Genomic DNA, 271,991 nt, shown 5'->3' with positions numbered 1-271,991 from the left:
AGCACAGTACCCAGCACATGGTAGGTATTGCAGGTATTTAGAGCTTTGCAGGAAATTGATTTTCCCTAATACATACCATACTTCTTCTCGTGTATGAACTTGGCACTTCCTTCCTTCCTGGATCCTCCTCAATGGGCCTCAGGAAACTCTCATTCCAGCTTTAGGGCTTCCAAGGTGCAATAGTCCCCGCAATTAAATTTGGGGCAAGAGAGAAGGAAGGAAGGAAGGAAGGAAGGAAGGAAGGAAGGAAGGAAGGAAGGAAGGAAGGAAGGAAGGAAGGAAGGAAGGAAGGAACAGATAAAGTTTAATTCAAAGAAATGGCTTAACATCTCTGTTTCAAAAATGCACGTGTCTCAGGGTGACTGATGGCTCAGTTGGTTAGAGCGCGAGCTCTTAACAACAAGGTTGCAGGTTCAATTCCCACATGAGATGGTGGGATGCGCCCCCCCCTCCCCACAACTAAAATTGAAAACGGAGACTGGACTTGGAGCTGAGCTGCACCCTCCACAACTAGATTAAAGGACAACAACTTGGAGCTGATGGACCCTGGAAAAACACACTGTTCCCCAATAAAAAATAAAAAATGCACGTGTATCATTTAAATGTATCTTTTATTTATTTATTTTATTTTATTTTTTGAGGAACAAGATTAGGCTTTATTATAAGTTATGGAGAAAACACAAGGGTTCTGAGAGGTAACTGGGGAGAGGGTAGAAAAATCAACCGTAGGCAGTGGGGGGAGGGGGCTGCCTGCTCCAGGACTGGAGGGAAATGGGACAAGGGCATCTATCCACTGTCCTGAGGCCCCAACAGCCTCAAACCACACAGATTAAAGGCAAACTGCAGGGCAGGGCTGGGGATGCGATGCTGTATGTCTGGGTACCCAGTTTGATACCAGAAGCAGAGGTCGGGGTTAGACTAAAGTTGCACAGCTAAACTAGAGTTGTCCAGCTGGTAGGAAGGGGGACACTGGCTTCTTCTGGAGGAAGCTGTTCTTCCAGTCCTGCCTTTTCCTCTTGTGCCCCAAGAGAGTGGATCCTGACCTGAAGGAAAGAACTCGGTCGATGGCCCAACCGTTTTGTGTGCAACCAAGCCCTGACAGGTGATGAGGGGACCCTCGAGGCAAGGCTCCTCCTGTCTGTGCCCAAGGCAGATGCAGGGCAGCTGGGGATGGAGGCCAGGATGGAGGCGCCCTTCAAGACAGGCTTCCTGGCAGTGGTGCTGGGCCCTGGGCTGGAAGTAAGGGGGCTCTGCCTGGGCTCACCCCCGCAGATGTGACTTGAGGTGCAAGCTGTAGTGCCTCCAGCCACCCTGCTGTTCTTAGTGCTGGGTCTCGGGATCACCATGGTGGTGCTCTGGCGAGGGGGGCTGCAGGTGTTGAGCCCCGAGCTTCCTCTAGAGTGGTGTTTGGTGCTTTAATTCTGAGCTCTGCATAGACACAGCTCAAACCTTCAATAGTTAATCTGGTCCTACTCTACCCCGGGTGCTGCCGAAATCCCCGACTTGATGGGGGCGGACCCCTATGAGGGGTCCAGTGAACTGTTGGGTCCAGCATTGGTCACAGCACAGGGCATGTGGGTGGCAGCTGCAAAGCCAGAGGCGGTGGCTGTGCCAGAGGGGAGTGCACTGATGGTAGTAGCAATGGCTGGCTGGGTGCTGATGTAGGTACCCACGGTGGAAGTTGTGGGTAATGAGTCCCCTAAAGCCACCTGTGTGGCGCTTCCCACGGCTTGCTGGCCTGAAGCAGAGGCTGGGGCCTGAGCCAGAGCTGGAGCTGGAGCTGCCAGTTTTCCACACTGGGCAGAGCTGCCGAAGGTGGTGGCTCCGTGCTGCTGCGCATCAGGAGCCCCAGTGACGAGCTGGGAAGCTGGAGTGCAGTCCATGGAGGTCACCTCTGAGTCAGAGGCAGGCTGGGGAGCCAAGCCTGCACATGAGCTGGTTGAGGGGCTGGCATTGACTGTAGAAGTGATTGGCAGGCCGGTAGAGGGAGAGGCACTAAGATCAGTGATGGGAGGGGGGCTCCGTGAGCAGACAGAAGAATCTACAGGCATCTGGGTGGGGGGGATTCTGTTCTGGAGGTGCTGGGAGCAACAGGGAAGGCAAAAGTGACATCTGCAGCAGCCAAAGCCCAGGCGCTGCGTTGCGAAGGGCCTCCTCCCTCCTCTTCTCCTCCCCCCATTCAGCGGGGGTTCCCAGATGTCTTCAACATGACGGGGCGAGGGGCTGCTGCAGCAGCTCCAGGAGCAGGCCAGCGAGGAGCTGGGCTTTGGCTTGCACAGTCCCTGCCTGATGCGGGAGCGGTCCCTGCAGCAGGCGTGGCGCCGCAGTCCGTGATGGCCTCCATCTCACCGCGAAGTGCTCTGTTGATGTGCTGGAACGGAGCTTCCTTCTCCGCGTCTGAGTTTTCCCCAGTGACCCGGAAAGCCAGCTCAGGCGGTGTTGGCAGCCTCAAAGGGTCCCCTCGACTGTGCCGCAGAAGACAAACCTTGTGTTTTGGGGGCCTAGAACTGTCACATGTGGGTGAGCAGTCTGTCCGGGTTTGTTTCAGCCTCTTTGTTGTATCTGCCTCCTTTTCATGCTGGTGCTTCCTCTGGGAAAGCACCGACGCTGAGGAGGGAGAAGACCCTCCTGGCTCAGTTTCTTTGAGGACTTGTGGAACCATGGAGCACGGAATGTAGCTGGATGCCTCGTCCTCTGCCCTGGCGGGAAACCTCTGTGGAGCTTTATGAACTTGTATGAGCGTTTCTTCTGGGGCCAGAGCTCAGCGCAGAGGTCTGGGATTTCTTGTTGCACGTGTCTCCTGAGCTCTCCGCATGGAGGGTTCTCTGCAGACGCCAAGACCTGGGCACGAAGGAAGAGAGGCCTCCCGGGCCCTCAGGGGCCTAAATGCAGACTGTGCACCCCCAGTGCCATCGGGTTCCTTACCCTATTGGTCTGCTTCTGTCTGACTGCGGGCTCTTCCTCCTGCTTGGCCGCCCCTTTGGCCCTTGACAGGACCTGCTCTGTGCAGGTATCTTGGGTACACCTGGGCGTTGTGAGGGTCATGTGGGTGACTACCTGCTCCTGGGCCACACATGAGTGTCTTTGCCCACTAGAGACACTGAGCGGCAGGCCATGGTTGAGTGGGAAGTAGATAGCACCGCTTTCCTATGATGGCCATGCCTGCAGATTGAGGTGAAGAACCCCAGAGAAAAGCCCAGGGTCTGCGCGATACTGGAACATAGTCTCCGAGACGCTGTGACAATGCGCAGAAGCAAAGTCACTAGATACTTGCAGTTTTGCAGGCAAGAGGACGAAGGGGCATGACAGCAGGGTGAGGTGGAGGGCGTGGAGAGCGTGGCGGTGCTGGCCCTGGACCCGGGCTGGGTATGGGAGGCGGAGCCTGTCCAGGTAGCCGCCCATGGGGCCCTAGGGGGAGGTCTGTCCTTGGATAGAGAGCAGGCTCCACGCTAGCTCCTTCAGCGGCCAACACGGCCAAAGGCGAAGTGCCCACTGTTGGGCCTGCTGTCTGGATGCACTTGCAATGTGCTAGGGAGCAGTGGGCACGCGTGCCCGAGGACGTCAGGAGCGCGCGCGCACCGAGAGTCTGGGGCAAGGAGGGTGCACAGAAGATGCACGAGGACCAGGGGCTAGCAGAGGTGTGGGTCCGCCGGGGATGCTCCGGCACCCCCAGATCTGCTGAGGGATGGAGGTGTTTGCTTGATGTCCAGGAGCATGAGCCTGTTGACAGGCACAGCCCCTTGTGCCCTGGAGGCCACACAGCTGAGGGGGACGAATTGTACGGCAGGGGGGTCCCTCCTAGCAGAAGGGGAGCTCTAAGGAGCAGGATGCCTGGCCCAGCAGTCCTGCATGAGGCGGCAGCTTTGGAGCAGCTGTGTGTCCTCCTGCCCTGTTCTCTGGGGTCACTCCAGGGTAAATGTATCTTTTAAATAAAATGTTTTACTTTAGAACAGTTCTGTTTACAGAAAAATGAGATGATCATACAAAGGGTTCCCATATTTCCTCTTTTATTAATACCTTACCTTACTATGGTATATGTGTTACAATTAAAGAACCAATAGGGAAACATAATTATTAACTAAAAACCCTATTTTATTCATATTTCATTCGTTTTTTGAGTTTCTTTTTTCTTTTCTGGGGTCCCACCTAGGTTATCTCATTACGTTCTTTATCAAGTCTGCTCAGGTTCCTCTTGACTGGGACACTTTTGCAGGCTTTCCTTGTTTCTGGTATGCTTGACACTTTTGAAGTCTACACTTCAGATATTTTGAAGGATGTCTCTCAGTTGGCATTTGTCTGGTGATTTTCTCATAATGACTCTGGGGTTCTATGCTTTGGGGAGGTTCACTACAGAAGTGAAGTATCATTTTCATCACATGTATCAGGAGTGTAACTGTCACCATGACATCACTGTTGATGTCGGTGGAGGACAGCAGGGACCCATTGGAGGGGACTGCAAGGGAACCAACACTCATTGAGCATCTCGCCAGGTCCGTTTTACTTATTACCTCATTCAGTGTTCACAGTCACTTTACAAGCTATGTTTTAATGATCACTCTCTGTAGTTGAGGAAACTGATATAGAGAGAAGTTGAAAAACTTTCCTACGGCAGCTTGTAAAATGCAGACTTAGTATTCAGAAGACTCAAGTCTGTCTGGGGTGAAAACCTCCTTTCTTTCTACCATATCATTTGTCTCCCTTGTAATCAGGCAAGGTCTCCAGGGCTGGCTGGACTTGAGATTGATCTGAATAAGTTACAGGTGTTGTGTAACATGTTCTTTGAGAAACTGAGTTGGGAACATGTGGCTTCTTTGATGTTGGATCCAGATGCAAATGTAACCTGGTAACTCGCTGTTACTGTAAGCGTGCACCTCATACGGACTTAGTCTTACGTGAGATGTCTGTTACGGATTGAACCTGATGAGTACAGATGAAACGTGAACAGACTGAGGTGAGCAAACATCATGTACAGTTCCCATAAATAGATAAAATTCCTGAGATTTGCTCTAGAGTTTTGATAAGCCATTGAAATAGTCACAGGGAAATAACACTATCATTTGCTCATGCCAGTTTGTTCCTTCGGGTGAGGGATTTTCTGGTGGCAGGAAGGAGAGTGGGAGGACTGACCATGAGCCACTATGTAAGTGTTCTGGGCACGAGGTCCTGTGTCCCTGGCAGTATTAGCGAGATCAGTGAGGCTGCGATGTCATGGGAACACATATATAATTGAGTTGCTGAACCTCATTTCTCTCTAGGCCAGATACACCTGGCTTTAACACATTTTGAGGTATTGGCTATGGAATAGAAAGATGTCTCATCACTACTAGACACAAACTTTGCACAAACATTTAATGGAGATAGCCAAGAATGGTGCTGCTATCAGGGACGTGGGACTTTCACGGATCTCTGACTGAATCGTACAGACGTAAGTATCAGGAATAACTACAAAGGAACAAGACTCACATCTATATATTTGAATTAATATTGCAAGAAGAATGGTAGCTAGGCTGAATGTACTGAGGTGTTTGATGTGTGCAATTGTGCCTACAGATAGTTGGAATTCTGTTGTGCACACTTTATTGACCACCATTTATTTTCCTCATACTTCTTAGTACTAATATCCTGACTTTCTTTTAGAGAAAAACCTCCACTTCCAACTCTGGTCCTCAAACTTGAGTTTCAAAAGTGGCTTCTGATTGGTTTAAACAAATCAGGATAGCCCTCTCCACAGTCACGTTGATTGGTTATGGATGAGTAGATGGTGTCAAAGGGTCCAATTAGAGTAAATCTCGGGCATTTATTTGGAATGATGAGAATGAGATTGTTCTGGTGTCGAGAGAAGAAGCTTAGAACTTGCTGCATTTACAAAGAAAGAGCCTGGAGTTGGGGTGGGAGCATAAGGTAGAACCCTAAAGTGGAGCCAAATCTGAGAAAAGAGAAAGTGGTAGATTCTGGAGCTGTATTTTGAATTCAAGCTAGTGCCTGAAGTCAGATGTCCAACAGGAGCAAATGAACCACATTTTTCGTTTGTTTGTTTAAGGCTGTCATATACATTTATTTGTTTGCACTTGAAAGATGACTAAATGATACAGGCTCCAAATTCAGCCATAACAAAAGAATAAATTATGGGTAAAATGAGAAAAAAATCACCCTAGAAGTCACTATAAGTGAAAACAATGCCTGGCCTATGCAGCCAGGCTGCTGTAGAGACTGGTGAGAATGTGCTAGAACACTCTAATACCTAGATGAGCTTTGAGCATCACCTCCCCTTACCTATGGGAGAAGAAAAGAAGAATGGTGAGAGCAATTCAGTTAGGGCTGAACAAGCTCTGCTATGAGGTTCTCTATAGAAGAAAATGAGATAGAGACAGAATGAGAGAGAGAAAGAAAGATGAAACCAGAGAAGTGGAAGTAGGACAGGGGTCAATAGCCAAAGACTATTGCTACAGAGATGGCCAGGTCCTGAGAAGATCAGCAGAGCAACAGCTGACCCTGGCAGTGGGACTGCGGCACTGGTTCTATGAAGAAACAACATACACACACACACACACACACACACGCATGCACGCACACACACACAGAGGAATCCTGGAGGGAAGTTACATAAGCTGCAGTCAAAGCTGCTGGGGCACACATATTCTCCTGGTTATACCTGTAAGCATCCCTAAGGTGACTGAAAATAGTTTGGAAATGAAACCCTAAAAAGGAAAAGAATACATTATTTTCAGCAGGGCAGGCATGGGTATTTATCAGTGAGAGCCTGGGGTAGCGCAGTTTGGGGCATAAACACTCAGGTTCACCAGACACTCTCAGTGGTTGGTCGTTGTCACACTTCAGAGCATTCAGCCTCCAGAGAAGAAAGGCAGTTCATCCTCACTATTGAAAACGTCAGTTTCGATCAATGTGTTTTCAACGCTCTTTGGAGATTTTAAATGTGTAAGCTTATTGAGGGGTTGGATATTTGAGCCCACTTTTGCTGACTGCTGTAATGGCATTACTCTGCAAGTCAGAAACTTAAGTTGCATATTTGGCTCTGCCTTTAATTAGCTGGTCATTTGGACTCCCTGGGTCTGCTCTGCCATGAACTGGTTACAGATACTTGGATAAAAATTTAAAGCCCCTTGGTTTATTTTTCCGTAAAATGTGACTAATAACAAATATGTCATAGAGCTGTTGTGAGGAGAATGCAGTAATATGTAAATGCTTTAGTACAGTGCTTGTAACTCAGAAAAAAAACATTTCAAATGAGTCTGCAGATCTCCCCAAAATTATGGTATTGGCATAAGAAAAATATGTATGAACATTAGTTATTACTAGACTTCTTAGGAGTCAAGAATCCAAAATCCAGTAATCTTCAGCCTCCCCTTTATCTCCCCAAGGATGAATCCTGGGTCATTGCAAAGTTGGATTATCTTCCTAAGAAGGATGTGACAGTATTCACAGCACTGGGCTCCAGGCAGAGCAGTGAGAGGTTGGGGCATCTATGGAGGAATGTGTGAATATAGAAATGGCCCACTTCACCACATGATTTAGATCCATTTGTATTCTGTGTATTCATGGTGTGTCTTTGGTGCTAGCCTTATCCTGCAACTGAATGAAGGTGTGAGGTACCTGGTGGGATGGATAAGCGATAAGGTTGCAATCATTTTGAAAAAAATTTTTAATAAATTTTATTGGAGAATATAGGGGCACAGTGTGTTTCTCCAGGGTCCATCTCCAGGGTCCTTCAATCTGCTTGTGGAGGGTGAACCTCAGCTCCCAGTTCAGTTGCCGTTTTCAATCTTTAGTTGCAGGGGTGCAGCCCACCATCCCATGCAGGAATTGAGCTGGTCACCTTGTTGTTGAGAGCTCGCGCTCTAACCAACTGAGCCGTGCGGCCACCTCGGAAGCGCAATGGCAGTTCGTTATCTTCAATCTAGTGTGGAGGGCGTAGCTCCCTGGCCCATGAGGGAATCGAACCAGCAACCCTGTTGTTCAGCTCTCGCTCTCTAACCAATTGAGCCATCTGGCGGCCCCTGAAAATTTTTTTTAAGTAATGTTTTTTAATTTTTCAATTCCAGTTGACATACAATAGTATATTAGTTTCAGATGTACAACATAGTGATTAGACATTTATGTAACTTATACGGTGATCACCTTGATAAATCTAGTACCCATCTAACACCATACATAATTACAATATTGCTGATTATATTCCCTATGCTGTACTTCACATCCCCATGACTATTTTGTAACTATTAATTTGTACTTCTTAATCCCTTCTTTTTTCACCCCACCCCACCCCAAACCCCCTCCCATCTGGCAACCATCAAATTGTTCTGTATCTATGAGTTTGTTTCTGTTTTGTTTGTTCCTTTATTTTGTTCTTTAGGTTCCACATATAAGTGAAATCGTATGACATTTGTCTTTCTCTGTCTGACTTACTTCACTCAGCATACTACCCACTACGTTCATCCATGTTGTTGCAGATGGCAAGATTTCATTCTTTTTTAGGGCTGAGTAATATTCTATTGTATATATGTGCCACCTCTTCTTTATTCTTTCATCCATTGATGGACACCCAGGTCTCCATACTTGGCTAGTGTAAATGATGCTGTAATGAACCTATGGATGCACATGTCCCTTCAAAGTAGTGTTTGGGGTTTTTTTTCAGATAAATTCCCAGAAGTGGGATTACTAGGTCCTTCTTTATCTCTTGTAATAGACTTTGTTTTAAAGTCTATTTTGTCCGGTGTAAGTATTGCTACCCCAGCTTTTTTGTTTGGGTCTGTTTTCATGAAATACAATTTTCCATCCCTTTATTTTCAGTCTGTATGTGTCTTTTCAAATCTGAAGTGAGTCTGTTGTACACAGCATATGTATGAGTCTTGTTTTCTTATTCATTCAGCCATCCTGTCTTTTGATTGGAGCATTTAATCTATTTGCATTTAAGGTAATTGTTGATAGATACGTAGTTATTGCCATTTTATTATTCATATTTTTTAAATTTTTATTGGGGAATATTGGGGAACAGTGTGTTTTTCCAGGACCCATCAGCTCCATGTCAAGTTGTTGTTTTCAATCTAGTTGTGGAGGGCGCAGCTCACTGGCCCATGCGGGAATCGAACCGGCGACCTTAGTGTTATGAGCACTGTGCTCTAACCACTGAGCCAACCACCCGCCCTTATTATTCATATTTTTGAGCTTCTTCTTAAGGAAGTCCCTGTAACCTTTCTTGTAATCCTTGTTGGTAGTGATGAACTCCTTTAGATTTTTCTTGTCTGAGAATCTCTTTATCTGTCCTTCGATTCTAAATGACAGTTGTGCTGTGTAGAGTAATCTTGGTTGTAGGTGCTTGATTTTCATCACTTTGAATATTTTGTGCCAATCCCATCTGGCCTATAAAGTTTCTGTTGAGAAATCATCTAACAGTCTTATGGAAGCTCCCTTGTAGGTAATTGCTTTTCTCTTGCTGCTTTTAAGATTCTTTGTCTTCAAGGTTTGGCATTTTAATTATGATGTATCTTGGTGTGGGCCTAATTAGATTCATCTTGTTTAGGACTCTCTTTGCTTCCTGGGCTTGTATGTCTATTTCCTTTGCCAGGATAGAGAAATTTTCTGTCATTATTCTTTCAAATAGGTTTTCAGTTCCTTGCTCTCTCTTTTTTCCTTCTGGTACCCCTATGATGCGAATGTTGGTATGCTTGATGTTGCCCCAAAGGCCCCTTAAGCTATCTTAATTCTCTTGGATTCTTCTTTCTTTTTGCTGTTCTGATGGGGTGTTTTCTTCTACCTTAACTTCTAAATCTCTAATTCGATCGTCTGCTGCATCTAATCCACTATTGATTCCCTCTCGTATTCTTTATTTCAGTTATTGTATTCTTCATTTCTGACTGGTTATTTTTTATGTTTTCTATCTCCATTTTTATGTTTCCTATCTCTCTGTTGAAGTTCTCCCTGAGATCACTGAGCATCCTTATAACGAGTGTTTTGAACTCTGCATCTGGTAAATTGCTTGTCTCCATTTTGTTTAGTTTTTTTTCCTGGAGTTTTGTTCTGTTCTTTAATTTGGGACACATTTTTCTCCCTATTTTGGCTGCCTCCTTGTGTTTTTTTCTATGTACTAGGTAGATCGGCTATGTCTCCTGGTCTTAGCAGAGTAACCTTATGTAGTAGGTGTCTTATGGAGCCCAGGGCGCAGTCTCCCTGGTGACCAGAGCTGGGTGCTACTGGTGGGTTCCTTGTGTGGGTTGTGTGTGCCCTTCTGTTTTAGTTGAACATTGGTTGCTGTTTGCACATCAATGGGAGGGATTGACCCTCATGCTGATTGGTTGTGAGGACTGGCTCTGACTACAGTGGAGGAGCTGTTGTGCAGGGGTTGACCCTATGGAGCAGGATTTGCTTTAACATGGCTCTGGCACCTGCCCAGTCTGCCCTTTGGGCGTGTCATTTTTGAAGGTGGTCAGTTGGTGCTCTTACTCAGTCCAAAGCTGGCCCCTGGAAGTGCCAGCCCTGCAGGGGCCCTCCTGCAGGCCACGGCAAGTCCCAGCCTGTGCCCTGACTGGGGCCATCTGGCATGAACCACAAAGCAATCCACAGGTGGCCACCACCCACCTGGGCTTGGAGGTCAAACCTCTAACCAAGGCTGGCTACTGCCAATGCTGGACTTCAAGTGGCTCAGCAAGAGATTTGTGGCATGCTGAGGCCAGGTGCTGTTTATTTAGGGTTTGTGAACCATTGAGAGATTTTAGGAAAGTTTACAGCATGAGCCAGGGCAGGCCATTTATATGGAAGAGTCATTAGAAGTGGCTTCAGTGGGACAGCTGTTGGGTTGGGCAGAGTCCCAGGGAATCACCAAAGTGGAGCAAATGTTGTTAGCCAGGTTGATGGAGACTCAGATATGGTGGCAACCCAAGTCTGAATGCCAGGAGTGGGAGACAGCTCAACTAAGAGACAATGGCTTCTGATAACACTTCTGTCTGAGGAAAAAGCTGCCCCTCCTGCCCTCACCCTAAAGCCAGACACTTCAATACCTCCCTGTATGTACCTGGTGCCTTTCCAGCTGCTGCCCCAGTGCTGGAGTTTAGAGTGAGTGAGTTCGTACGTAAGTCCGTGCAGTCCCTTGAAGAGGAGAGCCTGGGAGTGCAGCTGCACTCTGTCTCATTCAGCCACAGTCTCCACTGGTTTTTCACAGACAAAAGTTATGGCGACTTCTCTTCCCAGCTCTGTAATCCTGGCCTGGGGAGCCTGGTGTGGGGCTGGGACCCCTCACTCCTGAGGGGGGAATCTCTGCCACTGAGGTATCCCTCTCAATTTTTAATTGCCACCCACCGGTGTGAGACCAAACTGTTCCACTTCTCCACCTTCCTACCAGTCTCTACGTGGCTTCTTCTGTATATCCTTAGTTGTAGGACTTCTGTTCACCTAGGCTTCAGGCAATTCTCAAAGATGGTTGTGCTCTGGTTTAGTTGTAATTTTTATGTGGTCATGACAGGAGGCAATTACAGCAGTTTACCTACTTTGCCACCTTGACTGGACTCTTTTTTTTTTTAAGTGCATGGATGAGTGCAACATGGTACATGGATCTACAAGTTTGAGAAACTTAAGATTTTATTAATAATACTACCTTCTCATCCCTATTATGAATTGGATATCACTCATCAAAGTTTTCTGTTAATGAGAAAAATATTCAGATCTAAACACAAGATGAATGAGATATAAAAAAGTAGCAAAATCTTCAATTAACAGGAAACATTAGAAAGAGTGCTCCTTTTAATCACAAAATAAAATGTTTTCTTCATCTCAAGCAACTAAAAAATATTATGACTTGAGTAATAGTTTCAAGAAAATCAATGCTAATTAAAGAAGAACAGACTGTTCTAACAGTAGCCTTGAAGAGGGAAAACCTGACATTTCCTTTGTCACAAGACTTCTAATAGCACGTCAAGCCTTAAAACAGGAGATGATACACAGGCATTCTGAGCATCCACAAAGATGCAGTGATGAAGGGGATGTGTCTGTATTGAATTTGGTGAGTACATCTCCCTAGAGAAGATGCATATTCACACCCTTCAGATAAAGGTATATTATAATAGTGGTAAAAGGTTGATCTTCCGGATGCTCTTTGAAACTGTTAACAACATTTTCTTGTGCCAGCCTAGTATTTTGTTCTATAAAGAATAAGCAACACAGAAAAATCAAACTTGTCTTTGACATCAGGTCAATCCTTTTACTTGTATCACCTCTTCTATCTTTTAAGGTTTCCTCTTCTCACATCTTCCCTGGGGCATTACTTTGTAAGATATCTCTTCTCTTTTCTGTATCTTCAGCCTTTCCCTTTTTTCTGGCTTGTGTCACTGGGCCTCTATTCATACCCTCGCTAACAGACCCATTCTCTGACACCCAATAGTTCTTCCCTTCTTACACAAACTTCTCCCAATTGTATTCACCCTCTGTCACCAGTTCTTCCTCACCAGTCATTCACACCATAGGCAATGGCACTTTGCTTCTGCCCTTACTGCTCACATGAAACTGTTCTTATTAAAAGCATTGCTGAGTTCCTGAGTAGAATTCTATTGGACATTTTTCAGTAATTGCCTTCTTGCTATTTCATTTGCTACTGTTGATCTCTTTTGGCTTTTCAAAACATCTACTTCTTTGACAGCCATAACAACGCAGTCTGTAGTTTCTCTTGATACTTCTCTGCCTATTTCCTTTGCCTTCTTTGTGGGGTTTTGTTTTGCATTTCGTTAGAAAACATTCCCATTTCCTAAAGTTGCAGCTCTTCGCCTGTACATACGTTCTCCATGTGACCACCAAAGGGATCCATTTAAAATTCAGGTTTGATAATACCACTTGATTGCTCATTGTTCAGTAACTCTCCAAGGCAAAACTCGTTTAAGTGCAAATATTCTCATCTATGATCTGTTCCTTGACTAACTCTATAGCCCTATATCTCTTCATTTTCTGCTTTAAATTTACAATCTGGCAACTTAGAGCTATTCATACTTCCCCATTGTAATTTCTCACTGTTTACCTTTTGTTCATATTACCACTTCTGCATGGTGTGTCCGTCATTATTTTACTCCACTCAGACCCCACCCTTTTGCCTTGTTAACACCTACAAATCTTGATCTCAGATCAAGTAGATATTCAGGAAACCCCTCCATTACGCCAATGGCCTGACTAAGGGGTCACTTCCTAGTGCTCCTGTATCACACGTGTGTGTCTCCATCAGTATATCTACTTCAAAATTTTCTTTATGAGTATAAAACATATCTATTTATGGGTCCATATTCCCCACAGATGATAGTTCCTTGTAAGCAGAGCCCTCTTTACTCATCGTTGTGTACCCTGAGCTCAGCAGAGTGTCTAGAATATCAGTTTAATTAATCCTTTATTACTGTCTCCCAAAAAGACTTCTAAGGAGAAAAACATCTCTGCCTCAGTCTGGCAGAACTTTTTGAACTCGATAACTATCAAATTCTATCAAACATATTTATTTTGTGCTATTTGTAACAATTAAAGGCTTTGAGGATCTAGATAAGAAATGAGAGATTAGGTAAAAAATAAAATAGATGAAAAGATATACTATTTTCTAGATTCATATTATGAGAATCCAAGATATTTGTTTTACTCTGTAATGCCAAAACTTACTGTCATTACATGACATTTCTATTTATTAAATACTATAGACAGTATTTAATTCAAATACTAGTGTCCATGTGACTCATGATGTAGGGAAAAAAAATCAAATTCCATTCTTTGAATGGAACAGTTTTCTTTAGCCACGTGCCTGAGAAACAGTCAAAGAATGAATAACCTGGATTCTCCCATTTTTCATGCCAACCTTCATTCCTTAGGAGTTACCTCAAAATCAGGGCAAATTTAGAACTCTGTACTTAGACAATAGGTAGCTCTAAATTGCAATATTAGAGCTCTCTCACTCATGTCCACGTTTTTTAGTTCTTTGGTAACTGATTTTATCAAACTAATTCTAAATATAAGTCCCAGAGAAGAAATCAACGACTTCATCTACACTTTGGATAACCTGAGCCTGTCCTACTTTCTTAGTATACTCCAGCATTCATCTGTAGGTGTATCTTCTTTAATAAAAGATGTCATCAAAATCAAGCATAATATCCTAGAGATATTACTAATGGCATAGCTTTTAATTATTACAAATATTCCCCAGAACCTGTGGGGCTGCATTTACATCCACGGTTTTTGTTAATGCACTGCAACAAAGGGTCTCTCTCTTGTGATTCATCAGTACTTTCACCACTGCATCTCCTCTGATTGCTGTTTTATTCAAGCACCGCTGGGATACATACTGCAAATGAAAGAAGATATCAAGGAAAGAAACAAGATTCTGTTCCTGCAAATAACCTGGGCCTTCATTAAAAAACCTGGAGACTGGCCCTGATAAAATATTACCAAGTTGGACGGGCCCTGATGTCAGCTAAGATTATCACCACCCCTCCTAGGATAGAAATCTCTTCTACAACTTTCTCAAGTGCTAGTGATTCAGCTCTCACCTGGATATATCAGTGAGGGACAATATACTTGCTCGTGATACGCATATTTTCTCTATATATTTTATTTTAAACTATTGGCAAAAAATTTACCTACAAAATAATAGAAAATGAATATTTATCATTTACCATGTTCCTAACAAATTAAAGAGAGCGATATAACTAAGAGCATTGGGCACAAACTAATTTTCTGAAAACAAGACACTTGGGCCACATCCTCTTTAGTAAGGAGAGTTATTCAACCTTCCAGATATATGCGTGAGTTCTACTCGGGAGGGGGTTATAAGTGGGGGATTCTGCCTCAAAAGAATCTCGTGACCTTACCTTAATTAAATCCATGCACTGACCTGCCCTGAGTGGCTTGAGATGTAGTTATTGTAAAACGGTACCAGATTTTCTAAGATTGAACAGAATAATCAGTAAGATTTAACTATTATCTAATGACACAACCCTCTTAAAACCTCAAGTAGACCCTAGGTCAGGAAAACAGCAATAAAAAGTTAATTTGACAATAGATAAATAAAATCTTGAAATAAACAACTTTAAAATGGATGAAAATGAGAAAATAAAATCGGAGCTATGCTGAGTAAAACACTTTTTGGATTGCGTACAGCTCTTAGTGGAAAAACCCAATAAGATGAGAACGTAAATAAGGCTCATAAGAACTGCAATGAGTGATTTTAAAAGCTGAGGCGGGGAAAGGAGGCTTTTTTCTTCTTAGGTAGTTGATTATAAACTAAAGAGGAAACATTACAATGAATCTAAGACTGCCTGAATGATTTTCTCTGTCTGAAAAGGCCGAAAGCTTAAAAAATGGTATTAATTAATAAATAAAATGAATAAATTGATGCCAAGTCTTTGTACACAGAGATAGTTTTAAATATCTGTAAGGGTTAATTTATCAAGGATTGTGAAATTTCAAACTAGTTGAAATTGTTAGGTTATCTTTCTATCCTTTTTTTCAAAATCTGATTTTCTTCTCACCTATTTTATGTGGCTTTTTAAGTCAGATTTATCCAAACCTTTCAGATAATAGCAGCTAAACAATAAAGTTACTCATGATTAATGTATTCAACAAATATTTTTTTCAGTATCTACCATACACCTGACATTGTTCTTGGTGTCAGAGATATAAGGGTGAACCAAATAGCTATGGTCCCCGACCTCATGGAGCTCACAGTCTAATTGAGGAGATGGATATAAAACACATAATTTCCCAAATGAAAATATAATTATAACCCATGGTAAGAATTATATGGGAAAACAATTTCTCTCTGGGAGCGAATGACTGGGTTGGTTAAACAAGTCTTTCATGAAAAAGACGGAATCTGAGGGAGAGCTGAAGAATTAGCAGACAATTACTAGAAGGAGAGGGAGGCATGGAGTAGTAATTCAAGGAGAATTTTTCAGGCAGAGGGAACAAATACTGTGGGTTGAGAAGCATGTTAAGATAGTAGGGGCAGCTGGATGGCTTGGTTGGTTAGAGCTCTCAACAACAAGGTTGCCGGTTCAATGCCCGCATAGGATGGTGGGCTGTACCCCCTGCAACTAAAGACTGAAAACGGTGACTGGACTTGGAGCTGAACTGCTCCCTCCACAACTAGATTGAGGGACAATGACTTGGAGCTGATGCGCCCTGGAGAAACACACTGTCCCTCAATATGCCCCAATAAAATTTATTTAAAAGAAGTGTTGTTGCTGCTGACATTTAAAAAAAAAAGATATTGGTGATTAATAAATAACGTATTTCCTCCAGGATTTTCTTTATTTTAATAAAGGACTCCCCCACCCCGATTGTCCTGATTATTATAATACAAGTGGTCTATGACATTTTTTTAATTATAAATGATTCAAGCAACTTAGAATTATATACATTAAAGCTTGGAAAATCACTATCTCTTCCCAAAGGTAATCATTATTAAATGTTTGTGAATTTTTCACATAAACTTTATATATGTGCACATATGCTTTTTACTTTTATTTTCTATAAAATGGGTTCATACTATACACACTCAACTGCCACTTGCTTTATTTGCTTAACAGTATGGCTTGAGAACTTGCCTTGCTACCACATACAGTACATTATTTGTGTTAATTATTTCATGTCAAGTTAACAAATAACAAGTGTATTTGATAATTTGATTGGTTATGAATATGAGTCTCAGAATTTGGGGAAGGCTGATCTAATGGTTCAAAAGAGATGTGCCTACTTATAAATGATTCACTTTTGACATATGAATTGTAACAGTTTGTAAGCATCAATTTTATAGAGTTGGCAAAATAAACAAAAGAAGTTTTAAACAACACTTCAAGGAGGTTCTTGAAAATGCGGGAAGAATTGTTGATTGCAAGCTAGAGATAGAAATTATAACAGATCTATCTGGAGTCAAGCTCCTTGCCCTTTAGCTGTCATTACCCATGACAAACATTCCCAGGACTCCTGAGATGTATGTGTGTTATTCGGACAGACGTTCAGAGCTTCAGAGATCCAGATGGCAGTCACACGCGTCTGAAGAAAGAATACCATGATTAGCTGAAGAAGCATTTTATGAAAAGAGATGGAAGGAATGTAAGCCATGACCATTTAAGATGCTTCAGCAGGATGCCTCTCTTCTTTGGCTCTTTAACAAACACACCTTAGGCATCTGCTGAGAGGCATTTTCATTTTACATTAACTTATCCTACTTTATTTATTGCATAATGGATTCTATAACCTTCTGCACAAAACCAAAGGAGAAGACCATTTCAGAAGGTCATGATTTTCTTATGTGGAGAATTTTCCTTCACCAGTATGACTGAAGACCCATGATAAATGCCCACATGAGTAGCTGTCCTCATTGAAGGAGTTTGCTATAATTTTTTTTTAGTAGTTACACTGAGGATAGTTATCAATTAGGGGTTGCATTTGGCATGATGTAACAGAAATCTGACTACAGTGGTTTAGCAAAAAAGGTTATGTGGAAAAGCGCATGCCCTAGATCTAAAACAACCTGTAAACACAACAAAGTGGGAGGAAGCACTCTATCCAATTCTGAGGCTTACTTCATAGTTATAGTAAGCAAGATAGTGTGGTATTAGCAGAGGAATAGACACATAGATCAATGGAAGAGAATAGAGAACACAGATACGAGGTCTGCCAATTAGGTTCATGAACTCACCCTAGAAAAAGTGCTACATACCTCATTGCTGAATATCACTACAGTCACCTTCGAAGTACTCCCCTTGGGAAGCTATGCACCAATGCCAGCGCCTAGTCCACCCTTCAAAGCAATTTTGGAACTCTTTTTCTGGAATGGCCATTACAGCTGTCGTCGTATTACCCTTGATGTCCTGAATGTCATCAAAATGTCTTCCTTTCAATATTTCCTTTGTCTTCGGGTAGAGAAAGAAGTCATCAGGGGCCAGGTCAGGTGAGTAGGGAGGCTGTTCCAATACAATTCTTTGTTTACTGGCTAAAAACTCGCTCACAGACAGTGCCATGTGAGCTGGTGCATTGCTGTGATGCAAGAGCCATGAATTGTTGGCAAAAAATTCAAGCCATCTTCGTCTAACATTTTCACGCAGCCTTTTCAGCACTTCCAAATAGTTAACTTGGTTAACTGTTTGTCCAGTTGGTAGAAACTCATAATGAATAATCCCTCTGATATCAAAAAAATTTAGCAACATCATTTTGACTCTTGATTGGACTGATGGAACTTTTTTGGTCGTGGAGAATTGGCTGACTTCCATTGTGCACTTTGACGCTTTGTTTCAGGGTCGTATTGGTACACCCATGTTTCATCACCAGTGATAACACGGCCCAAAACATCATCTTCCCTCTCCAAAAGGTGTTGGCAAACTTCGACTCTCCTTTGCTTTTGTTTATTGGCGGGCTCCTTTGGGACCACTTTTGCACACACCTTTCTCATGCCAAAATTTTCGGTTAAGATTTTCCTAACTGTTTCTCTATCGATGTTTACTTCATCTGCTATGCTTCTCAGAGTCAGCTGATGATTTTGACTCACAATTCGACAAATTTTTGCAATGTTTTCGTCAGTTCTGCTTGTTACTGGCCACCCTGACCTCTCTACATCAGTGACGTGTTCTCTCCCCTCAGAAAAACATTTAATCCACTTGTACACAGCTGTTTTCTTCATGGCATTATCCCCATAAACTTGGACTAACATGTCCCTGATTTCTCTTTCACTCTTGCCAAGTTTAACAAGAAACTTAATGTTTGTTCATTGCTCTAATTCAAGCTCAGACATTCTCAGGACAGCACACAAAAACACTCAACAATAATGAACATCACTTAGTAAGACACCACTACACATGGGTACTAACACAGCTGTGAGATACTGATATATCAAGGTTATGAAACCTTACCGAGCTGTTTGCACAGTGCTGCCAATGTAAGCGCACGGTGGCAAGTTCGTGAATTTAATTGTCAGACCTCATATAAATTAAAGTTATGACAGTGTACAACAAACTATTTGCACAGGTTTATTCTCTGACAAAAATAATTTGCTTTCTGTAATACAAATCCAGCCTCACATATGACAAGAAAAAAAATTCAGAAATTGTTCCTTAATTGAAAGCTTAACTGTTTGCACAAATTTCACTGTACTATGGATCAAAGTCTCCCACCCCCTGCTGCAGAAAAATAATGATTTAATTTTACTCTCCTTCAGATAATAAATATTTTTGCTTGAGAATTAAAATGTGTTTGTGAAATGCAAGTGCATGTTAAAGGGTAATGATTATAAAAGATATTGAAGACTCAGCTTATTATACAAATAAATATTCATATTTGCTTATCTATTTGAAATATAAGCAATGGTTTACTCATATCTGGAAATGGTTAGCACCATTTCTTAACCTTGAAATATTTACATACATTTGATCTGTCTATAATACGTTTATGTATTTCTTTAATGTTCCAAATTAGTTATTTTGATTACAGCTATGGCCTTTGGTATTAGATTATGGATATGTTCCACTTACTGGCCAGAAAACATTGAGAAAATTTGGTTTCTTCATGTGTTTAATGGCAATAAGAATATGTACCTCAGAATTGTTGTACAGATTTAAATAAAACAATGCTTATTTATAAAGCCAGGCATAAGTTAGGAGAACTCTGGAAAGTGGAAAGATGAAGGGAAACTGGTTTAGGACTCCAGAGCATGGAAGAACCACATATAGGTAGTGCATGTCACATCTCCCCAACCAACAGAAGATGACCTAGATCAGGCATTTCCTGATCCCAGCCTTGCCAAAGAAGTTATCCCAGGTAAGCTCATTCTTCCCCCAGAGCATTCCTTCCCCAGAGCAACCTGGTGGCACCACCAGATGACCCCCAGCCAAACTGGCACCACTATCAGAGTGGAGCCCCACAGACAATAACTGGAAAGGGAAAGTGCTCTCCTTCCCCATAAGAGCCAGAGAGTCCCTTTCTCCATTTAGCAGCATCAGGTGGCATAGCCTGAGGAACTCCTTCCATCCCTTCAGGTTGCATAGACAAAGAACAGTGAAAGCCCCAATGGCACTAGATAAGTGAAAAAGAAAAAAGACACAGCAAAGGTCCTGGAAATTTTCATTAAAGCCCCTGCCCACAGATGTAGACCAGAAGCTGTGTACTAAACAGGGAGACTGCCTGCTAAAATGAAATATTTAAATAGGATCCAGAGTCTCCTAACATAACATATAAAATGTTCAGGATACAATTCTAATTTTTAAAAATCATCATACCAAGAACCAAGAAATTTACAACTTGATTGAGAAAATATAATCAAGTAATAGCAATACAAAGATGAATCAGATGTTAAAATTATTTGACAAGTATTTTAAAGCAGCCAACAAATACAGGATTCAACAATCAATTATAAATTACCTTGAAGCATATGAATATCAAAATTCTCAGTAAAGAAGCGGAAGTTATAAAAAAGAATCAGGCCGGTCCAGTGGCTCAGGCAGTTGGAGCTCCGTGCTCCTAACTCCGAAGGCTGCCGGTTCGATTCCCGCATGGGCCAGTGGGCTCTCAACCACAAGGTTGCCAGTTCAATTTCCTGCAAGGGATGGTGGGCAGCGCCCCCTGCAACTAGTGATTGAACACAGCACCTTGAGCTGAGCTGCCACTGAGCTCCCGGATGGCTCAGTTGGTTGGAGCACGTCCTCTCAACCACAAGGTTGCTGGTTCGACTCCCGCAAGGGATGGTGGGCTGTGCCCCCTACAACTAGCAATGGCAACTGGACCTGGAGCTGAGCTGTGCCCTCCACAACTAAAACTGAAAGGACAACAACTTGAAGCTGAATGGCACCGTCCACAACTAAGATTGAAAGGACAACAACTTGGAAAAAATCCTGGAAAAATACACACTGTTCCCCAATAAAGTCCTGTTCCCCTGCCCCAATAAAATCTTAAAAAAAAAAAAAAGAAGAATCAAATAGAAATTATGACTGAAAAATACAATAACAAAAAAGAAATACTTGCTGATGGGCTTGATAGTAAAGTGGAGATGACAGAAGACATAATCAGTAATTTTGAGAACAGATCAATAGAGTGTATTCAGTCTTTACAATAGAGAGAAAATAAAGTAAAATAACTACAACAGCCTCAGGGACCTGTGGAACAATGATAAAAGATCCAACATTCATATCATCAGACTATCAAAAGAATAAAATAAAAAATGGGGCTGAAAAGATATTTGAAGAAATATAGTTTAAAACTTTCCAAATTTGACAAAAGATAGAAACCTGCAGATTCAAGAGCTGAGCAAATCCCAAGAAGGATAAACCCAAAGAAGTCCAAATTAAGACATTATTTTTCAACTTCTGAAAACTAAAGATAAACAAACAAACAAAAAACCTTGAAAGGAGAAACAACCATTATCTATAGGATAACATCAATTCAATCAACAATAGATTTCTCATCTGAAAACATGGAGACCTGGTAGATGTGACATAGTACTTTTCAAGAGCTGAATGAAAACATTGTCAACTGCAAATTCTATATCCAATGAAACTATCCTTCAGGAATGAGGGAAAATAAATTAGGAAAAACTAAAATAATTTGTTGCTATCAGATCTACCCTTCAAAATTGGCTAAAGGAAGTTTTTCAAACAGAATGGAAATGATAAAGTAAGAAATCTTGAAACATCAGAAAGGAAGAAAGAACAACAGAAAGAGAAGAAATAGGGATATATTAGACTATTTTTAGACTAACTTTTAGACTAACTTTTTCTCATAAACTTTGTATGTCTTTATGATAAAAACAAAAATCATAATATTTTTGAATACTCAAGACAATGACATTTAAAGGTAGAACAAAATGGTAAAATATTGATGTCATATGTATATTGTAATGCACAGAACAACCAATGTGAACAGTAATACAAGAATGTACTCAAAAACACAAAACGCTAAACAAGAAGAAATACAAAAAATGTTGACGTATCCATAGGAAAGCAAGAAAAAAGACAAAGAAGAGAACATGGGAAACAAACAGGAACCAAATAATAAAATGGCATATATACACTGTAACATATCAATAATTATTTTAAATGTAACTGGTCTAAATATATCAATTAAAGAAAGAGAATGGCAGAGTAGATAAAGAAAGATGACCCAACTATACAAGCATGCTGTTTACAAGAAAATCACTTCAAATTCAATGATATAGATTGGTTAAAATTAAAAAATAGAGAAAGATATGGCTAACATTAATTGAAAAATAACATAATTAGCTATATTAACATCCGTTAAGTAGACTTCAGAGTAAAAAAAACTATTAGAGACCAAAAGCGGCGTCACATAATAATGGGATCAAGCCACGAAGAAGATATAACAATCTATCCTTCAGGAATGAGGGGAAATGAAGCGTAATACATGAAGCAAAAACTGATGTAGCTGAGAGGAGGAATAGACAAATGCACAATTATAGTTGGGAATTCAACATTCCTCCAAGTGATTGATGAAGCAACTAGAAAGGTCCTCAGCAAGGCTATGAAGGGGAACACAATCGAACAAAAGGCTCTAATTGACATACGTATTATAAACATAATCTCCAACAACTTGAATAAAAGCATACGGGTAAGGAGAAGAGCGAGGAAGAAAATGGTTAATACATGCAAATAAACATACACACACAACAAGAAAGATAAAATATGCAAAGCTATTACTTCACTCCTTGTTTCTGTAATTGGCCGCAGACCAGAATCGATCATCTGGCTTCCTTCTTCCACTTCCCATTCCGGATCTTCGACCTTCAGTGAGAAGCACAGCAAGTCAGAGTTCTCTACCTGGTAGAGTGAACACACCTTCATTCTGAAGGTCTGAGACCTCCATAGTCCTGCTTCCTTTTTTTTTGCTGTGGTTTTCCATTAGCCTTACCATTGGACTTGGAAGTATTAAGAGGCAATGCATTGATGACTGGAAACGTGCTCAAGGCCAAAGCTTTCTGCTCTTCACCCTGCATCTCAAAATTCTCTTCTACATTTACATCTTAATTCTGGTAGCAGTTCTCTTCTTTTCACCCGGTCTTCACACGCTAAAGAGGAACACAGACGCTTCTCCTCAATTCCCTAAATTAGCACAGCACAGGTTTTTCACAGATAACAGAAATGTACTGAGGTTTGGAAAGAAAGTGTTCCATCCATCCCAGAATAGGAAGTATATAGAGCAGAATATTAGACTCCTCTCCTCTTAAAAGTCCATCAGCCATCCATTTCCCTGGAAATTTCTGAATGGCCAACTTTTCTGGTCACATAGTGAGGATCCCCCAAAAAAGATTTGGGGACTGCCCTCAGCCTCTGGGCTGTTCTGCACAAACTCAAGTTGGATAAAGTAAACGTCACTTACTTAGCAGAATAATACAGCCCCTCATTCCCTTTCATACTCAAGCAGCATAACAACTCCATGAAAGACTTTTCATTACCAAAAGAAAAATGACTTCCCATTTTAAAATATATCCTATTCCAAACCAGCACAGTCAACTGCTATAACCTGCTACCTGAGCACAAGGCAAGAACCAGCTATTCTCATAAGCACACGCCCAGGGGTCTGCACCCAGAGCAGGAGGGTAAGACTGTCAGTGTTCCGGGACTCACCTCAGATGCTTTGCTGCAGGGCGTCTGCCGCTCTAGGAAGAGCCACAATGAGGGATCAAGGCCACTAGAGGCAAGAGAGGCCTGACCAGCCCTGAGAGGCTGATTCTAACCGTCCCCAGGATGCCAGACACTCAGTTCCTCCCGTGTCAGGGAGACCTGTCTCCCCAGGCTGAATTGTAGGCTGAAGCCCTGAGGCAAGCTCTGCTCTCAATGGATTGAGATAATGCTCCAGCGAATGGCAGTTTTACAGCTTATTTTATGCATTAGAATCAAAGGAGGAGACATAAGAAGGGTTACAAGACATCCACTGATGGTAGGTTAAAGGTGTGGGGAAATCTCTGGGATTGGATAGAAAGTAAAACGGAGAGACACACACTTCTTTTACATTGGTGGGTGCAGGATAGTTCACAATTAACATTTTACAGCACGTAGAGATGGTATTCCAGGAAAAAGATAACTATGAGATCTCTGCTCTGGCGCAGTGGGTTGTGCCCTGAGGGGTCTGGAAAAAGGGATGACTGACATTCCATGGGTATGTTATGTGTTAAATGCAAAAAGACAACAGACAGGCTCATGTAAGATAAAGATTGACCTTTGTCAAGGAATCTACAGGTCAAGGATGTGACTACCTGCCATGACCTGCTTTTAGTTATGAATTTTATGTTCAGACATTCTGTGTGGTTAATTTATCCACACTGGCCTCCCCTGAGCTTGTGAGGTTTAATACATGGGCCTCTTTTTTGTCCACAACTCAAAATATGTTACTGAAAGGAATGCGTGATCCAGAGAGTGTGGAGACCCCTTGCTCCAACCCTCCGCTCCAGAAATCCTCTGTAAAGCAGCAGATGTCAGAGGGGGAAGCAGTACCATCCTGCAGCAGCTGCCTGGGAGGCACCCAGAAAGAGGGTGCACTGTGGGTGCACCCAGAAAGAGGGTGCTCTGTGGGTGGGCGGAGTAACCCAGGGAACAATAGAAAGGCCAACAGCCAGATTTGCCAGGTTCCATCAGGCTCTGCTGCCCCCTTGCGGCCAGCATGTGGTGGACAGAAAGAGCACTTCACTGTAGGACACCCAGGAAGGGAGTGCGCGATACAGACAAGGGATCTTAGAAATGGGGACACAGCACAGGACACCAGACCACACGCTGCAGGACTCCTGAAGGATGAAGTTAAAGAACAGGTAAAACAAATCTGTGGTGGCAGAAATCAGACAAGGAGTTACCTGGCAGGCTGAGGGGATAGTCAGGACAGGAAGGGACACCCGGGAGTGACCTGGGGTGATGGGATGTAATTCACTACTTATTCACTTACTGAAGTTAGTTCTTACTCATTTTATTTATTTTCTTATTTATTTCAATAAAATATTATTCATTTTTTAACATCAAAACTGAGTTCCCACAAGGGAGTGCTGGGGCAATGTCAGCATCTCTGTCCAAGCATGTCCCCACAGGTTGGTCTATCCCATCTTGCTCCCCAATCTCACTGCTCTCCTGAGGCCTGAGAGGGTGAGGGTTTCTCCTGTCATGGATCACACACACACACACACACACACACACATCCTGTCTTTGCAAAAGGCCCACACCAGACCTTGGCTCTACCATTTCCCCCAAACCTAAAGCTTTTCTCCTCCACCTGCCCCCTTGGCCCTGTCACTCCTCGCAGTGCCCCTGCTGAGACAGGTTAGTTAGCATGTTGCCAGGTAGACAGGGGGGGTCCCTGGTGGAATAAACAAAAAAGCAGCCATATCCTGAAACTCCAGGCCCTGGAATGTCTCCTTGACTTCAGGATAGAGACATGAGAATACGCCTTGAGGTTAATAGATAAACTCAAATCCCTTCTGGCCGGACAAAGGAGCAGATCTGATAGATAGGAGTGGGTTAGTTCGTTAATCCCTTCAGGATGGGCAAACTTGACGAACCTGATAGATGAATTCCATTAGAAGACTCCAGCCCCCTTCCCAAGCAGGCAGGGGAAGGTGTAAAAGTAAGAGCTTTTGCCTCAGTCACTGGGCGCCCCCATTCGGAACCCCTCTCTTTAGGGAGCTGCAACCTCTTCTCCTGCCTCTAATAAACTATCTTCCTTTACAACTTTTTGCCTCTCCCTGGTCCGTGTGTCCATTCTTTGGCTTCACGAGGCACGATCCCGGCCCACACCCCGAAACTGCCGGCAGATCCAACATCAATTACATCGTTTGGGGAATCACAGGAAAAATATTCCTCCATCAGTACTGAAAGATTATAGGACATATTCCTATTCGCATTGTTCAGTGGGGATTTGTTGACAGCTGGCTGCATGCATCTGGGGAAGACAAAGTCTCGCCCTGACCAGCCTCACAATTTGGCCACCTAACAGGTGAAGAAAATCACGATGAGACAGGGGATTGTAATGGTGGCAGTAAATCTTCTATTTTGAGATTTGGACCTCTGGTAAAATGCTATTTAACAAGTGTAATTTAGCTTGGGACTTTTCGAAAGCTTTCTTTGCCTCCTTCCCAAAAAACCTTAATGACTCTGTTTACTATACATTTACTGTGCATGCCAGTTTCAATGGCTCTATGTACTTCAGCCTAGCATGCCCGGCCCTGTGACTTGGGAGAGGTTTTTGCATCTGTATGGGATCCACTCTTGGCTCCAACTTAAATCTATATAACATATGCAAAAGTTGTTATAACAAGTTTAAACACACCTTCCCCCACCCCAACAGACAAAGCTGAACTCAATAGAAAATTCCATTAAGAGCCGAAGCAATTTACATCCTGGTTAGATAATATAAAACTTCAGATGAAACAAAGACTCGGGGTAGCAGTCTCCAGCAGACCCTGCCCAGCCAACCCTCCTCTTACTTTAATAAGTCTTCCCTCTATATTTCCACCTGCCTGGTGAATTCTTTCAAATCCGTGGGTGAGTAACCACAACAAATCACAAAGCAAAGTGGACAAGAAGGCAGTTTCTCAGATACACTGAAGTGAAGATACACATCAGGAGGAGAGATGGAAGGGGAAGAGAGGCTGCTCCTGGGAGAGTTACTGGAGAAGCGCCCTCAGTGTCCAGCTTTGACTCTCCTGAGGAAACTCCGAATTCCCTGAAATGAAGCTGAAAATGGCTGGTAGACACCTGACCTCGCTGTGAAAATGTCTTCCTTGCTGTGAAGACACTGACTCAGAGAACTGGAACCAGAGTTCACGGTAGAGGGAGGAGTTAAAGGCGGAATCCCAGAAAGAGGGGATGAAAATGAAGCTGAAGACTCTGCCCTACAGTTTCTGCTGAGACGGAGTGTGGGGACAGAGCCAGGAGTGCAGTTTTCATGTGGAAAGGTGCTGGCTCAGGTAGTAAATGGCCATCAACTGTGATTGGATGGCCATCAGCTGTGGCTGGTTGGCCGTCAGCTGTAACCAGTGAGCCATTGGCCACTAATATAACTGCCGCAGCTACGCTAGCAAGCAGCAGAGTATGGATTGCAGATCCTGTGGCTCCTGCTTCCTATGTCTCCAACCCAGCCGCCAGGGAGAATATAGTGGTATGACTCCCCTGTCTATGGCTCCGTGGGTGTTCCTTTTTGGCCTCACCATGTCCTGCGTTCTTATGTGGGGAGCGGGAGCTGAGACCCCCCAGGCCACCGAGCATAGTCCTGAGTGAAGAAGGATGTCCCACCTCATGGGAAACCTGCCCTTGCCCAGCCCCTGTGAGAGCTGAATGAGAAGAGAAGCATGAGAGATGGAGGGCCCCGGCGGGAAGCAGAATTCCACTGAGATGGGGCTGTTTATATGGGTGAGGGGACCAGCAAGGGATTCAAGGCAGCAGCGAGCCTTTACCTCCTCCCCTACCTCTGTCAAGAAGGGACAGGAGGAGGAGGAACGCCAAGACGACAGCTGTAGTTCCAGAGGAGCCCAGACACAGTTCCAGGAAGCATGGGAGAAATGCCCCATCCCCTCTCCTTCTACCACGCATGACTCCCATTGGCCAAACCCTGTGAGAAGCCACCAGCAAGAGGGCCTCCGTGGTTAATCCGCAGAGGTCAACCTCTCTGGTCACAAAGTTTGGCAGGGAAAAGTGAGAAAGGTTGGGGAGGAGAGGGCAACAGAGAGGAACACAACAAAGGACAAATGGACCTGCGGGCAGGGGTTAACATGAGAGCCCACCACCACCCCCGTCGGGCTCCGCCATAAGCACCTTCCCAGGTTACCCAGCTATTGATTCTGCCAGATGACCACCCTCCCCTTCACAAAGATGTGAGCATCAATGACAACGCAGTGTGACAAGCCCAGTGAACGGGGAGTCTGGGTACACATAGGAGTAGGAAAGGTAGCATGGCTGGCCAGGGAGGCTCTGAGAGTGGGACAAAACTGAGGCCTGATGTCTCCAGGCCTGAAGCCACAGCAGAGCCCAACCTGTGGGGCCAGCAGAGGCACTGCCACCACTTCTACCCCACCCCCTGCTGCTGGCTGAGCCTCCAGGGAACTGAAGAAGCTGTGTGGCTGGGAGGTGGGGGCTTCCCAGCAGGTGCTAACACAGGCTGGAGGTGTGCGTTCTACTGGCTTCACCCCAGGAGCCTTCCCAGCGACAGCCCCATCCACCTCTGCCACCACCACCCACGCCCCCAGACCACAGGAGGAATGGCCTCTTCCCCTTCAGTTCACGCAAGAGATTTTTAAAGAACTTTTCATAAGAAATGTAAGAGAACAAATGCAATAATGACCCCGAAAGAAGGGCTTCCCTTTATGAAGCTCTCAGATCTTTGTCCCCATTATTCTGAAAACCAGTCACAGCTGGCCTGGCTGCCCGGCAGTACTTAGGCCACTCCAGACCCCTCCTTTCCCCACCTCTCTCACCCCAGTGAGCTGCAGGTTCTTCCCGTACCCCTGGCTTCACTACAGAAAGTCCCCTCTGGACTTTCCTGCTCAGGGAAGAGCAGGGTGTCCCCGCATCCCCAGCTCTCCCCTCTCCCGCCTGCACTGTTCTCATGCACTGCTCCTGCCCTCATTGCCACCCACAGACTGGCTCCTGTGGGCGAGAAGCACCCCACTTTCCCATGACCAGCCCCTCCAAGGACTCTCTTGCCAGTCAGTTCTGGCCTCGAACTGCTCACCGCCTTCAGGTGTCAGACAGGAGACCCGCAGGGGTACCAGAGACATCTAGCTCACACCTGGAAGTTCACGTTGTCCACTGACCCCGCTCACCATTCCGCACTCTATCCCGTCCTCCTCTACAGTGGTAGCTTAGAGGAGGCAGAGGGAGTGGCTCCCAACGCCTGTGACAGGCTGCCCCTCCCAGGGCGACCTGGCCCTCCTTGGCCTAGACTCTCCCGTTTGCTTTCCCCATTGCAGGGAGGGGCCCAGCCTCGCCTGGAGCTGCACCCAGCTCCTCTCCCAGGAGGCAAGCCTGGGCACCAGCTTCTGGAGGGCTGTGCTAGCCACAGACCACATCTGCACCTCCTGGAAAACGGGTCAGTCAGCCTGCTCCTCCCTTTCCACAGCCAGGAGTTGGAAAGAAGTCCAGTGCCCACATGTCAGGGAGGACTTTTCACCAGGGGGCACGTAACAGGTCACATTCACCAAAGGATATGCTGGAGGGTGGGGGTGGCAAGCCTTCCAGAACTTTCCTAGGGGACTCCTGTCTCCCCAGTCCCCCAGGCCACAGCAGGGCAGAGTCCTCAGGTCTCAAATGTACCCAAGGAGCTCCTATGCCCAGGAAGGCAGGATCCAGATAGTCTCTGCCCACATCCAGCCCAGAGAACTTTGGAGGACAGGAAGGGTCTCCCCCACCCCCACCTTCTCTGAGGAGAAGTCAGTACCACAGACAGAGGTGGTCTCCATTGCAAAGACTCAGTCATCTAAAGTGGAGAACAAGACAAAAAGGTGGGGGCAGAGCCTTGGGGAATCCACAGAGAAACATTTGTGGGAAAGTTGCGGAAAAACCTATTTAAAAAAAGAAAAAGAAAAAAAGCAAGCAAGAAAGAAAACAGATGGGTGGAGTGAACCATTTAAAAATAAATCTAAGGTTCCCCAGACATATGAACCCCCATCTTGCTCCCCTTGAAACTAGAACTGGGTAGTGGCAGGACGTGGAGGACATTAATAATGGAGCCGGTGGACAAGCCTGAGGATGCAGAGCGAGGTTCAAACCTTGGCCTTCAGCTCAGTAGCTACAGGACCTGGTGCAAGAGCCCTCACCCTGCGGTGTCTCATTGGCACCGTGCAAATCTTCACCGCGGGAGGGCGCTCTTCTCCCGCCCTATTGGGTGTGGGGATCCCAAGCCCACCACAGTCCTGGGAACACCTGCCTCCTCCCCTGAAGAGGGGACAGGCAAGTCAGCCCCACGGTCCCCAGGCTGTGCACTGATGAGGGTGGGAGCGGAGGGCTCAGGGTCATGACCTTAGATTCTCTCCCAGGCTCTGTGGGTCCAGACATGCACTTCTTTTCACCTGGCTTGTCCTTCAAGAGCACTTCCATCGGCTTCCTCACGCCTGACTCCTGGGGCCTCAGGCTCTGCACCAGCAACCAAACCACCGGAAGGGTTTTGGGAAACACGGGTTACTGGGGCCCATCCCCAGGGTTTCTGATTCAGCAGGTATGGCGGAGCCTGAGAATGTGCATTTCTGACAAGTTCCAAGGTGACGCTAATACTGCTGGGCTGGGGACCACACTTTGGAGACCCCTGCTGATGCCTCCGTCCCACTTACAGAGATTCTAATTTAATTGTTCTGGGTGTGCCCGGGCACAAAGATGGGGGCTTTCTACATCTCAGGGCCTTAGATTTTCATTCTAAGAGAGAAAGCCATATAAAGTTTTTCATAAGATTTATATGGTTTTATTGGATTGTTTTATTTTACCTTTATTATAAAATGTTTTAAACACATACAAAAATAGACAGAATAGTGTAACAAATGACAGTCTAATGAATGCCCACTTACACATCTCCCAACTTCAACCTTAGTTACTCCCACTCCTTTCCCCCACCTACTGGATTATTGTGAAGCAAATCTCAGATCTCATATCATTTCATCTATCAACATGTGTGTTTCCTGACATTTCATACCCCAAGAATAACAAAAAGTCTTCCGCTTTGATACCATCATTTGGTTACTGTTTGGAGAAGAGATTCAGAAGGATGGAAGCAGGAGAACGGTCGGGAGGCCACAGACCACAGCAGGGATCCAGGCAACACCAGGGAGGTTGGAGCCTCTCTGAGTCCTGTCTGGACCCCACTGCTTAGACCTGATGCATTTGCATTTGGGATGCTCTATATAGAGATGCAAATGGACTGGGTGGGGGGCGGTATTTTGAAGGCAAAAGTGACTGGATTGACTGGTGAACTGGATGTGAAGTGTGAGAGAAAGAGAAGAGTGCCAGATGTCTGGCCTAAGCAATGGTTTGCCAGGATTGGGGGAGGGAGGAGAGAGGAGCCAATGCAAATGGAAAACCAGGAGTTTGAGCTTATGCCTTTGCCGTTAGACATCCCAGGGAGCGGTGGAGGATGCAGTTGAAAATTGGGTCTGGAGCCCAAAGAGAGATCCGAGCTGGAGACATCCGTCATGCGACTGCAGGACCATTTATTTGGTGGTGGTCAGAGCTGTAGGGAGGGAGGGCAGCCAGGCTTCCTCCCAGAGTGTCCTTGGGGAATGTTCACACCACCTCCCATCACATTCACAGTTCTGTTCTGCTTGTTGTAACTGTCTGGCTCTCCTACCTAGACTGGGAACCTCTGCAAGGGCAGAATTGGAAGTCCAGAGACTCTTGAGTGCAAACAGATTGTCCTAACGCCCAAAGCTGGGTTAGGCTCAGAGGAAGGCAGACCACAGATGGGCAGCATTGACCCATGACTGTGACCCGGGAGTCACTCCCAGCCTCACCGTCAGCACAGCACAGGCTGGAGACTGGAGAATCTACCTCCTGTCCCAAACCCCCAGGGAGCGTGGCTTGTGAGTAGACCAGGACAGCCCAGGTACGTAGCCAGTTGCTATCTTACCACCTCTGGCTGCCTTCATGGTGAGATGGGACAGCCCCCCACTACCGAAATTCTAAGTCTCCTTTTCCCCAGTTTCTTAGCTCCCTAGTTCCTGATCTTAATCACCTTTGAAATCAGCCTTTTGATCTTGAATGGAAGATTGTTTCTAGCCTGAATCATAGGAAGTCTCCTACCCTCTGTTTCAGATAATTTCCCCAGGAAAAGGCCACAGGCTCCATGAAGCTAAACGGAATTTCTATCACACAGGCACCTAGCATCAATGGCTTTGGGTCCTGCTTCTTGGGCCAACACTTTTAACACTGTTTAACAAAATCTGTCTCTCCTCATCTAGGGACCAATGGGATAGAAATGATGCCCCAGCAAGACTTCCAGTACATCCCACCCAAAGAGGTCAACACGGCCTTCTGGCAGATCCCAAGACCCCTTCCCCTCGTCTAAGATCAGATAGGATGAGAGTTCCGTGAATCCCCAATAATCAGGGACAACGGGCACATTCAGCAGGAAGCAGATACAGAAGAGATTTCCTGCCCTCAACTTTCCATAGATATTTATGGGGATCACGTCTCTCAAGGGAAAATGAGTTAGAGATAGGAATGTGGTCTCCAAACATTCCTGCACATTCAACATGGCCCACGGAGAGCCACCACCCAGAAGAGCTCCCCTCCACGCCCAAATCTTTCTCTTATCCACTATAGCCGTCAACCACCATGAGGAAGCTAAAGGATACTAAATACCTAGCTAGACCAGATCGGTCACTCACACCTGTGCAGTAAAGACGACAACAACCTCCACCTCACCCTAGCCTCATTGTACCATCATTATAATATCACACATGTGCCTGGAAGTTCATTAATATCATTATAACAGATTGAATTCTGGGAAGGAACATGCACAGCCTAAAAAGATGAGGTAATAGCCTCCTGTCAATCACAGGTGCCAATCAAATGCCACACCAAGAGAGGAGTAGCCCGTCCTAGAAGAGAAGGAAATAAAAGATCCAAGTCCTCACCAGTTGGCAGTTTTTGAGCCACACTGTTGCTCTTGCCTGCTCTTATTTTTTTGGAGTGCACTTTAGCTTGTAATAAAGTGCTCTTTCACCGCTGCCTTTTGGTGTCCTGCTCAGTTCTTTCTTCGGGATACCAAGAACCTGGACGTCATACCAAGAAGGGTCTGCTCTTCAGTAACAATAGTACACTGCAGCCTGAAGTCCCCCTGCCTACACCATGCATCTGGAGACTCTGCTCCTTCACTGAGTCCGCCTTTGCATCCCCCGTGGACGGTCCCCCAGACAGGTCCTAACACCCTGGCCAAATATTTACTTCCCCATCCCAGTGTGACACTCCATCCCTATCAGCTCCCTCATTCTAACCCTCAGCCCTCCCTCCCCTTGCCTACCCAGGCCCGTGGAGCCCCAGCTTCAGGCTCCAGCAACCACTTCTCCCCATTCCAACCCCCCCCCTACTGTCTAAGGGCTTCCTCCCGGTACTGAGAAAACACTGGATCCAGTGAAATCACATCAAACAGTCGTCTCTTCAGCAAATGTTCAGTAAAGTTTGGAAAGAGGCAGAAAAAAAAGAGAAAATGATGAGACAGGGGCTGGGGCAGGGATTGTAATCATGGCACTAAATCTTGTATTTTGAGATTCGGACCTCTGGTATAATTCGATTTAACAAGTGTCATTTAGCTTGGGACTTTTTGAAAACATTCTTTGCCTTCTTTCCAAAAAATCTTAATGACTCTGTTTACTATAGATGTACTATGCATGCAGTTTCAATGGTTCTATTTACTTCAGCCTTGCATGCCTGACCCTGTGATTTGGTGCGATAGATTACTTAGTATGTTGTTGGGTAGACAGGAAAGTCCCTGGTGGAATAAAACAAAGGCAGCCATATCCTGAAACTCCAGGTTCTGGAATGGCTCCTTCACTCCAGGACAAAGTGTAAAGGCACCCTGAGGTTAATATCTCATAAATTATCTCATAAATCTCTTTTGGCCAAAGAGAGCAGATCTAATAGATAGGAATGGGTTCGTTAATCCCTTTAGGGTGGGAAAACAGAACAAACCTGATAGACGAATTCCATTAGAAGGCGCCAGCTCCCTTCTCCAAGCAGGCAAGGAAAGATATAAATAAAAGCCTTTTGCCTTAAGACACTGGGCACCCCCGTCGGGACCCCCTCTCATTCGAACTCCTCTCTTTTGAACCCCCTCTCGTTCAAGAGCTGCAACCCTTTGCTTTTAATAAACTATTCTCTTTTACAACTCCTCGTCTCTCCTTGGTCCATGCTTCCATTCTTTGGTTTCAGGAGACACGATCCTAGCACTCACAGAAAATATCCCTCATCATTGGGAGAGGTTTTTTCATCTGTATGGGATCCACTCCTGGTTCCAACTTAAATTTACATAACATATGCAAAGGTTGCATAACCAGTTTAACCACACCTTCCCCCACCCCAATGGACAAAGCCAAACATAATAGAAGATTCCACTACAGACCAAAGCAATTTACATCCTGGTTAGAAAATATAAAACTTCAGATGAAACAGAGTCAAGGCAGTAGTCTCCAGCAGACTCCGCCCAGCCAACCCTCCTCTTACTTTAATAAATCTTCCTTCAGTAGTAGCACCTGCCTGGTGAATTCATTCACAACCCATGAGCAAGCATCCATGACAGAAAATATACAGGTTCACAAACCTTTGGATCCCTGGGGCTTAAGCCTTGGGGACTTTTACTAAAGATCAAGCAGTTGTTTTTCTTATTTTACTTATCCTGTCAAGCATTCTTGTACTTACAAATTTTTGGACTTAAATGTCTTTAATATTTTAATAGATACCTTCCTCCTACTAGACCCCAGCATGTGAGATATTTTCTCTTCAGAGATAAAAAAAATAAATAATTCATTATGTATCTTTAACATTTGTCTCTTTACGCAATAGTTTCTAAGCTTCAAATGGAGATTGCCTGAATTAATCCATGATCATGTATGTCCAGTAAAAATTTTACAGTCTATTTTCAGGGTTAATTGTCCATTTTTCTGGGAAAGGGGTAACCCATAATGCTGCTCCGCCTGGCAGCCCCAGTCCAGTGTCTCCCAGCACACTACCTGACACTGGCCAATGTCGCGTCCCGCACAACAAGAGTTGTGGGGAGCATGAAGGGCGGCGCAGGGTTAAGAAAGACAGTAGCCAAGAATAGTGTGCAAGTGGGGCCAAGGGGCTCCAGCCTCAAGGACTGAGCCCTGAATCAGGCCAATGCATGGCTTTTATTAGTTAGGTGGGGAAAGTAAAGGAGATAAAGCTTGTCAATCTCAAGATCTGTGAATCCCGTGCATCATAATAGGAAACTGATTCAAGCCAATCACCCTTGCCTGCAGGCAGCTGAACCACAAGTCTCAGGATGTATGTACTTCTCCAAGGGACAAAACCTTTATGCATATGAATAGATGGAGAGCACATCATTGAATCACTTCCCTTGTAGGTTGTGGGAAGGAATGCAGCCGCAGAGGCAGAGGCTCTCCTTAGCCGGGGGAAGGTGGGGGGCTGTGCCCACCTCTATCGACCCCTCGAGTTCCCCAGATGGTCCCCATGTGGCTGTGTCTGGTTTGGGTTGTCCGCCCCCCCCCACCCCCGTGGAGAATCATACCCGTCATTGACTAGCCAGCCATCTTTCTGGGGCCAAACAGGGAGACATAAGGTGTAAGCACAAAGGTGAAGCAAAGTCCCTGAAAGGATCCGTCTCACAGACTCTCCTTTCTTTAGGGGCAGGTACGAGGAGACAGACGGGTTGGCTGCTGCATGGCAACAGTCCAAGACCCCCCCACCCTGTACCTCCCTGTCCATGTCCCAATCTCTTCACCCAGCTCCCACTCACTGACCCACACCAGCTCCCAAGCTCCGCTGCCAAGGTCTGAGTGCCAGGGGCAGTTGCATTGAGGTAAAAGCAGGGTGGGCACAGCTTGCTGACTTAGAGAGGACACACCCTATGCTGTAACAGGAACCGTTCTCAACCCCATCAGGATCTGAGCCGTGGAGAGCCGGGCCTTTCCCCAGCCTATGACCTCCTCCCAGGCCAGGCTTTCCAGAGGAACTGCTGTGGCTGTCATGTCATGACAGAAGCTTAGCACCATCAGGGTCAGCTCCAGAGCCACTGGCCAAGGACCGCAGGGCCCTGACCTATACCTTCCAAGAGTCCAAAGCAGACACTGGAGTAAAGAGCAATCACTCCATGTGATGAATTCTAAAAGATATCCAAGAACCAAGAACCCAGGCAAAGGCCCTGCTGACCACAATGGTCACCTGTGGGGAGAGGGCCAGGGCAGCAGGGAGACGGATACGGAGAAAACAGTCCCAGCAAGTCATTCTCTGAGAAGGTAAGGAAGGCAGTAAACCTGCTTCATAAAACCTTAAGAACCAGGAAATGAAAGCTTCTCGGAATCTGGAAGGAAGTCATTTAGGAAATACTGAAAGGGATTCAGTCATCCTTCCACTAGTAAAAAGGACAAATCCCAATAATAGTTATATAAAAGATTGTGATTTCTTGATTACTTATTATGGGCCAGATATTATATAAACATTATCTCGTAATTCCAACAGAATTCCTCTACATTAGCTTCTTATCTTTTCTTTGCAAATGAGGGAACTAAGTGAGGCTTGAAAAGGCTAGCTAGCCTGACCAATGTCACCCAGCTGTTTAACGGTAGTGAAGGCAGGACTAAAATCCAGCATATCAAACTCCAAAGACATGTTTTTTCATTTACATTACACTCTTCTCTCCCCCACCAAAGGAAAAGTCCCCATCAGCTTTTTGTTGCAAGACAATTTTGTCTCCAAAGTTATAACTACTAATGAAAAAGACCCAAGCCATTCAGTGAAAACTCAAGAACAGAGGCCCTGCCTTCCGTCTCTAACCCTGCTCTGTCTTCATCTGTGCCCTCTTCAGTGACATCTGACCAAGGGGTAGGACACTGGGGGCTGGTGCAAGGTCCCAGGTCACCTTAGGCAGATCACTTCTATCTAGGCCTCAGCAAAAAAAGGAATTAGAAATTAGATAAAGTGAGCAGTTTTTAAACTGTGTTCCCCAGAATCCTGTATCTGGTGGGAACCTCTCAGGGGCACTCTGGGTGGTGGTGGGGGTCCCAGGAAGGGCTATGCTCAACCAGAGCATTGATCCTGTATCTCTTTTCCAGGTACAAGTTTGATCAACAGAACTCCCTGTATTTGATATGATGGGGAGGAAAAACGTTAGAAAACCAAACCATCAACAAAACAAAGAGGCAACCAACCAAATGGGAGAAGATATTTGCAAACAACACCACCAATAAGGGGTTAATACCCAAAATATATAAAGAATTTGTACAACTAAAAACAAATCCAATTAAAAAATGGACAGAGGACCTGATCAGACACTTCTCCTGAAAAGACATACAAACGGCCAACAGATAGATGAAAAGATGCTCACTTCACTAGCTATTAAGGAAATGCAAATCAAAACCACAATGAGATATCACCTCACCCCAGTCAGAATGGCTGTCATCAACAAGACAAATAGTAACAAGTGTTGGAGAGGCTGTGGAGAAAAAAGAACCCTCATACGCTGCTGGTGGGAATGCAAAGTGGTACAACCACTATGGAAAACAGTATGGAGCTTCCTCAAAAAATTAAGAATAGAATTACCATGTGACCCAGGAATCCCTCTTCTGGGTATCTACCCAAAAAATCTGAAAACATTTATCCATAAAGATATATGTACTTCTATGTTCATTACAGTATTATTTATGGTGGCCAAGACATGGAAACAACCAAAGTGTCCTTTGGTAGATGATTGGATAAAGAAGATGTGGTACATATACATACACAATGGAATATTACTCAGCCATAAGAAAAGATGAAATACTGCCATTTGTGACAATATGGATGGATTTTGAGATTATCATGCTAAGCAAAATAAGTCAGACAGAAAAAGTCGAGAACCATATGGCTTCACTCATGTGTGGGATATAGAACTGAAAGCAACAAAGGAACAAGACAAACAGAGAAACAAAAACTCATAGACACAGACAACAGTTCAGTGGTTACCAGAGGATAAGGGGGGAGGATGTTGGCAGAAGAGGGAAAAGTGGGTCAAATATATGGTGATGGAAGGAGAACTGATTCTGGGTGGTGAACACACAATGCAATATATAGATGATTGTTGGGACAGAGTCCCTGAGAGCAGTTTCCAGGCTCTCAGCCTCACGTGGAAAGGTGCTGGCTCAGCTGAGTAACCCACGCATGCACAGGACACATCCCTGTGTAAGCACTTATATAACCAGTTGTCCATCAGCTGTAACCATTTGGCAGTCAGCCACTACTGTTCTGTATGCTATGTAACTGTCGTGGCTACGTTAGTAAGCGTGGATGTTGCAGATCTGGCAAATCCTACTTCCTGTGTCTCCCCCAGCCGCCATCGAGATTGTGGTGCAGGAAGACCCTTTGCTGGGTTATTGACAGATGTTTGCTTCTTGTATCTCGACCAGCCGCCCTCAGGAATATGAACCCCCTATCCATGGCTCTGTTTTTTTTTCCTTTTCGGCTTCACCGTATTCAACGTACACCTGCCGGGAGCTGAGCTCCTGTGTTACCTCTGGCATTACAATGATGTATTATAGAAATGTACACTTGATACCTGTGGGGACAGAGTCCCAGAGAGCAGTTTTCATGCTATCTTCCTCATGTGGAAAGGTGCTGGCTCGGGTAGTAGACGGCCATCAGCTGTGGCTAGTTGGCCATCAGCTATAACTAGTTAGCCAATTAGCCACTGATATAACTGCCGTGGCTGTGTTGGTTGGTTAGTGGGTTGGTTGGCCGGCAGAGAAGCAGACAGCAGGTTGCAGGTCATGTGGATCCAGCCTCCAGTGAGACTATAGTGGTGTGACTCCCCTACCTATGGCTCCGTGGGTGTTCCTTTTTGGCCTCACCATGTCCTGCGTTCTTATGTGGGGAGTGGGAGCTGAGAACCCGCAGGCTGCCTTGCACAACAATGCCTATATAATTTTACTAATCAATGTCACCCCCATAAATTTAATTTTTTTAAAAAGTTAGAAAACCACTGGCAAGACCATTGCTAAGATTCTTTTTAACTCTAAAGTCCTTCCACTCCACAAGTGATTCTCACGTCACCCTCCCCTCCTTCACCACCCTGAGAGAACTTTTCACTTTGATTTCCTGTCACGAGGCCACCTGGCTTCCATTCAAGATGGGGCTTTCTGTAAAAACAAAGGGTTTTCATATTTGTGAATTCATTGCATGAATTTCAATCCCAGAAGCTTTGTTCACTAAAATTCACTATTATACACACACACAAAAGTCAATTAACCAGAAGATTGCTTGCGGTGTCTGATTAACTGAGGGTGTCCTGAGAATGGCCTGACTTTATAAGGACAACTTAGTTATTAATACATTTAAATTCTGTGAGGGTGGGGGGGGGTGATTATCACAGGATAGACAATAAATTTTTGCGACAAAGATTAATGAATGAATGAATGAATGCACAGGATTTTTCTATGAGGGTCAAGGGTATTGCAGGGCCTCAGCTGCTTTGAAGTGCATGCAGCCATCCTATATCATCTCAGCTGCTCCTGTTACCAGCATTTAACTGTCACCCCAGTCACCCCCTTCCCTCCACCAGTCATTGAAGACTTCAGCCCCTGGGTCGTTGTCTTCTTGTCATCTCACTCCTCTTAACATTCTTGGTGGCTTCTCGGTTGACTAAGACAATCTACCCGACATCCTGGCCTCTCACCTTGACCTCTTGATCTCTTCACCTCAAATAATTTTGTCCTCCCTGTACTGCAGGCACCCACTCTGCAGTCATACCATGACCTTGTCATTACCTGGACTTGTAATCTCTCCACAATCTCAATTTAAAGTATCCTACACTGTGCTCAATACCTCCTATCTTTGCACGTCACTCTCTCTCCTCTCCAAGAATTTTTCCGCTCCCCAGACCTCCAACCCCTTGACCCTGACAATAAGACATTCTGCTCTCTTCCAACCTTACCCCACTTAGATTTCATGACCCGCTGTTACAATAGCTACCTTGCATGCCCAGCTCCCATTTCCCTCACTCTCTCCGTGATACCAATCTGGCAATAGCTGTGGCTAAGTCCAACTTCCCACCCACCTCAGGCCTGCATCCAAGCAGCTGAAGTGGTTGGATAAAAACACTCAACCATGCTCATAGACTATTTATAATCACAAATTTAAGATGACCATTAGAAGTACCCAGCATTTCCCTGGTCACTCACTGACAAGCTTTCCATTATTTCACATTTTCTTCTTCATTATACACTCTCCCTTCACTTTCAACTGGTATCCAACCCCTCCACTTGGGCACTGGAGCCCAGCCCCTCTCACCTACTCCAGGACATTCCCCCAGCAACCCTCCCTCTCCTGCAACAGCAGTCTTCCCTCTGCAGGCAGACAAGTTATACCTCCCACCTTAAGAAGTAAAAATAAGTGAAAACCTTTTTGAGCACCCAAACTGAGTTCTCTTAGGAGCATTTCTGCTAAAAAGAACCATGTAGCAGTGTATGTGCAGCTGACCCTGGTGGCAAGGAGGCCATCAAAGAGATTAGGATCATGTCAACTGGAGGCTCACACTGGCCAAATATGGGACAAACTGAGCACCAATAACAGTAACCACTGAGAGGGATTAAAACACATTAAAATTGATTTATTCATATTTATACTAAATAAAAACTCATTGGAGTTTTGGAGGGTGCTAGAGAATGAGCTCATTATTGTGAAAACTGCTAAATAAAGAGTAAAAAAGGTATTAATCTGCCTTTCCTAAATAAATCACACTGAAATAGTAGATGAGGCATCATTTCTCCATACAAATGAAATAGAGAATAATAGAATTAGAATGTCATCATTTTACCACCCCTAATAAAATAATGGATCTAGGCAATGCTCATCAATGGCTGCCAACTAGAATTATATGCTTCCTGATGGAAAAATACAGCACAGCACTACCTATGATGTATCCTTGCCAAAAAATAGATCCTGAATTGTATCAAGTCTTTAAATCTAACTACCATCTTATAGGAGAAAAATAAATGGAGGAGGCAGAGGAGCATGGTAAATAACAAAGGGATTCAATTAGCAAAATTTAGAATGTAGAAAATTGGGCAGGAAACAAGCCATTTCTTCAACAAATAAATGCCAAGGAAAAATAAAAGAAAAATTTAAAAAAAAAGAAAAAAAAAAGCTATGCTGCCAGTCTAACAGTGAGGAAAAACACTAAACAAATTCCAAAAGAAGGGAGTCCTGCAAAATACCTGATCAGTACTCCTCAAAATTGTCAAGGTCATCAAAAACCAGAAAACTCTGAGAAACTGTCACAGACGGGAAAGGCCCAAGAATACACAGCAAAAATGTGTAATGTGATGTTTTGGATGAGATCCTGGTACAGGTAAAGGACATTAGGGAAAAACTAAGAAAGTATGGACTCTCATGATAATTTATCAATATGATTCATTAGTTGTAACAACTGTACTGTTCTCACGTATGATGTGTATGACAGGAAACACGGGGTGCAGGGTACGCGGGAACGCTCTCTACTATCGTCTCAATTTTCCTGTAGAACTAAAGCTGTTCTAGAAAATAAAGTCTATTTAAAAAGAGAGAGAGAGAGAGACTTAAGAGACATATCGGCCACATGCAATGAGTGGATCTTAATTTGATCCTGATTCAAACAAACTACATATATGTTTATGAGACAATTTGGAAAATTTGAACAATGGCTGCATATTTAAGGATACATACTTGTATTAAGGAATTATTGTGAACTTTTAAACATGATAATGATACTGTGATTGTTTTCTAAAGTCCCTATCTTTTAGAGATACTAAAATATTTTTGATAAAAATTATGTGACATCTAGGATTTGTCCCAGAATAATCTAGGGTGGAGGGTGGGGGTGGAGATGGAACCAGAGTGGTCCTGAGTTAATGATTATCGTGGATGGATGATGGGTACATGAAGGTTTTCCACTTATGTGTATTTTTTAAATGTTCTATAATAAGTTAAAATTTTTTCCTTAACCCCTCCTGCTATACATCTTTTCTCAGCTCTTAACAGCAAAATCCTTTAAGAGCATTTACAATACAAAATGTCTCCGCGTCCTCTCCTCTCACTCTCTCCTAGTTGAAACAGATCTATGGAGGCAGAATTTACATACCATAAAACTCACCCACTGTAAGCGCACAATTCAATTTTTTTAGTACATTTACAGAGTTTTGACACCATCAGCGCAATCTAATTTTAGAACATTTCCATCACTCCAAAAAGAAACTTCATGCTCATTTGCCCTTACACCTCATTCCAACCCCTAGCCCTAGGCAACAGCCAATCTTTCTTTCAATCTCTACAGATTTGTCTATTCTGAACATTTCATATATGTGGAGTCATACAATACGTGGCCTCTTGAGCCTGGTTTCTTTCACTTAACTTGTTTTTGAAGTTTATTCACATTGTAGCATGCATCAGCATTTTATTTCTTTTTATTGCCAAATAGCACTCCATTTATGGATATACCACATTTTACCTATGTACCAATTTATGGATATTTAGGGTGTTTCCATTTTATGGCTATTGTGAATAATACTGCTATGAATATTTGTGTACAAGTATTTGTGTGGACATATACTTTCATTTTTCTTGGGTAGATACCTGGAAATGGGATTGCTGGGTCATTTAGTTAATCTACATTGAACATTTTAAGGACTTGTCGACTGGCTTCCAGTTCTAGGACAAGATAGAGTAGATGCACTTCTGATTCTTTCTGTGGAGTACAGCTAAAACCCTGGATATTACTTATAAAACAAACATAAGCAGACTCTGAAAGATGAAGAGAAGAAGGTAGACTGCCTGGGAATCTCAAGACCCAAAAAACAACATAGTGGTTAGTTCCCTAGGTTTTCTTTTTTCCTCATATGCATGAGACTGGGTGCTAGAAAAGCTAGAGCAAGGAAAGTCTAACACACACAAACACACACACACACACACACACGACCCGAAAGTCTCTAGCCAAAGGACCAAAAAAGGAACAGCCTAGTTAGACAGAAAACTTTCAGACAATAACTACCATCCTCTAGCCAAGTCTCACAGAAGAAAATAAAAACTGCCAGCAAAGGCTGAGTGAGGAATCTAGATGTCCACCTTCAACAATGTGCCCCTCTCACGGCTGGTATGGTGTCAGATAAGGCCAGTTGAGAAGCCGGAGCTTGCAGCCTTGTCTGATGGTACCAGGTCCCACTCCCTCACAATTTCACTGGAAACCAAGAGGGAAGAGTAAAGAGGTGTCTCGCACTCTCCCAGCCTTGTGTGTCAGCAGAGGCCTAGCAGGGAGTGTGAACAACCAATCTCACCCAGGATTAAAAACATGCCCCCTCCAAGTGTCAGTAGAGGCCAAGTAAAAGTAAGGAACCTGGATTTCTACCCCCACCTGACAACAATGAGACACAACTCTCTTTTCAGAGGATGCTTGTTAAAATAAATTTAAATAAAATCCAGAGTCTCATAACATAATACCCAAAATGTCCAGGATACAATAGAAAATTACTTGCCATACAAAGAACCAGAAAATCTCAAATTGCATAAGAAAAGACAATCGACAGACACCAACACTTAAGAAGACTTAGATGTTGGAATTAGCAAACCAGTATTTAAAGTATAAGAAATGCTTTAATAAACAATTATAAACTCTCTTGAAATAAATGCAAAAATAGTCTCAGCAAAGAAATAGAAAATATAAAGAAGAACCAAATAGAAATTTTAGAACTTAAAAACACAATAATTGGGGGCCAGCCCAGTGGCTCAGGTGGTTGGAGCTCCGTGCTCCTAACGCTGAAGGCTGCCGGTTCGACTCTCAACCACAAGGTTGCCGGTTCAATTCCTCGACTCCCACAAGGGATGGTGGGCTGCGCCCCCTGCAACTAACAATTACAACTGGACCTGGAGCTGAGCTGCGCCCTCCACAACCAAGATTGAAAGGACAACAACTTGACCTGGAAAAAGTCCTGGAAGTACACACTGTTACCCAATAAAAAGTCTTGTTCCCCTTCCCCAATAAAATCTTTAAAAATAATAATAATAATAAATAATCTAAATTTAAAACTCAATGGATTAGCTGAAATCCAGAGGAAATATTCAGTAAACTTAAAGATAGAAGAATAGAAATTACTCAATCTGAACAACAGAAAGAAAATAGACTTTAAAAACAAATGAACAGAGGTTCAGAGGTTCAGAGATTTATAGAACTATAAGAAGAGGTCTGACATCCATGTCATCTAAATCCCACAAGGAGAGAAGAAAGAAGGTAGAGCAAGAAAAATGTATTCAAAGAAATAATGGCTGAAAAGTGCCCAAATTTGGCAAAAGATGTAATGGATTCGAGAAGGTGAGTGAATCCCAAACGACACATTTTATGTGCTTATTGACCATTTGTACATCTTCTCTGGTAAAATATGTATTCAAATATTTTGCCCATTTTTAAAATTTTCATTATTGGGTTTTAAGCATTCTTTATGTATTCTGAATAGAAATCCCTTATCTGATATATGATTTGCAAATATTTACTCCCATTCTGTTGGTTTTTGTTTTTTGTTTTCCCCCTTTTCTTCTGCCTCCCCCTCCCATTCCGGTTCAAGCCATAGCTGCTCAGGGCAGCCCAGCTCCAGGGAGAGCTGTTGTTCACAATCTTAGCTGTAGAGGGCGCAGCTCACTGGCCCATGTGGGAATCGAACCAGCAACCTTGGTGTTAGGAGCACAGTGCTCCAACCACCTGAACCAACAGGCCGGCCCCCATTCTGTTGTTTTTCTTTTCACTTTCTTCAGATGCCTTTTGGAGCACAAAAGTTTTTAATTTTGATAAAGTCCAATTTGTCAGTATTTAAGTTTGCTGCTTTGTCGTATGTAAGAAATCATTGTCTAACCCAAGATCATAATATTTACTGTTAGGTTTTCTTTTAATAGTTTTTTAGTTTCAGCTCTCACATTTAGGTCCATGATTGATTTTGAGATAATTTTTGTATATGGTGTGAGATACGAGTCCAAATTCATTCTTTTGCATGTGGAGAACCAATTGGCTTAGTAGTACCATTTATTGAAAAAACTTGTCTTTCTCCCCTTGAATTGCCTTGGCACCTTTGTTGAAAATCAGTTGACCATAAATCAATTTTATTACTTTGATCTACATGTCTAACATTATGCCAATACTACACTGCCTTGATCACTGTAGCTTTGTAGTAACTTTTGAAATTGGGAAGTCTAAATCCTCCACTTTGTTCATCTTCAAAATTATTTTGGCTATTCTAGGTCCTTAGCATTTCTACATGAATTGTAAGATGGCTTTAGGGAAGGAAGTGGTCCAGAAAATGGGAAGAGCAAATACAGAAAGCTCTATGGAATGAATGTGCCTGTTTAAAGAACAGTGAGGAGGTCACAATGGAGGGGAGGATAGTGGGAGATGAGGTCAGAGAAGTCAACAGGGAAGAGGAGGGAGGGGACAGATGTGTGGGACCTTGCAGGCCCTGTAAGGAGTTTAGCTTTACTCCAAGTGAGTGGAGAAGTGATAAGAGCAGAGGAGTGATATGGTCTAACTCGTATTTTAACAGACTCACTGTGGCTACTATGTAGAGAAATTGCTGAGGGGACTAAGGACAGCAGCAAGGAGGAGATGCAAGGAGATGATGGAGACTTGGACTAGGGTATTAACAGAGGGGATAACAAAAAATGAGAAGCGATCAGATTCTGGATATATTTTTAAGGTAGAGTCAAGAGGATTTAAGACAGATTGGATGTAGAATATGAGAAAAGAGAGAAGTCAGCAATGTCTCCAAGGATTTAAACCTGAACAACTGAAAGAATAGACCTATAAAGCCTCATTCTTTGGGGAGGAAGGAGGCTTGAAGAGAAGATCAGATCAGTTCTGGACACGCTGAGTTTGAGGTATTCGTTAGACATTGGTAGCACAAGTTTGTAGTTAAGGGGAGTGGTCTAATCTAGAAACACAAGTTTGAGAGTCATCAGGATGACGATAGTCTTCATAGGTGATATTTAAATCTGGTGGGAACCATGAGACTGGATGACATCACCTAGGGACAGATACAAAATAGAAGAGGTCCAGGGACTGAGCCACGGACACGACAGTGGTGAGAATGTAGGGAGGTGGAGAGTACCCAGCGGGGACGCGCCCTATATTCACAAGTAATCTCTCAGGGTGCGTCACTCTTGTGCGTTTCTCCACCTACAACGGCTATTCTCTTCTTTGTGTGTCACACCATCAGGGTCCAGCTCAGAGGTGGAGCCTCGTGAGGTCAAAAGTCCCCATGAGTAACTCCTGTACACTGCTGGTGGGAATGTAAAATGGTACAAGCACTTTAGAAAACAATTTGGCAATTTATTTTATTTTATTAATTTATTTTTAAAATAGAGATATAATTGACATACCACATTATATTAGTTTCAGGTGTACAACATAACAATTTGATATCTGTATATATTGCAAAATGATCACTACAATAAGTCTACTTAACATCTGTTACCATACCTAGTTGCAGAATAATTTTTCTTGTGATGAGAAAAGTTGGCTATTTCTTAGAAAGCTTAATATATACCAGCTATGTGATCCAGACATTCTACTCTTAGGTATTTATCCAAGAGATACGAAAGCATATGACCATTCAAAGATTTGTACTTGTGTATATTTATAGCAATTTTATTTGCAATAGCCAAAAACTGAAGACAACTCAGATGTCCTTTCACAGGTGAATGAATAAAAAAATCCTGGTACATTTATACAATGTAATACTATTCAGCAATAAAAAGGAATGACCTTTTGTTACATACAACAACATGGATGAATCTCAAATAATTATCCTGAATGAAAAACGTCAAGACAAAATGACTATATACTGCATGATTCCATTTATATAAAAATTCTAGAAAATGCAAACTCATCTATAGTGACATAACGCAGGTCAGAGGTTTTTGAGGAATGGGGTGAGGGAGGGAGGGACTACAAAGGGGCACTGGGGAACTTTTGGGGGTGATGGATATGTTCACTATCTTGATTGTCCTGGTGGTTTCGTGGACATACACATGTGGCAATAATTATCAAATGATACAGTTCTCATATGCATGGTTTATTTTATGTTAATTATGCCTCAATAAAGCTGTTTAAAAAGAAAAAGGAAGTCTCTATGAGTAAAGTATGAATGATTGACAGGTTGATCCTTCTCAGAGAATATGCGATGAAAGAAGTCAGTTGAGTAAAACGAACCTGTGTGGATGGGACGCTCTAAGGAAAGAGGTCATTTCATAGCAGAGAGAACGTCCCGTGTTCCTGGCCGGCTGCAGCTCACTGTAATGATGACCGTGCCACCCTCATCAGTACTGACCATTTGGGAAGCCATGGGAAGGAAGCGTCGTGCTCATTTGGCTGTGAAGTCCTAACGGCCAGGGAGAGTCTGGGGCCCAGGCACAGTTCATGGTGCCCAAGCAGGTGCCTCCTGCCCTCCCTGTGAGGCAGGGATAAGGCATGAAGTGGGCTGAGTACCTTCCTGACACCTTTAAACTCAGCTTCTGCCCCAGCGCACTCCTGGGTCCCCGTCCACCTAACCACTCCTCCTCGGTCTCTGTTGCCATTTCCTCTTTCTCTCAAATTCCAGCTTAGTGCTCCAGGGTCCTTTACAGCAAAAAGTGTGAGATCAGGAACATGGCAGAAATGGAGAGTTTAGTTCTTTCGGCTCAGGTGTTTTTGTGATTTCACGAGAAGTCTAGTGTCTCTTCCTATTTTCCTCTCACTTCTCATGCACACCAAGTCCAGTTCCCCATCAGCAAACCACACAGTGCAAAAGCAGGGACTTTTCACACCAGGTTTCTTCTGCCCAGGTCTCAACACCCACAGCTGTCTCCTCACCCACAGCTGTCTCCTCAACAAAGAGAGGTGATGAGGAAATGACAATGACACTAAAACAAATAATTACTACTTTTCCTCCCACCTTCCAAGTTCTTCTAGTTGGGCTAATAATCAAATGAACATAGACAGATTAACAGGAGAAAATCAAATTTTAATACATGCACATGGGGAATTCACATAAGCATGAAGACTCCGAAGACAGGGAGGCAACATTGGGTATATAAGACATTTTGGGACAAAGAAGAAAAGGCGGGCAACGGAGTATTATATTAGATTTCAGAAGTGAGAGGGCGATTTACAGGTAGAGGAAGAAAGGAACACAGACAGCAAGAGAATTCTTGCTGGGCACCTCAGAAACAATGGGACACAGTGGGTATCTAGCTAACAGACCCCCTCCTAAAGCCCTCCTATTTACCATACCTTATTCAAATTTGGCTTAGGCAGCAGTCTAAGATTCCCTTCCTGGAGTAGGCCTTTCCATTTGAATCTCTTAGGCAGGAAAGGCTGGAGGATCCTTTCTGAGTCTTGTTTCTGAATAAACAGCTTAAAATCAATATCAAAGGCAACTTCAGGGTGGCAACATTTTGGTTCCCTTCAACACCAATAGACAATGGGACAGAATCATGAACAGGCAACTCCTGAGAGAAGGACAGATACAATGTCACTTCTGTGGTATTCCAGACCAAAAACGCATAAACTGAGGGAGCATCAGACATACTTAAATTTAGGAACAGTACAAAATAACTGACCTGTATTTTTCAAAAATGTCAATATAATATTTTTTTAATAAAAATCTTTTTTTAAATGTCAATATAATGAAAGACAAAGTAAATCTAAGAAACTATACTCATGTTAAAGGAGACTGAAAAGACATGACAACGAAATGTAATTAGCATCACCCTGGTTACATCCTGGACCAAGAAAAAAATAATTATAAAAAACATTTGGTGGGGGGGCGGTTGACTCAGTTGGTTAGAGTGCAGTGCTCATAACACCAAGGTCGGGGGTTCGATTCCCACGTGACCAGTGAGCTGTGCCCTCCATAACTAGATTGAAAACGACTTGACTTGGAGCTGATGGGTCCTGGAAAAACACACTGTTCCCCAATATGCCCTAATAAAAATTAAAAAAAAAAAAACACTAGGGGGCAATTGGCAAATTTTCTATAGACTGTAGATTAGATGATAGTATTGTGTCAATCTCAGTTTTGACAAGTAAAAAAATCTGAGATGTTCTAAATTAAAGTTACAGCCACAAGAGAGTGAGAGAGACAGCAGTTAGCCTGCTAATAGCTGTGGACCAGCTCTGACAAAAGACTGCTCACATCCCGTGTATCTGTTGAAATTTAGGATTAATTTCCAGGGGCCTATTTCCGAGATTATCCAAAAGAGAGAATAGCCAGGCTCCGTCAAACCCCAGGAGCCTCTGCTTCTTGTTTACAATGAACTTTTCCACCTGCTGCCCACAGCTAACCCACAGGAGCGGACTCATCTTCCCTGCAAACTCCGTGGTCCCTACCCCAGAATGAGTCCCTCTTCACCTTCTCCGTCCCCTTTGTCTATAGCCAATGTAAATCCTTTCAGAACGGGTTACACCTTTCTCCCCCCTACTTGATGAATAAAAACCTTGCACAACTCTGCAACTAAGGACACGTTTTCTTTCCTACCTCGCCATGCTGCAGGTGGTTTAGACTCCGTGCCCCAGGACTGGTCTTTTTGGCTAGCAGTTTTGGCTCAATAAAACCTTTCTTTAAAAAGACTTTTAGCTATGGAAGTTAAAATTTTTTGTTGAACAGTTTCCTGATTTTGATAGTTGTACTGTGGTTATGTAAACAAAATGTTCTTATTCATAGGAAACTCACACCGATTCGTTTACAAGTAAAGGGGTATCATGCGTGCAGCTTATTCTCAAACGGTTCAGGAAAAAATCCTAATGTGTATTTAGAGAAATGGTGATAAAGCGAAGGGTCAAATGATAGCGACTGGTGAATCTGAGTGAAGAGTATCCTGGAATTTACTCTTAGTATTATTGCCCTTTTGCTGTAAGTTTTAAATTATTTCAAAATAATGAGTTTTTTTAAATGGTGTTGGCAAAGTAGATTCATCGGCAGAGGAATGCACTAGGGTGCCCCGAACTGCAGTGTGGATGCCTGGGTGCTGGGGCCTGCGCACAGCTGCCGCTGACACCTCCACACCCTGGACTCTCAGTCTTGAGGTCCTAGAGGAAATCTGGGGGGGACTGACCCCAAAGCAGTCCTGGGTTTACTCAAGAAGGTAGGATGAGTCAGTGCAATGAATTCTCTTGTGTGGTTTTATTCACTCCAATTTTAAAGTCAACGCCTGGCATCGCTTGCATCCCAGGGACCAGTGCACTAGAGGGCGGGGGACATGGAGGGAAGTGTTTGCTGTGGATAAATCAGACTGCAAAATTTAGTGTAGGTGTTCATTTATCATTGATGACGATCTTATACTTCCCCTGCAAAGGCAGGCCAATCTTTCCCCCCAAACCAGCCCAGCATCTTGCTCACTCCCCAAAAGGAGAAAAGTCCCCAGCAAGGGCGGCCAAGGTAAGACCTAGAAGTCTCCTGGGTTCTCTCCACCAAGGGTACTGGTTTCAACTTATGGAAAGTTGCAGATTCTCTGAGAAGCATCTGTACTGCCTTCACAAAGAAGCATCCTCTCTGGAGGAGAGGACCAGGAAGTCTGCCACCACTCCACACCTGTTTCCAGGTCCTGACCTTCCCAGCGCAGCCGGCCACCTTGCAATTCCCTTCTTTAGAAAAGAGAGACCACATCACCAGAAGGGTGGGGACTGTCCCCAGGGGCCCCCACCGCCCGGTTCTTCCCTACCATCACCTGCTCTCCTGCCACATTGTCCAACCACCCCCCCAGGGGGTGTCAGGGGCAGAAGGCCCCTCCCACCTCCCCCTCGAAGTTCCTCCCTCCTCCCCCCCATTATTAGGGTGTCCAGGACATTGTGTGACTCAGGAAACAGCTCAGACGTGAGGCTTGCCGCAGGCCAAGGAGGAGGAGGAAGGTGCTGTCGGAGCCGAGGTGGTGGCTCCTGCCTTAGTGGCCTCTGAGGGTCCCGGCCTGAGGAGGCAGACCTGGGCTGGGGGCCGGGGCTCTGGAATGCAGCCTCCTTCTCTGCTGCTGCTGTTGCTGCTGTGTTGCTCAGTCGTGGAGACCAGAGGTGAGGCACAGGGTGGAAGAGATGGGGGGACCCATCTTCCTTAGTAAGATGTCTGGTGGGTTGGGGGCTGGGGGCCAAGCCCCGTGCTTGGAGGTGACACTGGATGGAGGAGATTCTCAGCCCCTAAATGGGGGCATCCTGCAGGGAGAGACGACTCGACTCTGCCGCTAGACCAGCACACACCAAGGCTGTGGGCCTGGTGCCAGGTGGTGACTGTTGGGGGATGGGTGAGAGGGTCCCCATCCCCAGGGAGAACCCAGTCAGCCCTGGAGCTGGGGGACAGCGGGCTCTTGAAATCATGTTTAGGAGGGGAAGAGCACAGACTGACCACCTGCTAGGGAAAGAGATGAGAGGGAAGCAAGAGATGGAGACTTGGAAAGGTCAAGGGCCCACCAAGTTCCTTTCCCGTCCAGCTGTCCCCACCCCCCGGATGGCTCCCTGCTGGGCCCTTCCGGGAGGAAATCCCTTCACTGTCTCAGCCATTCACCTCCCAGGAGTCCCCTCAGCCCCCCTTCTGATCCCTGTTGTCTTGCTTCCGAGGGATGGAGCCTGAGGCTGGACTTGGGAGGTCAGAGAAAAAAACAGGAAAGGGGGGTGGGGATTAGTTAAGTGATAGTCCCGGGATCTAGGGGGCTGGGGCAAGCACCCCGTGGGGCCTAGGAATGGGCTATGAAGGCTAATTTAGGGTGCACGTCTGGGGTTGCTGCAGGCAGGTCCCTCTGGAGCACCTAACAAGGACAGGTGGAGCACCAGGCTCTCCGCTCCCATCTCATCCTCATCTCCATCCCTAGGGCTGCCGTGCGGGAGTTTCTCAGGACCCTGTGCCAACGGAGGCACCTGCCTTAGCCTTTCTGAGGGCCAAGGCACCTGCCAGTGAGTGTGTCTGTGGGAGTGGAGGCTGGAAAGGGGGAGGGAAAGCAGGGGAGGAGGAGAAAGGGAGTAGGCGGAGAGGAGGAAAGGAAACAAATGAAGGCAAAGGAGGAAGATGGGAGAAGGTGAACAGTGGCGAGTGATGCGCGTTTTCCTCTCCTCCCGGACTAGGTGTGCCCCTGGCTTCCTGGGTGAGACATGCCAGTTTCCTGACCCCTGCCAGGATGTCCAGCTCTGCCAGAACGGAGGCAGCTGCCAAGCCCTGCTTCCTGCCCTTCCAGGCGCCCCCAGCCCTCCGTCTTCCGTGACCCCCAGCTTCTTCTGCACCTGCCCCTCTGGCTTCACTGGCGAGAGGTGCCAGGCCAAGCTCAAAGACCCCTGTGCTTCCTTCTGTTCCAAAATGGGCCACTGCCACATCCAGGCCTCTGGACGCCCACAGTGCTCCTGCTTACCTGGATGGACAGGTGAGCACCGATGGGGGTGGGGAGCAGGAAGGAGCAGTGGGCTGGGCTGTGGGGAGGAAGGGTGGCTGAGCCCTGTGAGGACAGAGGCCATGAGAATCTACAAGCCGATTCTTGGTGACCCATTTCCCCATGACGGACACTCACCAGCATGGTTGTCCTGGTTGTTAAAATGCTGAAATATTTCTGGACAAGTTGGTACCATGTTTCCCCGAAAATAAGACCTAGCCGGACAATCAGCTCTAATGCGTCTTTTGGAGCAAAAATTAATATAAGATCTGGTCTTATTTTACTATAATATAAGACCAGATCTTAATATAATGTAATATAATATAATATAATACCAAGTCTTATATTAATTTTTGCTCCAAAAGACGCATTAGAGCTGATTGTCCGGCTAGGTCTTATTTTCGGGGAAACACGGTATATAGCTCCTGTGATCCCCCATTAGTGTACCACCCTGACCCCCTTCCCAACCGCCTCAACCTCCCCTTGTCCCAGTAGCTAGAGGAGGCCTAGCACAGCAGGGGACCTCTGCATTCTGAGCACCCAAATGTCACATCACTTGGAAAGACCTCAGTGTGATGGGGGTGGGAGGGATCTGACCCAGGGAGAGGAACGGGTGCCCATCCCAGGAGAAGGAGTGCAGCCCTGGGCGAGAGAGCAGGACACGTGACGAGCAGGGTGTGCTACCTGGTGGAGGGGGTCAGGGTGCGTGGACAGCTGTGAGGCCCAAAGAGGATGGCTCCACAGGACCAGACCGGGGTGGAGGGGCTAGACCAGGCAGCAAAGGCCACGTGGGTAGGAAAGTTTGTGAGATGTGGGTGCTCCCGTGAGGGGCGGGCTAGAGGCAAGCCTTCTCCAACTTGGCTGGACATAGCAATCACCTGGAAAGCCTTAAAAATACCAAAGCTCACATCCCAGAGAATCTGACTCAGCGGGTCTGGGGTGGGCCCAGGGCATGGAAATTTGTAAGCTGCCCAGGTAACTCTGAGGAAACAGGGCTTGAGACTGGGTGAGAGACCAGCAGTGTGACCAGAAGGCAGGTCATTGGCAATTTGCCAGGCTGTGCTTCAGAGTCGGGGCTCTGGGGCAGTCCCCTCCCCAGGTCCAATGCTAGCTCTGCCACTGACTGGATATGTGACCTTGCCACCGATGTTTAAGCTCTCTGGTCCTTGGTTGTCAGCTGCTGTCCACACTTCATAGGACTGTTGAGAGGAGGAAAGGGGGTAGTGCTCAGGAAGTGCTGACTGAGCCCAGCACCTGGCACACAGCACTGGTGCATGAATGGTGGCTGCCGCCCCTGCTGCCATTCCCACTAGTGTGCACGGCTGTAAGGGGCTTCCCCTTATCACTGTCTGGATTGTTACATCCACCTGAAGATTAGGAAATCAGGATGAGACAGGCCAGACGGCTGCCCAGGGGCACACGACCAGTTGTGGAACAGGTGCTGAGTCTCCTGCCTACGGAAGCTGGATGCTTTCCACCTCCCCACCAAGGTCACCACTGAAGTGACACTGTGTCCCAGACCTTCCCAGGCAGGGTCGATGTGCAATATTCCACCAATAGCTACATGTCCTGTTTTCAGTTTAGAAAATACAGTCACTCCAGATATAATCCTCCCCAGAAATGGCAAAACTGAGGCAAGGGGTGATGGGACGGGGAAAAGAAGGTCTGGGAGGAAAGGGAAGGAAATATGAAGATTAGAAAGAGAATGCAGAGTGAGAGCTGGGCTACCTCAGAGGAGCTGGATTTGTACAGTGCTAGAAACAGGCCCCTGTCTCCTCTGCCTCAGGTGAGCAGTGCCAGCTTCGGGACTTCTGCTCAGCCAACCCCTGCATGAACGGAGGGGTGTGCCTGGCCACCTACCCCCAGATCCAGTGCCGCTGCCCACCTGGCTTCGAGGGCCACGCCTGTGAACACGATGTCAATGAGTGTTTCTTAGACCCGGGACCCTGCCCCAGAGGCACCTCTTGCCATAACACCTTGGGGTCCTTCCAGTGTCTCTGCCCCGCTGGGCGGGAAGGTCCAAGCTGTGAACTCTGGCCAGGACCCTGCCCTCCAACGGGCTGTCCCAATGGGGGCACCTGCCAGCTGGCTCCAGGGAGAGATTCTACCTTCCACCTCTGCCTCTGCCTCCCAGGTGTGTTCTCACAGGGGCTTTCTGCAGCCCATCTCCGGGCAGGGAGCTTGTCTCCCTTGGGTCCCCCTCCTTCAGCTGATCCTATGACCCTGTCAGGTTTCACAGGCCCGGGCTGTGAGGTGAGCCCAGATGACTGTGCCAGGCACCAGTGTCAGAACGGGGGCACCTGCCAGGATGGGCTGGGCACCTACACTTGTGTCTGCCCAGAGGCCTGGACAGGTGAGTAATTTAAGCCAAGTTCATGGCACCAATGGCCCGGATGGTCAGCCCCTGGCCTCCCTTCCTCACGGCGCCCCCAGCTCCAGCCCTTGTCCCCTTCCCACCCTCCTGCAGGCTGGGACTGTTCTGAAGATGTGGACGAGTGTGAGGCCCAGGGTGGCCCTCGCTGCAGGAACGGGGGTACCTGCCAGAACTTGGCTGGCAGCTTCCACTGTGTGTGTGTAAGCGGCTGGGGAGGCATAGGCTGCGAGGAGAACGTGGACGACTGTGTCGCTGCCACCTGTGCCCCGGGATCTACCTGCATCGACCGTGTGGGCTCCTTCTCCTGCCTCTGCCCACCGGGCCGCACAGGTGTGGGGCAGAGACTTCAGGGAGATGGGAGGTGGAGATGGTGTGTGAGAGACGCGAGAGAGCAGCTGGCAGCCTCACCCACCTGACCTGCAGGCCTGCTGTGTCACATGGAGGACATGTGTCTGAGTCAGCCGTGCCATGGGGAAGCCCAGTGCAGCACCAACCCCCTGACGGGGGCCACGCTCTGCCTGTGTCAGCCTGGATACTCAGGGCCCACCTGCCACCAGGACCTGGACGAGTGTCAGATGGGTGAGGCACCCCCACATCAGATCCTCTCTGAGCCCCCAGATAGCCTCTGCACAGAAGATAGGCAAATTGTTTTCCAAATTAAAAACACAAACAACCCTTTGCCCTGAATTTGCCCAGATTTGGGCTTCTCACCAATGCTCAGCCTTCCAGGCCCCATGGAGTCCTTCTCCATCTTAAAGGCACAAGCCCTTTCCCCAGTCTGCTCCCATCGCCACAAGCAGGCCACCACAGACACCCTGGCAGTCTGGCCCCCTTGCCCTTCCACCCCTGCCCCTATGGACTCCCGCCTCTTCTCTCTTCCCAGCCCAGCAAGGCCCCGGTCCCTGTGAACACGGCGGCTCCTGCCTCAACACCCCCGGCTCCTTTGACTGCCTCTGTCCCCCTGGCTATACGGGCTCCCGCTGCGAGGCCGATCACAATGAATGCCTGTCCCAGCCCTGCCACCCAGGCAGCACCTGCCTCGACCTGCTCGCCACTTTTCACTGCCTCTGCCCACCAGGTACCAGCTGGGTGGGGGCCTTGGGTAGAAGAGACGGGACTAATTCTGAACCCACAGGGCATCGCCCCTCCAGAGCATAGGTGGCCTCAGGCCAGTGAGGTCGGTTACCAAAGAATGCTTCTCCTCTCCGCACCCCCACATGACAACTCTGGGAAACCCATGGCCCCGGGAGAAGGGCTGCCACAGTGGTAGTGAGGCTGTGCACTGCTCAACTCGGGTGAGGGGGAAGCATTCACTTTGTAGTCATTGTACAGTATACAACCTGGTCCACTGTACACAGCGGCCCATCAAGGGAGAGCAGAACAGCTGTTAACTCTTCGTGCTGCAGCCTCTGCTCTGCCAGCCCAGGAGGATCCTCCTAATCACAGGAACTCTCCTCTGTGGGGACTGAGGGTAAAGCCTTCCCATCCCCCATCGAGGGGCCTGTGTGCTTGAACTTGGAACAACAGGAAAGGCCACACCTACTTCCAAACCAGTTTTAAGGGGGAAAAGTCTCCAATATGTGGTGATGGAAGGAGAACTGACTCTGGGTGGTCAACACACAATGTGAGATATAGATGATGTATTACAGAATTGTACACCTGAAATCTATGTAACTTTACTAACAAGTGTCACCCCAATAAACTTTAATTAAAAAGAACAAAAAAGGGGGGTCTCCCTAGGGAGATAGTGACGGAGCCAGTACTGGATCGGAATGAAACCAGAAAAATAATAGCTTCCTTTGTGCCAGGGACCACCTGAGCAGCCTGCACGCATTGTCTCATCTTTACCATAATCTGTGAGGTCAGCATTGTTACTTGCCCATTTCGTAAATGAAGAAAGTGAAGCACAGAGAAAGGACCTGTCCAAGGTCACTGGCTTGTACGAGGCAGAGCCAAGATTCAAACCCAGGGCTTCGATACTGTTAACTACAACACTGCACTGCCTGCGTAAGCTGAGTGGCTTCCGAGGAAACATGCTGAGGAAACTGTTCCATAATCCAAGGGACAGGGTTGTGGGCATCAAGGAGCTTCAAAGGCAGCCTTCCCAGGCCAGGAGAGAGAGGCAGCCATGGTCCAGGGGCTAATCCCGCTTCAGTTCAGGGTGAGACAGTGGAGACCAGGACGAGCCCAAAGAAACGGGACAAAGATGGGAGCAATGCAGCTTCCCACATGCCCCCTTTGGGGAGCCCTGGTCTCCCTGGCACTGAGGCCTGCACAGGTAGAACAAGAGTGAATCACTTCCAGGCAGATGCCCACTTATCTCGTTTGTCCTCTGGGACCTCCAGGCTGATCAGCCCGTTCCACGTATGAAGGAATGGCCCCACAGGCACGTCCTCGCAGGCCTCCCGCAGGTGCCTCTTGAGCTTTCTCACCTGAAGGGGGCAGAGCCACACAGCAGAGCAGCAGGGAGGGCCTCAGGGCTCATCTCTCCAACCCACATGCAGACAGCACCCTGGGGGGGCTGTCGGCTGGGGGCACGGCGGGGTGGGGGGGGCAGGGGGCTGGTTCTAGAACCTGGGCCTTCTGGACAGAAGCGATGAGCAGCCACGGCAGAACCGGCTGGTGAGCCACACCCCTCACCACAGCTCCCTGTCCTCAGGCTTAGAAGGGCCGCTCTGCGACACAGAGACAGATGAGTGTGCCTCAGCTCCTTGCATGAACCAGGCTGACTGCCAAGACCAGCGCAACAGCTTCCTGTGCATCTGTCTGCCTGGTGAGTGTGGATTCCACTCTGGCCCCCACTGCCAGCTGGCCTCTGGGCCTCCCCAGCTCAGGCCCCCGGCTCTTGAACCTCTCCCTGGCCTACCAAGGAATCTCCGTTTCTCCAATTCCTCTGCTCCCCGAACTCTCTTCGGTCACCTCTCCTGAATCTTCCCTTGCTTACCCGCCCACCCTTGTCTCTGTCATGCCAAATCATCCAAACACCCTCCTTTCCGAGGTCCCCCAGAGTCCTCTGTATGTGCCCCCTGCCTGTCAGGGCCCCAGGCTGATCCTGGCACTGCTCACCACCGATGCAGGGAGAGCGCCCCAGGTCTCCTCCACCCTCATCAGGCATCCCTCTTGTCCCCTGCTTTGATAACAACTGGTGTTGATTGAATATTCTGAAGATTTACTCCACGCCATAGGCTTGGCTCTCTACTTTTCAGGCATTATCTCATTTACTCTTTTTAATGGTACCCTGAGGTAGGTTCCATTATTAATGCTCTTTGCAGAGGAGGAAACTGGAGCCCCGAGGGGAGTAGCTTGCCCAAAGTCACAGAGCTGACGGGTGGCCGAGCTTCACCTGCCTGCCTCCCCCTCCAGTCCTGTGTACTTACCCCAGGTGTCCTCTCTGGGAAGCTGTCCAGGTCCACCTTTCCTGGCCACGGGAAGGGCCAGGACTGGTGTTTACGCTTTTGATAAAATGTATTTTCAGCATTTGTACATATATCGAGTTATGCCTTATTTATATGAAGAATATACCAAGTTACACTCTGTTACGTCCTGAAACCCGAATCATTATTTGAGAAGCCCTCACATTGGTGCTTTCATTATATGACACATTTAGACAAAACCCCAAACCAAGCCATTTGATTTGTACCAATATTATTTTTGTATATGTAGAGAGAAGGCAAAGTATCAGTTTAAACACTTAATTTCTAGTTTGAATCCATGAAAGCATCCCGTAAAGCCCAGTCAAACATTTGTAACAAACTCCCGAATAAATCCAGAGAAGAGGGAAAAAATGACCTTCACCATGTGTCCCCGCCAGGATTCACAGGCTCCCGGTGTGAGGAGGACATCAACGAGTGTGGAAGCTCTCCCTGTGCCAATGGTGGGCAGTGCCAGGACCAGCCTGGATCCTTCCATTGCGAGTGTGCCCCAGGTAAATGGCCTTAAACACCGAGGGAGGGTGGGCAGCAGGGCGACTTCCACGCAGGTCCCTGCCCTCCGTGCTGTGCCCTAGGCTTTGAAGGCCCACGCTGTCAGGTGGAGGTGGACGAGTGTCTGAGTGGCCCATGCCCCACTGGCGCCAGCTGCCTTGACCTCCCAGGAGCCTTCTTCTGCCTCTGCCCCTCTGGCTTCACAGGTCAGCAGGGGAAGCATTGGCAAGCACTTGTGGGGATACTTGAGTCCATTTGGGGTGGTGCCGAGGTCACTGGTGGTGTTTGAGGGTTGGGATGTGAGAAAAGAATGAGAATGAACCCCTTAAAGTTATTCACTGCAAAACCTGCATGGCTGCAGAACCGTGGGGCTGAGGGTGGGAGTTACTGTAGGGCCCGGGTTGGGCCCAGCGTGAATGGTATGCTTGGGGTTCAGGAGCAGAGGACAGAGTTCAAAGGCAACCGATTTACCTGCCTATTTCGCAAGCATTTCTTAAGCTTGCACTATGCCAGAGGCAGACCCAGAGCTGAGGAAGACAGCTGCTATCATCCCGTGGCTTTACATCTAGGGCAGAAGGACCAACAAGTCTGGCTGATTATGGCCCAGAGAGGTGCTCTGAGAGGAAAGCGCAGGACCCTAGGCGCACAGAGGACTAGAGATGAAAAGGCTGCAGGGGCTGACGCTCAAAGAATGAGTAGGAGTTTGTCCAGACACAATGCCAGACAACGCGCTGCAGCTGCAGATAATCACATGCTCAAGGGGCTGAGGGAAGAAGAGCACACCCAGAGCTTACGGTGCAACGGCACGGAACACAGCAGTTAGAGGTCACGTCCTGCAGGACACTGCAGGACACAGGGAAGGTAGACAGTGTCCTGAGGCAACAGGGAGACACCGAAGGACAGGTTCATGAGTGGCAGGCGAGCACATCGTGCGTAAGGAGGGGCCTGTGGCCCCATCGAGGACATGGAGGGACCCTGTTTTCTCTCTGACCCATGCCCCAACCCAGGTCATCTCTGTGAGGTTCCCCTGTGTGCTCCCAATCTGTGCCAGCCCAAGCAAAAATGCCAGGGCCGGGGGGACAAGGCCCAGTGCCTCTGCCCGGATGGAAGCCCTGGCTGTGCTCCCGCGGAGGACAACTGCACCTGCCTCCATGGGCACTGCCACAGGTAACGCGTTCCAGGCCCTTCCCGTTTGCACACACCTCTGGTCCTCAGCTAGGGCAGGAGAAGATAGCCAGTGAGAGGCAAGTCTGTGGGAAATGACCAATGGGAAGCGTAAGGAGATGGCACTTCTGACCTCACAGCCGGTGGGAGGGCGCCACTGGTGAGTGGTATCCAGTGGGGGGAGAGTTCATAAACAGTGGGAGGCACGGAGAACTAGGGGGTCAGAGCAGAAGCAAGAGCAGCACTAAATCCCAGGGCCAACTCATCACTTATTAGACAAATATTTATAGAGCATCTACTATGTTTGGTGCTGTTCTAGGGAGTGGGGGGACAGCACAGGACAAAAGAGACAAAGTGTCTGCTCTCAAGCTTTTGTTCTAACGAGGAACGACAGACCAGAAACAAATTATAGAAGGAATATACATACATATCTAGTTGAAGAAAATGAGCATGGAGGGAGGGGGCAGGGCAATGCTGACAGCAAAGTCACTGAAGAAAGGGGCCAGAGTCTCAGGACAAAAAAAGAGGTCATAGGGGTCTGAGCAGTGGAGACGGGAGAAGATAAAAACGGCAAAAGGAAACCTTCCCCTTTCTCTCTATGACCAGATCCTCATGTGTGTGTGACATGGGTTGGACAGGACCAGAGTGTGAGGCAGAGCTGGGAGGCTGTGTCTCCACACCCTGTGCCCATGGGGGGACCTGCCACCCCCAGTCCTCTGGCTACAATTGCACCTGCCCCACAGGCTACACAGGTGAGGTGCTCCCTAACCCACATACACCCTGGGCTGGCCACCCTCTGAATCAAGGGTAAGACCAGTGGAGACATGTGTCCAAGGGCTCTGGGTCTTTTTGGTCGCCACCAAGAAGAACTGGACATGGGCTGCAGGGGACACAAGTGATATGCGGGAAGTGGCAAGAAAAGAAAAGAGGTTGGACAGAGGAGAACAGGGATGCGGATGAGAAAAGGAAAGGGGAGGGAAAGTGAGGAGAGAGAGGAGAAAAGGAGGGCTCCCTTTCTCAGACCCCATCCACTTCGGCCAGGGCCCACCTGCAGCGAGGAGATAACAGCATGTCACTCAGGACCCTGTCTCAATGGTGGCTCCTGCAGCCCCAGCCCTGGGGGCTACTCCTGCACCTGCCCTCCAAGCCACACTGGGCGCCACTGCCAAACTAGCACCGACCACTGTGCTTCTGGTGAGTACTACCATGTCCTGGGGTGGGCCAAAAGAGGATGGAGGCCCTGCTCAGGGTGTGTTTGTGCCGTACTTTTTAAAAACACTGGACACAGTGAGCTGGTGTTTGGACAGGGGGGGGGATGTCCTGTATGCGGTGTGACTGAGGTTCCAGGCAAGTGACGCAGCCCTCACAGCCCCCTCTCTCCAGCCCCGTGCCTCAATGGGGGTACCTGTGTGAACAGGCTTGGCACCTCCTTCTGCTTCTGTGCCGTGGGCTTCCAGGGCGCACACTGTGAGCGAAGGATCCATCCCAGCTGCGCAGACAGGTAAGCAGGGTACAAAGACCCCTGCAGGACGGGAGGGAGCCCCTCGGCCTTCCCACCCTTCCTCTCCGTCTCCTCTGGGGCTCCAGGCTGCCTCCCATCCCACATCCCATACCTTTCACTCTGCCTTTCCTCCTGTTTCCATGTCCCTAGTGCTTGCCCCTCCCCCTTATTTCCCAGACCTTCCTTCTACTGTGCCTGTGTGTCTCTTGTCCAGCCCCTGTAGGAACAGGGCCACCTGCCAAGATGGCCCCCAGGGCCCCCGCTGCCTATGCCCCACTGGCTACACAGGAAGCAGCTGTCAGGTGAGGGGCACCGAGCCACATGTGCTGAGGAGGGAGGGGCTGGAGAGCTCTAGTGAGAGGGTGTCAGGTACCAAAAGTGGGCAGTGGGGACGTTTGGGCGAGGCATCCACATGAAGAGAGGCTTGGAAGTTTAGGAGTGGAGGTCTAGCTTGAGGTTTGTACAGACGTGAAGGACTGAAAGAATGTCTGATCCCAGGGACTGTTCCGGGATGTGGGTATCAAAGGAAACCAGGGAGGACCACCTGGTCCCAGACCATTTGGGGGAGAGTTTTAAAGGTGAGGGACTCTGAGAGCTGGAGTTGGCAGAGGCCCGTCTGGCACCGGGGTGATGTTCTGTCCTGCCTCATTCTGTCTCCACACCCTCAGACTCTGCTGGACGTGTGTGCTCAGAAGCCCTGCCCACACAACTCCCACTGCCTCCAGACTGGGCCCTCTTTCCAGTGCCTGTGCCTCCAGGGATGGACGGGGTCTCTCTGCAACATCCCGCTGTCCTCCTGCCAGAAGGCCGCCCTGAGCCAAGGTACCAGCCCACGGCCGATTCGGGGGAAGGTGAAGAGGGAACGGGTGCCCTCCTCTATCCCATCCATACGGGCGTCCACACAACGTCTGGGCAAAACAGCTGACGGAGTCCAAGCAACTCAGACCAACCACAGGGACTGATTCTACAGCTCAACACGCAGGCAGCCTAAGACAACTCGGCTCCTAGCAGCAGTCAGCAGTAACACCAAGCCGCCCAGTCAGCGAGACTCCAGTCTAACTCCGCCAGCAGGGAGCTCTCGGAGTGGAGCTGCTCAGCTCTGGCGTTACCATTTCTGCTAGAGGCCCACATTTAACCCAGCTGCACTCAGCTCCTTTCGTCACCCCTCTCCCTCCCCACACACACACACCTGAGGTTACACCAACGCCCTGGTGAAAGAGTGACCCCTTGTTCAAATGAGGTTTGATACGGGAAGACCTCAGGAAGGAGACTTGGGTGCAGGGTGGTTGACAGGAATAACTGCGAGAACTTAGGAGGATGCAAACTCAGTGGACAGACTTGGGCCATTAGTTAACAAACGCCTGCTCCGGAAGTTTCCCTTGAGTTCTTTCTTTCCTGAGACTTGTTCTAAGGACAGTCACTTACCTTGCTCGGATAAGCCTACGAGGTAACTCCCTCCACCCTGGCAGAACCGGCAGGAGGGGATCCTGATGTTTTAGCCTTCTCAGTGTCAGGAAGGACCGACTGCTCAAGGCCCCAGGAATGTTGGTGGTCCCCAAGGGCCTCCCCGGCGCCCTCCCACCCCACGCAGCGCTGCTGACCCTTCTGTCTCTCCCCAGGCACAGCAGTCTCGTCCCTGTGCCAGAACGGAGGCCTCTGTGTTGACAGTGGCCTGTCCTATTTCTGTCACTGTCCCCCTGGATTCCAAGGCAGTATGTGTCAGGACAAGGTGAACCCATGTGAGTCCGGGCCCTGCCAGCATGGGGCTACCTGCGTGGCCCAGCCCAACGGCTATCTCTGCCAGGTGAGGGGTCGAGGAAAGGGGTGAGGGGTGACGGGGGGGCTAGATGTGTGACACAGTAATCCTGGGTGGGTGCTGCATACCCATTTCCGTCTGCTGTACCCCACATACTCAGCCAACCACCAAGTCATGCCATTTGACTTCCTGAATATTTCTCAGCTCTGTCCTTGCCCCTTCCGCCCTTCGTCCACCCTTCGTCCAGCCTCTGTTGCATCCCGCCTGGACACCCGCATCAGCCTCCTATTGTCCCTGCCTCCACCTGTCCTCCCAGGCGGTCAGCTTTGCTCTGTGACCAGGCTGCTCTGCTGAGAGTGTTCAGCTGACCTGTGTCTCCGCTGCCCACCGCTCAAAGTCCAAGGCCCGGCTGCCCCAGGCCTGTCTGCCCGCAGGCCCCGTCTCCCCACCGCACCCTCCATCACGGGACTGCTGCCGGCTCTGTGGGGGCCTCCCACCCCTCTTCCACTGGAGGGCGCCCAGGAGGCGCCTTCCTCAGGAACATGTACTGAACTTTCCTCCGGGCTGGGATCCAGCCTCTCTTTCGTGATTCGGGTCAGAGCAGAAGAGGCAAAACTGGGTTCCAGTCTGACCAGCCTGATCCCTGCCCTCAGAACCACGACGGCTAGAAGGCACATACACACCCGTAACCAGCCTCTTGAACTATTGTGAACATTCTCACACACACAGAAGCAGTGGACTGATTACCAGTGAACCCCACGCACCGGCCACTCAGCTCTACCTCCTCTTTCATGAAACGCCCTCCTCCAGAAGTTTTCAGAACACCTCCCTCATCTGCTTCTTCCAGCCCCCTGGCTGCTTCCTCATGCATCCCTTTTTCTCCATCTTTCTGAAGCCTTCCTGGTACTCCATTACTGTATTCTCGCTTCCTCTCGCAAGAACTCAGCACATGGCATAGACCTCATCAATGATATGAAACAATCTGCAAATGGTTAAGGCGTCTGTTATGGAGTGACAGACTTGCAGTGAATCCCAGCTCTGCCACCCACTAGCTGTGTGACTTGCACAAGTCACTTAATATTTCAAGGAATCCGTTTCCTTTACTGTAAAGTGAGAACGTCTGAGATAATCGACATAGAGGGTTTTATGAGGTTATTATATGAATCATGCAATAAATGCTAGCTGTCTCCCTCCTCTGGTTACCTGAGAATTTCATGCAAGCAGGAATGAGTTCTAGTTTTCTTTGTATTCCTAGTGCCTAAATGGTGCTGGGTACAAAATAGGTATTCATTAAACGCCTAGAAATTAATAAAGCATGACAGCCTGTTGGAGGTGTGTTTGGAGAGAGAGGTATTACCAGAAATGGAGCTATGCTTAGTGGCAGTGTGACCTGTAGCGCTGGGTTGGGCTTGCTTACTAGTTTCCTACCTAACCCTCTTTGCCTGCAGTGCGCCCCAGGCTACAGTGGACAGAACTGCTCAAAGGAAACCGACGCTTGTCAATCCCAGCCCTGTCACAACCATGGGACCTGCACCCACAAACCTGGAGGCTTCCACTGCACCTGCCCCCCAGGCTTTGTGGGACTGCGCTGTGAGGGGGACGTGGATGAGTGTCTGGACCAGCCCTGCCACCCCACGGGCACTGCAGCCTGCCACTCTCTCGCCAACGCCTTCTACTGCCAGTGTCTGCCTGGACACACAGGTGAGGCTGGGGGGCGGGGGGTTAGGCATCTCTGTGGCATAACTGAGCTGACGGGAAACCCAGACATTCCCCGCCCACAAGGCAGCCTAGTCATCTTGTACAGCTTGTGCTAGGCCAACTCCCAGGAATGAGGCAGGAGGTGGTGACTGAGGCAGTGTGTGTGACATCTAATCCCACCCCAGGCCAGTGGTGTGAAGTGGAGATAGACCCCTGCCAGAGCCAGCCCTGCTCCCATGGAGGGTCTTGTGAAGCCACAGCAGGACAATCCCCAGGTTTCACCTGCCACTGTCCCCAGGTGAGTGACCTGCAAAGCTGACTTCTCTGTTGCCTCCAACACACACGAGGTGCTAACGCCTGAGCTGGGATCCTAGCCGGGAGCCTGGGGAGCACTGTAGTGGGAATTAATGGAGAAAGCCATCCCACACTCACAGGGGTGAGTGGCTCTCAGAAGCAGATGGCAGGGAGGGGAGGCAGGTGATAGTATGAACGGAATTTTCAGAAATCACGGGCATTGCCTAAGAAAAGGTCCCCAAGGTCAAGCAGCGTGACCTTGGAAAAGTTCTTAGTTCTTTTAATTCTGTGTGTGTGCGCACGCGCGCGCCTCAGATGCACGAAATCGGGTTAATCTTAAGCCTTAGTTCCTGAAACACTAACATCACTCGTTTGTGCACAGCCTTTTTATTATTCTTACAATAAAACACCCATGAACCTAACCCAAGAATTAGAATGTTAACAATAACTTACATGTACTTATGCCTTCCTCTTCTTGTTCCCCTTCCAGAGGAAGAGAAAGTATGTAATCCTATCTCCAAGGATTAAGATACTATTAGCTCAACTAATATTACTCTATTAATTGTTTAGTCTTCCAGGACTTGCGTCATGATGCTACAATTCATCCAGGTTGTGGCACACAGCTGTGATTCATTATTTCCATCACACCGTAATATCACTGTGTGAAAAAAACAAGGGACATGGTTTCAACATCTGTAAAATGATGCACTTGATGTTATCTGAGGCCCCTTCCAAATATGAGACTCCAGGACCCTCTGAGTTATTTTAATGCAGGAGTTTGTGTGAGAGGAAGTGGGAAGAATAACACACCCTCTTTCTTCTTCTCTCCACAGGGTTTTGATGGCCCCACATGCAGCCACGCAGCCCCCTCCTGCGGCCCCCACCACTGCCACCATGGTGGCCTATGCCTGCCCTCCCCCAAGTCTGGCTTTCCACCCCGCTGTGCCTGCCTCAATGGCTACAGCGGTCCTGACTGCCTGACCCCACCTGCTCCTCAAGGCTGTGGCCCGCCTTCTCCATGCCTGCACAATGGCAGCTGCTCAGAGACCTCCCAGCTGGGGGGCCCAGGCTTTCGATGCTCCTGCCCTCCCAGCTCCCCAGGGCCCCGCTGTCAGAGCGCCGGAGCAAAGGGATGTGAGGGCAGAGGTGGAGATGGGGTCTGTGACACTGGCTGCAGTGGACCAGAAGGAAACTGGGATGGGGGGGACTGCTCTCTGGGGGTCCTGGACCCCTGGAAGGGTTGCCCCTCCCACTCCCGCTGCTGGCTTCTCTTCCGGGATGGGCAGTGCCACCCGCAGTGTGACTCTGAAGAGTGCTTGTTTGATGGCTATGACTGTGAAACTCCTCCAGCCTGCACGTGAGCCTGGAACCCTGACTTGGGGTGGGGGGTGGGGCAGGGTGAGGGCAGGAGGAAGGACATGGATGCCTGTGAGTTACAGTGTGACCACAGCCTCAAGATCCAAGGATTTTTCACCCTCACAACCATTGCTAAGTAGGGGTAGAAGACCCTAGACTCCAACCCAGGGGGATTGGGCAGCATCGATATTTAATGGCGGACCAAGAAAGAGGGCACTGCCTCTGCCGGGGCTCCTCTCTGAGAATTGTGGGAGCTCTGGCCTCAAGCCTCTCTCTAAGCCCTGCTGCCATGCAGTATCTCCCTTAGCAACCAGCACACCTGAGGGAAAGGGCCTCCTTCAGGGAGACAGGAGAGCATGGGAGGGTAGGGAGAAGGGACAGTCTTAGGAGACAAGGGAGTCAGTAGACATCAGGGTGTCTGGACCACCTACCATCCAGGGCTTGACAGCCCATTGCTCTGGAGCTGTCCGCACCTAGCAACAGAGCCATAGAGACTGGAATGTCCGGACTCCACTTTGGGATGAAGAAGGGAGTCAGGTTTCTTTGTGGGTCCTGAGTCCCCCTCTCCTCACCCCACAGTCCAGCCTATGACCAGTTCTGCCGTGACCACTTCCACAATGGGCTCTGCGAGAAGGGCTGCAACTCTCCAGAATGTGGCTGGGATGGGGGCGACTGCAGGCCCGAAGATGGAAATGCAGGGTTGGGGACCTCCCTGGCCCTCCTGGTGGTGCTGAGCCCCCCAGCCCTGGACCAGCAGCTGCTGGCCCTGGCCCGGGTGCTTTCCCTGACTCTGAGGGTGGGACTCTGGGTGAGGAAAGACAGTGATGGCAGGGACATGGTGTACCCCTATCCTGGGGCCCAGGCCGAAGAGGAGCTAGGAGGAACACCAGACCTCTCTCATCAGGGGAGAGCAACCCCTCAAACACAGCCCGTGGGCAAGGAGAAGGACTCCCTCAGCACAGGGTAAGGCGGCTGGGTGGAGGGGCAGGCCAGACACTTTTAACAGGTAGAGGGAAGAGGGCCAGGGACCAACACAGGAATCTGAGGTGCCTCCCCCATAGGTTTGTGGTGGTGATGGGTGTGGATTTGTCCCGCTGCGGCCCTGACCACCCTGCATCCCGCTGTCCCTGGGACCCTGGGCTCCTGCTCCGCTTCCTTGCCGCCATGGCTGCAGTGGAGGCCCTGCAGCCCCTACTGCCGGGACCCCTGCTGGCTGCCCACCCTCGTGCAGACACCGGTAGGTGACCCCCGTCATTTCCCCTGATGTTGCTCCCACGCCAGCTCTCATGCCAACAACCAGCAATGGAGATCAAAAGAAACAGGACCACTGGGACCCAAATACGTGCTGTGGGAACTTAGCCTTGTTCACTCTTTCTCTAACTGGATCTCCTCGTAGCCCATTTGCTCTACAATCTTCTTATTTCCCGAGTATTTTATCCTTCCCTCTGTCACTGACCTCCCACAAACAAACCTTGGGTTCTGGTCCATCCTCTCTACTAGACCAAGAGTATCCAATCAAACAGGTCAGAGTACACGAAAGAGTAAGAACTCTATGGTGCTCGCTACCCTATTTCCCCAAAAATAAGACCTAACTGGAAAATAAGTCCTAGCATGATATTTCAGGATGACATACCCTAAACATAAGCCCTAATGCATCTTTTGGAGCAAAAATTAACATAAGATCCGGTCTTATTTTCGGGGGGAAAACGGTATATGCCAGGCCGCGCTCTAAGCACTTTGCAGTATTAACTCCTTTAATCCTCCCAACAACCCCACTGAGGCAGATGCTATTATTCCTATTTTACAGATGAGGACACTGAGGCTAACAGGTTATTGCACTTGCCTAAAGGTCTCACAGTAGTACCCAGCCTCACCTGGAATGGCTTCTTTTTTACTCTCTCTCTCCCAACAGCACCCCCCGCCAACCAGCTTCCCTGGCCTGTGCTGTGCTCACCAGTGGCCGGGGTGCTACTCCTGGCCCTCGGGGCTCTTCTCGTCCTCCAGCTCATACGGCGGCGGCGCCGAGAGCACGGGGCTCTCTGGCTGCCCCCTGGGTTCACTCGAAGGCCTGGGACTCAGCCAGCTCCCCGCCGACGCCGGCCCCCACTGGGCGAGGACAGCATTGGCCTCAAGTGAGAGTGGGAAGGAACCAGGGCTCAGGGAGGGGGCTCTTCCCTATGGAGATATTTATGATCAGAAGCAACAAGATGCGATTGCAGAAGTCGCAGACAGAGGAAGGGGAGAGGGTTAGGAAGGTTGCTGGAAACCTCATGGACCCACCCACCCTCTTCCAGGGCACTGAAACCAGAGGCAGAAGTTGATGAGGATGGAATTATGATGTGCTTAGGCCCTGAGGAAGGAGAGGAGACGGGCCAGGTAAAAGTACTGGTCCTGAGGGGATGGAGGGGTGGAGCACACAAGGCCTCTCTCATTCACTCATTGTTTTTCTGATCCCAAGGCTGAAGAAAGGGCCTCACGCTCCAAGTGCCAGCTCTGGCCTCTGAGTGGTGACTGTCAGGAGCTCCCCCAGGCAGCCATGCTGACTCCTCCCCAGGAATCTGAGATAGATGTCCCTGACGTGGACACCCGTGGACCTGGTGCGTGAGCCAACCCAGACCAAGACGAAAACTTCCCTTAACCCGTTTAGAATCAGAAAATGCTTTGATAATCAGACCTGGAAAATCAACCATTAGAGTTAATACCTTAGAACAGTGATTCTCAAAGTGTGGTCCCTGAACAGAATCAGGGAAAATATTAGAAATATAAATTCTTAGGCTCCACTCCAGAGCTACTGATGCAAAACTTCAAGCTACTAGGGAACTTGTTTTAACAAGCCCTCCAGGTGAGTCTGATCCACACTCAAGTTTGAGAACCACCGCTCTGGAATGTTAGAGAATTAAGGCCTGCTGGCTTCTTGCACAGATGAGGAAACTGAAGCCCAGAGAAAAGTAGTCACTTGACTAAAGCCACACAAAATCAAGAGCTAGGTAGGCCTCCTGACTCCTCAGGCTGAGACTCCTCCTGAGCCTCCATGTTCTCCCCACCCTGCCCCAGTTATGTCCTTTTGATTGATTTGTCTCCCATTCCTCCTCTCCCACCCACAGATGGGGTGACACCCCTGATGTCAGCAGTCTGCTGTGGGGGAGTGGAGTCCAGGACCTTCCAGGGAACATGGCTGGGAAGCCCTGAGCCCTGGGAACCTCTGTTAGGTGGAGGGGCTTGTCCCCAGGCTCACACAGTGGGCACTGGGGAGACGCCCCTGCACCTGGCTGCCCGATTCTCCAGGCCAACTGCTGCCCGCCGCCTCCTTGAGGCTGGAGCCAACCCCAACCAGCCAGACCGAGCAGGGCGCACCCCCCTTCACACTGCTGTGGCTGCTGATGCTCGGGAGGTCTGCCAGGTCAGTGCACACTGGGGTCACTGAAGAGGACAGGGAGCAAACTTCCAAGTAAAGCGGGGCAAAACCATCCTCCAGGGTTTGGCAAAGAGGAAGGTGATGTGAGACTGGGGGCCTGAAAGGGAAACCAGAACAGACAGCCGAATATGAGTTGGGAGGTGGTTAACAGTGTGAGGGGCCTGAGCTAGCAATCCAGGACTTATCAGAGATCACTGGCCCTCTCTGGCCCCCCAGCTCCTACTCCGCAGCAGACAGACAGCAGTGGATGCACGGACAGAGGATGGGACCACCGCCCTGATGCTAGCCGCAAGGCTGGCTGTGGAGGACCTGGTTGAAGAACTGATTGCAGCCCAAGCAGATGTGGGGGCCAGAGATAAATGGGGTATGGATCTGGGGAGGTTGATGTGCTATACAGAAGCTGAGCAGATGGGGTGTGAGATAAAATGCAAAAGAAGGGAGCAGCAGAGAAGCGACTGGAGGCTGGGGCATTCCCTCCCATCCCTCTCACCCTGCTCTCAGGGTGGTAAATTTGCGGTGTAATGGCAGTATGAAGCACGTGTCTTCCCCCATCATCCTCAACAACACACTGCCCTAGCCCATTGGAAACTAGGATGGCCCTGTCTGAGAAAGGGGCGGGGTTTCCCGGTCCCACAGACCCAGAACAATGCCCCATTGTCCCTCCCGCGCACCGGTGACATCACCAGGGGCAACGCTTCCTGCCTGTCGGCGGTCACCCGGGCAACGCTTCCGCCTTTGAGGGACCCGGCGGGCCGGAGGAGCCCTTCCCCCAAGCCTAGGAGCCGTGGGAAACGGGAACCCAGGCGTCTGGCCCTCAGCCTCGGGGTTAACAACCTCCCACGTCATTCTCCAGGGAAAACCGCGCTGCACTGGGCCGCCGCCGTGAACAACGCCCGGGCCGCCCACTCCCTTCTCCAGGCCGGAGCCGATAAAGACGCCCAAGACGGCAGGGTTAGACCGGGTAGAGGGCTCCCCACAAAGAAAAAAGAAACAGTGCCAGAGAGAGGTGGAATGCGCAGGAAACCCCCAAAACCTGAAGGGGGAGGGGCCGAGTCAAGTAGGTGGAGTCACGAAAGGCCAGTCCTGTAGGCGTGGCCTTCCCTGACCTCGCCCCTGGCGGTTTTATCCGGCGCAGGAGCAGACGCCGCTGTTCCTGGCAGCCCGAGAAGGGGCGGTGGAGGTAGCCCAGCTACTGCTGGGGCTGGGGGCGGCCCGAGGTCTGCGAGACCAGGCTGGCCTAGCGCCCGAGGACATCGCCCGCCAGCGTAACCACTGGGATCTGCTGACGCTGCTGGAAGAGGCGGGGCCACCGGAGACGCGTCTCAAGGCCACGCCCAGCCGCGGGGCGGGCGCTTTCGCGCGTGCGCGAACCGCGTCGGGAAGCGGGCCGCCGCGCGGGGGCGGGGCTCTACCGCGCTGCCGGACGCTGTCAGCCGGAGCAGGCCCGCCTGGGGGCGGAGCAGGTCTGCAAACCCGGACTTTGTCCGTAGACTTGGCCTCTCATGGGGGCGGGGCCTATTCGCAGTGCCGGACCCTATTGAAAAGAGGAGCAGGAGCAGGCCCGCCCCGCCGCGGCCGGAGGTTTTCTGCAGGCATGCGCGGGCCTCGGCCCAACCCTGCAATGTTGCGAGGAAGATCTGGTGTCGTGGTCGGGAGTGGGGGTGTGGCCTCAGCTGATGACTGGCTCTGCGATTGGGTGGCCCTGGGATCTTGCGGTCCCGCCTCCAACACTCCAGTCCCGCCTCCTTGCCTTACTCCGTCCCCAGAGCGGGGATCCCCTCAGGTTGCTTGGAGTCCCCCAGCCCACCAAGTGATACCCTTAAATGCAGGAGGCGAGGGTCAAAAATAGAAGGCTAATGGCAGGGAGGGATTCTAAAATTGAGTACCTTTAACTGACAATCAGGTGGAAGTCCACTAGATTTTAAAGTTCTCGAGCCCCAAAAGTAGGGGGTCGTGAGTATGGAGTCTTTCCCAGAAATGAGTGTATACGCATTCACGGCCGTCATTGTCTTCCACGTGGAGAATCTGCAGCCCTGGAAAGGGTTTAGGGTACTGGGATGAAGCGGACCTAGCTGCTCTCCCAGAAAATAAGGGTGAAGGTCTACAGAAGGGTGGGGTGGAGTGTGCTAAGTACCCTGAACTGGAACTAAGAATTACAGATAGGATGTAAGGTGTTCTTTCCTATACAGTACATGGTTCCCAAAGGGAACCTGTATATCACCCATCACACAATCCGTACTACCCACAAAGAGCTACCAAATATTTATTGAGCCAGGTATTGTAGGTGCTGGGGTGGGGGAGAGCACCAAGGGCCACTCCAGCTGATGACTCCTTGCATTCTCACCACCCCCTAAACCACTGCAGGGATGAAGTGCCACTCTTCCAGCCACTGCTAGCTCAAATAACCGAAATCTGTCACCAGATAATAAAACTGATTTAAAGTGTTACCTTGTTTTGAAGGGGTTGGAGAATGCTAGAAAAAATAAGGGAGTGACTGCATTCGTGTTTTCAGGATTGTGTGCCCCAAATTCAGCTTTTAGATGGAGGCTTTGAGTATAGTTTATGAACAAGAATAAGTAGATTTGGAGATCCTATGTTAATTTAGGGTACCATGTGAAAGGAAGAGCCTAGTATCCCAAGGTGAAACCACACACTAGACCATGCATACCCTTTGTCCCTCTTACAAGGGCATTTAGTTATAACCACTTGGGAGATTCCCAAGGGCTCAATCAAGTTAAGTAGAGGAAGGTGGAGAGCGCATCTCAAACTTTATCCACCTTTCAGCAATGTAGCTACACCTAGTAATGGGCCTGAGACATGGGGGCAGGAGGCATTCTGAAAGCTAATAAAGTATGCCCTGTTTTATCACGCTTTGTTGCACTTCACAAATAGGTGTTTTCATCAACATCAAGGTAAGACCCTCTCCCAACAAAAAGATGACTCACTGAAGGCTCAGATGATGGTTAGCATTTCTTAATAAAGTATTTTCTAATTAAGGTATGTACATTTCTTTAAGGCATTGCTATTGCACACAATATTTTGATTACAGTATAGTTGTAAACATAACATACACTGGGAAACCAAAACATTTGTGTGACTCACTTTATTGTGATACTTGCTTTATTGCGGTGGTCTGGAACCAAAACCCGAAAATCTCTGAGGTATGCCTTGTGATAACCCAATTGAGCATTCAGTATGTGCCAAATGCTTTATAACATTTAATCCTCACATCAACTATTAGGTAGGTCTATTAAAACTCCATTTTACTCTTTCAGAAACTGAGGCACAGATTTTATTTGGCTCAGATTGCAAGGCATTAGGTGGTAGAACCAGATCTCTTTGTCACATTTTGTCTTCAAAGTTGCCCAGCAGTGACTTCCCTACTATGACAGGTTAGCAATTAGAGGACCCAAATGTGTCTGTCCTACTTCCATTTTGGTACCAGCCAGCCTGAGAAGCGTGGACAAAGACCAAACCAGGGAGGAGGCCCTCCCCTTTTCCAATTCTGTATCCCTCTTTCATTCGTGAAGAAAGGAAAGTGTCCCCTGCTCCTTGTCTCACATTTGGTGCATATGTCGAGTTCCCCCCACCCCCACCCCAATAGACTAAGCACCTAGAGGGCTGGGATAATTATTCAACATACATATTGAATACTCTGTGTTGGATCCAGTGCTAGGGGGATGTATGTGCATATTTTTGAGGGCCTGACATCCTTGGATCTGAGTCTTATGCTTCCCACTGGAACCTTGCCCCTACCCGTCCCAATAAGCCTGAGGGAAGCTGGGAAGCAGCGGGAGAGCTGAATCCTATGCCAGGGTCCATCTTAGGGAGAGAAGGGACCTGGGGGTGGGGGGTTCTGAGGAGTAAAACCACTTCCTGTGTAGCTAGTTCCTGTGTCGACAGAGCTGAAGCGGAGGAGGGGATGGAGGGAACAGACCCAGGGGTTGGGGGTCTACTGAAGCTCTGGAGGTGAGAAGGCCAAGAGTCTCCCCACCTTGAAACCCCTCCACTACTGCTGGAGGAGCTTTTCCCAGTTTCTACTCCCCCGGGGGGGGAAGCGAGGTCCAGCAAGTGGTTTGGGTGGGAAAAGAGAACTGGAGGAAGTTGACAGGGATGGGCGGGGCCCGTGGGGGGGCTGACCAGGAACCCAGCTTCCTGCTTAGTACCCAGACATCCAGCCCCGGCTCACCCCCACCCCTTCTAGCCTCCACTCCCCTCAGGAACTCAGGGTTCCGGCCCTCCTCCAAATCCCAGCTCCCCTCCCCCATCGGTTTCTCCCCTCCAGGGGATGGAGGCTGAGAGACCCCAAGAAGAAGATGGTGAGCAGGTGAGCTGGGCACCGGGCGGAGGAGGCTGACACGGGGAGAGAGGGAGGTGAGAGGACCTGAGACAGAGACCTAGCAACGGAGGACTGGGAATTTGGAAGGGCTTGGGCACACTGAGGCAGGTACAGACACAGAGAAAATGGGCCGCTGGCCTAGCACCCTGCCCACCCCGCCCCTGCTTCACTGGAACGGCTGTCTCGGCATCAGGGCCCCCATCAGGATGAGCATGGCTGGCCTCCTGTGAACACCACTAGTCGGCCTTGGCGATCTGCTCCTCCATCCCCTCCTCCAGGGACCCGCCACACAGGTACCCCCACCCACCCAGGGAGCTCCCGGACCCTGGTGCCCCCATTCTTCCTGATCCCATTACCAAGGCCCACTCTATCAGGGGCTCTCTCCCCACCTCTTCTGGACTCCCCATTGCATACCCTTACGTCTGACCACCGGTTCCTAATCACCTCACCCTGCTGTCCATCGTCTCCCCCCACCCCCCAGCCAACTTCTCTGAGCCCTACCCCTCCTCTCCCAGCCCTGGGGCTGCGCTCGGCCTCCCTGCTCTCCCTGCAGACGGAGCTCCTTCTGGATCTGGTGGCTGAGGCCCAGTCCCGCCGCCTTGAGGAGCAGAGAGCCACCTTTCACGCCCCCCAAAACCCCCCAAGCCTAGCCAGAGCCCCACCTCGGCCTCTTGAGGACAGAGAACAGCTCTATAGCACTATCCTCAGTCACCAGGTAAGAGCACCCCTTCCCCAGCAGGCGAGGTCCAGGCTTCCCGGTTTCTCTGCCCCCCTTGTTCTCTTTGGGGCCCTACCCCTCCTTCTCCCCAGGCCCTAGTCCCCCCATCCCCATCACAGGTGCCCTGTATGCCCCTCACACCAGCCCTGCCTCCTTTCAAGGCCTGCTCCTCTTAGAACCTCACCAACACCCTCCCCTCCCTCCCTTCCTCCAGTGCCAGCGGATGGAAGCCCAGCGGTCAGAGCCTCCCCTACCCCCAGGGGGGCAGGAGCTCCTGGAGTTGCTGCTGAAAGTTCAGGGTGGGGGTCGAATGGAGGAACAAAGATCCCGGCCCCCCACACACACCTGCTGAGACTTGAGCCCCCCACCAGCCCCTCCATAAGTCCTGAGACTCAAAGCTGGGCAGCCCACTGCATGCCCTCAACCCTGCTTCGCAGGGGCACCAGAGACTGGAAGACCCAGCAGAAATCTCAATATTCATTGCCTTCCTCCACCTTCCCTGGGAACTGGAGGGGGTGAGAAGTCCTCAGACCTTGGGAATAGTCAAGGTATGATGGCCATTTAATCCCCTCCCCACGTACAGGGGAGCTTGAAGCAGTGAGGATCCCTGCTACCCAGTGACTCCTACTCTGATCTCAGGGAGCGGCTTAGAGTCTTGGTCCTGAGATGTAGGCACACCCCTAGTAATCAAGCCACTAGGCAGGATCTAAGGGCTGAGTCCTCCATCCCCGAGAAAGGACAAATGTCCTAAGTTACGACCTGAGAGAGTTCCATCCTCCTTCCCAGTAAGAAGAAAGAGGGTGGGGACAGCAAAGAGATAAAGACTCTTCTCCCCCCCTCACCACCAGCACCTCCCAGCCCCAGGACTAAGGGGCCTACAGGCTGTGAATGGACACTGAACCCTGTCTGTTTTGGTTGTGTGAATAAATGTAATTCCCCTCTGGACTGAAGACTGGTGTCTCGGGCTGCGGGCCGAGGGTAGGACAGTGAGGCCAGAGGCTGCCTCTCTCCCCAGCCTGGCCTGAGGCCAGCTCCCCTCCCTGGCTGGTTAATTACTGGCTCATTAAGCAGCGGCTGGAGACCTCCCTAATTAGCCCCCCCCCATCGCCCCCTCTCCTGGTTTTAATTAAGTAGAACAGGGAGGGGAGTCATTAGGACAAGAAATATGAACTGAGCTGTCGGTGAACCCCGGCATCCCAGCGGCCAGGGTCCACACCACCTAGATTCCAAATTCAGAACCCTGGTTGCAGCCCCCCCTCCCGCCCCCAACACGCCCCCTCCCTGGCCGCTGAAGTCCAGCCCGGGGGCCTTCCCGTATTTTCCCCGCAGGGCTAGTCTCCTCCCCGCCTCGGTCCTCTTCCCTCTCCCCGCCTCCACTCGGTCTCAGTTCCTCTGTTTCTGTGGCTTTCTCCGCCCCCAGCTCCTCCCCGTTCCTCCTCTCTTCTCCCCTCCTCTTCCTCCCTGGTTCCCCTCCCCCAGCCTCCCTCCCTCGCTCCCCCCTTCTCCCTCCTCCCTCCTCCCTCTCTCACACACCCCCGCTTGGGCCTCCTCTCTCTCTCCGGCTCCATTTTCTCCGCCGCCGGGGGCCGGGGTCTCCTGTGGGGGGTCCAGCCGGTACCCCAGGTCTCCCTTCAGGGCCGGGGTGAACCCCCGGGGGAGCCGGGAAGGGGATAGACGGGCGGGGGTTGGGGCGGAGGGAGCAGCGGCCCCAGCGAGTTTGGGGGGGAAGTAACCAGGCGGGGGAGGGGCAGAGCAGGGAGGGGGCCTCAGGGCCCCCCCCCAACTATGGACGAGCGGCTGCTGGGGCCGCCCCCTCCAGGCGGGGGCCGGGGGGGCCTGGGATTGGTGGGTGGAGAGCCTGGGGGCCCTGGCGAGCCTCCGGGTGGCGGAGACCCCGGTGGGGGTAGCGGGGGGGTCCCGGGAGGCCGAGGGAAGCAAGACATCGGGGACATTCTGCAGCAGATAATGACCATCACCGACCAGAGCCTGGATGAGGCCCAGGCCAAGTGAGTGCCCCCACCCCGGGACCCCACACAGACCCAGCAGAAGCCCCGTTCACAAGCTCTGAGCCCCCCCCACCCCAACTATAGGACCCTTTCCAGGATCCTACAGATCTCTTCTCTCGGTACTCCTGGGAGACCCCAGACGAGTGATCCCTCTCAAACCTCCCTTCACCCCAGGCCCTGAAACCTTAAAGAAGGGAACCCCAGGTGGTCTCACCCCCACTCCTAACCTCTCACTAACCCCCACACTCCCCACATTCTTCCATCTCCAGAGCCCCCTTCTGGCTCCCCGACTAAGAAACTGCTATGCTGTCTTCTCCCCTAACTCTCCACCCAGCCCAGCCCCCTCCTCTCCAGACCTGGGGACCTCCACACCCCTCCCCAGAGCTCCAATTACTCCTCCAACATGGCCCCTCCTTTAAGGGTCCTCACCCACCCTTTGCCCCTGCTCAGTCCCAGGACCCTTCACACACATCTCTACTGAATTGAACTCCCCACTTTAGCTTGGTACCCCAAACCCCTCTCTGGCACCTCAAACTCTGACTCTTCTCCCCAGTCTGCATCTCTCTTCCTCTGAAATCTACCTAGTCACCCTCATGTCTGCAGTCACCCTCAAACCCCGGTCTCTATACCCTTCTTGACCGTTTCCCACAGCCCCCAGCCTGCCCACTGGGCCTTCAGCCTGCTGCCTCCACCTTCCCGGTCTGCTGGAAAAGCACATCTCCATGCTCTGGTAGCTGCCGTCTTCCCAAGAACCCCCCAGCTCCATTCTGACCCCAAACCCACTTTGTACCTCCCTTCTTGTTCCCAGGCTCCCCTCTTTCAACCTCATGGTGTCCCCCCCACATCTGTTTCTATAGCTCAACATTCTCTCTCTTTACTCTCAAGGAAACATGCCCTAAACTGCCACCGAATGAAGCCCGCTCTCTTTAGCGTCCTGTGTGAAATCAAGGAGAAAACCGGTACGTGGGTCCCCCTCTGTTTCCTCAACTCTGAGGATGGAACCCTGTTTACTATAGACTCAGGCTAAGAGTTTGACAACTTGGGGCCCTGAGGAAAGGGGGTGAGGGACGTTGCTAAGGAGGACTGGGGAGGGAACCAAAGAAACCTGGGTCTCCAGGAGGCACTGGAAGGGCTGAGAAGTGGGTGTGGGGTCCCAGGGTCCCTAAGTCCACTTGCCTGCACACCAGGCCTCAGCATTCGGAGCTCCCAGGAGGAGGAGCCGGTGGACCCACAGCTGATGCGCCTGGACAACATGCTTCTGGCAGAGGGTGTGGCTGGGCCGGAGAAGGGGGGGGGCTCAGCCGCAGCAGCTGCGGCCGCTGCAGCCTCCGGGGGCGGCGTGTCCCCTGACAACTCCATCGAACACTCGGACTATCGCAGCAAACTTGCCCAGATTCGCCATATCTACCACTCGGAGCTGGAGAAGTATGAGCAGGTGAGGAGAGGAGGCTGAGTGGGTGCAGGGACAGTCCTGGGGGAGTCCTAAGGCCAGGGGGCCCTCACAGCCCACGGGCCCCCTGCAGGCCTGTAACGAGTTCACCACCCACGTCATGAACTTGCTGAGAGAGCAGAGCCGCACGCGGCCCGTGGCACCCAAGGAGATGGAGCGCATGGTCAGCATCATCCACCGCAAGTTCAGCGCCATCCAGATGCAGCTCAAGCAGAGCACCTGTGAGGCCGTCATGATCCTGCGTTCCCGCTTCCTGGATGCCAGGTGGGGCACAGGGGCCGGGGCGCCTTCCCCTTCTTCTCCAAGCCCCTGGGCCACCTTGTTGCACAACACGGTACTCCGTGACAGTGGCATCCCCTGGAGATGCGTGCGCACCATGGAGGCCCTCCTCGGACAACGTCCTCACCTCCCATCTCCCTGCTCTGCAGACGAAAACGCCGGAACTTCAGCAAACAGGCCACTGAGGTCCTAAATGAGTATTTCTACTCCCACCTGAGTAACCCCTATCCTAGTGAGGAGGCCAAGGAGGAGCTCGCCAAGAAGTGTGGCATCACTGTCTCTCAGGTACAGGGGGGCTTTGGGAGGAGTTTTCTGGTTAGAAAAGAAAACAGAAACGCAAAGCTCTCCAATCCTATTGACTGAGGGTCTCACAGAGGGAAAGATTTCCACCTGACCCTCCTTTCTGCCCAACACCCCACAGGTCTCCAACTGGTTTGGCAACAAGCGGATTCGCTATAAGAAAAATATTGGGAAGTTCCAAGAGGAGGCAAACATCTATGCTGTCAAGACCGCCGTGTCAGTCACCCAGGGGGGCCACAGCCGCACCAGCTCCCCGACTCCCCCTTCCTCCGCAGGTGGATCCCGCCTCCACCTGGCTGGCTGTTTTGCACGCTTGCTGCTTTTGTTCCCATCTCCAATCTAGGCAGGATCACAGAGTAGGGGTCTTGGGGGGTGAGAGAAACCAATCTGAGATGGGGTGGGGATGTCAGGGACAGAGGCTACTGGACAAAGTTACGTCTTGTTCTTCAGCAAGTCACCAGGGAAGGCTCAGAAACAGCCTAATCCTTCTGAGTTTTGAAATGTTTTGTGGATTTGTGCACAGTTGCACACTCCTGCAAAGCTAGTTCAGAGGGCTCTTTGGAAACAGTTGTGGTGCTTCTCCTGGGTGCCATCACAGGTTCTGTTACATGTTCCCCTAATTCCCTCTCTGCTCCCCCAAGGCTCTGGCGGCTCTTTCAATCTCTCAGGATCCGGAGACATGTTTCTGGGGATGCCCGGGCTCAATGGAGATTCCTACTCCGCTTCCCAGGTCAGGTGGCCCATCTCCTCCTAAGTAGGATTTTCCCAAATTTGGTTTCCCTCCCTTCAGGATGAGACGTTTTTTCTTTTGAGGCTTGTCACTGTGTCATACCCTCCTTTGGCTGCCCACAGGTGGAATCACTCCGACACTCAATGGGGCCAGGGGGCTATGGGGATAACCTCGGGGGAGGCCAGATGTACAGCCCTCGGGAAATGAGGGTGAGTGGATGCCCGAAGCCCCCCTCCACCTCTCACCAGGACAGAAAGGCCTTTTCCCTGGCACTGTTGTCCCCCACACTGGTTTCCCAGAGCCTTACCCCACTGTCTCTTTATCTTTTTCCAGGCAAACGGAGGCTGGCAGGAGGCTGTGACCCCATCCTCGGTGACATCCCCGACAGAGGGACCAGGGAGTGTTCATTCTGACACTTCCAACTGATTTCGTCCCTCAGGGCCACAGGGGTGGGGGCTCACAAGGTGACTCTTGAAGAGGATGCAGGCATCCAGAGGACAAACCCCAGACACAGGAGAAGCACAAGACAGAGAAGGGCAAATGGGGTCGTCCCCTCCCCCACCAGATTCTCCGTGCTGGGGGTGCTGAGTACATGGCAGGGAGAATGGGGTCCCCTAAGGGGAAAGTGGGGTCTGTCTCCCCCTTTTTTCCTTTAGTCTTTTTTTCTCTCTCCCTTTCTTACACAGAAACACACCTATAATCCTTTTTCAGATCTATCATACACACATGTACAGCTATTCTGTTTCCCTCTCTCTGTCTGGTTTCTACCACTCTCCTCCCCCACCCCTTATCTACTCTGGGATCTGTGGAGACGCCAGCCTTGCCCCACCAGAGATGCCAAAAATGGGGACACAACTTCTGGACAGAGGACTTGGGCCACGCCCCGTGCCTCCCACCCCCTGCCCCTCCAGACGGCTTTATTACCTCATACGCAGCTCATCTTAAACCAATAGAATCGCTCGGTGGACGAGAGTGTCTGACTCAGATATCTACCTCGGAGGGAGTTTCTGCTACTTTAGGGAATTGTTGACTGGGCTTCGGGGTTGATTTTTTTTTTTTTTTTTTTTTGGTGGGGGGAGAAAAAGAAACCCTAGAACCCATCTGTATTTTTAAAAATTTTTTGGTTTTTTGTTGGTTGTTAATTTTTAGTTTGGGGAAGTAGATGCTTTTATAAATATGTTGATTTCTTGTTTGTTTTTTCTCATTTTCCCATATTAGGGGTGATAGCCAAAGGGGTCATAAGAGAAAGGGGAACAAATAGAACTGGTGAAGAGGCCCACCTGGCTCCCAGTGCTGTCCATCAGGAAGTACACTTAGCAGGGCGCCAAGCCTGCCCCCTAAAATCACTTAGGCATTCTCCTTTGCTTGTAAAACCCCAGGTGTTCTGTGCTTATGCAGGCAGCTTCCTGCTGCATTTAGTGTGGAGGCGGTCAGTCGGGGCTTGCTGGGCTGGCCTGTTCTCCCTCTTCCACAACCCTTGGGCAGAGCTAGACTCGGTGATTTTTGAGGAAATGCCACCCCTCCCGTTAAACGTCTTTAAATCTTTTTTTTTAACTATTTGCAGATTGGAGGGGAAGAATGGGGGGGGGTTATTGCAAAATATGTTAAGTATGGCTTGGAGTGTTTGTGTACGTATCTCCCTCAATTTCCCCAGAAATGAGGTATCTTTCTTTTCTCAGTCCAAAATTGAGAGGGTGGGGAGAGGAAGGAGGTTGCAAAAAGCCAGGTATTGGGGGGAAGTAAAATCACTACTGCCCCATCCTTGATTGGCCCTGAACCCTACCATCTGAACCCCTCAAACATCCTCAGGATTTCACAAGACTGTCATAGTGGGGAACCCTTCCTGTCAAAGATCCGGGCAAGATGGGAGCAGGTTGGGATTGTGATGGGTGGGGAGGCGGGAGGCACGGGCCGGGGGCAGTTCTCTCCTCACTTGTAAACTTGTAGTTTCACAGAAAAAAAAAAGTTTTAAATAAAGAAATTTCTTTTTTCCCTGGGTTTAGTTGAGAATTATTTTCAAAAACATGAGAAACCCCATAAAAAAATATGTATTTTTCTCTCATAAAGCCCCAAATAATTTCCCTGATCCCCTCAGCTTTGCTCTCACCACCCAGGCCCGAGGTTGTACCCTTGCCTCTTCTCTGTGGAAAACAGCCTGGCCTGAACCCTGTTGCCTGGCAACCTTGCCTCCTTGAGATGGCTCCAGTGGTCCATCAGGCAGCCCTCAGCTGACTGATGGAACAGGTTGGGGGTCCTGAGGGGGTGGGACACACTAGGCGGTGCACTCCCCACCCCCATGGATGTGGCAGTGCCCAGGGGTGGGGTGATAATTGTTTCTCATAGTGTCTGAAGGACTCTTGTCCGAGAGGCATGAATTCCTAGCATTCCCTGTGCCAGGACAGGATGGGGAGATGGGGGCAGGGGAGAGGGTACAAGCCGCACCCAGGGCGAGGCCACAGCAGTGAGGGGCAGACAGAGCCAGGAGCCTGGGAAGGAAGCAGGATGGCAGCAGGCGCAGCGGTCGGAGCCTGGGTGCTGGTCCTCAGTCTGTGGGGTGAGCCACTCCCCACACCTCTCCTCCCTGCGGAAAGCACTCCACCCCCTCCCCAAATCTTCCCAGAACTTGCCTGGAACCTGGGCACTGCTCTCTAAGCTCCCTCACCCACCCTGTGCTGGTTGTACGAGCCCCATCTCTCTTCCTGCCCCTCCACCTTGGTGCTGTCTCCCAGGGACAGTGGTAGGCGGTCAAAACGTCACAGCACGGATCGGGAAGCCCCTGGTGCTAAACTGTAAGGGTGCCCCCAAGAAACCCCCCCAGCAGCTGGAATGGAAACTGGTAAGCAGGGCTCCCGTTGCACGTTCCCCACCTCCCTGCCTCCTGAGTCCTTTCCCAAAGGGTCCTTCTCTGTCCCCAGAACACAGGTCGGACAGAAGCTTGGAAGGTCCTGTCTCCCCAGGGAGGCCCCTGGGACAGCGTGGCTCGGGTCCTCCCCAATGGCTCTCTCCTCCTGCCAGCCATCGGGATCCAAGATGAGGGGACTTTCCGGTGCCGGGCAATGAGCCGGAATGGAAAGGAGACCAAGTCCAACTACCAAGTCCGAGTCTACCGTAAGGGTCCCAGGGCCTTCCCCAAGGCCCACCTCTCACCTAAGGAAGAGCCTTCAACCCCAGCCCTTAAGTCTTTGGCCCTGCTGTGTGAGCCTCTAACTTCGCTGCCCCATCCCCACAATGGGGGTGTGATAATCTTCACAGCTCCAGCCTCTGATTGCAATTTCCCTCCTTCAGAGACTCCCAGGAAGCCAAAAATTGTTGATCCTGCCTCTGAACTCATGGCTGGTGTCTCCAGTAAGGTAGTGGAGGAAAACGGGAGTAGAAACTGGTCATGAGAATGGGAGAGGAGTGTAGCTGGGTGCATGTGTATGGAGTCTTATTGTTAAAGATGATGAGGTCCCTCTTTCCCCAGGTAGGGACATGTGTGTCTGAGGGGGGTTACCCTGCAGGGACGCTGAGCTGGCGTTTGGATGGGAAAGTCCTGACACCTGATGGCAAAGGTAAGTCCCAAGTCCTCCCCTCTGCGCTGCCTTCTTTTTAATCCCTCTCCCCCACACACCATGGGGTAGTTTGCCTTCTCCTTCCCCCACCATAGGAGTGTCTGTGAAGGAAGAAACCAGGAGACACCCTGAGACAGGGCTTTTCACACTCCAGTCGGAGCTCACGATGACCCCAGCCCGGGGAGGCACGCCCCACCTTACCTTGTCCTGCAGCTTCAGCCCTGGCATTCCCCGGCGCCGAGCCCTGCACACCGCCCCCATCAAGCTCAATGTCTGGGGTGAGCACAGAGGTGGGGAGGGCCCCAAGCTCGGCTGTACGTCCTGAACGTGTGGCCACAGGGACCACACAGGGTGACTCTGCCTCATGCCCCTTCCCAGCCCCAGAGCCTGTGCCTCTGGAGGTCCAGTTGCTGGTGGACCCGGAAGGTGGAGCAGTAGCTCCTGGTGGGACCGTCACCCTGACCTGTGAAGCCCCCGCCCAGCCTCCTCCTCAAATCCACTGGATCAAGGATGTGAGTGACCCGGAGAGGAGGCCGAGAGGTAGAGATCCATAATGGGCAACTAGGAGGACAGGGGCTCACGGACAGAGGCAGGCACGGAGCTGGGGAGAAGACGGGTGTGTACGGATGTGAAGACAGACAGGAGCACGGGATGTGTAGCCGGCCTGTAACAGCCTCCTGTCCCCCTTCCCCCCAGGGCACACCCCTGCCCCTGCCCCCCAGCCCGGTGCTGCTCCTCTCTGAGGTAGGGCCTCAGGATCAGGGGACCTACAGCTGTGTGGCCACCCATCCCAGCCATGGGCCCCAGGAAAGCCGTGCCATCAGCATCAGCATCATCGGTGAGGAGACCTCTCCCCAGATCCCAGGGACCCTGCGCAGGCTCCAGTTCCCTACCCCATTCTGGCACTGTCCCCAAGAGCCACCCCACCGCTCCCTCAGTGGACCCACACCCAGGCCTTGGCTGCCACACCCAAACCTACCAAGAGAGCCACTCTGAAGAAAGGGAAGACTCCACTGGGGCTCCCACTAAACAGCCCTTTCCCAAACTGAAGCCTTCCTTTCTGACTCGCTCTGACTTTGTCTTCCAGAAACAGGCGAGGAGGGGCCGGCTGCAGGTGAGGGAGTGGACAAGGTCAGAGAAGCAGACAGACCCCAGTGTAACTGGGAGGAGGAACAAGAAAGGAGCAGCGAGTGGTGGGGGCTGTGCCCTCAGTGCTCCCCTTTTCCCCACAGGCTCTGTGGGAGGCCCAGGGCTGGGAACTCTAGGCCTGGTCCTGGGGATCCTAGGAGGCCTGGGGACAGCCACCCTGCTCATTGGCATCATCATGTGGCAAAGATGGCGACGCCGGGGAGAGGAGAGGTGAGTGGAGAAAGCCAGACACCTCAGGCTTGGGGGGCTCCCTGGCAGCAAGGAGAGGTGGGGGAAGTGCTAGGATCCATGTGCAGAATTCTCCCCAATCCTCCTCCCCAGGAAGGCCCCAGAGAACCGGGAGGAGGAGGAGGAAGAACGTGCAGAGCTGAATCAGTCGGAAGAGCCCGAGGCAGCCGAGAGCAGTGCAGGGGGACTGTAAAGGAACCACAGCCCCCCATGGCCCCCGTCCCTCAGCTCCCTTTCCTTTCCCCACACGGCCTGGCCCCAGAACAGTTCCCCTGTATAACCTCTACCCACCCCGCCAAGCTTTCTTCCACAACCAGAGCCTCCCACAAACAGTGATGAGTAAACACCTGACATATCCCACCCACTTTGTTCGTGTGTGTGTGTGAGAGAGAGATGCCCTCACCCTGAGAGCCCTGAAGGACAGCGGTCACCCCCATGCTTCCCCACAGCACTCCAAACATCTACTCAAGGTGGGGAGAGGATGTTTCTGACTGGGAAGGAAGGAGGGAAGGACAAAGGTGGGCAGAGTTCCCATCAATACATCTCCTTGTTTATTGAGTTTGTAATAAAGGAGGTGGTGAGGGGAAGGAAGCACTGAAGTCAGAACCCATATCACACACGGGGAAGACGAATTAAATTAAATCAACAAGGGGAAAGTGGGGGAGAGTCAGAGGGAGCCTTGCCCACCTTTCAACATCAAATCAAGAAATCGGGGGAAGCAAAGGATGAGGAGAGAGGAGAAACAGACGTTTTCTTCAGTCGGTCCTCCTCTCCCACAGCTGGGAGGTATGATGCTACTGAGTGAGCAGTTCCGAGCACTCGCTTCTCCCACCCCCTGCACAGGTGGCACTCCTCCCACACCCTCCTGGAAAACGGCCAGGGTTGGCCTTAGCCGACAGAAATGGAGGGGCTGAGGGGAAGGCCCAGGAGTAAGGAAGGGTCAGCAGGGACCCCCAATACTGATTCTCTTCTGGCTGGCGGTGGGCAGAAAGGAGACACAGCTCAAATACTGAGCAGCCAGAAAAAGAAGAAGATGGCGAGAAACAGGAAGAGGGAGTCCTGCCAGCTGGAGGCCGGGTGACCCTGTCCCAGATCCACACCTGTGGGAGAGAGGAAAGCTGCAGAAGAAGCACCCACTCCAGGGCCGGAATGGGGCCTGAAGAGATTCAGGGGGCTCCCTGGTAGGAACTGAGGGAAGGCTCTTACCTGCACCCCGGTGGAATGGCTCGTGGGTATTGAAGATGGTGGTGAAAAATCCAAAGGGAAAAGCACCAACACCAAATGAGAAGTGAAAGCCCCCAGTATCACCAAATGGCTGGAATCCCTAAGGAAGTAGAGAAAGTCAGAGGGGGGCTGGGCAGATCTTTAGCAAGGAAGGAACACAATCAGACAAGACTCACCCCTCTGCTCTCTGGAGCTGGTCGTTGGCCCTGGGGTCGGGGTGGAGTTTTCAATCTGAGGAAGAGGATAGGGACATCAACAGGAAATGTTCTCTCCACTCTCACACCCCACTCGCAGGGAGGAAGCCTTCCATCTTCCCTCAGCACCCTCCTCTCTCTCACCTGGGATCCTGGGGCTTCTGGCTCCCTCGCCCATAAAGGGGGACAACCTTTTCTCTGCTGATCCCAGCTTTACACACTGGGCACTCTTGCCGCTCTGGCCGTGTCTCCAACCACTGGGGGGAAAAAATGAAGTGCTTTCCAGTACACAGCAGGGTCTTCCAGCTCCTCAGACCCTCCCATTTCCCTCTTCATCTCCTCTGAGTACGCACCTGATGAAGACAGGGCCAGCTGGATGGAGGGAAAAAATAAAAAGTCAGACTAGCTACAGAGAGACATAGACCCGACCTCAGAGTCCCATCCCACTTCCCAAGTTTTACCTCCTGTTACTTTTCATATTTTCCGCCACCTGTCCCATGCCAGCTAACTTGGCCTTCCTGCTTCTCTCATCCACCAATACCTAAAGCTTCATCCATCCTCAGCATGCTCAATCCTCTCCTCTCCCCCAACACACAAATACACATCCTCGTCCCCTCCCTTCTCTGCCTTCTGATTTAATTTCCAGTTGTCTTCAACCACCTGTTTTCCAGATCTTTTTCAATCCCAGCCCCATCCTAGCCCCATTACTCCCAAACCAAACCCCTTAACTAGCACCTTCCTCACTACTTTTCCTCTTTTCCAGGCCCGATAAAGTCCCGATTTCCACAATCCTTTAACCTCTTAAGACTGTCCCTCCAGTGCCCTTGTCCGCAAGGCATACCACCCCCTTCCACGCCTCACCTGAATATGATCCCACATTTCCTAGGTCTCCCCTACTCAACTGATCGGTGCCTCTCCTACCCTTTAAGTCTAATCCGTTTCCACCTGTATAACTACCGTGTTTCCCCGAAAATAAGACCTAGCCGGACAATCAGCTCTAATGCGTCTTTTGGAGGAAAAATTAATATAAGACCTGGTCTTATTTTACTATAAAACTAGATCTTAATGTAATATAATATGATATAACACCGACTCACTAATTTTTGCTCCAAAAGACGTATTAGAGCTGATTATCCGGCTAGGTCTTATTTTTGGGGAAACAGGGTAAGACCTCCTCACTTCCCTGGGTTAAGGTGGCTGGAGTCTCACCTGTACAGATGTGCGGTGTCCACCCTCCCGCCCTACTTCCTCTTAACACCACACGTCCCAGCTCCTAGTTCCTATGCCTCTCTTTTCCACAGGTCTCGTCTGTAAGGACTTGACCCACCCACCCATACATGCCCGAAAAGACGAATGTCTCACCTATAGGGATGTGCCCTCCGATTATACGTATGAGTGTATGTTCCGCCCGCCCCCAGCCCCCCCATTAGGGAGGTGAGCCCCACTCCTTTTCGCCCCCTTCCCGATTCTCACCAGTACAGGTGGCCACACACACTGACCACAGCTTCCCGAGCAGTCTCCAGACATATATTACATTCGAAGGTTGAGCCCGCCCCGCCCCGCTCGTGATTTGGCCCTTCGGGGCCCCCGTCCTCCTCCTCCGCGGCTGCCATGGCCCGTTCTGTTTCGCCCCCACGTACCCCTTAGTCCTCGCAAACACATATACAAGCCCCAACAAACGAGAAACCGCCTCCTTCTCACGATCGTTGGGAGGCTTCAAGGTTTTTTAATCACGATTGGTCTGAGTGCCTGCCAATCAAACAGGATTCAAAGAAAGGATTGGTCCAGAGGGCGGGGGTGGAAAGAGGTTTATGCGGTCCTGCCCTTGCACAATAACTATTGGCTGATACAGTAGCAGTCAGTATCGAATACCAGGGGATTGGTAACAACGTCATACGTCCTGTCGCTGGTCCAGGGAAGGCTTTATTCGTCTGGGTAGCTGCCAGTCATAACCAAAGGCCAGAAGCAATTGGCTCGGGACTACATAGACCTCCTCCGCTAGAACCCCTTTCTTTCCTTCGCTCCCCTTTTACAGAATGTCCGGATTCCTATTGGACTTTGGAGCGTATGGCTCCAAAGCAATTGATTGGCTAGAACTCGACGGAAAATGGTGGTTAGGTGAAATGCGCGTGCGCAGCCGGCGGCGGGAAGGGGTGGGCCAATCTCGTGAGGGTTGAGCCTTCTTTGGTCCCGCCCCCGCTACCGCTATCTTGTCGCCATGGTGACTGGTCTACAACTCGCTGGGTTAGCGGGTTCAAAGGATTCGGCTCAGCCTCATCCGGGTCCTCCGGCTGTGGTCTCGGTCTCTCTCTCTCTCTCTCCCCCCCCCCCTTTCTCTCCTTCTCTCTCCCTCTGTCTCTCTCTCCTCTGATTGGGCCGTTTCTTTTGCCTCTGATTGGCCGAGATCGGAAAAGACGGCGAAGAACTCAGAAAAGAGGGCAAACACTAGGGTCGTAGGGTTCAAAATGGCTCCGGCCTCCTTCGGTGACGTGGAGAGCAGAACTTGGGTCCGCCCCTCGCTCTTAGTGAAGAAGGAAGCAGAACTGGGAATAGCCCGACGTTTCCATGATGCGGACATCGATTTGCGGCGCTGGTGTTAACCCACCTCCCTCGGCTGGACGACTCAGCCCTCCCCTCTTTAGGTGATTTACAGAGCAGAAATGAACTAAAGGCCCACACCCTCTTTAAAGTGACACAGTAGAACAGAGCTGACCTCGACTCGGTTTTAAACCTTTACAACAGAAAAGGCCTAGCTCCACCCCTTTGTGAGTGGATGCTGAAGGCGCAAGGCCCGCCCCTTTTTAAAGCGACCCGCGGCGGGATGGGGTTAGGCCCACCCCTTCCTTCTTGTAAGGTTCCCCGCAGAACTGGGGTCTTCCTCCTGGGCGGGACCCCTGGGACTTAGGCAAAGCTGCTTCAAAGCTTGGGCTTTTCCTACGGGTTTGGGCCTTTGTTCTACAGTCAGTGACCCTCACTGTGGCCCAAGGAGCAGAACTAGGTAACAGTCCTCCCACTACCACCACTGTTCTTACATTTTCTTCCCCAGGGCGTGTAAACTACAGCGGGGCAAAGGTGTATCTGGGGGCGGGGGCGGGGCAGGCTCGGGCTGAGGGCAGTTCTGTAGCAACCAGATAAAAGGTCCCACGTGATTCAAGTGAGGAAAGGTGAGAAGTTGCCTAGAGGAGGGCAGGGAAAGTGAGGGTTCAGAAGTTCTGTAGAGGTTTAGGGGAAAAGTTGTCGAGCAGAGGTGGAGACCAAGGAAGGAGGAGTGATGGAATGATCCTAGGAGGATAATGGGAGTATGGGGAACGAGTTCTAGAGAGGGAGCTAGATAGATGGCTACAAAATTAAGAAGGCATGTTTATCCCAGAAGAATCAGCGTTCTTCGCCACTTTTTTTTTTTTTTACAAGAAAGCAACCTTAATGCCCAATTTCCATTGTAAGAATAGATGCAGCCAGATTCTATGTTGGGGAGAAGGGTTGTCTCAGCTTAGGTGAGTAAGGAGACTGATAGGAAGGAACTGGAAAAGAAAAAGTACTGAGGTTAAAGAGCATGGAAAAACGGGCAGGGAGTATCCTTTCTCTACAAAGAGGGGGCAGGTGTGAAGGAGGAAGTCGGGCTGCTCGAGATACTGCGCGGGACAAAGGGCAGAGACCAGACTAGAGGGCTGGAGGGTGAGATGAGGTGAGATGGAGCCCTCGAGGGACAAAGAGAGGTGAAGAACTCGGTGCTTGGCATATAGCAGGTGCTTGATAAATATTTGGAATTGAATGGAGGACAGGAAAAGGGGGCTTGGAAAAGAGTGGGAGGGAATAAGCAAGCAGCAGGTATGGGAGTTAAGGAGAAAGAAAGAAACCAAGAAAAAGTGACAGGAGAGCTGATGGAGACTGAGAAGGAATGGGCCAAGGAAGGCATACAGCACGAAGGGACACGCAAGTCATGTGTGCTGACAGGGAATTTCATGGAGGAAAAAAAGATGCAGCTGGAGCCCGAGAACAGAGACAGAGGAAGAGCCCAGCAGAGCTCTCTCCGAGCGGAGCTAGCGAGACAAGACTGGTAGATGTGGGGAGGAGATGGCTGGGTTCCTGGGAAGCGATTGGCAAAATTGGCCGCCCATCACCGCCCCCTACTTCCTGACCAGCCCCGGAAACCAGCAGGCGTTGGGGAGGGGTGGGGGGATAGCGGCAGCAGCAGCCCCAGCCCTCAGAGATACAGCAGGAAGGGAGGGAGGGAGCTGGGGGGACAACCCCCCACCATTCCTACCGCTATGGGCCCAGCCTCCCACTCTCACCTCCCCTCCATCGGCCGGGGCTAGGACACCCCCAAATCCTGTCGCCCCCTTGGCACCGACACCCCGACTGAGGCAGAGACACAGCCACCCGCCACCACCGCTGCGGCAGACTGGCTGGGGAGGGGGCCAGCCCCCCAGGCTCCCCACCCCACTGAGGTGGGGGCTGGAAAGGGATGGGAGGAGGAGGGACGAGGGTGCTGAAAGGGACGTGGAGGAGAGGGTGGGGGAGAGACTGGGTCTGGGAGGGCGGGCTGCGAAGAGGGTTGCTGAGAAAAGGATTGAGAGCTGCCTGGGGAGAGGGTTGCTGGGGAAAGGAGAGGGGGCCTGAGGGAGAAAGGATGAAAGAAACAAGAGGAAGGAGAGCTGGAGACCCTGTAAATTTGGGATGGGGGTGTGGATAGGGAGTCCTGGAGAGGGCGTTCCTGAACCTTCCCCAATTCCTCCTCTTGCCCTTTGGCGCCACATGACTCTTGGGCAGTTGTGCGGAGGAGAAAGCCTTTTATTGCCCCCCGTTCCCCGAGCAGAATTTGCTTCCTAGGAAAGCCCTCAGACAGGTCCATGCCCACGTAGGCGCAGGGCCTCTTGTGTTTCAGTGGGCGTCCACACTGCTAGACCCTTCCTGACACATGAATGCCTTGTGGGGGGCCATGTTTTCTACATGGAGCCTGTGTACCTTTGACATATTTAATGGCTTGTGTGCTGCTAGGGTAGCCTGTGCTACCCATAGGCTGTGGAGAAATGGTGCATTGTTTTCCATCAGGATTGTCCATTCTCATTCTCGTTATCTTATGTCTATGCCTCCTGTCTAGTCTGGACATGCCCAAGTGTGTGTTTTCATATACATATTACATCTATTATTGGTTTCATGTTTCTTGCACATGATGTATTTATGCATGTTTACTTTAGCATGTAAAGATTATTTTGTTTGGGCTCACGTGTTATGTCCATGGTCCCGCCATATGCAGTAGTCTTCCTGTGTGCTATTTTGTGGCCTAACTGACTAGCACACTCTCGTTTTGTGATCAGATTAGCCGCTTTGCTGCATGTGTTTTCGCAGTCAAGGTTCACACCACAGGTACGTGTGCCCCTCCGTGTAGTACACTGATGTGACATGCCCAAAGCATGTGTGCTCATGGGTACACTTACTGTTTATTTCTTAATGTTATTGGTAGTGTATTTTGGGAACCGTGTGCTCATTAAGCCATTTGGCGCTCCATCGTGCTTATAAATCTGTGGCTATTTCTGCTCCAGAGAGGGTCACTCAATATTACGCATTAGAGGAGGTCACGGGCCTCCCCAAAGTACAGCCCCGTATGCCTTACTTTGCTGATCTTCCTGGCCTGTGTCTCTTCTGCACATTCTCTCTCTGGTGGCTGGGTACAGTGCCTGCCACAGGGTCAGCCTTGCAGTGACATTATCTGTGCCCAACTCTGCACTATTGGCGTGTATTTGATGACAGCAGTATCTTTTCCCTGGGGCGTGTTAGTCCCCATTCTGTATGTTTCTCTCGTGTGTACAGTGGTATGTGCCATCTTGGTGTCATTCTGCCTTCACTGTGGCTGTGTATTGAATGTGTATATTCAGAGTAGCTTACTGTTGGGCTGGGTGTGTTCACTGCTTTCTTAGTGACTTTTCTTTTCATGGTTAAGAGTCCCCAAGAGGGTAGCTGTCTTATTCATGTTCAGAACTGTTGCCTCTGTCATTTATTCTGGCTGTGTGGGTATATATACGCCTCATGGTCTATTCAGCGAATGTTTACAAGCACCTTCCATGCCTCCTTCTGTCCTAGGCATTGGGTATAAGACAGAGTCCCTGTCTTCAAGCTACTTACAAACTAGAGAAGGAAACAGAAATGCCAGGCAGCAGGTATACACAGTGTGCTGTCAAGATCAGTGGTTCTTATACTCACCTGGAGGGCTTGTTACAATACAGATTGATGGGCCCAATGCCCAGAATTTCTGATTCAGGAGATTTGGGGTGAGCTCCAAGAAGTTGCTTTTCCATACTTTGAGAACCAGTGATCAAGATAAAAGTGTAATGAAAACTCAGGCCTGGAGAGGTTCAGGAAGACCTCCAAAGAGTGACACTGAGCTGAGTGAGGCAAGTGAAGAAGAGGTGGAAGGGCTTTCCAGCCAAAAGGAAGAGCCTGTTGACTGGCACGGAAGCATGAAAGATCGTGGTGTGTCTGAGGAACTGAAGTAAATCAGTCTGGATAAAAAGGCATTTGTGGGCACGTGGCCGAAGACGTAAGCAGAAGTCAACTTGTCAAGAAGGGCCTTTAGACAAGATAGGGAAATGCCCAGATTTGTGTTACAGAAAAAGCGCTGTGTTGCCATGTGGAAGCTGGATTGGAGGGGAAGCGTTAGGAGCCCATTCCAGATTGTCCAGGGGAGAAACGCAGTTCTGAACTTGAAGGGCCAGTGGCATGGAGAGCGCAGAAGCCCACCATTTTAGGGCTGGCAGGGTCTCGTGTTTCCTCTATTGCCTGTGGCCTTCACTCTTGGCAGTGGGCTTACCTTTGAGCACAGCTTGGAAGGAAGTGCCTTTGGCCTTAACAGGAGTGACTCGTATTTGCCTGAACACCATTTTTGTGAATTGTGACCCTGACCCTGCCCCTAGCCGCGAGGCAGCCGAGTGGAGGAAGGAGGAAGAGTCCAGAAGGCAGTTCTGGATGCCTGTGCCTCTTCCTCCTGAGCTCTTTCCTCTCCCAGGGCAGGCGGTGTGATGTCCTTTTTACTCTGCCCCATTTTCTCTTGGTGAGGCCTTATCCCCTGTACCTGCTGACCAAACTGCCTCCAGTGTTGCTGAAGGGAGGGAAGGGGTGGTGGGATTTGTTTGCCCGTCGGTGGAGGCAGGATTGATGGATGTAATTATTTCTGGTATGTCTATGTCTTTACCTGGGAATGGGGGAGGCTGCCTGGGTGGACAGGGATTTTTCTAGGTATGCATTTCCAATCCTTCATCTGTTACTGGGTATTATTGTACATTTGTATATGTGTGTGAACGGGTCCGTCTTTGTATGACTGGGTGTCTCTTTTCATTAGTGACCGCTTTTATTCTTGCCAGTCGGCCCTTGAGAATGTCTGCGGCTGTTTCGTCACTTTCGCTGTGCCTGCTGTCTGCTGTGTGTGCACCTCTGTATATACATACAGGCGGCAGTGTGACTCAGTGGTTAGGGGCACAGCTGCTTAGGTGTAAGCTGGGGAGCACCTATCACCTCAGGTGAGCCGTATCACCTCAGGGAAGTTATTTAACCTCTCTGGGCCTGTTTCCTGTAAAATGTAAATTTTGTGGTTTAACAGAGTATATAGTATATAGACGAGCCCTAACACAAATAGAATGCAAGCCACCTATGTCACTTTTAATTTTCTGGTAGCTACATTGAAAAGTGTAAAAAGTAACAGGGTGAAATTAATTTTAATAATATGCTCTATTGAGCCCAGTATGTACAAAAGGTTATAATTTCAAAATGTAATCAATATAAAAGATTATTAATGGAATATTTTACATTCCGTTTTTCATTGAAAGTCTTTGAGATCTGATGCGTGTGTTACTCTTCCAGCGTGTCTCAATTCGAAGCAGGCCACCTTTCAAGTGCTCAGGAGCCATATGTGGCCGGTGGCTGTTGCATGGGCCAGCGCAGGTGTAGGCCACTATAAGATCCTTACCAGCTACTAGTGTTAGCTCTCATGTGTATTGTCCTTGTATTGTCCTGTGTCTGAGTTGTGGGTGTACGTCTCATGTCTCGTCTGTCTGAACATATGTGGAGCCTTCAGAGAGAGGGGGGGCTGGGAGACAAGCCCCGAGCTCCCATTCGTCGGACCCCATCCTAGAGAGGCTTCCTGGGTGGGTTTCGATGGGAGCCCTGGGCCCATCCTGTGTCGCCTGCCTTCTGCACCTTGCCCACCTCAGCCCCCTCCAGGAATCAGGCCCATGTCCCTCGCTCTGCCCCTGCAGGTGACCAGAATGGAGCTGTGGCCAGGGGCATGGACTGTACTGCTGCTGCTCTTCCTGCTGCTACTCTTCCTGCTGCCCACCCTGTGGTTCTGCAGCCCCAGTGCCAAGTACTTCTTCAAGATGGCCTTCTACAATGGCTGGATCCTCTTCCTGGCTGTGCTCGCCATCCCCGTGTGTGCCGTGCGAGGACGCAATGTCGAGAACATGAAGTAAGGGCTGGGGCGTCGGGTGATGAGGGGACCTAAGGGTCAGGAGCGATGGGGAAAGCGTCGGGTGTGTAGGAGAGACGGGAGAGGACTGGAAAGATGACCGAAAGGAGTTTGGGGGCGGGGAGGGACCTGAGGCATGCAGGGGATGTGGGTGGGTCCCACTGGAACCCCTTGCCGTGACCCCGTAGGATCTTGCGTCTGATGCTGCTCCACATCAAATACCTGTACGGGATCCGAGTGGAGGTGCGAGGGGCTCAGCACTTCCCTCCCTCACAGCCCTACGTCGTCGTCTCCAACCACCAGAGCTCCCTTGACCTGCTTGGTGAGACCCCACATGGGACACACCTCCCCCAGCCATGCCCTTCCTCCTGGAACCTTCCCCAGAATCTCCTCCCCTGGGGGTCCTCAAGTCCCCGTCACCTGGGACATCGCCTTATTTCCCTGGGGTACAGCTCCCTCATAAGCAGGGTTTGTAAACCGTTAGTCACCCTTCCCTCCACTGCGGGCTTCCCGCCCCTGCCCCCTGGTCTCTCTTCCTTTATGCTCAGGCCCTCGTGTGAGGGATGCCCTGGGTAAGGTGGGCCGCCTCTGGTGACCCTGCCTCACCCCACCCCCACCTGTACCCCAGGGATGATGGAGGTACTGCCAGGCCGCTGTGTGCCTATTGCCAAGCGTGAACTACTGTGGGCCGGCTCTGCCGGGCTGGCCTGCTGGCTGGCTGGAGTCATCTTCATTGACCGGAAGCGCACTGGGGATGCCATCAGTGTCATGTCTGAGGTCGCCCAGACCCTGCTCACCCAGGACGTGAGTCAGCCTGGGGCTGTGGGCCGGTGGGGCTTATGGAGTAGAACAGGTGTAAGGTAACTGATGTGCGGGGCCAAGGGGCCTCAGAAGTCCCATGGTAGCATCACAACCATTTGGTGACGCAGCCCTGTGTGTGTGGCTTCTGGACCCTCTTTCTTCCCCAGGTGCGGGTTTGGGTTTTTCCTGAGGGTACAAGAAACCACAACGGCTCCATGCTGCCCTTCAAACGTGGCGCCTTTCACCTCGCAGTGCAGGCCCAGGTGATTACTACCTCCCCTTCTGCTGCTGAGCCCCCAACCCCCCACCGTCCCTTCCTCTCTGGTCATGGGGTCCTCTAAAGGGAGCTGTGAGCTAATGGCTTTTCCCCTCCCCAGGTTCCCATTGTCCCCATAGTCATGTCCTCTTATCAAGACTTCTACTGCAAGAAGGAGCGCCGCTTCACTTCAGGTGAGGGTTCTGAGCCGATCTGGGGTGGCGGTGGCAAAGGGCCATGGGAGAGGCTAGAGGGATGTCCCCAGAGGCAGTGTCCACCGGATTGTCTAGTGTGGCCCCACAACAACCGGTAAGTATTTATTAAGCACCCACCATGCTCTGCTAGATAGGTAACAGTTGGTCCCTGCCAGAGACCAGGAGAGAGAAGGCCTGTGTGCGTGAAGCTGTAACACTCAGCAGGAAACACTCAGCCTAGACAACGGAGGCTGGGAGGGTGCTGTGCCTGGACTAGGGTTTGAGGGCTTTGGACAGGAGGCCTTCAAAGAGCAGGTGGCAGCTGGCAGGCAGAGGGGCACCTGTCGAGGGTCGGGGAAGAGAACTGGAAGGTCGAGGAGGGGAGTAGCAGGAGAGCTCACAAACTGGGCCCACCCTGTGGGCAGAGGCCTGGGGAGACCGGCCCTGACGGTGCTCACCCCTTCCCAGGGCGATGTCAGGTCCGGGTGCTGCCCCCAGTGCCCACAGAAGGGCTGACATCAGACGACGTCCCAGCTCTGGCTGACAGAGTCCGGCACTCCATGCTCACCATTTTCCGGGAAATCTCCAGTGATGGCAAGGGTGGTGGTGACTACCTGAAGAAGCCCGGAGGAGCACGCGAGGCCGGGCTCTGAGCGCCCCTCCCACCTCCCGCGCCTTCCTCCACACACCTACACGCCCAGTGGGTCCTGACACAGGGCCAAGCCCTCTTCCTCATTTCCCCTCTCCCCACTAGGCCTCCTCTTTGGAATCTTCAGCTTCTGAAGTGGATGTCCCTGCCCCTCCCCAGCTCCCCACATGGACTCTCTTGCCTCCATGCAGTCCCCACTCTGACCCTTACCCACCTCCTGTGCCATCGTGTCTGTGGGACAGTTGCCTCCCCCTCATCTCCAGTGGCTCAGCCTACACAAGGGTGGAGCACTCCATCCTGTCCCCAGTGGACCTTCTTCCTTTGTGGTCTTCTCTCCCCCTTCACCCCACATTGGCCAGTGGACTCATCCATTCTGTGGAACAATTCCCCACCCCCGCCCCCAGGTCCATGGATTCAGTGGACTCATCCGTTTGTGGGGTGGAGGACTCGTGCTGTGGCTGGAAGCCCTGCCTGGAACACTCCTCCCAGGCTCTTCCTGGGAACACTTCTCAGCACCTTCACGCTCCCTCCCATGGAGCCTCCTGTCAGTGGAGGCTGGACTCTTCTCACCCAAAGGTCTCCTCCCTGCCCGTGCCCAGGACTGAGCACACTCCTGGATGCCAGTTTGGTCTTCACATTTCCGCTTCCCTGTCCCTGTCGTGCAGTTCCGTGGCCCTGACCCTACCCATCCCCCTGCAGCCCTGTCGTACCAGTCTAACCGGACACAGGGGGAAGAGGCAGACATTAGGCGCTGCACTCATTGCTCCCTGAGGACTTGGGGGAAGGAGCTGAACGCTGGAGAGCATGGGAGGGCTTTTTAATTTATTTCTCTTTCTTTTGAGGCTTCCTCCCTCTGAGCCAGTTTTCATTTCCTCCCTGTGGCATTAGCCACTCTCTGCCTCCCATCCCAGACCTGTGCCCACAACAGGGAGGTGGGCTGGGAGCAAAAGGAGAGGGTGGGATTCAGTTTTGCGTGGCTGGTTTTTATTAATTATCTGGATAACAGCAAGGCCCCGAGAATAAAAATTGAGAGAGAGATCTGCAAACTTTCTGGCTGCGTTTGTTCAGGAGCTGAAGGGGCAGTTCCCATGCCCAGGTAAGCTGCCTCGGCGTGAAGACTGGAACAGGCCGAGACACGCTGCCTTCCCCTTCAGTTCTCTGAAGTTCCCATGCTCACGGCTCCTCAGTGGCAGGTCACCTTAACTGCAGCTCCCCAGCTGGTGAATCCCAAAACATCAGTGGATCCAGTTTCTGTATAAATTAGGGGGCAGGGGCTCTGCACTGCTTCCTCATCATCGTCCATTGAGGCCTGGGCCCAGGCTATTGTCCTCACAGGAGCCTGGTTAATGACAAGGAGACAGGCAGACATATTGGCTGTGGACTGCCTCCAGCCTGGAATGGGTGTGAGACCGACACCCAACAATAAGTGAAACCACCAGGCTGGGGACAGTACCAGAAGGAGTGGTGAAGTGCAGATATCTGGGGACAGTGAGTGTTGGGCAAGGGTTTTAGGAAAAGAGAAACTGAATTGGGAAGAGCTGGGGGCCACTGTTGGAGGATGGGGTCCCAGCAGAGGGGCATGAAGACTCACAGGCGCCTAGCCTCTCCTCCAGCAGCAGCACCTGGTCGCTGAGAGACTCTATCCTGTCGCCCCGGTCCCACAGCTCTGCCACCTGTTCGGGCTGCAGCTCTTCAGGTGGCACAGGCAGCACCGCTCGGACCCAGGCCCCGGCCTGCCCAACCCACTACAAACGGAGAGGTACCTCAGGGTGTTGCAGATGGGGAGAGCCCTGCCCAGCCAGATTGGCCCCAGGCACCCCAGCTCACCTGCTCCAGTCGCTCCAGACGCCCGTGCAGCTCATGAATCTCTCGCCTCAAGGCGCGCTCACCCTGTTCCGCTTGCCGAACTGGGGGAAAGGAGAGCATGACTACCGCCCGGGCCCTGCCACCAGCCTGGCCCTTCCCGCGGCCCACACTCCCGCCGCTCACCCGCCACGCTAAGGATGCTGGCACTAGTCGGGGGTTGCGGGGACCCCTCTGTGCAGGTGCGCCTGTCCAGGCCCAGCACCAGGCCGTGGGGACAGCCACAGGTGAAGCTGCCTGCCGAGTTGAGGCAACGGTGCGAACAGAGGGTGACGCCAGTCCTACATTCATCCACGTCTAGTTACAGGAAAAAGGAGAGAGCTGAGGGAGTGGGGCGGGGGCGGGCGCCCCCGGGGGGTGGGCAAGGAGGGCCCCGCGCCACCGCTGGGGAGGGCGAGCCGACTCACCCACGTGACAGTGCTTCCCACCCCAGCCGGGGGCGCACTTGCACTGGTCCGGGCGAACGCAGACGCCTCCGTTCAGGCAGGGTTTGGTGCAGATGGCTGCGGGCGCAGGAAGGGCTGTTCAGGAACTGGGCCGCCACCGGCTCCCTAGACCCGTGGGCGCGCCAACCAAGGGGCCAACCAAGGGGCCTGGGAAGAGCCAGCCTCACCTTCATCACAGGTGAGTGCCCCTGGATGCCTCTTCTTCCAGCCCTGGCAGCACACGGCGTGGGTCTGCCGCACCTCCTTCCTAACCTCCCGCCATGCCACGCGGTAAGTGGTCCTGGAACACAGCACAGCACAGGGCTCTGGACCCTGGCATATGGGTCCTGGTCTGGGTTCTTGGGGTTCCTCTTGAAAGACCCCAAATCCAGGCTCCCCATCCCTCACCTGTAGGTGCTGCAGATGCGCCTTCCAGCACACAGGGTCAGGTAGGGCTTATACACCGGTTGGCTGTAGGACTCGTTGTAACGGAGCGGGACCACCAGAGTCTGTTTGGAGCAGACCCCTTGACTGCACCCATGTGGGAGAAGGTGGGAGACATTGAGTGGGCCAGGCCCTGGGGAGCCTGGAGTCCCAGGTGCCTCTAGGTATACTGAGGCCCCGCCCTCGCTCCAGGTGACAGCTTCGACCCCATTCTAAACTTTGTTTTGCCACCTGTGAAGCCCCACCCCAGCAGGTTTCCAGAAGACCTCCCCCTGGCCCCACCCCTTCTGTTGTCACCTCTCTTTGAGGGATCCACCCTTGGAACCTTCGCCTGGCATCAGGAGGAGGAGGAATGAGAGTCCGCCTAAGAGAGTGCACAGCTCAGCCCTGGGCCCCATGATTCTGACTGGACTGCGGGCTGCAGACAAGAAGGGGTTAATGAAGGCCCTTTCCCTCTATGGACTTCTCCAGCTCACCAGGAACAATCCGTTGGTGCCCTCTAAGGGTGACAGGACATTCATTCACACAAAGGTGCACTAGTCACCAGGATTGTCACCGCCTGTGTGTACATTTAACTAACGCCGCCCCTCTCTTTATTAGCATCTCGTGGTCCATGCAGCATCAGACAAGCTCACACCCGGACACACTCCCTCCACCTCCCCTCTACACACACAGTTAGCCCTCCCCTCACGACCCTCCTAGCTGTAACATGCCCTTTTCTACCTTAACCTTCCTACCTTCAAAACCTCAAGTATTCACCACTATACCCCTCCCTCCTTGCTTGAACCCACACAACTAGAAAGTCCACACCTTAAAACACATTCTTACCATGCTCACACCATCACATACACCCCTCACTCAGATTACACCCCCCAACTCACACTCACTCTAAGGCTCTGAGTGACCCCCACTCTTTCTCCATTGACATTCCCTCGCCACCTGCCTTTTTCTCTCTCCCAGAGACTTCAGGCCAACCAGTGTCAGCAGCAGCAGCTCAGACTGGTGGGCAGGCTGGGCGCTGCAAGGGAGAGGAGGGGCTGGGCCAGACAGAGTCCTCCCATTCTGCCCCCTCCCACACGCCGCCTCCTCCGTAGCTCCAGTTTGGTCAGCTCAGGGGGCTCCAAGTCCCACTACCTTCACCCCCACTCTGGCAACAGGCCCCCTAGAAGTATCTTCCCAACCTTCTGAGGCCCCTTATTTCTGGAAACCCTCCCAGATCAGCAGAGACTCCTAGCTCTATACCACCACCAGTAGTACCCTTGGCTCTCGCCTCCCTCCTTCAACCCATCACAGACTGGGGGAGAAATGGGGGGGCAGGGAGAGAGACAGAGCTGGTAGAGAACAAAGCAGGGTCAGGTCATGGGAGAAGAGGCAAGGTCAGCTGGGGAAAGAAAGAAAGGCAAGTCATCACGGAGGGCAGGGGGCAGCCAGGGCACCAAGGGGAAAACTGACCCCATTTCTTGCTGACATTTGTTAGGGCCTGGCCAGGCAGAGTTGAGTCAGCCACCGCCCCCCATGCCAGAGCAGACAGGGCCCTATTGTCTCTACCGAAATTCCTTCTATCATGGAAGAGGAGGCTCATTGTCCAGCCCCTCACCCAGCTCTGGCCCACAGAAGTTGAAAAGGGGCTCAATAGATGCCCACCCTGACCCTTAGCCCCCTCATCTAGCCTGGAGGTGGCAGGCGCATTCCATCCATGAGGCTGGGGCACAAACCACTGCAGCCCTGGGCTCAGTCCCCCAATCTTATGCTGGGACAGGAAGAGAATTGTCCTCAGCAGGAAAGAACCCACAGAGAATCAGGAACCCACACAGAATGGGCATTGAGAGAGCGGAAACACCAAGGGGGTCCACCCCAGACCAGGCATCCGGGCACCCAGGCCTTGGACTCTCCATCCCCACCCTCTTTGGGGAGCCAGGCCCCCCTCACCTGGAAATGAGCCAAGCCACACTGAGGAAATGGAACTTTATTTCCATAAATATAGGGGTAACACCCATTCAAGGGTAGCTAAAAGAGGGGCTGGGGCCTCAAAGAAACTAGGCTCCCAGGGAGTACCCCAACACTGAACATAGGGACTGGGGGATCCCCAAACCTGAGATGGGCCTTGCAGGCCACAGATATTCCCCAACACTGACACTTCAAGAATGGAACAGTCCCCATAGGGGAGCCTCAGAACCCCACTCTCATGGGTCATCCTTCCTGGGGGTTGGGAGGGCTGACAACGGGAGTTCAGAGGAAACGGGAACATGGAGAGAACAGAAGCTAAAAATGTCCTGAGCGGCCTGGAAGGAGACCCCTGTGGTGGGCAGGGGCTGGGTTCTCCTCCTGTGCAGCCAGAGATGGAGGAGCAGCCACAAGTTAAAAACCTGGTTTCTCACTTCCCAACCTCGGCCTTGGGAGGATAGGAGAGCATGGAGCAACCCCCAAATGAAGGCATGAGGTGGGGGAGACCAGGATTTGTCATTCATGGAGCAGAGGAGGGAGGACCTGGAAGCCCTGTTGGTGGGGGCAGTGTGGGAGCAATGGTGTGGTCACAGGCACAAAAGAGCCTGGCATCTGCTTTTCAAGGCCACCACTTGGCGTCGGGGCCAGGGAGTTCCTGGGGGATCCCTGGGGACGTCCTCAGGAGAGCCAAGGTTCAATGCAGGTCTCATAAAGGGTGCGGTTGGAGTGCCAGGCTGTGTGGACAATCCCAGCCATTGGACACCTCACTATGGCCCCTCGGGCCAATAGAGTCTTCAACCCAAAAGAATCCCGCAGATAAACCTTCGAGGTGGGTGAAGGGGCATGGAAGAAAGACACGGGAGAGACAAAGTGAGTTCCTGCTGGTGTTCCAGGCCCCCTCCCCACAGAGTGAACCTTTCAGCTCATGGCTCAGTGGCAGGGAGGTTGACAGACTGAGGTGGGACAGGGCATGAAGACAGGAAGAAGTCCCAGGGACTCACCAGTTGCTCCTCCATCTCCAAGACCGTTTCATTTGCATCATAGAAACCAAAGAAGCTACAAAGAGAAAGGAGGGTGGTGATCAGGAGAGCTGGAAAAAATCAAGGTGGGCGAGGGTCCTTCAGGAACTCGCGGCCTGTTCGGGAGACAGGCAGCAGGGGGGACACTCAAAATATTTAACCGGACATCATGTACCTCATGAGGTGATGCACTGAGGACACAGCGTCACTTCTGCCGAATTCCCATCAAAATGCATAACCTGACGCTAAGCATGAGGAAATACCTGGCCCATTGGCTTCAAAACTGTCAAAGTCATGGACGAAGACTGAGGAAGTATTCCAGATGAAGAGGCTAAAGTATGACGACTGGATGCAACACATGATCCTGGGTTGGATCTTGCATTGCATTTGTTTTTTTCTAAAAAGACAACTGGAAAAATGTGAAGGTCTATAGAGTACCATATCAATGTTAATTTCCTGGTTTTGATAATTGTATGGTGGATACATGAAAAAAGTCCTGTGCATAGGAGATCTGCACTGTCACACTGCAGTGTTAGGGATAAAGAGATATTATGTCTATAACTTACTTTCAAATGGTATACACACACACACACACACACACACACACACACACACACACACCCTATACAGAGGGTGTCAAGAAAATGTATACACATTTTAAGAAAGGAAAAAACTGTATTAAAATTGTAATACTCCATATATAGTCACGTTTGACTTCTGCAGTTACAAGAGGTGTTCAAAGTGGTTACCATCAGTGTCCAGACACTTCTGATTATGGGGAACTACTGCTTGAGCATACATAACATCTCTCAAAATGTGTATACATTTTTAGGGGCACCCTCTCTGTGTGTGTGTGTGTGTGTGTGTGTGTGTGTGTGTGTGTTTAGAGAGAGAGGACGCTAATGTAAACATGGTAAAATGGTAACATTTGGGAAATCTAGGTGAAGGGTATACAAGATCACATTGTACTCGTTTGGTAACTCCTTAAGTGTGACATTACTTCAAAATAAAAAGGTCTTCAAATTTGTTTAATCAATATTTGACTGGCATGAGCACTGAGTGGCTGCTGGCCATGAATCACTAAACAGATGCTAACAGTGTTAAGTCAGACGGGCAACAGGAGCAAAGATGAGAAGCCACTGCACTAGTTTTAGAGCAGCAACGAAGACTTCCCAGGGATGACCTTGACCTAGGGAAGGCTGTCCGAGGCAAATGGAGCAGTAAGAGCAAAGGCAGAGGTGAGGCACAGCTGTGCACAGGGGGGAGCTGAGCTGGAGCCTGGAGGCCGTATTGAAGAGCTGGGTTTCGTAAGGTGTAAGAGAGCAGTAGGGACACACAGACCTGGATTTGAACTCCAGCGCTGCCATATACTCCCCACTGTGTGCAGCTGAGCATGTTACTTATCCTCTTTGCCCTATATAATAAATACTTTCTTTGTAAAGAGGAAGTAAAACACTGTGGTTAAGTCAGGTCGCCTGACTTCACCACTTACCAACTCTATGAATGTAGGCAAATTATTTAATCTCTTTGCACCCGAGTTTCCTAATATGTCAAATGAGGATAATCGTAATCACCCATAGAGTTGTGGGAATTAAATGCATTTTATTTGAAAAGTATTTAGAATAGTGTCTTGGGACATAAAAGGTGCTATAAGTGTGAGCTATTACTATCTCAACAGGGTTGTTGTAGATCTGAAATGAAATATAAATAAATCCCATCTCTTACTATAAGGGATGTTGCTCCTTTACTCAAAACCCTCGGATGCCTTCCCATTTCACTCAGAATAAAAAGCCAAGGGTCGTGCTCGCCAGGGGCTGGGCGGAAGCAGGGCTGAGAAGCTAGCGTTAATGGGTATGGAGTTTCAGTTCGGGAAGAAAACAACAAGTTCTGGCGCTAGAAGGAGGCGATGGTCACACAATAATATGAATGTAGTTAATGCCACTGGACTGCGCATTTAAAAATGGTAAATTTTATGTTGTGTATATTTTAGACTAAAAGAAAAAAAATCAAGGACTGCACTTACTTTGCCCTACAAAGGCTCCACGTCACTGGCTCCCTGCTACCTCTCTCAGCCTCTCCCACCGTCTCCCCGGCTCCCTGCACTCTAGCCACACTGGCCTTCTTCTTCCTCACACCTGCCCCACGGCCTGTGCAGGTGCTGCTCTTTCTCCCTGGGTCATTCTTCCCCCAGGTCGTTGCACAATTTCTTCCCTCATTTCCTTCAGTCTCTGGTCAAATGGCAACTCTTCCAGGAGAACTTCTCTGGCTACTTCTAAAATAGGCTTCAGTCATCCTCTAACCCCTTCCCTGCCTTGTTGTATTACACCCGACGTGTATACTGCATGTATTATCTGTCATCCCCACTAGAACGTAAGCTACGTAATGTCATAGGCTTGTCTCTCATTTCCAGCTGCAACCCCAGGGCCCAGAACAGTGCCATTGCACAGTGCTCAGTGAGTATCTGAGTGACTAAAGCAGACCAGGTGACATTTCAGGTCACTCGTCATGATCTGTAATACGCACGTAGTGCCTTGGAGCCATGGGTCTTCCTGAGGAATTGGATTGAAGGGGTAAGTGTGGAGACTACCACAGCAGCCCAGGAAAGTACAAGAGGTGATAGGAAATGTGATAAAATGGCCTGGAACTATCTCCACGTGTTGTACCAGTGTCAGTTTCCTGGTTTTGCTATCGTGCTATAGTTACATAGGATGCGACCACTGGGGAAACTGGGTGAAGGACACACAGGACCTCTCTAAACCATCTTTGCAATTTCCTTTGAATCCGCAATTATTTCAAAGTTTTTACAAATGGGGATGGAAGGGAGTAGAGTCAGCAGAAATTAGTGACTGGCTAGATACAAGGGGTTGGGAGATGACTCCCAGGTTTTAGTTTTGGGTGACAGAAAAGTGAAGGGTGGGGAACGTTAACTGAAGAGTGGGACCAGTTGTAGGCAAGAGATGAAGATTGGTGGCGGTTAGGGGCTATCCTTAGCCAACCTTCAGGCCACACATTCCCTTATTACCTGGACTGCCAAGGGGTAATCACACCATCATCGGGGCCCCCAATCAGCACGAGGCGGCCCACACGAAGAAAGTTCTTCCGCCATGCTGCAGGTTGGGAAGAAGAGAGCCTGAGTCAGTCACAGGGTTCAGGCCAAGTTTGAGAGGGGAACGTAGAGGGACAGAAAAGCAGAAATGGGACCCACGCAGGAGCCTGGGTTCTCACCAGTGGCATTGGGATGATCTCGTTCCCCATTGATCAGGGCCAGGAAGCTGCTGGCATTGAGGTACAAGTCATCATGGTGGGGGTCTGGGTACAAACAGCATTGAGAAAGATAGTCAGAGAAGCAGGGGGAGGAGGCAAGACTGGAGAAGGAAGACCAGTCAGAAGGCTACAGTAATACACACGGTGACTAGGAATATAATGTAGCAACAGTAATAATTGTAAACATGCTAGTGAACACATTTATCTAGCACCTACGATGAGCCAGGTACTGTTCAAAGTACATTACATTCATTAATTTATTTAATTTTCATAACCACCCTATAAGGTAAGTGCTATATTATTATTGCACAGATGAGGAAAACTGAGTCACAGGAAGGTTAAGTAACACCCAAAGTCACCCAGCAGGGTCAGGTTTTAAACCCAATTAGTCTGGACCCAGCATCCATGGTCTGAAAAACCACACTAGGCATTTGCATGCTATGACCCATGGGCCAAATCCAGCCACTGCTAGTTTCTGTAAGTTTTATTGGAACTCAGACACATTCATTTACACCTGGTGTATGGCTGCTTTCACACTGTGCCAGAACTGAGTATTGTGACAGAGACTATATGGCCTAAATATATTTACTATCTGGCCTTTTAAAGAAAAAGTTTGCCAACCCCTGCACCAGACTGTACTTTCTGAGACAATAAGTGATACTCATAAAGCATTCTGAACAGTGCCTGTTCACACAGTAAGTGCTCAATAAACACGTTACCATCATTATTATTGCTGTTGGTTATGGTAGAGGGGGAAGCAGCAGGCCCCACCCTCCAGTTTAGCATCCCCTACTCACCATGCCAGTAGTTGCATATGGAGAATTCCTGGCCCCAGGGGCTATAGCAGACCCGGTAGAGGTTAGACCTCATGGAGGTAGGGAAGAGCCACTTCAAGTAGTCCGTGTCTGTCAAGAGAACAGCAGTGCCAAGTGGCCCCCAACCTTTGTGTCCCCCAAACTCAGGGCCCCTATGAAGCCCACAGTAGCCACTCACCTCCATACTGCCCCATCTGTGGAGAGGAGAGAGATATGAAAGAATCCACATTGTGCTCGTCCATCACAGACAGTAGTGCCCTGCACACCAGGCCCCCTGTAGGCAGAACACCACAATGTACAAAAAGAAGAAAGGCCCAGAGAACGCAGGTCCACCCTGTGGCAAAACGTCCCACATCATGTTAAGTGACAGCTAGAATTAGATTCTGGGTCTTCTAACTCTAACTGTAGGGTGTATTTTACTGCCCCACTATCCCTTAGGTCCAAAAACCACGGGTAATGGGGAAAGAAGGGGCATTAGTGCAGGGAGCGTCCCTCCCGTTGAGGACACACACAGAGGTGAGACCCAGGTGCTGAGGGAAGTCAGAAAAGGAGGGCTCAGGCACCAGGGCCCTTGTTGGAGCAATGCGGTTCAGAAAAGGACACAGAAAGTGTCCCTCAGATAAGGATCCCGCTGCAGATAGTGCTGAGGAGTTTAGCGAGGGGCACCTACCCTGCGAGTAGCAGATGAGATGCACCCCTTGAGGGGCCTTTGCCATGATGGGGGCCACAGCCTCTCGGAACCCTTGCACCTGTTCCCACAGTGGCCGCAAGCTCTCTCTCCCATCAAAGAGATCAAGCACTGTCACCACAGTCCCAGGGTGTGTCTGTGGGAGAGGGGCAATGCTGCAACCGGGGATGGACTATGAAGCCCCTCCACAGCACCCCCTGGCCAGCGCCCACATGCCCATTGTGCCCTGTTAGAACCAAGGATCTCGTCCCCCACCCAATTCTCCCCCACGCGAGCACCAGCTCCCGAGGAACTGGGCAGGCCCAGAGGGGCGGTTTTCAGTTTCGCATTCTCCCTCCTCTGGCGTAGTAGAGGCCTCTAACGCCCCACAACCAAGTGTTCCCTGCCAGACCTCGTTGATGTATTCCAGCAGGTGGCGGAAGCTGTGCGAGCTGTCAAAGAGCCCGTGCACCACGATGACCGGTTTGTAGGAAGCGCGATGGCGCGCGGGGGCTGCAGGCAGCAGCAGCGGCAGGAAGGGCAACAGGAGCAGGATCCCCGCCGGGGGGAGCCGTGGCCCCCGGAGCCCCACCATGCTCTCGCCTGAGAAGGGGCGATGAGGGCCTGTGAGAGAGATGATAAATGTCCCTTCCCCTCGGGACAACGGGCAATCCAGTCTCCCCTGCCCGTGCGGGGTCCTTGTCACGAACTAGCCAACTTTTAACTTACTCCAGTCATCTCCCCACAAACACACCCCCTACCATGAAGACTCACCAACGTGCACCCGAAGCCCCGCCCCCAACTCAGCCAGGACTGGGTCCCTAGGCCCAGGATCTTCTAAAGCACGACCCTAGCCATGTACGACCTGGGGTTTTGCTAGAAAGTACCCTGAGCCGCAGCGCAGGTCCCCGGGAGAGTGCAAACTCCCACCTGGCCTGGCTCCGAGAGCCTCGCTCCGCCCGTTGTTTATGGCTCCCTTGTCTGGAACCCACGGGGGGAGGGGAAGGGGATGAGGACAGCATGCGCAGGGGAATGACGGATAGGAGAGGGGCGGCTGCTCGGGGTAGCGCTCAGCCGTCACGTCCGGGGCTTTCCCTGGCAACCGTGCCAGCGTCCCCTGCAACGCAGGCCGGGGACCGGAGGGGCAGTGGAACTTTCCATTGCGCCCTAGGAGCGGGGGAGGAAATAGGAGGAGCGATCCATTTAGACCGGTGAGGAGAGGAAGAAGCAGCAAAGAAGTCCTGAGAATAGAGAGAAAGCCTCTCTCGGCCCTGCTGCTCCAGCGACCCAGGGGTCCAAATCTCCTCCTGGATTTGGCCCATTCTGGGGTCCGGCTCCGCAGAGGAATTCGACGCTTTCTCTCCCCAGCGGGGCGCTGAGGGGGATGGGGCAAGAACTCTGCACTTGGTCCGTGCGTCCACCTGCTGAGAACTGGAGCCAGTCCAGGAGCACCCTACCCCACCCCTGCCCGCCCGCCCCAGGTCAGCTTCTTACAACTCTTCATTCTGAAGTGCGTGTAGTGCCCTTGTCTCCACAGACGCGGAGAGTCCTCGAGGCCTTTCGAGCTAAAACAGCAGTCTGGCCCAGTTTCTCCTGCGCTACTCTACTCAGCTCCCCATAAATGATCCACCCCCAAGGGGCGGAGGGCCCCTGAGGCAGCACTGACTCATGCTAGCTAGTGTGGTTTCGACTGTCTTTTCAACCAGAGTGACCCCCACAATCTAGCCCTTAGCCGAGAGCTCCTGTGGGAAGCTCCTTACCCAGACCCTCTGCTCAGTACAGACTTCCAAGTTTAGGCATCCTTGCTCCTCCATCTGTGACCCCTACCCAATACCCATGAGTCATAGAGTGAAGAAGTAAAATGGACTCATTATAGCCACGCTGCTAAATTACTAAAATCAAGTAGATTTAGGTATGAAGAAACGATTCTATTCTTGTGTTTTGTTTTTGTTTTTTTGTACTGGGGACGTTGGTGTTAGGAGCACTGCAATCTAACCAACTGAGCCAACCGGCCACCCTCTATTCTAGTTTTAACTTAAACTTTTGAACGTTCTTGTCCTTCATCAATCTCTGTATATACATCAGACCTCTAGATAACCCTGATTACCCCCTGAGGGCTAAGGAAAGAATATTCAGATATCCAGACCACCTAACATGCGTTACCCAGATCACTGGTCATCTTGAGGACCAATCCAGAGGCTAAGTATGCAAAACTGATTCTTCTCAAGAATGTACTTTTTACTGTAAGAGCCCTCAGCTTTTCTTCTTCAGAACACTCTGGATATTGCCTAAATATGTTACCAGTTCGTAAATCCTAAGACACTTGAATAAATCTTTGTCCTTTTTTTCTAGCAAAGCCTCCAGACTCTTTTTGAGTTTATTGGACACCCAGGTGCCCAGTTAGGTCTTTTTCTTAGTATTTAGAGATATTTCCCTTGAGAAAATGATTTCCTGGCTTATCTGAACCCTTCCCTTTGTTCATAGGGTCTTTGCCAGTCTAAAGTCTCTCCCAGTAAAACTAATTTGAGCCCCCGAGTTCTGTAGAATGAGGATGAGGTGGGGGGTGGAGGGTTAGGGGCCCACACAAACATCATAGAACCCAGAATGACTGGCCTGGGCCTTTACCTAAATCTCTGCAGCCTGGGATTGGCCTTGGTCAGGGTCTCTGTACAACTCTGTAGTCTCTGCTTAGACAGAGGAGTAAGACACAGCCTGGGGAGAGTGACTGCCTCGGGTGTGAATTGGGAAGTACTAGTCTAAAGGTGGCGGGTAATAATGATTCCCCAGCTGTGTTTTTCCAAAGAGCCCAACTCCTGTTAGCCTGGGTGGACTTCTGATCTTCACCTCCTCTCCCCATCTATGCACTCCCAAGATACAACAAGCAAATAAAAAGACTGGAAATACCGATGTGCCCCCAGGTCCGCTCAGGAGGTGGCGCTGTGTCTTGGCGGGGGTGGTGGATGGGTGGGATTTGAGGAATGGGTGTGAACACAGACAGGCCCAGGAACTCTAAGAAGCCCTAAGAAGCCCAAAAAGCAAAGGGGGAAAGGGAATCAAGCATGCATTCCCAAACCGAGCTGCCACAAATGAGCAGTTGATTCACCCCTCCCTTTCCCAAAGCGCTTTAGCTCCTTAACCCTGGAGGAAGGAAGTATCTGTGCTTCCCTTAAGCTTCCTCTCCGTCCTTCCATCTCCTGACCCCTACCCAGGTCCGGCTTACTCTGAATTACTACAGACCCAAGCCTTCCATTTTACCTCCCCATTCACCCCAGGCCAGGGTGGCAGGTCGAGGCCATAACTCTGGGAACATTTCAGGCCATCGCAGGTCTCAACTCTGCACACAGTTCTCTCTCATACACAGTTAGCTCTCCTAAAGTGGGGAAACTAGGGCCAAGGATTTGGGAGATTCTGGGACCTTGCAGGGATTCTGAGGAAAACTGAGGAAGGGAGACCTCACTGGCGTGAACCAGACCTGCAGGGAACTGGGGTATTGAATCCACTGAGCACCAGCTCAGTTCTTACCACAATCTAGTCACTACAGCCAGTCTTGGAGGGGAAGACTCTAGAGAGTTCTCTCTCCCTCCTTCCTTTCCTTAGTCGCACCTCCCTTGCCTGGTCTTGCTTGCCTCCCTGTTTCCATGACAACTCCAAGGGAGCCCAAACTGGGGGCTTGAATGCTGGGGTGAGAGGAGGAGAGACGAGTGGGGGGACGTCTGAAGGCTCCCCCTCCCTCGCCTCTGTCCCTTTAAGCTGTCCCCCCTCCCTGCTCGCCCTCCACCCCCCCGCTGCTGTCTTCTCTCCATCTCCTGCGCTGCCGCTGGCTGCGCAATCCGTGCACCCAGACTCCGGCGCCTGCCAGAGACCCCAACTCCAGCTTCAGGACCCTGTCCCAACAAGACCGCAGGCATGTCATCGGAAAAGTCAGGTAAAAAAACCACAACAAAACCTCCACCCTCTCTACAGTCTCCTGACTCTACCCCCACCCTGGGCTCCAACCCCCTCCCTACCCCTCCGTAGCAGGTCGTTCCCTTCTATCCAGCTCTCAACCACCCCTCAAATCCCCCTCTTCTTACTATATCCCTCCCTTCTCTTCCTTTCCTCCTTCCAGTTTCAGCCTCTGCCCCCTGCCAACAACATGGGCAGCGGGTGGGGGGGGTGGGAGGTTGGTTGGGGGGGTGGGAGATTGTGGCAATGAGGGCAGTCCAAGAGCGGCTTAGCAGGTACTACAGGGATAGCATCACTGGAAGTGACAGATGGACAGATGACACTGGCTGGCATGGAGACATCCTGTGGGGAAATATGAAGACACAATCAGATGGGGGTTGTCAGGGGAGTAAAATCCAGCAGACTCTTCTTTTATCAGCCTTAAAAGAAGTACTGAGATTCCCAGGGAGTCTAGGGTAACCCCTCCCCCACTGAAGTCATTGCAGTGGAACATGTCACCCTACATGTGTTTATACAACTGTTGAAATGAGCACATGCTAACACAGTGTTGCATGTCTACCCATGTGCACATGCAAGACTAGTTCGGATAGGCAAACCCAAAGGCAACCAGCCTTACTGCCGAGGAGGACAGGAGATCAAGTCTGCTGGTGAGAGCAGTGTGCCCCTTGCTGAAGAAGGGAGAGGAGCAGAGGAGAGTTGTGACCTCGAAACTAGATTGAAAGACAGAAATGGGGGGGGCACAGATGGCCTAGATACAACCCCTCTGCTGCCCCAAGAATGAGCGATGTCTTCTCACCCATCTCCTCTGTCTCTCCCGTTATCTTTCTCCACCCCTGACCCTCTATTTCTCCCATACCCCTCCATATCTCATGTCTGTCTTATGTCTCCCTGTACCCTCTCCTCTGCTCACCGCCCCCAGGCCTCCCGGACTCAGTCCCTCACACTTCTCCACCACCCTACAATGCCCCCCAGCCGCCAGCCGAACCCCCCGTCCCGCCCCCACAGGCAGCCCCCTCGTCGCACCATCACCACCACCACCACTACCACCAGTCTGGCACGGCTACCCTCCCGCGCTTAGGGGCTGGCGGCCTGGCTTCCGCCGGGGCCACGGCTCAGCGCGGTCCCTCGTCCTCTGCCACTCTGCCGCGGCCCCCACACCACGCCCCGCCGGGCCCAGCCTCCGGGGCGCCCCCACCCGGCTGTGCTACCTTGCCCCGCATGCCACCCGACCCTTACCTGCAGGAGACTCGCTTCGAGGGCCCACTGCCCCCGCCGCCGCCCGCTGCCGCCGCCCCACCCCCGCCGGCGCCCTCTCACACTACCCAGGCCCCGGGCTTCGTGGTGCCTACGCACACCGGGGCGGTAGGCACGCTGCCTCTGGGGGGCTACGTGGCCCCTGGCTATCCATTACAGCTGCAGCCTTGCACTGCCTACGTGCCGGTCTACCCGGTGGGCACGGTGAGTACCGGAGGACACGGGCCTCGGAAGAAGGGGAAGGTCCGGTGGAGCAGGTCCTGGAATTGGGGACACACTGGGGCCTGGTGGGATAGAAAAACAGAGCCAAGGGACCGGGCTGTGTTGGCGGAGGTGGGGGTGGCGTTAAGGCCTAGAGAAAGGAGGGATTAGGCAAAGGCCTGGAACTAGGGAAGGGGTGCATGGCTGTCACTTGGGGTCAGAGATCATGGCCTGGGAGCGAGAACAGAGTAGATGAGGAGAAGACACCTGGGACTGAGTGAGTAGAGGAGCGAGGACAGGTAGTTAAGAAACAAGGTCTGAGATGAGGCCAGGACAGCGCTGGTGGGGCCGTACCGTAGGGGAGGGAGCGTGGAGATACCTGAGAATATGAGGTTAATGAGGGAAGGAGACGGACCTAGCTGGAATTTATGGGTGTTCTGGAAGGGGAGTGGATGATCAGGTTCTTTGAGAAGCAACAAGCAAGAACTGTGCTTTAGAAACCGCTCTCCGCTCAGAACATTGTGGGGCTCAGAGAGGGTCAGAGTAACGTCCTCTTCCCTCCTCCCCCGACCTTCCTTCCACAGCCCTATGCAGGCGGGACCCCGGGGGGAACGGGAGTAACCTCCACGCTCCCCCCGCCGCCCCAGGGTCCAGGGCTAGCACTGCTGGAACCGAGGCGCCCGCCGCACGACTACATGCCGATCGCGGTGCTGACCACCATCTGCTGCTTCTGGCCCACGGGCATCATCGCCATCTTCAAGGCAGTGCAGGTGGGGGTGGGAGGGTCGGGGATGAGGCTCACTCGGGTTTTCTTATTCCCTGGGAGCGCTGGACGTTCTGGGGAGCATCTTACAGGGAGGCTGAGACGTGCAGCTCTCTGATCCGCTTTTCCCCACCCCTCCCCCGCAGGTGCGCACGGCCTTGGCCCGCGGAGACATAGTGTCGGCGGAGATTGCTTCACGCGAGGCCCGGAACTTTTCCTTCATCTCCTTGGCGGTGGGCATCGCAGCCATGGTGCTCTGTACCATCCTCACGGTAGTTATCATCATTGCCGCCCAGCACCACGAGAACTACTGGGATCCGTAAGGACGCCCGCGGCCGGGCCCCACCCTGCGCCCCTCGACCTCCCAAGCGCGTTCTGCAGTCACGCCGCAGATCCAATGGTCGCCCTGCACACCCGCCCCTGGAGCTACCGGACTTCGATACATCCGAAACTCGGCTTCCACGGAAACTCTCGCCTTGCGGGCACGCTCCGAATCCAGTTCCTCAGGAACCCAGCCAAACCCCACACCCCCAAGGACACCGCTTCCCTGGATCCCAGCCAAATGCCGGGCCCCCAGTCGCTCCAGACCCCCACCCCCTCTAAATGCAGCGCCCCCAGAGGAGATCCCAGGGTTTCTGCTTGGCAGCCTAGAGACTGGTCCCCCAAACCCCGCCTCCTCTATAGGCCCCGCCCCAGCTCTGACAAAACCCCGCCTCCAGGTCGGCAGGCTCCGCCTTCTTTTCTTCGTCGCGGGGTGATTCAGTCCGATGATTGGGTTTGTGGTGCCAGGCCTCGCTGCCAGACCAACAGACTAGACTCTTCCCCTTCTCCCAGCACGAGGACTGAGCCCCAGGGTAGCCACGCCCCCAAGCTCAATCCGGTTTTTGCTTGTACAGTTTCGCATCTCCTACACCTGGTCTCCTCTGATTTTCTTGCTAATCCCCGAACCCCTATTTTTTGTTTTTTGGAATGAGATTTGGGAGGTTCCCAGTTTATGACCCTTTACCCTGGGATGAAGATTACGTTCCGGTTCTCTGTAAATACTCCTTCCCACTTCTCCCAATCCCTGGACAGCCAGGCAGAAGGGAACCCAGGGTCCTGACCTCCCAATGTCGGGAGGAAGCCGCCCGCTCTCTGCTCTCCTGGACAGTCCCTGCTTTGTTCTGATCTGTGTGTGTGCGTGTGTGTATGTGTGTGTGTGTGTGAATTTCTGAAAGACTATATTAAAGAGTCTAAATGGATTCATTATCCACAATTTGGAAGACTGCAGCCTTGCAGAGACCCTACTCTTTTGGTTCTCCCTTTCAACTCCCCTCATTTCCCTTTCGGTGTGGTGGTGGGGGCAGAAAACTGACAGACACAAAAGTGGGAGGAGAAAGATTTCCAGGACACCCGAGAGACAGACACAAATATGGGGGAGGACTCCCTGGGATCCAACCTGGGAAGACCTTGGGGTCCATTCTCAGTGGGGATTTCTTTCCTCAGCACACCTTTTCCACTCCCTACCACACGGGGCTTAGGGCTTCGAAGAGGGAAGATGTACAAGGAGACCCAGAGATCTATCTCTAGAACTCCAGGAAGTCAGGAGGAAAGAAGAGGGCAGAGCATTCTGAAGAAGTTTGTCAGAAATAGGGTGGCAGGAAAAAGATGCTAACTACCCACAGCTGTTCCTGCCTGCAGGCTGGAGGGTGGCAGACAACTTGAATTAGAGCCCTAAGTGGTACCAGAACAGGGAAGGCAAAGGGAGCAGAGAGCTGTAGGAGCCTGTCTCATTCTATTCCGGCTGCTATAACAAAAATGTCATTGATTAGGTGGCTTACAAACAGAAATTTATTTCTCACAGTTGTGAGGCTGGGAGTCTGAAATCAGGATGTCAACACCATCAGGTGAGGGCCCTCTTCTGCAGCCCTTCTCACTGTATCCTCACTTGGCAGAAGAGGCTAGGGAGCTCTGTGGGGTCTGTTCCACAAGAGCACAAATCCGGTTCATGAGGGCTCTACCCTCATGACCTAAGCTGCTCCCACAGGCTGCACAGTGATATCACACTGCACTTTAGGATGTAAACATATGAATTTTGGGGGGAACACAAACAGACCACAGCCCCAACGAGGAAGTCAGTAGACTCAAGTTCAGCTGGGTCTAGTTGCAGTCTACGCTGAGGTAGGCCAGGAAGCCTCTGGTGGGGGGAGGGGCACAAACAGTGGACCTAGGATCTTCAGTTGTACACCTGTAGGACAGGGTCCTATCCTGAACGTATGCACTCATACAACATGCAGACACCATGCAGGATGCTGGTGAGACATCTGCTGAGACAGCAGATGTGAACACTGACCTTGTGGCATTAATAATCTAGAAGGAAAGCCACGCACCAGGATAGGAGACAAGGGAGGAGGATGGGACGGGGTCTGGAAATCATGGGTTCTCCTTTGGAGATTTCAGGTTGAATGGGCCTTCCTCACCAAACTTCTTTTTTCTTTTTTTTTTTCTTAAAGATTTTTATTGGGGAAGGGGAACAGGACTTTATTGGGGAACAGTGTGTACTTCCAGGCCTTTTTTCCAAGTCAAGTTGTCCTTTCAGTCTTAGTTGTAGAGGGCGCAACTCAGCTCCAGGTCCAGTTGCCGTTGCTAGTTGCAGGGGGCGCAGCCCACCATCCCTTGCGGGAGTTGAACCGGCAACCTTGTGGTTGAGAGGACAGCGCTCCAACCAACTGAGCCATCCGGGAGCTCAGCGGCAGCTCAGCTCAAGGTGCCGTGTTCAATTTTAGTTGCAGGGGGTGGAGCCCACCATCCCTTGCGGGACTCGAGGAATTGAACTGGCAACCTTGTGGTTGAGAGCCCACTGGCCCATGTGGGAATCGAACCGGCAGCCTTCGGAGTTAGGAGCATGGCGCTCCAACCGCCTGAGCCACCAGGCTGGCCCCTCTCACCAAACTTCTTGAAAAAAGAATTCACATTTGCAATCTCTACTTCCTCACAACCTACTCATTTCCCCCCTTAAATAAGGAGTATTGCTGTCACAGATGTGTCTGGTTCTGTCTTTCATACCCACTGTTTCTTAACACTTTGAACAATGCTTTCACTCCCTACTCTACTGAAACTGCTCTCTCAAATAGTACCCAATGACCAGAAATTACCAGGAGCCAAAATAAATGGCATTTTAACAGTTCTCTGCCTTCCTGAGAACCTCCCATGTTTGTCTCTAGATCCTGGATTCCTCACTCACCCAGGGTTCATGGACATGTCATCTCTTCACCCTCTACCGCCACGCATACCTCTCTAATCATCTCCCTCCCACCTTGTTTGTTCTCCTTTCCCCTGAATGCCTATCTCTGGACTTTTTCTCTCTTTGAGACTTTCCCTTGAAAATCTCATCCACTCCAAATTCAGACATCATTTCTAATGCTTCTCAACTATAGACTGAAAGTTTGTGTTCCCCTAAAATTCATATGTTGAAGCTTGATCCCCAATGTGATGGTGGGGCCTTTGGGGAGTGCTTAGGTCATGAAGGTGAACTGTCATGAATGGGATTATTGCCCTTATAAAGCGACCCCAGAGACTCCCTTGGCCCTTCCCCCATGTGAGGACATAGCTAGAAGACAGCCGTGTATGCACCAGAAGTGGCCCTCACCAGACACCAAATCTGCTGGTGCCTTGATCTTGGACTTCCCAGCCTCCAGAACAGTGAGAAATACATTTCTGTTGTTAATAAGCCACTCACTTTATGGCATTTTGTTACAGCAGCGTGAGTTGACTAAGACATTATCTGACCTATATATTTATACGCAGACATTCTTCCAGGGCCTGTGGAACACATCCACCTGGACCGTGCTGCTGGTCCTGTAAACTCAACATGTTTCAAATCAAACTGATGAAATGCCACTGAAACCCTGCTTCCCTGTCTCTATTAATGGCACCATTTCCCCAGCACCCTTATCTGAAAACTTGACACCTCCTCCTTGTCCCTCCTGCGTTTACTTTTGGTGCATTATCAGGCCCAGTCAATTCTACCATCGCAGTATCTTTGGAATCTGTAACCTTTCCCCTAGCCCTTGCCAGAAAAATGACCTCATCTAGGGCTATTGCAGCAGTTCCCCTGACAGGTCTCCGTCCTTCCTGCTCTCCCTGCTCCGAGTCTGCCTCCACACTGCCCACTGCTGTCAGGTTGTCCTCCCTACACACGCTTGTCCTCCCCTGACACTGCTCAACGGGCCTTCAAGACTCCCTATTGCTTACTCAATTGTTTACAAAATTTAAGTCTGGCCTTCAACCCCTTTCGTAATTTAAAATTATCCGGCTTATGTTGACTTAAAATCAACCTAATCTCCAACCAAACTGAATTACTTATCATTTCCACCTCCTGGTCTTTGCCTGGCTGTTCTCAAATCTTAGACCACTTTCTCTCATCTCTGCCTATTATAAACCAAATGCTTTGGTGCTCGTCAGGAGTTTCAGACCTGATCTAAGCCTGTGCTTAGGATGTCCCTCCCCACTTCACGTCTGCCTCTCCCCTTGGCCAAAACTGACCTATCCTCCAAGGTCCAAACAGTTCACCCCCTCACTCCAGCAAGAAGGAATCTCTTTCCCCTACAGGTTGGACTAGAGCAGTGGGTCTCTAAACAGAGCCCCAGGCATTCCTTGGAGCAATGATTCTCAGCCCTGGCTACACATTAGAGTCATCTGGGGAGCATTTAAAAATCCCAAAGCCCCAGTTGCAACTAGCCCAATTAAATCACAATCTCTGTGGGTGGCACTCAGGCATCGACATTTTTTAAGGCATCCCCAGATAATTCCCATGGCAGCCAAGACTGCAAATCACAGGTGTGGAAGCACTTCAGGGACCACAAACAAGTAGGGGAGAGCCACAGGCTGTGGCTTCAACCAGAGCAACTCTCTCTAGGAGAAAGGAATCGGGGTCTAAAACCTACCCATTATTCATGTTATCTGCATTTTTTTTTGTTTTTGTTTTTTGGTCTCTTCCTACCGGAGACCTTGGTGTACTCACCTTACCTTGTGAAGGCAGGAGACAAATCTGGCTCATCTCTGGTTTTCAGACCCTTATCGGAAAAGACCTCTTTGAATTCAATTGAATTGAGCGGAATTCAGCTGAGAAAAAAGTGACTGAAAATGACTTCTCCCAGGTCTCTTTACCTCACTCAGACTCCTCCTTCAGGAGGCGCATTCCAATTTGAGTCTCCTTCCACCTTACCTCCACTCCCTTGGAACATGGTGCCTTTGGCTCTTGCACCCTTATCAACAAAGATTCTGTCCTCCAACAGAGGCCCTGGCCTCCTCTAAAATCTACTTTGGAGCTCTGATTACCCCATGGTGAAATTCTGGTTCACCATCCCCTTCATTCATGAAAATTCAGTACCTGCATTGAGCTTTCTTCCCTGTCCCCAGCCACTCACTCCCTGTGTCAAAGCTTTGACTTGGTTGGCACCAATAACTACTACTCTTCAAAATCTCTTCAGTCTTTTCATGTCACCCCCTTCTCCACCCAGAACCCCATCCCCAAAATTCTTCATCCCCACCCGGACCTCCCATCCAATGACTCTCTCACTCTTCTTTGATGTTTGATCCCCTCCATTTTGTGCTTCCCTCGTCACCCAGCGTACATCTCCAGGTTCAACACAGTAATCACCTCTCAGCCCCTGCGCTGTATTCTCGGCCCCTCTCCTTCCAACACATTATATCCCTGGTTAGATCCAAGTCAGCCTGCTCCACACTTGCACCCAACAGCGGAATGTGTCTGGGGAAAACAGCCATACTGACTGTCTCACTTCCTGGGGGCCCTCAGCATGGCTGCAAGCCCACATTTCCCCAGTCAGTTCACATTCCCCAAATCTGAGACCAGTTTCACAAGCTGACAACCTTTCTTCTTATTTCAGTGAGGAAATAGAAACTTTCAGAAGAGAACTTCCTCATGACCGCGGCCCCGAATCTACCAGGCCAAGCATCTCTACCATATTCACTGCCTTCCCCTTGTGATGCAGAGAAGCTAACCTGTCCCCAGCCCGACACTGTCTGTCCGCTGGGATCCCATCCCTTCTCACCGGCTCCGAAAGAGGACTCTTGAAATTATCCCCCATCTCTCCTATATAATCAGGTTTCCTCTCTTTTCTGAAACATTTCCATCATCGAACAAACATACTATAATAACATAGCTCATCTTTGGGAAGAAAGAAAACCCTAGTTTGCTACTCACCTATGTATAGTAAAAGCACTGCATTCAGAAGAGTGGTTACCCTTTGGTGGGAGGGGAACTCTGATGGAGAGGGACACACAGGGAGCTTCAACAATAGCAGGAAGATTTGTTTCCTTAAGCTGCGTGATGTTCATTTGGTTACTTTGTAATGTATATGTGCCAAGGTTGACAAATCTGGGACTAGACCCATCAGCAACATACGACAACGCAGTTCATCATTCCCTCCTCCTTGAAATGCTTTCTTCACTTCAAATGCTCTTTCTGGATCCGACCAAAGAAAGTCTTCGCTAGTTCCTTATTTGCTGCTCCTTCGGTCTTCATTGACAGCTCCTACTGCTCCTCCAGATTCCTAAGAAGTAGAGGGCCCTCTCCTCTACCCTAATCAAGCTCTCATGACTCACCCCTTACCTGGATGTCCTGCTTCTGTTTTTGATGAATATAGTCCTTCCTCCATGCAGAAACCAGAGTGAGCTTGTAAATGCCCAATTCTCCATCTCACTTAGAACCCTCACCTGGGCCTGTGCAGCCTGTCTAGTCTTGCTCCTCCACAGCTCTCTGATTTCATCCCCTCCCACTCTTTCCCTTCCTTCCTCTGCTCAACCCACTCTGGCCCCCTTGCTTTTCTTCCAGTTGCTATGAATTTAGCATAAAAATCCAATTCCTTCCTGCCTGGGGTCTTTGGGCTCTTGTTTTCTCTCTGGACACTTCCTTCAGATATCTGTGTGTCTGCTCCCTTACTTACACCATTTATGTCTGCACAAACATTGCCTGCGCAAGGAGGCTTTCCTTGTCACTTGATGAAAAACAGCACCACGGACACCTGGGAGCATTTTCTGGCCATTCCCTCACCCCGTTTCATTGTGTTCATAGCACATGTTACTGCCTGACATTATATTATTTTTCTTTCTTGATGTACTTACTTATTTATCTAATGCTACCTGGTTGTACAGAACTGACATCATGTGTTTTAATGGTTGATTTTTATTGCCTGTTACCTTCACTTGAATATAAGCTACAAGAGATCGGGACTTTTCCCACTGCCTTATTCCCAGAATCTTGCACAGTGCCTGGCATGGAGGAGGCCCTCAGTACGGATCTGGGGAATGACTGAGTAGGTAGCTCAAAGAGTTGTGTGAGGAGAAAATGCGGTGACACACACTAGACGCTTAGTATGCCTGCTTCTGGGTCATGATGCAGTAGGCTCCGTAAAGAGCAGTTCTCATCTGCATTTTGGTGGTTGCTGGATTGGGGGTTTCAGGGGATGGGTGAGCGGGGAGGGGATTAAGAGGTAGAGATTGGTAGTTACAAAGTTGTCGTGGGGATGTAGAGCATAGCATGGGGAATATAGTCAGTAGCATTGTAATAACTGTGCATGCTGTCAGACGGGTACTGGATTTATCGGGTGATCACTGTGTAAGTGATATAAATGTCTAATTACTGTGTTGTACACCTGAAATTAATATAATGCTGTATAGCAACTGTAATTGAAAAACAAAAAAGAGTAGCTCTCGTCATCAAACATTTCCGAGGTAAAGGCTGCCTTTCACTGCTTCGTCCTGCCTGAAAACCCTGCCTATAAGGGAGGCACAAGCAAAACGCTTTGGGAGTGAACAGGAGGAACAATTTTGACATAAATCCCAGAACTAAAAACCACAGAAACCACCAAAACTAAACAGAAGGGGAAATTAATTTAGCCTTTGGAAAGCTGGAATTTTTGTCTCCCATGCTGATGCTAAATGGCAGAGAGCAAGTGCCCCAGATGGTTCCATGTGGTGGGGACGGATGCGAGGCTGTCAAACCCTCCAAGCAGCTCGCTGCCTGGTGGATGACAGGGCAGCATGGAAGAGTACTACAATGCTCTGGGAAAGCTGAGCTTGACAATGCAGAGGTGAGCGACACTGGGCACAAAGTGGCGTTCCTTTCCTTCTCTCTCCTGCCTCGTGCTGCTTCCTCTACCTCCAGTAAGTCCCTTCAATCACGGCATGTCAAAGTTACGGCCATCTTCCAAGCCTCAACCCTCTGACTCCTTTTCAGATCACCCCCAGTTGGACATAACTTCCCTTCCATGTACCACTTTTGCCCTCGCATCTGCAGCTTTGATTAACTAAGACTCTATCCTTATTGGACTACTGGTGGGAATCTCTGTATTTAGCTCCATGTTCCATTGATGAATTCTGAGTACTCAGTAAGGATTATTGAATGAATAAGAAAAGAACCTCACTTTGCCCACTTACAGGGCAGGTACCCTATGCTCTGTGTGTGGACAAAACACCAGCTCACCAATCACCTTGCACCGGCTCCTGAACCTCTGCTTGGGTTCTGCCATCAGGTTAGATCTTTAATGAAGGCAAAACACTGCCCTTATGGGATAGGGAAAAGAAAGTAGCAGAATATGGCAAAATTCTCTGAGCCACTTTGGAAAGAACGGACTCAGAAAGAAGGAAGGAAAGAAGTGACCCCAAGTGGAGTGTAAAACAATTATTTGCAGGTAAATCCTCAAAAACGTGTCAGATATGGGGTTTTCCCTCAAACTTATCATCCACAAGGCATTAAGGCCTGCATGATGACTTGGAGGAAAAGAGACTTTTTCTAAAATAGGGTTCATCTTCCATAACAGCTAGCCAAACTATTAACCCCTCCCTGACAAGTCCTTCCATTCTCCCGGATGCCTCTTTGACTTTCTTAACCCAGAGTCTCCCATAATCTCACTTTCTTTCCAGGGGTTCCTGTGTGCTCCTCCCTCCCGTCCCTCTCATCTGAAGCTGGGGAAATGTCTTAGGTACAAGGTAAGTCATGTCCCAGTTGCATCCACACACTTTGATGTTGGTGAAGTTAGCCCCTGCCACACCAAATGGAGGGACGGAGCAGAGAGCACTTGTAGTGAGAGGGTGGGAATGAATCCAGTCACTTGGGGCAGAAGCTTCCTTTTCAACTCTTCCCCTCAAGGCTGCTCTTCCATTTCATTCTCAAATCTTTAGGGAAAAGAGAGGAGATGTCGCTCCTTCCTCACTCCCCAGTTTAAGCCTCTATCCCAACAGGTAAGCATATTCTCATTTGTCATCCTCTTTTTATGTCTTCCTCAGATCCCATGTTCTCTAGCCAGGCCTGGGGATAAAATCCTCCTGGCTTCTTTCGCTCCTTCTCCCTGATTCCTTGGTGACTATTCCCAGAGAGCTGAGCCCTGGCATCATGAGACTCAAGGGGCAGGGAGCTGGGAGAAAGCAAGCAGTGTGAGTCAGTCAACATTCATGCAGTGACACTTCGGCGAAGCCTATGGTCTTTCCATTTCTGAGTCTTCACACCTCGGCCCTTCCTATCCTGTTTCTCAAGCTGAGACCTGGGCGAATCTATGGATCTATGAATGTCTCTTCTGGGGACTTCTCAGTCCTCTTATACAACTTAAATTTTATCTGTGATAGCGTGGTACAGTGTCAGATGCTTGCTGGACTTATCATAGTGATCGCTTCTTTAGGTGTATAAATGTTGAATAACTATGGTGTACACCTGAAAACTAATATAATATTGTATGTTAGCTATATTTTAATAGAAGTCTTCTTGAAAACTTAAATTTTGTGTTTTCATTTTGATGGGTCTTTTAAAAAATAAAAATATTAATTCTGGATGATTTGGATTACCTTTTCTTAGGAGTTTCAGTGCCAACGTTTGTATTTTTTTTTCTAGTCACCATGGTAAAAAGGGATCACCTGAAGAGACAAAGTCGACCAGTTAATTCAGTGTTTCTCAATATGGGGTCTATAGGTGTGTTCTTGGGGGTCATCTAACTCCTTCTTTAGATGCCAGCAAAAATCTCTCATCCTCAAGGAATAGTCCCTCATCCCTCACTCACTCTCATAGTACCTCACATTTCCTCATAGCACTGTGATTGCTTATTCTCCTTGGCCATGTCTCATGAGAGCTTATTCTCCTTGTAAGTCGCATGAGAGCAGGGACTGTGTCTGTCTCACCAACCTATGTGTCCCCAATTCCTAGCATGCTGCCTGGAACATAGCAGGTGCTCAATAAGTATTTGTTGAATGAATGAATGAGATGAAACACAAAAGAAATAGAAACGAGTTCCAGCCCTATAGAGTAGGTGGGAAAGGAAAAACACACACACAAAAAACAAGAGAACCTTTCAAAGCAATACATTTGTAGCAGAGTACAGCTTCTTTTAACTGAAAGAAGCTGATCTTTGAAGGGTCATTGGAGTGGCCCTCTCAATAATACACACATAATATAAATTAGCAATCTTTGTCCGGGGATTAGGGTGTAATCAAACCTTTTGTGACGCCCTTCCCAGAAATCTCTGAAATGGAAAGGGGAAGAGGAAGGGAGAAAAGATGGATTAATTTTCAACAGGAACCCAGGGATTCCAAGAATCAGAGTACTAAGCCATAGGGGAGGGGGTGGCAGTGTACCAAGGTTATTCTGGCACAGAACCCAGAAATACAACTTGAAAAAAAAAAGTCTAGGTTAGTGAGTCTCAACACAAAAGAGGAGTGGACTGTTTTGACACATATCTGTGGACAATGATGAAACTACCTTCCCTCCTGGCTGTCCTGCCATGGTCCTTGTAGTCTGAGGCGCAATGGCAGGGTGTTAAAGAGCAAAGTAAATGAGCCCAAGTGAAATACAGAATGGGATTTTCCTTCCCTGAAGAGCTGTGGTGGCCCAGCCTGCACAGGGAGCTGGGCAAGCAAGGCTGAATCACAAAGGGACCTACATTTTCTACTAGGAGGAAGAAGACCAGTTTTCCACTGATACACCCAGTGGAGCAGGTTATACCCGTTATATATGCAAAATATAGGACGTACCGAAGGAGCATAGAGCAAGGGATAAAGAGAATGAGGTTATTCTAGAATCATACTATTCAAAGTGTCGTCCAGGGACCATCATCATCATCATCATCCAAGAGCTTGTTAGAAATACAGAATCGCGGGCCCCGCCCCCCCCCCCCAGACTTCCTAAATCAGAACCTGCAATTTAACAAGTTCCCCAGGTGATTTGTATATGCTCGTCAAAATTTGAAAGGAACTGTCAAAGATTTCTTGAGGAAGAAGAGCTTGTAATGCAATGATGAATATGAGGGAAAAGGTAAGACTCAGGTGGTCCCCCACGGGAATAGGGCCGGTTAAGAAGAAAGAGGACTGAGGGTTTTTCTTGGAGCACCCTGGATAGAATAGGAGAAGGAGCAGGAGAATGGCTATGGCTGGGAGCCCCAAACACAGGGATAAAGTGAACAGCGCAGGGCCTGAGGGCACCAGATACAAGGACTGATTTGTCTGCTGCCGCTATTATTCGTCACCAGCTCCACCATTCCCCACTCTATCCGCGTTCATGCCAATCTCCCCTTTCAGGACTTTCCAGACTCGCAATAACCAGGCTAGCCGGACCTCGATAGTTCGGTTCGATTCGGCCTAGTTCGGTTGCTAAGGCCTGGAGCTTCCCAGGTGCGGGGGGGAAATGATGTCATGTCCAAAAGGCGGGGCAAGCAGGCTTCTCCCTCCTCCGGATTGGCTGCCAGGAATCTGACTAGCTTCGCCGACGTGCGCGCTCCAGGTTAGCTGTCGGTGTCTGTTCCCCGCGGCCCCTCCCCCCGGCGGGGCTCTCCGCCTGAGGCACGACTCTAAGGACAGTACTCAGTAAGCACTTAGCTTCGGAAGGAGAGGTGATCCGAATGGTCCGGCTGTCGCCACCAGGCTAGGCGCTTCGGCCTCCCAGGGACTTTTTGACTTGATCGGTGTCCGTAGTTGGGGCGGCTACCCGAACCGCAGGGAATTGTGGAATTTATAGTTCTGCGTTATAGTTCTCTGTGTGGACCAAGGCTCGAGGGGGACAGAGATTTTTGGAGGAAAAATTTTAAAAAGAGGACTTTGAGGACCGGGACCCGGGTCCCAGAAGGACGGGAAAGGAGTCTAAATAAGAATCCTACCATTAGCATTGTTTTGATTTTTTTTTTCAGGTGCTGACCTGAACCTGGTCCATCCTTGTCCCACCAAAACTGTTTACCCACGGTGGAAGGGACCAGGCAACCAAATGGAGACGCCACCAATCATTCCAGTGGGAGAGAAAGACACCTGCCAACCACAACAACAATGGGAAAAGGACCCCCAGAAGAACCTTGATTCAACTACTCAGATTAGGCAGCAGCCCCAAGAGACACCTATTGAAGTTCTTGAGCAGAAACTGAGCCCAGATCCAGCCAGCCAAATTCGAGAGAATCCTCAAGGGACTGAAAACCTGGCTGGTGGACTTGAAGAGGACTCTGATAAGTCTCCTAGATCAGCCAGTGAGACGCCAGAGCCCTTCCAAGCTTCTGATCTCTGGTACTGTCCAGATGGGAGCTTTGTCAAGAAGATCATAATTCGTGGCCGTGGCTTGGACAAACCCAAGCTGGGCTCCCACTGCCGGGTACTGGCTTTTGGGTTTCCTTTTGGGTCAGGGCTTCCAGAAGGCTGGACAGAGCTAACTATGGGGTTAGGTCCATGGAGGGAGGAAACTTGGGGGGAGATCATAGAGAAATGCTTGGAATCCATGTGTCAAGGTGAGGAGGCAGAGCTTCAGCTCCCTGGGCACTCTGGACCTCCTGTTAGACTCACACTGGCCTCCTTCACTCAGGGCCAGGATTCCTGGGAGCTGGAGGCCAGTGAGAAAGAGACCCTGGCCAGGCAAGAACGTGCAAGGGGCACAGAGTTATTTCGAGCTGGGAACCCTGAAGGCGCTGCCAGATGCTATGGACGGGCCCTTCGGCTGCTGCTGACTTTACCCCCACCTGGCTCTCCAGAACGAACTGCCCTTCATGCCAACCTGGCTGCATGTCAGTTGCTGCTAGGGCAGCCCCATTTGGCAGCCCAGAGCTGTGACCGGGTGTTGGAGCGGGAGCCTGGGCATTTAAAGGCCTTGTACCGAAGAGGGGTTGCCCAGGCTGCTCTTGGGAACCTGGAAAAAGCAACTGCTGACCTCAAGAAGGTGCTTGCGGTAGACCCAAAAAACCGGGCAGCGCAGGAAGAGCTGGGAAAGGTGATCTTTCAGGGGAAGAAACAGGATGCAGGGCTGGCACAGGGTCTGCGCAAGATGTTTGGATAATTAAAAGTTAATACTTAAAAGAGACAGGAACCTGTGAATTGTGATGGGTGCTGTGAGATTTTGGGGGGGGGGACCCAGAGGGAGTGTTTCAGCCCATAGCCTATTCCCTGCTTTTGCCTTCCTAGGGGAGGTAGCAGTGGTCTCAGCGCGCCTCTTTCCCTTTTTTACCATTAAAAAGCCATATGATCACGTGTCCTCCGCTTTTTCTTTCTTTTTTTTTTTTTTTTTTTTTTTTGGTGGGGTGGGAGTTGGGGGGGGGTGCTTATCCACTTCCGAAGATGATTAGAAGCTGTATAAACTTCTAAATTTAGGATTGGCTGGGGGTGAGGTGAGGGCAGACCTTTAAATCCTGGGAACTACATCTCCCAGGCTCTTTCTCCCTGGGTCCCATTTCGCGCATGCGCACACTCTACGGCCCAGTACTGTGTATCTCCCTGCTGTGCTGCCATTGGCCCGGCCTATACAGCCGCCTCTTCTATTGATTCATGTGCTCAGTACCCAGGCCTCTTACTGGTCCGTTGGGCTTCCGTGACGCCCCTTTTTTTTAAGAGTCAACTGATTAGGTGATGATGGGGAGAGGCGGGACTTGGGAACAGACTCATGGTTGGGGGGGAGGGGGGAAAGATGGCGGAACTGATGCTCCTCAGCGAGATTGCGGACCCGACGCGGTTTTTCACCGACAACTTGCTGAGCCCGGAGGACTGGGGTGTGCGGCGTGAGGCCTGGGGGAGGGGAGAGGGCTGTGGCCTGCTGTACCCCTGAGGCACGCAGGAAGGAAGCGGAGGCCCAAAGAAGAAGGCTGGGCAACTACGGAATCCACCTTTCGAAGGAGGGCGGAGCAGGGGGGCCCGTTGTTCTTTCGCGGGATGCGGGAGTTGGGGGAGACCTCCGCTCCCCACGGAAACGTCGAGTTGTTCCGGGGTCGGGGGAGGGGCTTAAGTTCTTTGGCTGTATCACTTTTCACGTGGGCGGGCGGTGGGTCTGGCCGAGCCGATCCAATGAGGGATGGAGCGAGGGCCGTGTGTGGATCCGTAGGCTTGGGCCACCGGCCCACCCCCTACGCTCCGCATCTCTTGCAGACTGCACCTTGTACACCGGCCTGGATGAAGTGGCCGAGGAGCAGACGCAGCTCTTCCGTTGCCCGGAGCAGGATGTCCCGGTATTGCTCCCCCGGCAGCCTTGTCTCTTACCCTTGGTGGGTGGGAGTGGTCCCAGAACCCGGACTCATCCCCAGGCCAGAGGTCGTCTGGAGCCACCCCATCTTTCTCACACTCCTGCCATCTAATATCCTCCCTTATACAGTTTGGCAGCAGCATACTGGATGTGGGCATGGATGTCAGCCCCCCTGAACCCCCATGGGACCCCCTGCCTATCTTCCCAGGTAAGATATTTTTTGTGATTCCCTCATCCTTCCCGAAACCCTGATCTTCCCAGTTTTCCAGAAATTATGCAATTCTGTGTCCTCACACTTCCACATGAGTGTCTGTGCACTCCTCTCTCCTCTAACACCTAATATATGTTCTTTTCCCCTTGCTCCGGTGAGGGCGTCCTCACCTGCCTGTCCTTGGACACTCTTTGGACTCTTTTCAGGCTCTGCTTCCTGTTTATTTTCTAACCCCTTTTCCCCCAGATCTTCAGGTGAAGTCTGAGCCATCTTCTCCCTGCTCTTCTTCGTCTCTCAGCTCCGAATCATCGCATCTTTCCACAGAGCCCTCCAGCCAGGTGAGAGAGCCATCGCCCTCCTTCTACTCCTCTCTGTCTGGCAGGGGCTCTGCTCTCTTCCTTTCACCCATAAGTGCTGAGGATTGATTTGTGTACTGAGTCAGAGGTAGGGGAGCTTCTTCCCTGCCTTTGTCATTTCTTTAATGTTCTCATTTGCTACATTCCCACTCCAGTTTCTAGAAGTGAAATGGAATCTTTTTAATACATAGAGAGATGTGGCAGCTGTGTTGGGGCTGGGAAAAAGAGAGTTGTTAAGTGCTGAAGCTTATGGAACTGTTCCTGCTCAAGTTAGCCACTCGGAGGCAATATTTGAATTCATGAGACTTCATCAGTCCTCCCAGGAATATGGTAGAAGGAGAGAACGAGGGGCCAGAAACAGCTTAGGGAGGCGCAAGTACCATTCAAACCAGAATGTCAGTTAATCAGTGGTTTGTAAGCTCTAAAGCTTTCTGTTTTGTCCTTACTCTCAACACCTCCCTTGTTTTCTTCTTTCTGCCCTCCTGTTTCGCCCCTACTCTCACCAGGACTCTGGTGTAGGGGAGGTGCTGGTTGTGAAGATAGAGTCCTTGGCACCCCCACTTTGCCTCTTGGGAGATGATCCAACATCCCCGTTTGAAACCGTCCACATCAATGTGGGCCCCACCTCTGATAATCCCTCAGGTAATAACGACCTGCCCCCACCCCCAGGCTTCATGAAGGTAGAATGTGTGTTTGCACTCACCTGCGTGTGTGTGTGCGGGGGAGGGGGGCAGGCAGCAGGACAAGGAGGAAAAGGTACGGAGCGTAAATGGCAGATAATCGGGAGAGGCCAGGAGTGGGAGGGAGGATTTCAGGAAACCACAGCAGGGGCAGCACCAAAGAGAAGGGAATGATTTTTCTTTCTTTGTCTTGTTCCTAGTATCCTGTTGTGTGATTTAACTTCCTGTAGCTTTGCATTTTTTTAAAACTATGGACAGTTTAGGGTATATTTATTTATATTACTTTTTAACCCCAATGTTTTATTGTAAAAATTTTTAAACATACAGAAAAGTGGGAATACTATATAGCCAATTCCTAGGTCTTACAATTAATGTTATTTATGCTATGATCAAGTTTATGTACTCTTACGTGTTCATTCAGTAAACATTTATTGAGCACTTGCTCCATGCCAGATACTGGACAGGGTGCAGGGGATGCAAAGATGAAGAAGAAGATGTGACCACACACTGACCTGAGAATCCTGTAGCATGTGAGGGGAGGAGAGAGACAAGTAGCAGTGAAAACAGGTGTGCTGATTCTAGGCGAGAGATCGTCACAGGGTGCCGTGGAAGCTCATAGAGGGGGCATCTCACCTGACTGTGGCTGGATCAGGGATGTGCTCCGGGAGGAAGAGTTTCCTGAGCTGAGTTTTGAAGGACACATAGAAATTGGCCAGAAGAAGAATGTGGGGACTGGCGTGTGTATGTAAGGAACGTACATCTCTTCAGAGTGAATATGAGCAGGGAGTGGGACATGACAAGGAGCGGCAGGGGCTGCAGGCCAGGTGGGGATCCTGCTAAGGGACCCTTAGCTTTTATCCCGGGGGCAGTTGGGTACCTCTGAAGAACCAGGCAGGAGAGCAGTATGATCAGGAAGATGACTCTGGTGGCAGAGTAGAGAATGGATTGCAGAGAGGCTGGAAGAGGTGGACCAAGGAAGACAAACCCAGTTAATCAAGTAAGATATGTGGATGCTGAGAAGAAGGCAGGAAGAAGGAAGTAGAACACATAAGTTGCACTGACCCCCGCCCCCCCCCCCGGGCATTGGGGAGAGGCGGGAGCTGAAAAGGGAGCCTGGGTTTCTGGCAGGGGCAGTCATCCAGTGGGGGTGGTACCATTCACTGGGTAGAGACTGCAAAAGCAGGGCCCGCCGGGCAGGGAGCGTGATGAAGTCAGTGCTGGACATGTTGATTCTTTTTTTTTCTCTTTTGTTTATTTTTTTTTCTTTTTCTTGTTTGTATTTTTTGGACATGTTGATTCTTGATTTCACAGTGCCTTCCAGGTTTCCTGGCACTGCCTCTCTCATTGAACTCCAATCAGCAGCAAGGGAGCAAGGGAGCCCAGTGATGCAATCCATTCATGTTTTCTTTCTGGGCCCCAGAGCAGGGCAGGGAAGGATGGAGAGTGGATTTGGAGGGACAAATAGGTCATATCCAGCACATTATTAAAAGTTACAGAGGGACAAACAAAAAAAAGGCTTGAAAAGCCTTTAATAGCAAAAAGATTGTTGACGACTTTGCAAGTGGTGGTGTTACTGGAGTCAGACTCTCCCCTGTGATTTGTATTTTTTGAGGGCATGTACTTTACTCATCACTTTGATAGACATGAGGCTAAGACATAGTTCTTGCTTTTGGAGAGTCTCATGAGGGTTATAACACATGTGTAATACTAGCTCAAGTAGCAGTCGCGTCTAGGAGGGGGTCGGGGTGGCTGAGGAGGGAGACGCACTTTTCACTGAATTCCCCTTTGTTCCTTTGGAATTTCGTATCGTGTGACTGTATTACCAATGCAAAACTATAAATTGATCTGAAATTTTAAAATAGCAATAATGGCAATCATATTATTAAGTACCAAAATGAGTGGTATGTACCAGAGATGGTGGCAGACTATTGACCTTGGGGCTGAATCTGGCCTTCAGATGGGTTTTGTTTCACCTACATGAGGCAATCAACAAGTCTTATAGATAGATGTAACAGAAGCCATGGAGGCTCAGAGGTGACAGGCTTTGCGATTTGGTGCCTGGGAGGCTGACAGACGTAGGAAAGGAGTTTGTATGAAGGGACAAGGAGTGAGCCCTGTATAAATCCGGTTGAATAGTCGGGCATGAGAATGGAAGGGAGCTTGGGAGTCAGGATCAGGGTGTAGGGGAGCAGTGAAGGATAGAGACGCAGACCTGGCAGTTGTCAGCATGGAGGTGTGTGGTAGCACGGGGCCAGGAGGAGGTGAAAGTCCAGCCGGATAGGAGTATGGGCCCTTATGAATGCTAGACTCTCCCTGCTTGGCCCTCTAGTGAATGGACAAGGTCTGTGAGGAAGAAAGGGGGAAAGCAGAAGGGCAAGGATAGCCTTGAGGAAAACTGAGCAGTGGTGAAAAAAATGCAGGCACCCCTGAAGAAGAAAGGCAGTCCTGGGTGAAGGGGTAGGAGAGCCTGCAGATCGGTAGCCCATGGCACCTCTAGCTCTGGATTGCCTGCCACGGGCCAGAATAGTTTTATTTGTAGGAATAAGGAGAAATGAGTGTGTCTCCCATTTTCCCGTCTCATTCCTCTTCTCCTTCAGTGTTTATCTGACATCCAGCTTTCTGTCTCATCCTGCCACCCCACAGAAGTCCAGACCAAGCTAGAACCTGTCTCTCCATCTTCCTCCGTCCACTCTGAGGCTTCCCTGCTCTCAGCAGAGTCCCCCACCCAGGTGAGCATCGCGGCCCCGTCCTCCCTCCAGGCACTACAGTGAGTTCCTCCCAACTCTCGGGTATGAGCCTTTTCTTCTTCAGCTCCTCCTCGACTCTCCTCCTGACTCACAAATTTTCTGGAATGCCCCATAAGCCTTTCGTAGGAGAGGAGGTCCTGGAAGTGAAGACCGAGTCCCCATCCCCTCACGGGTGTGTCCTGCGGGATGTCCCAGGGCCCCCACTTGGAGCTGTCCAGATCAGCATGGGTCCATCCCCCGATGGCTCCTCAGGTAATGGGGCCTCCTCACACCTGGGGTCCCTGGCAAAAGGCCTGTAGTCCTGATAGTCCTTCCTTCCTTCCTTCCACCCTTCCACCTTCCTTCAGGCAAAGCCCTGCCCGCCCGGAAGCCACCACTACAGCCCAAACCTGTGGTGATAACCACCGTCCCAGTGCCACCCAGAGCCATGCCTCCCAGCACCACCGTCCTTTTGCAGCCCCTTGTCCAGCCACCCCCAGGTACTGAAGAAGGAGGGAAGGAGACGGGCTGTGTTGCCCTTCTAAGGTAGCTCACGGCCACTGAGGCCCTTGGGTGCTTAGGTGTGAGCACAGCACCCACCCGACTTACAGCCCTCTGACCTCTTCCTCCTGCGCACTTGCCCCAGTGTCCCCAGTGGTCCTCATCCAAGGTGCTATTCGAGTCCAGCCTGAGGGACCGGCCCCCCCTGCCCCCCGGCCTGAGAGGAAGACCATTGTTCCCGCTCCTATGCCTGGGAACTGCTGCCCGCCTGAAGTGGACGTAAGTTTGGGGAGGGGAGGAGTAGGGCTAGTAATGGACTAGAAGAGGAAAGTCTGTCAAGGAGAACTGTGGAATGAGAAGAGAACAGAAAGTGAGGAAGCAGACACTTAAGGTGATCCTGAAGATCAGAGTGGACCCGTTTACGAAGCTTTAGGATCCTCATCTTTGTTATCACTGCTGATGGGGGATGGGGGTGGTCTCAGTAAAGCAAAGGCAGGGGAGTCATTCTGTCTTTGGCTGTGGCAGTAGTTGGAAGAAGGAAGCCGCTTCCTAGGGGAACACCAGTTAAACTGTTCTTTAATTATAGCAAGGTTAAACTTAGGGCCTTAAAAAGGAGAATTGAGAAGACGGAAAACCAGCCACCAAGGAGAGGAACTGAGGTTCCTCCAGGAACCATGATGGAGGAAGTTCTTCCTACAGTCTGACTTCTCTCAGCTATGAGGAACAGGAGCAGGGAGTGGTTGAGAGAAGAGCCTGAAATATTTTAGTAGAGAGGGAAAACCCCTCCCCCTCTCTGGGGGTGTAAATGAGGTCAGGAAGATGAGAGTGGCCCCTGTGAACTTTGGGTAATCAGTCAGCACCTGGAGTTGGGGGACTTGGTTCTCCTCTCCTACCCATCTTTCATTCTCTTTTTGACCCATTTGGGTACCTAGGCGAAGCTGCTGAAGCGGCAGCAGCGAATGATCAAGAACCGGGAGTCGGCCTGCCAGTCGCGGAGGAAGAAGAAGGAGTACCTGCAGGGGCTGGAGGCCCGGCTGCAAGCCGTGCTGGCCGACAACCAGCAGCTGCGCCGTGAGAATGCTGCCCTCCGGCGGCGGCTGGAGGCCCTGCTGGCCGAGGTGAGAACCGTCCTGGGGAGACGGGGGCGGGGCACACAGGCCCCTTGGGAGGACTCACCCCCACCCCCCTCTCTCTCGTGTCTTCCTCTGCGCCTCAGAACAGCGAGCTCAAGTTAGGGTCCGGAAACAGGAAGGCGGTCTGCATCATGGTCTTCCTTCTCTTCATTGCCTTCAACTTCGGGCCTGTCAGGTGAGCCTCCTGCCTCCCAGACCCTTCAGGCTGGAGCTCACCCGCACAGCCGCCTGATTCCTGCCTTGGCACAGTCCTTCTCATCCCACACACAGAGCTAGCTTCGGTGTCCCTTCTTGTTCCATCATTTCTCTCACAAATGGTAGGTCCTGGGGTAGGTAGGTGATGGTGATAACGTTGATAAAAACAGACTCCTAAGTGCTTCCTGAGCTCTAGGCCCTAGGTTAAGCACTCCTTTCCTGGTGTTTCCTGGCCCTGGGAGGTAGGGACCGGTCTCGTTCCCATCTTACAGGTGAAGCGAGTCAGTCCTGTAGAACAGATTGGAACCCAGGCGGGCTGCGTGCGGAACCTTGCTCTTAAGCAGCCCTTCATAAAGCTGGAATCCTATGCCCACAGCATCAGTGAGCCTCCTTCGGCTCCCGCCTCTCGGATGAGCGGACAGGAGCCTCGACCCCGGAGACACTTGCTCGAGTTCTCAGCACAGTTGCCGGTTCATGGAGTTGAGCCCCGCCAGGGCCCCACGGAGCCCCAGCCCAGCCCCGAAGGCCGGCCAAGTTTCAGGTGAGGAGAGGGCCCTCTCTCAGGGGTACTGAGTGTATCTTCGCCCCCCAGATTTACCTTTTATTCCTGAGGGAGCCAGACTTGCTCTCTTGCCGTCATTGCCTTCTCTGTTGGCGGGCATGCTGGCAGCGTGCGGCCATTGTGTCCTCCCCAACCCCCACCCCCACTCCAGGAACCTGACAGCCTTCCCCGGGGGTGCCAGGGAGCTGCTGCTGAGAGACCTGGACCAGCTCTTCCTCTCCTCTGACTGCCGGCACTTCAACCGAACTGAGTCCCTGAGGTGTGGGGGACTCACGGCTGGGCCATCTTCCCTGTCATGGGGAGGCCGTTCTGCAGATGGCCGGGGTGTCCCCGAGTGCGGCAGCCCCAGCTGTCCTTGTCTGCTCTTCTTCCTCCTGGGGCGGGTGAGGGAGGTGGGAGCCTTGGGCTGGCACCGAGGTGCCCCCTTCTCTGCTTCCTCAGGCTTGCTGACGAGCTGAGTGGCTGGGTGCAGCGCCACCAGAGAGGCCGGCGGAAGATCCCGCAGAGGGCCCAGGAGAGACAGGTGGGAAGGAGGAAGGCCTCTTGCTCATTAAAGGCCACTCACATCATTAAAAGTGGTGTTTTTATGAAATATAAAGACTTTTCTGCTGTCAGGTATGGCGTACCATTAAATGCTTTAAGGAAAATAGTATATAAAATAGTGATTGTCCCTATATTTTGCCAAACGTGGATAAAAATAAAACAATATAGTTAACCATGCAACTGCTGTTAAGCAGGTGGCAATTTGGAATCATGCAGACAAACCATCTGGTTGACGAAAATTTGATTTTTTGTAGATCTCTCCTTAGAACGTAAAGAGGAAGGCCACTTGCAGACAAGGGCTTAGGGTCCTGGGGGGTTTTGAGGGAGCATCTCGTGCAGGTTTGAGGAATTACTGAGGAAGTGTAAGGGTGGGTGTGAGGTGGCGTCAGCTTCCAGGGGCCGTCTGTCTCTTTCCCTTTTCCCTTTACCCTCTTCAAATCCTTAGATACTTCTTCTTCCAGAAGTCTCAGCTGCGGAAGAAGTTGCCTCCAGTTAAGGCAGTCCCCACCCACCCCCCTGGGCCCCCAGAGAGGTGAGTCTGTGTGTGTGCTTCCTTATTACGTGAGGTTCCTTTCCAAAGAGCTGTCCGGTGCTTGTCACCATTGCCACCGATGGCGTTATACTTCCCTCGTCCACTGGGGGTCGCCTGTCTTTTTCTCTCTCTGTTCTCCCTGCTTCCCCAGTGGGAACGCCTGGGTCCTGGTCTTAGTTCCTCCCAAATCCCGTTTCCCCACCTGCCTAGGGATTCTGTGGGCCAGCTGCAGCTGTATCGCCACCCAGACCGTTCGCAGCCAGAGTTCCTGGATGCAATTGACCGACGGGAAGACACATTTTATGTCGTCTCCTTCCGACGGGTGCGTTCCTCCTCCCTGTCCCATCCCTGTCACCCTGGGTGTTCTAGCAGTCTGTCTTCAGGTTGAGGCTTAAAAGTAGCGCCGGGGAGCCTGTCAGCATCTTCCCCTCCCTCCCTGCCCGGCCCCTCTGTTTCCCAGGACCACTTGCTGCTCCCAGCCATCAGCCACAACAAGACCTCTCGGCCCAAGATGTCCCTGGTGATGCCAGCCATGGCCCCCAATGGTAATTCTTTCCCTACTGGGTATGGGGAGGGGTCCTGAAATTGAGGAAGGGGGAGGTTCTGCTAGGGAGACCCAACGTGAGGAGCTGAGGGGGAGATGGAGAGGGGAGTGGGGCGTTCCAGAGCGATGCTAGATTCCTGGGTGAGAAGAAGCAGGAAGTGGGTGGAGAGAAGAACAAAATGCAGGAGACTGCTGGGAGGATGAGCAGGTGCCGTCCGGTCTTTGTGAAGGGGCTGGGCAGCTGCGGGGCAGAGGGGCGGGGCTGGGGACCTGCCGGACTCTCACCTCCCGTTTCCTCTTGACGTCCTCTCCTCTATAACCTCACACTCTTGTCATGTTCTTCTCCTATTTCTTTCCCTCTCCCTGCCGCCCACTCCATCCCTGCTTTCTCCTTGAATTCTCACTATGGACCCATCTTGTCACCATCGTCTTTTCCTCCCTTTCTACCTCTGCTCTGCTGACCCTTCCTCTCTGTAATTCCCCCCTTCTCTTCCGTAATTCCCCCCTTCTCACAGAGACCCTGTCGGGCCGGGGGGCCCCTAGGGACTATGAGGAGATGATGCAGATCGAGTGTGAGGTCATGGACACCAGGGTGATCCACATCAAGACCTCCACGGTGCCCCCCTCGCTCCGAAAACAGCCGTCCTCATCCCCGGGCAATGCCACAGGTGGCCCCTTGGCAGCTTCCACAGCCAGCCAGGCGCACCAGGCCACCCGTCAGCCCCTCTACCTCAATCATCCCTGACCCCGCCTCTCACACTCAGTTAGAATGGGGGGGCAGTGACCACGTGCGACTGTTCCTAATTCCCCTGATCCCTGGGCTTGGGCGGTTGGTAAGAGAAGGACATATGCAGAGGTGAGGAGGTTCACCACTCTTCTCACCCCTTTTTGGAATATAGGGCTCTTTTCGTTTCTCTGAACCCCTAGTCCCTGCTTCTTTCTTTGACGGTATTGAGTGAGGGTAAGGTTTGGGGTGGGTGGGCCCTTGATTCTTTTGCTTCTCTGTTTTGGGGGTGGAGATGGGAACTTAGTCCCCAGGCGGGACAGGGATGTTTTTGCATTTTGGAGCTCGTTTCTGGGAGTAAAGGAAAGGTGGTGGAGGGAGATCAGATTTATGTATGTGCATATCTTTAATTATTAAATAAACAACTTGGAGGGAGTTAAAGGAATGGTGGCTGCCTTCCTGGCTCGTGAAGGGGAATTGGGGGAAAGTGTCTTCTCTAGGGCCCTTATATCAGAGAATTAAGCACTGAAGACAGCTGGCTCTGGGGCGGGGTGGGTGTGGGATCACAGACCTCATGTCATCCCCTTGTTCCCGCCCCTGTAACACTAGGGTATGTGTGTGCGGGCAGGGGGTGGGGGGGCAGTTGGATGGGGCAGGGATGTCCCATGGTGTGACAGCCAGGATACAGATCCCTGGAATGTGTCTGAGTAAACAGGAAGGACAGGGGGCCCCACGCCCTTTGGGGTGAGCAGCCTCCCTGGGTCCCTGCATTCTAGCAGATTCTCCCTCCCTCCCTCCTGTCTCTTTCCAGGACAAACAGCCAAGCTGGAGCCAGAGGGCTGTGAGCCAGAAAGGAGGGGCCACAGTGGAGAAGGGGGCGGTGTTTGGAGGGGAAGGGGAACATCTTTCAGCCCTGAACTGGGGGACACTGAGTCTTGAGTGTCCAGTGGAAAGAAGAGGACAAGAGTGGGTCCGGCAGAAGAGGCTGTGCTTTCTAATTAGGAGGAAGGGGAGCAGGACAAGGTGTGAGGGGCCACGTCTCACTCAACCTGTGGGGATCCCCGTCAGCGGCTCCTGTCCAGCAGTGCCTCTGGCCCAGCCCTGCAGGAGTGTCGGGTCAGCTGGAGGGTTGGGCCGGGCCTGGGCTCAACGCCCAGATGACTGGACAGGGGCCACCTAGGCCACAAGCCCAGGCCTGAAGGAGGGGGAAGAAACTCACATGTCCAGCCAGGCTCCCCTGTCCCCATTACTGTGTTTGGGGTGAAAACAGACTGAGTAACTGTGGCAACCTGGAACTAGGGCTCCCAGGAACTAGGTCTGTCCTCCCTCCAGAGGGCAGCCTGGCTCCTCAGCTAGCACTTCCTGTCCAAGGTCCCTCGAGCCTTATCTAGTCTACCCAGGCCGTGAGTGCAGGGAGAACGGGGGTTTTGGCTGCAGATCACCTGAGTCAGCTTTTCGTAGCGGCTGTCCTTGCTGTGTAACTTATACACCCTAAGCCTTGGTTTCCTCACCTATGAAACGGGACACTCCTACCACTTCTCAGGGGCGCTACAAGGACGAAGATGATGCTCCCGGAGCCTGGTCCATAGCAGATACACCTTGCCCTCATCCCTTGCCCCTTTCTCCACTTACAGTGTCCTTTTCTCTCGAGTCCTCTTCTGTCCCATTGGGTCCATTACCATTTCGTCGCTCGCTTTCCTGACCCCAGCTTAGGAAAGTGCTTGAAATGTTGGCATCTCAGACTGGGGGCTCTGGGTTGGGACACGCACTCCTTTGGCTGAGTGGCACTCCTTTGGCTGAGTGGCGAGGGACAGCTGGCACTTTGGTGTGAATTGGGAGTCAGACTCTTGTCTGTGGGAGCGGGGAGGTAGGAAGGATAAGAGGCATGGAGAGTGTGTGCCCTGGGGGTTGAGGCAGGGCAGTCTCGGCTGCTGCCCTGTGGGCCCGGAGGACCTCCAGCCTCAGCCCCCACCAAGGCCACCTCACATGGCAGCCAATGTTTCTCCTGCCCCTTCTGTTGGCCCTTCCTGTCCCAGGCCCTCGTTTTCTTTCTGTTCTGCTATTTTCCTTCCTCAGGATCCTGCGTTTTGTCCCTCTTATCATCCCTGACCCACACTGTCTCTCCCTCTCTTTTCTCTAGATTTCTTTCTGCCTTTCTTTGCCCTCTACCCCATTGTGAGTCATCACCTTTTGACCCATTATTCTTTGTGCATTTTCTGTTTCTTGCTGCTTTAGAGTTTTTCCCTCCCTTCCCGTCTGCTTCAGTCTCTTCCCTTTCTTTTTTCTTGGTCTTCTCATTTCCTGCTGCTGCTGACCTTGTTCTCTCTTCCGTTTCCATGCCATCCTGTCCCCGTTCCCCTTCCCCTGCTTTGCCCACGTTCTTGTCCCTCTCCATGACTTCCTCTGTCCTCCCACTTCAGCCCTCTCCTCCTTCCTCCCCCTTCTCCCTTCACTTCCCCTCTCCAGTCCTCTGCTCTCCGCAGCTGTGGGGGCCAGGACTGGAGAGCCTAACGTTTGCCTCATCGTTCTGCTATGGCTTCTGGATACGGCACATCTGGATTCCGGGGCCCAGATGTGTGGTTGCCACAGCGACCTTGGTCCCTCTGGTAAACATGGGCGCCCACCCGCCCTAAAGCACAGAACAAAACAATTGTGTGACCTTCTTTTGTCACGAGATAGAAATGTCCTCCCTCCTCCCTTCTCCCCACACCCATATCTCCAGGCAAAGGAAGTTCTAAGGGCTCAAACCTTTCTTCCTGTGGCCCTCTTGTCCCCTTCCTACCCGAGCGTGTTAGTTCTCTTCCCATCTTTCATCTCAGGCTCAGTCTTTTCTCTCCAAGTTCCCCTCCTCACTGTCTCTCACCCCCAAATCTCAGTGACGAACTGTTGACCCCATCTAATAGTTGGCAGTTTCCCCTAACTGAATCTGCATAATAACGATGCAGAAAGAAGCTCTACAAATCCAGGTCACCGCCTCTCCTCACATCCTTCCAGAAGCCCCCGCATTTGTTTCTGTCTTTAGTCTTTCTGAGGCTCTTCTTCAGAGAGGGGAGAGAATACAGGCTTGGGAATCAAAAAACCTGGGCTGAGGCCCAGCGTCATGGCCACCAGCAAAGCCCCTTGGACATGTCACTTAACATCCCCGAGCCTCCGTTTCCTCAGCCACAAAGCGGGATTAATAAAATGCCTGCACTGGGTAGGAAAGTGCTTTGTAAACGGAAGCCCAGTACAAATGTGTTCTGTCTCTCCCTCTCGGGGACTGCTTCCTTGGATCACAGCTCCTGGCCGGTCTTCCGCCCCTCTCCTTATCCTTCAGCTCCTTGCCCTTAATTGCCCTTACTCTTCTTTGTCTTCCTTCCCTTCTCTTTGTCTTTCCCTTTCCTCCTTTTCTGTCTTAGCTCTTATCCTCTTAAGGTCAGGACAGGAAGTTGGAGGTTCATTCAAGGAGGGAGGCCCAGAGCTGAAGACACCTGGCCTGAGGGGTCAGTGAGCAGTCAGAGCACCTGCACAGTTCTCGACAGGGCCCCGACCTTTGAGCCTGTCACCCGGACACCTCAGGGGAGGCAGCCCCACGAGGTCCCTGCCTTCACACCTGGGGCTCCCTGCCATCCTTGCCCAGTCCTTTCACAATTCAGTGCTGATGCGCATTGCTCAGGCACCTGCTCTGTGCAAGGCTTGGTGCTGTTCTGATGAGATACAACATATATGCTCCTGACATAAGCTCCTGAAGAGATGTGAAAACCTAAGTTCAAGGGGCTTTCAAATTTTAATTCCCCTGGGTTTAAAATCCAGGGGAATCAAAGTTTCGACAGTGATTATCTCAGAACCTGGAATTATGTCTGTCAAACTTCCAGTGGCTTCCTCAAATGTCTCGTTAGCTTGTAAACATCTGGAATCCGCGCTCCCCTCTGGGACTTTGGCACCCTGCCTGTCCCCAGCAGTGGACTTCAAAACACCCCAGGACCACCCTTCCAGCTCCTGCTTCTGTCCAGGGTCTTCCGGTCACTCTGTGGGTCAGCTATACTTGATGGCAGCCATACTTCCTAAATAACAAAACCAAGACATAAGGCACAGGACAGGGGAAAGAAAAAAAAAAGTGGGTATGGCCACGGGACAGAATTACTGAAATAGAGGGGTGGGTACCAGAGGAAACCCATTCTCTGTGCTCTCCCCATGTCACATGTCATGCTGTTTCAGACCCGCACCCTGCCCTCTTCCCCCCCCCCCCAGAGGTCGCAGGGAAGCTTTTACCTACTCCAGGCTCTGGGGGCTTCTGGCCAAGGCAGAGGAAGGAAGCTGAGTCCAGCTCCGTCCAAAATTCTGACTTCATCTTCCCATCAAAGCCAGGAAAAAACAGCCACACACACACACCCAGACACACGGACACACACAGGGACACCGTGCAAGAGCCTTTGTCCTCTGCCACAGGGAACTAACTAGGCATCTAGCACAGCCGCCGCTGGCCCCGTGTGCCCTGGCCCAGGAACACCACACCTGTAACAAGGGGGGGTCTGACGTGGGGTGCAGACACCTGTGCCCAGACCCAAGTGGCAGCATCAGCCACATACAGACTCCGGCAAGTCCCTTTCACTTGTGACTTGGCTGAGCTACTCCTCAGTGGTGAGGTTTGGAGCGGGGTAGCAAGAACTCTATCCTCAGTGTGAAACCTGGGGTGGAGTCTCCCTCAGCCTGGCTATTTCTCCTCTGTGTCAGAAGTCGTCTTTTCAGCCCCTTGTCAGAGCAGCAAGCACATGGGGGAAATGAGGCCAGAGGAACAGCCAGCAGGCTTATGTGGGTGTGTCTGCTGCCCGCCCTCTGGTGTCGGTCTCTGGTGTCGGTCTTCCCGTCTCTGCCTGAGATCCAAGTGCCTTTTTCCTCCAGCCCCCGACTCTCCCTGCCCTGCTCCCCCGCAGCCCCCAGACATTAGCCCCCTCTGCTTCCCACAGCTTCACCCTGCCATCTGTGCCGCACCCCCATATCTCCCTCCTGCCTCTGGCTCTTTCCCCATCATTAACCTTTTCTCCTAACTTCCAGGCTTCCCTTCTCTGTCTCCCCGGAACCCCAGCTGCCTTCCCAAGTCTTATATGTCCTGTTTTCAGCCAAACCATTGGCCAGCCAGTGCCCAAACTCCATCTGCCATTTCTCCAGGAATTTGCTGAGGTGGGAGAATAAAAAGGGGGTGGTGATCCCAAGCCGAGAAGAAGAGGTGGGCGATCAGAACACGGGGAGAGGCAGGACAGGGCAGGGCAGGGCAAGCACAGAAGGTAGGAGACCCCAGGACAGGGCGTAGGTGGGAGCATAGGGGTTGAGGCGAGGCAGGGTGGGGGGCAAGGAGTCCCTGAGAAGGCCCCACGTCCGAGAGGGATTTGGCTCGGCAGGGAGGTTTCCTCCTGCCTTACACTGCCAGGGGAGAATCAGTGGGGCACAGACGAGCTGGGCACCGACAGGGCAACGTTCTAGCTGCCAAAAGGTGGGAGGGGAGGTGCAAGGGAGGTCGAGAGGGGCTGGCCATGGGGAAGGATGTTGGTAGAGAGGGAAAAACGGGTCTGAGAGCAGGAGCAACAGGTGGGGAAATGGTGGGGGTTGAGGAGAAATGATGCAAGGGTGGGGAGGATGTCAAGTTGGGCAGAAATTAGGGAGGGTAAAGAGTAAGAAGAGTGAAGAGAAGAAGAGTAAAAGTGAGATGGGGAAGGATGCGGGAGGTAGGACCAAGGATAGAGGGGGTGAGGTAAAGGTATTGTGGGACTCTGTGATTGATCCCAGACAGAGGGGTCGGTGACGGCGGGAGGAGAGGAGAGGTAGCCTGTGAGGGCCGGGGTGGGAGGGGTGGGAGGGCCTGCCCTATCTCAGCTCCCCTCCCTGACCGCATGCTGGTCCTCCCCTTCTCCTCCCCCTGCTCGCTGCAGGCTCCCTCCTTCTCACTGTCGCTGGCTGCCCAGATCGACGGGTCGCGCAGCTCAGTGAGCCCCTGCTGCAGGGAACAAGCAAGGGACATCAGGGAGCTCAGGGCTGCCAAGGGGAGCCCACGCTGCCCTGCCCTGAGGGCCCCCTCCGAGGTTGGGGACAGGACAGGTGCAGAGGCACTGCAGCCGCTCACTGCTCAGGTAAGGAACAGAGCCCTGGCGAGAGAGGGAAGAGTCCGGCGAGGTGGGGCGCACTGTCCTGTCCCTACACCCCTGGGAGGGTTGGCAGGATCCGTCTCAGGAGAGTCCCCAGCGCAGGGACTTTCTGTTGGGGCAGAGGAAACAGAACCATGCACTGGGGACTGGACTCCCTGTGGAGGGTGGGTCAGTGCATGGGTTGAGGGGTGGGGTTTGGACAGTATCAGATGGTGGCACCAGGGTGGAGGTGATTGTTGGTGAGGCGGGCTCAGGGACTCCAGAGGTGCTGGGCTGGGGGGCAGCAGGAGCTAGGCCGAGTTGGTGGCCAGCTGAATCTCAGGAGGAAAGTGCTGTTGGAACCCCAAATGCTCTGGCTGGAGCTTCTTTGGGCATCCAGATGGGGACTGTCCAGGTGACAGCATGTGGTTCGCAGGGCCTGGGAGGGAAGGCTGGGTTCCTGAGTCTTCAGGCAATGCTGAAGTGGAGCAGAGGCAGGACTCCCAGGTCTGGGAAGGGCACAGAGCCTGCAAAGAGGATCCTAAAACTTGTTCTTGGCCCAGAGCTCTGCACCCATGACTCACGGTTCAGCAGGGCTGGAACGACTGAGAGATGCCTCCAGGGGCCCAGGGGTCCGTCTTTCATCCAACCCCCTTCCAGGCTCCCCCTGCTTCTGTCCTTCTGAACCCCCCATACACGTGACACACCCCGGGTGGGGCGGGTGGGCCCCTTATCTCGCCTGGAAAGAATTTCATGGCTTGGAAACAACTGGAAATGAACGGAAAGGAACTACTGGGGAGCAGCTCGGAAACACCGCAGCTGCCGTCTGTCCGCTTCCAGATCCCCAGCCTGCCCCTCTTTCCCCAGCCCAGCCTACAAATTCCCAGGGACCCAGCATCTCAATTCCTCACACTTCCTTGCCCTTGAGTCCTGGTCACTCAGTGCAGGACCAAAATCTGCCTTCCTGTCTCTTATTGCCCCCTGGGGGTTCTGAAATCCTGTCTTTTACTGTTTCCACTCCCCTGGCCCAGTAGCTCCCCAGAACGAGGGGTATCAGGACCCCCAATTTGCCCCTGCTTGGCAACTCTTTACCACCTGGTTCCATTCCAATATCTGGGACCCCCTCATCTCCCTCCTTCCTCTCACACTCCTGGAATCCTTCTGTCTTCAGCCCTCATGTGACATGAGTGGCCGAGGGAGGCACGGGGAAACCTCATGGAACATCCCTCACGGAAGCCAGGCCCTCTCTCCAGCTCTGGGGACCTTCAGTCCCTGATGAGCCAAGTGTCAAAGTTGGCCACAGCATGAATACCTGGCAAGCTGAGTCACAGCTGGGGAAGATGCCCCCTCCTGCCAGCCGTGCAGCTGTGGGGAGATGCCCAGAGGGTGAGGCCACGTCCCCTGGCCCCACTGCAGGAAGTCTCCCCAGATGCTGCGATGGGGGAAAGAAGGGGAAGCTCAAGAGACACCCAAGTCCCCTGCTTTCCCAATGCTGAGAGAAGGGGAGTTCTTTCAAGAGTTGGAAGTGGGGAAGGGAGGGAGGGTGGTGTGACAGGGCAGGAGAGGGGGTTGGGGGAGGGGCTCTGGTGGTGTGGCCTGCGGGGGGCCACTCCTCTGCTCTCAGACCAGCCTAGCTACTTCCCAGCCTCTGTCCTGCCTGCTGCAGACACCCTATCCCTCCCCCCAGCACATGGGGAAAGACTTGGGATCCAATTGTGTGTGTGGGGGGGTGGGGGGTACTGGACAACTCTCAAAGGCCGCCAGGGCTGTGGGGCACCACGCAGCCTCTGTTCCCCCTGGAGAAGGGCCCCCTGATTGGTTCCCTTCACTCCAACTAAGCTTTTTGACTCTCAGAGCTGCCCTCTGAGCCAAGGAGAAATCAGCTTTCCTAGGCATCGCTGATGACGGGGTGTGGAGGAGCATGACGGGGACATTGGGAGTGTGTGCGTGTGCATCTGCAAAGATGCAGGTTTGTTTGCATGAATATGTGTGTACGAGTATGTCTAAATATTTGCACTTGTGGGTGAGCACACCCAAGTGTACTTTACGTGTACATGTACTTGTGTGTGCATGCACCTGTGATATGCGGCTTTAGACACAGGGTGACAGGATTTGAGAAGAAGCACCCCACCTCATACTCAGGCTACACCTCAAGCTGAGAGAAGTGCTGAGGCACCCAGAGAAAGGCGGCTGCACGCCAGGCCTCTCGCCTGGCTTTGTCCCGCAGGGTGGCTCTCAGTGTAGAAATGCTCCATCCCCTGGTCCTGCTCCGTTTTCATCTTTTGTGGGCTGGTGGCCAGGCGGAATGGCCAGTAGCCCTGAAAACACCCTTTTTCTCAGACCCAGAGGAGAAGTTGAAGACTAGGAGCCAGGAATGCATGTGTGTTGAGGGGACGCCCAGTCATGTCCCCTTCGCCTCTGCAGGCACCCGCCCTCCTCCTCTCTCTAGCCTCTCTGGTCTGCAAAACCAGGCACAGCCCACACCTCTCCTTAACCTTCTCCTGAACTGAACTCCGGGCGCCCCCTCCACTCTCCGGTGTTCACCAGAGGCCCCTCTCCTGGCTCCACTTGAGTGCCCCACTATCTTTACACTCTAACCCTTCTCTCCCTATGCTCCCCAATCCTTGCCTCAATGAATGCCACAAATAAACAACTAGGTAACCAGCACCCACATCAAGAAAGTGGATATTCTTAGCACCCCAGATTCCCCCACCATGCCCCTTCTCCCTTCTCGTCACTATTCCCCCAAGAGCACCACATTTCTGACCTGTAACTCACTATAAATTAACATTAGCTTTCCTCAAATTTCATATAAACACAGTTTTACAACCTGTTCCTTTTTGTGTCTGGCTGCTTTTGCTGAACCGCACGTTAGTGAGATCTGTCCGTTGCATTGTAGTGGTCTCATTGCGTTATTTCATTCCACTGTCTGAATAAACCACTTTATTTAATCCCGTCTACTGATGGAGACATTTGGCTAGTTCCCAGATTGAGTAGTACTTCTATGGGGGGTATGCCCCGGAATGGAATTGTTGGGTCACATGGTTTGCATATAACTTTAGCAGGTTCTGCCAAAGTTAGTTTCCCAAAGTGCTTGTACCATCTGGCCCTGCCAGGATCCACACCTGGCCAGCTCTCTGCCCCAGCTGCTGTTTTGAACCAACTTCCAGTCCCAGATACTGTCCGTGGTCCTAGCCCTGACCTTGGTCCTGTCCTTGGTTTCAGCCCTGAAGCTAGTCCTCTGCTTAAATTGAACTTTTCATTCAGTCATTTAATCAATAAACATTTATTGAGCACAGATGCAAGAATACAATAGCCAAGAGAAAAACAGGTGCTATGGCTGCCTCCATAGACCCTACAGGCTCACGGGCAAGACTGAATGTGGGCAAGAAAGTAATGAAATGATCTTACAAATAAATATGTGATTACAAAATGGTGTAAATACTACAGACGAGAATTGCTGGTGCTGTGATATCACACGATAGGGGGACGTGACCTGGGCCGGAAAGCTCCCCTGAGGGCATGATGGGGGCTGAGACCCGAAGGACCGGCGGCCGAGAGGAAAGGGAAGAGCAGCCCGCGTGGAGGGAACTGCACTGGGAAGGCGGCAGGGCCTTGGAGGCCTGTGGGCGTGCAATGGTGGGGGGGGGAGTCATGGGGGATGCGGTGCAAGAGGGCAGCAGGGCCACACGGTGTGTTTGAAGAGAATTCGGAAGACACCAAGGAGTTTTTAGGGGGAGGAGGGACATCCTCATTGCCTTTTCAAGACTGTAAGAGGCAAGACTGGAAGCAGAGGGACCAGCTAGGAGGCAACTGCAGTTATCAAGCAATAACTTGGACGATGATGTCGGTAAGAGAGAGAGAAATAAGCAAACTAAAGAGATGTTTATGAGAAAGTGTGGGTAAATATGATGAAAGATGATGGTGTTGAACGGGCTGTTAGGTTTCTGGCTTGTAAAGCTGGATGCATGGTGGGGCCGTGAGCTGCGATGGAGAACACGGAGAGGGGGTGGGGTGCAGAAAGGACGATCATGAGTTCCGTTTCCAACATGCTGAATTAGGGGTTCCCAAGAGGAGATGCCAAGTAGGCAGTTGGATATATTGCTCAGAGTGAAGAGGAGATAACTAGATTAGTGTTATAAACTGGAGAGTAGTTTGGAAATTACAGTCATGGGTCTGGTGAAGGTACCTAGGTGGGTGCCTAGAGCAGCAGGTCTCACCTCTGGGTGCACATTACAATCAGCTGGGAAGCTTCTAAACACCACTGAAAAAAATTCAGTGCCTCATTCATTCTTGCCACATTTCACATGTTCAAGAGCCACGTAACTCTCCTGGCTGCCATAGTGACAGCACAGATACAACATGTCTTAAAACAGAAGATGTGGTCAACAGCGTTGAGTGATTTTGAAAGAGGTCAAGTAAGATGAAGACAAATGTCTCCTAGATATTTTGGCACAGATCATTGGGAGACCTTAGGGAAGGCTGTGTGGTGGCTTGAAGGAGGTGCAGCAGCCAGGTGTGAGTGGACTGAGGCATGCATGGCTATGGGGAAATAGAAATAGCAAGTGCAGGTCAATCTTTCACAACTGTGCCATGAAGTAGAGGAGAGCAATGTGCAGTGGCTGGAGGGAGTATGGGATTGGGGAGGTACTGTGTTTTATTTTAAGGTATAACTTTCATATACTGAAACGCACAAATCTTAAGTGTATAGCTCAATTTTTGAATATGTATTGTCGTGCAGGGAGGCCTGCGGGGTCTCAGCTCCCGCTCCCCACATAAGAACGTAGCACATGGTGAGGCCAAAAAGGAACACCCACGAAGCCATAGATAAGGGAGTCATATCTCTATACTCTCGCTGGTGGCTGGGTTGGAGAAACAGGAAACAGGAGCCACACAATTCTCACCCCTCACTGCACCACTTGCAGACTCAGCCACCACCTTCTTGCTAGCCCCCATTTGCTGCTAGCCTAGCCACGGCAGTTATATTAGTGCCCAATGGCTCACTGGTTACAGCTGACGGCCAACTAGCCACAGCTGGTGGCCATTTGATCACAGTCGATGGCCATTTACTACCTGAGCCAGCACCTTTCCATGTGAGGCCGAGAGCCTGGAAACTGCTTTTTGGGGCTCTGTCCCCACATGTATACATCTGTTTAACCACCACACAGATCAAGGTGCAAAAGATTTCCAGACCCTCCCCCCGTGCCTCCGCCCCGTCAATACTACCCCTGAAAGCCATCCTTTTCTGTCATCTAAAAGCAATGATTCACTCTGCTTGTTTTTGAACCTCATATAAATAGTATTCAGAATGATGTGTGTGTGTGTGTGTGTGTGTGTGTGTGGTTTCAGCATTATGTGTGTGAAAATTGTTCTTGTTGCAAGAGCGTGTTTTTCATTGCTGTATAGTATTCCATTGTATGACTATGCCACAATTTATCCATTCTACTATTAACGGACACTTGGGTTATTTCCAGTTTGTGCTAATACAAATAAATCTCATGAACATTCTTGTACATGTCTTTTGGAGGATATGTGAAGTCATTTCCACTGAGTATCAACCAAGAAGTAGAATTGCCAGGTTATAGGCTATATGGTTAGTAGATACTGCCAGTTTTCCAAAGTGCTTACTCCAATGTATGCTCCTTTTCACAAGAGATGAGAGTTCCCGTTGCCTCATACTCTTGCCAACATCGAGCAATGGCAGTTCCTTTAATTTTAGCCATTCCGGTGGATATTTCGTGGCATCTCTTTGTGGTTTCAATTTGCATTTCCCTGATTACTAGTGATGTTATAACTGTGTTTATTGGCCCTTTGGATATACTGTATTCTTTTCTGGGGTACCTGTTTAATTCTTTTGCCAATTTAAAAAACTAGGTTGCCTGCCTTTTATTTGTTGTCTTTGTTTTGAAGTTCTTTATTTTAGATTTTCCCCCCTTCTTGCGCCTCCCCCTCCGGTTCAAGCCATTGTTTCTCAGTCTAGTTGTGTAAGACACAGCTCCCTGGCCCATGCTGGTATTATGAGCCTTGCGCTCCTCCCGGCTGAGGCAGTCGGTCACCGGTTGGTCACAACAGCTCACGGCAGCTCTCACCAACTGTAGCCCACGGCAGCACACAGCATCCCGGGGCAGCTCACGCCAATCTCCGGCTGCTCACGGTAGCCCAGCTTCAGGGAGAGCTGTTATTCACAATCTTAGTTATAGAGGGTGGAGCTCACTGACCCATGTGGGAATCGAACCAGCAACCTTGGTGTTAGGAGCATGGCGCTCCAACCACCTGAGCCACGGGGCCAGCCCTTTGTTTTAGGTTTTAACCTCTCTCTCTGTCTCCCTCCCTCCCTCGCTTCCTCCATACATATATGTATATATATATGTATATATATATGTATGTGTGTGTGTATATATATATATATATATATATATATATATTTTTTTTTTTTTCCTCCCTGACGTATCTCACATACAGTTGAGCCTTGAACAATGCAGGGTGGGGGGTAGTGTTTCGGGCGCGAACAGTCCCCTCCAAAAATCCATGTATAACTACAACTGGCTCTCTATACTTGGATTTCCAACTGCCAGTTGACCGTTGAACAAGGCACAGTGGAGCTCTGAGGGTCAGTTGAAAAAATTTGCGTATAAGTGGGCCCAAGCTGTTCAAGGGTCCTGCTTTGAACAGGACCTGCTGTTTGAACAGGACCTGAAGGGTCCTGCTTTGTTCAAGGGTCAACTGTATTTTCTCTCAGTCTGTGTCTTGCCTTCTTATTCTCTTAATGGTGTCTTTTGATGACCAGAAGTTATCAGTTTCAATGTGGTCCAATGTATGTCTCTTTTTTGTGGCTTAAGTTTTGTGTGAAATCTTTTATGGTTCAAGTTTTGTGGGTAAGTTTTAAGAAATCTTTGCTTACTCCAAGTCTATAAAGATTATCTATATTTTACAAGATATAAATTAGAATATAGAATATCTATATTCTACAAGGTATTGTTCTGAAAAGTATTGCTTACCTTTCACAGTTAGGTCCATCAGATTCATTTCAAATTAACTTCTGTATGTGGGCATAAGGTAGAGATAGGGTTTTTTCCCATATGGATTTTCAGTTGACCCAGCACCATTTATTTAAAAAACCATTCGTCTCCTCTTAATTGTAGTGACACCTTTGTCATCAATCAGGTGACCACATATGTGTGGGTCTGTTTCTGGACCCTGTTCTGTTGTGCCTATTCTTGCACCTTTATAGCAAGTTTCCATACTTGCTCATGTAAGTCCTGAGTAAGAGGTTTGTTTGTTTTTTAATGGGAGATATTTGAGCTCAGATGAGCTGATGGGAAGGATCTAGTTGACAGAGGTTGAATAAAAGCGAGAGAGGATAACGTGCACCTTAAGGTTCCTGAGAAGACGGTGGGGGCTGGGGTTCAGGTCCTTGTGGGAGAATTGTTCTTACGTATTGATCCACGAATCCATTCAACATAGATGTGTTGGACAGCTCCTGTGTGCCAGACACAGGCACACCGCTGAGCCAGGACAGACGAGGTCCCTGATCTCGTGGAGTTCCCATTCTAGTAGTGGGAGAAAGGTAACAAACAAGTGCCAGACAGATGATTCAGGCAGCAGTGAATGCCATGCACGTAAGTGGGACATTGCGATAGAGAGTGAAGCTCCGACGGGGCAGCGAGGAAGGCCTCTGGTCGTGGATGACGTATGAGTTAAGATCTGAACAAGAAGGAGCGCGCCTTTAAGGGCTGAGTGAAGAGTACTCCAGAGAGAAGGAACATACAGTGCAAAGGCCCTTGAGCTAATGTCAGCTTCGTGCCTGTGTAACAAACAAGGGGCTGGTGTGGGTGGGACAGCAGTAAGAGATGGGGAGCAGGGTGACCAAATGACATCACAAAGAGAGGCAGACAAAAAATCTCTCCCCGGAGGGTATACCTTAGAGTTACGCTACAGTGGACCTTCATGAGAGTTGAGTGGGTTACCATGTTTCCCCGAAAATAAGACCCGGTCTGATTTTACTATAATATAAGTCTGGGTCTATAATATATAATATAATATAATATAATATAATATAATATAATATAATATAATATAATATATAATATTAGTATAGTATAGTATAGTATAATATAATATAATTAATATAATACCCAGTCTTATTTTAGTATAACCCGGGTCTTACATTAATTTTTGCTCCAAAAGGTGCATTAGAGCTGATTGTACAGCTAAGTCTTATTTTTGGGGAAGCATGGTAGTTGTGGGTGGTGGGACTGTGAATGTGTGTGTTGAGGGGGGCTGGACATCTTATCTTTTTCTATGAAACTGCTCTCACACCTGCCCTCTCTCCCTGCAGCCTCCTGAATGATGCCAAACCAATGTTCCCTAACCTCCAACCTGGCCCTCCTGGTGCTGCTGGGCACAGTCAGAGCTGGCCCTTTCTCTTCACGTTCCGATATGCCACTCCCAGCTTCACGGCCCCCTCCTCAGCCAGGGGGCCTCACAGCGGAATCAAGAAGGGGGAACCCCTCTTCTCAGCTTTATGAGCACACCGTAGAAGGAGGGGAAAAGCAGGTGGTGTTCACCCACCGCATTAACCTGCCCCCTTCGGCTGGCTGTGGCTGTCCCCCGGGCACTGAGCCCCCCGTCCCGGCTTCAGAGGTACAGGCCCTGAGGATTCGACTAGAGATACTGGAGGAGCTGGTGAAGGGGCTCAAGGAACAGTGCACTGGGGGATGTTGTCCTGCTGCTGCTGCCCAGGCTGGCACAGGTAAGGAGGTGACTACAGTAGGAGGCACAGAAAAAGAGGCAGGTGGAGAACTTGGGTGGGCATCGCTAGTCTATACAGGACTTGGGCATGAATTAGAAAAGGCACCCCTTCCTCACCCTTGGGAGTGGGGAATGCAGCCCAGGTCACAACTTGGAGAAGGGAGCCTCCTGGCTAGATTCAGTCCCCCCACCCCCACCCCCCAGCCCTCCGCCTACAAGGCTCTGGGAGACCACATATGGTGACAAGGAGCAGCTGGAAGTTAAGATGGCCTTATGAAATGGGGCTGGCTCAGCCGGTAGGGCCGATTCAGGGGAACACATTTGGGCTCACCCTCTCCCCCAGGGAGACTGAGGCCCTCCTCTCACTCTCCAGGCCAGACAGATATTCGTAGTCTCTGCAGTCTCCATGGTGTGTTTGACCTGAGCCGCTGCGCCTGCTCCTGCGAGCCAGGCTGGGATGGGCCCACATGCTCGGACCCCACAGACGCTGGGGTGCCCTCTTCCTCCCCACCCTCAGTTTTGGGGTCCTGCCCAGATGACTGTAACGATCAGGGGCGCTGTGTCCTTGGTCGCTGCGTGTGCTTCCCGGGCTACACCGGCCCCAGCTGTGGCTGGCCCTCCTGCCCCGGGGACTGCCACGGCAGGGGGCGCTGCGTGCAGGGCGTGTGCGTGTGCCGGACCGGCTTCTCAGGCGCCGACTGTAGCCTGCGCTCCTGCCCTCGAGGCTGCAGCCAGAGGGGACGCTGCGAGGACGGGCGCTGCGTGTGCGACCCCGGCTACACTGGCGAGGACTGTGGGGTGAGGAGCTGCCCTCGAGGCTGCAGCCAGAAGGGGCGCTGCGTAAATGGGCGCTGCGTGTGCAACCCCGGCTATACTGGCGAGGACTGTGGGGTGAGGAGCTGCCCCCGGGGCTGCAGCCAGAAGGGGCGCTGTGAGGATGGGCGCTGCGTCTGTGACCCTGGCTATGCTGGCGAAGACTGCAGCTCTCGGAGCTGTCCTTGGGACTGTGGTGAGGGTGGGCGCTGCGTGGATGGCCGCTGCGTGTGCTGGCCCGGGTACGCGGGCGAGGACTGCAGCACACGGACGTGTCCACGCGACTGCCGGGGCCGCGGGCGCTGCGAAGACGGCGAATGCATCTGTGACGCGGGCTACAGCGGGGACGATTGCGGCGTGCGCAGCTGCCCCGGCGACTGCAACCAAAGGGGCCACTGCGAGGATGGCCGCTGCGTGTGTTGGCCCGGGTACACGGGGCCTGACTGCGGCGCGCGCGCCTGCCCGCGAGACTGTCGGGGCCGCGGGCGCTGCGAGAACGGCGTGTGCGTGTGCAACGCGGGCTACAGCGGCGAGGACTGCGGCGTGCGCAGCTGTCCTGAAGATTGTCGCGGCCGGGGCCGTTGCGAGAGTGGCCGCTGCGTGTGTTGGCCTGGGTATACTGGCCGGGACTGCGGCACGCGGGCCTGCCCTGGCGATTGTCGTGGGCGCGGGCGCTGCGTGGACGGCCGCTGCGTGTGCAACCCGGGCTTCACGGGAGAGGACTGCGGGAGCCGTCGGTGTCCCGGGGACTGCCGCGGGCGCGGCCGCTGCGAGGACGGCGTGTGTGCCTGCGACCCAGGCTACGAGGGAGAAGACTGCAGCGTGCGCAGCTGCCCCGCAAGTTGCCGAGGCCGCGGCCAGTGCCTGGACGGGCGCTGCGTGTGCGACGACGGCTACTCTGGCGACGACTGCGGCGTGAGGCGATGCCCGCGCGACTGCAGCCAGCGCGGCGTGTGCCAGGACGGTCTGTGTACCTGTTGGGAGGGCTACGTGGGAGAGGACTGTGCCCTCCGTACCTGCCCCTCCAACTGCCACGGGCGCGGCCGCTGTGAGGATGGACGCTGTGTGTGCGACTCAGGCTACACCGGACCCTCCTGCGCCACCCGCACCTGCCCCGCCGACTGCAGGGGCCGTGGGCGGTGCGTGCAGGGAGCGTGCGTGTGCCACGCGGGCTACAGCGGCGAGGACTGTGGGCAGGAAGAGCCCCCCGCCAGTGCCTGCCCAGGAGGCTGCGGGCCCCGGGAACTGTGCCGAGCCGGCCGGTGTGTATGCGTCGAGGGCTTCAGAGGCCCAGACTGCGCCATTCAGACGTGCCCTGGGGACTGCCTCGGCCGAGGAGAGTGTCTTGAGGGCCGCTGCGTCTGCCAAACCGGCTATGCAGGGGAGGATTGTGGAGAAGGTGAGCGGGCAGTCTTTCCCAGTATGCTCTGTCAGGGACTGGGCATCTGAGCCAGTGGGAAGGCCCCCGTTGGAGGCCTAGGACCCCAGGGACCTGGAGGAAGAGTGGAGGAAGGTGATGTATGCGGGGAGTGGGCAGTCAGAGCAGCCAGGGAGTCAGTGTCCACCTGGGGCAGCAGAGCCTTGGGGGCACGACAGCCGGAGGGCCTGCTTTCAGATCTCTGATACTCTCATGAGCAGGTCTGATGCCCCTTTGGTTTCTTTTAGGGAGATTCTGTGTTCTTAGAGCTGGGGGAAGGTGAAGAAGACCCAGGGCCTGTTCAGACCTCTGCTAGCTTTGCCCCACCCTCAGAGAAGAGTGGGAACTGGGATAGATCTCCTAGTGTGGCCCCGAGTAGGGAGGCCTGTGATGGTGGGGGTCGGGGGTGGGGGCTGCCTTGGACTAAACCAGCTCCCATATCCATTCTCCTGGGCAGAGGTGCCAGCCATCGAGGGCATAAGGATGCACCTACTGGAGGAGACCACAGTTCGGACAGAGTGGACCCGGGCTCCCGGCCCTGTGGATGCTTATGAAATTCAGTTCATCCCCACGGTGAGAGCTACGTTCCAGGAGGGGGCTGAGTGGGTAGGACCGGGGGAGGGGGTGCTCACCACATGTAGGGCGTTCCAGGTGACCAGATGGAGTCCACATGTCTGGGTTCCTGAAGCTGCTGTAAAGGCCTTGTCACCCTGCCCCACATGGGGCGTAGCAGCCCTCTGTAACATCTCCAGCAAGCATCGGCCCATTGCTGCTGGAACACCTCTGATGATGGTGAGCTCAGTACTTCCTGAGGCTGTCCAGTCCTTTCTTGGTCATCACCGTTAGTTCTTTTTGTTGTTGCTGAGTCCAAATCTGCCCCATTCCAATGTCCATAAAGTAGCCCTCGCTGCGCCTTCACCAACAGTCAGAGTATTTTTTTTGCTTCTCCTGCATCCTATACCACAGGCTTTCAGGGATTTGCAGACATCAGCTGTCACGTCACCCTTCATTCTCACAGGCAGAACCCACCGGTTGGTTCTTCCACCCCTCTTCCCTAGGGCTTTGTTCTTGAATTCTTCACTTCCAGATTTCCCTCTTCTAGTGCCTTCTGCTTTTTGCATGTGACCCCAGAACGTGGGCACAGAAAGGAATCCATCATTCACCTGGCTGACTCTGAAGACTGGCACTTTTCCAGAGTTTGCATATATTAACTTGTGGTCACACAAACTGTCAGCTATTTTGATTATATTTGTTTTTTTAAAATAACTTTTTATTATAAAAATCATATAGGCTTAATGTAGAAACTAGAAAACAGAGACAAATAAGGGAAAAAGAGAGAAGAAAAGAAGGAAGGAAAAAAGATAGCATTCAACTATATACCCTTTTTTTTAGCCTAAATATAGGGCTTTGTAGTTGGCTCTGTCCAATGTTATCTTTTTTGGTTTCGGCCAAGCTGTCCAGGCTACGGCAATAATTCTGAGTCTGTGAAGTGGTTCTCCCGCCTCTATGTCGTAAGTGCATTGCAAAGCATTCCTTTCTGTGTCTCCTTCCAACTCGCTCTTAAAATATTTGGGGGGCACCCTAAGGACAAAGCCTTGTGGTCTCTCATTAGAGACCTCCCTTTGTGCAGATTGGGCTTTTCTGATGTGTTTAGTCTTCCAGCTCCAAATCATCTGACATTTCTACTGTCTAACTCATGTTTTCCTGCATCATCCCAGAAATGGCCCAAGCGGGTTGGCCATGTCACCCTCATCTCTCTGCCCAGCTCGGACTTTGGGGAAAAAAAAATAACTCCCAGGCCTAAACCCTAGGAAGGCTGTAGGACAGAAGGGGCAGCTCAGAGGTACTGGCTGCCATCGCCACTCAACTGGCCTCGTTATTCTAAGTCTTCTAATTATTCCCCCAAAGTCAGACCCCCGCCATGTTGTTTCTCCTCACTCCCTGCAAGAAGCAGAAGCAGAAATCCCCACTTTGCTGTACAACAGAGACAGCTTGGATTTTTTTCTTCTGTTTAAAAAAAAATTTTTTTTTGTTGTTATAAAAATAGTTTAATCACAAGACAAGAATTTGGCAACTAGAAAAAAACAAATAATTCTTGGCTGCTTCACATTAAAACAAACACTGTGAACATTTTAAAGTGTTTCTCCCACTCTCTTCTTCTCTGTGTATATTATTTACATAGTTCTAATCTTGAGAGGGAGGGACTTTTAAAAGGAACTTTCCAAAGAAACTTCAGGGAAAGTGGAATTAAAATAAACACTTGAGATGGATGGAAGGAGCTTGAAGGGCAGCACTGTCTCCTGCTCTTAAGTATGAGTCCAGCCTTGGGTTCTCAAGAGGTGCAGCTTCCCAGCCGAAGCCTTAGGCTTCCTCCCTCACCATGGGGCTGATGGCGTCGAGCTGGCCTGTGCCCAGCTTGGCTATGTTGTCAGCTCATCTGCTCTGGTCGGGGTATGGGCCTCTGTCACATTCTGGGTTCTCTCTGAGCCCAGCTGTGAAAAATGCTCCTGTAAGATTGGTCTGTAGACACCCCAGTTAGATTCCACATCAGCCTGTGCTACTGGCCTTCAGACTATGCTTTCTACACTTTCTCTGGCTGCCCCTGGAATTGTGCCTCTTGCCCTGGCCAGTGCTCTCTGTCCACTTCTGTTGGCACAAAATATATTCAGTAGCTGGCTGTCCTTTGGCCACTGCCATCTTCCTAGAAGCCTGTCTCTACCTTATCCGGAAACACTTCTCTGTCGAAGCCCAGACTCTGCTTTTCCCGGCCAAGGGACACACTTAATTATTGGAATGATTTTCGGAACACCAGAGAGGAACAATTCTCCTTCTCCCTGCATGCGTGGCATGTTACTCTGTCCCAGGGTTCTCAACGTGTGTGCCCTGGGTCTGCTGCATTAGTGCCACCTGGGAGCTTGTTAGACATGCAAATTTTGGACTCTGCCCCCAGATCGAATGAATCCGAACCTCTGGGGGTGAAGCCCAATAACTGCCCTCCAGGTGATTCTGACACACCCCAAGACTGAGGACCACTAACTTAATTAAGTAATGTTGCTATTTTGCAAAATGCTGACTCCTCTATGAATGTGAGAAAAAGCGTGAGGAAACTGAGGGAGGTGAGCCCCTGAACAGAAAGAGGTTCAGGTATTCCTTGTCTGGATGCATTGTGCAGCCTGCAAACCGGGGCTACACCAAGTGTTCATTGGGACACAAGACCTTGCAGTCTCAGAAAAGTTTGTGTTTGGGTCTGATCTGAAAAGGGGGCTGAGGGGTGCAGTAAGCTCCAGGGACCAGCCAAGGTGGAGTCCCCCACCTGGGGCCACAAGGTTGATACTGAGAATGGGATTAGAAACTCGCCAGGTACAGTCAGTGAAGCAGCCAAGCTTTCACCAAGGTGCAGAGCCAGCTGCCAGCATTTGGCTAGGGAGCCTGCCTCAGACCAGCCAGATGGTGCTGACGGTGGGACTTTCAGGGGACTGTTCCCAAATGGATCACAGGAGGGACAAAGAGGTGTGTAAAAGGTCCATGTAGGTGGTCTGAAGGGAGAAGGAGACCTTGGGCTGGGTTTGTCTTCCTGAAAGGACCAGACATGATCAGGGCGCACCCAAGGTGTGTGTGTGTGTGTGTGTGTGTGTGTGTGTGTGTGTGTGGTGGGTTGGGGGAACAGAAAGAGTAAGTGGGGAGGGGGAGGACTTGGGAGGCCTTGAGCTGAGGTTAACCCGAAGCCTCCCGGGCTGGGGTACCCTCGGGTAGGGAGAGTAGGAGGTGCGAAGGACAGGGGTCATGTGTGCCCAGGGTACCTTTTCAGCCAAGAAAACTCGGACAAAGCTTTAGTCATCCTCAACCCAGAAATCTCTACGTGGCCTCTCATCTGTTTTTATACTTTGGTGTTTGCTGGGTTGATTTCCCCACCCATTCCCTTGGTTTAGGAGAGTACCTTTTGAAATTTCCAGTCCTCCTTGGCTGAATGCAGGTATCCCCCTCACCGCCAACATAGCTAAGCAGAACAGAGCGTCCTTAGAAGCTGTCCTAGCTGGACAGACAGCCCAGTGAAATGTGCTGTTGGATGGATGTCTAGTTCCTCCTGTCCCCGCAGCAGCTGGCCCTCTAGGAGAACCCGGCGTTAGCAGGGGCTAGCAGATTTCCTGGGGTCACCACAAATAATCATAGTCCCTTACTTGCACACTTGGAGGAGGGTTGTTTTCTCACAGGCATGTACTACACATAGAGGTTTGGGTAGGGATCTAATAAGACTTAAGACGTGGCCATACCTTTAGCCACCAGAGCACGAGCTATCTGAGAACAGGTGCCGTGTGTTTTATTTTTGTGCCTCCAGTGCCCAGCATGGTGCCAGGTATGAAATCGGGAAACAAATTTGTGAAACTCTGAGCAGACGGGCCTTTTTTGAGGGGCCCACAACCCTGCTGAGGAGACAAGAAAAATGCCTGAAGGGAAATGTCATGCCATAGGTGACACCCAGATTGCACAGCCAGGGGCAGCTGTCCGTGGGGAGGCTCAGGCCTGGGCGGATGGGTTAAGGAGGAAGTGAGGCTTGGAGGGACAGCCCTCGTCTACTTCGTCTGTTCTGCCAGGAGTGAGCTTAGGGGAAGCTTGGTCCTGCTAAGGAAGTCGGGGTGGGGGGTGCAGCCAGAGGGAGAGACCGGCTGTGTTCGGGACAGTTCTGGCACAGAGCTGATGAATGGGCTAAAAGATAGTGCCCATGCGAGGGGACTCTGAGGTCACACTACCTGGGTTTAAATCCCTGCCACGTTCGATGTTGGTATCTTGGGCAAGATACTTTTCATCCTTTTGTACCTCAGTTTTCTCATCTGTTCAGTGGGAATACAACCTGCCTGATAAGGTTTGTATGAGGATTAAGTGAGTTTATTACATAAATTGCCTTAAACAGTAGCTGGCATGGAGTAAGTGTTCTAGCACGTTTGCTGTCACCACCCATGCTCCCCAGCTGTACAGGGCCACGTTCTACACAGTCCCGGGTTGACAGTGCCTGGAATTGGCAAAAGGAGTACAAGGGGGACTGAGCAGCAGGGCAGGAGTGCCAGCCTTGATCCACCTGGTGCTCTCTCTCTTGCAGACGCATGGGGCGAGCCCCCCATTCACGGCGCGGGTGCCCAGCTCTGCCTCAGCCTATGACCAGAGAGGACTGGCCCCTGGTCAGGAGTACCAGGTCACCGTCCGCGCCCTTCGAGGGACTAACTGGGGCCCTCCTGCCTCCAAGACCATCACCACCAGTGAGAGCTGGGGCTGTGGGGCCGGGGCCTGAGTGGAGATCTGGACGTGAGGAGGAGGGAGGAATCTGCCTTCCAGGAAGGCAGAGGGGAGGGGTGGGGTGGGGTGAGGATCTTAGAGGCAAAGTTGGTGACTAAAGAGTCAGCCTCCCAACTGATCCTTCCTTTCTCTATTCCAACTAGTGATCGATGGCCCCCAGGACCTCCGGGTCGTGGCTGTGACTCCAACCACACTGGAGCTCAGCTGGCTGCGCCCCCAGGCCGAGGTGGACCAATTTGTGGTGTCCTACGTCAGTGCTGGCAACCAGAGGGTGCGGCTGGTAGTGCCCTCTGAGGCAGATGGGACGGTGCTGACTGACCTGATGCCAGGCGTGGAGTATGTGGTGACTGTCACTGCGGAGCGTGGCCGGGCAGTGAGCTACCCGGCTTCCGTCAGGGCCAGCACAGGTATGGCCGCCCAGGGCTCGGGGACAGGCCTGCTTCCTGATGTAGGAGCTCCTGCCTCAGGAACCCACGCAGGGATCACAGGCGCTTCTGAATACACTTGGCAGGGTGTGTGGCAGTCCCACAGCACCTGCTGGGGGCCTCGTTTTGTACCAAGGGCACTGGGGAGGCAGAGCCTCAGGCACTTCCTATAGGAAGGCTGCCGGCTGGATGGAGTATGGGGAGAGCTGCCCATGGAGGAAGCAGTGAATAGGAGATGCTGTCCAACCCACGCAGGTGGGGGACAGCCCTCCTGCTCACTCACAATCAGTGGTCAGATCTTATAGGGACTGGAATTAGGCCGATCAGCTCTTCTGTTGACTTTAGGATTTGGGGTTTGGGGAGTTAGGTCTCATGGCAGCAGTTTTCCACTAACCTCAAGGTCTCTTAACAGATGCCTGGATCTTTCTTTTCTTTGCCTGTGACAGAGGGACACCCACCTCGCTGTAACTCACATCCTGTCCTCCCACTTCCCTTTCTCTCCTTCAGATGCAGGGCCCCACCCGCTGGCTTCTCTCTTCTTTCTAGGGCGCCAACAGTGGCGGGTTTGGAGGGCCAGGGGGGTGAGGGGCTCCTGGGACATTGACTCTTTTTTCTCGGTTCTCTTTCCAGGTGGGGCTGGAGCACATGGACGAGGCCTCTGGCTCCAGTGGGAGGGATGGAGAAAGAGACTGCTGTGGGAGGAGTGTGGGGATGGGGGTGCTGCCACTGACCTGCCCTCCTCCTCCCCCTCTTTTGCCCCCGGCAGCACCAGGCCACTACAGTTACCCGGAGGTGCACCTCCCAGCCCTGCCCCCCAGACCCCGTCCTCGGCCGACCCCGGCCCCTCGGCCCCCGCGGCCGGCTCGGCCTGCTCGGCCCCCTCGGCCTGCGGAGGAGGGCCAAGAGGAGTCTCGGCCTGGGCCTAGCCTGCCCCAGCCCTCTCGGCGGCCGTGGGGCAACCTGACAGCCGAGCTGGGCCGCTTCCGCGGCACGGTGCAGGACCTGGAGCGCCACCTGCGGGCTCACCGCTACCCACTGCGGGCCAACCAGACCTACACGTCGGTGGCGCGCCGCATCCACGAATACTTACAGCGGCGTCTGGCGGCAGCCCCTGCCGGCTCCCCCTCACCCCCGCCGGGTCGCCCCCACCCCACCTCCAGCCCCGACTCGGGCACCTGGAAGCGCGACTCCAACCAGGGCATCTACGGCCTTTCGCCCGAAGGCGTCGGTGGGGTGGCTGCACCCCGCCACCCCAAGCCCGAGGTGCTCGGCAGTTCCGCTGATGGCGCACTACTCGTGTCCCTCGATGGGCTCCGCGGCCACTTCGAGCGCGTGGTGCTGCGCTGGCAGCCCCAGCCGCCCGCAGAGGGCCCCCGCGGGGAGCTGACCGTGCCTGGCACCGCGCGCACGGTCAGCATACCCGACCTCAGGCCTGGCACTACCTACCATGTGGAGGTCCACGGGGTGCGGGCAGGGCAGACCTCCAAGTCCTACGCCTTCATCACCACCACAGGTAGCGTGTGCTCGGGCTCAGGAACACCCATCCCCTGCCCAGGCTCACCTGCCACTGGGAGTCTGCGACCCTCCCTTCCTCCCACTGCTCACTGCTCAGACTGTCACCCCCACCACACCCTTCCGCCTTCAAGCCCTACCCTGTCCTTTTGCTGTGGGGTCTGGACGGCTCCAGGGACCCCACAGCAAAGCACACTCTCCTGTGTTTCTAGAACCACCTCACCGCCAGGATCCTGGCAGATAGATACCCAAGGCCAACCAGACCTGGTCTTGAGGTTCCCTAGTTTTCACTCAGGTTCCCAAAGCACTTCTGCCAGGATTGTTGTTCTAGGCGACAGAAGGGGCATTTGGTGGGCGGGGGAGTGACTGCACACTCACTAGAACACTTTGGGTGGGATAGGGCAGGAGTGAAACCAGAGGTTCCCCGCTCTGACTCACTGTGGTGAGGGCTGCTGGAGACTGTGGTCAGTGGTTACTATTCCACAATTTGGCCTTGACCTCAAAGGGATACATTGAAACTGCATGGGGGTGGCCTTGAAGCCAACAGGCAGCATGTGTATGTGAGGGGGAACCACTGCTTCTTGAGCTGCCTTTCCAGATCTCCTGCCTCACTTCATGCTGGTCTCTCCCACAGGAAGATGTCCGGGCTCAGGAAGGGGTGCTTTGTGGCTGCCATGGCTGGGGGATTGTGGACCTCTTCTTCCTCCATAGGGCCCAGATGCCACCTGAGCTGGACGTCCCCCTCTTTCCCTCTCCTCTCACTACCCATTCTCTTGCATCCTCCTTCCCTAACACCACCTTACCCTCCTTTCTTCCAGGCTTCTCACTGCAGCACTAATGGAAACCACGACCACCACCCAGTGGGGTGGGAGATAGGTGTGGGGAGGGACAGGGAAGTCTGAGGGCTGGAGGTCAGAGGAGTCCTGTGGGGGTGGGATGGCAGGCTTTATTTATTTCATTTATTACCTGCAGGCCTGTACGTTCAGGTGTGATGGACAAGAGTGTTTGGAGGACCGGGCAGACCTTTGGGAGGGTGAGGTGGTCCCGGGTGGACCAGGAACAGAAAAGGGAGGGTCTGTAGGCTTTTAGAGGCTCGAACAGAACCTGGGGGCTGGGGTCCCTTTCTGGCTCTCATATTCTACTCTCCTGTTTTTCTCGCCCTGCTCTTCCTAGGGTCCTCCCCCTTGGGCCTCTTGGGGGCCACTGATGAGCCTCCTCCCTCGGGCCCTTCAACGACTCAAGGGGCTCAGGCCCCTGGCCTGCAGCAGCGCCCCCAGGAGCTGGGAGAATTGAGGGTGCTGGGCAGAGACAAGACAGGGCACCTGCACGTGGTCTGGACAGCCCAGCCTGACACCTTTGCCCACTTCCAGCTGCACCTACGGGTGCCTGATGGGTCAGGGACACACGAGGAATTACTGCCAGGGGACGTCCGCCAGGCTCTGGTGCCCTCACCTCCTCCCGGAATGCCCTATGAGCTGTCACTTCGTGGGGTGCCCCCTGAGGGCGAGCCTTCTGCCCCTCTCATCTACCAAGGCGTTATGGGTACATCCTGGATTCTGCTCAAGCCAGGGTCCTGAAGTTGGGGGAGGGGCTGGGCCATCAGGACTTCAGGGGTGGATGAGGATTGAAATGCAGGGCTGGTGTTTGGGTGGAAGTGGTGGGAGAAAACGAGAGAAAAGGAGTTGGGGGGTTCAGAGGCAAGAGGGATGGAGGGGGTCTGAGAACAATGATAGGCTGGCTGGGGGAGGGGACTGCTCCAGGAAAAGATGGAGGAGAAAAGGCCGAGGTTGGGACAGGGATTCAGGAAGAGAGGCTGTAGGCCCCTGGCTCTGTCCCTGTGGCTTTCTTTGCCCTGTTTCCTGCCCCCACATCCTGCTCATCCCTCTGCCCCATAGATCTCAGGGTGGGTGTGGGAAGGCCTCTGGCCCTGAGGATGCTGACCCTCCACCCCTCCCCTTCCCTTCAGCCCCCACCACCGTGTCACTGGGCAGGCTGGCACGAGGGTGCTGCCCCCCACCCGGAAAGCCTGGCCTGCCATGGACAGTGCCCCACGGTCCTCTCAGCCAGTGTTTCTGCTGGGGGTGGAGGTATCTTGGCGTAGGAAGCACCACAGCCGTCCTTCATAGACGGGGGAGGTCTGCAGAACCAGTGAAGGCCAGGGCCTGAGTGCCCGGCTCTCACATTTCCCTCTCGGTCCCTCTATGGGACCAGGGCAGCTGATTGTCCCTGCAACTCCAGGACAGAGAGGCTGACAAGGGAGAGAGAGAAGTTCAGGTGGACTGGAGTCTTCAGACTATTCTAGAGCAGTAATGGGGAGTTTCGATACTTTCAGGAAGAACCATGGGGGCCTGAAACTTCCCCATAAACCCTGGTGGGAGGAGTGGGGCCTGTGTGAGGGGTGGGGAAGCTGTCACAAGGGAAGGGCCAAAGCTCGCACTCCAGAACGGAGGTTGAGGGGGGAAATGCCCCCTTCCCAAGAAGGCTGGTCACAGAGGCCTGAGGACTGAGGAAATGGAACCTTCGAGGTAGGGAGGGAGCTGTCCAGGCTGGAGTGAGCCAGGGGGTAGAGAGGAGGGATTGGAGGCAAGGGCAAGGCAATAGTTGAGTTTTCCTGCTTTGCTTTGCCCCCACCACCCCCAGACAGGGATGAGGAAAAGCCTGGGAAGCCCTTGGTCCCGCCACGCCTGGGCGAGCTGACAGTGACAAATGTGACTTCCAACTCCCTGCTCCTGCACTGGACAGTCCCCGAAGGCACGTTCGACTCCTTTGTGATCCAATACAAGGACAGGGATGGGCCCCAGGTGGTACCAGTGGAGGGGCCCCAGCGCTCTGCCTCCATCACCAACCTGGATATGGGCCGCAAGTACAAATTCGTCCTGTATGGGCTTGCGGGCAAGAAGAGGCACGGCCCCCGCGTGGCTGAAGCCAAGATTGGTAAGTGAGAGCAGGCATGCACACCCCCGCCTCTGCCCTCTGCGTGGTCCTGGAGGGGTCTTCCCAGTGCTGTGGGAAACTGCTTTGGAAACTCCAGGAAGGCTTCCTAGAGGCAGGGGTGCCTGAGATCAAAGGGAAAATAGTGGAGGGTCAGGTTAGAGAGGTTGAGGAGGGCCGTGCAGACAGAGGGAGCCATGGTGAGCAAGGCAGGAGTGAGTGTGTCCCTGTAGGTGCATCAATGTCTGTTTCCTCTGGCTGGACAGCAGGGCACCTGGGAAGCTGAAGAGACTGGTCTCGTGTATCTGGCAGGAGCTTGGACCTCATTTGAGGGTCCTGGGGGACCTCTGAAAGGTTGTAAGTGGGGGAGAGACATAATTCAATCTTTATCTTCCAAATAACACTGAGGCTGCTGCAGAGGATAGCTGAGAAGTGAGTGAAGAGAAATGGTAATGTCTGGGTTGGGATGGTGGCAGTGAGGCTGGATGTGGAAGAGAAGGAGAGTGAGGGCCTCCAGGTACCCCCACGTCTGGCTCAGTCCCATTTCCGGAGGCTAGGAACAGCAGAGATGAGGAACAATGCAGCGGGACACTTAGATAAGCATCTTTGAGCATTTGTTAAGGGCACACGGGTTCCAGATGTTCTAGGTGCATCATCACACCTAACCCTGACAGTAGCCCTGGGCAGCGTGCCTACGTTATAGGTGGGGAATTGAGGCACAAAGAGGGAGAAATCATGCGAGCAGAAAGTGATATACTACTGCCCCCAAGGGTCTGGAGAGCAGAGGGGAGGCCTGAAGAGGGGATGTGGGTGTCGTGTGCCAGGGGACAGGAGCCAGGTTGAGCATGTACGAAGAGTCAGGGCTGCTGGAACCCTGGGATGGCCAACACTCAGGGTATGAGCAGAGGAAGAGGAGCTCCAAGTAACCTGAGGGGTCACTTGTGAAGAGGGGCAGAGCCTCAGAGAGTGGTGTCCTGGACGCCAAAATGAAGGGTGCAGTTAGGCGTGTCAGATTCCATAGGAGTGATTCAGGGCTAGAGTGTCCGCAGGACTCAGCAAGGGTGACCTCACCACTGACCCTGCTGAGAGTTGCTGTGGAGGGTGGACGTGGGTTGGGAGGGTGATGGAGGTGAGGATATGACTACAACCAGTGTAGACATCTCTTTCTGGAACGGAGAGCAAAGAGGGAGGGTGGAGGAGCTTGTGTTGCTGCTGATGGCACAGGGTAGGGAGTAGGGCTGGTGGTGCAGGGTGGGAGCAGAGGCGGAGGGTGGGGGGGGCCCGGGCACAGGTGTGGGAGGCTCTCCCACATTAATTCGCTCCAAGTATCATGCTCCCATCTCTTGGAGGAGAAACCAGCTAGTAGTTAGGCTGGAAGCAGTAGAGCTTGCTCTGGAACACTTCCCTGGCCATGGAGATGTGGAAAGAGTTGGCTGGACTCCCTTCTCTCCCAAGCCCCTCTCCAGGCTGGGGATAGAGTCAGGGCCACACTAATCCATACATTTAGAAGAACGCACCCTTCTTCTAGGTGGGCATAGCCTGTCGCCATTGTACACAGCATGGCAAGCAGAGTGCTGGCTGGATACAGTCCCTCGGTGCTCCCTCAGCCACACACTTTTGTGCAGTGAACAACCTGTACAACCTCATACAGCATTTCTACGTGGGAGATGGATGTCCCCTCTTTGACCTGTGTCCCTCCCTTCTTTCTATTCCTTCTCCCTAGTGCCTCAGAGGGATCCCAGCCCAGCAGCTTCACCCCGCCTGGGAATGCTGTGGGTGACAGATCCCAGCCCAGACTCGCTGCGCCTCTCCTGGACTGTCCCTGAGGGCCAGTTCGACTCCTTTATGGTCCAGTACAGGGACAGGGATGGACGGCCCCAGGTGGTACCCGTGGAAGGATCAGAGCGCTCAGTCGTTATCTCCCCTCTGGACCCTGACCACAAGTACAGGTTCACTCTGTTTGGGATTGCCAAGAAGAAGCGGCATGGCCCCCTCACGGCTGACGGCACCACTGGTGAGTGGAAGCCACCTAAGCCCCATGTGACCCCTCCCAGCCGTCCACACACTTGCCCTCAGCCAGGAACCAGCTGGGCCTCCCAGCATGACGGCTGGCCCCGCTCCCAGGCCGAGGGGCGGCCAGCCTCCCCTGCTCTGCTGGGCCCCGTCCATCCCATCCAGCTAGTCCCCAAGGCCCAGTAGATGTGTCATACCCGGCGATGCCAGACTTCCCAGGAGCTCAGCACTCACACTAATTGAATATGACCCTCCAGGTGTGACAACCCGTCCAAACCCCAAACCCGAATCTCAGGCTGCCAGTTTATCCCTGGCTGGATCCTCTTATTTACAGCCCCAGAGAAGAGAGAGGATCCCCGCCACCCAGAGCCCCCCGTGCAGCCGCTGCTGGGGGAAGTGACTGTGGTTGGCGCGACTCCAGATTCCCTGCGCCTGTCCTGGACGGTGGCCCAGGGCACCTTCGACTCCTTCCTGGTCCAGTACAAGGATGCACAGGGGCAGCCCCAGGTGGTGCCCGTTGCAGGGGATGAGAGTGAGGTCACCGTCCCTGGCCTGGAATCTGACCGGAAGTATAAAATGAACCTCTACGGCCTCCATGGCAGGCAGCGCGTGGGGCCCATGTCTGTGGTGGCCACCACCGGTGAGTCCCTCCCCTGCCAGCCCAAGTTCTCTGAACAGGACCTGGGGACCTGGCCCAGGGCTTCTACACATCTCCCTGCACCTTCTTTCTCAGCTTTAATTCTCCCCCAAGGCGGAAACTTGCACCGCCTTGCTTCTCCATCTCCAAGAACAGGCCCATCTCCCCTTTCCGAGCCCCTGGAATCGTCCCTCCACCCTGCTGTCCTCCCCACAGGTGTCCTCAGCCACTGTTCTTTCCCTCTGGTTTTCAATGGGCCTCTCCCCCTACCGTGACCTGGCTCAGGCCATGGTCACGTCTAAGGTTCTGGCACCTGCTGCCCACACCCTAATGCCATTGCCACTCTATTCAGAGCTGACAGGTCCAAGGGATAAGAACACCACGTTTCCCCAGCCTCTGTCCAGCAGGAAGGGGACTCCTCCCAGCCTCCCGACTCCCTGACTGCAGCCAGCTTGGAGCAGGGCAAAGGGCTTGCTTTCAGCACCCCTCCCATGTTCCTCCACGTGTCCAGTCTCCCCACCCAGCACCATTTCCATGATTGTGTGGCATCATGGTTGGGTGCCTGGCTCTGGAGCCTGGATTTTAATCCCAGCTCTGCCATTTACTATCTAAGGGACCATGTGCGAGTTACTGAACCTCTGTGTGCCTCAGCTTTCTCATCTGTCAAATGGGGATAAGAATGGTAACTACTTCACAGAGTTGTTAGAACACATATAGCCCTCAGAACAGTGCCTGGCACATTGAAACTGCTGCTTTAAGAGTGAGCTGCTGTTGCTCCCTGACTCTCCTGCTTCCTAGGGGCCTTTTTCCCTCCTTCCTGGTCCAGTGCAAGGATGCGCAGGGGCAGCCCCAAGCAGTGCCCGTCGCGAGGGATGAGAATGAGGTCACTGTCCCTGGCCTGGAATCTGACCGGAAGTATAAAATGAACCTGTGTGGCCTCTGTGGCAGGCAGCGCGTGGGGCCTGCGTGGTGGCCATCCTCGCCTGGGTTATCATTCTTGCCTGCTCCCTCCTCAATCTCCTGTCCCCTAAGTGGTACCCCATGGACCTGGGAGCGGGTCACAGAAGGGCTGGCTGCCCTTGCACCAGTGTCCCCGGTCCGTGGAACCTCACCAAAGACGTACCTGCAGCAAAGGGTGGGTAGGTGCCTAGGGCTACCATTCCAGACCCAAGCAGGGAAGAGCAGGGCTCTCCCCCACGCACGCCATCCCACCCCACCCCCAAATCTTTCTCCCACTTTGGTCTGAAGCCCTGCCTTAGCAATTTATTCCTTAGATAAAGTGGAGGGAGGGGCAGGGCTGCCGGGGAGGCCTTAGCCAGAGCACATTCCACCTCCTGTCTTGCTAGGGCTGCTGGGAAGCCCTGGGGAGGGTCGGAAGCTGAAGGGAGGAGTGCCCCTCACTTGCCTGAGGTCAGCACTGTCAGTGAACACAGTAGAGAACTCCTCAGAGGTTCCTCTCTTCTCAGCTCCCTTCTCAGACATGTGGGGAGACCCTCCCCGACAGCAGCCACCAGCGCAGTCCTGCCAGCGGTACATGAGGGGGATCGGGGCCCATCTCAGCCCTGTCTCCATCGGTGAGCCACTGAATGGCTAACACAACGGTCACAGAAACCACTAGGCCTACAGCCTAAGGGCCACATTTGTTGGATGTACCTGACTGTCACGATTAATGTCACCGGCAAAGCAAGTCGCCCTTTAACCTGTATCCCCTGATCTCTTTTTTCAGCCCGCCAGGAGGTTGTGGAGGAGACCTTCCCCACAGAACCCAGCACAGAGACCCCAGAGCCCCTCAACGAGCCCGTCCTGGGGGAGCTAATGGTGACAGGATCCTCCCCGAACTCCCTGCATCTCTCTTGGACCGTCCCCGAGGGACGGTTTGACCACTTCCTTGTCCAGTACAAGAACGGGGACGGGCAGCCCAAGGCGGTGCGGGTGTCGGGACACAAGGACGAGGTCACCATCTCGGGCCTGGAGCCAGACCACAAGTACAAACTGAAACTGTACGGCTTCCGTGGCGACCAGCGCCAGGGCCCCGTGTCTGTCATCGGGGTGACAAGTGAGTGGACGGCGGAAGCCCAGGGTGGGAGCCTAAGGAGGACCGCACTGTCTGTGGTGGGGGAGGGGTGCAGGGGCCCCTCTGCTCGAGGCTGAGCCATGCAGCCCGTTGTGCCTCCGCCCTGTGATCCCCGAGGACCAGCGGGTCCCCTGGGCAGAGCGGGGCCTCCGTGAGTCGTGCTGGTGCTGCCCTGGGTCCCCACAGCTGACCCTGAGGCTCTGGCATGTCTGTGAGATGACAGTTGAGCAGGAACACCCAGCCCCAAGCAGGGACTTCTCGGAACCGACTCCAGGCCCCCAGTTATGGCCATGGCTTCTCCATCCTTGTCCCCGACACCAAGGACGTGTCCCTGGACCCTGCCTCACCCTCTCTGTGTCTGTCTGTCTTCTCAGCTGCAGAGGAAGAGACCCCCTTGCCCACGGAGGCCCCAGAGCCCCCCGAGGAGCCCGTCCTGGGGGAGCTGACGGTGACAGGATCCTCCCCGGACTCGCTGAGCCTCTCCTGGACTGTCCCCCAGGGCCACTTCGAGTCCTTCACCGTCCAGTACAAGGACAGGGCTGGGCGGCCCCAGGTGGTACGCGTCGGGGGTGAGGAGAGCGAGGTCACCGTGTGGGGCCTGGAGCCGGGGCGCAAGTACAAGATGCACCTGTACGGCCTGCACGGGGGGCGGCGCGAGGGGCCCGTGTCCACCGTGGGCGTGACCGGTGAGTGAGGGTGGGATCTGGTTTGTTCCCCTCCCACAGATGGCCCCAGCCTCCCTGTGCCCTCTACTCTCTTGCTTCAGTGGAACCCTGTGGCCCCACCTGCTTGGGGAAGACCTAGAAAGAGCAGTTCACAGGGACTGGGCTCCACTCAGCTCCACAGCCGTGAACAAGTTTTAAATTTTCTGTGCCTCTCTTTTCTCATCTGAAAACTTAGGTTTGTACCACCCACCTCAGAACTGTGATGGGGATTCAATGAGTTAATGACATAGCTCTCGGAAAGCGCCTGGCACAGAGTGAACGTGCTGTCAGTGTTTGCCACTGTCATTGTCATGACCCTCCTTACTCGGGTCTGCTCTGTCCCCTGTGGCTGGTTCAGCGACTTTGATGGTCAGAGCGTGCATGAGACCCTGGCCTCCTCATCCGTGCAGCTGGATGCTGTCTTTACCACTCATATAGTGAACGACTTCACAGCAGGGAAGGATGTCCCTCCCACCTCGCTCCCAGGACCAAGTGCAGGGCCACCTTGGCCACCCACAGTAAAGGACCCAGCCCAGGTACCTCCTGCCCGGAGCCTGAGCACAAGGACCTGCCTCCCAGGTGGCCTCTGGGACCCCCGGCTGACCTGCCCACCTTGGCCACTCCAACGGGCGTCTTCCCCTTTGTTCACTGGAACAAAGACACATTTTTGAAAAACAATTTTTACTATAAGGGGAAAGATTACAGATTTAAAAGCTGAAGAACAGATAGATTTCCAGAGCAACGTTTCTGTCCTTCCACGAAGCCCGACCTCACAGGGACGTGGTTGGCGTAGTTTCCAGAACCTTCAACTCCTGAATCCTTTTCTTTCTTCAGTCAGTGCTGAGAGTAGGGAGAGGGGAAAGCCACCCTGAGCTACTGTTCTGTGGGCCTGGAGTAGCAGGGTGGAGGCTCCTGCCAGGTCCAGAACCTGCGGCCTCAGTTTCTCCTAGGATGACCTCGGTCTGTCCTTGGCCATCACACTAGACATGGAGGCCCTGTCTCTGGTCCCTGGGTAAGGACGGGCTGTGTCAGACCCAGGAGAGGAAAACTGGGTTTGGCCGACAATGAAATACAGTACGTATCCCAGCACCTACATCCAGCACCTGCTAGACACGTGGAGGTGATGCCACTCAGCTGCCTCTCCCCGCCCTCCCCTCTCAGGCTCATTCCTGTCTTCCTGAGGCCTGGGCAGCAGCCAGCCCACTTTTAAAGCAGGTTTTCTCTGTCTGGAACCGAGTCTTCTCCGCAGGAGCCAGACAAACAAGCTCTTGGAAACCCCCCATCACTCCGCCCCCGTTGCCTCTTGGGACCACCTTCCAGATCCAATCACTCATGAGAAGTCTCCCCGACTCAGCTCATTCTGGGGCGGTGGGGACTAGCGGGTCCTGAGCTCGGCTTTTCCCAGCACAGACATACAGAGCACTCGTTAATTTAACAAACATTGTGGAGCACTCCTGAGTGCCGGGTGCTGGGGAAACAGCAATGACCAAGGCCGAGCTCCTGCCTGTGGAGCTCATTCTAGCAGAGGGAGACAGGCACTACGTTGCACAAATATGTCAGGGGTACCGTAGGTGACAGTGACGGGAGCTGGGGGGATAGCAAAGCCCAATAGGTGAGTGGGTGGGAACGTGGCTGGAAAGGGCCCGGGAGCAAAAGACTGAAGGAGGGAGGGGACACCTCAGCCTCTGGGGGCGGGGACTCGGGGCAGAAGGAAGGTGCCTGAACATCTGTGGACAATGAGGAATGTTTTAGTCGGGTGGGGGGCGGGGCGGGGGTGATGGGAGAGATGATTGTGTGGGGCCTCAGACGCCATTGTGAGGACTTGGCTTCGGCTCCGAGTGAGATGGGAGCCATGGCAGGAACAAGCTTGGACTGATGTGTTAACAGTGGAGAACAGAAGAGCGGTGAGGGTGGGCGAGGGAGGTGATTCAGGAGACTGTCCTGTCCTCCAGCCAGAGCTGCTGGTGCCTGGCGATGGCGGCGGTGGTGTTGGTGAGGAGAGGATCAGCTTCTGAAGGTAGTGCCAACAGGACTTACTCGGCTTGGCTGGGGTGTAGCAGGGGGCTCAAGAGACACTGGAAGGCAGCTTTGGTTTTGCGGAGGTGAGGGGGCCAAGGAGAGAGCAGATGTGGGGGGAGCCCCTGAGCTCGGGTTTGGACTGTTGATTTTGAAACACCAATTAGGCACCCAAGGAAGACGCTGAGCAAACAGTCTGGGAGTCAGCAGGGCGGTCTGGGGGGGGTACTCGGAGCCACTGAGGCACAGATGGAAGTTGAGCCACTTTCCCAGGTTTCCGTGCCAGCTGACAGCTCCCCCTAAGCCCCAGATCCTGGCAGGGACTTAGGGAAGGGCTGTTGGCCAGACAGATGTTGCCAGGCAGTGTAGGTTTGCATCAGACTGGCCTCGCAGGCACCACAAAAACAACGGACATAATTGCCACCAAGAGAAAGAAGGGCTTTTCCTAACAGCTCCCACCATCTCTGTCTCAGCTCCACAATCAGAAGAGACTCCTCCAGCCACGGAGCCCCCTATGGAGCCACGCCTGGGGGAGCTGACAGTGACAGATGTGACCCCCAGCTCTGTGGGCCTTGCGTGGACAGTCCTCGAGGGCCAGTTTGACTCTTTCGTGGTCCAGTACAAGGACAGGAATGGGCAGCCCCAGGTGGTGCCTGTGGCCGCAGACCAGCGTGAGGCCACCATACCCGGTCTGGAGCCTGCACGCAAATACAAGATGAACGTCTACGGGCTCCATGGCGGGCGGCGCGTGGGCCCCCTCTCTGTGGTAGCCGTGACGGGTGAGTGAGGGGGCCAGGCAGTCCCCCACCCCACAACCTCTCGCAGGTCCTGCCTCAGTGGGCTCTGCAGGTCCTCCTGGGGTCACAGGCATCTTAGTCTCTTCCCTGAGCCGTGGGCTCCTCCCCGGGGCTGGAAGCTTCCCTGCCCTCCATTCCCCATCTGCTCTCCACCGCCCGCCCCAGACCACAGTCTTCCTTTCACTGGACCCAGATCCGGAGCAGACTGTCTCTGTCTCTCTCCCTCTCTGATTATCCACAGCTGTGTCCTCCCCGTCTCTTTACAAACCTACCGTGACACACTGCCACCTCCCTGTGCTGCGTTATTCTATTGGGGTTAAACATCACCCATTCCTTGAATCCCTTGTCAGAGGTACTCAGCCCCCTGGCCCTACTGTATTTCTTCACCTTTGGCTTCCAGGGCCTTGCTGCCCTCATGGCTTCCTGGGTATAAGTTTCCACCATTTTTGTGCCATGGTGAATAAAATAAAATGCATAGGATTACAAAGGAAACCAATTATATCAATATACAGTTATCAGAATATTTTAAAATTCAAATGTATGATTTAGTAATACAGGGACTTCTTTATTTGTTCATTAAAGAACAAGTGGCACGTGCAATAACCTACCCACCTTTGGAAGTAGTGAGAGTGTAATTAGTATTTTGAAGTCTCTGTAGTAATTCTAAGGTGATGTGAAAACATCCGTGATTCCTATTGGTGAGAGTCACAGGTACTGCTAGTACCCCTGGTTGGTTTCCTGTGTTCGTCACTGAAGGAAATGCTACATTTTAGTTAGAGGTCAGTGAAAATGTAACCATTTCCCATCTCAGTTCCAGGCCCCTCAGGCCCTGGGAGCCCAGGGGCCCTGTGAGTGGGGAGTTCTCCCTTCAGAGATCACAGCCAGTGTTCTATGTCTTTCCCGATCCCAGCTCCCCTCCCGCCAGCCCCAGCCACAGAGTCCCCCCAGAAGCCGCGCCTGGGGGAGCTGACAGTGACAGATGTGACCTCGGACTCCGTGGCCCTCTCATGGACGGTCCCCGAGGGGGAATTTGACTCCTTCGTGATCCAGTACAAGGACAGGGATGGGAGGCCCCAGGTAGTACCTGTGGCCGTGGACCAACGCGAGGTCACTGTCCCCGACCTGGAGCCCAATAGGAAGTACAAGTTCCTGCTCTTTGGGATCCAGGATGGGAAACGACGCAGCCCAATCTCTGTAGAGGCAAAGACAGGTGAGGGGGACCCCCATGAAGCTGAGCCTGAGGCCCCAGCCTTCCTACCCCTCTTCACACTGCCTGATCTCCTCCCTCTTCTGCCAGCTCTACCCTTTGTCCACTTCCTGTTTCATTGGAAAAGCCACACTGCCTGACCTGGCCCAAGGCAGATGAGAACCAGGAACATGGGCCAGTTCCTGGATCCGTTTCCCCTGCTGACTTTTCCTCTCCTCTCATAATTTCTGCTTCTGTTGAATGGGGGAAGACCCTTCAGACTCCTTCCTGGGAGGTGGAACATGGGAAACTGGGGTGCTGAGAAAGGGGATGAAGGGAGCCAGGAGCCTTTCTTGCCTCCCTAGGGCTTGTGGGTCCTCAGCCCTGTGTAGCCATCGTCTCCTGACAGTTTTGCTGTCTCCCCTCTGACTCACCCTATTGGCTGAGTCCCATCCGGTCCCATATCTACTTCCCCAAAGGGACCCCTTTCCTGCTCTGTCCTTTTCCTGGTGCCTCAGAAACTGGGGACTCCAGGAGCCCAGGGCTGGCTGCCCGGTTGGGCCCGGCCCAGCTGTACCCCTTTCCTGTGTTTCTGTCCAGGACCTCCCCTGCCCCTGGGGGCCCCCTGTTGCCAGAAAACTCTCGCAATAACAATGCCGTCAGCATCCTCTCTGTCCAGGACAGCCTCAGGCTAGCTCCTCGTCAGGCCTCGGGATGGATCCTTGGGTAGACACCAGATTCGTCCCTGTCTGAGCTCCCCTTCTTCTCCCCTCCCCCCACTCACATGTAGGCAGCCCCCACTCCTCCAGCAGGACCTGTGAGGGTCGCCTTCATCATATCATGCTTCCCCAGCTGCTGTCTGTCCCCATCAGGGATCCTGTGGCCCTTCTGATGTCCTCAGGACCCTCGGATTTCCCCAGGGGCCCGTCAAATCATAAAGAGTGGGCTCCTTGGTAAAAGGAAATAGATACACAAGTCTGTGACAAGCTGCACCCTGCTAGGGAAGTAGTCTCTAAGCAGTGGGAAGAGTCTGGACAGCAAGATGAGGAAGATAGGCAGCAAGCTAAGGGATCTTCCCAGAGACGGCTCAGGACTGAAGACCCCTCCCACATTGCTTAAGTGGGCAGAGGCACAGGCCCGCTGGGGATGGTGTGGGGATGGGGGTGTGATGGAAAGATTCGGGGGAAGCACTGATCATTTGGGCAGTTGTGGGTTTTTCCAACTCCAGCGGGAGGCAGTCAGGGAGTCATTTTGGAAAAAAAGAAACATAAGAACCTTTCTTTTCTGTCAGCTGCCCAAGGGGACGCCAGCCCAGGATCCCCACCCCGCCTTGGGGAGCTCTGGGTGACAGACCCCACCCTGGACTCACTGCGCCTCTCCTGGACGGTCCCCGAGGGCCACTTCAACTCCTTTGTGGTCCAGTTCAAGGACAGGGACGGGCCCCGGGTGGTGCCTGTGGAGGGCCATGAACGCTCGGTCACCATCACCCCTCTGGACACCGGCCGCAAGTACAGATTCCTCCTATACGGCCTCCTGGGCAAAAAGCGCCACGGCCCTCTCACCGCGGACGGCACCACAGGTGAGGGCATCCCCTGCAGGCCCTGCGTCTGTTCCTGGAGGCTCCTGGGAAGCTGTCGGGCACCCTGCCCGGTCAGGGCCATTGGTTGTCATTTGTGGTGGCTGCCATCAAGGCTGTTACCTGGTCCCAGCCCCCAGCTGGGGTCCACTGCCCCTCTTCTTGCATAAGCCCATAGCACCAGCCCTTTAGGACTCAGCCATGGCAAAGCCCTGTCTCCAGACTTCTCCATCCTGCCCTTCGAGGTCAGCCTTCCAGAAACATCTCAGCCATTTCCTCTTTGTGTCTACATCTCAGAGACTCAGAGTGCTGTGGAGGATCCTGGAACAAAGCATCCCCCAAAACCCAGTCTGGGGGAGGAGCTGCAGGTGACCAGTGTGACACCAGACTCTGTGGGCCTCTCCTGGATGGTCCCTGAGGGCCAGTTTGACTCCTTCATGGTCCAGTACAAGGACAGGGATGGGCAGCCCCAGGTGGTGCCTGTGGAGGGCAGCTCCCGGGCGGTCATCGTCTCGGGCCTGGACCCTGCCCACAGGTACCAGCTGTTGCTCTATGGGCTGCGGGAGGACAAGCGTGTGGGTCCCCTCTCTGCCATCGCTGTGACTGGTGAGTGTGGCTGCGGCCAGAATACACTGTTCCCCCTTCCCACCAGGCTCTCCTGGCCTGACCCAGCCACACAATTTCTGAGCTTCCTATATCCCTATGTTTGGGGGAAGGGATCAGTTTTATGGAGGTATAGCTGACACAAAATAAAACTCACTCATTTTAAGGGGATAATTCCATGAATTTGGGAAAATGTGTAGATCATTAAATCATTACCACAACTGAGATATAAAACCTTTCTCTGGACCCCAAAAGTTTGCCTGCTCCCCTACCAGTCAATTCCCCCAACCTCGTCCTCTGCAACCACTGATTGCTTTCTATCATTTCAGATTTGCCTTTTTTTTTTTTTTCAGTTTTGCCTTTTTAAGCATTTCATTTGCAGACTCACACAATACAGTCTTTTGTTTTTGGCTTCTTACGCTTAGCACCGTGCTTTTAAAATCCATCCCTGTCCATCAGTAGCTGGCTGTCTTTGTCCTTGACCTCTTGCTCACCTCCTTCCCTCCCGCCCTCCCCTCAGAGAGAACTGGTACAGTGACAGACCAGTCACCCATCTCTACCTGTCTCTCTGAACCAGCCCCCAGGGAAGAAATCGAAGCTGAGACCTCAGCCCCAAGCCTGCCAGAGTCTGAGCCGCAGCTTGGGGAGCTGACTGTAGACGAGGCCACACCGCACACCGTGCATCTCTCCTGGATGGTCTCTGGGGGAGAATTTGACTCCTTTGAGGTCCAGTACACAGACCAGGATGGGCAACTTCAAGTTTTCAGTTTGAGGGGTGACCAAAATGACATCACTCTCTCGGGCCTGAAATCTGACCACAGATACCTGGTGACCTTGTACGGTTTCCATGGCTGGCAGCGTGTGGGTCCTACCAACGTCGAGGCCCTGACAGGTGAGCGAGAGGAGCTGTGCCACCCTGCTTCCTTTCAGTGTGAGAGCCAGAGACGCACAGACACCACGGGGACACCTGCCCCCTTCTCAGGTCCTTCTCACTCTCCCTGTCTCTGTTCAGCTCCAAGGGAGGAGGAGGATGAACCTTCAGAACCTCCCACTACTGACCCCGAGCCTCCCATCAAGCCACACTTGGGGGAGCTGGCAGTGACCGACGCCACCCCCAACTCCCTGCATCTCTCCTGGACCGTCCCCGAGGGACAGTTTGACCACTTCCTTGTCCAGTACAAGAACGGGGATGGGCAGCCCAAGGCGGTGCGGGTGCCGGGACACGAGGATGAGGTCACCATCTCGGGCCTGGAGCCAGACCACAAGTACAAGATGAACCTGTACGGCTTCCATGATGGCCAGCGCCAGGGCCCCGTGTCTGTCATCGGGGTGACAAGTGAGTGGACGGCGGAAGCCCCAGGGTGGGAGCCTAAGGAGGACCGCACTGTCTGTGGTGGGGGAGGGGTGCAGGGGCCCCTCTGCTCGAGGCTGAGCCATGCAGCCCGTTGTGCCTCCCCCCTGTGATCCCCGAGGACCAGCGGGTCCCCTGGGCAGAGCAGGGCCTCCGTGAGTCGTGCTGGTGCTGCCCTGGGTCCCCACAGCTGACCCTGAGGCTCTGGCATGTCTGTGAGATGACAGTTGAGCAGGAACACCCAGCCCCAAGCAGGGACTTCTCGGAACCGACTCCAGGCCCCCAGTCATGGCCATGGCTTCTCCATCCTTGTCCCCGACACCAAGGACGTGTCCATGGACCCTGCCTCACCCTCTCTGTGTCTGTCTGTCTTCTCAGCTGCAGAGGAAGAGACCCCCTTGCCCACGGAGGCCCCAGAGCCCCCCGAGGAGCCCGTCCTGGGGGAGCTGACGGTGACAGGATCCTCCCCGGACTCGCTGAGCCTCTCCTGGACCGTCCCCCAGGGCCACTTCGAGTCCTTCACTGTCCAGTACAAGGACAGGGCTGGGCGGCCCCAGGTGGTGCGCGTCGGGGGTGAGGAGAGCGAGGTCACCGTGTGGGGCCTGGAGCCGGGGCGCAAGTACAAGATGCACCTGTATGGCCTGCACGGGGGGCGGCGCGAGGGGCCCGTGTCCGCCGTGGGCGTGACTGGTGAGTGAGGGCTAAAGGGCCCCCGGGGTTGGGCTTGAGAAAGGTCCCATTAGTGCAGTCTCCAGTCCCCTCCCCTGGATTACCCAAAAACCTCAACCTCTGACCCTCGTTGTCCACTTAGCACCTGTGAGAGGCGTGGTACCGGCAGGAGGAGCAGGGCAGGGAAGTGCCCGCCTGTCTCAGGGAGGCCTTGGTTTGCGACCTCCGGTGCAAAACTCCTCGTGCTTTGCCTGGGAACTCTGGAGAGAACTCGGGTTGTGGGTTTGCACATATGCCTTGAAATATTACTGCATTCAACTAATATTTATTATGCAAAATTTCAAACATATTTACAAAGAGAAAGAATAGTATAATGAACTCTCCTGTATCCATCACCCTGCTTCAACCAAATGTCAGGTCCTGCGGGTCTGGCTCAGCCACGCCCAGCCCCTGCCTTCCCTCCCCCACAGACTGTGTTCTTTGTTAGCAGCTTTACTGAACTGTAACTGATATACCATAAAATGCACCTTGTAGTGATTTTCAGTATATTTGCAGAATTGTGCATCCTTCACAACTATCTTGTTTTTTTAGCATCCCAAGAAGAAACCTCATGTCCAGACCCTTTTCAACTCCCAGCCCCACGCCGACCTAATATTCTTTCTGTCTCTGTAGATCTGCCGTTTCTGGACATACCATATAAATGAAATCTTTTGTGTCTGGCTTCTTTCACCAGGCACATTTTGGAGGTTCATCCATGTTGTAACATGGAGTCGTACTCGTTCCTTTATAGCCTTATCGTGTATTCTGTGTGTGGATAGACCACTGCAATATTTTAAACTAATCACAGACACTCTACACTCCAACACTACATATTTAAGTGTATTCCTCTCTTTAAAAAGACTATTTACAAGTAAAAGTCACCACATCATAATTATTATACCTTTAAAATGAATAGTCATTCTTTAAAGTACTCAAGTTTCCAGGTAGTGCTACAATTTCCTGATTGTTTCATAATTATTGTTTTGCAATTTGTTGTGGAATTTGGTCTAAATAAGGAGGATAGGTTGCACTTGGGAGAGCTGGAATTTTAGACAGGTGTTCAGGGAAGGCACCAGAAAGAAGGTGACATTTGAACAAAAACTCAAAGGAAGCATGGACATGACATCTGGGGGAAAAGCATGTAGGCAGAGAGAACAGTCAATGCAAAGGCTCCGAGGGAGGAGGCTGGCACATCAGACGTCCCAGAAGGAAGCTGCAGAAAGACTTCTATAAGCATAACCAGAAATGGATCTTCAATTAGGCCCAGAGCTTCTGGCCTGAATCCAGGAGAGCTGGGGTCTCAGCAACTCTTTCCAGCAACAGGAAAGCTTCCGTTTGCATCTCTTCCCAGCTCCTGAAGAGGAGCCCCCTGCCAGCCCCGCTTTGAAGCCACAGTTTGGAGAGTTGACTGTGACAGATGCCACCCCCGATTCCCTGCGCCTCTCCTGGACCGTCCCCGAGGGACGGTTTGACCACTTCCTTGTCCAGTACAAGAACGGGGATGGGCAGCCCAAGGCGGTGCGGGTGCTGGGACACGAGGACGAGGTCACCATCTCGGGCCTGGAGCCAGACCACAAGTACAAGATGAACCTGTACGGCTTCCATGATGGCCAGCGCCAGGGCCCCGTGTCTGTCATCGGGGTGACAAGTGAGTGGACGGCGGAAGCCCAGGGTGGGAGCCTAAGGAGGACCGCACTGTCTGTGGTGGGGGAGGGGTGCAGGGGCCCCTCTGCTCGAGGCTGAGCCATGCAGCCCGTTGTGCCTCCCCCCTGTGATCCCCGAGGACCAGCGGGTCCCCTGGGTAGAGCAGGGCCTCCGTGAGTCGTGCTGGTGCTGCCCTGGGTCCCCACAGCTGACCCTGAGGCTCTGGCATGTGTGTGAGATGACAGTTGAACAGGAACACCCAGCCCCAAGCAGGGACTTCTCGGAACCGACTCCAGGCCCCCAGTCATGGCCATGGCTTCTCCATCCTTGTCCCCGACACCAAGGACATGTCCATGGACCCTGCCTCACCCTCTCTGTGTCTGTCTGTCTTCTCAGCTGCAGAGGAAGAGACCCCCTTGCCCACGGAGGCCCCAGAGCCCCCCGAGGAGCCCGTCCTGGGGGAGCTGACGGTGACAGGATCCTCCCCGGACTCGCTGAGCCTCTCCTGGACTGTCCCCCAGGGCCACTTCGAGTCCTTCACCGTTCAGTACAAGGACAGGGCTGGGCGGGCCCAGGTGGTGCACGTCGGGGGTGAGGAGAGCGAGGTCACCGTGTGGGGCCTGGAGCCGGGGCGCAAGTACAAGATGCACCTGTACGGCCTGCACGGGGGGCGGCGCGAGGGGCCCGTGTCCACCGTGGGCGTGACCGGTGAGTGAGAGGGGGCTCAGGGTATCTCAGAAGGGGGAAGAACTACATTTTCCTCCTGGGTAACCTGCTTGCCTGGCTGTCCTTTCATGCCCTCCCTCATGGCCTCACCTGTGGCCCTTGGCTAGTGGTTTGGCCATTGCCACCTGCAGCCTCATCGTCTCCGTTAGCGTGGCCTCCTTCTGATGGCAGCACTGGCCTCCTCTGAAGGGGAACTGTGTCAGCCACAGGCCAAGCCTGACTGTGCCAGAATTTCTTTTTTTTCCATCTTAATCACAGCCTTCTTTGTTATAACAAAACAATAAAAAAAGAAAAAGAAAAAAGAAAAGAAAAGAAAGAACGCAACACCTAACCGCATTGGGATGGTTAAATAATTAGGTAACACCTATAAGACGAGCTATTACGCCATCATTGGAATGTTTTAACGTAAGACTATTACTTTATAATATCATTATACATTGAAAAAAGAGCCCAAATTTTTCGTAAGAATGCTAATCACAACCACTTGAAAATAACACGCATGGGGAGAAAACTGGAAGGAAACACACATCTCATGGGATGCATGTTTATGGGACAGAATAGAATGTTCCAGCACTTTTTTCTTCCTGTTTTATTCTATTCTGTTTTGTCCAAATTTTCTTAAATGACACTCATTTCTTTTATAATCGGGAATTTTTTTTGTTTTCAATCTGATTTTGGAGGGTGCAGCTCACTGGCCCATGTGGGAATCAAACCGGCAACCTTGGTGTTATAAGCACTGCGCTCTGACCACTGAGCCAACCAGCCACCCTGGAATGTTTTTGTTTTTAAAGATAATGTCTTCTTTCTTAAACTCCTTGTCTCCCCCGAACCCCACCATTCTTGCAACTTATTTCATTTCTAGTTGTGAAAAAGACAATTGGCGGGTGGTGGCCCCTGTGACACCATGTGAGCGGCTTTGAGGTTCACTCTCCTCCCCTGAAGATACTGTGCACAGAGGAGCCATTTTCCTCAGTCCACCGAGTCCTGGGGGGTGGGCCTCATTTCTGTAGGTGTGTTCACAGCGTGGTAGGGGAGGGGGGAGTCGGGAACGCATTAGAAAATGGACATTAGAACTATTCACACTTCTAAGGTAAGCTGGTCATTCTCCTTCACGGCTCAGGTTCTCGTTACCCTCTATCAAGGCGAATCCCAAACACACACCAAGTAGAGGGGACCCATGTCCCCACACCTAACCTTCCCCTAGATTATTAATTTTTATAATCCAGGATTTCTTTTTAAATCTGTATTTTTCTAGTAAAAAGAATATAGCAACATGATGAGAAAGTTTGAAAAACTGGGGAAAAAATCTCTTGTCAGACCACCTTTTGACCCAACAAGCAGCATTGGTAACAATGTATATAACACGCCCTCTGTCTACATTCCCGGTGCAGTGCGTGTTTTAAGGTTGCAGAGTGTTCATCTAATTCTTGGCACTTGCTTTTTTTCTTGTCTCCGAGCTACATTCTGAGCTTTTATCCTGTGGCTGCACAACCTGCATTAATCATCACTTTAATGACTATTTGATGCTTCATGGCGAAAGTGCCATAACAAAATTAATCGTCTACGGGTCATTTGGTCCCTGACACATTTTGCTGTCATGAATAATCCCAGAATGAACTACTATGATACAACTTTTTCCTGCTTTTTAATAATTTTCTTAGGATAACTGCCCAGAAATGAGATTATTGGGTCAAAGGAAATGAGCATTATTTTGGCTCCTGACCCATGTGTCTGAATTGCCTTCTGGATGTTTATAGTGCCTGCCAGCAGATAGATGACAGGGGTTTGGGAGCTGGTCTCAGCTCTTTCCACGATGAGTAACCGAACGACCAACACAAAGGCCATGCCAGCCACTAATCCTACAGTTCAAAGAGCACTGCAGCAGGATGAACTTTCTTGTCCCTATAGACTTGACCAGAAACGCGGGTTGCCATCTAGCTTCTACCCCTAATCTCTTTTTTCAGCTCCCCAGGTGGATGTGGGTGACACCCCCTTCCCCACAGAACCCAGCACAGAGGCCCCAGAGCTCCCCGAGGAGCCCGTCCTGGGGGAGCTGACGGTGACAGGATCCTCCCTGGACTCGCTGAGCCTCTCCTGGACCGTCCCCCAGGGCCACTTCGACTCCTTCACCATCCAGTACAAGGACAGGGCTGGGCAGCCCCAAGTGGTGCACATCAGGGGTGAGGAGAGTGAGGTCACCATCTCGGGCCTGGAGCCAGACCACAAGTACAAGATGAACCTGTACGGCTTCCATGATGGCCAGCGCCAGGGCCCCGTGTCTGTCATCGGGGTGACAAGTGAGTGGACGGCGGAAGCCCCAGGGTGGGAGCCTAAGGAGGACCCCACTGTCTGTGATGGGGGAGGGGTGCAGGGGCCCCTCTGCTCGAGGCTGAGCCATGCAGCCCGTTGTGCCTCCGCCCTGTGATCCCCGAGGACCAGCGGGTCCCCTGGGCAGAGCAGGGCCTCCGTGAGTCGTGCTGGTGCTGCCTTGGGTCCCCACAGCTGACCCTGAGGCTCTGGCATGTCTGTGAGATGACAGTTGAGCAGGAACACCCAGCCCCAAGCAGGGACTTCTCGGAACCGACTCCAGGCCCCCAGTCATGGCCATGGCTTCTCCATCCTTGTCCCCGACACCAAGGACGTGTCCCTGGACCCTGCCTCACCCTCTCTGTGTCTGTCTGTCTTCTCAGCTGCAGAGGAAGAGACCCCCTTGCCCACGGAGGCCCCAGAGCCCCCCGAGGAGCCCGTCCTGGGGGAACTGACGGTGACAGGATCCTCCCCGGACTCGCTGAGCCTCTCCTGGACTGTCCCCCAGGGCCACTTCGAGTCCTTCACCGTCCAGTACAAGGACAGGGCTGGGCGGCCCCAGGTGGTGCACGTCGGGGGTGAGGAGAGCGAGGTCACCGTGTGGGGCCTGGAGCCGGGGCGCAAGTACAAGATGCACCTGTACGGCCTGCACGGGGGGCGGCGCGAGGGGCCCGTGTCCACCGTGGGCGTGACCGGTGAGTGAGGCCGGCAGGGTGGGGAAGACAGGCCCTGGAAGCATTTTCCTGTATGAACATGTCCATGAAAACATGAATACTGCCACCTGCACATCACTGGCCTGGGATCTTGGTGAAGGGAAGACTCGCTCAGCAGGTTTGGGCTGGGCAGAGGCGCTGCATTTCTAGCCGATCCTCCTGCGTGCTGATGCTGCTGGTCTGAGAAGCACCCTGAACAGCATCTCCTCAACAAGCAGAATTAGACGCTTTCTTAGAATGTGTCAGAGAGAGTCGTTTGCAGCCCTGGTCCCTTCCTGAGGCTCAGCCTCTGCGGAGTGACCGAGGCCCTGGTGGCAGCCAGAAGGCACTCAGCATACAGCGCTTTACCTGCAGCACCCCCAAACCTCATGGTTCCAGAATTGCCACACTTATGACTGCAATGGGTTGGCTAAGATGTGGGTGCGCTGAATCAAGTGCTGTGGGAGTTCACAGGGGTAAACCTCAAACATGGCAGAGAGACAGGTTCTTATGCTAATGAGGCTCCTGGTGGGGAGGAGACAGGTTGTGAACCAGCAAATCAGGCACAGGACGGTGTGGGTCTGACCAAAGCAGGCCTGGGGGCACGGCCGAAGCCAGCCTGTCCGGGGGTACCCATAGGACAGCTGAGACCTGACGTCAGCAGGTGTTCGCGTGGTGACAGCTGGAGATATAGGACGAGGCATGTGTCAGATCACCAACGTCATAGCTGGTGCAAAGGCCTGGAAACTCGGAACATCAGGACACCTGAGCGGGTTGTGGATGAACTGCTGAGTGGGGGGTGGTCCTGAGATGGGGTGGAGAGGTAGGGGCGGCTCAGGCAGCCAGGGGCTCCTCCCGGGGGTACAGATTGTAAGTAAGGCTGACACCATCAGATGTGCACCAAAAGGTCCATTCTGGTCCCCTGTGTAGAGTGGATGGGGAAGGGGCAGGGACACCAGGAGGGAGGGAGGAGCCCAGGTGGGGGGTGAAGGTGGCCCACACCGGGAAGGTAGGGCTGCAGGTGTAGGGAGTGAGGAGACTCAAGAGGGCCTCTGGGGACAGTGGGACACTGAGCGATGGCAGCTGAGGATAGGAGCAGGCCCAGGAACACAGCAGGTTTCTGGTTGTGGGTGGGGTTTGAGTTTTAGGGAGCAAAGACTTAAGCCAAAGGGAGTGAGATGCCAACGAGACCCCAGCGGAGAGAGCCCAGGGCAGAGGAGAGGTGGGTGCTGGAGAGAGAGAGAGGTCAGACAGGTGCTGTAGGTGGTGGTGAGGCAAGGCTGGTGACAACGGGGTGACAGACGGAGACATTAAAGGGAGCGGTAAGAATAGGAGTCAGAGGCACTGTGGATGGCAAGGTCTGCTCCTTATCATCTTACCTTTGCAATAGACCACTCTGTGTGCTGAACTAGGACTGAGGACACTCACCTGTTCCCCATGTTTCTGTCCACCTCCAGACTCCGAAAATGTGACCACCCAAGTCCCGCCCCCAATGACCCCCGAGCCTCCCATCAAGCCGCGCTTGGGGGAGCTGGCAGTGACTGACGCCACCCCCGACTCCCTGCATCTCTCCTGGACCATCCCCGAGGGACGGTTTGACCACTTCCTTGTCCAGTACAAGAACGGGGACGGGCAGCCCAAGGTGGTGCGGGTGCCAGGACACGAGGACGAGGTCACCATCTCAGGCCTGGAGCCAGACCACAAGTACAAGATGAACCTGTACGGCTTCCATGATGGCCAGCGCCAGGGCCCCGTGTCTGTCATCGGGGTGACAAGTGAGTGGATGGTGGAAGCCCCAGGGTGGGAGCCTAAGGAGGACCGCACTGTCTGTGGTGGGGGAGGGGTGCAGGGGCCCCTCTGCTCGAGGCTGAGCCATGCAGCTCGTTGTGCCTCCGCCCTGTGATCCCCGAGGACCAGCGTGTCCCCTGGGCAGAGCAGGGCCTCCGTGAGTCGTGCTGGTGCTGCCCTGGGTCCCCACAGCTGACCCTGAGGCTCTGGCATGTCTGTGAGATGACAGTTGAGCAGGAACACCCAGCTCCAAGGAAGGACTTCTCGGAACCGACTCCAGGCCCCCAGTCACGGCCATGGCTTCTCCATCCTTGTCCCCGACACCAAGGACGTGTCCATGGACCCTGCCTCACCGTCTCTGTGTCTGTCTGTCTTCTCAGCTGCAGAGGAAGAGACCCCCTTGCCCACGGAGGCCCCAGAGCCCCCCGAGGAGCCCGTCCTGGGGGAGCTGATGGTGACAGGATCCTCCCCGGACTCGCTGAGCCTCTCCTGGACCGTCCCCCAGGGCCACTTCGAGTCCTTCACCGTCCAGTACAAGGACAGGGCTGGGCGGCCCCAGGTGGTGCGCGTCGGGGGTGAGGAGAGCGAGGTCACCGTGTGGGGCCTGGAGCCGGGGCGCAAGTACAAGATGCACCTGTACGGCCTGCACGGGGGGCGGCGCGAGGGGCCCGTGTCCACCGTGGGCGTGACCGGTGAGTGAGGGGCAGGCCCCGGTTTCCCTCTGCTCCCCTCTTGCTTTCCCCCTGGAAATCAGAACTCCTCACACAGGGGCATGTGGGCCTTCTCGTCTCACATGGCGCTCATGGTCCTGCCTCATATGTACTTGAATGGAGTGAGGACCGCTGGAGACAGTTGTCAGGGTCAGGTGGGCATGGAGCCAACGCCTCATACATTTAGCTTCCTCTCTTCCTTCATGATCGGGGCCTCTAACTTACTAAATTCTTCCTGTGTGGTTTCCTCAGGCTCCCTGACAGGGCCTTTTAGTGGTTCAGACGTGGCTGTGGACCCAGGTTCTCTGGGTTTGAATTCTGTTTTAAACATACCGATTGTGTGATTATGCGAATGTTTCCTAACCTCTGTGTGCTGCAGATCCCGGCCGCGGGGGGGTTAATTGTAAGGGCAGCTACTTCACATACTGTGTGAGGATCAGGGCACCACTGCTTCGTGCTTACACACAGAAGAGTTTGCTAGAATGTTAGTTTCATAGCCTGGGGCAAGCACTCCCTCTCTGGGGCGGGGACCTTCCACAGCCTCCTCTGCTGTGTTCCAGCCTCCCTTCCCACAGAGCCCCCCGTGGCACCCCGCCTGGAGGAGCTGGCTGTGGCAGCCGTGACCTCAGACGCAGTGCGGCTCTCGTGGACGGTGGCCCAGGGCCTCTTCGACTCCTTCCTGGTCCAGTACAGGGATGTGCAGGGGCAGCCCCAGGCGGTGCCGGTGGGTGGAGACCGCCGCGAGGTGGTCGTCTCGGGGCTGGCACCAGCGCGCAAGTACAAGTTCCTGCTCTTTGGACTCCAGGATGAGAAAAGACATGGCCCACTTTCTGCAGAGGCAAAGACCCGTGAGTGAGGGCCAGAGGCCACCTTCGCCCCTGCAGGCTTTGGATGGTCACTCACCCCCTTGTGCTGCCAGTTGGAATTTCATTTTCTGTGCTCCCCACTCCGACCCCAGCACCTCCAGACCCATTTATTTTACTGGGTCCAGGGAAAGCCAGTCCTGAGCTCCCCTGACCCCTCATTCCCACCCGCCCTACTCCTTGGATATCCCGAGGTGCACTTACCCTCTTCCCTAGCCCCTCTTTTGTCCCTGTTCCTCTGCCTGCCCCTTCCTGACATGTGGCCTAGTCAGCCCCTCCCAACTCCCAGAACCGGCTTCCAGAGCCCTGAGGAAGCTTCATCTGCTCCCATCACTGTTTCTGTCACTCTCCATGTACCTCTTTCTCTTTTCTAGTCCCAGACACAAAACCTTCTCCTCGCCTGGGGGAGCTGACAGTGACAGACGTGACCCCAGACTCCGTGGCCCTCATGTGGACGGTCCCCGAGGGGGAATTCGACTCCTTCGTGGTCCGGTACAAGGACAGGGACGGGAGGCCCCAGGTGGTGCCTGTGGCCGCGGACCAGCTAGAGGCCACCATCAGCGGCCTGGCGCCCAATTGGAAGTACAAGTTCCTGCTCTTCGGGCTGGCAGGCAGGAAGCAGCTGGGCCCCATCTCTGCCGAAGGCACCACAGGTGAGCCCCAGTCCCGCCTCCCGCCTTTGCCAGAGTGGCCTCTTCTCTGAGCCCCACAGCTGGCCGGGTTGCCTTCCCATGAAGTTTAGTCTTCTGCCTCCAGCCTTGGCATGACAGTCATAACACCACCAACAAACATTTCTTGAGTCCCTGTTGCATGCCAAGCTCTGTCCTGGGCATTTTACACGCCTTATTTCCTTCATTCACTGACCAGAACCCAGGCCTCGGAGCCAAGCAGACCTATGCTGGCATTCCGATCGCCAGCTCTGTGGCGTGGACAAGCCACTGCCTTGCCTCGAGCCTCAGTCTCCACACCTGCACAGTGGTTGTGAATAACAGCTCCTGGCACTGAGGACATGTTCACATCCTCCTCCCTTTGTCCCAACTCTGTGGCAAGAGGTGGAAAACATGGGAGGGTTTGGCTGCAAAGACTATGGAAAAATCTAGTGTCATTGTGCCCATGACTCAGCCCCCCAAGGAAGGGGTGGAGATAGGTCACTGACCCCTACCCCCTTCCAGGATCATGAGTCACCCTGGCCAGACGAGGATGGGGCACATGGCCACTTGGGTCCTGGGGCCCTGAGACTCCCTAAGTCTCTTCCCTGAAGCCTCATTGTGGGGACTAAATGCAGGCGTCTCCCCCGACCCCCATCAGCCAGCACCCACCGTGGCAGCTCTCTTCTGTGAGCTCTTCCCTTCGTTCTCCCAGCTCTGGCCCTGACTTCGTCCCCCACACCTCCTCACCAGCGGCCCTGGTCCAGGCCTGTTAGTGCAGGGCTGGGGAGGCGGGTGGACGGAGGGCCCGTGCTGGTGGAGAACAGGGGGCGGTCATGGCGGGCAGTGGCAGCCCGTGAGCTTGACCGGCGGCCCAGCCTGCCTCTTACTGTTTGGGGGGCATGTCCCTGACGATGCAGATGCCCTCTGGGAGCCCGTCTCTCCTCCAGCCACTTCCCTGCTCAGGGGGCTGGGGTAAGGGCAAAGCTGAGGCCCTTCTTAGCACCCCCAGGCACTGCTCTCTCAGGAGGGCATCTTATGTAGTTCCTGTACCTGGTCACAGTGGGGAGGGAGTGGGGGCAGGGCCCCGCACACACTGGGCCTACCCACCCTCCTTCCTGCAGGACAGGGCTGGGTCAGGCCTGTCTGTCTCCTCAGCTGGCTGTCCTTGAAGCCACACTTAGGGACCCTTTCCTAGACCCTCATGCCTCCCAGAAGTTGCCAGGGCTGAGGTATGAGCAAGAGCTTCTTCCCCCACCCTCCCCACAGCTCCCTTGGAGAAGGAGCAGCAGCCCTCACCCCCCTTTGGGGAGCTGATGGTGACGGATGAGACCCCAGACTCCCTGCACCTCTCATGGACCGTGGCCAAGGGCCCCTTTGACTCTTTCGTGGTCCAGTATTGGGACTCAGATAGGCAGCCCCAGGCCTTGCTCGTGGGTGGTGACCAGAACAAGGTCCTCGTGTCAGGCCTGGAGCCCAACACCCCCTACAAGTTCTTCCTCTACGGCCTCCATGAAGGGAAGCGCCTGGGACCTGTCTCCGCTCAGGGCACCACAGGTACCAGCAAGCGAGGGCCCTGCATCTTAGCCTCACCTGCCTCTAGTCTGGGAAGGGGGAAGGGGGTACCCAGGAGTGGTGAACAGGGGAAGAACGTGAGGAGCCTACGATGGAGGGGGGGAGGGAGGGGCAGGCAAGCCGCCCGTGGCTCTACACGTGTATATCATCACTATGGGTCTTGTTGTGGGTTCCAGCCTCTGATTAGCTCCATTTTACAGATGAGGAAATAGGGTCCAGGGTGGAGTAGCAGAAGGGACCTGCCCCAGGTCACCAAGCTGGTGTGCTTCTGTCTCCAAACCCTTCTCTCCCACCCAATCTGTGCAGGGTCGGCACCTGCCGGTCAGACCCCAGGGGACCCAGGGCCCCGCCTGTCCCACCTGTCTGTGACTGACGTGACCACCAGTTCCCTGCGACTCAACTGGGAAGCCCCACCCGGGGCCTTTGACTCCTTCCTGCTCCGCTATGGGGTCCCATCACCAAGCACTCTGGAGCCTCACCCTCGTCCCCTGCTGCAGCGGGAGCTGACAGTGCCAGGGACGCGGCACTCAGCCGTGCTCCGGGACCTGCGTCCTGGGACCCTGTACAGCCTTACGCTGTATGGGCTACGCGGGCCCCACAAGGCCGACAGCGTCCAGGGCACCGCCCGTACCCTCAGCCCAAGTAAGGCGCCACACTGGGCACATACCCATGCGCCCCAAAGTGGGGGGTCTTTTTACTCCCAAGCTAGTGCCTTAGCCAAAGGGGAGGTTGGTGAGCGGTGGAGGGCTGGGAGGAATCGACAGAGCGACTTCCCTTTCAATGTCTGGGGGAAAGGAGTGGTGGTGAGTATGTCTGGAGCCAGTGGGGCCCTGGGAGAAGGAGGGCTGGGAATCCTGGGACAGGAACCTCCCTGCCCCGTGTCCTCACCATCATTTCTTGGCACACCCCTCCCATCAGTTCTAGAGAGCCCTCGTGACCTCCAATTCAGCGAAATCGGGGAGACCTCAGCCAAGGTCAGCTGGATGCCCCCACCGTCCAGAGTGGACAGCTTCAAAGTTTCCTACCAGCTGGCGGATGGAGGTGACACCCTTCTGCCCATGTCCTCACTGGTTCTCACTTCTCCTGCTCCCTCCACTCTGCGCACCCTGAGCAACTCCTGGCCTCCCTGGGCCACCTCCCAAACTCACTGTGTTTTCAGGGGAGCCACAGAGCGTGCAAGTGGACGGCCGAGCCCGGACCCAGGAACTCAAGGGGCTGATCCCAGGTGCTCGCTATGAAGTGACTGTGGTCTCCGTGCGAGGCTTTGAGGAGAGTGAGCCTCTCACAGACATCCTCATCACGGGTGAGATGGACGGGATCCAGGCGGGGCAGAGGAGAAAATGAGGGCATGGGTGGGAGCTGAGAGTGAACGGAAAAGGGAAGCGGGTGTTGGATGCAAGCTGCCGCTGCAGACGAGGCCCAGCAGAGTTTAGGAAGATGAGGAGTGGGGTCAGCTCTAAAGCCCTTCTCTTCCCCCAGTTCCTGATGGCCCCACCCAGCTGCGTGCACTGAACTTGATGGCGGGAAACACCATGCTGCACTGGAAGCCCCCTCAGGCTCCTGTGGACACATATGACATCCTGGTCACAGCCCCAGGGGGTGAGCAGGGCTGGGCCTCTGGAGGGGACTTGCTCAGGGTGGTGAGAGCAGAGGGCAGGCTGCGCTCCAGCAGGGCAGGGCAGGGCAGGGGCAGAGGCTGATGGCTCTCCCACTCCCAGCCCCGCGCCTGCAGGCCTCAGCCCCGGGCACCGCCGTGGACTACCCCCTGCATGGCCTTGTGCTCCACACCAACTACACGGCGACCGTGCATGGCCTTCGGGGCACCAACCTCACCTCTCCAGCCAGCATCATCTTCACCACAGGTACTTCCTGAGAGATGTGGGGGGAGGGGGAAGGGAGGTGCTGGGGAGACCCAGGGCCTCATGTGCATCTTCTCTTCCTCCTTCCCCTTCCAGGGTTGGAGGGCCCCCAGGACTTGGCGGCCAAGGAAGTGACCCCCCGCACAGCCCTGCTCACTTGGATTGAGCCCCAAGTCCCGCCGACTGGCTACCTGCTCACCTACGACACCCTTGGAGGACAGACCCAGGTGCCCCCATGGCTGCCCCACTGGCCAGCTGTCCTCCCTGGGTTCCATCCCAGGGGGAGCTGCCTCTGCCTCTCCCACTGGGGTTCCACCTCCCTTCCCCTGACCTCCCCCTTCTCTGTCCCACAGATCCTACTCCCAGGAGGGGTCACCTCTCACCAGCTCCTGGGCCTGTTTCCCTCCACCACCTACACAGCGTGGCTCCAGGCTGTGTGGGGCGAGAGCCTTGCATCGCCCGTGTCCACGTCCTTCACCACAGGTACGTGGGTGCTGGGACCTGAGGCCCGGGGCTGAGTGGGCAGCAGGGGTCCAGGGTTGGGAAAAAGGACTGGCTCCACTCTCTTCTCCTCAGGTGGACTGCGCATCCCCTTTCCCCGGGACTGTGGGGAGGAGATGCAGAACGGGGCCGGCACTTCCAGGACCACCACCATCTTCCTTAATGGCAACCGCGAGCAGCCCCTGAACGTGTTTTGTGACATGGAGACCGATGGGGGTGGCTGGCTGGTGGGTTGCAGCTGGAAGCCCAGGGGTCCGCACGGGGCCCGGCCTGGTGTGCCAGGAGCCCAGGCTGATGGTGCCCCCCTGCTTCCCAGGTGTTCCAGCGCCGCCTGGACGGACGCACGGACTTCTGGCGGGATTGGGAGGACTATGCCCACGGCTTTGGGAACATCTCCGGGGAGTTCTGGCTGGGTCAGTGCCTCACGGGGATAGGGGGCCAGGGAAGGGGTGGGCCCTGCGGACACCAGGCCCCTTATGACAGCACGCTCCCCACCCCAGGCAACGAGGTCCTGCACAGCCTGACAGAAGCTGGGGACTACTCCATGCGTGTGGACCTGCGCGCCGGGGACGAGGCAGCGTTCGCCCAGTATGACTCCTTCCGCGTAGACTCGGCCGCTGACTACTACCGCCTCCACCTGGCAGGCTACCATGGCACTGCAGGTGAGAGCTGGGCCTGGGGGCTGGGGCACGGGGCCGAAGGCTCTCACTAACTCCCGCTCCCGCCAGGGGACTCCATGAGCTACCACAGCGGCAGTGTCTTCTCTGCTCGTGATCGAGACCCCAACAACTTGCTCATCTCCTGCGCCGTCTCCTACCGAGGGGCCTGGTGGTACAGGAACTGCCATTATGCCAACCTCAATGGGCTCTACGGGAGCACAGTGGACCACCAGGTGAGGGGCCTGGGGAGCGCAGTGGACCACCAGGTGAGGGGCCTGGGGCAGCACAAGCTGGGGGTGGTTGGGGCTCAGCCTGCCTGGGTGTGAGACTCAGTGTGACAGGACAAGTTACTGAGCCCCTCAGGGCCCTCATTGTGAAATAGGACAATAATGCCGCCTCACCAAGGTGTCTTGAGGAAGAGATGATTTATTGGATGGAGAGGGCCAGCTCAGGATTAAGCCTCAGTCCTTCGCAGTTGAGGGTTAGGAAGACAGCAGGGAGGGAAGGTTAATTGGTTTCTGGGAACCATCTCCCCAAAGGGCCCGGGGTGGGAGCAGATGGGATGTTCTGTGGTGACTTTCCACAACCTCCTTTCCAGGGAGTAAGCTGGTACCACTGGAAGGGCTTCGAGTTCTCCGTGCCCTTCACGGAAATGAAGCTGAGACCCAGAAGCTACCAGGCCCCCGCCTAGGGAGGCTGAGCCTGGCTCACCTCTCCCACCCACGTATGACTGTCCAGCACTGAGGGACTGCGAGGAGAGAAGATCCAGGGGCCACCTTCACCGACCAGCCACCTGAGGAAGCCTTCTCTACCCGCGATCTCACAGCACTATGTTTACAGGGGGGGGAGGGGTTTGTGCGGGAGCAATAAAAGGAAAAACTGAGGCACGAGACCGGCAGGCGTTTTGCCCATCACTGGCGCTTGCTCAAGCCAGGGGCCCCTCTCCCCGAGGCTGCAGCCGCACCTGGAAAGGCTGCACAGTGAGGTTGACGCCGCCGTGGGGCTGGGGCTGCAGGGAGGGCAGGGCGCCCGCTGGCGGCAGCAGCGTGAAGGCCTGCAGCAGGCGCGCCAGCACCACGAACAGCTCGAGGCGCGCGAGCGGCTCACCCAGGCACACACGCGCCCCGCAGCCAAAGGCCAGTGCGCTGGGGCTTGCGCCGGGTGCCAGGAAACGGTCTGCGGGGGGAGAACAGACCCGGGGTCAGTGGCCGCAGCGACCGGCCCGCCCTGCTCCCATCCGCGGGCACCCAGTCCCGCCACGTACCCGGCCGGAACTCGTGGGGTTGCTCCCAGACCGTCTCGTCCAGGTGGGCGCCTTGGAGGTTGGGGATGACAACCGTGCCCTCGGGGATGTCGTAGCCGAAGATGCTGAGGGCAGGGTGGAGTTAGAGGCCTGCTGGGACTCCGCTTGAGGTCCCACTCACCCCTACCTCTCGGGAGTCACCTGCTGGGCCGCGTGGTGCGGTGCGGCAGGGCCAGGGGCACCACCGGCCGCAGGCGGAGCACCTCCGCGATGGTGGCGTTGAGCAAGGGCAGCCGTGAGCGGTCCTTATATGGGACTCGGGAGCCCCAGGCTCCGGGGCCCAGCTCGCGATCCAACTCCTCCTGAAGTCGCTGCTGAAACTGGGAAACGGGTAAGCCTGGTGTTGGGGCCCAGCCTTGCCGGTGGCCCTCCCACAGCTGCCCAGCCACCTCGCCAGCCATGCCCTGGAACCACCTATGGGAGCCTTGGTGCCAACTAGGAGAACCCCCTTACACACCCCCTGGGGTCAAGCACAGCCTGCTTGAGGGTGCAGTGACAGGCTGCGAGGAAGGAGCCTTTGCCCGCCCCCAGGGCACACCTCAGGGTGGTGCAGCAAGAACGCCACAGCCCAGGACAGGGTGGTGGAAGTGGTCTCGGTGCCACCGATGAAAAGATCCACCACAGACATATGCACGTGCCCTTCAAGGAGCTGTCCAAGGCCCTCTTCCTCTCTCGGCTTCTGCACCCCCTGGAGCATGTAGTCCATCATGTCCCGCCACTGGCCGGCCACCATGCTCTCCTGAGGAGGGAGTGGTCAGCCTGAGTGCCTGCCTGGGGGACAGGGGTCTGGGGGTGGCAACTGGCCCAAGACGGAGCCAAAGAAGCTGCCTCGCTCTGGGGCAATCACCTCACTGGCTGTGGGCTAAGGGGGTCCGGGCCACGCAGTGCCCACCTTGTGCTGCCTCAGTTGCTTCTCTACAATGTGGTCCCTGTTCTCCACAGCCTGCTTCAGCCTCCGGAGGCCTGGGGAGGGAAAGAACTGGGGCCGGGAGCAGAAGAGTGTAGCTGCTGGGAAGGAAGCCTGCCCCCCCTCCCACTTCTCCCAGGAGCTAGGGCTGTCTGGGCTCCACCTCCTCACCCTGAGAAAGGGAATGATGTCCAAAATTTGGACGGACCAGTGGTCCCAGGTTTTCATCAGGTCTTGGACACAGTCATGGAAGGTATGTACTAAGGTATCCTCCTGCCAGAGAAGGAGGGAATCCTTTCAGTTCAGGATGAGGAGAGGGCCTGGGAGGGGCTGAGGGGTGGGGCCAAGCTTATGTGAGGGCCAGAGAGCCTTGACCTTGTCTCCAAAGGTGAGGTAGCAGATGATGCTGCAGGTGAGGAAAGAGAATTCCTCCTGGATGGCCACAGGGGCGCCAGCCCGGGCTCTCATTCGCTGTGGAGGAAGCGCACGAATGAACCAGGCCAGGGCTGCTGGGAATGGTGAGGCCGACCTGGGACGACTGTGGGCGGCCAGCCTCACCTCACAGAACTCCTGGGTCAGCTGCTCCACAAGGGGCTCCATGGAGCTGCGCACGCCTAGCAGCAGGGCAGAGCGGGTCAGTCTTTTGTGGGCCTTCCAGAGCAGGGAGTAGTCCCCAAGCGAGAGGTCCTGGTTGTGCCGCGACACCAGCTTGTCTGTGAGTAAGGGCGGGGGGAGTGGAGGTGACCAGGGAAGCCGCTGGCCTGCCCTTCCCGCCTCCCTCGGCCCCAGCTTCTCCCCACCCCTTACACGATGGTATCTGGGGTCTGCCGGCAAAGTCCACCCACTTCCTGACCATGGCCTCCTCGATTGTCCTCTTAGAGTTCAGCACCACCACATCTGGGAGACAGCCGGAGCGGGGTGTCAGCAGGGACAGCACCAGCACCCGCACCACCTCAGTGCAGTGGGCTAGGCGGGGAGCAGGCGCTCACCTTGCAGCCCCAGGCGGAGCCTGTAGATCGGCCCAAGTTTCTGGGCTAGGCCAAGCAGATACATGGGGAGGTTGGGCTGCCGCAGGTGCAGGAAGCCGGGGACAAGAGGTGGGCGGTGCAGGCAGCTGAGCTTCCACTGGCCCCACAGCAGGCGGCCTCCGGCCAGCAAGCTCAGCAGCAGCAGCAGCCCAAGGAGCAGCATGGCCAGAGACACATGCAAAGGCCCGGGCCCAGCCACTTATAGCTCTCAAGGCCCCATCATCCGTCTTGCCGCTCGGGCTGTCTGGGCCTCCCTTACTTCTTCCCTCAGGTCCCTGCCCACTGTCCCACCCCCAGAAATAGCACATTCTTGGAATGGCACCAGGCCCGTTGGCCTTGGGGAGCCCACATTTCAAAGAACAGGCCTTTCCTTCTTTCATCCATCAAAAAGAAAGGAAGGAAAGCTCAACCCTGACCTTTCTCCCACAGCCAGCTTCAGCCTTCTGGCCCCACGTCAACAAGGCAGGAAAATGTGCCCACTCTGGCCTGAGCCCTCTCCCACTACCACTCCTCCTTGGACCAGCTTACTGCCGCAGAGTTTGTCTCAGAGAGAAAATGGCAGTCCCTCCCTCATACGCCCTCCAGGACCGTCTGAAGAACAAAATGAGATGAAAGTGATCTGTGTGTTGTTCTTTTAACTCACAGATGGGTGACCACGTGGCCTGGTTTGCCTGCATTACCCTGCTTTGTACCCATAGCCCCGTGTAATCATTATCAGTGCCCCATTTCACTCTCAAAAGTTGAAGATGAAGAATTATCTGGCCCCCATTTCGGAGCTCTTACCATGTACCTGGTACTTTTTGGTTGTAAGGGAAAGAGACCAACTTGAGGGGCTTGAGCTAAAAGTAAGAATCATTGTACAAATATAGGGGTGTCTCACAGAACCCGTGAGCAGGAGACCAGGAGAGGGGACCTTCCCGGCAGGCCAGGGATAGGGAGCGGGAAAGCCCTAGAGACGGGCTGTTTCCTCACTCCCCACCCCTCCCGCCTCTTTGCCTGTGGTCCTGGCTTCTGTCCTGTCTCTGCAGTCCAGAGGCTTGCGTCCCAAAGGACAGGACTGCCTTTGGGCTCAGAGTCCACAGGTTACAGGTCCACCTGAGGACAAGTGGGGCTTCCCGGCACAACTGAATGTGCCCCCTGCCCCAATTCCAAGGTCCCCAGGAAGGAACTCAATAGCCACAGCTGGGCTCAGGGGCCCAGCCTATCCTGGGAGCTGTAGCCATAAGAGGTAGGGTCCCCCTGGACCAAGAAGGACTATCAGGGACCACTTCTATGAGTGAGGCAGCAGTTGAGGGGCTTAAAGGACGGGCTTGGGGAGAGAATATTTTGAAGAGGAGTGGCCGGGCTCAGTGAGATGTTAGGGCCTCCTGGGGGCTGAGGGCCTGGAGCCCATGCCATTCCCCCAGTTCCCCATCCCTGGCTCTGTGAACTGACCCCAGAGCCCAGGGGTGGAGGGTCCTTCTGCCCTCAGAGCTGGGCCCAGAGCACAGGCTGTGCTGCTGGAGAGCCTGAGTTGAGATCCTGGCGGTGCCACCACTAGCTTGAAGGGCTTAATGGAAGACCTCATGCTGCGATTCTGGGGTTAGGTAGTAACAGCTGCCACCTTCCTGAGCTGCCCTCCCAGACCCAGGCCATGTCTTGCCACAACTGCAGCTGAATGCCTGGCTCTTACAAATGGGTTTATGCCAGCAGCATGCTGACTGGCGTTGGGGAACGAGATCTGATGAGCAAGCACAGGGCCACGCAAACCACAGCGCTAGGAAGCGTCTGAAATACTGGGACAGGGGGGAACTTCTAAGTTGCATGGATAGGAGTGGACTCCGTCGCTAGGAGAGTGACCTGGCAAGCTGGTGCGCTTGTGAATATCCCTTTATAAATTGACACCAGCCCCATCTCTTCTACCCCCACCCCAAATCCCAATTCCAGACATGATGAATCCCACGCAGTACCCCCAAATATGCTCTGTCCCGCGCTGGCCTTGGGCCTTTCATATTTTGTTCTGTCCCAAACGCCCTCGTCTACCCCCACTCTCTTTGCCTGACTCCTCAGCCTTCAGAACCCAACTAGATGTCACCTCTTCCTGGAAGCCTTCCCTACTCCCTTTCACATCCCCCCCGCCTGGCTCAGGTGCCCCAACTATGCATCCCTCAGGACCACACAGCTCTCCGACATCACTCCTTCCACAGAGGATGCAGACCTGGCATACAGGGTATGGAGTGAGTGTCCCACGAATTTCTGTTGGATGATTGAATTGGATGATTGAATGGCAGGCTGCTGAACTGTCTCAGCAAATTTCTCTAGATGGATTTCTAGGTCAACCCTGAAGACCCAAAGGGTACCACTAAATGGTGGGGAGCTAGGCAGGCAGGTAGAGAGGGTTGACCCCAGTAGAACAGTCTCTTCCGAGTATTAACAAATACACCAAAGGCAGCCTTTGTTTAAAATCAGTGCCCGGAAGAAGAGATCATCAGATCTGGGGATGATGCAACTCTGGGAACATTACCTAATGCCACTGATTACAAGATCAAATTGTCAACAGGCTTTCAACAGACCAGGTTTCAGCTAAAAACAACAGACCCCAGGACTGCCAACTGTGCCAGGACAGCGGGGTACATGTGGCTGGACAGCCACTCAGAAGGCAGAAGGCTGAGGTGTGAGCTGAGGCGCAGTGACGGGCTGCACAGGCCAGTGCGGCCCCGCAGGCACAGCGGGAGGGAGGTCTGGGGGGTGGGGGGGTGCTGGATCCTCAGGTGAAGGCTGCTGCGTCACAAGTCTGCTCGGGGTGGTCCCATGATGGACTGAACTCCCAGGGAATCACCTGGGGATGGTGAGGCAGAGCTTCACCCCAAGGGCCATCCAGGCTCTGAGAGCCAAGGGTTAGCAAACCCTGGCCTGGGCCCCCCAGAACCCAGAGGCGCGAAAGGGACACTGGCCTCAGTCCTGGAGACACACACAGACACTTTGCTGCTAACGGCCTTTATTGAGTCACTGGCCCTGCACTGGGCTGTTCAGGCGACTGGGCCCAGCAACAACCCAGGCTCAGGCTCCTCATGGGGGAGGTGAGCAAACAGGCCTTACACCTGGCAGCCCTGAGTGCTGTACTCCTGGAGGAAGTCCCGGAGCTGGGCACAGGCTGCCCGCTGGCGGGTACTCTGGCACAGGCGTTCCGAGGGCATCTCCTCAATCCAGCTGTTTGAGTCCAGTAGGTACTGGGGGCTGCAGGGGCAAAGGGCAGTCAGCAGGGGTCAGGAGGATGGGCAGACAGGAGGAGAGCATGAGGCACCTGGCTTCTGAGGGGCAGGGCCTAGGCGCTGGGGGTCCCTTCCCTCAGGAGGTGCGAGAAGAGCAAGTGACCCAGGGGCCCCGAGAACTCACTGTCCCTTGAGGTCATAGGTGGCTCCATCCAGACCCATGATCAAATATTCTTTCCCAGGTTCCAAGTGGAGGCGGCAAGAGGCTCGAACCAGGAAGTTTCGGGTCTGACCAGCAGTGGCCTGAGTATCCTTGGCTGAGGGAAGAACGTGCATAAGAGTTGTCAGAGGGGGAGAGAAAGGGCAGGGTGAGCACAGGATCAGGGGCCATGCCGACCTTCTCTCATCTAACCCTGCCACTCCCAACAGGGAGGTGTGACCTATTGGGACGAGCCCAGAGCTTCTAAGAGGCCGGGGGATCTAAGCTCAGACGCTTCTGAACTTTTACTCTTCCAGGCAGACGGGCCCTAAAGCCAGACCTCAGCCCACTCCCTCCCCCAGCCCTGCCCACCCACAGGCCCATTCCCTTCATACAGAAGTGCAGGACTTGGGTGATACTGGTCTCAAAGAGGCGGAAAGCAGCTCTGGCGTCTTCTCGGAGAACCTTCACATGGAAGCCTATAAGGGAGTTTAGCACAAGGAAGGGAAGGTGAGGAACCCGAGGCTGCGACGGCTGCCAGGTGGTGCCCGACAGAGGCTGCCTGTGGGCCTGGGAGAGGAGCAAGCACAAGAGGCCCTCAGGGCGGCCGGGCACAGGCTGGGCAGGAAGACTGACCGTACTCCACGCGGGGGTAGTAGCAGGCAAACTTCATCCTGTAACCATCCTCCTCCACCCGCCCCCGCTCCAGGGCACGGCGCTGTCGGGGGCACTTCCCTGAAGTCAAAGGCCCAGGTGAGACAGGCAGGTCCCGGCCACGCCACCTTCCCCGCCCGACTGCCCGGCCCGGGTCTCACCCTCAGCACACTGGCAGACATCGGCAGAACACAAGGTGGACAAGAGTTTGCTCTTAGTTGGTGCTCCGTAAAACACAGAACACTTGTACTCTGAGAAAAGCAGAGAGCAGTTAGGGCAAGGGCCCCCGTGTGTCCCATCCTGTGGGCCATAGGACTCCCCTGCCCCGCCCCCTGCCCCGGTCCCCGATGTCCCACATGGGCACCTACCCCAAGCCTCCCGAGGGCCACTGCGTGCTCACCGGGGTTGTAGTAGTCGTACAGGGCCGCGCTGGCCGGCTGTACCAGTCCCACGGGCACCTCCTGCACAGCTCCAAAGCCCACGCACTCCCGCGAGGTGGGGACCTGGTGTGGGGTGCGAGGGGAAGTCAGGGACCCCTCCCTGGGCCCTCCAGGCCACAGGGTTGCATTTCCTTGGCTCTCTGGTTCCCGCGGGTCTCATCTTCAGTGGCCTTCACATTTTGTTACCTTCCGGCCACCAGAACTCTACAAACTGCTCCCAAGGTCCCTGCTGACCTCAGTGCCCAGAAGATGACTTCATCCCAGTCTCAGCCCCCGGCCCCTCCACAGCCTCTCATCACGGACACATTCTCTGTGACACTCCCTAAGCTCAGGGCTAGCTTCGGCCCCCCTGCTTCTGACCCGGTTCTTTCTGACACGCCCTCAGTCTCCCTTCCCAGAGGCCCAGCCCCCAGCCCTGACTTCCACCAAACCCTTCCAGGCTGATGATTCCCAAGCCAAACTTTGAGCCTTAGGATTTTTGCAGGATGTATAAATTCTCCAAATTCACTCTGCCTGCCCCCCAAACCCACTCACCCTCCTGACAGCCTTTCCATGTTACCCTGGGGCCTCCCTTATCTGCCACAACCTAACGGCAGCTGCTATCACTCCACCCATCCTCTGTGACCCTGCGGCTCGTGTCCAGGCCCAGAGGCCACTCCTCGTGTCCACACTGGTCCAGTCCAGCCAGGTACCCTGCCAGGTCCCTCCTAAGCTGGTCTGCTACATGCTCAGCTCCCTCCCAGAACTCTTCCTTGCCCCTCGTTTCCCATGTGCTTAATCAGACTCCCCTGCCTGGCTTCCCGGGCTGACAGGGTCTGGCCCTCTGCACAGACTGGGCAGGGGGGCTCCTCTGACCCACAAACACCAGCTAATGGTGTTACTGTATTAACACGCCCTTTTCACATTTTCTCCAATAGGTCATAGTAAATGTTCAAAAAGTTTTTGATAATTCTTTGTTTTAGCCAAATAAGGCCACAGAAAGACCAAACAACTCATCCATGACCAGCACCACTTCATAAAAGAAAACACACTTTAACATCAAAACCAAAAAACTAGGAAGGTCAATAAAAAAAGAAAAAAAGGAAAACCCTCAAGTTGAGTAAGTGCAGCTTTCTGGAAGGCTCACTCCCAAGCCCTCCCCTGCTGGCTGGCACCGGCCCCCCCCAAACGGCATTAGGGACTCAGCCCCTGCCCCCTGCTGGCAGTGGGGCCTCCCTGGAGGTCCCCCCATAACTTGGCTCTGACTCGCTCCTGTACTGCCTCCCTGCTCATACTACACGTTCCTTCTGGGAGCACCGGCTGCTGCTACAGTGTCTCCCGGGAAACCTCACAGCTCAGTGTCCCAGGGCCACCCATGGCCTCCTGTGTCACCTCCCCTGCTCACCGAGTCGAAGTACAGCAGGACGTGGGGCCCCTCGGTCTCAAAGTGACTCACGTAGCGGTCAGAGAGGGAGGTCAGCTGTGAAGAAGGGGAGATGGTCACGGGGAGGTGGCCTTGGGCCCTGCCTGCGACCGGGCGTAGCTCCTGGAAGTGCTGTGGTGCTGGCCCAGGGCTCCTGAAGGCACAAGGGGTCCCTCTGGGCGGCCAGCCACACCTTCTCCAGGTCGGCCCGCAGGGCGTGGAATCCACTCAGGAGGGTGATGTCCGCGATGGCCATGCCTGACAGCCCCAGCTTGCCGTTCCGCCTGCAGAGACACGCGCCCTGTTGGCGGGGTCCCACCTGAGCGGCGGGCAGCCACCTTGCCAGGGTCCCCCCAGCCAGAGCCCCGCTCACCAGATGCACACAGTGTACTGCACCCTGGACTCCTGCTCCTCGGCCACCTTGGGTACCTCCCTCCTGCGGCGGCTCCTCCGCCCCTCAAACAGCTGCAGGGGTGTCACGGGCGGGGTTGGGGCCCCCGGGTCGTCGCTGGCTAACTCGTAGTCCTCGTAATCCTCATAGTCCTCGTTGGCTTCCACTGCGGGGGGGTGGGCACTGTGACTCGGCCGGGCAGCAGCCCCCACGCCACCCATGGCCTCCCACCCCAGCACTCACTTGTGTACTCCACGTGGCCCATGACGGTCACCTCAATCTGAAGCTCCTGGCAGGTCGTATTCTTCATGTCCAGGACATTGTAGGTACGAAGGACCTGGCTCAGCAAGGGGCATGGAGAGAACACAGGGCGTTTGGGGCCACAGTCCTCTCTCCAGGGCCACCTAGGGCATCTTTTTTTTTTAACTTTTATTTATTTTAAGTGTGTTTTTCCAGGACCCATCAGCTCCAAGTCAAGTAGTTGTTTCAATCTAGTTGTGGAGGGCGCAGCCCACCATCCCATGCGGGGATCGAACCAGGAACCTTGCTGTTCAGAGCATGGCACACTAACCCCTTGATCCATCCGGCTGCCCCACCTAGGGCACCTTGAGGGTTTGTTTTTGTTTGCTTTGGTTTTTATCCATTGGGCTAAGGGATTTGAGCCTTCGGGCCCTTCCGTGACCCTTCCTAACCAGTCCACAAATAGGAACGGCCCAGGTGTTGGGTTAGAAGGTGAGACAGAGGGGGCAGCAGGACCTGGCCTCAGGGGCCAGCACTCTACACGGTGAACAGAGGAGGCTGCAATGGAGTGTTTGGGAGAAGCTTCTGGCTGAGGCTTGACAGAGAAACCGAATTTGTCATGTGGGACAAGAAGCAGCGGAAGGGCATTAAGGTAAGATCTGTGCAGGTGAGTAGGTCTGTCCGGCCGGGGAGGTGGGCAGGGGCCCAACCACGTGTAAGGAAGGGTCCAACAGCGAACCTGACTAGTGCTCTCAGAAGGTCGGTCGCCCTGCACTGTGGACGGGGTGAGGCGGGGTGGGAGGGAGAAGTTCCAAGACAGCCCCGAGTCCAGGAAACGAGTGACAAGGGCCCGGGCTTCAGGGGAACAGAGGAGGAGTTACTGGGGCCACAAGACGGGCTCGGCAGGGGCACTAACACGGCCCCCAATGTAGCAGCTGGGCTCCTGGTGGGAAGGGCTGTCAGCCAGACAAGGGGACACGGGAGGAAGAAAGGGTCTGTGACACACACTGTGTGTGGCCTGTGGCTCGGCAGAGGCCTGGGTTCAGGCACTGGGTGTGTAAGCCATCGGCACTGAGGGGGAACAGGAAACGACAGGTGCCGAGAGATGGGGACCAGAGTGCAGGGAGCACACCCAGGACGGAGGCCGGCAATGCCTGCCCTGGAGTGTCTTCCTCCTCCTGACCATGAGCTCTGCCCACAGGCCTCCCACTCCAGATCCTGGCTCTTCCCTTCTGGGCCCGGGGGTCCCGTGCTGGCGGTTCTCACCTTCAAGGTGCCTTTGGTGTTTCCTCCCACCTTCACACTAATCTTGCTGCCCAAGGAGAACTTTCAGGAACAGAAAAGGGAAAGAGATGTCAGCAGGGCACAGAAAGGATGCTACTTGTTGCTCTAACTTAGCTCCTCCCTAAAAACAACGCTTCCTCCCTCCCCACCTCACATTTCCACAAAGTTTACACCTTCACGAGCATGATCTCACTTCAGCCTCTAAAACCCTGTTGGTAGACTCTGCACATGTTATTTTCAGATGAGGAAAATAAAGCTCAGAGGTTCGGTGACTTTCTCCAGGTCACACAGCCAATGATCCTCCCACAAGGCTGTCAGGAAGAGGTACCGGGGATTCCGCAGGGTTGGGAGCTGGAGGGTTCAGGCCTGGCCGCAATAGGCCCAGGTGTCATGGCAACCCAGGTGAAAGTGGGGTTCACCTGCAGCTCCTCTTCCAGCCCCTGAATTTGCTGGTTGTTCAGCTGCAGCACGTGGGATTTGAACCCATTGCGGCCCATGGAGCTGAGGTTCACGTTGAGCTCTCTCTCCTCAGTGGTGTGGGAAGCGATCCAGTATGCAGACAGGGCGTCCAGGGCGATCACCGTGTCCTGGGGAGGTTGGACCAGGACTCAGGCCCTTGGTCTCAGGACCACCCACGCCAGAGCCCCAGGGCAGCCCCTACCTGGGTGCTGCGGAAGCCCCCTTGGAAGCCGCCCTGGTGGATGAGCCAGGCTGCGGCCTGGTCAGCCATCTCCGCCTTGCCCTCCCAAAGCAGCAGGTGCAGCAAGCCATAGGCTGTGGTTTCGATCCACAGGGCCGGGGCCTGGGGCACGGGGTCTGACGGGCTACGAGAAGCCGGCGTGGGGGACACAACGTTGCTCTGAGAACTGGCGACCGAGCCCCAGTACAGGTAATCTGGAGGTAAAGGGAGACCTACTGGTGAGGGAGGGATCCCAGTCCCCGGCCCCTGCTCGCTCCCCTGTGACCGCAGGCTCTCCTGACTCTGCCCCAGTCATACCTGCTGATGTTTTCATTCCTTCTTGGGGTCTTTGTTCAGTTTTTCGCTATGGGCACACTCAGGGGTCCCCAGGCCTCCCAAACCCCAGGCTCAGTCCCAGGAACCCTCGACGCTCACCGCCTGTCTCTTGGGCCATGGCCATGAGGTTGTTGTGGGCCACATCCTTCAGGTCCCCAGGGGCGTTGGTCAGCGTCTGCGTGTAGGCCGTGATGGCGGATGCGTGGACACCCAGCAGCCCAGCACTGGCTTTCTCCCCCAAGAATGAATTAGCATTGGAGATGGAAGTTTCCTAGAAGAAAGTATGGAGGAAGGTGTCTGGGGGCTGGACACCTGGGTTCCTGAGGAGAAAGGGAGAGCTGGGGGCCAGCGGAGGGCAGACACAGGGGCGCCCTTACCACTCTCTGCTTCAGCTGCTCTGCGTCCTTGTCCTGGAACATGGCCAGCCCGTGATGGAGGGCGATGGCCACAAAGGCCGTCAGCGCCACAGTCTCGTCACTTCCTACCAAGCCCCCCTGCTCAGTGCGGGGAGAAAAGATGTCAGCCAGGGCAAGTGGTAGTGAGAGCCCCCACCTGTGCCCCTCGGCCCAGCCCCCCAGTCCGCACCTGCATGCCCCTGTGGATAACTGGACAGGGGTCCTTGAATGAACCGTCAGCCTGCTGCTGGGACAGCAGCCAGTTGGCTGTCTCCTGCAGCTTTTCAGGTGAGCCGCCCACCTGTTCCTGGGCCAAACTCAGTACCTTCAGCACAAAGGCCGTGAGCCTGGGGTGGGGGGAAGGGTCAGCTGGGGATAGATTGGTCGCTACAGGCACAGCCCCACTCCCCCAGGCCCTGTGAGTCAGCCTCGCGCTGTACCTGGCTCTGCCCAGCAGCCCTGGCACCTCTCAGACCCAGAACCACTCTCCCAACCTCACCAGGTGCTGCTGTCCCGATGTAACCATGCCCCATAGGAACCATCTGTTTTCCGAAACTGCTGGATCCGCATGTAGCCTTTGAGAAGAAAGGCAGTTGCTGAGGTGACACTCACTCTCCCACTATTTGTGCCCAAGGCCATGCTCCCCATTTCCAGCAGGTACGCCCCCTCTTCCCTCCACTGGCCACTTGGGCTGCCCACTTCCATGAACTGCCCTCTCCTGGCCCCCATCCCTGCACCCAGAACCTTTCTGGATCAGATCCACAGCGTGGTCCTTGGTCTCCGGGGGCAGTTTGCTCCACTGCTCAGTCTTGTCCAGGTAGCGGGAAGCAGCCAGTGTCGGAGCCAAGAGGGTCATGGTTTGTTCCCCACAGCCCTGAGGAAGCCTCAGGAGGGAGGCCAGGCCTCCTGGTGACAAGGCCCCACCAGAGCCCAAAGTTTCCAGTGGATCTGAGGCTATAGGGAAAGGAGAGGCTTAAGGATAGAGAGCAAGTCTGGGGACCCCAGGTCAGAGGGTCTTGGGGTTATGGGATCAAATAAGGGTCCACAGGTTTCACATGAGTCTGAGAGTGGCCCCTGGGAAGGGACTGGGGGACACTCCTACCTGTGACCCTGACATGGCTGCTGTGATCTGTATCAGGGATAATATTGGGATCAGAGTTGCCAGGAATTTCCAAGGTCCGGCCTCGGTGGTCTGGGGAGACAGGGGAAGTTGTCATTCTGTCCTGATGTCCGCATCTCCCGCCACCCTTAGGACACTGGCGGTGGGGGTGGGGGGGTGACTCACCCAAGGGGTTAAGGTCATAGACTATCTCCTCCGTGTGCACAGCCCCTTCCTTCTGTCTCGGGGGAAACAGAGCTGTGAGACCTCACGGGACTGCAGCCGGCCCTCCCCGTGCACGCTCCCCAGGACTGGGGTTGGAACTTCAGAGTTGGATCAAAATTACAGAAGACGTAAACTGAGCAAGGTGTTAGGTGTGGGTGTTGGGCCTCTGGCCAGGCCAGCAGAGAGGGTGGTGGGAGTTGGGGGTAAATCTGGGAGCCTGGGGACTTGGATTCAGGGGTGCTCCATTCACCTCAATTTGTAGAACCTTAGACACTGCGTCCCCTACAGGGAACTCCAAGGACCCTCGAGCCACCACCTTCAGGGACACAGCAGCAGCTGTCGTGGGCACCACAGAGAAGCCAACGGGCCGGGCAGAGCCTGCAGGCACTAGCACCTGCTGGGCCAGCCCTCCGCCCCCAGGCAGGCACAGCCCCTCCACCGGGGACACATGGACGCTCACCTGGGGACAGGAAGATGGGGATGGCCAGGGCCCGGCCCGTTAGGCTCTCCACCCCTCCCCCGCCCAGCTCCCACTGGCCCCCTGTGCACGCAGGCTCCCACAGGGCCTCACAGTCAGATTTTTATCCAGGTAGTTGTAGAGGACAGGCCGCAGCTCAAGCTGCTCAAAGCGGCGGACAGAGAAGGGCAAGCGGAGGTGCAGGTGGAATTCTCGGAACACTCGGAGCCGGACAGGTGTGGCCACACACAGGCCTGAGGGGGGCAGGGGTGTGGGGGAGGGGCAGAAGTCAGAGGCCTGGGAGGACTCACCCCAGGTCCCACTAGGGAGGGGCTGGGGACCCACCTCCACTCCCCACGACCCTGCGCTCAGCCTCCCAGTCCCGTGCATGCAGTCATCCAGGTCTCTGCACCCCCTTCCTTACAGTAAGAGACAAGGCCTAAGGACGGAGCCTGGGTCGAGGGGGCATGGTGAAGGGAGGCTGGAGGCCCGGGCAGGGCCACCTGACCTGTGCTTTTGGACAGGCTCACGCCATGGATCTCCCACGTGGTCAGAGAGTCAGGAAGCAGGTGGGACAATCTGTGACGGGAAAGGGGAGAAACCCTGTCACAGCCTGGGCTGGCCCCAGATGCTGCCCAGAGACAAGGCCGGGCCCACCACACGCCCTCACTGGAGGAAGCGGTCCACTGGTGCCAATCTCCAGAGCCAGTTCTCCGGGAAGAAGCTTCGCACAAGAATGTCATCTTCGTCCATTAGGTCCTCCTCCTGCAGGAGCTCCAGAGCTGGGGACCACGGTGGAGGGGAGTGAGGAGGAGGCCGTTCTGCCCTCCCAGGTGCCCTGGCCTGGCCCCCAGTGCCACCCAGCCTCGGGCCCTCACCTCGAGCCAGGCCCACCTGGCCCCTGGAGTGGGCCTTCTTGCGCAGGGCTTCGGCAAACTGGCAGCAGGACAGGAAGGGCTCCCGGCAGGCCGGCTGCTGCACACGCGCCACCCGCTGCTCACAGGAGCGCCTCATGGGCAGCCGTGTCAGCCCATCCTGGCAGCAGCGCCTGGCTACTGGGGAAGTATACTGGCCCACTGCAGGGCCAGGGGAGGAGAAGCATAAGGGAACAAAACGGAAACACGCCTCATCCCCCAGCCTGACCTCCAGGGACACAGGACTCATCCTGAGAGACCAGGAACTCAGGTGCAGAGAGCCTCCTGCCCACCCACCAGCAGCCCAGAACTTGGAGCTCTGGCTCCGAATACCACATACTGGCTCCCTCAGGAGCAGAGCGGCCAAGACATACACCCCTCTTGGGCCCAAGAAAAGAGCTGCGTAAGCACCCACAACTCACACTTCTCATTAACTGCCTTTTGAAAGTTCACGTTTCTCTTTTTCCGGGTTTTGTTCTCCATAGGACAGCTCAGACCTGGTAGAGAGCAGCCAAGCCCTACAATGTGTGGCCGCCCACCTCCCCTCCCAGGTCCTTTCCCAGGCCCAGCCCTTGCCGCCCCTTCTCCTCCTATCTCACCCCTCAGGCCCCCCCCTTTCCTCCCACCACCCACCCCACTTCCTCCTCTGGTCTCACTTTTTCTGGCTGAGGTCAGTTGGTTTCCATCAGAAAAGGCCAGACCAGCTGCCTCGAACACCTGAAGGGCACTGTCCCCACCCCCAGGACCACAGCTAAGGTCATAGCTGTTCATAACTTCGAAGACCTGGCAAGAAAAGGCAGGGATGTTGCAGAGACAAAAGTGGCCGAGGGGCAGAGTCAGCCACTCTGCTGTGGATGAGGGGCAGGGGATGGACAAACTTGAGACACAGACAGTGGGAAATAGGGACCACAGGGACCAAAGCTTGAGGGAAGACAGGGAGGAGTTGGAGGGCAGCCTGCGTGAGGTCCAGGGGCTGGGCCCGGACTCGGGGCTCAGAGCAGCAGGACAAGGAGTCACACAGGCTGCGGAGGGCTGGGGAGGGGGTCGTGACAAACCTTGCCCATGTCGAGGGGCCTGTGGGACCTGCCGCCCACAGCATACAGAGCCGTGTCTACAGCACCCAGGGCCACCAGGGCTGGAGAATCTGTGTGCAGCTGGAGCTTGACAGTCTCCCCAGGACGGTACTCCTTGCGGCTGTCCACTTTTAGCTCCAGCTGGCAGAGGCAAGCAGGGGGGCAGTCAGACTGAGGAGAGCTTTTTCTTCTCTCTCTTAACCTGACGCAGACGCAAGCCTTCTCTCCCAATGCCAGTTACCTTGCCCTCGCAGGCCCCAGCCTGGACGTCCACTCGCAGGGAGTTGGCCACCGGGAGCCCCCCATGGTAGTAGAAGGCCACAAAGTAGAAGGAGGGTGCCAGGTGATGATCCACAAACACAGACACGGAGGTCACGGTCTTCCTGGGCTCTTGATTCACAGACACAATCTGGCCCCTGGACAGGATCTGGGAAGAGTGGTTCCCTCTTCACCCCGGGGCTCTTTCCTGCCCGACCCCTCCCTGTCCCCTGCCCTTCTCTGCAACCCAGCTCAAGCACACCATGTAGTAGTAACGAGAGAAGCTGGCCTCACTGACGCCCACGGCTCGCAGGTTCAGGTTCACCGTGTCCCCAACACGAGGGGGCTGAGGATCCAGTCGCTCAATGGACAGAAACCCGGCAGTTCCTGAGCGTGGGGCTCTTACGGTGAGCTTGGCTATGGCTGGATATGGGGAGCCTGCAGACACCTGGAGGGAGGGGCCGGGCGGGGTGCAGCAGGGTTAATGGCCAGGACCCAGGCACCCAGCTTCTCCCCCCAGCCTGGGCCAGGGGTACTCAGGAACCCAGCCTGCCCTTCCTTCTCTCCCCAAGCTCTCCTGCGAGTCGGAATCCTACCAAGAGCTGCACTTCTGAGATGGTTGGAGGGACAATGATGGGAATGATGACTCGGCCACTCCCATGTGTGTTTTGTTGAAAGTTTCGTATTTCAGGAGCAGACCCAGGAGAAGACAACGTGGCAGCGACTTTGACAGGAATGCCAGACGCTGGGGAGCCCGACATGTCTCTGGCCAGGGCCTAGGTGAGTGGGGGTGGGCAGGGAAAAGAGGGTGGTCAGAGAGGCTTTGGGCCCTCCAAACAAACACCCTCCCCCCAACTCCCTCTCCGCCTCCAGAAAAAACCTGCAGCAGAAAGGGGGCCCCAGGCACGAGGTGTCGCTTGGTGTGGCTAAGATCCAAGGAGAAGGGAGACGACACAAAACGCCAGGATGTGAGCTCTGCCTCCTCCATCTCTCCCCCTGCAAGACATGGGGCCGAGCGAGGTGGAGGAGGGAGACCCAGGAGGAGCAGCAGGAGAGCTGGGGAAGCAGCTCAAATACTTCCTGCCCACCAGACAGTGAGCTCCTCAGGGCACAGGCCACCACCTCCCATTCATCTCTCTGTTTCCTGAGGCCGACACAGGACCCAGCACACAGATGGTGCCTAATGTGTCTGCTGGACAGATGGATGAATGGACGGACAGACAGGAGGAAGGTACCGCTTCCCCAGAAACCACCCAGGAGTGAGGTTGGAGAGAGACAGTCTTCTGGGTCTTTCCTGGCTTTGGGTCCCAGGTGAGGGTCAGAAGGGAGGACAGTGGTGTCAGGGCTGGAGAACACAGGGTCAGCTCTGAGGTCAGAGGCGAGAGTCTGGGGTTATAATCGGGAAGCCACTCACCTGGAGACTCAATGATGGCTGCTGCCACGTAGAGGCGCAGCCCTGGGAGGTCAGTGAGATCCATGTTAAGCTTCTCCAGAGCACCCTGAACCTCAGCCTCGGAGAGGGACATGTGGCACTGGCCATCTACTAGCTGGGGCAAAGAAGAAAGCAGGGCCTGGGGTGAGGCTTGAGTCGCCCCCTCACCTCCTCTCTCCCCCGCCCCCCTCACCTCTTCTCTCACCCCCACACCCCTCACCTCTCTCACCCCCGCACCCCCTCACCTCCTCTCTCCCCCCGCCCCCCTCACCTCCTCTCTCCCCCCGCCCCCCTCACCTCCTCTCCCCCCCGCCCCCCTCATCTCCTCTCTCACCCCCACCCCCCCCCTCACCTCCTCTCCCCCCGCCCCCCCACCTCCTTTCTCACCCCCGCACCCCCTCACCTCCTCTCTCACCCCCACCCCCCCTCACCTCCTCTCTCCCCTCGCCCCCCTCACCTCCTCTCACCCCCGCCCCCCCACCTCCTCTCTCACCCCGCCCCCCCACCTCCTCTCTCACCCCCGCCCCCCTCACCTCCTCTCCCCCCCACCCCCCTCACCTCCTCCCCCCCGCCCCCCTCACCTCCTCTCCCCCCCCGCCCCCCTCACCTCCTCTCCCCCCCGCCCCCCTCACCTCCTCTCTCACCCCCGCCCCCCCTCACCTCCTCTCTCACCCCCACCCCCCCTCACCTCCTCTCTCACCCCCGCCCCCCCTCACCTCCTCTCTCCCCCCGCCCCCCACCTCCTCTCCCCCCGCACCCCCCTCACCTCCTCTCCCCCCACCCCCTTCACCTCCTCTCCTCCCTCGTCCTCCTCACCTCCCCCATACACCTTCCACCCTCCTTCCTACCTTGGTCTGATTCTCCAGCCCCGAAGGAAAGTCTTGTTACCATTCTCATCGAGGAGCCCAAAGCGCACATATGCCACCCCTGCACTGGCTTCCCGTAGATGTACCTGCCACCATGAAGAGATTGGGAAGGGGGTGGGTCGAAGGCTAGAGGAAATCATGCAATGGTCTGGGAGGGTCGGGGGAGGGAGGCTGGGTGACAGAGGGAAATGGCTGGGTGACTGAGTGGGGAGCCCTGGGAGCAGGGTCCAGAGTTACCTTGCCTGGATGTCTAACTGGATTTCACCAAGAATGCCAGCTGCAGTCAGGATATAGGGCTTTCCAGGGATGATCTTCACCTCAAAGTTGGGAAGGACTGACCCGGGACAAAGGATTAGGCAGGTCACACTATGGTGAAAGGACTCTTTAAAGAATCCCCTCCCCTCAGGACAGTGGCACCCATATCTCCCTGCCCCTGTCCTGCTCCCCCCACGTCTTCTTCTAGCCCTCACTCCCTTCAGGAAAGAAGGTGCTTGTCCCTCGTGTCTCTGACTCTCACCATATTTCTTCACCTCAAACTGGGTGCTGCTGTTGGATTCCGGGCTGTCTGAGAATCGGGCTGAGATCTTCCAAGTGCCTGGCCTGAGGAGGGATGAGGGAGGGCTCAGCCCACTGTATGCTATGCGAGTGAGCCTGTATGAGAGGGCCCGTGGGAGAGGGTCCGTGGGAGAGGGCCCGTGGGAGAGGGCCTGTATGAGAGGGCCCGTGGGAGAGGGTCCGTGGGAGAGGGCCCGTGGGAGAGGGCCTGTATGAGAGGGCCCGTGGGAGAGGGCCCGTGGGAGAGGGCCCGTGGGAGAGGGTCCGTGGGAGAGGGCCTGTGGGAGAGGGTCCGTGGGAGAGGGCCCATGGGAGAGGGCCTGTATGAGAGGGCCCGCGGGAGAGGGCCCGTGGGAGAGGGTCCGTGGGAGAGGGCCCGTGGGAGAGGGCCCGTGGGAGAGGGCCCGTGGGAGAGGGTCTGTATGAGAGGGCCCGTGGGAGAGGGCCCGTGGGAGAGGGTCTGTATGAGAGGGGCCCGTGGGAGAGGGCCCGTGGGAGAGGGCCCGTGGGAGAGGGCCCGTGGGAGAGGGTCCGTGGGAGAGGGTCTGTGGGAGAGGGCCCGTGGGAGAGGGCCCGTGGGAGAGGGCCTGTGGGAGAGGGTCCGTGGGAGAGGGTCTGTGGGAGAGGGCCTGTGGGAGAGGGCCCGTGGGAGAGGGTCTGTATGAGAGGGCCCGTGGGAGAAGGTCTGTGGGAGAGGGTCTGAGGAGAGGGTCTGTATGAGAGGGCCCGTGGGAGAGGGTCTGTGGGAGAGGGTCTCTGTGGGAGAGGGTCTGTGGGAAAGGGTCTGTATGAGAGGGCCCGTGGGAGAGGGTCTGTGGGAGAGGGTCTGAGGGAGAGGGTCTGTATGAGAGGGCCCGTGGGAGAGGGTCCGTGGGAGAGGGTCTGTGGGAGAGGCCTGTGGGAGAGGGTCTGTATGAGAGGGCCGTGGGAGAGGGTCCTGTGGGAGAGGGTCTGAGGGAGAGGGTCTGTATGAGAGGCCCGTGGGAGAGGGTCCGTGGGAGAGGGTCTGTGTGGGAGAGGGCCTGTGGGAGAGGGTCTGTATGAGAGGGCCCGTGGGAGAGGGTCCGTGGAGAGGGCCCGTGGGAGAGGGCCTGTGGGAGAGGGCCCGTGGGAGAGGGCCTGTGGGAGACGGTCTGTGGGACAGGGCCTCTATGAGAGGGCCCGTGGGAGAGGGCCTGTATGAGAGGGGCCTATGTGAGAGGGCCTCAGACAGCCAGCAGCTGGCTCTCTTGGAAGAGGATGGGATTGGGGTAGTGTCGCTGGGGGCAATCCCAGGTGGGGAGGCTCACTCTGAGATGTCTGGGATCACAAAGTCATCCTGGAAGATGGATGAGGGAGTATGCACTTCCCTCTTCCGCACACGGAGCCCGTGAGAGTTCTGTGATGGGAGGAAAAGTTGTCCATGGGCGGGCAGTCAGATCAGTGGCCCCAGCCTCATCAGGAAGGCCGGATGTCTGGAACTCACCTCCACCGTGACCGTGAGGGTGTCAGTGGAAGGGCGCATCTTTTGATCCAGAGCAAAGACCCGGTACCGAACTGGAAGTAGGGGGCAAGAGACGTGAGTGGGGGTCCATGTGCAAAGGGGGGCACTCTGTGGGGCTCATCCTGGTCCCCCACCACGGTCCCCCCACCCCAGTCCCTCAACCCCAGTTCTCCCGCAGTTTGGGGCCACCCCGGTCCCCCCACCCCTTCGAGGGAGGGAGAGGAGAACAAACCTTGCTAAGCAGCCTACCTGTGTGGCAGTTTCATCGCTTAAGGGCTGGGAGGGATTAAAGGTGGAGGCCCTGGGCTGAGACTCACCCCGCTGGCCAGGGTTGTAAATGGGCTGGTCAGTCTGCAGAAAGAGGTGCCCCCGGCGAGAGGAGAAGAGCAGGTTCACGCCCTGAATGTCCACCGTTTTGGACAGAGCGCTCTTCAACATGGTGACTGGGCACTAGCTGGACCTCAGGGCCTCCAAGGAGGCTTCCAAGGCCACAGTTCTGTGCATCTTCAGGGAGCATCTGTCAAGAGAGAGAGAAAGGGAGCAGGTCAGAGACAGAGCAGAAGGAAAAAGCCAGAGACAGAAACAGGGAAGGAAGCGTTTGGGAGGGAGGTGGGAGGGGAGGAGGCAGGTGAGAGACAGAGGGGGACAGAGTGTGGCGCTAAGCAGTAGCCGGAGGGAGGGGCGTTGTTACCTGGAGGCTGAGGAGAATGAGTCTTTTTCTGAGGTGAGGCTGAAGTCCACCTTAGGAGAGCAGCGGATATTAAGTTTGTATGGGTTTCTCAGGAACACTGATCCTTTCACTACCTGCCCCCGGGGAGCATCGTGGAGCTGCAGCCCCACCGATAGGGGGGCTCCCAGGTGAACCACGGACGGAGAGAACAGGAGCAACCTAGGGAGAACAGGCAAGGGTCAGCCATCAGCCTGGCCTCCACGAAGTAGGCCCCTCTACCCGGCTCCTGAATTGCGCCACCACCCCCATGCCTGCTCTCCCATCACCAGCCTGCCCGGCTCCAGCACCACAGCACCCTGCCTCCAGGACCTGGGCTTCTGCAGAGACAAGGCAAAGAAGCTGGACGCCCAGATCAGCCCCCAGAGGAGCCTCATGGCTGTAGGAGCCAAGGACGGATCAGACGCGTGTATGTCTGCTCCGTTCTGGTCGGCCTCTGGCTTGGAGCGGAGTTCTCTGGACTTTGCTCCTCCCTGGCCCAGAGAAGCCGGGAAAGCACGTGACAGCCAAGAAATGCAACTGGCCTCAGGCCCAGTTTTGGGGTTGGGGGGGCACTCTGGACACCTGGGTCTCTGAGAGAATCTGAAGGAATCATGGCCCAGAGATAGATCCCGTCCTTCCCTGTTAACCCATCACCCCAGGCCCTGGGCACCTCCTGTCTGGGCTTATCTGGGTGCATGGATGTGTACACACGTGCTGTGTAGTGGGTGTAGCACACCATTGGTGACACAGGGCTTGTCAAGGCCCTAACTAAACAAGATACTAAGACACTGGTCTCTTACTCTAACCCCCACAAAAACTAACTACATGAGGCCTTGGCTTTTTGCAGGCCATGACAGAAATTCTGTGGTTAGATCAAGCACACCCTTACCAGCCCCCAGGCAGAGCTGACTTCAAACGTCCCTTTTCCTCTCTGAATGAGGCAAAGTTCACGCCCAACTGTGCTTTACCTCTACCCCAAATGAGGCGCCACACATCACATTAAACAAAAGACACCCAGGAAATAGCACCGGCAGAAGTACTTTATTTGGCAGTTTCAACCCAACATGTAGTGAAGAGAACCCTACCCTCCCTCACCAGCTCCCTGGAAACCACACCTTCTTATCCCAAGACAGTAATGGCAGCAGCCATGGCCTTGGCAATCTCTGTCTCCACTTCCAGGGAAGGGCTGAGAAGTATTGCCCAAACCCACCACTGGCTCAGGTCCCAGGTAACAGCTGCAGTCAAGATCTGACCCTTTGTTCGCATGGTCACAAGCCCAACACTCATCCTGGTCCCAAGCTTTCCCAAGGTGACCCTGTCTCAGCCACCACTGAGCAACACTCCTGGGCCCCTCTCACCCCCTCTGGGGAGGTGTGCAACGATGAGTAGAATCCTCACGTCTCTGGCAGGCGCAGGAGGGTTCCAGAAGTGGTGGAGACACTGCGCAAGACAAAGACATGGCTGGAGCCAGACACGTAGGCCCAGGTCTAGGAGACTGAGCGTGGCCGGAGGAGACAGGAGACTGAATAAAGCAAGACTGGGGAGGACACCCAACCTTGGTCATCGCTCTGTCACCACCAGAGTTGGGGGCAAGGCTCACCAGTCCACCAGCTGGGCCCCAATGAGGTCGTGCACATGGTAGGCAAGGCCGAGTCGCACCGCAGCAGGCGGCCGCCGGCCCAGAAGCTCTGACAGGAGCAGCTCCCGGTACTTGGCCTTCCGGACCATGCCAAGGACAGCCTGGCGCCCTGAAGGAGACATGGCATCGGAGTGGGAAAAGGTGAGGCCTGCAGGCCAGAGGAGCCACCAAAAGGTGTTCTTGAGGGGCTGGGGGCTAGAGCTGCAATCAGGATACCTTTAACAAAACACTTAATGAATCTCCCAGCTCCAGGCACAGCTAGCCACCAACTCCCAGCGTCTCGGACAGTAAGGACTCCGGCGTTCACCAGCTGCCTAAGAGGGGTGCGAAGCCAGGAGAAATGAGGCCTGGGCTGTGAGAATCCTCTTTCCTCCCCACCCCCTAATGTTTGGACACCGTCTCCAGAAACATAGGCATGCAAAGGGGCCCCGCTCCTTGTACCTCCTCTGCTGCACCCCTGCTCATAGCAGGCTGCCCGAGCTGCACCCCTGCGATCCCATCAGCCTACCCGACTGCCCTCCCACTCCGTCCTTTCCTGCTACTATTACTTGTTCAGTAAAACCGCTCTCGGAAGCCCTCCCTGACCACATGCCCTGACACACGCTCAGTCCCACCCCCAGGGGAGAAATAAGGGCCTTTCTTCTGTGCTCCCGCCACTGCCTCACAGACCTCACCACAGCTCCTGCCACAGCTTACTGAAAAGAAGTTCATCAAGCGCCTTCACCCACACCACGGGTTACGAAGTAGACAGCCTGAGCCAGACACAGCCCCTGAACTGGTATTTTTATTTAGCCCCTGCCTGCTGTTGTTCTTTTGAATGTGAGCGCTTTGGGGGCATGTCAACTCCCACCATTCTCTATTCTCTTGGTCTCTATAAGCATTGGATTAACTACCCAGATCTCCTGAATCTTAGTCCAGGGCTCTTCCCAAGGCCCAGGTAAGACAGGCCTCCTCTCTTGGGGGGAAGGAATACACAAATTTAGGTCATTTTTCTAAAAAGTCAGCCTTTTTGGCAGGTTCAGCAAAAGGAAAACGACAAGATTGGAGGGGAGGGTGGCACAGAGGTGCCAGGTGCCTATTTAGTTGGTCCCCCAAGTCTCACGTGATCTCTCTGTCCCTGAAGCCAAAGGTCTTTGTCATTTGGTCCTGCTGGAAGCTAAGGTCCCCACAGGCTGGAAGCACCGTAGCCAGAAACTTCTGCACTGCCCCAGCATACGATCGGCCATCGCAGACCTTGAGGACCTGGAACCAAAGGTGAGAGACATGGTCCGCCTCCACCTCCCGCCAGTCCCCCCCACACCAGCGACCTCTTTCTCCAGGACATGTCTCTGCAGTGGGAGGAAGGCTCCTGCCTGCATAGGTTCTTCCACCTTTCATGCTTTTCTTCTTCTTCCTCCTCCTCCTCTCTCTCATATTACTACTTACCAGAGCCCTGTGCCCTCTGCGAGATGTGGGGCAGAGGAGTTGGCTCTTTTCTTGATTTCCTCTCCCCAACTTCCCTGTCTGCCCACCCCCGACCCCCCCGACACACAGTCACACGCACTCTGGTCCTGTAATCCTCGGTGAAGATGATGCCATGGGCATCCAAGTCGAAGCCCAGCTGGATGACTCTGATCTCCCCCTGTTCTTGAAGCGCCTTCTGTCTCCAGAAAGATGGGAGTGAAAAGAAGGGTGTCAGGGTGAGATGCTCTGCTATACTCTGGGGCAGAGAGGTTTCATTTGCCTGCACTGGGGAGTTTTTCTCTAAGTAACAGAAAAACTGTGGGGAGAGAATCGGGTATATCACCAAATAGTCTTTTCCAGTTAGTTACCCACCCACCCACCTCATCTGTTGTCTGTCGAACAATCAATATATGTTTTCTAAGACCAATCATATGCCAGACACTAAGATAAAATAGTGATTAAGACACAGGCCCTGCTCTCAAGGAATTAACAGTCTAGATTTTGGGTAGGGGAAGGTCGAGAGGAATATGAGACAAAATATTTAAAACAAATAAAAATCAACCAAGGCCACTGTTTCCAGGAATACATAAAGAACCAACCCACCTGCTGAAAATTAATTAAAACGCTGAATATTATTTTAAAAATTTTAAGCATTAAAGAGCTTATAAAATAATAAGGAATTACCAGACTAATATGAAATCTAAGTGAACACAGAATTCATAGAAGTAATAGGGACATGGAGGACATTTGATGATTTAGGAAAATCTGTCCAGCGGTCAAAAATAACTGGGCAGGGCTGGCCCGGTGGCTCAGGCAGTTAGAGCCCCATGCTCCTAACTCTGAAGGCTGCCGGTTCAATTACCAGATGGGCCAGTTTGACCACAAGGTTGCCAGGTTCGATTTCCTGCAAGGGATGGTGGGCAGCGCCGCCTGCAACTAATGATTGAATATGGCACCTTGAGCTGAGCTGCTGCTGAGCTCCCGGATGGCTCAGCTGGTTGGAGCGTGTCCTCTCAACCACAAGGTTGCTGGTTCGACTCCCGCAAGGGATGGTGGGCTGCGCCCCCTGCAACTAACAACGGCAACTGGACCTGGAGCTGAGCTGCGCCCTCCACAACTAAGACTGAAAGCACAACAACTTGGAAACAATCCTGGAAAAATACACACTGTTCCCCAATAAAGTCCTGTTCCCCTTCCCCAATAAAATCTTTAAAATAAATAAAATAAAATAAACTGGGCACACAAGAAAACAAAATTCAAAAGGAACAGACAATAGAAATAGACCTCAAAAGACATGTTATTACGGAATTATCAAAAACACACTATTTTAAAAAAACACAAAACTGTTTATAATACTAAAATAAATAAAAGCCATGGTAGAAAATTTCAGCAGGAAATTCTAAAAATTGGCATAATGGATTTGAAAAAATCCAAGTAGAAATTCTGAAAAATAAGGCAAGCGCAATCAAGAACTTGATGGATGGGTTTAACGAATTAAGGCACAGCTAAATAAAAAGCTACTAACCAGTAAGACAGATTAAAAAACTAACCAAAATAAAGACAGTCAAAAAAATTGAAAATGCAGAGAAGAGGCTAAGAAACGTAAAAGATACAAAGGGAAGGTCTAATATATGTTTAACTAGATTCCCAGGAGGACTGAAAAGAGATAATAAGATAGGGGGAATATTTAAAGAGACAATAACAAATCCACAATCACAGAAGTATATTAATCCAACTCTCATGAACTCAGAGAACAGACAAAATAATCTGTGAAAAAATAAAAGACTTCAATAATAATTCTAGTTACTAAGAAATTAATAACTGAATAATGCATATTCTTTTCAAATACACATAGAATATTTAGCAAAACTGGCCACATAGCACAAAGCAAGTCTCAAAAAGTTTCAAATGACTGAAATTATATTGTGTATGTTCTCTGGCCACAATATCATTTATGCCAGAAATCAGTAACAAGGTAATAAGAAAATGTTTAGAAATTAAGACATACATTTCCAATCAACCCAATGAATAAAAGAAAAAAAAAATCAAAACGGAAATTAGAAGACATTTTGAAACAAATTATAATGAAATTATATACCAAAACTTGGGAGACAGATAAATATCAATACTTAGTGGAAAATTACAGCCTGACGTGCATCTATTAGAAAAGAAGAGGGGGTCAAATATATGGTAATGGAAGGAGAACTAACTCTGGGTGGTGAACACACAATATGATACATAGATGATGTATTACAGAATTGTACACTTGAAACCTATGTAATTTTACTAACTATTTTCACCCCAATAAATTTTAATAAACAGAAAAAAGAAGAAAGGATGAAAATTAATGGGAAATAAAAGTAAAATAAACCTAACAGTAGAGGGGAAACAGATTAACAGAAACAGAAAACATGCATACGAGAGCAACAAAGCTAAACGTTAATTCTTTGAAAGACTATTAACATGGATAAACCACTGGTGAGACTATCCAAGAAAAAGTGAGGAGAAACCTAGAAAAAGCACAGATAACCAATATGAAGATGCAAAAAAGGTCAACACTACAAATTCTACAAACAATGAGATTGTAAACTTTATACTAATGAATTTGAAAATTTAGATGAAATCAGTAAGTTCCTAGAAAAATAAAATTTCTTCCATGAGAATGGACAAAATTGGATTCACAAAACAGAAATCTATGCAAATGAATTAACTATAACTACACACAACAACTTGGAAGAATCTCAAAAATATTCATCTAGTGAAACAAGATATAAATACGTACAGTAATGATTTTGTTTATATCAAGTTCAAAAAAATGGGAACAAGTAAACTGTGTTATTTATGGATAAACACATACGAGTAGATGGTATAAAAAAAAAGAGTGATTATCATACCAGTCAAGATAGTACCACAGTTACCTCCCAAGGACATAAGGCGTTTTGATCAGAGAGAGATGTATGTGGGATGGTGGCCATGTTCTCAGTCTGACGTGGGTGGTGGCGAACTGGGTATTTGCTTTGCAAACATTCTTTAAATTGTGTGTGTGCATGTTTGTATTTCTTTTGTGCCAATTTATATATATATATATATATATATATATATATATATATATATATATATTTTTTTTTTTTAAATCTAGGCTAACACCAATAAATTAAAAACAATACTATATGAGGAGTGGTTCCACTTGACTTGCTTCCTCATGAGACTGGAGCTGGTCTCCATCTTCCTGTTCTTCCCTCTTCTTCCTGACAGGTTGCCACATTAACCTTCTACCTGCTAAACCCAATGGACAGATTTGGGATATTATGTTTCTTGACCTCTTCAGAGACTACTACCCTCAATCACGGGTTCTAACATCTCCAACTACTCCACCTTCTTGAAAATTTCTTCCACAATAGGACTCTTCCTAGGTTCCCCCTAACTCTGGCAGTTCCCTCCTCTCCCTTTCCTTTCCCCTTACATCAGTGGATTTCAAATTTTAAGGCACATTAAGAATCACTTGGGGCAGTAGTTCAAAAATGTAGATTCCCAGGTCCTAACCCATTCAATAGCCTGAATGAGTCCCAGGAGCCTGTATTATTAAAGAAGCAGCCCATGTAATTCTGGTACAGGTATAACTCAGGACATACTCTGAGAAACACTGCTTTAAATGTTGGTATCTCCCAGCACTGTGGATTTGGCCCTATTATCTTTAACTGTAAATCCAAGGTCCTTAACCTTGGGCCTCAGAGGATCTGTGAAACACCCTCCCCCCAAAATTGTACATGTACCTGTTATATATGTGGCATATGTGCATTTTTTCTGGAAAGAGAGGCATAGCTTTCATTATCTCCTAAAGTTTGTAAAAAAGTTAAAAATCACTCTTCAACTCACTCTTGCTACCCGATCTCACCCACATCCACAGACTGACTACACTACTCACATCTCGATAACTTCCAGTTCTACATCACTGGCCCAGAATTCCCTCCAAACCCTCATATCCAACTGCCTGCTACACATTTGCCTTCGGATGCTCCACAAGCACCTCCAATTCAACGAGTACAAAATTAAACACATCATTTCTGCCCCCAGCCAACTCAGTGTGCTCCTACTCTATTCACTGCACCAACCGCTCAGTCTGCCATCTGGAAAATCTGACTTATCCTGGATTCCTGCCTTTTCCCACTTCCCACATCCCTCACCTTCACCAAGCCTCTCCCCCGTACTACACTGCCCTAATTTAGACCTTATCTTCCTAATTGATCTCCCTGCCTCATCTCACTACTTCCAAGCCACCCAACGAACCGCTTCCTCTCCTGTTTACCACGCTCTACCAGCTCACCGCCCTCAGTGTAAAACGGAAACACTGATGCACAAGGCTTGTTGTAATCTGACATCTGCCTACATTCCCGGTGCTGTAGGCTCCAACCATGCCCAATGACTCCGTTTTCCGCAAAGCTTCGCTCTTCCACTATGATTTGGCATGCTCCCTGCTGCCTGAGGGTCTTTTAATAGGTATGTAGCACTCCTGTGGCACCGCAATGCCTGGCCCCGAAAGACCTAACGCTTGCTGAATGGCAGAAGGACTGGCGGACGGACTGAGGCTCTGAGTGCCGCTTGGGTCCGTGGCTCCGACGCCCCTCACCAGCTGCCGGTCAGCCGCGGTCCGGTCCGGCACGAGGCTGTACACCTGGCTCCTGAGCGCGATGGGCGGCAGCGCATCTTCGAACAGGCCTCGCGGGAACAGCCGCACCAGTTCGGCGACTGCGGCGCGCGCCGACCCTGGGCGGAGACAGCCGGTCACTGGGGTGGGAGGGGCGCACAATCAAGGGGGCGCCATTCTCCCAACATCTAGGGTGACGAGAGGCGAGGCCACTCGGGCTGAGGTGCTGAGCCTCGCCCCGAGGTTGCCATCGTTACCTGCCTCGCCCCTCAAGGGATCCGCCTCTGTATGCCCTAGTTCCCGCCGCCTCTTCAGGCCCAAGGTCTCCGGGACCAGGCGCTGCCTCTTCCGGCTCATGTCCCGGGAACGTGGGGCCCGGGGAAAGGGTAGGTGCGAAGGAAGAGATCACGAAAATTGACTTCCGGCGCGGAGCAGTGACGTCTCGGAGACCAGTCAGCTCGGTGTAATTTGGCCGACGCGGTGACGAAAGAGGCGTCCACTCGTCCTCTCGGAACCTGGCTGGGAGGGGCGGCGCCGATGCGGCTCCCAGGTCCTCCCGGGCCGGCCGAGGCCCCGCAGCCAGTGCTGCTCGTCTGCCTCCAGCGGCTCTCACGGCCGGGGTGCCTGGCGGCTCTGCGGGGCGCCGGGGCCGCGTTGCGATCAACCCCCAGGTGCAGCGCGCAGCCCCACACGCCACCCAGCGCCCCCGAGGGGTTTGCCTGCCACTGTCGCTGAATGATTGCGTCATCGAGAGCGGAAAACCACTTTTGCATCCCTCTTCGACTTCTGGTGTGCCTGCCGTGACGTCATAGCTCTGCGGAGGTGGAAGTCGAGGTTGGCGGGCTTAGAGGTACCCAGATCCTTGATCTGAGCCCAAACACCATTCACCTCGGGAAAATCGAGGGGCGGAGGGAATCAAGGGGAGAGGTCGTGGGTGCCCCTGGCCATGGTTGTTTGAGGGGCTGGGGCCTGCGTGTTTCAAGGCCAGAGCCTGGCCATCCCGAGGCTTTCTTAGTTCTGACCCTGGGTCCCGCTTCTCCAGGCCTCCTCTATAAAAGGGGAACTTTCCCCCACCTATCAGGACCTCATGGAGCCCAGAGGGACCAAGAGAGGAGCTGGGAAGACAGAAGTAGTTGAGCCTCGGAATAAAGTCTCCCACCCAGCACCTTCACTGCCCACAGACCCTGCCCTCTACTCTGGGCCCTTTCCTTTTTACCGGCGCCCTTCCCAGTTGGGCTGCTTCTCCCTGGACGCCCAACGCCAGTACCATGGAGATGCCCGAGCCTTGCGCTACTACAGCCCACCCCCCACCAATGGTCAGGGCCCCAACTTTGACCTCAGAGACGGATACCCCAATCGATACCAGCCCCGGGACGAGGAAGTCCGAGAGAGCCTGGACCACCTGCTACGCTGGCTCCTGGAGCACCGAGGCCAGCTGGAGGGGTGAGCAGAGCAGAGCACACAAGACGGAGAGACTTGCACCTGCCCCTTAAAATTAGCAGAGCCAAAGCTGGAGGGCGTTCAGTCCTTAGAAGGAACTTGGTCTGTTCTTTGGGGAGCCATTTGAGCTGGTGCTTGTGTCAGACCTTCAGCCTCTAACTCCTCCCTCTCAGGGGTCCAGGCTGGCTGGCAGGAGCCGTAGTGACGTGGCGTGGGCACCTGACAAAACTGCTAACAACACCGTATGAGCGGCAGGACGGCTGGCAGCTGGCAGCCTCCCGGTTCCAGGGGACACTGTACCTGAGTGAGGTAGAGACACTGGCTGCTCGGGCTCAGAGGCTTACCCGGCCACCTCTCCTTCAGGAGCTTATGTACATGGGGTACAAGTTCGAGCAGTACATGTGTGCAGGTGAGAGTTGCCCCTGCTCCGTAGCCCCCTCCCCCCTTCCCCAGAGACAGATCCACTGAAAACCGTGCTGCCACTTCTCTCCTTGTGCAGACAAACCTGGAGGCTCCCCGGACCCCTCTGGGGAGGTTAACACCAACGTGGCCTTCTGCTCTGTGCTACGCAGCCGCCTGGGAAACCACCCTCTGCTCTTCGCAGGGGAGGTAGACTGCACAGACCCCCAGGCCCCATCCCCACAGCCCCCCACCTGCTATGTGGAGCTCAAGACCTCCAAGGAGATGCACAGCCCTGGCCAATGGAGAAGCTTCTACAGGTTTGCGGGGATGGGCAGGGCAACAGCCTAGAACTGAGAGCTGGGAAAGGGATTTGGGGGAAGAGGAGGCTGGAGCATGGAGATGGGGTCCTACTGACACCGATGCCTCGCCTTTCCTGACAGACACAAGCTTCTAAAGTGGTGGGCTCAGTCGTTCCTCCCAGGAGTCCCAAATGTTGTCGCTGGCTTCCGTACCCCAGAGGGTTTCGTCTGTTCCCTCAAGACTTTTCCCACCATGCAGATGTTTGAACATGTCAGGGTAAGGCAATGATGTCGCAGCACCCACTACCCACACCAAGACCACAGGTCCATTGTCCAGGGCTGCAGCTACACCTTCCCTTTCTCCTACCTTCACCCTCACTTGTCTCTGCCTCCTCCTTGGCCCTCTCCAGAATGACCGTGATGGCTGGAATCCCTCCGTGTGCATGAACTTCTGTGCCGCCTTCCTTAGCTTTGCCCAGAACACAGTTGTCCAGGATGACCCCAGGTGAGGCATTCAGCTCTGCCCCTCCCCTCTGGGTCCCAGAAGCTCACCCTCCAGCCCTCAACTAGCGACTCCATCTTCCCCTCAGGCTCGTCCACCTCTTCTCCTGGGAGCCTGGTGGCCCAGTCACAGTGTCTGTACACCGAGATGCACCCCATGCCTTCCTGCCCACATGGTACGTGGAAGCCATGACCCAGGACCTCCCATCACCCCCCAAGACACCCTCCCCCACGGACTGATGCTGCAGTGGGGGCGGGTCCTGTCTCCATGCACAGATAAAGGTCTATTTCTGTGTGGTTCTCTTTGCTGTGTCTTGAACTGAGTCAAACCTGCCCAGCATCTCAAGTACTCACAGGTGGCTTGCTGTTTTATTACATTTTTACATGGGGTCATTCACTGAGTGTAGAGACTAGCTGCAAAGACAATGTCCCTCCGTAGCAGGGTAGCTGCCGTCTCCATCTTGGCACCTAGCACAGGCTCGCCCACCAGGCGGGCAGCCCCCCGCAGCGAGCGACACATCTCTGCCAGGCGCTGGATGCAGCGGACCACCAGGCCCTCGGGGGTCCCCGAGAGCCCTGCCAACTCAGAGAAGGGCTGTGGGGGAAGCAGGGTGGGAACTGAATTTGATAAGCCTAGGCAGCCTCTCCCCAACCAGCCGTCTGCAAAACCCCAAGCTCCAGTTACTCACCATGCCCCGGGCCCACTCGTACACAACCTCAACCAGCCCAAAATTCAGCTCCCCTACAAATTCCTCCACAGTCTGATTCAGGCCACAAGCCTCCTGGACCTCACCAATCCGCTTGGCCACAGCCCGGACACGTTCCATTCCCTGCAGATGGGGAAGGAGAGGTTAAGACCGTTTTCCTGCTCTAGGATGGGGGTGGCTCAGATCAAGGAAGAAGCCATTCCAGCTCTTAGGGCACTTACAAGGCTGGAGAGGTCACTTGGGGAAACCTGATGGTAGGGATTGGGAATGCTGCAGCTAAGGGAGGGAGAGAAGGGTGGGAGTATCCCATACCTGTTTGAGGGTGCTTGGGAGCTGCTCCCCAGGGTCCCCGGAGCTCTGGCACACCAGGCCAGAGAGCAGGGCCGCGATCTCCTCTGGCTGCAGGGCACTCAGAGCGTTGTCGAACAGGAGCTCAGTGAGGAGCAGCTCATGGCTGCTCATGGCACAAGCCACCCGCCCTGCCAGCTTCACCGTGCCCGCTTCGTCCACGTAACCCAGGGTTCGGAGCACCTGGAAGAAAGATGGCAGACGTTGGGAGCCTGATGTCCTCTCCCTCACTAGCCCCGTCCCCCGCGACCCCTCGCTCCCACCTCTACTCGCTGGTGGTACTCGGGGAGCAGCAGCAGCGACTGATCCGACAGCAGGAAGCGCAGACGCTCCATCTCCTTCTGTATCTGCATTCGCTCCCGCAGCTTCAGGTACTGCGGGAGCCACGGGCAGAGCGTGTTAGCCTTCCCCTCACCCTCAGCAAGGGGGCCTGAGGACCAGGGCTGAGATGGGGGTGGGGCCCAGAGAAGAAAAGCCCCCTTCCAGCGTGGGATGGCATCCAGGGCCCTACCTGGGCCGGGAAACGGGGGCTGTGCACGCACTGAGCCCCCCGGATCAGCTCCTCCAGCTTCCGGGCCCGAAGGCCCCCCTCAACCACCGACACATCCTTGAGTTTCAAATCGTTGACAGGATCAAGGGTAGGGGGTCCTGCTGGGTAGGCCTGAGCTAGACGCAACAGTTCCTGGACAGCAGTGGTCACGGCAGCAATGGGGGGATCCTTTCTGAGGAAGGAGCAGGTCTTGAGACTTCTCTTCCATAGGAGCCCCCCTCAGGCTGGGCGAGCTTCCCTGACCACACCTCCCTACTCCCCATTATGCGGTCCCTCCCCAGGAAAAGGGCCTCCCCAGCAACTCTGACTTGAATTTCGGTTGCTGCTTCTTGCTGAAGTCCTCCAAGATCTGCTCCCCATTCACCCGGAGCACTTTGGTGGTGATGGCGGCCACATCTCCTGGCTGGAGCTTGGCCACAGTGTGGTCACAGGGCCCTGTGAAAAGGGGAGAGCAGGGTCAGACCTCACCGTGAACCCAGGCGGGAGTCCCGCCGCACTGCCATCAGGAACCTGGACATCTGCCCCACTCTCACCTTCAGGCAGGAACAACTTGAATCCCACGAGGTCATCTGGGTAGGGCACATCTGGGGAGGCTGACCCCCTCTCACACGTGTGTTTATCACACAAGACCAGGGTTGTGAATACTCTGCTTGTGGAGTTCGAGGACACCTAGGGGAGGTGGGGAGGCCAAGCCAGGAAGATGTGAGGAGCGGACAGCAAAGGTGGGCCCAGGTCCCCACCGTCCGGCAGGGATCATGGAGCAACTAGGCAGAGCCCCCAGTATAGACGGGCAACCAAGTCACGCAATCAGAGCAGACTGTGGGGTGGGGGTGGGGGCATGGAGACACAACAGACAAGGTAGGCATGAAGCGGTGGTGATGGGAAAGAAAGGAGGGCAAGAGGGGAAATGGGCCCTGATGAGTGTAAGCTGCCCCCACCAAGTCGGAGAGACGAGAGGGCTCGCTCCTCCCTCCCCACTCTGGGGCCCAAACTGCCGTTGCTGTCACCTGCAGGATCACGCCGAGGGCGTTGTGATGCTCCTGATTCTGCACAACCACCACCCTCCCAGTGGAGAGAGATTTCAGCCCGTTCACAGACTCCATGACGCGTCGCTAAAGGGTGGAGATATGCAGAAAGGGGATAAGGGACGAAGTGTCACTGGGACACGAGCACCCAGAGTGTCCCATTCTCTTCCTTCCCTCCTCCATCACACCCCCCAACACTCACCCAGCCACTCACCTGGATCAGGCCCCGGCTCTCTGTCAGTTCCTCCCCCCATGTCCTACCCAGCCACTCACCTGGATCAGGCACCCGGCTCTCTGTCAGTTCCTCCCCCCACCTGTAATACTCAGGCAGGTCAACCAGCTGGTCAGTCATGTCGGGCTCCTTCAAGGCCTCCAGCCTCTTGGTCAGTTCAGCCAGAGCCTGTTCGTGGGCCTGGGCAGAAGAGGGAGTAGGTGCAAAACGAGTCTCCAGGCTCAGTCTGCCACGCCCCCCACCTCACCCCACTGGCCTCTAGATGCCCACCTCTTCCCGGCCTGGCTTTCCTTGTCCAGCATCCTGCCTGGTATACTGGTCCCCCAACCCCTCACCTTGCTGTCCTTGCGAGATGGAAACTCAGAGAAGCTCCTCTTCATCATGTCCTCCACCCTGAGGGCATCCACCCGCAGCAGGTTGAGGATCATGGTGTACGTGAGGCGGAACTGAGACTGCAGCTGGGACGGCTTCCCCTGCGCCGGGTGACAGAAGCCAGTGACATCGGGGTGGGACCTGCTGCTCCCCAGCCAGCCCTCTGGGGACTGCCTCTACCCCCAGCAGAGCTAGTCCCAGCTCCACAACCATAGGACCCTAGACAAACGGTTTACTCGCCTCCTCTGCAAAATAAGGGAGGGATATTAAGTAATACTGTGTTTCCCCGGAAATAAGACCCAGCCGAACAATCAGCTCTAATGCATCTTTTGAAGCAAAAATTAATATAAGACCTGGTCTTATGTTAGATGAGATCCGGTCTTACAGTAAAATAAGACCGGGTTTTTATATTAATTTTTGCTCCAAAAGACGCATTAGAGCTGATTGTTCGGCTGGGTCTTATTTCTGGGGAAACACAGCAGACTCTCAATGGTCCTATCTAGCTCCGTATTCACAGTGAAAAAGACTAGAGATGAGATCCAGTCTCATCCTTGGGTCTGCTCATTCGTATCTTGCCTTCTCCAGGCAAAAAAAAAAAAATCAGAAAGAAAGGAGAGGGGAAGAGGGTTGGGAGAAAGGGTACAGCAGGTCCCCAGAGCTGGGGGACCTCATGCCACCTGGCTCACCATCATCATACGGTGCAGGTCCACATCTCGGGCACGCGGCCCTTGCAGAGCAAGATGACAGTGCCTGTGGGGTCCCAGGCCCCTCCGGCCCGCCCGGCCTGCCATCTGCACGTACTCCCCAGGGAGCAGGTCCCGGAAGGTGGAGCCATCATGCTTCCGCATGGAGTCAACACTACGGTTCGGGCTGGCATATTTACACCCATGGCGAAGGTCTCTGTGGCAAACAAGACCTGGGACGGGGGACAGAGGATCAGCAAGGGACTACACACAGGTGCCCAGCCCTGGCTGGGAGCACCTTATTCTGCAGCCAAGGCTAAGTAAGCACCTGGCAACCGTCTCAAATGCTTAACTCACAGGATCCCATTAACTCTCCGGGCAAATCTATAGAGTAGGACTTATGCTTTCCCTCATTTTATTTATTTAGCTGTCTATTTCTTTCCTTGTACCCCCATATCCCACTCCCATCCCCCACTATCAGTCATCCCCATGTTTTAATGGGTATCTTTGTGTGTGACTATGTTCTGGCACATAATGTCTTCTTTTGTGTGCGTGTAATTTACAATTCACATTAAAAGGCAGTGATATATCTCCTTCCGTTTTTCTCATTTCTTTTCCTCCATGTAGTGCTTTCAACATCCATCCATGTTAACATGGTTATGCCTAATCCCTTGCTTCCAACTGCAGCAGGGCACCCTGTGGGTGCATGCCTCCCCAGTTACCTGCCTGCTCGCCCAGTAAAGGACACCACGGTACCACCTGCCACAAGACAACAGCCAACAAAGGAAGAGCAGACATGTTCCCTCATGGACCAAGTGAGACCTTCTTAGTGGTTTATACTCAGGAATGGAATTGGGGGTCAGAGAGTATGTTATTTTTGCCTAAAGAGTGCCAGGGTAGGGGCGGCCGGATGGCTCAGTTGGTTAGAATGCGAGCTCTTTTAACAAGGTTGCCGGTTCATTTCCCACACGGACCAGTGAGAAGCAACGGCTTGAGCTTGAAGCTGAGCTGCTGGTGGGCGACCGGTTGACTCAGTGGTTAAGAGTGTGGTGCTCATAACACCAAGGTCGCCGGTTCGAGTCCCACGTGGACCAGTGAGCTGCGCCCTCCACAACTAGATTGAAAACAATGACTTGACATGGAGCTGATGGGTCCTGGAATAACACTCTGTTTCTATACTGTTCCCCAATATTCCCCAATTAAAAAAGAGTGCCAGGGTGCTCTCCAGACTAGCCAAACCTTTACCAGGGTTCCTCTAATCCTATAGACTTCACTTCATTCGCTTTGCAGATACTGCATTTTCATCAACATTTAGGCAAGACCCTCCACCAGCAAAAAGATTGACTCGCTGAAAGCTCAGATGATGGTTAGCAATTTTTAGCAATAAAGTATTTTTTAACTAAAGCGTGTACATTGTGGGGTGGCCGGTTAGCTCAGTTGGTTAGAGCGTGGTGCTAATAACACCAAGGTTGCCAGTTCGATCCCCACATGGGGCCACCGTGAGCTGCACCCTGCTTAAATTTAAAAAAAAAAAAAAAAAGTGTGTACATTGTTTTAGACATAACGCTATTACACATTTAATAGACTATGGTATAATATGAACATAACTTTCATATGCACTGGGAAACCAAAAACTCATGTGACTCACTTTATTGCGATCTCTCTTTACTATGGTGGCCTGGCCCCAAAACTGCAGTACCTCTGAGGTCTGCTTGTAGTCTCCTTCATCTTTGGCAACACTTGGCATTAGCCGGTTTCCTAAGTTTTACCAGTCTAATAAAGTCCTATCTCGTGAGTTTTCAATTTGCATTTTTCTGATGACGACTTATATGCTTGCTAGCTTTTTGGCTTTCTCTTCTGAAGACTGACTGTTCACATCTGGGGCATCCCCATTTTAAGATGGGAAACCTGAAGTTCGCGGAGCTTAGGCAATCTGCCCAAGGCCCCACGGTGATGCATGTGGGCAGCGTGCGTACCTTGACCAGGCCGCGGCTGAACAGCATCTCCACGATCTCCTTGAGGATGGGCAGGACGCCGCTGTGGTGCACGCCCAGGCCTCGGTGCAGGAGCTCCGACATGTGCAACACCTGCGGGGACAGAGGTCGTGATTGGGGGAGGGTCGTGGAGCACCCCGTCCCCACCCGTCTCCAAGTGCCCCCTCCATGCCTGGGGCAGCTGGCGGTCAGAGCCTCGGAGGCGAGCGAGGCAGCGCTGCAGGAAGAGATGAATCTCACTCTTCTCTGAACTTGTGGTGAGATCAAGGGAGGTGAGGCCTGAGGCCTGCTCATCACAGCGGCCCCGGGAGAAGGTGAACACCACCACGGGCAGCTGTGCACGGGTGCGGAGGGAGGCCAGCAGGGACAGGTACACACCGCGGTCCTGGGGAGGGGTCGCAAAGGGGCAGAGGCTGAGTCGGAGACTGTGGGGCCCAAAGTGGGGCCAGGTAAAGAACTCCCAAGCTCAAAGCTCAAGTCCAAACCCCCGGAGGACCAGGGAAGAAAGAACAGGAAGGAACAGGTGGTGACAGGTACAAAGCCTACTGGTTCGCACCTGTGCAGGCCCCCCCTGATGCCGTGGGCTGCTTGGCCCCAAAGGTCTGTGCATGCTTGCTCATCCTCTCCTTCTTGGCCTCCACAGCTGCATAGTACTGGGGATGCAGAGGGCGGCGTCACAGTCACACCCAGCCAGGCCAGCCCTGACTCCCCATCTCCGGCTTACCCCTTTGTGTAGAAGGTGCCTCGGGAGTCCAGCAGCAGGAAGAGCTCACCCTGCGTCTTGGGGCTGTTCCCCGTGAAGAGATAATGCTCTAGGGGGACGGGGCGAGTGACAGTGCTGATCACATAGATCTGACGGCGCTTCAGTCGTCTGATGGGCGGGAGACAGCGGGGGCGGGGGATGTGGGAGGAGCAGCGCACACGCCACCACCTTCCCCCTCGGGCCTCACCCAGCCTTTTCTGGAAGCCGGATTGGAAGGCTGTCCCCGTCATCGTATCTCTAAACATGCAAAGTAGTCTGGGCCCAAGTGGGCCGTGTTCCCCAGCCCCACCCTCTTCTCCCACCCCCAAGGCTGTGGCAGTCTTGGCCCCCTACCCCAACCAAGCACTACTACAGCGGCCTTCACCCAAGCACCCCAGGACACACGCCTCACCCAATCCAGTCAGCAAATTCAAGGGCGTTGGGGACAGTGGCACTCAGAAGGATGATGGAGACGTGGTCAGGGAGCATGATGAGCACCTCCTCCCACACGACCCCGCGCTGGGCACAGGGAGGGAAAACGAGTCACGGGCAGCTCAGGGGGGAATAGGGAGCTGCTGAACCAGTCCCACAGGAAAGGACCAGGCCCACATGAGCCCCGCGGCGCTTACCTCAGCGTCGTTGATGTAGTGAACCTCATCAAAGATGACCCACTCCAGGTCCCGGATGACATCCGAGCCGCTGTACAGCATGGAGCTGGGGAGAAGAGACCGAAGGCTGACTCCCCAGTAGCTCCCGTCTCCACTCTTAACTCAGCCACTCTCTCCAGAGCAGCCTCAGCTTCCTGGCCCCACATCCACCTGTGCTGAATGCCCATCTCTCACCGAAGGATCTCTGTCGTCATGATGAGGCAGGAGGCCTCCGGGTGCAGCTGTATGTCCCCGGTGAGCAGCCCCACATCCCCAAATGTGTTTCGGAAGTCTCGGAACTTCTGGTTACTCAGAGCCTTGATGGGCGAAGTGTAGATGGTGCTGGGAAGAGGGCGTGAGGTTAGCGCGTCTCTCCACACGACATGTGCTCAGCAGCGCCTGTCCACCCTGAGCCCTCCCAGCAGCATACTGCAGGCTCAGCGGCCCCCTTTCTTCACCCAATCTGCCCTTACTCTCCTGCATGACGTGATCCCAGAAAACTTTTGACTCTCAACCTCTTCCTAAACTAAACGCACGTAGATCAGCCTTCTAACCTCTCTCCCGGCACCTTCTCATTTCTCTCTGGGCCCCCGTCTTAGTTTCTCCCCAAAACCTCCCATCTAAAAGATGAAGAAAAGATATGGGGAAGAGATGAGATTTAGAAAAGAGGCAGGGGAAACAGGAATGGCTGGTGAAGGGGGAAGGTAGGGGAGGGGACCCGTACCGTGTCATGTGTTTCTGGGCGAGGGCAATGGCATATTCAGCCACAACTGTCTTCCCCGCAGACGTGTGAGCTGCCACAAAGACTGAGTCGTGCCGTTCCAAGTGCAGGATGGCCTGTTTCTGGAACACATCGGGCTCAAATGCCCACTGTGGGACAAAGAAATACATGGAGAATGAAGAGCGGAGAGGGGCCTTCCTGCCTCTGGCTCATGGGGCACGCAGGGCAGTAGGGAGAAGGCCAGAGTGAGGCAAGGCTGGGCCTGAGGTCCAAGACTGGGCGGGAAGGCTTCTGGCCTGTGGTGGGAGAGGCTGGGAGGAGGTGGAGGAGCATGTGAGGACGGGGCCACACTACCTGGAAGGCTGGCTGGGGGATGAGGCGATAGAAATCACCAACAGGGGAGGTGACATCCACAGGAATAGCCCACTGCTCCTGAGGTAGGGCTTTGGGGAGCTCGGTGGGCAATATAGCTGTGGTCGCTTCCTGAAAAAGTCGGGGGTAGGAATGATGAAGTTATAGCCAGAAAACTTTCCATTACTACTCCTCCCAAAAGACGCTCCAATCTTCCCCTTAGACCCAACCAAGCCAGTCCACCCTCCCAGCGGCAAGGCTGCTTCTTTCCTGCCTCGACCACCCAGAAGCACCAACCTTCAACACTAGGTCCTCCAAGCTGCTTGTTCGGGCCAAGGGAGCACTGCAGGGAGAGGCTGGAGCAGTGTCCCCTCTGGTACCTCCCGGCTGTCCCACTGCCTCCCTCCCATCCTCATTTCCCCCACCCAAATCCAGGGGTTCCAGCAGACGGCTGAGGCTGAGCAAACCACGAGCTGGAGCTGAGTGATCTGAGGAGAAAGGCAAAAAAAGGGGACCTGGTCAGGTCCATCTCTGTCCTGTAAGATAAGGGCACCACTTCTCCATGCCCCCACCTCAAAACTCACCTTTGGTGCAAAGTCCACGCCTTTCTTGAAGCCAGGTGGAACGGTAAGAAGCTCTGGAGGACCGGGACAGAGAGAGAATGGGGCCACTGCACACCGTTATACAAATTGTACATTGCATAAACCTAAAGGATGTCATTCACAGCACAAACGTTGTAACTGGGAACATTTGTTGTAACCACTTTCCAATAAATGACAAAGAAGGTTGTTATGGAAAGGGTGCCTTTTCCTAATTTGCTCAAAGGCATGAAGCAGCCCAGTGATAGGCCTGGTCCCCTCATCTGCAAGGTCCAGACTTGAAGCCCTGCCGCCCAAGGGTCCATCCTGGCACCACCTCACCTTTCTCAAAGTCTATCTCCTCCTCAGCTTCTTCCCGAGTGCTCAGATCTGTTATGGTGGGCTCGTCCATTCCACCTGGGGAGAGGTTGGACAAATAAAGATTCATGAGGGGTGATACGGGAACCCTTCCTTGGAGACTGAGGGCTCCCTCCCCAACCATCTCATTTCCACAAGAGTCACCTGGCCAGAAAGGGTACTGTGTTGGATTCCCCCATAGGGACTGGGAAACGGGCCCTGGTGGCCGGCGAAGAGACAAGGAGGTCGTGGCCGTCAGGTCTGTATTCTCCAGCAGGACCTGAGGCAAGAGATCAGAGCCTCAGTGAGGTTGAGCCTGCCTCTGACCCGCCTTTTCCCAACTCTGCTTCTCATGGCCCCTGATCACTTACCTCCTTGTAGCCCAGTATCTGGCCTGTGGTTGGGTGTCTCTGGGCTTGTAGATCGGAGGGAACTGGGGCCCCCAGTACAGCCAGGAGAGACCAAGGATCCATCTTCCTCTGCCATTTTCTGATGAGAAGGAAGTAATTTTCAGGTCTTCTTTCTCCTCTGTCTCAGCTTCTTTTAGAGACCCATCTCACTAGTCCAGTCCCCTCCAGACCCCTCACCGGGCTGGGTGATCCACACCATGCAGAGGCAGCCAGGCTGGAGATGACAGAAACAACTGCTCTGCTTCTTGCTGCAGATCCGGGGCACAGGGGGGGAGGCCGTGGGGAAGCTGGAACAAGGACAAGATGAGAGAAAGTGATGGGACTTGTGTTGAGATCAGAAATGGTAGATGTCTCAGACAGACTAGGACAATTAAGGTGAAGGAAGATTTTCCAAAGGTTGTCATTTTTTACAGGACAAACGGCCTGCTGCTGAATTACCTGAGGCGCTGGTTAATAATACAGATTTTGTACTTCAGAATCTGGGGCTGGACCTAGGAATATGTATTTTTAAAAAGCTCCCCCACTAATCATGAGGCATACTGAAATTCGAGAATCACTAGCTTTAGGAAAAGAGATCCCAGACCTAAAGATGAAGAGCCTTTATCTCCAAAGGCTAGCATCTCAGCCACCGACAAGTGCTTGGAGACAGAAAGGGACTGCAACCTTTGAAAGAGCAGTTCTCAGAGCTAAGGTACCCCAGCGCTGCAGGCTGATCCTCACATGGGCTCTGACCCACAGCAGGCCCACTAGGCTGGAGTCTGTCCGGCACCAGTCCAGGCCCCGAGGACAGGTATCCAGGGAGAGAAGAGCTGGTCATACTAGACCCTACTGTAAGGAAGAGGTTTTAAGCTCAATGCGGGTCAAAGGTTAGGGTCAAAAGTCACTCACGGTGCTCTCTGGAGCCCCAGGCACATTCAGCAGCTCCCAGCGCCCAGTGCATCCCAGCTCCACAGCCCGAAGGGGCAGGTCCAGGGGCTCTAGGGGAGGTAGTACTACAGGAGAAAGGTCAGAGGTCAGAGGTCAAGGCCAATCTCTGTCTATTTCTTCGTTCCACCCCCTCCCCCTCACCGAGTCGCTCTGTCTCCAGCATCTAGGAGCCACGGTAGGGGCCAGGCAGCCCAAAAGCGCAGCGGGGAGCTGTGTGATAAGCTCCGCCCCGAAACGGGCGGAAGTGGAGGCGACTTCCGGTACACACCCCGCTGGGGGTGTGCACGAGTGCTACGGAGGGGCTGCCCTGAATTGGTGGAAGGTCGGGCGGAAGTGACTGCGCCTCGGGCCGCCTTGGTTACCGCGTTCTCCGCCCCTCGATACGTCATCGCTCTGAGCCGGCGATCCGCTGCCCGCGCGGGCGCTGCCCGAGAGCGCGGGTCCCGGTTGCCGCCCCCTCAGGTAAGGCTTTCTCCTTCTCACCCTTCGCCCCTTTCTTCCGAGCTCTTTCTCTCTTTTTCCCCTTTTCGTTGCTCTGAGAGCGCTGCGCGGGTTCCAGTGCCTCCTCTGCGGTTCTGAACCCCCGGTTGCCATACGAACAACTCCAGTGGGGAGAGGGGGGGTCTTGTGCCATCGTCTTGGCGACAGAGGGGGTATTTCTCCTCGGGCCACGGGGGGCCCCAAGGCGCTGGTGTCTGTGATTCCTAGCGAGGACGGAATGCTGGTTGACCCCGACGAGGGGGCTCGGACGGCATCCTGGCTTAAGCAGGGGGTAGGGAGAGCCAACACACAGGAGTAGGCAGGCCTGAAGGGGGGGGTCGGGGGAGTGGACGGCGTGTGAACCCCGGGCGGTGACAGTGGAGAAAGATGCCTTGGGCCCTGCCCCTGAACCAGGAGCCACCATGTTGGTGATACCCCCCGGACTGAGCGAGGAGGAGGAGGCTCTGCAGAAGAAATTCAACAAACTGAAGAAAAAGGTGAGGGAGTGTGTGTGGGCATCGCCCAACCTTTCACAGACTCTACCCTCTGAGACCACCTGGGGTGAGTGTGAGGGATGGAGGGTTCTTCTGGCTCACACCGGCACACTGGCACCTCTCAGTGTAGCCTCAGAGGTGGGCTTTTCCCAAGTCTGTGTACCTTCTCTCTTTTCTATTCACTCTGCCATGGAGTTGTCTTCCTTTCCTGTGGCTTTTAGTACCACCTAAAAGCTGGTGATTCCACGTTTGGTGTTTTTCCAGTTCCATCTGATGTCTTACTGATAACCTTCAGATATCCAAAATTAAAGCTATTATCTTCCTGTTTATACTAATCTAGTTCCTTTTCTTGCTCTTCCAAATAAGGCGTGATCACATTCAGTTCTCCCATGTGTTTAGAATCAAAATCTCATCTCTGATTCGCTGTTTGCTTCGCCAAACGTTTGCCAAGTCTTCTGAATTCTTCCTTGGAAGTAACTTCTATTTATTTTTTCCTGTATTATGTATTCCATAGATCTAGGTCTTTGCTGACACTCATCTAGACCGTTGTAATGGTCTCTCGACAAGTTTTTAGTGTTTGTTTATTTTTAACAGACTTCTTCACTCCTATTAAAACAATCCATTGAAAACATAAGACTTTGTCCCTCTTTTTCTCAAAACCCTTAAGTGGTTTCACATTGTCTGTAGAACAAAACCTTAACTTGTGGCATCCCTTTTTAGTAAACTAGAACTATTCACTAGTCCCAAGACATGCATCCCCAAAGCTTCTTATCTCTGTATTTTTGCCACAGTTTTCTTTGTCTAAAATGCCTTTTTTCTTCAGTTTCTATTATGCAGATGCTACCTAGGGTCCAGTTTAATAACCATTTGGCTTCAGAAAATCTTACTCTCAGCTGCAAGCAGTCTGCACGTCTTATAATCATTCTTGATAATTCAGTCTAGCCACTTTGTTTCTCAGATTGTAAACTTGGGGAGGAAGTGCGTCTCCTCCCCATACAAAGTAATGAATGGCAAGTTCTTATTAAACAAACAGGGTATGGATGGATGCACTCCAGAAAGCATGTAGGCGTTTATTTACTTGCAGCTCATAACCTGGGGCTCTCGTCCATCATTGACTTTCTTGTTTTCTACTTCAAAAATGTGATGCTCTGGGATACCATGGTTTGGATACCTTAAGTATCGGTGGCGCTGTGCGTGAACCGGGCCCGTGTGTAAGAGGCAGGGCTGCTTTAGTGAACTACTCCAGGGGCACCATTTGCACTGTTTTCTCTGAGAAAGGTGTCCCCTGGAGTGACGCACCCAGGGGCCTTAGGAGAGGACCTGGTCAGAGACTGGCCCTCACCAACTCCTCTCTTCTCATTCCCAGAAAAAGGCATTGCTGGCTCTGAAGAAGCAAAGCAGCAGCAGCACAGCCAGCCAGGGTGGTGTCAAACGCTGTGAGTGACAGGGAAACGGGGATAGGCTGCGAGTAGGGAGCACGGGGCTGACCTCTCGCAGCCTGGCTGACGTCATGCCTCTTTCCCTCACCACTGCAGCACTGTCAGAGCAGCCTGTGGTGGACACAGCCACGGCAACAGAGCAGGCAAAGCAGCTGGTGAAGTCAGGAGCCATCAGTGCCATCAAGGCCGAGACCAAGAACTCGGGCTTCAAACGCTCTCGAACCCTAGAGGGGAAGTTAAAGGTAAGCACAAGCAGAAAGATAGTTCAGGGGACCCCTGACTTCGGAAGGCATCCCTCCAAGAGCAATGGAGGTGGTTTAGGGAAAAAGTGATACCTGTCAATCACGGGCAAAATGCGCTACCATTCTGAGCTTCAGGTTGCTTATCTGAAAAATGAAGAAAATGGGTGACTCCTAAATTCTCCATTTTACACATTCTGCGGCTCTGTTGTGCGTGTGCGAGCTCTTAGATTGTGCTCTAAGGAGCTGAACAGGCTGAAATGGCGTCAGGTTCAAGAAGTGTTTAGGTAAACTAAATACTTGAAGGGTTTATTAGGGTCACTTATTTAAAAATCCCACACAGTCAGATAAGAGAAGTGCAAAGGAATTAAAAGAAAAAAAGACAAAACGGTAGAACAGAGGAAGCTGAGGAGAGGGTGAGGGAAAAGGAACGCCCTCTGACCCGCGGTCAGGCAGCCTCCTGCCCCACACTGAGGCAGGTCTCTACCACCTTCCCAGGATCCTGCGAAGGGGCCAGTCCCCACTTTCCAGCCGTTCCAGAGAAGCATATCTGCTGACGATGATCTGCAAGAGGTAATGGGCCCCGTTCTTTGTCCCTGAGGGCCTGGGATTGGGGAAGAGGAGCGACCTACATGCCAGCAACCAGGAATCAGCTGAACTGAAACTGGGTCTCTTTTTCAGTCGTCCAGACGTCCTCAAAGGAAATCTCTGTATGAGAGGTTAGCAGGTTGGAGATAGGACTGGGTCCCACTAGGTGGTTGGTGTGGGGGGTGATTGCCTGGATCCTGGGGCGGTCTGGGGCTGGAGTGGCAGGAGCTGGGGCTGCACAGGGAGGCGGGGGTCAGTCTCCTCAGGGTCTGGGAAGACTACCAAAGGCCCCCTTTGATCCGCGCTGCCTGCCTCCCCCTAGCTTTGTGTCTTCCAGTGATCGGCTTCGGGAACTGGGGCCAGATGGGGATGAAGCAGAGGGCCAAGGGGCTGCTGACGGCCCCCCTCGAAGCTTTGACTGGAGCTATGAAGAACGTGGTGGCACCCGCTCCTCAGTCTCCCCTCCCCGAAGCCGCAGCCGGGACCGCAGTCGTGAGCGGAACCGGGACAGAGACCGAGATCGGGAACGGGATCGAGACAGAGATCGGGAACGGGACAGAGATCAAGACCGGGAGCGGGACCGGGATCGAGACAGGGACCGGGACCGAGATCGGGAGGGCCCTTTCCGCAGTGAGTGAGATTGGCTGGTGTGGAAAGTGACCACAGATAGGATTTAGATGGCTCCTACGAACGTGGACTCTTAAAGTGGAGGGTGAGACAGACTACATCTTATGATCCCATAGGGTCAGACTCATTCCCTGAACGCCGGGCCCCTCGGAAGGGGAACACTCTCTATGTGTATGGAGAAGACATGACGCCCACCCTCCTCCGTGGGGCCTTCTCTCCCTTTGGAAATATCATTGACCTCTCCATGGACCCACCCAGAAAGTAAGGATGACACTGGGGCAAGATGATAAGTCCTGGAAAGACATTGGGTGTGAGACCTGGGGGAGGAAGCCAAATGTCTCCAACGTCCTATAAGCACTGGGTTTGGTTAGGTCCAGAAGCGCTCAGAAGCCCTCTACTGACCCTCTTTTCTCTCATCCCAGCTGTGCCTTCGTCACCTATGAAAAGATGGAGTCAGCAGATCAGGCCGTTGCTGAGGTTGGGACTTCCCGTATCTCTTCTTCCCATCCCTCCTGCCATCATCATGTTTTCTCTTTAAAATACTGGGAGCCGGGAGGAAATCATTTTCTCTTGACAGAGAAAGTCTCTCCCTATTCACACAGAAAACCTTACATTCTCAGATCCCTGCTCAGTCTACTCCTAGGATGGCAGCTCATGGAAATCCTCCTTCGGTTTGTCTGTAATGTCGCCCCCCCCCCCCACCCTCTACCCCCTCCCCTCTTCTGCCCCAGCTCAACGGGACCCAGGTGGAGTCTGTGCAGCTGAAAGTCAGCATTGCCCGCAAGCAGCCCATGCTGGACGCCGCCACCGGCAAGTCTGTCTGGGGCTCCCTTGGTAAGACCAGGATTCTCCCTCCCTCGTCCTGTCTCCCACTGCTCACCCCGTGTCTTTATCCCCCTTCCTGTCCCCGGGTTCCCTACAGGTGTTACAGGTCTAGATTTATGTGGAGGCTGTGGGAACAGGAAGGAGAACGGTCGGGCTATCTGTCAGTGGGAAGTAGGAGGCAAAGGAGAGAAAAGGATTGAAAAGAACTTCCAGTAACTGGAACAGGGAAGGAAGTGGCAGCATGTCAGGTTTGTGAGGAAAATGTACACCTCATGTGACCTTGTTCATTTGGGGAGGAAGTATAGCTGGTTTTATAAAAGAAGCATTTGGAATAGGGATCTGGAACCCAGGTGTGACGTGAGCCATGAAGACACAGGTCAGTCATCTGGGTCCCATGGTGGCTGCAAACTGGTGGTGTCATCAAGGGAGGCTGAATCGAGAAAGAACAGCCCAGGACTGGGCTTGGGGAGTATTCAGGGACTACGATGGGAAGCTGGGCTGTGTTCCTCGTGCCCCAGATGTCAGCCCTCCTGACATGTTGGGTAGCAAAGGAGACAGCAGGAGGGGTCAGAGGGGTAGCACCGGCGGTCTGCGCCCCTGAAGCTAAAGGCCACCAGCTTTCAAAAGCAGGGTGTGATAGGCAGAGTTGGGGTTCAGGATCCTAGACAGGGAGCTGGAGTGACGGGATTCACTACAGCCCCAGACTGGCAGGGATGGAATCCCTGGAAATGAGGTGAAGAGAGACAACAGTATCAGGAGGAGAGGGGAAGAGGAAGGAAAGCCCGAGGCTCAAGGGGGATTCTCAGTGCCAGGGGCTCCCCGGTGTGAGTTATCCTTATAGGGCAGGCAGCGTTTCTCAGTGTGAATATCCATTTTACTTGAAATAGATTTTCCTGGCAAAGGAGTGGGCAGAACAAGGAGTTCAGAGCAAGAGTGGCCTTCCAGATAAAAGGCAGCCATCAGAAAAGACCAGTCTGTCAACAAAGGACTATAGAGATCTAATTTTACATTTTTCGTGTACTAACTAAAAGTAGCAAGTTAGCACCATTCACATGTCTGGGCAATAACATTTGGGGTTTTTCTAAGAACAAAACATTCATTGCAGTATCCGCATGTGCCAAGGTAACAGCAGACCGCTCCTTGCTGCAGTGATGGAGTGGCAGCCGCTGGCCTGAGGGGGCTAAATGGAGACAGGCCACCCTGGCCACCAGGGGGCAGCATGGAAACAGCTTCCAAGAGCCAGCGGCTGGGAGTGAGGTAGTTAGACTGCAGGCCTGGGGTCTTCTTCCCAGCGCTCTCCTGCAGGCCCTGACTAACCCTCTCCTCCCTCCGTAGCTGTCCAGAACAGCCCTAAGGGTTGCCACCGGGACAAGAGGACCCAGATTGTCTACAGTGACGACGTCTACAAGGAAAACCTTGTGGATGGCTTCTAGGAAGTGGAGCTGGATTCTGTGCCTCATCTGCCCCAACGCGGGTCTCAGTAAAACACTGAGGTGGAAGCTCACACATCTCCCTAAGCCTCTGGTTTTTCAGCACTTGGGGTTGGGGTTGAGCCTTTAAAAACGGCTGTTAGATTTGACCTCATTTGTAACCACATGGCTAGTGCACATTCCCCGCCCTCACCCCAAAAGGATCTTAACACAGGTACTGTCGCAGCTGTTTTAATTTGACCTCATTCCCCTTTCCAGCAGCAAAGCCCTCACAGAAAATCCAGATCCTCATGTTGGAGCTTGTCCTTGAGCCAGGGCAGCACTTGGAAGAGGTTGATGTGAAAGTCCCGGGCGTGAGCAGGCACATACTGCTGCCGCCGCTGGTCTCTGCAGACATCCACTACGCCCCAGCTGATCACGCCAACCTGGAGGGGCCAGGGGTGCCATGGGGCATTGGTAGAACTCCTTCCTCCAGGAAGCACAACTACCGACTGCATCTGCACTGACCTAGGAGAATGAGCCTAGGGACCCAGCTCGGTGCTGTCCTCCAGCACCCAGGCCAGATGTGGTCCTGAGCCCGCCCGTTCGAGGACTAGTGCTGAGCTGAGGCAGGCACCCCCGCCCCTCTCCAGCCACATGCATTGAGCTTTCTTGCTTTGGGGCACAAGGTGACCACTTGGCATCTCCCCACAGATAGGCAAGGGGAAACTCACTTGAATGAAGCGACTCCTCTTGTGAATAATTAGGGGGCCACCAGAATCACCTACATAGGGGAGGAGAAGCTGTAGGGAAAACGACTTGGGCCTCAGGAACTTGCGGCACCACCAAGGAGCCTTCTCTCACCTTTGCAAGTGTTGGGGTCACTATAGGGACTCACGCCTCCAGTGCAAAGGAACCTGGGGGTGACCACCTCAGAGATGTCCTTGACTTTCTCATAGCCTGGGGCTTTTAGAGCATCTCGCTCACATCCAGCTTTCTGTAGGTGAGGTGGGAAGCATGAGGGAGGAAAGGGTGATGAACAAAGCTTGCTTAGGGGTGCCTGGGCTTCGAGGACCTCCTGAGGACCCCACGTTCCTCACCTTATCCCCATTCTTGATGTAGACCTCCTTCCGAACCAGCATCTTCCTCCCATCCTTGAACAGCTCAGACACAAACAGAGCTTGGATATCCTTTGCAGGGAGCAGCTCTTCCACTGGGCAAATGGACCGACCGGGTCATTCCAGCACTCTCCCTCCCCCGACCGTCTGTCTCTCCATTGCCATTGGTGCTCAGCACAAGTCCCTCAGCCCCTTGCTATGCGCTAGGGCCCTGGCTGCGCGTCATCTCCTGCAGCCCCTTGCGCCCCACTTGTCTCAATCTCACCCTAGTGCTCCTCCCTGAGTATCTTACTCTGCTTCTGGCAGGTGGTTGACCGAGGAAGCCTCAAAGCTTGATTTGTTCCCTGGGTGCAGGGGAGACAGATGGGCCTGTTCAGGAGAGATGGGCAAACTCTCGATCTGCCCCTGTCTGCCAGCCCCACATCTCCCAGCCTTTTCTCAGGGAGCCAGATGTCTCACCTGAGAGTCTCACTGTAAACCAGCCTCTTTTTGAGCTTGATCAGCGCCACATCGTAGTCATAAAATTCAGGAATTCCTTCTGCTTTTTTCCCATTGATGTTGTACTTGGGGTGAAATAGGACTTCTTCTATCTCCAAGTCCTGCTTCTTCCCTCCTGAGGTGGGAGGAGAATGGGTACCTCTCTGGGCAGCCTCCTGCCTCTGGCCCTGTCATCCCTAACTGGTCCACCGTGCAAAGGAGGTGGCTCTGTTGAGGACGGGTAGACTATGGGCTCTTGAGAAAGGGCGGTGTTGTCTGGAGGGCGAGGCTGACGGTCAGAATTGATTCATGACATCATCCTTACCCACGCTGACCTTGATTGAGTGTTTCTGGTCATCCACCGTGAAACAGTGTGCCGCTGTCAGCACAAAGTACTCAGACACCACAGCACCCATGCAGTTCTCATGGCCCTTCAAAGGGCGCTGGGAATAGAATGGCAGAGGGGGAAGCTCAGCTTCCAAACACCACAGTCTAAAACAGATGTTTTGCCCTTTCCCACGCGCATTTCACCCTAACCTCACCTCCCACAAGTCCCCACTGCCGGGAAGCCATGCTTACAGTGACTGAGATCTTGGCCTGCCACGGCTGCTTGTGGTAATCGGTGCCCTTCCTGTGCTCCCACACCATGCCGCACAGACCCAGAGTCCGCGTCTCATCTGCAAGGCAGGGGAGTGCTGAGAGCTGGGACGCTTCAAATGGCACCTTGGGGGAGGGACACCTACATGTCTGGGGTGCTAAAGCCCATGAAGAGGAAAGGAAAGGCAGGGGCGTTTGTTTCCATATGTCGAGGGCAAGGAATCACTGCAGTACAGTGAAAAGTATTTGAGACAGATCAGAGACCTGGCTGATTTCAGGCCCAACTCTTTCTGGCTTGCTGGCCCTTGACCTCTCAGCGTCAGGTTCCACAACTACAAAACAAGAGACTTAGAAAGATTTCCAACGTCATTTGGAGCTCTGTGATTTTAAGATCAGGAAGTGGACAGTGCCAGGAAACGAGAATAATGACTATGAGATCGAGAGGAGGAATTGACAAGGGCCTTCCAGACTGCCAGGGCTTCAGGAGAAGAGGATGAGTGTGACCTTGGGGGACCTGGGGAGAGAGCTGAGTTTCCTGACCGTCTTATACCTTTCTGGTATTTTCCTACCAAGCATTTGGAAGAACACATCCTCCAGGTTTTCCATGTCCTTGACTTTGAACACATGTTGCTCTTTATCTTTCTTGGAAGCCAAAGCATTGATGTTCTCTTGGTTCACCAGAGGCCCAACCCCAAACACGTAGACGTCTGGGGGAGAAAACGGAAGGGGGAAGGTCCAGGCCCGGGGCTGAGGGGGCAGGAGCTGAGAAAGCAGGGCACTGTGTCCTGGGCAATAAAACTCACCGAGATAATCTTCCCTGGGGTTTTTGCGATCCCTACCAATGTCCAGCAAGGACCGGATGTCATGAATGACAGGGACTGGGTCCCCACCCATGTTGTGCAAGCCTGTAGAAGAGAGAGGAGCCGTGAGAGTAGGCAGCCAGGAAGGGAAGAATGAAGAGGGTCAAGGAAGATAAACTGGCTGGAAGCAGTGACACACAGGGCTGGGTATACAGGTTGGACAGAGGATGGAAGTAACAGATCACGGAGGGCTTTAAGGAAAAGGATCCCTCCTTGTAAAGGGTCAGGAATGATCAACATGGCGGGGGCCCTGAGCACGGTTGCTGCTCAAAGCCCCAACCATGAGTTCAGTGTTACATGTGGACTTAAAGGCCACACACTGGTGTGAGAGGGTGGGGAGCCGGGCAGGAGAAAGGGCCCTTCTGACCATCAGTCATGAGAATGATGACGTGGCGGGTGCGGTTCCAGCCCTCAGGACGGGTGTCCCCTTCCCAGCTCATCATGCTGTACACTGCCTGGAGGGCCTTCTTGGTGTTAGTACCCGTCTTCAACTTATGGTCTATGGAAACAGAAGACATCATCACCTCATCTAGTCCTCCAAGCCTCCCTTGAACCCCAGAGGCCTACCAGCAACTGAGATCCCACCTCTTTCAACTTTCAACTTTTTCAGTTGTCACCCCACCGACTTCCCTTTGACCACAAAGCGACCCTCAGCCCCTAACAGGTTCCCACTAATGCCCGTTCCCCCAGTGACTGCTGACCAGCCATGGACTACACAATGGTCCTCCCTGCATCCCCACGTGGACTCACAACACCCCTGAACCCTGTGACCTCAAAATGAACTTCCCACCATTCCCTTACGACTTCTGACCTTCATAGCTGATTTTATTGAGCTTTTCTGTGACCCAGGCTGCGTCGCTGCTCTGTGCTTCAGACACTCTGATCAAAGTTTTGGCATCTGTGGCATACGTCACTAGACCATATTTTGGCTTCACCCCATAACTTGCCACCTGAGGGAAGCAAAGGGTCATGACACTGCAAGTAGAATACTTGAGAGAATTCAGCATCTTTGCTGAGATAGGGAAGGTCAGTAAGAGACTCAAGCGCTGACTGGTTATCTGAGGTTCACAGGGGCTGGAAAAGTCAAGAAATAGCTTCAAGGAAAGGGGAAGGACAGAATAGAACCTAGGGATTTTCTGGAACCCTGTGGCTCAGAGGGGCTAGGAACACTGGAAGCTAGTCCTGGCAGGGCAGTGAGGCACATTCAGGGTCCCCACATTCAGGGAGGGGGGGCTCCACCTTCTCAATGAAGTGTGTGAGACAATTCTTGGCCCCTGTGAAGTTGTGTGCCCCAATGCTGTCTGATCCATCCAGCACCAGGTAGATGTTCATGGAGCCTGAGGGGTCCAGGACAATCTTCCTCTTCTGTTGTTCCCCTAGGTGCCACCAGAGACGTTCAAGCTCCAGCACGCGGGCTTCTCCTGCCCCTTCTCCATCCTCCCCTTGGTTCCTTGCCCCGCCTCCCACTCTGCCTTCAGACCTGGGCTGTGGCCGTCATCAGCATCGACTCCTTCTATAGTCTCCGTCAGAGAAGACAGGAAGGCTTCAGCCACCTCTCCAGGGGTATCGTACATAAAGGAGTCTGGGAGAGGTCAGAAATCAGGTCAAATGTCTGGGAGGGTCAGGGACACAGTGACCAGAGAGAGGGGATGGTGGGTTTCCAGGGTGGGAAGGGCTCAGAAGTGAGGATGTTCTACAGGGAGGTTTAGAAATGGAAAGAGCTGGGCTGGGAGAGAGGGAGCAGACAGTGTGCCACTGTGGGAACTTGAGGTTGGGAAAGCAGTATCTGACCTGAGGGCATGGGTCAAGGGTCACCTTGGCAAGAAGGCTCTGTCCCACTCCAAGAGCCACCTTCCAGGCATGTTCGCTGATGGGAGCCACGCAGGGTGAGCCCCCGGCTGCAGTAGTAGGTGACACTGTCTTCAAGGCGGTACTGGCTGCCCACCTTCCTTGTGCCGATGGGGATGCCTGGGTTGGGGCAGTACGCCGCTGCAGAGGCATGAGACACAGAGGTGAGGGCCAAAGCTGGAGGCCCAGAGGGCCGGGCGGAGCACAGCTGTGACAGTGCCCGTTCCTCAGGCTGCAGCTCCGTCAGGGAGCGGCTACCTTGGGAGGGGAGGGGTGGCGGTGGCAAGGCTTCTCACCTCCATTGTCACAGATGGCTGTTTGCCCATCCCACCGACCGTTCGCTTGGCAGGTGCGATTGGCAGAGCCCCGGAGAGTGTAACCATCATAGCAGTGGAAAGAAAGCTGGTCACTCAGATTGTAGTAGGGGGATCGGGGCCAATAGTCCCCGTTCTCAAAGTCCTGTGGTCTTGGGCAACGAATTGCTTTGAGGAGAGGAACAAGCAGAAGTTACTGAGAGGGGAGGGCTGCCCTTTAGGGTATCCCTCCTGGTCTCGGGGTCCCTGTCACTCAAAAATGGCACCTTCTCGGTCCCACAGGGGCAGAGTCTACCTGCAGCCCCTGGAGGATCCCTCAACCTGTGGGGAGTCCCGCTGCTCCTCCCTCCCCACTCCCGAGTGTTCTTTTAACTGCCAGGGCTGCCCAGTGCTGGGTAAATGCTTAGTAAAGTTAGCTGCCTTCCTCCTTCCTCCTTCCTCCTTCCTCCTCCCTCCTTCCCACCTCCCTCCAGCCCCCGACAGCCTGCCTGGTCTCAACACACTCTAATCTCATCCTAGGCTGGACCTTGACCACCACCTGCTCCTGCCCTCTGCTGGCCCACGCCCACCCTCACTACCCTCCAACCTCTGCATTCTGCCTTCTTGACAATCTTTTGGTCTTGGGTCTGCAGGGTGCTCCAGGAGCCCGTGGATCGGCAGGTGCGAGCCTGCACAGGGTATGGGTAGAAGCCAGAGGGACAGACGTACTCCAGTGCCTGACCCTCCTTGAGAAGCCGGAAGGAGCCACCTTTGATTTCTACTCCCTCCAGAGAGCAGGGGCTTTCGGACGTCATGCTCACACCTAAAGGAACAGGCTGATGAAGCCTGGCCTGACAAGGCCAGGGAGGGGTGCTGGGGCAGCAGGAGGGGAAGCGGTGACCCTGGCTTACCTCTAGTCAAGAGACCCAGGACCAAGGACACCAGGCAGAGTCGGGGGCTGAGGTTGCTCCCCATGATGATGGAAGGCAGGAGAGAGGCTGGGCTGGAGACAGGGTGGCCTTCCCCAGCTTGCACTACGTGCTGCTTGGCTCAGTGTCCAAGCTGAAACTCTAGACCTAGGCCTGGTCACAGTCCTTTCCCCCTGCCCCTCACAACTGCCAGCGATTTATGCACTCTGTGTGCTGGCACCTGTGCTTCAGCCTGCCCGCCCTACCCACATCACTTTCCGGAATGTCCAAGAGGGAGGGCCCCACTGAGCTACCAGTCGAGGAACTAGAAACTGCACAAGCCCCACCCTTTGCCATGCAAGGTCCAGGACTCTCCCTTTCAACACCTCCTCTCTGCCACAGCTCCTCCCCAACAAGACCAGACTGCCCCCTTACAGACCAGAAATAAGGCCCCAGCTCCCCCCACCCCCGTTGAGTGTTACGGAGCAGAGTCCAGCCACTGTTTGTCCAGCAGGGTCTCTGACCTGCCTCCTGCAGTTCCTGGAATCATTCCTGCTTCCCCACCCCCCAGGCAGAGGCACAGACAGATGTGGAAATCACTGATTTTTATTAATTTCATAAGTGGGGAATTCCATGTGAAAGTGAAAGGAGAGTGAGTCACGTTAAGCTGAGGGTGGGCACTGGGTGAGGATGGGTCTGGGGACAGACATTCAGAGGTAGGACATGGGACAGATGGCAGGCCCCACAGGACAGCAGAGGGCTCAGTGGGCATGATTAGAGGGGCAAAAAGTCCAGGACACCCTCCAGGTGCTGCCTCAACCAGGGCTGCAGGCGGAAGAGACTGATGTGGAAGTCTCGCGGCGGTGGGACGTTGCCCCTGGGGGCTTTCTTGCGGGAGTTTTTATTGGTGCTGCTACAGGGGTTGTAGAGACCCCAGCTCACCAGGCCCACCTAGAAGAAGGCAAGAATGGGACAGGAGGCTGCCACAGCCCCAGCTCCAAGCCCCAACCTCCCTGTGTCCTCCAAAGGCCTCCCTCATCCCCCACAAGGCCAAGATCCTACCACCCCAGTCCTGTGAGCTTCTCCCTTCTCTCCTCACCTGAAAAAACCTGAATCTCCGCTCAAGGAAAACTGCTCCTCCGGATTCTCCTGCAGAAAGAAGGGACAAGAGACTGTCACCCAACTCTCCTCTGCTCCCCTGTCATGGAGGCAGTGCAGTGTCCTGGCCTGCGTGCTGGCCACAGGTGGCCTTCCCCTCAGGAATCCAGGCGCCAGAGTTGAGGCTGGGTGGGAGGCGCTCACCTTTGCAGGGATTGTCATCTTCCCCGGTCCCACTGCATAGGAACTGGTCTGTTACCACCTCTCTGACATCTGTTAAATTGGGGAACATTTTCTTGTCTTGGGAGACGACCTCGATACAGCTTGCCCACTGCAGTAAGGGAGGAACAGGAGAGAAGAATGGAATGAGCAGGCCCCGGGCATTCCAGCTAGGCCTTGGAGCAGGAGTGACTCGGGCTCAGACGGAGAAAGCAGCCGGAGCTGGAGGAGGCCAACAGACATTCTAGTAGACGCCCCGGGGGAATCCCATCGCCCACAGCCTCCCAGGCCTGGGACCCTCACCTCCATCCCTGTCTTGAGGTTAATGTTCAGTGTGTCCCCGTTCAAGGCCGCAAAATGAGCAGGAACGCTCAGTTTGTTCAGAAGTTCGTTCTCTGCAGTCAAGGAGAAGGGGAGGTTGGTGCTGGTCCCTTTACCCTGACTTGGGGACGGCAGCACAGCTCGTGTAGTCACCCCCAAGCCCAGGTCCCAGCTCCTCACACATCTGAAGCCCCAGCGCTCACCGTGCTCTCGGCAGGTGCTGCCTGGGGGTCTCCGCAGGGCCAGATTGGCCCCCACCGTACAGGGAAGGCAGATGGGCCTGGGGAGAAGGGCGAGGGTCACACAGGCCCATCCTTGGTTCCCCACTTCTCGGGGGCTCCCCGGAGCATTCTACCCCAGAGGACACCCTCCCACCCACAGGCTGGGACCTGGCATGGGTGGACATCTTCACTTTCTGGGCCAGCTTTAGCAGCGCAATGTCATCAGCATAGAACTCCAGGATTCCCTGAGGCTTCTTGGCAAAGACATTGAACTCCGAGGAGATTACCACCTTCTCAATTTGGAAGTCTTTGCCCCACTGGGAGTTGGGATCCCCTAGAAACAATACGGCAGATTAGGCTGGACCAGGGCTCCTAAAGGGCCCAGAGACTAGGGACAAGGTGTGGGAGCTCTGGCCGTGCGGTCAGGAACCTGGTAGGGGCCCTGTCTCACCCACGTTGACCCTCCACAGGGAACGGTCCTCGTCGGCATGGCGGAAGCAGTGAGCGGCAGTCAGGACCCACTGGTCTGAGATGAGGGAGCCGCGGCAGGTCTCCTGGCTCTTAGGCTACAGGAGAACAGACGATCTTCAGGGCCTGCTGTGTCTCTGGCCCATGGCCACTTTCACCTCTGGGATCCAAGCCCCGTCCCTCCTTCCTGTTACCTTGATAGTGACATGCCAGGGTGTTCTCTCCTGGGCAGAGGCATTAGCTGACATGTTTCCCACCCCACATATGGTGTCTATGAGCTGGGAGACATCTGCAGGTGTGAGGAGCAGACGGGGAAGGATGCAGGTGAGGGGCGCTGGGAACAGGTTCTCCAGCTGTGCCCCTGGCTGGCTCCGGACTGCCTCCCCAGTCTGGAGAGGGCGGACGAAGCTCACTCACCCAGCATGTGCTCAAAGACCTGGTACAGAGCCTGTGTGTCCTGCAGGATGAAGGCATGCCTCTCGCCGTCCTTCTTGGAGCCCAGTTCATTCAGTTCTCTCCAGTCCACATCCAGCTTGCCCACCCCGATGGCATAGATGTCTGATGGGGAGGAGGAAATCACCAGAACTGTGGGTGTGGCTGGGGGCTACCCCGTGAGACAGGAGGCTGTGATTTGGAACTCACTGGGTCCTACAAAGCCCTAATGAGCTGGAACCTCCACCCACACACCTCTCTGGCTTCATTTTCTACCACTCCTTGCCCTTCCCTCTTCCAGCCACATAACCTTCTTGAAGTTCCTCGAATTTGCAGGTGCTCTTACCTCAGGCCTTTGGCACAAGCCACGCCTCTGCCTGGCTCCCTCACCCCGCAGACTTCCCACATGGCTCACTTTCTTACCTTTTTAAGTCTTGACTCAAATGTCATTGTCTCAGCCAGTCCTTCCCTGGCCTTGTTGTCTAAAATGGCAATGCCCCAGACACTTCCATTCCTGCCTGCTTCATTTTATACCTTAGCACATGTCACTAGCTACCGTGACATGCGGGCTCCTTATTTATCTTATTTAATGCCAACAGTGGGTAGAACTGTTTCCCCCGGAGGATATGTTCAAGTCCTAAACCTCAGAACCTGTGAATGTGCCCTTGTTTGGAAATAGGGTCTTTGAGGACGTGATCAAGTTAAGATGAGTTCACACTGGATTAGGGTGGGCCCTGATCTGAGGCCCGTGTCCTTCTAAGGGGATTTGGGACACAGACATAGAGAGAATGCTGTGGGACAACCCAGAGAGGCACTGAGGGAAGAAAGGGATGCAAAGACAGAGTCAGAGCCTGGGTGACCCTGCTACAAGCCGGGGACGGCCTAGGGTCACCAGAAGCTGGAAGAGTGAGAAAAAATTCTTGCCTAGAGGCTCCAGAGGGAGCAGGGCCCTGCTGACTCCTTGGTTTTGGACTTTTAGCCTCCTGAATGTGAGAGAATGGATTCCTGTTGTTTTGAGCCACCCAGGTTTGCATAAATGGTTGTACCAGCCCGAGCAAACTAGTGCATTGGCCCCTCCAGAATGGCATCCCCATGCAAGTAGGCATTTTTGTCTGTTTCATTTATAGCTCTATCCTTCGAATGCTGCTTAGCCCAGAAGAGACTCTCAGAAGATCTTTTAAATGACTGAATGAATAAAAAGAACTCTGAACATAACATGGAGGAAAAACTTCAGATTTGGTCTTCCTCTGTAACATGCAGGCTCTGGCAGAGGAGCCTGGAGCCACCTCTTCCCACTGGAAAATCTGGGCTCACAACAACCAACCAGGCCCAGCCTCTCCGTGAGTGTGCGTGCCAGCCAGAACCGCCCTGCAGTGGCCCACAGAGTCTGCCGTCTCCCACACTTTGCATAAGGAGTCGCGGCCTTTTTGCTCCCAGAGGGCCCTGTGTTGTGTGTAAGGAGTGAGATGCTCAGAAGTCTTCCCTCAGGAAGCAACTCGCACTGGCCAGGATGGAGCAGTTGCAGTAGGTGCTAGACAATTATCCTGCCCCTGTGTTTTCTTTAACTATTTCCCTTCAGTTTCTGCTTCTTTTTTAAAAAGTGTTTTTGAGCATTTAATCCTGGCCCAGTGATGCTAAGGAGTTAGGGAATGGAGTTTGGGTTTTGCTTTTCTCGGGCCAGAGTTTTAAAGAAGAATCTGCTTTCCACTGAGGGGCAGTTTGGGGTAGGACAGAAAAGAAAGGACCCAAGGGGAAAGTGAGACTTGGGAGTTCAAAGCCAGCTGCCCTTCCTTATCTGCGGCGCTCTCTCTGAAATTCTTTTCTGGTCAAAAGTCAGTGCAATTTTTATTTACTCTGAACCCCAGGAATTGTTCTTTTGGAGTCTGCAACTGCCGAAGCCTTAGTTAGTTATCTGTACTGCCAAGAGGGGAAATGCCAGGGACAGTCCCCACAAGGAGTCCAGGCCTTTTCTTCCTGGAGAGGTGTGTGGGACATAAAATGGTGGATAATGATGCCGGTGACGGTGGTGGCTGCTAACACGCTCTGTGCCAGGCAACGTCTGAGCATTTGCCCCCTCCCCCGCCATCAACCTAAGAGGTAAAGCCTCTTACAAGTGAAGAAACTGCCCATGGCCACAGCCAATCAAAGATGAGCCCACAGTTGAAACCTTGGGTGGTTTGACTCCAGACTCTTCAATGTGACACTCGGCTGCCTACATACAGAATGACACAGCGGGTGGCGGGGGTCAGGGGATGGAATGTCTCACTAGAAAGAGAGCCAAGATGCTGGGCCCCCTGGCTGTGGGCCTGGCATCCCCTGCAGGGGCAGCAGAAAAGGGGCAGGGCCAGTGCTCACCCAGATAGTCGTTCCTCTTCTGGTTGATGTTCAAAATCTCCTTGATACTGTCAACAGCTGGTTTGGGAGAGCCCCCCATATTGGACTTTCCTAGAACAGGGAGGGAAAACAATTGTTTGTCTGGGTGGACATACCAGGATTCCCCACAGCCCAAGAGGGATGGGAGGCATTCATCCTGGGAACCTCAACACTTACATCTCCTACCCACGTTTTAAGATAGATTATTTACTGAAATTCTCTATATTCCAGGCACCCTTCATTTACTTTATTTCATTTTATTCTCATGAAGCCTCAAGAAGTGTAGGAATCCTCATTTTACAGACAAGAAAACTGAGCTCTGAAGGGCGATGTAACGTGACCTAAACCAAGACATCGATGACAGGCCCAGAGCCGCTGCGGCCCTGCCTTCTGTCTGCTCTTTGACTCCAGTATCCAGAGCCGCACCCCCACCTAGCTCACTCTAGGTGACCTCCCAGCTAATGACAATAACTCACATTTACTTTATAATCAGAAAGCATTTCAACATAAATTTCTTAAATTTCCATAAAAACTGTAAGGGACGGAGAGCAGCTTTTATTATCATTGCTGTCATCATTAACATTGTCCCTTCAACACCGGTTCCATTTTTTTAACACTATTTTTTACCACTTTGTAAATAGAAACCAAGGCCCAAAATGCCAGAGGGAGAACCAGAATGCAGGTTTTCGGACCCTTCTTGGTGTTCCTTCCACTGTGCCAGCCTCACTCACAGAGACGGTGACACCCACCATCTGTCAGAAGGATGATAGCGTGTCGGATTTCCTGCCAGGTCACTGTGTCCATACTGAGGCGATGAATTTGGTTATTCATCATCGTATAGACACTATTTAGAGCCTCATACATGTTGGTTCCAGTTCCATTTTCATGGTCTGAAATATGCAAAGAGGAAGGACTCTCTTAGAAACTTCCCACCTACCACCTGGGAGAAGGGAATCACTCTACTTCCCCTACCACTGGAAAATAAATTATCAACTGGTTTGATAAACTCAGACCTTGGATATCCAGATAGGGATTTAGTACCATTTACTGTTCAGGCATTAAGAGCTATTCCCCTCAGAAGTATTCATTGCATAGCCCCAATCCAAGGCCACTCTAAAGCCCCCAGATTTAAAAGTGGGGTTTACAAAAAACTTGGGCTGTGTTAGCATCGGCTGCCTACCACCCCCACCCCACCCCGCCCCAGGTAATGACATTGGGAGGCTAAGGCACCAAGCCACGAAAACCAGACCGTCTGGTCCTGGCGTCAGGAAGGAGCCGGAGGTCTGCACGATGCACTGGACATGCAGCACATGAGACTAAGCCAGGAGCTGGTGGCAGCTGGGACGCCCCCACCATGAACCTGACTGAGAAACCGGATGAAGCAGAGCCCCAGAGCCCTGAGACTTGAATGCCACCGAGAGGCCTCTGTCTCTCTAACTTGTCCAGAATCTGTGTACAGGAAAGCTCCTCCCTACCTTTCCCATCACCTTCACTTGATGACAGCGATACCTTTATAGTTGATGTTGTCCAGATGGCTGATCACTTCGGTCACATCCCGGGAGTTTTTGTCCCAGATAGGCAAGATGATTTTGGGCTTTGAGGCAAAGGTGATGATGGCGACACTGACGTTGATCTCAAAGCTGAAGATCTGTGAAGGGCAAATGAGAGGCAGTGTGAGGGAACCCTGAAGCTGCAGGGGAGCTGGTAAGAGAGCGAGCAAAGGGCCCTGGCGGAGGCAGAGAACCTGGACTGACAACAGCAAGGTCCGTGGGTAGGCACTCTAAGAAACTGCTGCTTGGAAGAATTCCGGAAGCTGACGCTTGTCTTTGATAGGCTCACTCCTCATTTAATGTTCACAGCTACTCTGTAAGGTCCGTATTTTACAGATGAGGAAACTGAGGTTTCCCTACCTGGCCCAGATCACCACTGGTAGGAGGTGAAGGTAGGGTTTGAACCTGTCAGCGTGACTGTGTGGCATTTCTCCAACTGTCGCATTTTGCAGCCTCGCGGGTTAGTAAGTTACTTTAAGTCCTAAGAGAGACTCAAAGGAACATAAAAACTGCCTCCTTTAAAATGTAGCTGGGAGGGAAAACATATATCCACACAAACTACTTTGAAAAGCATGCTATCAAGGAAAATGTGGGCAAGGAACATAAACTGGTGGCTTCCAAGTTCTTCTGTCTGCATCAGTTCATAAGGACATTTTAAGCACATACCCCAATATAGGTCATAGACTTATAAAGTGTACTCATATTTATAAAGTGCATCACTACAAACATGCACAAAATATGAAATGTTTTTAATTATTAAATATTAAGTTATTAATTTAATTTAAATTTAAATTATTCAAACAGTATTTTCCTGCCATACCCCGGTGGATTATTCCTGTGTACCCCTCCGTGGAGACCACTGTTCTAGATGATGAATTCATAGAAACTAGGACCTCAGTCTTCTTCACCTTTGGTGCCCCCAGCACCCAGCACCCAGCACAGTGCCTGACACATAATAGGGGCCCCAGCAGTCCTTGTGGTATGAAAAATAGGATCCTATAAATTGAATCCATGATTCTTTCATAGCATGCATATAATCTGGGAAGACTTCTTGCAGGAGGTGGCTGTGAGTGGGATTCTGAGGAGGGAAGGAGACAGAGAGAGACAGTGGGTGCAGGAGGCCTCCTCTGAGCCCAGGCTCCTATGCCCTGACCCTGTCCACCATGAGGATGGCGCTGTCCTGGAAGGTGCGGAAGTCTTCTTCGGCCACACTCTGAGAGGCGTCCAGGAGCAGGTAGAGGTTCAGGTGACCAGAGCGCTGGATTTGGATTTTTCGGCCCACAGTTTCTGGGAGAAATGTGGAAGGGGAGGGTTCAGATTTCCACCGCCTAGCTGCTCTCTTGCCAAGGGGGTCAGGCCCCACCCCTCCTCTCCAGTAAGCTCAGCCCTGCTGAGCCCACCAGAGGCCATGCCCCCAGAAGGCATGCCCTGCACCCTGCTGCCCCCACCGAGAGCACTCACCCTTCTTCTTCTGGGTGGGATTGGTGGCTCCAAGCATGTGGGACAAGGAGGCGCCCAGGGCAGGGGCCACATCCTCAGGAAAGTCATACGAGTAGGGTTCTGCGGGAAGAGCCACTGGGGTCAGCCAGAGCCAGGGGGGCAAGGAGGGTGTGCCCAGGAGTCTCGGGAGACTCAGGGTGGCTACTTACGGCGGCAGATGGGCTCCGTCCCACTCCAGACACCATTGCCCTGGCACTCCCGCACCGCAGACCCCGTCAGCACCAGGTCTGAGGAGCAGCGGTAGCTGACCTTGTCCCCAAGGCCAAACCGGGACCCCGTTCGTACCGAGCCCACCGAAATACCTGGGTTGGGGCAGTGGCTGCCTGCGCGTGAACAAAGGAAAGGAAGATGGAGGTGAGCAGGGACTCACCTCCTCAACCTCTTGCCCTGCTAACCTGCCCTCTTCCTCCAGCTTTTCCTCCTTCCAGCCCTCCAGAGCCTCGGCAGGCCCCTTAGCTTCCCCCTTGGGAGACCCCACAACTGTGCTTCTCAGGGCTGTGGATAGAAAACCTTAAGGAGGGCAAAATGTTCAGAGCTCAGGGACCTCAGTTGCCAGTTAAGCCCCCAGTCCCCACCCAGGGACTCACCCCGCATCCATCCCGCAAACCCGGGAAGATGCTGGCTGAGGAGCTCATCTCCACAGAGGACACTGGCACTGCGTAAACCACAATGAGCCATCACTACACACCCACCAGAATGGCTAAAAAGAAAAAGACAGGGGCAGCCGGTTGGCTCAGTGGTTAGTGCGCTGTGCTCATAACACCAAAGTCGCGGGTTCGATTCCCACATGGGCCAGTGAGCTGCGCCCTCCACAACTAGATTGAAAACAATGACTTGACTTGGAGCTGATGGGTCCTGGAAAAACAAACTGTGACCCAATATTCCCCAATAAAAATTTTAAAAAGAAAGAAAAAGACGGGTAATTCCAAGTGCCAGAGAGGATGAGTCCATCAGAACTGTGTTATATTGCTGGAGTGTCAGTCGGTGAAACCACTTGCCAGCCCCACTCAAACTACACATAGGCCGACCGTGCACCCAGGAATTCCACTCCTACATAACACGACCAAGAGAAACAAGTGCACAGGTGCACCAAAGTCACGTACAAGAATGTTGATAGAGCTTTACTTCTAATGGCCCCAAACTGGAAAAAACCCAAATGCCCATCACCAGGAGAATGCATAAGTCAAATGTAATATATTTATAAATGGAACTAACAGAAGTAAAAATAACAAGCTGCTGACACACAGGACTCACAGGCAGAATGCTGAATAACAGAAGCCAGATGCAAAAGAGCACATTCTGTGTGGTTCCGTGTGTGAGGTGTAGGAACCAGCTAAACTGACGTAGGGAGACAGAAGTGGAGACAGAAATCAGAAGAGTGGCTACCTCTTGGGAGTGGACAGGAACTTCTGCGACGTTGGACATGTCCAAGAGAGAGATCTTGGGGGTGGGGGGTGATCATATGGGTGGATACACGTGTAAAACTTCATCAAGCTGCATACTTCAGATCTGCACACTTTACTGTAGGTAGATTATGCCTCACTTTTCAAATAAATTATACTGTGTTTGCATAAATGGCTATTTGGCAGATCAAGGGCATGAGTAGGGAGCCAACAGCCAGGGCATATGGTGAGGGTACAGTCCTGCCATCTCATGGACTCTGTGTCTTCTGTATTACGTGCTCAGAACTGTGGTCCAGGAAGCACAGGTCAATGTATGTGGCTGCAAGGACTCCTGGGACCCTACTTCTGTCCTGCAGAATCCCTCACCCCTCACAGGGACAGTAATAACCATGACAAAATTGTACATGGCACTTACCAGATTCCAAGAGCTGTTCCGGATGCTTACTAATATCTGCCCACTTAAGCCACTTGATGACCCCATGCAGTTGGCACCCTTACTATCCCCACTTTACAGATGCAAAAACTGAGGCATAGGGAGGTTAAATAACCTGCCCAAAGTCTGTCCATATCAGAGCTGGGCTTGAGTCCAAACCGGCTCCAAAGGCAAGGCACTTCAGCAAAACATTCGCTTTGCTCTCAGCATGTTGTGCGTCCCTGCAATCCCAAGGGCCTGAATACCAACCTTGCTTTGAGGCATTTGGAAAACAAGCTAGACAGTGTGTGGAGCCTTTATGTTGGATCTGAAGCTCAGAACCGACCGCCTCAGACCAGGCTCCCTGCAGGTGGGTGATGTGTGACCTGTAGATCTCAATTTACCAAAATCCAGGAATTATTTTGACACTAGGAACAGCAGGCCCCCGTCCCCACAGAGGCTCCCTGGACACACATCTGGTTCCAGGGTTCCTGGAAGTCCCCAGCCCCCATGCGGACATCAGTCAGGGCACTCACCGCCATTGTCGCACACAGCCGTCTGACCGTCCCACATGCCGTTGGGGCGACACTGCCGCACAGGCGAGCCCCGCAGCATGAAGCCATCCTCACACTCGAAGCTCAGGTTGCCGCCCACAGGGTGCGAGCCCATCCGTGGGGTATACATGCCATTCTCAAAGGAAACAGGTGCTGGACAACGAACAGCTGCAGAGAAGGGGAAGGGGATGCAGGGGCGGACAGATAACAGCTGGGCTGGGCGTCCAGCGGCTGACGTTCAGCTTGGATGCCTGGAGATAGCCAGCTGGCTGCCTAAATATTAGGTCGATGCAGGTGACATTGCTGCTTTTGGCAACTGGTTGAACACTGACAATTTCACACAGTTCAACCTAATAGATTGGTAAATAGCCATTTATTTCAGCCCCCTGAGGGCATGGTCACGCCCTTCCCCTGGGGTCCTCAGATGTCCCATAAGTGGATAACTAAAGGGGTAATGCCTGTCACAGCAGGGGACTCCAGAACCATCCAACGTCCTTTCTGAATGGCCAGTACTGTGCAGTCAACAGTTAAGTGTTTTAAAAATCATCCCTGTCTTTAGCACCCCACAATCTCCATCAAAGCATGCCTCCAGTGCCTGGCTAAGGATGTTGACATTTTCCCACTAATTTGCAAAGCCCCATGGAAAAGCAACTGTCATCTCTCCCACACCATCCAGCCAGGTTAAGCCCCACCCAGAGCAACTCCTGAATGGAGGTTCCCAGGTGGTCACTGGCAGGGTGCCCCAGCACAGCCCTGGGGAGCCTCACGTTTGCAGACTGCCTTTGTCAGCCGGGTGGATCTCGCGGTCTGCCACTGTCCATGGCTCAAGCACAGCCGAGACGCCGGGGATGGGTAACGGCCCAGGGGACAGGAGTAGATGAGGACACTCCCAGGGGCCCAGCCGTGGCTGAGGGTGAAATTGCCACCAGAGATTTGCACGTTCTGAGAGCAGGACGGAATGGCTGCAGCCAAGCCTGTGGGCATGGGCACACGACACAGAAATGAAGAAAAGAGGGAAGGCATAGACGAGAAAAGGAAACCAAAAGAGGCTGCCTGTTTCATGCATGGAAACTTGACCTGGTAGTACTGGCCTCACCCACAGGACCCCCACATCCCCCTACCCTTGCTCTTACCTGGGAATAGGGGCAGCAGGCAAAGGACAGCCATTAGTGGGTCCATGGTGTCCACTTTAGGGGCAGGGAGAGGCAGAGAGCACAGAGAGAGGAAAGGTCATCTGACTTCCTGAAAACCAGAGCTGGCTCAGCAGCTGCTTCATTAGCTGCCAGAGAAGGAAAACTAGGGAGTGGCAAGGGGGATGGTCTCTTGCCGGGAAAAATAGTCAGGGAGTAGGGACTGAGTGAGGGGGTGAAACATGTGCCCTGTCCCCCTAATCCCAATATATCCATCAAGTCAGTTGATCTCCACAACAGTCTTTGTGTACTGCTCCCAACCTCCACCCCCTCACACACGTGGGCACACATGTATGCATACATGCTCTTGCATGACTAGTCTAAAGCACACAAGCCCACAAACCATCCAAGATATTGCAAAACCATTTATTTAGATAAAGTTTCAGTTTCCTCTTGGGTTTTGCCAAATGGATTTTATTTCTTGAGAGCCTGGGATACTATGGTTTTCTTGAACATAAACCTCCAAGAGATTGAGGCTAATTTTCTTAGAACTTCTTGATACGTAAGAGTAGCCACAATCGTTTTCTTCCCTGCTACCCTTCTCCAGAGAGAATCTAGAGATAAAAATGAAATCAACCCTTAGTTTTGGAGACTGGAAAAATGTTTAGAACATTTTTACAGAAATTCCAGTAGATAAAATTTTCAACTTATAAAAAATAAATTTGGAATTTGTTACTTAAAGGAATAAAAGTATTTTGGGGTTTGAATGTGCCTTTAAATTTGTATGAAATGCAGGAAGCAAAGAAACTCTGAGCCAGTGTGTTAGCTTCCCCATCCCACAGAAGTTTCTTTAATACTTTGTCAAACAATGTGAGGTATCAATAAATAAGATCAATCAAAAATGAAGATGAGGGGCGGTCGGATGTCTCAGTTGGTTAGAGCGTGAGCTCTCAACAAGGTTGCCAGTTCAATTCCCGCATCAGATGGCGGGCTGCGCCCCCTGCAACTAAAGATTGAAAACGGCAACTGGATTTGGCGCTGAGCTGTGCCCTCCACAACTAGACTGAAGGACAATGACTTGGAGCTGATGGGCCCTGGAGAAGCACACTGTTCCTTAATATTCCCCAATTTAAAAAAAAAAATTTTAATAGATGTTTTAAAAAAAATTAAGGTGAAGCTTCTCTCAAGTGACCAAGTAAGTTTGTGAAAACACTTTTGATTTACAAAAAACTCCTCAGAAATCCACGTACACAAAGTGGGGCCTCACTTGGACAGGATTGACTGAATGTAGGAAGACTGTGACATCCCTGGTTTTGAGGGTGCCAAAGCAGCTGCTGTGGCAGAGCTGCTGGTTCCTCCCTCAAACCCGGCATCTGTTCTCCCTCCACTGCATTAAGAGATGTTTAGCAGGACACATAGTCACCTAGCTAAAGACGACATTTCCCAGCTCCCTTTGTGGTCAGGTGGCATGATTCTGGCCAATAGGATGTGTGTAGAACTGATGTGTGTAACTTCCAAAATATGCCCCTAAAATAAAAGGGGAGTACGCCCCCTCCCTTCCTGTGGACTGGATTATAAATCTGATGGTGATTTGAGAGCAACATCCTCGGAATGACAGAGCAAACGGACAGAGCCTAGGTCCCTGGCACTGTGTTGTTGTTGTACCAGCCCTGCCCATCTACTTCAGTTGTTAAGAGAAATAAACAACCTTAAGGGAGGTGGGTATTAGAGACGTTCACAAATATTCTGGCTTTGTCTCCTTTCAGTCACATAGTAGAACTGAACTTCCCCACCCACTTGCTTCAGCCAGTGACACGTGAGTGTGAGTGACAGGTATCACTTCTAGGTTGCAGCTTTACGAGCCAATACAGAAATTCACCATGCTCTCTTTCCCTCTGTATGGCAATGTCTGAGATAGTGGCTGCTTCATCAGCCTAGATCCTTGGGGTGACGCCAAAAGCAGAACCCCTGCTGACTCTCAGCAGATGTGTAATGTCAGCAAAAACAAAACAAGGGGCCCGCCCGGTGGCTCAGGCAGTTGGAACTCCGTGCTCCTAACTCCAAAGGCTGCTGGTTCAATTCCCACATCGGCCAGTGGGCTCTCAACCACAAGGATGCCAGTTCGATTCCTCGAGTCCCGCAAGGGATGGTGGGCTGCGCCCTCTGCAACTAAGATTGAAAGGACAACAACTTGACTTGGGAAAAAAAAGTCCTGGAAGTACACACTGTTCCCCAGTTAAGTCCTGTTAAAAAAACAAAACAAAACCTTCGTTGTTGAAATCCGCTGCATTACCACTGCCACAGGGGGAGAAAAACAACCAAAATGTAGGGGCTTAAGAAAATGATTTATTCTTTCTCATGATTCTGTGGGTTGACCGCGTGGTTCTTCGGCTGGTCTTGCCCAGCCTCGCTCACGCAGCGGCAAGCATCTGAGGGCGCAGTTCAGTGGGAATGCCGGAATGGCTGGAGCTCGCGCTCCCCGGTCTTTCACCCCCAGCCCCTTGTAGCGTGGCAGTCTTAGGACAGCACCCCAAGAGGTCCTCCGCGTGAGCAGCAAGCTCCCTTGAGGGTTATCCTCAGAAGCCACATAACATCACTTGTCTCATGTTCTGCTGGTCACAGCAGATCACAAGTCCAACCCAGATTTAAATGTGGGGTGAACTTTACATTGCAAAGAGGCATGCACTCCAGAAAAGAAGGGATTTATGGTCATATTTTGCAAACTAAGGTTTGGGGAGTGTTTGCTGCCAGTGTGTAACAAATCCTCACCTGACCGAAGTCTTAACCCACCGGATTTTGAGTGCCTCTTTAAATCTCTGCTATGGACTGAATTGCATCCCTCTAAAATTGCATCCCCCTAAAATTCGTACGTAAGCCTTCATCCACGATGTGACCATGTTTGGAAATTACCAAGCCTATAAGGAGGCGATTAGGTTAAACGAGGTCATGGGGTGGGTCCTGATCTGCTCTCTCCCTTGAAAGGCCATGTGAGGTTGGCCATCATGCCAGCCAAGAACAGACCTTTCACCCGAAATGGACTATGCTGGCACCCTAATCTTGGACTTCCAGCCCCCAGAACTGTGAGAAATCAATTCCGGGTGTTTAAGCTGCCTAGTCTGTGGTATTTTGTTTTGGCAACTCAAGCAAATGAATACATCCGCCCAATTCATATCTAATAACTGCCTTTAGAAGAAAGGGCCTTTCTTTCACAAGTTTCTCCCAATATTTGTTGAGTTAAATAAACTTGGCAGAGTGTGTAGGAACCCATTCTCCCTTCTTCCTTAAGTAATGAAACTCCCAAGTTTTTCACTGAGTCCATAGAGTATGCTCTTAAGGAAAGGAGTGTGCTCCTCAATTTTTCTTCTCCCCTTCTCACTAGCTGGAAAGCCACCCTAGACCACAAGATGGAAGTCACATGTTCATAATGACAAAACAACAGAATGAAAGAAGTCCTGCTCCCCAAAAGTAGGGCGACCGTAACTGCCCCAGATTGCTTATGCTCAGACCATTTAAGCCGCTGTTATTCTACCCTTGTTTTAGCAGCCAAACCTGTGGCTAACTAATGTACTCAGCCAGAAATCAACATCAGAGCCAAGGCAACACCTAGGGACATGGGTTTGTCAGGGTATGACCTAAACTGCTGTAATAATGAGAACCCAAAACACAGTGATTTAAATAAGATAGATGTTCTCTTCTCTCTCAGATAAAAGCCTCAGTGTAAGCAGATGGTGGGTATGGCACAGTTGGCCCTGGCTAGCAGGGCAGAGCTTCTCGTCCCTGTCAGTCAGGACCCAGGTTCCTTCCATCTGTGGCTCTGCCATACCACTGAAAACTGTCCTTGTCTGGATGGTTGATACAGGTCTCCATCATGTCTGTGTTCTAGTCCCAAGGAAGTAGAATAAAAGAAGAAATAGGGACAAGTAATGACATGAAAATTCACCCAACTCTTCCACTCATATTCTGTTGGCAAAAAATTGATTATACAGGAGGCTAGGAAATGTGGTCTCTAGCTGGTCTAACATACGCACAGCTAGAACTCTAATACTATATAGAAACAGAATGGATTTGGGGAGACAACAAACAATGTGCAAGAGGAGGTCAACTCATGGGAAATTGCCCATGGGAGTGCCACGTTGCATAATGGCCCACCAAGCTGACTAAAGAAACAGTGGGTTGAGGTGGCCAAGTGGCTCAGTTGGTTAAAGTGCAAGCTCTGAACAACAGGATTGCCGGTTTGATTCCCACGTGGGCCAGTGAGCTGCGCCCTCCACAACTAGACTGAAGACAACGAGCTGCCACTGAGCTTCTGGAGGGGCAGCGGGATGGCTCAGTTGGTTAGAGCGTGAGCTCTCAACATCAAGGTTGCCAGTTCAATTCCCACATGGGATGATGGGCTGTGCCTCCTACAACTAAAGATTGAAAAACGGAGACTGAACTTGGAGCTGAGTTGCACCGTTCACAACTAGATTGAAGGACAATGACTTGTTGCTGATGGGCCCTGGAGAAACACACTGTTCCCCAGTATTTCTCAGTAAAATTTATTTTTTTTTAAATTGATTTGGAAAAAAAGAAAAAGAAAGAAAGAAAGAAAGAAAGAAAGAAAGAAAGAAAGAAAGAAAGAAAGAAAGAAAGAAAGAAAGAAAGAAAGAAAGAAAGAAAGAAAGAAAGAAAGAAAGAAAGAATGGGTCACCAGAGTTGGTCCACTGTTCCAGTTCTCCATGTGGCCAACTCCAATGAGGAAGAGCCATGACCTGAGAGCCTCTGGGCCTGAACATACCAGGTCTTTATTTCCCTCTCTACACTCTCAAGTAGATTTTCAGTAGGCCCTCATTTGGTGACTGTGACCTTGGCTTGTCCATTTTTTGCATCATTAAAAAGCCTGGCAGGGCCGGCCCGGTGGCTCAGGTGGTTGGAGCTCCGTGTTCCTAACTCCGAAGGCTGCCGGTTCGATTCCCACATGGGCCATTGGGCTCTCAACCAGAAGGTTGCCAGTTCAACTCCTCGAGTCCCACAAGGGATGGTGGGCTCCGCCCCCTGCAACTAAAAATTGAACATGGCACCTTGAGCTGAACTGCTGCTGAGCTCCCAAATGGCTCAGTTGGTTGGAGCGCGGGCTCACAAGGTTGCTGGTTCAATTCCTCGAGTCCTGCAAGGGATGGTGGCAGTGCCCCCTGCAACTAAAGATTGAACATGGCACCTTGAGCTGAGCTGCCACTGAGCTCCCAGATGGCTCAGTTAGTTGGAGCGTGTCCTCTCAACCACAAGCTTGCTGGTTCGACTCCCGCGAGGGATGGTGGGCTGCGCCCCCTGCAACTAGCACCCCAATAAAGTCTTGTTCCCCTTCCCCAATAAAATCTTTAAAAAAAAAAAAAACCTGGTAAATGCAATTTGTGTTTTCACTCCAAATGGAAGGAAGGAGGTAAATAATGCCTAAAATGACAGACCTTCCACTCCTGCCAGTTTCTTCCCTCTTGTCCAAATTTCTTCTTATCAACTCAAGGCTTCTAATATCTACTTTTAGGGGACAAATTCCAAAGAGAAGAAATCCACACCCCATATTCTGCAACTCATCCTCTATTCACAGATCAAAAAGAGGAAATAATGGTGTGATGGCTTCTCAGGATGCTTTGCTACTCCCACAGGGAACTCAGCACGTCACAGCTGAAAATGTCACAGGAAAAGTGTCTGGTAGATAAGATGGGCAGGGACACTGTGGTTTGGTCTCCATTTGACCACAGTCTACTTTTTGTCCAGTATGGACCCTTAGACGTGGACTTAACTAACATCCTAGGATCTGCCATCCTCAACCTCCCATGGCAACTGCAGAGCCGACTCCCATTTCCAGACCAACCCCCGTTTTGGAAACTAGCCTGACCTGACCTGGTTCATAGCCCACTGTGTGACTTTAGCTGAGGATTCTGCATCACTCAGTGAGGCTCTTTATATTTGTAGTGGATCTGTCCTTGCCCCACTCAAATCCCTTGGGCCTTATCATTGGTACATGCACTGTCTTCCAACAGCAGTATCTCCATCTCTCTGTTTGAGGGTTTCTCTAGTGTCCTGCTCTACCTGTGCACAGAAATGGAAACACCAGACAACTAAGGCCCCCTGAAAGCAGCCCTCAACCTGTGACTGCGTGGAATGAGTATATAAACACCCAGCTCCCTCGCTCCCCACCCTGGGCTAACTCTGATGTGTGTCTCTGCATCACTTCCAGGGTTCCTCAGAGGGACTAATGTCACTCACTCACCATGGTAAATTCACTTGATAACATACCTTTAACTGACTGCCCACCTTCCCTACCCCACCTTACCACTCCCTACCCATGTTTCTTGGGACCATTTCCCAAATGCACTACTTGCACTTGAATCTTTTTCTCCAGGACTGCTTCTGGAGGAAGAAGACTTCATATTAACAGGAACTACTAGGTGCCAGATGCTCTCCTAAACTCTTTATATGTAGGAGCAATCTTAATCTTCACAACAAGCTGATGACACAGGTTTTGTCATTACCCCAACTTGACAGATGAGGAAACTGAGGCATAGAAATGTAAACGACCTGCCCAGATTCACACAGGTACTGAGTGGCAGAGCTGGGATTCAAACCTAGGCAGCACGGCTCCTGAGTCTATACTCATAGCCCTTATGCTTTAGTGCCTCTTCCTAACATCTTCCCTGAAGTGGCTCTTTTGAGTTCCCCGAGCTTCCCTCAAGTCTCAGGTCCACCCTCAGCCCCTTGCTTTGTGCCTTCCCAAGCCGTGTCTCCCCGAGGAATCTGCCTCTTGTTACCCCCTCTCCTGTAACACCTCCTCCATTCATCTCAAATCCCTCATCTTCCAGGAAGCTCTCTTAGTCTTCCAGATTCCTACCGGACCTGTCCACAGATTTCATTGCCTACTGTTATGTGTGTGCTTATCTCAACTTCCCCAGAAGAAGGATTCCAGGAGTTTTTGTTGAAACAATAAGTTCCCTGAGTCAGGCCGAGGCCAACCTCCTCCCCAGTCCTATCCTCACTCCAAGTAAATAGCATCCTTCAGGTCAGTAACAAAAGTTGCTTTGGTTTCTATTCCTTCCATTTGTTTTTAATAAAAATATTTACGTTGGATCAGACCTCACCCATTTCCCCTAAACAGGCCACTGCTAGGGCACTTGGTACACACACCTTCCCCCATCCTATTATGCACTGACCTACTTACTTTAAACTAATTACCCAAGTGTGACCTTGAGAAACCTTTATTTAAACCATTCTTAGATCCTCAGAAAAAGGTTATGCCCAGCCCCTGGCTCCTGCCTCATCCTCAAGCTCCTCCAGGCCCTTGAGCCCCAGAAGCTAGCTACCCTGAAGGCCCAGACTCTGGGACAGGATACTGAACCTCCTCTCCTCACAAATCCATTGCATAATTAATTCCTGAGAATTAAGCAAGGCAGTAAGGGTGGAGTAGGAACCCCTCAAGAAACAGACCTGTCCCTGATCTACTGTAAGAAGCTACATCTCTTTCAGATGGAAACTCAGCCCCTAGGAATAGTCACACCTAGAGTATGCCAGTGTGTCCATTGGCCCTTACCTCACCCTTGTCCATCCCATCTCTCTAGGGTCTCCACGTCCAGAGGGGCCAGTGGTGCATATTATCCCCTCTCCCCCACTTTTTACTACCTCTGGGGGAGGTTGCCCTGCATACCCTAGATGAGAGGGTGGTGACCATGGCTCATGTACTCAGGGTCAGCTGGAAAAGGACAAGGGAAGAGAAGACCTTTGGCTGTAACCTCCCTGGCTCCTTCCCTCACCACCCCCACCCCACTCATCTGGATTTAGCTTTGGTGGGAAGGGGGACCTAACTTCCCTCCTCTATCCTTTCATTCAAAATGCCTATCTAAGAGAACCCAAATAATTTTTTAAAATCATAAATGAAAGAGGAAAATTTACAACCAACACCATAGAAACACAAAGAATCATTGAAGAATACTATGAACCAAAGACTATTACACACCAACAAATCTGACAATCTAGAAGATATGGATACATTTCTAGAAGGACATAACGTTCCAAGACTGAACCAGGAAGAAATACAAAATCTAAACAGACTGATTACTAGTCAATGAAATTGAAGCAGTAATCAAAAACCTCCCAACAAATAAAAATCCAGGACAAGATGGCTTCACAGGTCAAGAATTAACACCTATCCTTCTTAAAGTATTTCAAAAAATTAAAGAGGGTGAAATACTTCAAAAATCAGTCTATGAAGCCAGCATTACCCTAATACCAAAACCAGACAGACGTTATATATGCTTAATGATCTTTTCAGTGAGAACTTCAACAAAGAGATAGAAAACATAAAAATGAAGATAAAATAAAAAAGAAAAAAGAACCAGTCAGAAATGACGAATACTATAACTGAAATAAAGAACACATTAAAGGGACTCAACCATAGATTAGATGAAGCAGAGGATCAAATCAATGATTTGGAAGATAAGGTAGCAGAAAACACACAATCAGAACAGCAAAAAGAAAAAAGAGTCCAAAAAAATGAGTCTAGTGTAAGAGGCTCGGGGACATCGAGAGTACCAACATTCACGTGATAGGAGTACTAGAAGGAAAAGAGAGAGAGCAAGGAATTGAGAAAGTATCTGAAAAAATGACAGAAAACTTCCCTAAACTGTCAAAGGAAATAGACATAGAAGCCCAGAAACACAGAGTCCCCCAAGAAGATGAACCTAAACAGGCTAACACCAAGACACATCATAATTAAAAGAGAAAATCTTAAAAGCAGCAAGAGAAAAGCAGTTATTTACCTATAAGGAAACTTTGCAGGCCAGAAGGGATTGGCACAAAATATTCAAAGTGATGAAAAGCAAGGACCTACGACCAAGATTACTATACCCAGCAAGGGTATGATTTAGAATCCAAGGAGAGATAAAGAGTTTCCCAAAAAAGAAAAAGCTAAAGGAGTTCATCACCACCAAACAAGTATTATAAGGAATCTTGGACTTCTTTAAGAAGAAGATGAATATATGTATATATATATATATATATATATATATATATATATATATATATGAATAATAAAATGGCAATAACTACATACCTATCAATAATTATTTTAAATGTAAAGGGATTATATACTCCAATCAAAAGACATACAGTGGCTGAATAGAGAAGAAAACAAAGCCCATACATATGGCACCTATAAGAGACCCACTTCCAATTGAAAGACTCGCACAAACTGAAAGTAAAGAGATGGAAAAAGATATTTCATGCAGGGCCGGCCTGGTGGCTCAGGCAGTTAGAGCTCCATGCTCCTAACTCCGAAGGCTGCGGGTTCAATTCCCACGTGGGCCAGTGGGCTCTCAACCACAAGGTTGCCAGTTTGATTCCTCGACTCCCGCAAGGGATGGTGGGCTGCGCCCCCTGCAACTAGCAACGGCAACTGGACCTGGAGCTGAGCTGCGCCCGACACAACTAAAGACTGAAAGGACAACAACTTGAAGCTGAACGGCACCCTCCACAACTAAGATTGAAAGAACAACAACTTGACTTGGAAAAACAGGCCTGGAAGTACACACTGTTCCCCCCCCAAAAAAAAAAAAAAAGTCCTGTTCCCCTTCCCCAATAAAATCTTTAAAAAAAAAAAAAAAAGATATTTCATGCAAGTAAAAATGAAGAAAAGATTTGCGTTAGCAATACTTATATCAGACAAAACAGACTTTAAAACAAAGGCTATAACAAGGACAAGAAGGACACTTCACATACAATAGCTAAGATATGGAAGCAACCTAAGTGCCCATCGATAGATGATTGGATAAAGAAGTGGTACATATATACAATGGAATATTACTCAGCCATAAAAATAAATAATGAGAGCTTGCTATTTGAGACAATATGGATGGAACTAAAGTGTACTATACTAAGTGAAATAAGTCAAACAGAGAAAGGCAAATACGATGTGATTTCACTTATATGTGGAATCTGAAAAACAAAATAAGTGAACATCAAAAGAGAAACAAACACAGATTCAGAGAACAAACTGATGGTTGCCATATGGGAGGGGGATTAAGGGGTTGGATAAAGAGGTGAAGGGATTAAGAAGTACAAATTGGTAGCTACAAAATATTCACAGATGTAAAGTATAATATAGTAATATAGTCAATAATACTGTAATAACTACGTATGGTGCCAGGTGGATACTACATTTATCAGGGAGATCACTTCATAAATTATATGAATGTCTAACCACTATGTTATACACCTGAAACTAATGTAATATTGAATGTCAACTGTAATTGAAAAATAAAAAAGTAATCCCCATGGTAACCACAGAGAAAATAGCTATAGAATATACAGAACAGGAAATGAAAAAGTAATTTAAATGTTACGCTACCAAAAAAATCAACTAAACACAAAAGAAGATAGTAATGCAGGAAATGAAGGACTAAAAAAAGCTATAAGCTATGTAGAAAAAAATAGTAAAATGACAGAAGTAAGTCCCTCTTTATCAGTAATTACTTTACATCTAAATGGATTAAATTCTCCAATCAAAAGATAGGGTTTGGCAGAATGCATTAAAAGACATGATTTGATTATATGCTGCCTGCAGGAGATTCACTTTAGATCCAAACACATAAATATACTGAAAATGAAAGGATGGGAAAAGATATTCCAGGCAAATGGTAACCAAAAGAGCAGAGAGCTATACTAATATCAGAAAATACTTTAAATCAAAAAAAAAACTTTACAAGAGACAATGAAGGACATTATATACTAATAGAAGATTCAATACAGCAGAAGATATAACAATTATAAACATTTATATACCTAAGAACAGATCAGCAAAACATATGAAGCAAAAACTGAAAAATTGGGCCGGCCCGGTGGCTCAGGCGGTTGGAGCTCCGTGCTCCTAACTCTGAAGGCTGCCGGTTCGATTCCCACATGAGCCAGTGGGCTCTCAACCACAAGGTTGCCAGTTTGATTCCTTGACTCCCGCAAGGGATGGTGGGCTGCGCCCCCTGCAACTAGCAATGGCAACTGGACCTGGAGCTAACCTGTGCCCTCCACAACTAAGACTGAAAGAGAACAACTTGAAGCTGAATGGCACCCTCCACAACTAAGATTGAAAGGACAACAACTTGACTTGGAAAAAAAAAAAAAGTCCTGGAAGTACACACTGTTCCCCAATAAAAAAGTCCTGTTCCCCTTCCCCAATAAAATCTTTTAAAAAAAAAAAAAAACTGACAAATTGAAGGGAGAAATGCTTCTACAATAATAGTTGGAGACTTCAATTCCCCATTCTCAATAATGGGTAGAACAAACAAATAAAAGGTAAGGAAATAGAAGATTTAAACAACACAATAAATCAATCGGACATAACAGATATATACAGAACACACCACCCAACAACAACAGCATACACATTCTTCTCAAGTGTACATGGGACATTTTACAGGATATAATATATTTGTTAAGTGACAAATTATCTCTCAATAGATTTTAAAGGATAGATATCATACACATCTTCTGCAATCACTCAGGATGAAGTTAGAAATCAACAATAGAAGTAAAACTGAAAAAAACATAAATTTGTGGAAAATAGACAATATACTCTTAATCAATCAATGGATCAAGGGAGAAATGACAAGGGAAATTATACAATACTTAAAGATGAATGCAAATGAAAACAACATTCCAAAATTTAGGGGATGCTGTGAAAGCAGTGTTAAGAGGGAAAATTATTACTATTAACACTTGTATTAAAAAACAAGAAAGTTCTCAAATCAACACTCTAACTGTACAACTCAAGGAACTAGAAAAAGAAGAACATACTAAACCCAAAGCTAGCAGAAGGAAAGAAATAATAAAGATCAGAGTAGAGAAAAACAAAATAGACTAGAAAAGCAATAAAGAAAATCAATAACACCAAAAGCTGGTTCTTTGAAAAGATCAACAAACTTGATAAATCTTTAACTAGATGGGCTAAGGAAAAAAAAAAACCTCAAATAACTAGAATCAGAAATTAAAGTGGAGACTCCTGATTCTACAGAAATAAAAAGGATTATGAGTGAGTACTATGAATAACCATATATCAACAAATTGGACGACCTAGATGAAATGGTCAAATCTATTTTTAATAACATGTGACACTTCACCTTTGACCAATCAATCTGCATTATCTTTTCTTAATTGAGATATAATGTACATAAGGTGCACAAATCTTATGTGTACAGCTTGTTGCCTTTTTACATAGGTTGTCATCCAAGTAACTACTACCCAGGTCAAGATATGAAACAGACCCTGTCCCCAGAAGGCTCTCATGCCCTTCCCAGTAATTTCCACCTACTCCCCAATTTAATTTTAAAATGTAATTTTGTTACAAAATTTTTTACGTGAAAGCTCCGATCTTTCACTTCTCTTGAAATATTTCTCTTCTACTTTTCAGCCTTTCCTAAGTAAAATGCCTCTTTTGAACTATAAATGTATAAAATGTTTAATTGTTCTCTTAATTAGAATTTTATTTCCATTTTTAAAGTGTACAGAATAACAAAACAAAGGATCTGGCTTCTTCTACAAATGATTGTCAGGGAAAGATGGAAGAGGAATGGTTATAAATTGAGTGAATTAAGAGTCATATCCACCAAATACATGTGGCCCTAGCTTCGATCCTGATTCTAACAAACCTACTGTAAAAGTACATTTCTGAGACAATCAAGAATATTTGAGCATAGGGGCGGACGGGTGGCTCAGTTGGTTAGAGTGTGAGCTCTGGGCATCGGGGCTGCCGGTTCGATTCCCACATGGGTCAGCGAGCTGCGCCCTCCGCAACTAGAATGAAGTCAATGAGCTGCTGCTCACCTCCGGGGTGTCCAGATGGCTCAGTGGGCTGGAGCGCAGGCTTTCAACCACAAGGTTGCCAGTTCAACTCCCACAAGGGATGCTGGGCTGCGCCCCCTGCAACTAACAATGGCAACTGGACCTAGAGCTGAGCTGCGCCCTCCACAACTAAGACTGAAAGGACAACAACTTGACTTGGAAAAGTCCTGGAAGTACACACTATTCCCCAGTAAAGTCCTGTTCCCCTTCCCCAATAAAATCTTAAAAAAAAAAAAAAAGTCAAATAGTTATAAAAAGAATGTTTGAGCATAGACCACGGAGCAGATGATATATATTACGGATTGTGGTTAAATTTGTTAGGTGTGATCATGTATTGTGATATTGTTTTAAACTGCTTTTGATGTTAAATACAAAAACAGCAGTATTTCCAGATGGACTAATGCGATGTCTGGCATTTGTTTTAAAACTCCCTGGTGGGAGGGGGAGGCCAGATGAAGCCAGGCTGGCAAACTGTTGAAAATTGTTGAAGCTGGTGATCTGTATATGAGAGTTCTGTATACGATGCTCCCTAATTTTTGCGTGTGTTTGAAAGTTTCTATAATAAAAAGTTAAAAAAAAAAACCACAAAACATTTCAACCCCCTTCAACCATTAAGTGATTAAGATTAAACAAGCAAATAAAAAGACTAAACAAGACACAAAGACCCTGACACACAATAGACACTGCCAAAAATATCAAATGGGGCGGCCGGATGGCTTAGTTGGTTAGAGCACGAGCTCTTAACAAGTTTGCCGGCTCGATTCCCACATGGGCCAGTGAACTGCGCCCTCCACAAGTAGATTGAAAACAATGACTTGGAGCTGAGCTGCACCCTCCACAACAACACTGAACACAACACCTTGACTTGGAGTTGAGCTGTGGCCTCCACAACTAGATTGAAAAATGACTTGACATCCTGGAAAAGCATACTGTTCCCTAATATTCCCCAATTTAAAAAAATATCAAATGAATAAATGATAAAGCTCAGGGAACATAAGTATTGAATTATCTTGCCAGTTACATCAACCACCAAAATTATTAAATGAGCCTAATTTATACGTTAGTCTTTTGTGAGTTTTATTAGCATGAGTCAGTACTTTGGAGCCCAGTTATACCTGTATTCTTAAAATCTCATTTTTTAGTTCATAAAGCCAAGAATCAGACATTTTGAAACATGACCACATAAAGGTAAAGCCACCCTGTCAGAGCCACTTGTTATCCTTTCCCAGATGACATGCTACTATCTTTTTATAAACTCCCACGAAACCTGTCTCATAGAGTTGCTGTACTAAATGAGGTAAGGTACATAAATAAGCACCTAGCACAGCAACGGGTAGGAAGCAGTAATTCAGTAAACATTAAGCCCCTGTAGCAGCCACTTCCGGTGCCTACATCTCCTCCACCCACGTCTGATTTCAGCTGTGGCTGAGGTGGACGGCACTTTGGGTCCTCAGACTCATCTTGTGCTAAATCATCCCTACCTGGGCCTTCTCCAATGCCCCATGGGCAAGTGCAAGTAGGACAGGAGAACAAACGCCCAGAGTCAACCTGCTATCAATGGAGAATGGAAATTAGTGAATAGACGCTCTGCTTCTGTCCTTTAAGTGGACAATTTCTGGAGACATTCTGTTTCTTGAGAAGGTTCTGGTAGAATCGAATATCCACTGCACATAATAGTAACACTGCTATCTCCTAAATCAACTTTTTCTCCTTAGATCTCTCATTCACTTCTGCTTTCTGGAATCCCCTAAATTAATTGCCTATAACTATATCTCAGGCTCTGCTTGCAGAGATATTCAAATTACGACAGTCCCTTGCCATCCTCCTCTCCCATAATTCATTGTTCTTTTACCAGCTCCCCCAGCCAAAGCTGGATGGTAACATTAACACACTTATAATCCAGTCTCTTCCCTTCCTGGAGCAGGGACCTGACACGTTTGGGATCCCCCAGTGTCCAGTGGGAGAGAGATGTGAAAACCGTCAGCATAGCATGAGCTGTGGCAGTCAT

The 271,991-nt window shown here is 52.5% G+C and overlaps 20 protein-coding genes and 1 non-coding gene across 36 annotated transcripts; 11 read left to right on the top strand and 10 right to left on the bottom strand.

The window, feature by feature from the left end:
* Positions 1-9,086: 9,086 nt before the first annotated feature.
* Positions 9,087-9,159, bottom strand: TRNAM-CAU (transfer RNA methionine (anticodon CAU)). The gene has a single exon. It is a non-coding gene; the product is annotated as a tRNA-Met (tRNA).
* Positions 9,160-50,517: 41,358 nt separating this feature from the next.
* NOTCH4 (notch receptor 4) lies at positions 50,518-72,676 on the top strand. Of its 2 annotated transcripts, none has more exons than XM_033103371.1 (30): positions 50,518-50,712; positions 51,504-51,585; positions 51,754-52,046; positions 53,839-54,186; positions 54,283-54,405; positions 54,520-54,756; positions 54,850-55,005; positions 55,310-55,504; positions 57,086-57,199; positions 58,238-58,351; positions 58,433-58,555; positions 59,357-59,516; positions 60,120-60,265; positions 60,555-60,707; positions 60,897-61,014; positions 61,229-61,316; positions 61,683-61,836; positions 62,634-62,818; positions 64,219-64,471; positions 64,654-64,766; positions 65,596-66,119; positions 66,698-67,081; positions 67,180-67,355; positions 68,031-68,250; positions 68,413-68,494; positions 68,577-68,715; positions 69,223-69,518; positions 69,750-69,897; positions 70,387-70,484; positions 70,669-72,676. In XM_033103371.1, the coding sequence occupies exons 1-30, from the start codon at positions 50,652-50,654 to the stop codon at positions 71,380-71,382; spliced, it is 5,997 nt and encodes a 1,998-aa protein (XP_032959262.1). In that variant the 5' UTR covers positions 50,518-50,651; the 3' UTR covers positions 71,383-72,676. The 2 variants fall into 2 exon arrangements, with proteins under 2 accessions (XP_032959262.1, XP_032959263.1); XM_033103372.1 differs by having other exon boundaries at positions 50,529-50,712; positions 62,724-62,818.
* Positions 72,677-73,431: 755 nt separating this feature from the next.
* GPSM3 (G protein signaling modulator 3) lies at positions 73,432-75,535 on the top strand. 2 transcript variants are annotated; one of them, XM_033094552.1, is made up of 4 exons: positions 73,432-73,860; positions 74,066-74,165; positions 74,388-74,587; positions 74,805-75,535. In XM_033094552.1, the coding sequence occupies exons 1-4, from the start codon at positions 73,822-73,824 to the stop codon at positions 74,940-74,942; spliced, it is 477 nt and encodes a 158-aa protein (XP_032950443.1). In that variant the 5' UTR covers positions 73,432-73,821; the 3' UTR covers positions 74,943-75,535. The 2 variants fall into 2 exon arrangements, with proteins under 2 accessions (XP_032950443.1, XP_032950451.1); XM_033094560.1 differs by having other exon boundaries at positions 73,507-73,852.
* Positions 75,536-76,092: 557 nt separating this feature from the next.
* PBX2 (PBX homeobox 2) lies at positions 76,093-80,546 on the top strand. Its single transcript, XM_033103068.1, has 9 exons — positions 76,093-76,596; positions 77,482-77,555; positions 77,784-78,031; positions 78,120-78,310; positions 78,475-78,610; positions 78,747-78,900; positions 79,267-79,355; positions 79,478-79,564; positions 79,689-80,546. The coding sequence occupies exons 1-9, from the start codon at positions 76,376-76,378 to the stop codon at positions 79,779-79,781; spliced, it is 1,293 nt and encodes a 430-aa protein (XP_032958959.1). The 5' UTR covers positions 76,093-76,375; the 3' UTR covers positions 79,782-80,546.
* Positions 80,547-81,366: 820 nt separating this feature from the next.
* Positions 81,367-84,600, top strand: AGER (advanced glycosylation end-product specific receptor). Its single transcript, XM_033103067.1, has 11 exons — positions 81,367-81,909; positions 82,085-82,191; positions 82,271-82,463; positions 82,641-82,705; positions 82,819-82,906; positions 83,002-83,184; positions 83,285-83,418; positions 83,603-83,744; positions 83,994-84,020; positions 84,139-84,265; positions 84,377-84,600. Exons 1-11 carry the CDS (start codon positions 81,759-81,761, stop codon positions 84,474-84,476), a joined length of 1,317 nt encoding a protein of 438 aa, XP_032958958.1. The 5' UTR covers positions 81,367-81,758; the 3' UTR covers positions 84,477-84,600.
* A 206-nt stretch (positions 84,601-84,806) lies between these two features.
* On the bottom strand, positions 84,807-87,421 carry RNF5 (ring finger protein 5). The gene is made up of 6 exons (XM_033096931.1): positions 87,175-87,421; positions 86,055-86,073; positions 85,846-85,958; positions 85,684-85,738; positions 85,490-85,607; positions 84,807-85,383 (listed from the first exon to the last, which is right to left on the bottom strand). The coding sequence occupies exons 1-6, from the start codon at positions 87,312-87,314 to the stop codon at positions 85,286-85,288; spliced, it is 543 nt and encodes a 180-aa protein (XP_032952822.1). The 5' UTR covers positions 87,315-87,421; the 3' UTR covers positions 84,807-85,285.
* A 725-nt stretch (positions 87,422-88,146) lies between these two features.
* AGPAT1 (1-acylglycerol-3-phosphate O-acyltransferase 1) lies at positions 88,147-97,105 on the top strand. Of its 5 annotated transcripts, none has more exons than XM_033096892.1 (7): positions 88,147-88,343; positions 93,951-94,159; positions 94,348-94,481; positions 94,788-94,963; positions 95,128-95,223; positions 95,338-95,410; positions 95,879-97,097. In XM_033096892.1, the coding sequence occupies exons 2-7, from the start codon at positions 93,960-93,962 to the stop codon at positions 96,061-96,063; spliced, it is 864 nt and encodes a 287-aa protein (XP_032952783.1). In that variant the 5' UTR covers positions 88,147-88,343; positions 93,951-93,959; the 3' UTR covers positions 96,064-97,097. The 5 variants fall into 5 exon arrangements, with proteins under 5 accessions (XP_032952783.1, XP_032952790.1, XP_032952778.1 ...); XM_033096899.1 differs by lacking the exon at positions 88,147-88,343 and adding an exon at positions 88,678-88,699; XM_033096887.1 differs by lacking the exon at positions 88,147-88,343 and adding an exon at positions 89,322-89,447.
* A 129-nt stretch (positions 97,106-97,234) lies between these two features.
* On the bottom strand, positions 97,235-99,809 carry EGFL8 (EGF like domain multiple 8). Its single transcript, XM_033096923.1, has 9 exons — positions 99,735-99,809; positions 99,089-99,209; positions 98,756-98,878; positions 98,536-98,648; positions 98,330-98,425; positions 98,049-98,219; positions 97,887-97,966; positions 97,651-97,804; positions 97,235-97,398 (listed from the first exon to the last, which is right to left on the bottom strand). The coding sequence occupies exons 2-9, from the start codon at positions 99,187-99,189 to the stop codon at positions 97,352-97,354; spliced, it is 885 nt and encodes a 294-aa protein (XP_032952814.1). The 5' UTR covers positions 99,190-99,209; positions 99,735-99,809; the 3' UTR covers positions 97,235-97,351.
* Positions 99,810-99,818: 9 nt separating this feature from the next.
* Positions 99,819-108,347, bottom strand: PPT2 (palmitoyl-protein thioesterase 2). 2 transcript variants are annotated; one of them, XM_033096917.1, is made up of 9 exons: positions 107,995-108,347; positions 106,913-107,124; positions 106,504-106,657; positions 106,012-106,107; positions 105,816-105,923; positions 104,980-105,063; positions 104,777-104,861; positions 101,737-101,791; positions 99,819-100,172 (listed from the first exon to the last, which is right to left on the bottom strand). In XM_033096917.1, exons 1-9 carry the CDS (start codon positions 108,002-108,004, stop codon positions 100,149-100,151), a joined length of 828 nt encoding a protein of 275 aa, XP_032952808.1. In that variant the 5' UTR covers positions 108,005-108,347; the 3' UTR covers positions 99,819-100,148. The 2 variants fall into 2 exon arrangements, with proteins under 2 accessions (XP_032952808.1, XP_032952800.1); XM_033096909.1 differs by lacking the exon at positions 99,819-100,172 and adding an exon at positions 100,743-101,557 and having other exon boundaries at positions 107,995-108,325.
* A 1,301-nt stretch (positions 108,348-109,648) lies between these two features.
* On the top strand, positions 109,649-113,904 carry PRRT1 (proline rich transmembrane protein 1). 2 transcript variants are annotated; one of them, XM_033093481.1, is made up of 4 exons: positions 109,649-110,425; positions 111,365-111,903; positions 112,548-112,670; positions 112,810-113,904. In XM_033093481.1, exons 1-4 carry the CDS (start codon positions 110,407-110,409, stop codon positions 112,984-112,986), a joined length of 858 nt encoding a protein of 285 aa, XP_032949372.1. In that variant the 5' UTR covers positions 109,649-110,406; the 3' UTR covers positions 112,987-113,904. The 2 variants fall into 2 exon arrangements, with proteins under 2 accessions (XP_032949372.1, XP_032949363.1); XM_033093472.1 differs by having other exon boundaries at positions 109,834-110,425; positions 112,485-112,670.
* Positions 113,905-124,372: 10,468 nt separating this feature from the next.
* Positions 124,373-126,141, top strand: FKBPL (FKBP prolyl isomerase like). 2 transcript variants are annotated; one of them, XM_033094442.1, is made up of 2 exons: positions 124,373-124,427; positions 124,831-126,141. In XM_033094442.1, the coding sequence occupies exon 2, from the start codon at positions 124,905-124,907 to the stop codon at positions 125,952-125,954; it is 1,050 nt and encodes a 349-aa protein (XP_032950333.1). In that variant the 5' UTR covers positions 124,373-124,427; positions 124,831-124,904; the 3' UTR covers positions 125,955-126,141. The 2 variants fall into 2 exon arrangements, with proteins under 2 accessions (XP_032950333.1, XP_032950322.1); XM_033094431.1 differs by having other exon boundaries at positions 124,386-124,510.
* A 417-nt stretch (positions 126,142-126,558) lies between these two features.
* Positions 126,559-136,296, top strand: ATF6B (activating transcription factor 6 beta). The gene is made up of 18 exons (XM_033095805.1): positions 126,559-126,660; positions 127,034-127,113; positions 127,257-127,335; positions 127,585-127,676; positions 128,201-128,336; positions 131,018-131,103; positions 131,238-131,373; positions 131,469-131,600; positions 131,747-131,880; positions 132,534-132,719; positions 132,818-132,909; positions 133,306-133,470; positions 133,643-133,750; positions 133,933-134,014; positions 134,496-134,566; positions 134,777-134,888; positions 135,027-135,111; positions 135,626-136,296. Exons 1-18 carry the CDS (start codon positions 126,579-126,581, stop codon positions 135,853-135,855), a joined length of 2,088 nt encoding a protein of 695 aa, XP_032951696.1. The 5' UTR covers positions 126,559-126,578; the 3' UTR covers positions 135,856-136,296.
* A 4,443-nt stretch (positions 136,297-140,739) lies between these two features.
* On the top strand, positions 140,740-191,444 carry TNXB (tenascin XB). Its single transcript, XM_033095792.1, has 42 exons — positions 140,740-140,994; positions 141,741-141,938; positions 150,271-150,684; positions 151,057-152,895; positions 153,371-153,486; positions 158,009-158,165; positions 158,346-158,609; positions 159,394-160,140; positions 161,313-161,681; positions 162,780-163,073; positions 164,794-165,084; positions 165,418-165,723; positions 167,447-167,776; positions 168,169-168,480; positions 170,988-171,293; positions 172,222-172,521; positions 173,789-174,076; positions 174,371-174,679; positions 175,254-175,568; positions 175,689-176,012; positions 176,406-176,717; positions 178,087-178,383; positions 178,776-179,087; positions 181,070-181,402; positions 181,796-182,107; positions 183,562-183,879; positions 184,273-184,584; positions 185,163-185,450; positions 185,840-186,118; positions 187,382-187,669; positions 187,994-188,329; positions 188,606-188,728; positions 188,847-188,990; positions 189,167-189,286; positions 189,406-189,549; positions 189,643-189,773; positions 189,900-190,029; positions 190,123-190,274; positions 190,364-190,460; positions 190,548-190,709; positions 190,776-190,939; positions 191,305-191,444. The coding sequence occupies exons 3-42, from the start codon at positions 150,279-150,281 to the stop codon at positions 191,395-191,397; spliced, it is 12,120 nt and encodes a 4,039-aa protein (XP_032951683.1). The 5' UTR covers positions 140,740-140,994; positions 141,741-141,938; positions 150,271-150,278; the 3' UTR covers positions 191,398-191,444.
* Positions 191,445-191,598: 154 nt separating this feature from the next.
* Positions 191,599-194,107, bottom strand: LOC117016499 (steroid 21-hydroxylase). Of its 3 annotated transcripts, none has more exons than XM_033095827.1 (10): positions 193,906-194,107; positions 193,724-193,813; positions 193,475-193,629; positions 193,286-193,387; positions 193,088-193,189; positions 192,902-192,988; positions 192,548-192,748; positions 192,151-192,329; positions 191,971-192,074; positions 191,599-191,882 (listed from the first exon to the last, which is right to left on the bottom strand). In XM_033095827.1, the coding sequence occupies exons 1-10, from the start codon at positions 194,105-194,107 to the stop codon at positions 191,632-191,634; spliced, it is 1,473 nt and encodes a 490-aa protein (XP_032951718.1). In that variant the 3' UTR covers positions 191,599-191,631. The 3 variants fall into 3 exon arrangements, with proteins under 3 accessions (XP_032951718.1, XP_032951707.1, XP_032951724.1); XM_033095816.1 differs by having other exon boundaries at positions 193,292-193,387; XM_033095833.1 differs by lacking the exon at positions 193,724-193,813.
* A 2,797-nt stretch (positions 194,108-196,904) lies between these two features.
* Positions 196,905-212,717, bottom strand: LOC117020465 (complement C4-A-like). Its single transcript, XM_033102975.1, is given in 45 exon segments — positions 196,905-197,160; positions 197,320-197,452; positions 197,730-197,813; positions 197,971-198,069; positions 198,150-198,239; positions 198,389-198,491; positions 199,813-199,887; positions 200,024-200,114; positions 200,204-200,387; positions 200,465-200,558; positions 201,728-201,787; positions 202,165-202,332; positions 202,407-202,639; positions 202,860-203,031; positions 203,138-203,254; positions 203,346-203,502; positions 203,655-203,730; positions 203,900-204,109; positions 204,258-204,347; positions 204,441-204,492; positions 204,730-204,939; positions 205,051-205,190; positions 205,445-205,515; positions 205,607-205,718; positions 205,815-206,012; positions 206,273-206,347; positions 206,507-206,633; positions 206,906-207,064; positions 207,165-207,350; positions 207,444-207,629; positions 207,778-207,957; positions 208,062-208,177; positions 208,596-208,728; positions 209,462-209,478; positions 209,481-209,537; positions 209,540-209,565; positions 209,717-209,813; positions 209,997-210,079; positions 211,324-211,412; positions 211,500-211,570; positions 211,835-211,959; positions 211,961-212,034; positions 212,209-212,228; positions 212,231-212,406; positions 212,557-212,717. Coding segments are annotated over 45 exon segments (5,223 nt in total). The 5' UTR covers positions 212,622-212,717; the 3' UTR covers positions 196,905-197,018.
* Positions 212,718-213,226: 509 nt separating this feature from the next.
* Positions 213,227-220,760, bottom strand: STK19 (serine/threonine kinase 19). Its single transcript, XM_033102983.1, is given in 8 exon segments — positions 213,227-213,666; positions 213,827-213,974; positions 214,082-214,179; positions 214,968-215,107; positions 215,409-215,504; positions 219,936-220,072; positions 220,211-220,324; positions 220,327-220,760. Coding segments are annotated over 8 exon segments (1,179 nt in total). The 5' UTR covers positions 220,727-220,760; the 3' UTR covers positions 213,227-213,620.
* DXO (decapping exoribonuclease) lies at positions 220,579-222,887 on the top strand. 3 transcript variants are annotated; one of them, XM_033102979.1, is made up of 7 exons: positions 220,579-220,803; positions 221,035-221,396; positions 221,567-221,802; positions 221,893-222,112; positions 222,236-222,371; positions 222,505-222,599; positions 222,685-222,887. In XM_033102979.1, exons 2-7 carry the CDS (start codon positions 221,041-221,043, stop codon positions 222,833-222,835), a joined length of 1,194 nt encoding a protein of 397 aa, XP_032958870.1. In that variant the 5' UTR covers positions 220,579-220,803; positions 221,035-221,040; the 3' UTR covers positions 222,836-222,887. The 3 variants fall into 3 exon arrangements, with proteins under 3 accessions (XP_032958870.1, XP_032958871.1, XP_032958872.1); XM_033102980.1 differs by having other exon boundaries at positions 220,665-220,803; positions 220,996-221,396; XM_033102981.1 differs by lacking the exon at positions 221,035-221,396 and having other exon boundaries at positions 220,675-220,803.
* A 50-nt stretch (positions 222,888-222,937) lies between these two features.
* On the bottom strand, positions 222,938-233,539 carry SKIC2 (SKI2 subunit of superkiller complex). The gene is given in 33 exon segments (XM_033102986.1): positions 222,938-223,190; positions 223,285-223,425; positions 223,615-223,833; positions 223,914-224,024; positions 224,162-224,372; positions 224,509-224,635; positions 224,734-224,869; positions 225,208-225,312; positions 225,440-225,457; positions 225,512-225,637; positions 225,793-225,930; positions 226,516-226,538; positions 226,541-226,589; positions 226,591-226,685; positions 226,688-226,745; positions 228,489-228,599; positions 228,679-228,891; positions 229,063-229,083; positions 229,085-229,159; positions 229,227-229,377; positions 229,661-229,767; positions 229,878-229,962; positions 230,091-230,237; positions 230,620-230,765; positions 230,971-231,099; positions 231,265-231,457; positions 231,553-231,604; positions 231,888-231,962; positions 232,068-232,182; positions 232,274-232,391; positions 232,490-232,599; positions 233,201-233,304; positions 233,381-233,539. Coding segments are annotated over 33 exon segments (3,732 nt in total). The 5' UTR covers positions 233,403-233,539; the 3' UTR covers positions 222,938-222,989.
* A 27-nt stretch (positions 233,540-233,566) lies between these two features.
* NELFE (negative elongation factor complex member E) lies at positions 233,567-239,583 on the top strand. 2 transcript variants are annotated; one of them, XR_004422705.1, is made up of 12 exons: positions 233,567-233,701; positions 234,134-234,216; positions 235,580-235,649; positions 235,749-235,894; positions 236,390-236,464; positions 236,573-236,610; positions 236,802-237,109; positions 237,223-237,367; positions 237,529-237,583; positions 237,838-237,940; positions 239,037-239,188; positions 239,267-239,583. XR_004422705.1 is itself a non-coding variant. In XM_033102984.1 (11 exons), exons 2-11 carry the CDS (start codon positions 234,142-234,144, stop codon positions 239,362-239,364), a joined length of 1,113 nt encoding a protein of 370 aa, XP_032958875.1. In that variant the 5' UTR covers positions 233,567-233,701; positions 234,134-234,141; the 3' UTR covers positions 239,365-239,443. The 2 variants fall into 2 exon arrangements, 1 of the variants encoding a protein (XP_032958875.1); XM_033102984.1 differs by lacking the exon at positions 239,037-239,188 and having other exon boundaries at positions 239,267-239,443.
* Positions 239,577-245,712, bottom strand: CFB (complement factor B). The gene is made up of 18 exons (XM_033102976.1): positions 245,445-245,712; positions 245,141-245,356; positions 244,537-244,722; positions 244,208-244,381; positions 243,873-243,974; positions 243,632-243,768; positions 243,204-243,342; positions 242,760-242,891; positions 242,336-242,437; positions 242,102-242,239; positions 241,515-241,612; positions 241,261-241,378; positions 240,918-241,071; positions 240,751-240,827; positions 240,441-240,553; positions 240,205-240,337; positions 240,075-240,124; positions 239,577-239,786 (listed from the first exon to the last, which is right to left on the bottom strand). Exons 1-18 carry the CDS (start codon positions 245,506-245,508, stop codon positions 239,631-239,633), a joined length of 2,289 nt encoding a protein of 762 aa, XP_032958867.1. The 5' UTR covers positions 245,509-245,712; the 3' UTR covers positions 239,577-239,630.
* A 319-nt stretch (positions 245,713-246,031) lies between these two features.
* C2 (complement C2) lies at positions 246,032-257,281 on the bottom strand. Of its 2 annotated transcripts, XM_033102977.1 has the most exons (18): positions 257,126-257,281; positions 256,760-256,966; positions 255,975-256,160; positions 253,773-253,946; positions 253,585-253,683; positions 253,277-253,410; positions 252,083-252,221; positions 251,323-251,463; positions 250,556-250,645; positions 248,186-248,326; positions 247,963-248,057; positions 247,752-247,866; positions 247,469-247,634; positions 247,283-247,359; positions 247,062-247,153; positions 246,744-246,870; positions 246,541-246,590; positions 246,032-246,392 (listed from the first exon to the last, which is right to left on the bottom strand). In XM_033102977.1, exons 1-18 carry the CDS (start codon positions 257,169-257,171, stop codon positions 246,216-246,218), a joined length of 2,256 nt encoding a protein of 751 aa, XP_032958868.1. In that variant the 5' UTR covers positions 257,172-257,281; the 3' UTR covers positions 246,032-246,215. The 2 variants fall into 2 exon arrangements, with proteins under 2 accessions (XP_032958868.1, XP_032958869.1); XM_033102978.1 differs by lacking the exons at positions 255,975-256,160; positions 256,760-256,966; positions 257,126-257,281 and adding an exon at positions 254,211-254,232.
* Between the last annotated feature and the right edge of the window lie 14,710 nt (positions 257,282-271,991).

The sequence above is a fragment of the Rhinolophus ferrumequinum genome, chromosome 3, assembly GCF_004115265.2.
Source record: "Rhinolophus ferrumequinum isolate MPI-CBG mRhiFer1 chromosome 3, mRhiFer1_v1.p, whole genome shotgun sequence".
Taxonomy (NCBI): Eukaryota; Metazoa; Chordata; class Mammalia; order Chiroptera; family Rhinolophidae; genus Rhinolophus; species Rhinolophus ferrumequinum.
This window is presented reverse-complemented; position numbering and strand designations above follow the sequence as displayed.

What these genes read in the sequence shown, in the direction of transcription:
- AGPAT1 (XM_033096870.1), top strand. Translation starts at nt 89,600, where the DNA reads ATGGGCCAAGGAAGGCATACAGCACGAAGGGACACGCAAGTCATGTGT. An exon ending in GAGCTCCCTTGACCTGCTTG is followed by an intron (nt 94,482 to 94,787) that starts GTGAGACCCCAC and finishes CCTGTACCCCAG; the next exon opens with GGATGATGGAGGTACTGCCA. An exon ending in GGAGCGCCGCTTCACTTCAG is followed by an intron (nt 95,411 to 95,878) that starts GTGAGGGTTCTG and finishes ACCCCTTCCCAG; the next exon opens with GGCGATGTCAGGTCCGGGTG.
- LOC117016499 (XM_033095827.1), bottom strand. Translation starts at nt 194,107, where the DNA reads ATGCTGCTCCTTGGGCTGCTGCTGCTGCTGAGCTTGCTGGCCGGAGGC. An exon ending in TGACCCAGGAGTTCTGTGAG is followed by an intron (nt 193,388 to 193,474) that starts GTGAGGCTGGCC and finishes CTTCCTCCACAG; the next exon opens with CGAATGAGAGCCCGGGCTGG. An exon ending in ACATCATTCCCTTTCTCAGG is followed by an intron (nt 192,989 to 193,087) that starts GTGAGGAGGTGG and finishes TCCCGGCCCCAG; the next exon opens with TTCTTTCCCTCCCCAGGCCT.
- C2 (XM_033102977.1), bottom strand. Translation starts at nt 257,171, where the DNA reads ATGGACCCACTAATGGCTGTCCTTTGCCTGCTGCCCCTATTCCCAG. An exon ending in GGACAACATCAACTATAAAG is followed by an intron (nt 251,464 to 252,082) that starts GTATCGCTGTCA and finishes TGCATATTTCAG; the next exon opens with ACCATGAAAATGGAACTGGA. An exon ending in TATCATCCTTCTGACAGATG is followed by an intron (nt 250,646 to 251,322) that starts GTGGGTGTCACC and finishes TCCCTGTTCTAG; the next exon opens with GAAAGTCCAATATGGGGGGC.
- GPSM3 (XM_033094552.1), top strand. Translation starts at nt 73,822, where the DNA reads ATGGAGGCTGAGAGACCCCAAGAAGAAGATGGTGAGCAG. An exon ending in AAGAAGAAGATGGTGAGCAG is followed by an intron (nt 73,861 to 74,065) that starts GTGAGCTGGGCA and finishes TCTCGGCATCAG; the next exon opens with GGCCCCCATCAGGATGAGCA. An exon ending in TCCAGGGACCCGCCACACAG is followed by an intron (nt 74,166 to 74,387) that starts GTACCCCCACCC and finishes CTCCTCTCCCAG; the next exon opens with CCCTGGGGCTGCGCTCGGCC.
- DXO (XM_033102979.1), top strand. Translation starts at nt 221,041, where the DNA reads ATGGAGCCCAGAGGGACCAAGAGAGGAGCTGGGAAGACAGAAGTAGTT. An exon ending in CACCGAGGCCAGCTGGAGGG is followed by an intron (nt 221,397 to 221,566) that starts GTGAGCAGAGCA and finishes CCTCCCTCTCAG; the next exon opens with GGGTCCAGGCTGGCTGGCAG. An exon ending in CGAGCAGTACATGTGTGCAG is followed by an intron (nt 221,803 to 221,892) that starts GTGAGAGTTGCC and finishes CTCCTTGTGCAG; the next exon opens with ACAAACCTGGAGGCTCCCCG.
- AGER (XM_033103067.1), top strand. Translation starts at nt 81,759, where the DNA reads ATGGGGAGATGGGGGCAGGGGAGAGGGTACAAGCCGCACCCAGGGCGA. An exon ending in AAATCCACTGGATCAAGGAT is followed by an intron (nt 83,419 to 83,602) that starts GTGAGTGACCCG and finishes CCTTCCCCCCAG; the next exon opens with GGCACACCCCTGCCCCTGCC. An exon ending in CGACGCCGGGGAGAGGAGAG is followed by an intron (nt 84,266 to 84,376) that starts GTGAGTGGAGAA and finishes CCTCCTCCCCAG; the next exon opens with GAAGGCCCCAGAGAACCGGG.
- PPT2 (XM_033096909.1), bottom strand. An exon ending in TCTCATCTGCTACTCGCAGG is followed by an intron (nt 106,108 to 106,503) that starts GTAGGTGCCCCT and finishes TTCTGCCTACAG; the next exon opens with GGGGCCTGGTGTGCAGGGCA. An exon ending in CATATGCAACTACTGGCATG is followed by an intron (nt 105,064 to 105,815) that starts GTGAGTAGGGGA and finishes GTTTGTACCCAG; the next exon opens with ACCCCCACCATGATGACTTG.
- ATF6B (XM_033095805.1), top strand. Translation starts at nt 126,579, where the DNA reads ATGGCGGAACTGATGCTCCTCAGCGAGATTGCGGACCCGACGCGGTTT. An exon ending in CCTTGTCCAGCCACCCCCAG is followed by an intron (nt 131,601 to 131,746) that starts GTACTGAAGAAG and finishes CACTTGCCCCAG; the next exon opens with TGTCCCCAGTGGTCCTCATC. An exon ending in AACCGAACTGAGTCCCTGAG is followed by an intron (nt 133,751 to 133,932) that starts GTGTGGGGGACT and finishes CTGCTTCCTCAG; the next exon opens with GCTTGCTGACGAGCTGAGTG.
- PRRT1 (XM_033093472.1), top strand. An exon ending in CGGTCTACCCGGTGGGCACG is followed by an intron (nt 111,904 to 112,484) that starts GTGAGTACCGGA and finishes TTCCTTCCACAG; the next exon opens with CCCTATGCAGGCGGGACCCC. An exon ending in CCATCTTCAAGGCAGTGCAG is followed by an intron (nt 112,671 to 112,809) that starts GTGGGGGTGGGA and finishes CCTCCCCCGCAG; the next exon opens with GTGCGCACGGCCTTGGCCCG.
- EGFL8 (XM_033096923.1), bottom strand. Translation starts at nt 99,189, where the DNA reads ATGGGGCCCAGGGCTGAGCTGTGCACTCTCTTAGGCGGACTCTCATTC. An exon ending in TGGGAAGCACTGTCACGTGG is followed by an intron (nt 98,220 to 98,329) that starts GTGAGTCGGCTC and finishes TCCTGTAACTAG; the next exon opens with ACGTGGATGAATGTAGGACT. An exon ending in GGAGGAGAGGCTAGGCGCCT is followed by an intron (nt 97,399 to 97,650) that starts GTGAGTCTTCAT and finishes GTCATTAACCAG; the next exon opens with GCTCCTGTGAGGACAATAGC.
- RNF5 (XM_033096931.1), bottom strand. Translation starts at nt 87,314, where the DNA reads ATGGCAGCCGCGGAGGAGGAGGACGGGGGCCCCGAAGGGCCAAATCAC. An exon ending in CAGAAGCCCCAGGATCCCAG is followed by an intron (nt 85,739 to 85,845) that starts GTGAGAGAGAGG and finishes CCTCTTCCTCAG; the next exon opens with ATTGAAAACTCCACCCCGAC. An exon ending in CAGCTCCAGAGAGCAGAGGG is followed by an intron (nt 85,608 to 85,683) that starts GTGAGTCTTGTC and finishes CTACTTCCTTAG; the next exon opens with GGATTCCAGCCATTTGGTGA.
- NOTCH4 (XM_033103371.1), top strand. Translation starts at nt 50,652, where the DNA reads ATGCAGCCTCCTTCTCTGCTGCTGCTGTTGCTGCTGTGTTGCTCAGTC. An exon ending in GAAGGCCGCCCTGAGCCAAG is followed by an intron (nt 61,837 to 62,633) that starts GTACCAGCCCAC and finishes GTCTCTCCCCAG; the next exon opens with GCACAGCAGTCTCGTCCCTG. An exon ending in CCACCCTCGTGCAGACACCG is followed by an intron (nt 67,356 to 68,030) that starts GTAGGTGACCCC and finishes CTCTCCCAACAG; the next exon opens with CACCCCCCGCCAACCAGCTT.
- NELFE (XM_033102984.1), top strand. Translation starts at nt 234,142, where the DNA reads ATGTTGGTGATACCCCCCGGACTGAGCGAGGAGGAGGAGGCTCTGCAG. An exon ending in AGGAAATCTCTGTATGAGAG is followed by an intron (nt 236,611 to 236,801) that starts GTTAGCAGGTTG and finishes GCCTCCCCCTAG; the next exon opens with CTTTGTGTCTTCCAGTGATC. An exon ending in CAGATCAGGCCGTTGCTGAG is followed by an intron (nt 237,584 to 237,837) that starts GTTGGGACTTCC and finishes CTTCTGCCCCAG; the next exon opens with CTCAACGGGACCCAGGTGGA.
- CFB (XM_033102976.1), bottom strand. Translation starts at nt 245,508, where the DNA reads ATGGGGAGCAACCTCAGCCCCCGACTCTGCCTGGTGTCCTTGGTCCTG. An exon ending in AGGCCAAGATCTCAGTCACT is followed by an intron (nt 241,379 to 241,514) that starts GTAAGCATGGCT and finishes TTCTATTCCCAG; the next exon opens with CGCCCTTTGAAGGGCCATGA. An exon ending in CTCAATCAAGGTCAGCGTGG is followed by an intron (nt 241,072 to 241,260) that starts GTAAGGATGATG and finishes CTCCCACCTCAG; the next exon opens with GAGGGAAGAAGCAGGACTTG.
- FKBPL (XM_033094442.1), top strand. Translation starts at nt 124,905, where the DNA reads ATGGAGACGCCACCAATCATTCCAGTGGGAGAGAAAGACACCTGCCAA.
- PBX2 (XM_033103068.1), top strand. Translation starts at nt 76,376, where the DNA reads ATGGACGAGCGGCTGCTGGGGCCGCCCCCTCCAGGCGGGGGCCGGGGG. An exon ending in CTGGATGAGGCCCAGGCCAA is followed by an intron (nt 76,597 to 77,481) that starts GTGAGTGCCCCC and finishes TTTACTCTCAAG; the next exon opens with GAAACATGCCCTAAACTGCC. An exon ending in TCCCGCTTCCTGGATGCCAG is followed by an intron (nt 78,311 to 78,474) that starts GTGGGGCACAGG and finishes CCTGCTCTGCAG; the next exon opens with ACGAAAACGCCGGAACTTCA.
- TNXB (XM_033095792.1), top strand. Translation starts at nt 150,279, where the DNA reads ATGATGCCAAACCAATGTTCCCTAACCTCCAACCTGGCCCTCCTGGTG. An exon ending in CACCGCGGACGGCACCACAG is followed by an intron (nt 174,077 to 174,370) that starts GTGAGGGCATCC and finishes TCTACATCTCAG; the next exon opens with AGACTCAGAGTGCTGTGGAG. An exon ending in GTCTGTCATCGGGGTGACAA is followed by an intron (nt 178,384 to 178,775) that starts GTGAGTGGACGG and finishes CTGTCTTCTCAG; the next exon opens with CTGCAGAGGAAGAGACCCCC.